The following is a 271,754-nucleotide window of genomic DNA, read 5'->3' on the forward strand; positions in this document are numbered from 1 at the left end:
TTAGAGAGGCTAAGGTGTCATTTTGAATTGGAGGAGAGAAGATTCTTTGAAAGAGCAGTTCTCACATATTAGTGTGCATCAGAATCGCCTGGAGCAGTTGTTAATACAGATGTCTGTGACCAACCCCCAGTTCCTGGTTCAGGAGGTCTGGGGTGGAGCCTGGGAATTTGTATTTCTAACAACTTTCCAGGCAGTACTGCTGATGATCATCAGGGGATCACATTCGGAGAATACTTAATTTCGAAATGGAGTCATCAACCAGCTAATCCTGATTTAGTAATTGATCTCAAAACCTTAGCCAGCCAATCTCTAAGCAGATGAGTGGAAACAGATTCCCTTTCTCTAAAACTTACTGGGATTCCCACCTAGTGGAAGGGGACTATGAGCTACAGCCACCTGGCAGCACCCTCACTAGACCCTTTACAGTAAACACAGCTCCTCTTCCATCTCATTAGTCATTGGATATTGGCAAAATCTAAAACATCTTTTAATATCAAAGGAAAAGAATGAGGAAGGAAAAAACCTAGAAACAGAAAACATTTTCCTGGTATGACAGCAATTGAGAGGGATTTTTCTTTTTCCAGGGGTCAGTAACCCATCTTTTTCCCAGTCAATCTACTCCACTCCCTTCTCACTACAACAGTGGCACAGGCCATACTTGTAAGCCTAGAACCTTCAGCACTCCCAAGATCACAAACTGAGGGCAAAGAGGAACTAAACACTCCCACATCCTAAGGAAAGCCACTAATAATTGAATAAAGAAACTTTCCTCAGAGCTGAATAGACTCTGTTCTACCCAACTCTCACACCAGCCCCACATCTCTCCAGGCTCAAGAGTAGGACCATGGACAGAGGGAGGCGAGCCATGGGAATCTGCAGCCCCATGAATGCAGTGCTCATAGTGAGAGTCCTCCTCCCCTGAGTCCTTTTCCTCCCCTTGGTGAAGAGGAGGATGATGCTGAAAGTATCCACTGAAGCCAAGCAACCAAAGCCCCGAGTGGATCGTTTGTAGGGTATGGAGTCATCTACAGCAAGGATGTACAGTGCTGCCCTCGCTGGATGGATGCTGTGGAATCTCAGAGCTGCCGTTGGTGAGCAGGATGCTGGAGGAGTTCCCGGGAGGTGTAGATCCATACTGCTGGTGGAGTTCTCCCTTACATGAGCACAAGACTGCTTCCTGCCTAGAGAGTGCTGAGGGCAGGATGCTTACAAGAGTGGCCTGCGTCATTTTCATAGTGAGAAGGGAGTGGTGTGGCATGACTGGGAAAAAGAGAGGTGCAGCCCTTTCTCCATCTGAGTCCCAAGGCATAGGGAAGGAATGAAGAACTTTGGTAGTTCTCCTGGCTTAGCAGGAAGGAGCACAGAAAAGAGGAAAGGTAGGAGCTCGGAGGACCTCCTGAGTCTTGGACATGAACCTATGGAAAGTACCAAAAGGAGCCACTCTCACAGGAGTACCAAAAGCTGCCTCTCTCACAGGAAGTTCTAGGGGACAGAGAGGGTAGGGGTAAAGCAAAATGCCACCCCAAAGAAACACAGGGCCACCAATAACATAGAACCAGATTTAGTAAGAACAAGTCCACAGGTGATGCCCCATCACTGTCTATTACATCAAACAACTCCTGCCATCTCTCCTGGTCCACTTCCTTGCTTCCAATACCAGAGAACCAGACCCAGCAGGTGGAAGGGAGAGAGGTGTCCTAGAACGAGGCATGCTCCTCCACATCACTTCTATGATACCAGAGGGGTTAGAAACTGACAAGAGCAACCCTGGTACCGTCCTGACCCTGGGTCAGGGTCACCCACAAGCCTGGCTGACCCTGGAGGCAGGGAAGGAGATGAGATGTAAATTGGACATGAGAATGGAGACTTACACTGAACCAACTTTTAAAAACTGAAACTGACCAGAAATCTATGTGATCTGTCCCAGACTTATCTGAGGCAAGAGAAAACTGGAATTTGGCAGAACATACCGAAAGCTGTGAGTATTAGTTTGCTAGGGCTGCCATAACAAAGTACCACAAACTGGGTGACTTAAAACAATGAAATATATTGTCTCACAGTTCCAGAAGCTAGAAATCTGAAATCAACGTGTCAGCAGTGCCATGTTCTCTCTGAAACCTGTAGGATAGAATTCTTCCTTCCCTTTTCTGGTTTTTGTATTTGTCAGAAATCCTTAGCATTCCTTGGCTTGAAGATGCATCCCTCCAGTGTCTGCCTCCATAATCACACAGCTGGCTCAATTGTCTTCCTTCTGTGCATGTCTCTCTGTCCAAACCTGCATTGTCCTATGAGGATAGCAGTCATGTTGGCTCAGGCCCACTCTAACGACCTCATCTTAATTGGATTACATCTGCAAAAACCCTATTTCTAAATAGGGTCCATTCCCAGGTACCAGGGGTTTAGCCCTCCACATATATTTTTTTGCAGACACAATTTTAACCCATAGCACTGTGACTGGAAAAAAAAAATGTTTTCTGTTTGTGCCCTATGACATAATCAAAGGTTTATACCAGCTATTGCATTCATATTGTTTGATTAAAATCAGTTGTGCTTGCTTTAAGTATACTTTATTTTATTCTTTTACTTGTAGCAATCTTCTTTTGTAATGGTGATTAGTTGGTCTTTTTACCACTTTAGTTACCTTTGTTTCAAAGGATTTTTTGAGCGCACTAATCCATTAAAGTTTGCATTAGGCTAATTTGCATACCATTTACCAGTTGAATTTTTCACACTCTGATATTAATATTAATATAGCAATTTAGTACAAGTGTTAAGAGCCAGTGATAAAATTGTCATCATGAAGCAAAGAGCAAAACTGAAACATATTAAATACCTGGAATTTGCACGTAGAATTTCCAATGCTGTCCTAGAAGATTAAATAAATTCTAGATCAAAGGTAAAATCTTTATCCTCTTAGGCTATTAGAGATGAATACTAAGCATTCATACTCGGAGCTTACGTAATTGGAAACCAATTCTGGTCCTTTTTTTTAATATGGATTTAATTTTTGTTGATTCTGCAAGATATTGAGAAAATAAACAAGACCCCAGCTTAAAGAACTTTATAAATAGATATGCTATTTATCTCAGACATCCTGGAAGCAGGGTTCTAAGACTAAGATATTAAAATTCCAGTCCTCTGGTGAGGTGACATTCAAGCCTAACTGAAGATTTCTTCTTTTTGGCAGTCTTCAGTAAAGCTCACTAAATTTTAGAATATGTTACTGTTTTTTCTCTTTCTACAAAAGTCTGCCACTCCCACAATCAACATTCCTTAATTTTAAAGATTGAGCTCTTCTGTTATATCCTAAAGAGCACCCACAAGCTAAACCTAATCCACATCCCTTCCTAAATTCAACTTCTGAGTAATGAGAATCTGACAGATCGTGATGTCTCTGGTTGGTGTTGGGCATCAAATACCCTGAAGCTTGATTAATTGGATTCTAAATGGCTGGCTCTCTCTAAGGTCACCTTCATTCTTTTGGAATACGTTGTGTGTGGAATCAATGAGGCATCAATCTTCTAACGAAACAAATGGCCTGCAAAATTATACTTGTATCCATTTTATTTTATGAGTATGAGAGAGGCCACTGCTATTCTATTTGTCTTCTTGACAAGTTCTGGCTGCATGGTTTCAGTTCCACGTGTCAAATGTCAGTTGGTAGAGGTATGTGTCACCAACCAAGAGACTCCAAGGAACAGATGGTGCCTTGAAAGTCATGCTCACAAAGATTTATATAGAAAGATGTTCATCACGACATTAGTTTTAATAGCCTAAAATAACAGAGCCTAAATGTCCAATAATAAATTATGGCCCCTCCATATGATGGAACAGTATGAGACCACTGACAAGCATCTTTTTAAAAAGATATGAAAGGGCATAATAAAAAATGAAAAACCAGGCTACAATACTATATACAATTACAGCTATGTAAATAGTGTGTGTATAAATGCCTTTAAAAACAAGGATCAGGAGAAGAAATCTCTGGAATTGAGAGTTATTTTTATTTTCTTATTTATATTTTTATGCATTTGCTAGAATTTCTACAATCAGCATGCATTTTTTTTTTAATTTTTTGTTTATTGCAGTAACATTGGTTTATAACATTATAAAAATTTCAGGTGTACATCATTGTACTTCTATTTCTGCATAGATTACATCATGTTCACCACCAAAATACTAATTACAACCCATCACCACACACATGTACCGAATTATCCCTTTCACCCTCCTCCCTCCCCCCTCCCTCTGGTAACCACCAATCCAATCTCTGTCCCTATGTGTTTGTTTATTGTTGTTATTATCTACTACTTAATGAAGGAAATCATGCGGTATTTGACCTTCTTATGGCTGAGTAGTATTCCATTGTGTATATATACCACAGCTTCTTTATCCATTCGTCCCTTGATGGGCACTTAGGTTGCTTCCAAGTCTTGGCTATTGTGAATAACGCTGCAATGAACACATGGGTGCACGTACCTTTACAAATTGGTGTTTTCAAGTTCTTTGGATAAATACCCAGCAGTGGAATAGCTGGATCATATGGTAGTTCTATCCTTGATTTTTTCAGGAATCTCCATACTGTTTTCCATAGTGGCTGCACCAGTTAGCACTCCCACCAGCAGTGTATGAGAGTTCCCTTCTCTCCACATCCTGTCCAACACATGTTGTTTCCTGTCTTGTTAATTATAGCCATTCTGACGGGCGTGAAGTGATATCTCATTGTAGTTGTGATTTGCATTTCCCTGATAGTTAATGATTTTGAACATCTTTTCATGTGTCTGTTGGCCATCTGTATATCTTCTTTGGAGAAATGTCTGTTCAGGTCCTTTGCCCATTTTTTAATTGGGTTGGAGTTTTTTTGTTGGTAAGATGGATGAGTTCTTTATATATTTTGGAGATTAAGCCCTTATCAGAAGTATGGTTTGCAAATATCTTCTCCCAATTGTTAGGTTGTCTTTTCATTTTGTTGATGGTTTCCTTTGCTGTGCAGAAGCTTTTTAGTTTGATGTAGTCCCATTTGTTTATTTTTTCTATTGTTTCTCTTGCCCGGTCAGACGTGGTGTTTGAGAAGATGTTGCTAAGACTGATGTCGAAGAGCATACTGCCTATGTTTTCTTCTAGAAGTTTCACAGTTTCAGGTCTTACATTCAAGTCTTTAATCCATTTGGAGTTAATTTTTGTGTACGGTGTAAGGTAAGGGACTACTTTCATTTTTTTGCATATGGCTATCCAGTTTTCCCAACACCATTTGTTGAAGAGACTTTCTTTTCCCCGTTGTATGTTCTTGGCTCCTTTGTCAAAGATTAGCTGTCCATAGATGTGTGGGTTTATTTCTGGGCTTTCGATTCTATTCCCTTGATCTGTGTGTCTGTTTTTGTGCCAGTACCATGCTGTTTTGGTTACTACAGCTTTGTAGTATATTTTGAAATCAGGGAGTGTGATACCTCCAGCTTTGTTCTTTTTCTCAGGATTCCTTTAGCTATTCGGGGTCTTTTGTTGTTCCATATAAATTTTAGGATTCTTTGTTCTATTTCTGTGAAAAATGTTGTTGGAACTTTGATAGGGATTGCATTGAATCTATAGATGGCTTTAGGAAGTATGGACATCTTAACTATGTTAATTCTTCCAATCCAAGAGCACAGAATATCTTTCCATTTCTTTGTGTCTTCTTCAATTTCTTTCAGAAATGTTTTATAGTTTTCTGTGTACAGCTCTTTCACCTCTTTGGTTAAGTTTATTCCTAGGTATTTTATTCTTTTTGTTGCAATTGTAAATGTGATGGTATTCTTAATTTCTCTTTCTGCTACTTCGTTGTTAGTGTATAGAAATGCAACTGATTTTTGTATGTTGATTTTGTATCCTGCAACTTTACCATATTTGTTTATTACTTCTAAAAGTTTTCTGGTGGATTCTTTAGGGTTTTCTATATATAAAATCATGTCATCTGCAAATAGTGACAGTTTCACTTCTTCCTTTCCAATTTGGATCCCTTTGCTTTCTTTCTCTTGCCTGATTCCTCTGGCTAGGACTTCCAGTACTATGTTAAATAGGAGTGGTGACAGTGGGCATCCTTGTCTGGTTCCTGTTCTTAGAGGGATGGCTTTCAGTTTTTCACCATTGAGGATGATATTAGCTGTGGGTTTCTCATATATGGTCTTTATTATGTTGAGGTACTTTCCTTCTATACCCATTTTATTCAGAGTTTTTATCATAAATGGATGCTGTATCTTGTCAAATGCTTTCTCTGCATCTATTGAGATGATCATGTGATTTTTATTCTTCATTTTACTAATGTGGTGTATTACGTTGATTGATTTGCGAATGTTAAACCATCACTGCATCCCTGGAATAAATCCCACTTGATCATGGTGTATAATCTTTTTAAAGTATTGTTGTATGCGATTTGCTAGTATTTTATTGAGGATTTTTGCATCGATGTTCATCAGTGATATTGGCCTGTAATTTTCTTTTTTTATGTTGTCCTTGTCTGGTTTTGGTATCAGGGCAATGTCAGCTTCATAGAATGAGTTAGGGAGCTTCCCCCCCTCCTCAATTTTTGGAAGAGTTTGAGAAGGATAGGTATTAAGTCTTCTTTGAATGTTTGGTAGAATTCACCAGGGAAGCCGTCTGGTCCTGGACTTTTATTTTTGGGGAGGTTTTTGATTACTGTTTCGATCTCCTTACTGATGATTGGTCTATTCAAATTCTCTACTTCTTCTTGATCCAGTTTTGGAAGGTTGTATGATTCTAAGAATTTATCCATTTCTTCCAGATTGTCGAATTTGTTGGCATATAGCTTCTCATAGTATTCTTTTATAATCTTTTGTATTTCTGAGGTGTCTGTTGTAACCTCTCCTCTTTCATTTCTGATTTTACTTATTTCTGCCTTCTCTCTTTTTTTCTTGGTGAGTCTAGCTAAAGGTTTGTCAATTTTGTTGATCTTTTCAAAGAACCAGCTCTTGGTTTTATTAATTTTTTCTATTGTTTTTTTGTTCTCTATTTCATTTATTTCTGCTCTGGTTTTTATTATTTCCCTTCTTCTACTGATTTTGGGCTTTGTTTGTTCTTCTTTTTCCAGTTCCTTCAGGTGCATTGTTAGATTGTTTATTTGAGATTTTTCTTGTTTGTTGAGATAGGCCTGTATCGCTATAAACTTCCCTCTTAGAACTGCTTTTGCTGTATCCCATAAATTCTGGCATGTCGTATTTTCATTTTCATTTGTCTCCAGGTATTTTTTGATTTCTTCTTTGATTTCTTCGTTAACCCAGTCGTTGTTCAGTAGCATTTTGTTTAATCTCCACGTATTTGTGGCTTTTCTGATTTTCTTCCTATAGTTGATTTCTAGTTTCATACCGTTGTGGTCAGAAAAGATGCTTAGTATTATTTCAATCTTCTTAAATTTATGGAGACTTGTTTTGTGGCCTAATATGTGATCAATCCTGGAGAATGTTTCATGTGCCTTTGAAAAGAACGTGTATTCTTCGGTTTTTTGGATGGAATGCTCTGTATATATCTACTAGGTCCATCTGTTCTAGTGTGTCGTTTAAGGCCAATGTTTCCTTATTGATCTTCTGTTTGGATGATCTATCCGTTGGTGTAAGTGGAGTGTTAAAGTCCCCTACTATTATTGTGTTACTGTCTATTTCTGTTTTTATGTCTGTTAATAATTGCTTTATATATTTAGGTGCACCTACATTGGGTGCGTAGATATTTACAAGTATTATATCCTCTTGTTGGATTGTTCCCTTGATCATTATGTAATGCCCTTCTTTGTCTCTTTTTACAGTTTTTGTTTTAAAGTCTATTTTGTCTGAGATGAGTACCACTACCCCAGCTTTCTTTTCATTGCCATTTGCGTGGAGTATCTTTTCCATCCCTTCACTTTCAGTTTGTGAGTGTCTTTAGGTCTGAAGTGTGTCTCTTGTATGCAGCATATATATGGGTCTTGTTTTTTTATCCAGTCAGCCACCCTATGCCTTTTAATTGGAGCATTTAGTCCATTGACATTTAAAGTAGCTATTGATAAGTATGTACTTACTGCCATTTTTTAACTTTTCTTTTTTCTCAGTGTTTTAGTAGTCCTTCTCTGTTCCTTTATTCTTCTATACAGAATTGATGGTCCCTTTAGTTTGACCTCTGTCTGAAAGCTGTACTCTTTAACTCCTCTCCTCCCTCATGTTTTTGATATCATATCTAACCTCTTTGTTGTGCATTTGTATCCATTACGTTCTAATCATGGAAATAGATAATTTTTCCTATTTGTGGTCTTCTCTTTTCCCCTTAAATCAGTCCCGTTAACATTTCTTGTAGCACTGGTTTCTTGGTGACAAACTCCTTTAATTTTTGCTTATCTGGGAAAATTTTGATCTCTCCTTCCATTTTGAATGATAACCTTGCTGGGTAGAGTATTCTTGGCTGTAAGTTTTTTCCTTTTAGCACTTTAAATATATCGTGCCATTCTCTTCTAACCTGTAAGGTTTCTGCAGAGAAGTCAGCTGATAGCCTTATGGGGTTTCCTTTGTACGTAAGTTGACATTCTCTTGTGGCTTTTAGGATTCTCTCTTTATCTTTAATTCTGGACATTTTGATTATGATGTGTCTTGGAGTGGGCCTCTCTGGGTTTATCTTGTTTGGGGCTCTCTGTGCTTCCTGTACCTGGATGTCTGTTTCCTTCCTTAGGTTAGGGAAGTTTTCATCTATTATTTCTTGAAATAGATTCTCTGACCCCTTGTCTCGCTCTTCTCCTTCCGGGACACCTATAACACGGATGTTAGTGCGCTTGATGTTGTCCCAGAGGTCCCTTAGACTGTCCTCAGTCTTTTTAATTCTTTTCTCTTTTACCTGTTCACCTCGGGTAATTTCCTCTAGTCTTTCGTCCAGCTCACAGATCCGTTCTTCTGTATCCTCTACTCTGCTTTTGAGTCCCTCTAATGAATTTTTCATTTCCAGTATTGTATTCTTCATTTCTGATTGGTTCTTTTTTATATCTTCCATTTCTTTGTTGACATTCTCACTGAGTTCATCTATTCTTCTCCCCAGATCAGTGAGCATCCTTAACACTCTTAGTTTGAACTCTCTGTTGGGTAGGTTGCTCATTTCTGTTTCACTTAGTTCCTTTTCTGGGGTTTTGTCCTCTTCCCTTGCTTGGAATGTATTCTTTTGACTCTTCATTTTGCCTCTTTCCCTGTGCTTGTGTCTACGTATTAGGTAGGTCAGCTACGTCTCCTGCTCTTGGATAGGTGACCTTATGTAAGTGATGGCTTAGGAGGCTTCCAGTGTGCTTCCCTCAGTTCTCAATGTTCCTGGGGTGACCCCTATGTGGGCTACGTGTATCCTTCTGCTGTGGCCTGTTTGCTGTCCCTGTAGGCGCCCAGGGAGGCTGAGTTATGCTCCTGGTCAGCTGTTGTAATGCTCAGCTGCTTGTAGTTGTTGTGGTCCCTTCAGTCTCTTTATCAGGTGTGGGGATCCCCAGCACAGTTGGCTGCAAGTTCTAATACCACATTTGTGTTGCAGTATTTCTTTTAAGTGAGTAGGCCCCCACCGTGGCAGGTTGCTAGGCTCAGGGCCTTACAATTGCTGTAAGCCTCTAGCCTATTAGGTCTCTTGTCAGCTCTCTGAGGATTGCAGCTGGGTGGGGCTGGCCTCAGGCACAGGAGCACCCAATTGTTTCAGGTTTTGGAAGGTGGAGCAAACCTCCTATGTGGGTCTTTGAGAAGTACAAGTCTTCTGCTGCTGAGAAGCCCTGCCGCCCACAGGTCCACACACACACTCAACACAGTCCTGCCCTGTGTGAGCGCCCCGACCTCCCCAAGCGAAGCGGACCCAGTCTCTCCACGGCAGGAGCCCCACACACTCTGCCACCGCCCCACACTCTCCACCCGCTCCTTGTGCACACCCTGCCCTGCTCAAGTCGGCTCAGTTGCCAGGCTGCAGAGAATCCAGTCACCAATCTATGCAGGCCCACAAGTTGCCTGAGGGCTTGTTGTTGGGTGGGGCCAGTCTCTAGGGTGGGCTGCCTGCCCTGGCTGAGCTGGATTAAATCGGTGCTCTAGCGGGTGGGGCAGACCCTGGGCTAGCAGGCCTCAGGGAGAACTCCAATGGCGTCTGTGTCAGCACACCCACACCAGGCCGCAACAATGGCCGCCGCCAATGTCCCAGTCCCTGGAGAGGTCTCACCCCTCACCGAGATGCACTCAGGGCCTATTAGGTGAGTCTCTTGTCACCAAAGCACTGTGCACCTTTCTTTCTGGTGATTTTAGGGTGCTTCCTGAAACGGGTGAGTTTGCGCGTGGGCCCTTTAAGAGCCAGTTTTAGTTTCTTTGTGAACCGGGTTTTCTGGGGGTGCTCCCCAGTGTTTTAGTAGCAGGCACAGTCAGATATTATGCCGCTGGTCTCGATTGTGCTGGGTCCACAATATGCCCACAGCGGGGGCGCTCCCTGGCTCAGGGCCCCGCGCCTCCAGGGAGGCTGCGGACCTGTGGGCTGCTCCCGGTGGCCGTGAAGCTGGCGGCTTGTGAAGGCGGCGTTTTTTCTCTCCAGAAGGGAGTCTCTGCCTCTTCCACCTCAGTTAGGATTGTCCGTTGTTGCAGGAGTTCCTCTTATCCAGTTTTCAGTTCTGTCTCAGGGGTAATTTTTCCACGAGTAGTTGTATATTGGCTGTGTCCACGGGAGGAGGTGAGTTCAGAGTCTGCCTACGCCGCCATCTTGACTCCTCCGCATTTTATTTTTATAATTGGGCATGAAAACTCATTCTAAAATTTTTCTATTTAGGTGAAAGAACAGATAGTTAATTCTGCTTGTATAGACACACTGATGGCAAATTGGCCGTGGAGTTCAAGCCAGCCTCACTGGGCTAGACTTGCCCACATGAGGCAGGTAGTAGCTTTCAGGAAGACATGTAAGCCTCACATGGATTCATTCATTCATTCATTCACAAGCATTTTCTGAATACCTGCTAAGTCACAGGGGTTAGGTCTATAATCATGCAGAGATTTTGGAAGGTCTTATGGTATACTGGGGAGATTTTAAAGGTACACTTAAACCAGTATTATACAAATAGAAAGCAGTGAGTTACTATTGAAAAATTACAGGTACAAACAGTTAATAAAATAAAATTGAGCCTAAATTCTCAAAGTTTGATAACAGTTGGAGACACTGAGTAGCTGTTTGAACTTGGGCAAACCTCTCTGAGACTCGATTTCCTCATGTGAAAATGGGGACAATACCAGCCAGCTCACTCTATTTGTTCTGAGGATTGGCTGGTATATATATAAACATACATATATATATACTGCAACTACTAAAGAGCCTAGAATGAAATGCACATTCAACTACGTGGGTATTATTAAATACCAATGGAAAAGAGTGGCTGTAATTCACCCTTCATTTCCTACCATATAAGACACTTCTTCTATTGCCAATCTTGTCATTGAAGGCTGATTTATTAAGGAGCCCATGGGCTTACTTAGAGTCTTCAGGGGAGAGAAACGGCTGGAGTATTCAGACTCCATATCTAACTAAGCTGATAAAATGTGCTTGTTCACTGTGCTCATGCAGGCATGACCACAATGATCAACATCAACAATAAAGGTTTTAAGTTCTCTTTGGAATAAATCACCCTTCAGGGCGAATAAAGGGAGATGGCCCAATGTTTGCAATCAAAAACCTAACAATCTATGATATCAAAGCAACGTGGACAAAAGTCCTGTGGATAGAAAGTGAAGACGAAATTAGACCCGGTAGCTGGAAATACACTCCAAGGATTACTTGTTTGGTACCACTTTCCCAGTATGGAACAACATAATAGATTTGGAAAAGATTGCATTTTACCTAAAACATGACCCTTAACGTGAGGGTAAAGCCATATCACAGCTCAAAGCCACGAGACCAGAATTTGTTTCCTCCATGAAGCTGTATTTGTAATAATACCAGGATCTAAAGCACCACTCTAACTGAAGTGTTTCCATTTTGTTTCTAACAACTGAAAACTAATTGTTGCTTTGGGACATTTCTCCTCTTCTATTGAAAGGCAGTGATTCATGCTAGTACGTCTTTGCAGTTGTCAAAAGTACTGCTCACCAGTGTCGCTGGCTCTCTATCTCTCAGGGACCTGGTAGGATCATACTTCCTGGCCCACATGGGTTGGGATGCCCTGTCCTTGGTTCTGACTAATGAAATACGAGCAGAAGTACATGTTTAGCTTCTGTACAAAACATGTAATTGCTGGCATGAAGATTTCCCCAGAGCTTCCCTTTCCCTGTGGCACATTTCAAATGGCGACTGTTCCATCAGCCTAAGTCTCTGAGACACTAAAATGAGCAGTGTCCTCTATACTCTGTTGAACTTCTATGGGTATGTGGCCTGAGCAAAAAAATAAACCTTTCTGAGATTTGGGAGTGGTTTATTTGTTACACCATTACCTAGCCTACCTGTCTGACATTAACTGTAACAAATGACATAATGACATTAGAAGCTGATCTCTTTCACTTCCCCAAATCGCATTTCAGAACACTTTCAGTTTTCTTTGGACATTACTGAGTAAATAGGAATTGCTATTGCTAAGAACATGGCCTATAATCATTAGTATTCTTCAGGAAAAAATAGAGAAACAAATTAAAATTAGAGAAGGGGAGTAATTACATTTAGTTATTAAAAACATTCTTAATAGCATCCATCATTTTAGAGAGAAATTGATTAGTGGAAAATTAAAGTTACAAAGACAAAATAAATTCTTATATATAGAGTTTACCTGCTAGGACTAAAAAGAAACATAAATGCAAAAATGGTGAACATTCTTCTAAGAAACTCCTTATTGTATTCGAGTAGTTTCATAGAATGTTAGAAACATTTACTATTTTAAAAAGCATTTCACAGTTAATTAAATCTGCTTCATATTTCTTGATTACCAAATTATTCCTGTTATATTTCACACAAATTGCTTATCAAAACTGCCTTCTAAAGAACTTCAGGCATTTACTAATGATGTAGATGTACAAAAATGGATTCTTTATTCTAATTTCTAATGTTTGGATATAACTGAAAATCTAACTAGTATATTGCAGAAGATACTATTTGTTGCCCCTCCCACTCCCCCCAAAATCTATTCATCCCCTTATCAATGGCCAGTATTTCAGGAGAGGCTGGTCCCAGTTCCAACACCAGACCCCTAAAGTAAATCACAATTGGTTTAAGTCAGTCAGTGGGGTGCCATTTCCCTTCCCCAGGTGGTTTAGACATGTGCAGGTGATGCAAGTCTGATGAATGAGAGGTAAGGAGCATCTTTTGGAGGGCTTCTTCAGAAGACTTTCTCACTCTTCAGGAGTTCACATGAAGAGATGATCTCTTCTAAATGTTGCTATGGTTGAATGTGATGCTTGAAATTGCTGCAGCCCACTTGCCACCATGAGGGGATTTCCATGTGTGGTCTAGGCCAACACGTGGAAAAGGCTCCAGCAGAGACATAGAATCTGGACCCTTTGTGGCATCATTGAGCCGCTGAATAAACCAACTCTGGAGTGCCCATGCTTCTGGTCTTCTTATTATAAAATAATTAATTTTCTCTATTTTTAAGCATTTTTGAGTTGGATTTTCTGCTACTCATAGGCAAAGATATTCTGATTCAGAAATTAGTCATGTTCTTGAGGTTTGTATTTTCATGATGTTAATAGATTGATAGTATAAGTTTTTCTTTTAAAATAACTATACCTTGTTTAAAAAAATGGAGAATTCCCTCTCTTGGTTGAAGATACTTATCTTTCATCTGACAAAGGGAAGATGAACCTTCAGAAACGGAACCTAGTAGGGCAACAATTTAACTTTATAATGAATTTCTTCATTATTTCGTAGAAAGCCAAAGTCACCTCTAAAGCTTCCCAATGAACCAGTAATAAGTGTAGGCCTGTTGAGCACTCAGTGCCATGTTTAATTCTCTGAGGTGGAAGGGAGACCTAAAGCTTACTAAGCCCTGTTAGGTGTGAGACTCACCATATAACTATTTTATTTAGCCTCACAGCAACCCTAAGAGACATAGGTATTATTGGCCTCATGTAGAGATGAAGAAACTAAAGATCAGAGACCAGAGGCCAAATGTCATACACCTCGTAAAAAGCAGAAACAGAATTCAAACCTGGCCAGTCTAACTCAAGAACTCAAGGGCTGACTGTACAGTATCAATGTTAAATTTATTGATTTTATAATTATACTGTGGTTATTGTAGTGGTTATAAAGGTAGCTGCAAATTATTTGACACTCTTCCGTTGAGATGTGGGTTCTAATTCCCATCTGCTTGAATCTTGGGAGGCTTCTGACTGCTTCCACTAATGAAGTAGAGCAAAAGTGATATTATGTGACTTCTGAGGCTGTCAAAAAAGGCCTTGAAGGGGCTGGCCTGGTGATGTAGTGGTTAAGTGCATGCATTCTGCTTTAGCGGCCCGAGGTTCACAAGTTCGGACCCCAGGCATGGACCCATGCACTGCTCATCAAGCCATGCTGTGGCGGCGTCTCGTATAAAGGAAGATGGGCACAACTGTTACCCCAGGGCCAATCTTCGTTGGCAAAAAGAGGAGGATTGGCATCGGATGTTAGCTCAGGGCTGATCTTCCTCACAAAAAAAAAAAAAAAGGCCTTGAAGCTTTCACTTTGTTCACAGAAACACTTGGTCTGAGTGCTCTGTGCCCAGTGCTTAGTACCCAGCTGTCATGGCAGAAGTCCGACAACCCTGAGGCCACCACACTGTGCGGAAACGCAAGACACGTAAAGAGGCCATGTGTAAGGGCCCTGGTCAACAGTCACAACTTAGCCCAGATTTTGCAATATCCTGGTCCAGACACCAGACTTGTGAGTGAAGAAGACTCCAAGTGGTTCCAGATTCCAGATATTTGAGATACCTCCAAAGGTTTAAGTCTTCCCAGTTGAGGCTCCAGACAGCATGAAGCAGAGACAAGCCATCTCCACTGCTCTTGCTCTGAATTGCTGACCCACAGAATCCATAAGCAATACCAAATAGCTGTTGTTTTACACCATTAAGTTGGGACTGGTTTGTTATAAAGCAATAGATAACCAAAATAGTTACGTAAGAGAATGTCTCTATTCTTAGGAAATATATGATGAAATATATAGGAATAAAAGATATGATGTCCACATCTTTCGAATGCCTCAGGGAAAAAAATATATTATATATTTTATATATATTTATATATATTATATATTTATATATTATTTTTATATATTTTATATGTATTATATATTTTATTTTATATATACACACACATACACACACAGAGAATAAGACATGGCAAAATGCTAACAATTGGTGAATCTGGGTGAAGTATATATGGTGTTCCTTGTATTATTCTTGAGGCTTTTCTGTAAGTTTGAAACATTTAAAAATAAATTTAAAAAGAGAGAACCCATAGAATGGCTATAATCACCAAGACAAAAAACAACCAATGTTGGAGAGGATGTGGAGAAACAGGAACCCTCATACACAGCTGGTGGGAATGCAAACTGGTGCAGCCTCTATGGAAAATGGTATGGAGATTCCTCAAAGAATTAAAAATAGAGATGCCCTATGATCCAGCCATCCCACTACTGGAAATCTATCCAATGAACCTGAAATCAACAATCCAAAGAGGCTTATGCACCCCTATGTTCATTGCAGCATTATTCACCATAGCCAAGAAGTGGAAGCAACCTAAGTGTCCCTCGACTGACAATTGGATCAAGAAAACGTGGTGTATATATACAATGGAATACTACTCAGCCATAAAAAAAAGACAAAATCGTCCCATTTGCAACAACATGGATGGGCCTGGAGGGTATTAAGTTAAGTGAAGTAAGCCAGAAAGAGAAAGACAAACACTGTATGATCTCACTCATATGTGGAATATAAACCAACACATGGACAGAGAGAACTGTATTGTGGTTGCCAGGGGCAATGGGGGTGGGGGTGGGCACAAGGGGTGAAGGGAGTCATATATATGGTGATGGACAAACAAAAATGTACAACCCAAAATTTCACAATTTTAAAAACTATTAAAACATCAATTAAAAAAAAACAGATAGAACCCATGGGCTTTTCACCATAACATGGGTGAGATGTCATACCCGTGTAAAATCACAGCTAACAACCCAAAGCAGTATCTAATTTTCTGTTAAGTCATACGATACAGACCACCTCACTCCATTTCTATGCATCAATATTTGAAATATTTGGCAATAAGACAGAGTTTCTTCCCACATTGGAGTAAGAAACAACAATCTAAGCAGAAGGTGGCGCTGTGATCCTACCTGGAACAAAGGGCATATTTTAACATGTACCCATTTTCTATCAAAAATATGGCTTTGAAGCTGCAAGACACAATTATGGTGTGCACTCCAAAATGTCTATTTGTGTAATTATTTAAAAGATGAGAGGCACCCAAGAAACTGAGCAGAGTGTCCCACTCTTCAAGGAGAGTCATCAGTTGAACAAATTGTGCACTCTTGCAGAGCTAAAAACCTAGCTTAGAGAAGACTGAAAAACATACTAAAAAAAAAAAAGTCCCTTAGGAACTAGAGTCCATTAAACTATAAACAAGAATTGTCCTATGGTCTTTGCCTGGCTGCACTGAAGGGGTGACAGCAGCTGATCATGTAACACTGAACATCAGTGATCACAGCCTGATTGTTCACAGGCCTCTAGTTATGGAACCTGAGCACACAGAGGTTAACAGTAGAGGTATGAGGTTGAATCTCCCTTTGCAGGTGGCTGTCTTCTTCGCCTGATCAATACGCCCATTTTACTCAAGATGCCAAAGCTCATTTTTCAAACTGTTGTGACTTTGTGCTTTTAGTTTTAAATAATGACTTTAGTCTTTGAAGGAGTTTATTGCTTGCTTCCCTTCTCAGAGTGACTGAGCAGGAATAATGGAGGAGAGCCAAGTCAGAGCCCGAGCTCCTCCACCTGTCAATGCAAGGGCACAGAATCAATGACCATAGGACGTGCTTTCAAGGAACTATAGGCAACTGAGCTGAGGGTAATTCAAGAGTGTGGCTTCTGGGTCCTCAGCCACTGGAAACCATGCCCTTAGAACCACGGGATTGGCCAACACTAAAAATTCCCAATTATGCTTTGTTTTCACCTGCTGCATTAGTTTCCCATTGCTGCTATAACAAATTAGTATAAACTTACTGGCTTAAAATAGCAAACATTTATTATCTTATGATTCTGGAAATCAGAAGTCCAGATGGATCTCACCTTAAAGCAAGGTACCAGCAGGATTGCATTCCTTCTGTAGACTCTAGGAGACAATCCTTTTCCTTGCCGTTTCCAGCTTCTAGAGGCCACCTGCATTCCTTGGCACGTGGCCCCGTTCCTCCATCTTTGAAGCCAGCAATTACATCACTCCAACTCTGCCTCTGTCATCACATTTACCGCCTTCTCTCACTCTCTTTCCTCTTCTCACCTTCTCTTATAAGTACCCTTGTGATTACATTGAGCCTACCCATATAATCTAGGATAATCTCCCTATTTCAAAATCCTTAACTAAATTACATCTGCAAAGCACCTTTGGTCATGGAAGGTAATATATGCACAGGTTCTGGAGATCAGGACATGGACATCTTTGAGGAGCCATTATCCTGTCTGCCACATCTGGTATATTTCAGTTATCATTAGCCATGATAGATTTAGAGTTCTTCATGAACTCGGAAGTTTTTTTTTTTTTATTAAAGAGAAATCATTTTACAAAGCAGAAGATCAATACTACCCCTACTAAGACGAAGGATATCCTGACCTCTTTGCTCCTGACTCCATAAGATGGGACCAGAGCTGCTAGGACCTTCCAAAATACTTGGACTTGAAGATTGTCAGGATTGTCTCCCTATCTCTTATTTAAGTTTCCTTATGCATTCTGCTTTATTCTCTGTCTCCACAGATGAGCTTTCTCTCATATTAGAAAAAATGTATCCAGATTTTAAGGAAAGAATAAGTGGATAAACGTTGGCTCTCTGAGTCTCAAGTTAAAACCCCAGAAAAGACTCGTATTATTCCTGCTTCAGTAAGGTGGTTACCTCTAGACCAATCAACTGTGACCAAGGGCAAGGTCATTTAGAGCAAAGCAGCAGCTCTGACATTAACCCTCTGGAAGAGTGTGTGTGTGTGTGTGTGTGTGTGTGTGTGTGTGTGTGTGTGTAGGGGGGTATGCAATTCCCTTGAGATTGGTTACCATAACTAACATAGCAAAGCAATGCCACAACCAGGCTTCAAACTTTCTGTTGAGCTACCAGACAATGCAGGGTGTCACAGCAGGGTAATGATACCTCCTTCAGAAAGTCGAGACATTGTTACAACAATAAGAGATATCCTGGTAGTGGTTCCCGAACCTGGTAATCCTCAAAACCATTTGGAGAGCTTTTTAAAAATATTGATTCCCATGTCCCACCCAGACCTACTAAAATAGAATCTTCAGAACTTAGGTGATAATACATATACAATGAAAACCCAATCGAGAAAACTGTTTCAGATCTGGACTGAGGCAGGCATTTGTGTCAGGAATTATACTATCAACCTGCTCTTAATCCTTAAACAGGGGTCCTAGTCCAAACTCTATCTCTCACCCACTTACATCCACTCGAAGGCCTCCACACCTTTCCCAGGCTTGTACTAGTGCAACAAGATCACATGGCTACCTGAGGCTTTTACTGAAAGTTTGTTCCATTAAACATCATGCCCAAGTCCTCCAGCTTGGCTGACTCCAGCTTCAAGCTCAGGAATCGCAGAAATCCACACCTGCTTGTTAAGGAGACTGTTCCATTCCTACTCTTTATCTCTAGACTGCTTACTGCTCTAAAATAGTGAGGAATATAGGAAAAATAAGGAAAGAAAATGATAGAGAGTAAAAGGAGAGTACTATGACAGACTGAGGTGAAAGAGAACAGAATGTGCCATGGTAAAGGGTATGCAATTGATCCTATAACTCAAAAGGTCGCCTGTGCCAAAATCACCTCAGGTCACGCAACTCCAAGTGCTTGTGTGTGAATTATTTATTCTGGCCGCCGACAAGGCAATGAGCCAGCACCAGACTGTAAATCAACAAACTGCTTCCTTCACCCACAAAGCCTTGCTACAACAAAAAAAGTAGGCTAAAACTAAGCAATGTAATTAGTGGGCAAGTTCATAGACATTCTGTCGTAGGCTCCTCGTCCCCTGAAAACCAGCAAAAATCAGTTCTCAGCAGGGGCTTTAAGTATCCTTGACACAGGGGACTTGTTTAAATAACAACAAGCACAATAATAGTAATATACTTCCCGTTTACTGTATGCTTAAGTGTGATGTATAAAAATGTATTGCAAGCTTTACCAATGGTGTCTACTAAAATTGATAGCAATACACATGAGGACAGGAGCTATGTTAAAAATCTTCTTGGTATACCTCAAAATAACTGGCACAGAGCTATTTACACAGCAAGGGATCAAAATATATTTAATTGATTAAAATAAAAGCATAAGAGAAATAAAGAAAATATGGGATTAGAAATACATATTTGGAAGTCATCTACTAGTGACACAAAAAGCTGTATAAGTAAATAATTTCCCTAAGAGAATAAAGCCCAATTTTCTTTTTTGAATTATTCATCCACTAATTCATTTCAGTATTTATTTATTCATTCAATTGAGAGCTTACTAAAAGCACTATTAGGGACAAACATAATTCTTATTCTCATGGAGCATAAATTATTATGGAGAAGACAAAAATAAATTATGAATTACTAATAAATAAGTTATTACAAACTGCGATGAGAACTGAAGAGTTGGAAGAAGGCAGATGACACGTGAAGTCTTAGGGAGAAAGTAGCAGACAATGTGAACAGCCCGTGACAGACCCTGAGGTGAGAAAGAGTCTGGGGCTTGTCCAAGAAGTGAGACTCATTTGACTTCAACTTTTAAGCAGGTTGGAGGCCAACACACTGCTGAAAACAAAAAGAGAAGCCAGACAAATTTAAAAATCTTAGTACTTATGCATGAGAGGGCTACAAAAGAAAAATGACTAAAGAGGATAGCATTTCAGAAAAGTAACCTATGAGAGGTGAGCTGAGGATCTGCCTCTGTCCCGGGGGGGTGGGGGGGGGCACGTGCTGATCCTGGACATCGGCTAGAGGCCAAAAGTCAAGGCTAAGCACAGGCAGTGGCCACTGCTGGGGGACAGAGAAACCAGGGGGATCTTTGGGTTGTGTGGGACTGAAGCGATAAAGCTGGAGAAGTGAATGGCCACTTTCTCCCTCAAAACATTAACAGTCCAAAGATGCATAGGAGGAGGCTAAAACACTAAACTGAGGCCTCAGAAAAGCAGAGAAGGATTTCCTGCAGTATCGCAGGCTGTGGAGCAAAGGGCCTGGGAAGAAAAGAACAGCAAGTAAGGGCTGAGAGCTCCCGAGGGAGCGATGAAATGATCCTGGCACCGTCCAGCCACTTTTTACATATTTACCAATATGGGGACATCAGCACATCTAGAGACTGAAAATCCAGGCTGGGTTCCCATCAAAGAGCCACTGATGGGGGATAGAAAAGTCTGCAGAACATTTGGTAGTTCTATCAGCTAATAACAAAAATGGAAACTTATGGGCATCAGCACAGAGTAAGTCTCTTCCTCAAGACATCTGCCCGTCCTGAAGCTACATGGGGTAGGAGGCTTAAGAGCTAAGTCAAAACCTCTCAAAATGTCCTAAAATTAGATTGTGGTGACGGCTGCACAACTCTGTAAATATGCTAAACATCATCGGACACTTAAAATAGGTGAACTTTATAGTATATAAATTATTTCTCAATAAAGCTGTTCTAAAAAAAAAAAAACTCAAAATCAGAGTAGAAATAATCACCATGCCTCACCACTGAGGAGATGAAGTTCCACAAGACTTTCAATGAAAAGCCCCAGAAGACCACACCCTAAGAACAGGGTTGACATGGAGTTGGACTACAACCTAACCTCAACCCAACTCAGACAATGAGCGGATTAAGGTGATCAGTTCCGTACTCTATCTGCCTAGCTAAGGAAAGAGTCAAAGTTCCCTGGTAGGTAATAACATCAATTGGGGCCTCTACTCTTTTTTTTAATATACATGATATTTGATATTTAACCAAAAATTAGTAGGCATGTGAAGAGACACAACCATATAATGGTTATAAAACCCATAATCAAGAGAAAAAAATTAGGCAATAAACGCAGATCGTCATGTGCCCTAGATATTAGGATTAGGACATAAGACATTAAAATAAGTATGATTATTATGTTCAAAAATATATTTAAAAAAAAAGAAATAAGGCCAATGTGGCTGGGCCATACAAGCGAGTAAGATGTGAGAATGAAGATGTAGGCAAGAGCTGATCACACAGGGCCTTCTAGGCTATGGTAAAAAGTTTTAATTTTATTCTAAGTCATGGCTTTAAGGAAGAAAGTAAAAATAATCCAATTTTCACCTGAAAAAGCAGAATAAAGGAAACCATTTAAAAAGTGATAGCTCTAATCCAGGTTAGAGATGACAGTAGTTTGGGTTGGGATTGTTGTAGAAGATATGGAGAGAAGTAGCTAGATTCAAGATATATTTTGGAGGTAGAATCAACAGAACTTGCTGAAGGTTTGAATATAATTGATTGGAGAGGGAAAGATACCAAAGACAACTCTCAGGGTTCTGATTTGAGCAAAATTGGGTAGAATGATAGCAGAATAAGTTAGGGAGCTGAGGGGAGTCCCACAGAAGTTGGGAGGCTTTCCTGAGATTACCAACTAGTTAGCAGCAAAACAAGGACTAGAATCCAAGCTCCTGATTCTTGTTCCAGTACTGTCTACTATACTAAATTAACTATCCTTTAGGAATTATTTTCAGTAGTATTATGTCTGTATTACACAGACACTGCACAGAAAAATCTTAAGAGTCTGGTTTCCAGGAGCAGTCAAATATTAATTTTGAGGCTTTAAATAAGGGTGGCAAACTCAAGTGCCTTTGGAGACAGGAAACATAAGGTAGGTAAACATCAGATTTTATGGTCAAAGAGAAGGGGAAGGGGCTTTTTTGATGAAACTTCAGTGTTCATCACACCTAAATGCGTTAAAATTCAATTTTTAAAATATTCGTAATTATTCTCCCGCCATTAAAACAGATTTTTTTAATATGCAGTGTACCAACTCCTGCTAATTAGATGCAAATATGTTTAGTAACACCTTATTTTGTCTTTGAACATAAGCAAAAGATAGGCAAGTCCTACTCAAGGACTCTACTCTTGTTCAATCATTTGGAAATGGCAATGTGTTTCTAACTGCATGAATATTTGTATGTAAAGTAGAAGTCTAAATTTTATTCCATAAACAAAAAAAGACCTAAAAGAAGGCCATGCCTAAAACAATGATGATAATGTATTGTGATTCAGGGATTATGATTAATCCAACCTTTTACAATTAAATACAAATAAATTAGTTGGACCATCTTACCTGATACGTTTATTGTTCCTTTGAGATTTGATGCCAGGAAGGAACCCTCAACCTCATCACCTAAGGAACAGACAACAGAAAGAGGAAGAAAATGAAGGTCACAAAGTAGAAGCTCCAGTGATGTACTCACACGGGTATTCAACAAGACACCAATGGGAATAATTGTGACATAGAAAGAACTATTTTGCACCTGTTTCATGAAATTGTTTAATGCTTACAGAAAATGTTTAATTTGTGTATACTGAATTGGGAAGCCATTCAACTTAAAGGTTTCTTGCCAGTTTTGTAATTTCTGAATATATTAATATAGAACCAAAATTGGCAGGATATCAGTGCAGCATGCCTTTGACAAAATGCCTGAATGTCTTTTAAATGCTTAATTCTTGAAAATGTATTTAATGAAAGGAAAAAAATTCAATCCAATTATGTAACTCACAAATCAAAATAATCAAATAACAATGAAATATTTTGAAAGCATATGACCCATAGGACTGTCATTATCGAGTTAACATTTCAGAATTCTTATTATCACTTTTGCATCTGTTTTTTCATAATATTTCATCTTTTTTTTCGCTCTCAAGATATCTGTTGTGACTTGATTTATTCATTTCCTTCCCCACTCTTTAATAAAAGTGGGTAATTTGATTGATCTGTTTCTTCAGCTATTTTATTATAAACGAGAGCTTTCATCTGACTATATTAACATGGCTGTTTCCCCTATATGCCTACAAAAAATATATGAATGGACATCAAAAACATTGTTGTGCATGTAGAAAATCAAATACTGACTTTGCAACAGTTCTTATGAAAAAATCTGAGACTTTTTTGTGATGACAACCATTTAAGTGAGCCAACACTGCAATAATTACTACTTCTATTTCTACTATTATTATTAATATCACTGACAACAATAACAATAATACTTTATTCTAGGCAAGGTAGTATAAGATTACCCATTAAATAAACAACTTTATTATAAACACATAACAATGACAAATAAAATATTTGCACATAATAAAAGTTGTTTTGGGCTTACATGATATTAACCAGATATTCATGAATCAGAAAGAGAATTTAGTTGGGTTAGGATCCCAGACCTACTGAGCTTCAAGATGGAACCAGAGCAAATGTCTAGATCAATTTCTAGGTCGCTGAAGAGAAACTCTAATGCCACATACGTTTTAGATAATCAGGGCCAGTTTTGTGGCATGAATTCAGAGATGAACGGGGGTTCCTTGACATAAGCAAAGTCTTTTTTTAAAAAGCCCATCCCTGTCTGGAGAGAGTAGCAATATTTGAGATCCCAAACTTGGGTCAAGCTAACCTGCTGGCTTAGGAAATGAATTTTTGATATTCTTTCAGCATAAGAGACCAACGTTACCAAAATAAGGCCTGGTTCCACACTAAGGATTCCAGCACACTGGGTAAAGGAAATTGTAAAACACTAACATAGAGATATGTACACAGCAAGAGAGAAAGAAAACACGTACATGTGTGCATACACATACACGTAAATCCTACACAAGTTGAACTTGCAAATAAAAATTTCAAAGCACATGAGAAAAATGAACATCATAAAGCTCAAAAAAACAGGAGAAATTACTCTAAAATGATAGCAAATATTAAAACATTCTCCCAAGGACTCTCTTCCACAGAGATAATGAGGAAGAAGAAGAGAAGAAGGGTAATGATGTTAATAACAACTACAACAAAATAGGCAGCTAAAATGGATTGAGTACCTCTGTCACTGTTCTAAAGTGGACTGATTCATTTACTACAACAAATCAATAAGAAAAATAAAGGGGAAAATTGCAATTTTTAGCTGGGCCCATTAATCCACTAAAAGCTCTACTTAATTTCTCAACCTCTTGACTGTGAAAACATAAACATCTCAAGAGGAAATAGAATGGTGCCAAATGTTGGACAATCATCTCTGAACTTTCCCTCTCTCTCTTGAATCTTTCTCTGACCTCTATAAGGCACAATCAACAATTATGAAACAAAGCCAGGATGATATGAATCAAAAATAAGTAGAGCTAGAGGAAAACTGAAATCACAGAAATGAAAAATACAATGGCTGAAACAAGAAAAGATAGAATAAGGACCTACCTGATGAAAGAATTGGTGAATTCGAGGATTATAATTAGGAATTTATCCAGAACAAAATATAGAACATAAAGAAAGATAAAAACTTAGAACATATGAGATAAGGAGAATAGATGAAAAGCTCCAATATATACCTAATAATTGTTCCAAAATTGAATAATAAAGAACATAGGTAATAATTTTCCTGAATTAAAGGAAGACAGAAATGATCAGAAAGAAAAACCTTGGTGCACAACAGAACAAATCAAGATAAACCCACACCTATGAGTTTTATTATAAGAAGAGTGATAGTTCCATAGCGCTGCACACTGCTCTGAGTGCCTCACAGAAGAGTTCTGCTTCTGCCAATGGCAACAGGGTTTTTCAGACTAACCTTTCAACTGAGAACAGCTAGGAAATCTGGATAATTTTTTTAAACAAAATCTGTATGAAAACATCAGAGAACTACCAAGAGAAGGAGGGCCTGCAGTACCAAGATCCAGGCAGAGAGAAGCACAGAGAAGCAAGCTCTTCCCTTGGAGGTATCTGCCCACTCTGAAAATGGCAGCTGAGGGGTTGAGAAGCTGAGCAAAGCTTTACAGCAGTTCATGAGGCTGCCACAATTTGAGTTCAGGGGCCACACAAAAAGAGGGGTCCCAATAAATACTCCTGTGCTTTTGATTGGGCCTTTAAAGAGCTATACCCTAAGAGTAATGCTGAATTAGACCACCTACAGGTCCCTCATGGTCAAACTGCTGAAAACAAAGATAGAAAAAACTCTTGAATGTTATTAAGTAAGAAAATAAACCTTTTCAAAAGAGAAAAAATTAGGGGCCAGCCCCATGGCCTAGTGGTTGGGTTTGGCATGCTCCACTTTGGAAAAAGACAGGAAGATTGGCAGCAGATGTTAGCTCAGGGCAAATCTTCCTCAGCAAAAAAAAGAGAAACAATCTTACCGCTGACTTCTAAACAGAAATAATGGAAGCCAAAGACAATAGAATCATACTTTGAAAGAGCAGAAACAAAGCATCTACTAACATAGATACTATATACAGCAAAATAGCTTTTGAAAATGGAAATGCTATAAAAATATTTTCAGAGAAACAGAAACTGAGAGAATTCATCATTAGCAGACCTGCGCTAACAGAAATAACAATAACAAAAGTTGTTCTTTAGACAGAAGAAAGATGATTGAGGTGGAAATGCTAATATGTGGGTAACTGAATATGGACTACATAATAAATATGTATTTTTGTGAGAATTAAAATAAAATATGAAGAAAAATGGAGAGAGAATTGTATGAGAACAATACCTCATAATTTGAGAAGTGGATAAATGAAGTTAAAATGTTCTAAGGTCCTTGCATTGTCTGGAAAGTGGTAAATGTATTAATTTATATTATACTTTAATAATTTAGGGATGCAGATTGTAATCTCTAAATCCATAATGACTAAATAATAATAAAAACATATATAACTAAAAAGGTAATAAGGGGGTACATAATAATTAAAAAATATGATTTAAAAGAAGTCAAAAGGAGCAAAAAGGAATGAAGAATAATTAAGACAACTAGAAGGCTAACAGGATAAATTTAATTACATTAAATATAAAACAACTATATTGTGTCAGTTTGGGACCGCCACGAATCAGACATCAAGATGGAAGGAGAGGTACAAAAGATTCATCGGCAAAAATAAAAGAGGAAAGGCAAAAAGAGTAGTCAGGGAGAATCTCTGCAGATCTGATACCTGTGAAAAAACAGGGCGAGAGAAGGAGCATTGCAGAGGAAGACCCTCAGACTGCAACGTAGCTCTGAGAAAGTCTCCACCAGGCTGATGTGGAGCCCAAAGCAAAGACGGCCCGTTAGATGAGTCACACACCGGACAGAACAGGGTTGGCTCTTTTACCCCTGCCATGCCTACCCATTGCTAGGAGCAGCCTTAGTAAAGAATGACGGCCTGAATGCAGCGGCAGATCACAAAGTAGATGGAGGCTGTCTGCTAACTACACTTCTTGAAGCAGCTTCTCTCGTAAAGACAGATCTGAACAACATACCTCTTAGGTGCCACAGCCCCCCCTTTGTCCTGTATGGATCCACATCTCCACACATGTGTGACGAGCAACTTCTCGTGGGCCTTTCTTCCTCAGGTAGACATGGAAGAGGACAAACTACAGCCTCAGTCGTTACTGTTGGTCTTGGGGCCACGACTGGTGCTCACTGTCTCCGTACTCCACTATCCATTCTCTGTTGGCTCACCCTAAATTATCATCTGCAGGTTTTAGTGCTTACTTGGTAATATTACCCAGAGTCTCATTCCTGAAAGACCTGGTCTGGTCATCATACCCCTCTCAGGACAGGGTTGTTGCATTTGTCCATTCACAATCACTGTCAGATAAGAGAGGAACAAAATAGACGCAACTAGGTCACTTAGATTCTACATATATTCCTCCCTGCCCCCATTACATAAAAGCAGCCCTACCTGCTTGGTCCAGGATGTATCATTTTGATTCCTACAGTCTCAGTTAAGAATATACCATTTCCATCCTAGAGGGACTGCTGCTGGGCCTCTCTGGCTTTAGATCTGGCAGGTCTGACAGAACCCATATCATAAAAGGAAATAAGGGATACATAGTCACTTGGTACCCATGGTCAAGTGTTCTACTAGAACTCAGTAACACTTCAGTAGCTGTTCTTCAAAAAAGTGTATAATTCTCCACTGCAGATGGCTTTGTCTTTCTCCAGAACACCAGAGGTCTGCATTGTAATTCTTCCACTGGGATTTGCCATAAACTCCATAACGAATCTTTTTTCACCTCGGACACTTCAATACCATAGTGTTGTCTGGATCATATGACCCAAGGGGTAAGGGTGTTTGTGTCAAAGCTGACAGCCTTCCGTGTTACCATATATGGGCTAGAGTACAATTCCTAGGTATGGAATACGTTCCATCCAGAATCTAAAGAGGACCATCCAGCATTGCACAGCAATTTATCTTTTACTTTAGATATTCTGACACACCCCTGACTACATTCTCTAAAAACTTTACTGAAGTGGCAGATCCCTAGATATCTATAAGATTTCTCTGTCATCCTCTGGAATACCAAGGCTTCTAGCATGCTAATTACCTCTTGGTCATCTTGCCCAATCAGCATGATATCATCTGTGTAATAGACCAGTGTGGTGTTCTGTGGGATATCCAGATGGTCCAGGTGGTCCAGACCTCTTTAAAGTATGTTATGACACAGGATGGGAGAGTTAACATAGCCATGAGGCAAAACTTTAAATGAATTATTGTCCACATGGATGCAAAGTATTTCTATTCTATTGAGAATGGAGGAGAACAAGTTTACAAAATAAAAGGCCACATAGTATGTACCTGAGACATTATTACTCTACTCTACCAGTGATACCATGTCTGGCAATCAGAGCTATGACTTAGATGAGAGTGAAGTAGTCTAGAATCATTCTTTAGCATCCATTTGGTTTCTACAGGGACCGGACTGGCTAATGAGATGGATATGATAGGATGCACCAACATATATCTTTAAGACCTTTAAGTATGACGTTAATATCCACACCCCCCAGGATTGTTTTATATTTAATATCTTGTCTGAGGTTTAACACAGTTTCAGAGTCTCATATTTGTCCTTCCCCGTTATAGTACCTCTTAACCTAGTTTTTTGGCCTCAAAAACTCAATGTGACGATTACTCCAACTGCCAAGTGTGTCGATTCTAATTATACACTCAGTGACAAGGAATGGACCCAGTGTAAGGCACGCTTTGGCCAGGACTCCATTCATTACCTAGCTCCCGTGTGTCTCCACTCTAACAGGGAGGCTCTAGTGATGCTTAGAGTCTGTATGTCAACTCAGACCCTGTGTCCTATAGTCCTCAAAATGTTTTAACATTCTCATTTCGCCAGTGTAAAGTAACCCAAGTAAATGCTGTAAGTCCCTTTGGGAAAGGACTAGAGGTGTTTTTACAGTATATGTTTGCCATAGCATTGTAAGGTCCTTCATTCTGACCTGGCCACCTAGATTCATTGAGCTCCAGATCTGAAAATTGGCTGAACAAGGAAAAATTGGCTGAGCAAGGGATCATGACATTTTATTGGACAACTGTCCCCAGCTTCTTGCTCCTCTATTCTTGCCTTCTTTTGATAGTGGATGTAAGTAGTACTGTCATTGGCTGCCCCTCTCAGCCATAACTGATGGTCTTAGTGAATAGAATGTCCTATGAGTCGTTCCATGTAATACCATCTTCTGGTGGGTCTCCTGACCTCACATAATATATCTACTCCAGCATGCTGACTTCCCTCAGCCTTTTTGCTTCATCTACAATCTGCCTCAGCAACTCAAGCATTTCAGTTTCACTCAGCGGGGAGTACTACTTCCTCCAGGCTTCTAAGAACCACCCCAGCAGTTAATTTGCCCCATTCTTTGGCGTTCTTGCAAGGATGTTAAATCCCATGTTTGAGAATGTGCCCCTAAATCACTGAATTCTTGCTTATGCTGTCTTACATTCCAACCACTAGATCAAATATCCTAGAGCTAACCCTTTATTTTTTATTTATTTTTATTTATTTTTTTTTATTGCAGTAACATTGGTTTAGAACATCATATAAATTTCAGGTGTACGTCATTATATCCTGATTTCTGTATAGATTGCATCATGTTCACCACCCAAAGACTAATTACAATCCATCACCACACACGTGTGCCTAATCATCCCTTTCACCCCCTTCCCTGTTCCCTTTCTCTCCGGTAACCACCAATTGAATCTCTGTCTCTAGGTGATTGTTTGTTGTCGTTTTTATCTTCTACTTATAAGTGAGATCATATGGTATGTGACTTTCTCCCTCTGACTTATTTCATTTAGCATAATACCCTTAAGGTCCACCCATGTTGTCACAAATGGCTGGATTTCATAATTTCTTACGGCTGAGTGGTGTTCCATTGTGTATATATACCGCATCTTCTTTATCCATTCGTCCCTTGATGGGCACTTAGGTTGCTTCCAGTTCTTGGCTATTGTGAATAACACTGCAATGAACACAGGGGTGCATGTATCTTTACGCATGTGTGTTTTCATGTTCTTTGGATAAATACCCAGCAGTGGAATAGCTAGGTTGTATGGTAGTTCTATTCTTAATTTTTTGAGGAATCGCCATACTGTTTTCCATAGTGGCTGCACCAGTTTGTACTCCCACCAGCAGTGTGTGAGAGTTCCTTTCTCTCCACATCCTCTCCAACACTTTTTTTTTCCCTGTCTTGTTAATTATAGCCATTCTGACGGGGATGAGGTGATATCTCATTGTAGTTTTATTTTCATTTCCCTGATACTTAATGATGTTGAACATCTTTTCATGTGCCTGTTGGCCATCTGTATATCTTCTTTGGAGAAATGTCTGTTCAGGTCTTTAGCCCATTTTTTAATTGGGTTGTTAGTTTTTTTGTTGTTGAGATGTATGAGTTCTTTATATATTTTGGAGATTAACCCCTTATCAGATATATAGTTTGCAAATATCTTCTCCCAATTGTTAGGTTGTCTTTTTGTTTTGTCAATGGTTTCCTTTGCTGTGCAGAAGCTTTTTAGTTTCATGTAGTCCCGTTGTTTTTTTTTCTATTGTTTCCCTTGCCCAGTCAAACATGGTATTTGCAAAGATGTTGCTAAGACTGATGTCAAAGAGCATACTGTATATGTTTTCTTCTAGAAGTTTCATGGTTTCAGGTCTTACGTTCAAATCTTTAATCCATTTGGAGGTAATTTTTGTGTATGGTGTAAAATAATGGTATACTCTCATTTTTATACATGTGTCTGTCCAGTTTTTCCAACACCATTTATTGAAGAGACTTTCCTTTCTCCATTGTATGTTCTTGGCTCCCTTGTCGAAAACTAGCTGCCCATAGATGTATGGGTTTGTTTCTGGGCTCTCAATTCTATTCCACTGATATGTGTGTCTGTTTTTGTGCCAGAACCATGCTGTTTAGGCTACTATAGCTTCGCAGTATATTTTGAAGTCAGGGAGTGTGATACCTCCAGCTTTGTTCTTTTCTCTTAGGGTTCCTTTGGCTATTCAGGGTCTTTTGTTGTTCCATATAAATTTTAGGATTCTTTGTTCTATTTCTGTGAAAAATGTTGTTGGAACTTTGATAGGGATTGCATTGAATCTATAGATTGCTTTAGGAAGTACGGGCATTTTAACTATGTTAATTCTTCCAATAAAGAGCACAGAATATGTTTCCATTTCTTTGTGTCTTCTTCAATTTCTTTCAACAATGTTTTATACTTTTCAGCGTACAGATCTTTCACCTCTTTGGTTAAGTTTATTCCTAGGTATTTTATTTTTTTTTGTTGCAATTGTAAATGGGATTATATTCTTAATTTCTCTTTCTGCTACTTAATTGTTAGTGTATAGAAATGCAACTGATTTTTGTATGTTGATTTTGTATCCTGCAACTTTACCATATTCATTTATTATTTCTACAAGTTTTTTGTTTTTCTGTAGGGTTTTCTATATATAAAATCATGTCATCTGCAAATACTGACAGTTTCACTTCTTCCTTTCTAATTTGGATCCCTTTTATTTCTTTCTCTTGCCTGATTGCTCTGGCTAGGTCTTCCAATACTATGTTAAATAGGAGTGGTGAGAGTGGGCATCCTTGTCTGGTTCCTGTTCTTAGAGGGATAGCTTTCAGTTTTTCACCATAGAGAATGATATCAGCTGTGGGTTTGTCATATATGGCCTTTATTATGTTAAGATACTTTCCTTCCATACCCATTTTATTCAGAATTTTTATCATAAATGGATGCTGTATCTTGTCAAATGCTTTCTCTGCATCTATTGAGATAATCATGTGATTTTTATTCTTCATTTTGGTAATGTGATGTATCACGTTGATTGATTTGCAGATGTTGAACCATCCCTGCATCCCTGGAATAAATCCCACTTGATCATGGTGTATGATCTTTTCAATGTATTGTTGTGTTTGATTTGCCAGTATTTTGTTGAGGATTTTTGCATCGATGTTCATCAGCAATATTGACCTGTAATTTTCTTTTATTTTGTGGTCCTCGTTTGGTTTTGGTATCAGGGTAATGTTGGCATCATGGATGAATTAAGAAGACTCCCCTGCTCTTCAATTTTTTGGAAGAGTTTGAGAAGGATAGGTATTAAGTCTTCTTTGAATGTTTGGTAGATTTCACCAGACCAGCTGTCTGGTCCTGGACTTTTATTTTTGGGGAGGTTTTTGATTACTGTTTCAATCTCTTTGCTGGTGACTGGTCTGTTCAAATTCTCTATTTCTTCTTGACTCAGTTTTGGAAGGTTGTATGATTCTAAGAATTTATCCGTTTCTTCTAGATCATCCAATTTGTTGGCATATAGCTTTTTGTAGTATTCTCTTATAATCTTTTGTATTTCTGAGGAGTCTGTTGTAATTTTTCCTCTTTCATTTCTGATTTTGTGTGTGTGTGTGTGTGAAGAAGATCAGCCTTGGGCTAACATCTGATGCCACTCCCTCTCTTTTTTTCGCTGAGGAAGATTGGCCCTGAACTAACATCTGTGACCATCTTCCTCTACTTTTTTGGGACACTGCCACAGCATGGCTCGACAAGCAGTGCATCCGTGTGCACCCAGGATCCGAACTGGCAAACCCTGGGCCACTGCGGCAGAGTGTGCGCACTTAACTGCTTGCGCCACTGGGCCAGCCCCCCCATTTGTGATTGTGTTTATTTGAGCCTTCTCTCTTTTTTTTTTGGTGAGTCTAGCTACAGGTTTGTCAATTTTGTTTATCTTTTCCAAGAACCAGCTCTTGGTTTCATTGATTTTTTCTTTTATTTTAGTCTCTATTTCATTTATTTCTGCTCTGATTTTTATTATTTCCCTCCTTCTACTGATTTTGGGCTTTGTTCTTCTTTTTCCATTTCCTTTAGGTGCGCTGCCAGATTGTTTATTTGATATTTTTCTTGTTTGTTGATGTAGGCCTGTACTGCTATAAACTTCCCTCTTAGAATCGCTTTTGCTGTATCCCACAAATTCTGGCACATCGTATTTTCATTTTCATTTGTCACCAGGTATTTTTTGACTTCTCCTTTGTTTTCTTCATTGACCCAATCGTTGTTCAGTAACGTTTCGTTTAATCTCCACATATTTATTTGTGGCTTTTCTGATTTTCTTCCTGTAGTTGATTTCTAGTTTTATACCATTTTGGTCAGAAAAGATGCTTGGATAAATTAGTATTTGTGCCATATGAGTTGTTAAATATTTCTACTACACAAAGTCATTGATTTTTAAAAATTATTATAGTGTCCATATTGTGGATATGCCATAATTTATTCAATTATCCCCTTATTAACAACTATTGAGGTTTTAAAAATATTTTTATTTTATAAATATTACTGTGATGAGTGTCTTTGTTTCATTGCTTATTTGTGAAATTACTACCAGGTCACACAGGATGAATACTGCTAAATTCCTTGGTATATGCTGCCTAATCTTGATAATACTTTTAAAGTATGGCATTGGGTTGACTTGAAAAGAAAGCTGTAAAACTAAGAAAACTCAAAGACCAAAAAGTCCTAATAATATAAGAGCACTCCAGAATAAGGGTTTTCATGATAGCTAAACGAGGTAAAGTACAGCACTTTAACGTTTTAAAAGAACTTTCTTATCTATTGTTTCATTTGACACTCAAAATAATCCTGTAGAAGTGGTAGGACAGATACTACCAGTGGTAACTTGTCCAAAGCCAATCAGTTAATATTTTATATAACTAAGACTAAGATAGGCCGTGTGAATCCACATGCACTCCCCTTATCCCACAGCTTTCAATTTGATATAATATTGAGTATACACATTAATTAATACTAACCTTTTTCAAGTGAATGTTGCTGCAGTTTTACTCTCATCCTTGTGCTTAACTTTGATATTACAAAAAAAGCCACCAGGAGCTCGTTCTGACTTGAACCAAATTACTGCCATGCTATCCTTAAAGTCAGTTGACCTCTATTCCGTACTCCTAAGTACACTCCAATTGCTGATGCACTTTGACAAAATGTCATGGATTATTTTCATCTCTAATATAATAAGAGTGATTATATCGTTCTTACTCAGCTTGTAGGAAATAAAATTCCAGTGCTCTACAAAAGGAAAATATGATAAACAGTTGTAATCATTCTAGCAGAGAGGATATATATTTCCAGAGTTATTTTTTTCACTTTGAGTGGAACTTTTATTTGGGCTCATACTTCCGCTCTGCCCCAACTACACAAAGTGGCATCCTTTCATAGTCAAAGCCTATATTCTTTATCACTGAAAATATTCCTTCTAGAAACCAATATATTTTTTTGTTTGTTTGCGGGGAATTTAATATGGCCCTTGACAATTCTGCCATGACAACAGATTTGTTTCCATCCAGTTCTGTAATGTCAATTTGGTTCCAAACACATCACCTCACGCACTCCCAGCGTGCAGCATCTCTCTGCTATTTTAGACTTCAATCTGCTGCAGGCTCAGAGGATGCTGTGGTGTGTCTGTAATTCGTGTTTATTTTTAGAGTTTTATGACTTTCATTAAAAAAATCACAAATCTATCTTAACCCAGTTTAGACTCATGTTCTGACAAAAATGTTCATGCCAGGAGAGTTTCAATGAGCTGGCTTTGAAAAATAATTGAAGGAACTATTCCTGGGGAGGTATGATGGTGGTGGAATATGTTCATCTGTATCCCGCTTGTAGGATTAAAAGAGTCCTTCTACCTATTTGATTCATGCCACCAAACAATACCAGATGAGAGTTTCTTGAAAGGCAGAAATTATAAAATGAGTCTGTTAAATAAACCACAGCCCCATAAAGCAATATGAAAGATATTTGAAAGAAAACATGTTTGAAGAGGGAGGGACTAGCAGTCATTAAGTGCCCACCAGGTTCCAAGCACTTTCCATAACATAAGAAGTAGGTATTGTTACCATCCCCATTTTAGAGTTGACAAAACTGAGCAAATAAAGAGCAGAGCCAAGATGTGAATCTATGTCTGTTTAAATTCAAAAAACATTGATTTTTCCAGCCTTGTGTACTGTAGTGCACATGTTGAATGAGAGTGTGATCTGGACCTTCATGGTAGATTGCATTGATGCTCCCAATTCTTCACTGCTTTCCTTTGCCATGTAACTTTATAGGGTTCTCTCACTGTGGGCAGAGAGTAACCCCCATATCTCAAATCTGACCTCAGCCATGTGATTTGCTTTGGCCAATGGGATACTAATAGGCGTAATGCAAGAGCGGGCTTGAAAGCGTTTGCATGACTGGGCTTGCCCTCTTGTATCTCCAAGAACACCATGAGAAGGACTCACTGGTCCAAGGGGTGGATGAGAAACACATGAAACAAATCCACACTGCCTGGATCAGCTGAGCCCAGCAAGTTGCAGACACATGAGTGAATGTAGGCAAGACAAGCAGACCCATCCAGCCATACCCTGCCTAGTTCAGCCACCCTCAGCCAATCTACAAATTAATGAAAATGAATGGTGTTGTTCTAAGCCAGTGAGCTTCGGGGTGATTTGTTACACAACAGTTTTGCAGCAATAGCTGACTAACATACCCCCCCACTCTGTCCCCAGGATGGAGGAATTGGGCTGTGTTTTTCTTTTTAATCCTGCAGGTTGCAAAACCTACAAAAGACTGACTATTGCTTGTATGCATAATGAAGGAAATCTTTCCGTCAAACAATTAATCCTAGAAATGTTCCCTAAGAATTCTTGCAATATTAAAATGTCCACCACGCTACACAGTTAAGCAACTATGAAATAATAAGGCCCAAGATCACCAGCTGTTTGGTTTCACAGAAGGTAATCACAGTCCAGGGAGAAAGGTGACATGCTTTTAAGAGACACTGGCAAGCTATGACTCTGAAAGAAGGGGGTATGTAAACATTTCAACCTATGAAAATCACACTTTAAAATAACTGATAGGATAAGTTTGACTACTTTTTATCTTTTATTCCTACAGTTTCATATAGAGTCTCTCTTCTCCCAAAGAACTCACTTCTCATTAAGTAAGAGAAAAAAAGACAATGTGAAAATAAACAGATCAGTGATAAGTACGTCTTCCTGTTTTACTTATTATTAACCTTGTACTGACATTCAGGACATGCCTCCATTTTGCATATTCTTTAGTGTCTGCTGACCACTTGTTAGACTAAAACTTTTTTGCTCTGTAGCGAACTTTTACCCATGCTTTGAGACTCCACTCTGATTTTTGCTCTTTAATGAAGAGTTCCATAAATTGTTCTCTCTTTCTATCCTAATGACTTGCCAGTAGCCAAAAATAATCTCTGTCCCACAGTTCTCTCATGCAATTTATTCCTACTTTTTTTAATAGCCTCTTAACACTCTCCAGTTGGGTTTTGAGGTATTTTTGTGCATTTTGACCCATTGGTATATAGCAGGTCATAAACTGAATTGCCTCTAGAAGCCAGAAGGGTAATGATGAGTCAAGGCTGACAAATGGCAATCGTGGGTGGTGGAGATTCTGGCTAACTGAAAGAACATATCTCGTCTGAAGGGAGACAGCTATACTCAGGTTCACCTAATTTTTACCAATAAGGGAATATGGCTTCAGGGGTGATAAATCTTCCAATTTTTAAGATTTGGGAATCCAGTTTTTTATGTAAAATTTCCCAACTTTATGTGAAAATCTCCATTCTTAAATGTTGTTGTGGTAGAGATTTCATTGTTCTGAATTACATACCCACTGCCTCGAGGCAGAGTATAATTCCCTGCCCCACTGAGAAAGCGCTTAGCTACGTGACTTGTTTCAATGAGTACTTCATGTCTCTAGTTCCATGTCTAAACAGAGCTTTAAACCTGCCACTGTAAGGTCTGATTCCAAAATGAAGAGACACATGGAGCAGACCCCCCCCAATCTGCAACCTGCAGCAGGGCCACCCCAGCTGACCTGTAGACCCATGAGCAAGAAAAACAGATGTCTGTGATTGCATGCCACTGAGATTTCTGGGGTTATATTTTACACAGCATTATTGTACCTGAAATCTGACCAAAACATTTGGCCATAAATTTAAAGAAAGAAATTAAAGTATACAACACTCTGGTAACCAAGTTTGGCTCACAGGTCTGTAGGTTTCGACCTCCATTATTGGGAGTTTTTTGAGGGGTATTCATCATTTAAATTCCCAGTCCCCCATCTTTGCAACATCTAATATCACTTATCACAGAGTAAAAAAACTAATTTTTTACTTGATAATAGTCTGCCACTTTATGTCAAATTTCTTCTTTTTAAAAATAGAAACCTCTTGTCCAGAGTCAGATTATGGGAAGATCAATCTATAAAGGATGCTGAGTCATCACGAGAATAAACTAGCATTTCCACACACCATTCCATACATAAACCCTACAAAAGTAGATGGCACCCTTGAAGGGAAATTTGAAAACACTCCTCCTGGCTCCGACGTAACTCTATGGAATACCTGAGACAAACAAGAGCAATCTTATTTAGCAACAAGTTGACAACTCAAAGTTAGATGCAATCCTAAACCTGGATAATTAAGGTGTTATGCACAGAGAAGTTTATTTCTCTCAATATAGGTTTTGTTTGGCTGTCCCCGTTGGTTCATAGTCTCAACAATGCCTGGGGCAACCTCTTCTACAATGCTTTTCTGCATCTCTAGGTGATACTCTTCTCTCAAAAAGGCCTCACTACAATACCCACATTCCAGTCCACAGGAGGAGAAAGAAAACAGGAGTCAGTCTCCTTTCCTTCTAAAAGCATGACCCAGAAGTTGTACTGGCATTTCTGCTCACATCCTATTGGCCAGAGCATTGTCACATGACTCTTTGATGGCAAGGAAGGCTGGGAGATGTAGTCTTTATGGACATATTGCTACCCAGCTAAAGCCTCAATGACTATAGAAGAAGGGAATATGTATTTAAGAGACAACTAACAGTCTCTATAATATGCAGATAAAGAGAAAATATTTTAACAAATTTTTAAACATTGATTCTGCTTTGGTTAGTGCATGTGAATTTATAAGTTCTTTAATAAAAACTACTTTTCCCCTTACTTCCACTAAGTAAACATTGAAGGAAGATATTTAAGGAAATAAAACTTAAAACAGGGCCATAGTTTTAGACTGCCTGAAACGGCCAGAGGATTTGACGGAGTCTTTTCCTTGCTTACCACAGAATTGATATTGGTTAAACTTCATTTTGAAATAGAAGGGGGTGAATTTCACAAATGATACTCAGGCAGATAATCTATATTCATTCGTTAAGTGGTTAGTGTTATATCTTTATTGAAGGACAACCAAGGCAAGGCACTTTGGTAGGCGTGGAGGCTACTCATGGATAACAAAGCACACATGGTCCTTGTCTTCATAGAGGGAAGATAGAGATCAATCACCTAATCACACGAAAAGAAGCATAATTACAAATGGAAGTAAGTGCAATCAAAGTTGATACAGAGTGTAGGGCAGTATATAGGCAAAGGAAATATGGAAATAAACAAGCTCGTAGAGGACACAGAAAGCTTCTCCATTCACACTCAAGTACCAACGCTAGCTCTTTTTGTGTATCTGTTGTTTTAAGAGAACTAACGGATTCCCAAAGAACATGCCACCCAGAAATGTAGCTTATTAGCTTACAGGCACCACAGTTACATTTCTTAAGAGTGCTCTATTGGGGCCGGCCAGGTGGCGCAAGCGGTTAAGTGCGCGCGCTCAGCTGCGGCAGTGCAGAGTTCGCTGGTTCGGATCCCGGGCGCGCACCAACTCACTGCTTGTCAAGCCATGCTGTGGCGGCGTCCCATATAAAGTGGAGGAAGATGGGCATGGATGTTAGCCCAGGGCCAGTCTTCCTCAGCAAAAAAAAGAGAAGGGTTGGCAGATATTAGCTCAAGGCCGATCTTCCTCACACACACAAAAAAAACAGTGCTGTATTGACATAGCAATTAACTCTTACTCTAGTCTAGTTTTCTACCAAAAAAAAGCTGAAAGCTGAGTAGTCTGTACGAATAAGAGAAAACAGCTCAGGGATGTGTTTGTCCCAAACCATACACTCTGCTTCTCTCAGAAAGTCTTGTTGAGCTGCCAAAATGATAATCAGCTACATTAAAAGCATCCCAACAGTCAGTGCTCAGCAGAAATTGAAGGGGATGCTGGGAAATTGCCATTGTTGTGCCAAGACGCTGGGTCTAAATTAAAAGGGTCATGTTTTCCCTGACAGAAAAGTAAGGTACAAAATAAAGTAGCATCTCTGAATTATATACCATCCAGGATCTTTTAGAGAACTGTGGTTTCTATTTTTAGGGATTTTCATTGTACACACTAATATTTTTCTTATATTATTGTTAATATCTTATGACTATTGCTCATACAAAATCCCACTCAATCGTCCCTGCCTCCTGGGCTAGTTGCCCCCTTTGTGTACTGCTGCCTCCTCAATGACAACCAGATGCTCTCAGATGACATTCACTCAACTCTCCTCTCTGCCTTTAAGCCCCCAGAAGTGCCCTGATCCTGTTCTACTCCTCAGTGTTCAGCAAAATAACAAAATTTTTAAACACACAAAAATTCCATTTTCCAACACACATCGAGTAACCTGCTAGTTTCAATAAGGAAAATAGGAAAGGAAGTCAGGAGATGATAAAAAAAAAAAAAAAAGAAGTCAGGAGACATGAGCACGTTGCCAGGTCTGTGGAAGGCTTCTTCTCCTCAACAGTAAAATGTAGTTAAGAATAGCTGCCTTCCTGTGTATTTCCTCTAGAAATACACAGACCTATCCAGTTTTGGTAACGGCTGAACCTCGAGGGCCAGACCCAGAAAGAAGTTTATCACATAATTCCATTTTGGTCTTGCCGAATGGATGGGCTACCTTAGAGAATGGGATACAACATGGGTAAATTTGGACTGAATAGAGAAAATTCAAGTTCGGCTGAACTACTTATGTGCTTGGATAGAACACAAAGAGGATAGAAATTAAAATTGGTCCCAAAAGGGAAATGTGGAGGCAAGTACTATAGAGAAACTTCATCTGCTTAACCACTGGACTCAAATCTAGGCAATAAGGAGCAAGTTCAGCTCTCAAAATTAATTATTTTTCTTTCCAAGTCTCTTTCATCACATCTTCTGTGAGCCTTGGTTTTCTTATTTATAAAATAAGAACAGTAATGCTCACCTTATAGTTTTGTTGGAGGATTAGATACTAAAATAATGAAAAGCGCTAAGATACAGTGTCTGGAATATAGTATGAGCTCAATAAATACTACTTTCCTCCCCTTCTCCTATCTGTAAAATTTTACCATATGAAGTTTTTATTAGGGGTGCAGAAGGAAGAATTGGCATAAAGGGGTGAAAACAACATTTAAATACTCCCCTTGGTGGGATCTTTTCCCCCTTCTTTGGGAACTACAAGACCTAGAAAGTAAGGGAAAAACAAAACAGAAGCAAGAGACCCTAAAAGTTGTGTAGGGATAGTCAAAACTCAGAAGGCAAAGAGTCATGCAAGCATGAAAGAACACAGAGCTTCCAGGGCTATGCTTGAGGGAAGGAATTGGATACAAAAAGGTGATCCAACTGCTGGTGGAAGGTTCAAGGTTATCAAATAAAAGGGATAAACCAGAATGACCCAGTTTATTGCACTGAGAGAAACTGCAGCTGTGGTCCTGAACTCACCCTCAATATTTAAGGAATTCTGGAGAATGAGAGAGATGCAAAACAAAACAAACATTCCAGAGAGAAAAAGTCTAAGTTTTCAAGGAGGGGAGAAAGGTGGATCCTGAAAACTGTAATTTGATACCCCCAAAGATGTTTAAGATTAGTAAATATATAATTAGTAAGCTCTTGGAAAAAAAGGATATGATAGCCGAGAATCTGAATGTCCTTCTAAGCTCTCTGAATATCCTTTGTTAATAGGATTCTTTGGCTCATTAGGAGTGCCATAAAGAGTGTGTTTTTATTTCAACAAACAGAGCATTTAACAAAAACTATCACAACTGTGTAGTCAAGAGAGAGAACTATATGATGGACACACATAGGAAGGAAAATTTGTATATTTGTTGAGCATCAATCCTCAAATAGCTGGTTCATCAATGCCAATAAGGACACAATAATCTAGGGTCCAGCTACAGGTTTCAATTCCTGCTTGATGTTCCTTGCCCCTGTCTGCCCCATCTCAAGAAACTGACTCTCCAAATTCTCCCTATATGCAGCATCCAACAAGTCCTGTTTCCCAAGGCAATCTTGATAGAGAAGAATATACATCAAAAACCTCCCTGTCCCAGACTATGGGAGCTTGGAATTAAGTAAGAATTCTTATGCTGCTCTCTGGAGGTCAGTTCCCCAGTCACAATTCCTTGATTAATAATCAAAATTATTTGATTAACATCCTTATTTCGAGCTGCTATAACAAAGTAAAATAGACTGGGTGGCTTATAGACAACAAAAATCTATTTCTCACAGTCCTGGATGCTGGGAAGTCTGAGATCAAGGTGCCAGCACAGTCAGGTTCTGGTGAGGACCCTCTCCCAGGTTGCAGATTGCTGACTTCTCATTCTTTGCATCTTCACATGGCCAAAAGAGGGAGAGAGAGCTCTCTGGGGTCTCTTTTATAGGGGCACCAATCCGATTCATGAGGGTTTCGCCCTCATGACCTAATTACCTTCCAAAGGCCCCAGTTCCTAATACCATCACATAGGGGGTTAGGATTTCAACATATGAACTGTGGCGGGGCGGGGGGGGGGGACACAAACATTCAGTCCATAACACTGATGCTCCCATCCCCTCAAGGTCTTCTTCAAAGCCAATTAGACTCAGATCTGATGAACCAGGAACAGATCTTGGGCACCTAGGTAGTAATCCTCAAATTGCAGTGCCAGCCCCATCCCCTTCCCTTCTAGATTATATTGGTCCATGTATAAACCTGTGTGATCCTAAGTATTTGCTCATTAATTGTTATTCTGCTCTTTTCCTTCTAGTAGCTGAATTTTGCACATTGAGTTGGGGTTATAGGAGACCACCAAGTTCCTGCTGTGCTTTTCTCTTGGACAGTCACTGGTCCTCACACACTCACCTCTCCTGCTGACAAGGATCCCTCTCCCCACGTTGTCCATAGGTATGACTTGTTCTATTTGTGTTTGCCACCTGAAATCCCAGGATCCAGAGCCCTGCTCACCTTCCTGAGTAAGTGTGAGCTTACTTTTTTAGTTCCTCTAAAAACATTTATCCTTCATCTCAATAAACATATCTCTGGTCCCCTGATAGTCTCTCCCTACTGGCCAGTGTTTCCAATGCCTAATATTCCCATGGCTGAGACTACCCAATTTACAGCCTCTAAACTATTCAAAATGTTTATTTTTTTAATTTATTCATTCAACAAATATTTATTGACCACCCAGTATATGCCTAGCACTATTCTAGGAACTAGAAACGGAGAAATGAATAAACAAGTTAAATTCTCTGTCCTCATTTAAGATATATATACTTTATTTGATTTTTTTCTAAAATCTAGGAGATATAATAATAAGTCAGAAGACAAAATAATCAAAATAAACCAGAATGACAAGCCAAAACAAATAAGGCTAAATTTAACAGAATCATACATTTTTCAATTGGTTTTAAAAACACCTTTGCTCAAATATAAGTTAGGGCAGATCTGGTATGCTGGCAGTTCAAGTGAAGAAGATCTGGGAATTAATGAGAGCATGCAAACCAAATGTGATAGAGCTGCTTAAAAAAATAAACAACAAAAAAATTTAAATCTTAGGCTAACTTCAGTGTCCACATCAGTATGGAATACTGTGATCAGTTATTGACAATATAGAGGGGCTTTTAAACACTAGATAATATTCAGAGGAAAGTGAGAAAGATGATAAGAAACTTGGAAACCAAATTATCAGAGGAACTATTAAGAGATCAGTTCTGTCTCAGGGGTAATTTTTCCACGAGTAGTTGTAAATTGGCTGTGTCTGCGGGAGGAGGTGAGTTCGGAGTCTGCTTACGCCGCCATCTTGACTTCCACCTCCCTATTAAGAGATCATTTAGACATTTTCCTAGAAAAGAGAAAATCTGTGTGGTATAGAAGGGTTCTGGAAATCTTTTCCAGTACTGGAAGAACTATCATATGGAAGCAAGAATAGAACTTTCCTGCTACAAGAGACAGAACTGCAGCCAAACATAGGCTTTCCAAAACCAAAGAAATTGACTCATAAGGCTGGGCTTTCTAATAATTGGAGTTGTGCCAAAATGGATAGTCTGATTGTGTGAAAGTGGTAGAGTCCCTTCCCTGGAAGTTTTCCAGCAGAGACCAAGTTGCTACCTGCTAAGAACTGAAGGGGGCATGAGGAGGAGGGCAGGACATAGGACGGTAGGACATGGGTGACCCTCTACCACCATCTAACACATTCTCCAATTTTAAGGTTCTCTTCTCCATACATACTACTCCACCACATACCCAAGGAAAGAGAGCTATTTCCCAGGCATTAGGAAAATACTCAGACAAGACTGATGACCTTCCTGTGGTGGAGAAATCTGGACCTAACAACTATGCAGTCTGCACAAATTGAGGCAAAATGACCCTTGTGAGAATTGCTAACTCAATTGCTTAAATAAAGCTGTCTAAATTTAGACGTGCACATGGTACTCATTTAATAAATCTTAAAAGTGACACTTCTTGACAGGCAAGGGAAATATTTAAGCGCCAACTTCAGAACCACAAATCTGTCTAAGTACTATAAGTTGTGAATGAGATACTTTGCCAGTTTGTAATGCAAATAAGACATACATATATACACATACACAGACACGAACACACACACACATGCTTTTTAAAGTATGCTGTCTTGGGCCGGGCCTGTGGCTTAGCGGTTAAGTGCACGCACTCCGCTACTGTCAGCCCAGGTGCAGATCCCAGGAGCGCACCGACGCACCGCTTCTCCGGCCATGCTGAGGCCGCGTCCCACATACAGCAACTAGAAGGATGTGCAACTATGACATACAACTATCTACTGGGGCTTTGGGGAGAAAAAAAGGAGGAAGATTGGCAATAGATGTTAGTGCAGAGCCAGTCTTCCTCAGCAAAAAGAGGAAGATTAGCACAGATGTTAGCTCAGGGCTGATCTTCCTCACAAATAAATAAATAAATAAATAAATAAATAAATAAATAAAGTATGCTGTCTTATATTGCACGAGTTTTTCTTTATAAGGCAAGTGTTTATAGCTGAATTTGTATAGTGTTGTTGTCTTTAAGCTTATTTTCTCGTCCTTTCTTTAATATTGTTTTTTTCCTACTACACCAATGTTTTGTAAATATGGGAAAACTTAATTATTCTAATATAGCCCACATGTTGTTAAGTCACAGTAGGCAGTAGTAGATTTTGCTTCACATTAACCTTAAAACCATATTTGGTATTTGTTTCATGCCACCAAAAGCAGATATGTTCCAAATAGCACAAGTAAACCATGCAGATTTTATTGACTATTTAGTTGGGAGATGGGGAAGGATTTACATCACTCTTTACATAGAAATCAAATTAATAAAATCACAATTAAAACCTATGGATTAAAAGAGACTTATGAGGCATATCAACTAACTGCAATGCATGGACCATAATTGGATGTTATTCAAACAAATAAACATTAAAAATATATAGTGATGCTAGGAAGAAATTGAACTCTGACTAAATATTTGATGATATTAAGAAGTTATTGTTAATTTTTAAAAATATAATAATGGTATTGTGCTTACTTTTTCTTTAAGGACAATTTTGAACCTTTAGCTTTTAGGGAAACATCCTAAAATATTTGTGAACGAAATCATATGATGTCTGGGACTTGCTTTAGAACAATCCATGAATGGGGAAATGGAAGGAGATATAAATGAAAGAAGATGGTCTATATCTTGATAATTATTGAAACCAGTGATGGAAAAATACGAGCATTTAGTATACAATTATCTCTACTTTTGTATATGTTTGACACTTCCCATATTTTTAAAAATCAAATAAGATCTGAGTTAAACATCTCTTTTCTCTCCCAAAGCCTTTCTTCAATCACCAGCCATCAAGTTTTCCCATTCACTACATTTTCTCTTAAACTCCTGTATTTTCTCAAGCAATTCAACTCTCACCTCATATTTATGATCCTCAAATAGAAAGGCAAAAGCCTTGAAGCTAACCACGCCCAGCCCCTTAGAGGACACATTAAAGAGTATTAATCATGCTTAGAGTCTATCCCTCGAGATCTTGCTTCTTATGCTGAAACACCTGTTTAATCATCTAATTTAAGTGTGAGTCTCCCTGTAGATCATTACACTGGAATTTTTAAACAACAAAAATGTATTATCATAAGTTTTGTCATCTCAACAGCATCAAAGTTCACGTGTGCCTCTGTGCATACATATATGCACATGTATACCTCTGTCTATGTGTGTGATCCAGAGGCACAAAGGCCTAAATGAGAGTTGAAAACTAATAATTTTTAGAGCTTCTGAATTAAATTAATTAATAAACAAGTCAAAATGGAGTAAAGCTAACAAATTAGGACAATGATACAAGGTATAGTCTCCGTTTGAATTTATCTTTTATGCCCTAAACTAATTTTATCATATTGCCTTTACTTTTATTCATGCTTCCTGATTTACATAAGGCCAAATGACAAACACAGAAGGAAAATCTTATCAAACAGAGGAAATAAATGGCTATATTTAGTTCCCACAGATCTCTAGTCATATTTAGGCTTATGGTAATATTGTATATACTTAAGTGAACATGGTAGGACTATTGTTCTGGCAGACACTCTGGACTATCTATCCAAAACATCCTCATAACCCCTTTCTTCCTTGCTTCCCTCTATGGAGAAGCATAGAAGCTAAAGTACATGATTTCACAGACTCCATTGCAGTGAAGAACAACCATGTGACCAAATTCTTACCAATGAAATGTGAGTGAAATTCATTGTGGATGTCTTCTCTTCCCAAATTAAAAATGTAAAATCTAACATGGAGAAAGCTTTGCACTCTTCTACTTTCTTCCTTCTTGGAATGCAAACATGCGGTCTGGATGTATAGCAACCACCTTGCAACCAAGAGGTCAAAAACACATACTAAAGATAACAAAGCAGAAGAGGAGAAAGAGCCTAGATCCAGAACAACATAGTTGAACAGCTGCATTAGTTCTGGCTACTTGTCTCCAGATGGATTTTTATATAAGAACAATAAAACACTGTATATTTAAACTACTGTTAATAGTGTTTTCTGGGTTTTTGTTTTGGAGGGTTTCTTTGCAGGGAAACATATTCCTAACTTATACACTAATGTTCCCAGGAACAGAATAGATGGCAGCAGTTTACAAGACAGAAACAGCATAAATATATGTAACAATGTTGGCAGATATCTGTTTCTGGTATAGACGAAGTGACAGGGATTAGATTTACGCTTCCAACTAAAACAACTAAAAAAATAGACAGAATATAAGAAACAACAGTTTTCAGGCATTGAACATCAGTTAATGCAGGACATTGATCTCTGGCAGAGGGGAACAATATGAGTTAGTGCCAGAGATTGCCCAACCTTACTTCCTGGAGAAAGTTTCTAAGCCTCAGTACGAGAGAGGAAACTAAGTGGAGCCTGAAGGTCTCCTTGACTTGAGGATGTGGAGCTGGGAGTCCAGGAAGGGCAAAGTGGATACAGTTCATATGGCAGACTACCGGAGAGGAGGAAGCTGCAAAGGGAGAAAGCTCTAGAGATCTGCAGAGTATTCCACTCCGGTCTTCAACTGAGAACAGAGTAGGGAGGGCATATGAGGAATACTGAGACTGGGAAACAAACCATACAAAAAGAACAGAAGTAATAATACCCAAAGCCCATGCAAGGCTGGGATAATCCATATTTTTAACCAGCCAGAGTGGAAAACTTCATAATCCATGAGACATCAGATAGTACTCAGAAGGATATCACCTCATTAGTGGGGCCAAATTAGCCTTATATTAAGGTTGCTGGTCCTTACACCTTACAAAACTTAAAAGCAAGCTTGGAAAGGATCAAAGTGTTTCCAAGTAACTTAGCTGTGTCACAGAGCAAAGCTCAAAAATTTTCTACACCCAACAAGAAGAAATTTACAATCTCTGCTACCCAATGGGGAAAAAGGGTTCAAAGAAGCAAGAATATACAACCAATAAGAGGAATAAAAGAATCAATAAATAGAAACAGACTTAGAAATTACTTTAGGTTATAAACAGTAAGAAAAAGGATCAGTATATTTACTTTTGTAGAATTAATATGCTATCAAGAAGCACTTAGGATTTAAGGAACATTATTTTACAAAATATAATACAAAAGGGAAATGCTTAAGAAGTAATTGGCATGTGGGTAATTAACAATCGAGTAATTAACAGTTAGATTCACTATATCATGAGTATGATTATTTCTCTTAAATAATCATATATATTATTTCATATATAAAATAATCTCTTAAATAATCATGAGTCTTGGAAGAACATTGTCTCTTAAAATCAGAAACCATACTCTTAAGATCACAATTAGCATAATGCTGCTAGAATGATGTGGTCTAGTTAGTCTGTTTTTTGGTTAAGTTATGAAAACAACAAGAACAAAAACAACACAAACAAAATAACAGATAACAATAACTTAATGATAACTCGGTGCAACATCTTTCCAGGTTCATCTTCTTGAACTTCTGTGCTCGTCTCTGTGTACCTAGAAGCAGACAAAGAACTACTTATACTAATGCTAGGATCAGCCATGACAGTTATATTTTGTTTCTCAATCCTTGATTCAGAGTATGGTCTTATAATTTGCCTGCTTTCCAGCAAAAATCCCTACTCATATTTGAGTGCTACTGGTAACCAGGAATTTTATTATTTGAAATTTTACCTTCACTTCTTGACTAAAATGTTTTTGAACAGTTTCATTTAATAAGTTACTTTTACAAAATTCATTGAACATTTGTAGGATTCTAAAAGTTTCTCAGTGTAACATTAAAATATACACATTTTTATGACACACTTAGGGGCCATTGGAACCCCCAAAATCATGAATTAGAAATGTGTTTTTAATCTTAGAAAAGTAATCAAAAGACAACAGAGACAGTTTGTTTCTTTAAAAAAAAAGTAAAATATTTTTCTTTCTAAATGTAAGATAATCACCCATAGGTGATGGAATTCTCTTTTAATCCTTAAAATAATAACACTGATGACTGTTTCTTCTAAGATTTATTTACTTAGGCAGTTAGGGGACCCAAGTAATTCATCATGGAAAGCTGAGATAATGAAAATATCCTACTTTGAATTATCCGGCCACCATTAAAGGTGAATTCCTCGTCAAAAAGATGATGTTTCATTTCTCACTAATATGACCTGAGCATCCAAGAGGTAACTGACAGTTAAAACCTAGTCCTTCTAAAAGCTCTGGGTGAGGTCAAATGAGCTCCAGAGAGCAGCAAGTCAATTCCTGCAATGCCAGGCCACTAAGCAAGGTGTTCAGAGGTAAAGGCCCCCATTGCTTCTCTCCCTACTCCAAATTATAAACTCAGGCTGTGTTCTCCTGGCCCCTGTTAGTAATAAAGCTAGAAATGCCAAATATGGCCTTTGGGAAACAATTTGCTAGAAAATTTCTTACTCATCTGCAGAGGCTTGAATCATCTATCACTTGAGAGAGAAACCATTTTATAAATCCATCTGCAAGTTCCCTTCTCTAGATTAAATTCTTAAACTCCTTCTGAACTCCTAAAGGGATGACTTTAAAACCATAGTCTCAATTTTAAAATGCAGCATGCTTAATAATATACTGAAAAGTAACTGCTTTTTACACGTTTCAGATTAGCATTTCATGGCTAATATCTCTTGAGGATTACTAATCAAGAAACATTCATTGAGTCTCAGTCATTATATTAGGTTTGAGGTATATTCATGCGTCTTACTTTGCTGTCCACAGTGACGACTGCCTTGCATTTAGTCCACAGACACTTCCTCAACCTCCTCTCCCTACGTCACTGGCTGCTGCTATCAATGTAAGGAAGAAGGAAGTCTCCACACTAGGTCTATATGGGGAAGAATGTAAGAAATTCCTTATTTTTAAAGGTCCGAAAACAAAAAGTTCATTTATAAATTTGTTGTTTAGGAATTAAAAACAACATTAAAAATGGTTTTGATATTACCCAGAGAGTGAAAACAAAGTTCCCAGGTGCAGGAAATGATCTTTAGGGTCACTAACCCAATCCTCTCGTTTTTGCAATTGAGAACTCAAACTCAGTCCAGAGATTGATTTTCCCAGAGTCATACAACTAATATGAAGCAGAACTTAGATACAATTCAAGTTTCTGAACTCCAAGTTCTCATGCTCTTTCTTCTTTTCCCTTTTATTTCATGCATGAATCCTGCTTTGGGAAAAAAAGAAGTATTTTAAATATATATTTTATCATGATAACCTAGCTGAACACTGTATATTTGCATTGAAACAATAACAATCTAAATCCTGGTAAATAAATAGAAAAAAATCAAGAAAATAATATTATTTGTGCTCATTATTTATGCTGATAGAGAAATAAGTTAGGGGGCTTTCCTGGTGGCCTAACAGTTAAGGTTTGCATGCTCTACTTCAGTAGCCTGGGTTCGGTTCCCTGGGCGCGGACCTACATCACTCATCAGCAGCCATGCTGCGGTGGTGACCCACATACAAAATAGAGGAAGGTTGGCAACAGATGTTAGCTCAGGACAAATCTTCCTCAAGCAGAAAGAGGAAGATTGGTGATAGAAGTTAGCTCAGGGCCAATCTTCCTCAGCAAAAAGGAAGGAAGGAAGGAAGGAAGGAAGGAAGGAAGGAAGGAAGGAAGGAAGGAAGGAAGGAAGAAAGACGTTAATAAGAAGATCTGCTGTCTTCTACTTCAAGAAGGAAGAAGATGAGTTCCTCTGGCTGTTATTTAGAGGATTCATCTCTACTCTCAAGGACCACCTCAAATGCTACCTCTGTGCTCTGTGGACAGAATTCACAAGTCCTTCATGCTCTTCATTTACTCCTCTATCATAAGAATCACTACTCTGGCTCATTTTTCAGTTAGTTGTGTCAATGGACTGGCTTTCCCCATAGATGGTGAATTCCTTGAGGTTAGCATGCAGCCTCTTTCATCATGACAGATCCAAGCACCTCTATCACGGGTCTTCTTGCCTAATAAGTAGTCAGTAAATGCAGGATGAATTGAACTAAACTGAATTATACTGGAAATTATCTTTTTGTTGTTATTGTTTACTACAAGTAGAGAAAGCAAAGAAAGAGTAAGAGAAACATGAAAGAGAAGAGAGACTAGAGAAGACGAGAGGAAAATAGAGAAGAAGACAGGAGAGAGGAGAGGGAGGAAGGATGAAGGAAGGAAAAAGGGAAAAGAAAAAGAGGGAAATGAGAGACTACTAACAACAGAGGCATATTTACTTCTACATGAAATTACCGTCTAATATTCTTGCCTTTCTATATACTATAGTATAAGGGATTAGGCTTATGTCTTAAAGCTGACTTAAAAAACAAGCAGAGCTTAATTTTATTTTTAATGTATTTTATAAAACCTAACACTTCATTTAAAGAATAAAAGGATTTATGTCAAAGTTTAAACGAATTGTACTTACAACCATTAAGAACACAAAATTTAAATTTCTATAAATTTTTGTATTATTTTTACATATATCTATTCTCCCATAGGTTTATATTTTGCCTTTCCTGCCTGATTGGTATTTTTGTCTGATAACACCTCATTTGGGAACATAGTTCTCCTGGGATTGGGTAGTATCATTTGACAAGTTACACCGAAAGAAGATGGTTACTGTATACCCAGGGAGACTCCTTAGTTCTTTAGCAAGCTGAATTTAAGCTCCTTTGCAATCAAATATCTAGAAACAATACTTCATTAGCACATGCCATCCTATTAGCTTTGAGAATTTGTGTTTAGCATGCTGCTAGGGCTTCAGAGAAATCAAACTCACATTGTGTTAGCCTAGTGTAAAGAGAAGAGTAGGAAATAATGGGAAAACGCAACAAGTAGGCCCAGAAAAATGGAATAAAATGACAGTAAATTTGCTATTTTGAAGTTTGACCTTTTTTTAATCTATCTGCAATATTGTTGTATGAAAAGAGAGATCAATGAGTAAATTTGCTTTATCTGAAAGAATATTTAGCAAAAAGATGTGTTTTGATTGGCCTGATGAATAAATTACAAAGTCAACATAAATCAGTCATCTCCTAACCACCCTAATATCTACGAAATCAAGGAAATCTTTATATACAGACATTCAGAAAAATCATTCACCATCATTCACAAAAAGAATAAGAAATTGATTATAACAGTTACCTAAATGGCTAGCTTTCTTATTATTGATTCTATTGCACATTGTTCTTTAAGATTCTAAAAGCACATAATTTGCAACATTTTTATTTCCCAGTAAGACATTAAGAGTTTCAGGCTGCCTTTCATCACCTCAGCATCTCTCTGGTCCACCAGTTCTTGGCCTATCTTCCAATGGGTGAATGTGTCATGGTGCTGGAGAGGAGCAGCTGCTATTCTTCTACAACCACAACGAACATCCTTCAAGAAACTGCTAAATTTTCAATCCTCCCATAATGGGTGATTGGGCAAGGATCTTAGCCAGTGCTTCTCAGACTTTAGTGAGCCTAAGAATCATTAGGCTGTATTTTACAATAAAAATACAGATTTCTGCCCCTCATTCTAATTTACCAGGTCTGAGGTGGGCCTGGGAATGGACATTTTAAATAAGTACACCAGGTGATTCCTGTTATAAGGCACTCTTGGACACGCTCTGGAAAATAGTGATGCTAACTTGGGAAGCTGAAAATATTCTTAACCACCAGCCTGCTGAGGACCTTTATAAAAACTACAGTAAAAAATATCTGTCTTTGAAAAGAATGATGAATTCAAAGATTTAGTTGGAAGCATTTGACCTTTGAATCTGAAATAAACTTCACTAATGAAAGGAAGATAGCTGGAGAAGAAGCAACAGCTAAGAGTTGTCACAAGCCCCTCCTCTCAACCCCTTTCACATCCAGACCTGTAGACTGCTAGTGACCCCTCCCACTCCATCTAACATCTGCCATATTAGCATAGCATCTAGACACACATTGGAAATTGTGGTTATATAGATGTAGGATTAGGAAGGCATTGGGACCAGATTTAGGTCCATTAGGTCCATTTAGGTCAGTAAAGTTGAAAGCATTATAGCCAAGTGGTCCGGATAAAACATGATTTGAAAACAAGAAGAGAGCATGGAGTTAGAGAAAAAGCCTGAGCCTGAGTGAGGCCAAGATCCAGACCAAGTCAGTGATGGGGGTGGGGTGGGGAGGGCACGGAGGAAGGCAGAGAAGGCTTTGCTTTGCTGCTGTCAGTTGGACATTCCACTCAACTGCCCCTGGCAGGCATTCCAGTCCACTGAGCATGCCCAGTTGGTGTGACTGACTTTGACCAAGTAGAACAATCAGCAAGATCACCGTAAAAGGCTTTACCAACACCAGGCCAGTAAAGTGACCACTGAAAACCATCCCCAAATTTGTGATTAATGGACCCAAGTTTAGGGAGAGGAATTCCTTTGGTCTACAAAAATGGTTTGAGTCCCAGTCTCTAATTTCTTCCTTCTCAGATACTCTGGTCTCCACCAAAGGGACAATATTTGGTGAGATGCAGCCATTTTGTTGGTCAGCAGGAGCTCAGAAGCAAGAAAATGTCATAGTGGTAGAATACAGCATCATCCTCCTCAACAGCAGCCCATCGCTGGAAGCTTCCAGATCATTGTGCCGATCAAGTAGAGGAGGGACTTTCATTTAGAGAACCTTATGTGAACCTTTTATGAGAAATTGCCAGCCTGCTTCTTCGATTTTGTAGCCTCTCTATTTCTGATACTTAGGCACTGTCTTTTAGAGAGCCTGAAACAGCCAAAACAATGACTCAGGACATGGAGGAATCCGTAGGTAAGCATCATTGGATCCTGAGCAGTTAGGTGTTTTGTCTGTGTGACCATATGCATACGTCGGGTGGGGGGTGGTATGCGCCATTGTGGGAGGTCTGTACACCTTAAAGTTTTATGAAAAGCTATGCTAAAGTAAGATTGTCTCTCTCCACTCTCCCTTTATTCCAAATAATAAAATCACATTGATTATAAAGGACCAATGATAGACTGGGAGCCTGAGATTTGATTGTGTCTTACCTTCTTTAAAAATGTGTAGTCTACCCGAGGAGAATGTGGCTACAACACAAAGACAGTTTCTTGTTTAAAAATTGGAAGAGTCCTTTGGAAATATTTTCCTCCAATTTTCAAGTATGGTTGCCTTTCTGCTTTGCCAAAAAAGACTGTACTAAGTGGCTGTGTTGTTTGATTTGGAGGCTTGTGGAAAATCACCCCCTCCAAAATTCTCTTACCAACTCACCACGTGGCCTGAAATTGCTCGAGTCCTTTGACTCCAATATTTTTTTCAGTTTTCCAGAGAGCTTTATTCAAATACAAATATTCCTGAAAAGTGCAAGTCAAAAACATTTAGGTCAGAAAGGAGCAAGGTTCCATGAGCATGGGACCAGAAGAGGGACCTGGCAGAGCCAGAAGGGAAGACAGAGGGAAAGAAGGTGTGGAAAAAGAAGACGGAGGAGGCGTTGAGGAAGGAGAAGTAGAAAATACACACCAATATCACACCATTGCTTTCAAATGCTCAAGTCATGTGTAAGGGATTCAGCCCATGGAATCTGAGAGCTGAGCCTTGCTAGAGAGGATATCCATATAGGGTGATGCCCACATGGGAGAGATAAATAGGAATCTAGCATCTTTTATCTTCCCCTCCACATTTCATTCAGGTTTTTAAAAAAGTACTAAGCATCTGCTATTTTCAAGTATGTCAGTATATGAAGTGTGAATAAGACACAGTTCCTGCCATCAAAGAGCTAGCAGTCAAGGAGGAGAGGGGAAGAGGTAGAGAAGAAAGAGAGAGGGAGAGAAGGGGAGAGAAAGAGAGGGGAGGGGCAGAGGAAAGAGAGAGGCCTAGAAAGAGAAAGCTTTTTGTAACTATTGCCTAGTAATCAACAGAAGGGCATTTCAGCACATACTTAATTCTTTTTCTGTGCATTTTAGAGACTTTTGGAGATATTAACCTCACTCTCAGCATGCTGAACAAGGAAGATAATATTAGCAAGGTAAGGAAAATAGAGAAAAAATTCTCTTTCCCATTCACTTTTTCTAGTTCAGTTGTTGTAACATTTCATATACATCCTTCTTTGCTTCAACTTGCTCTTTTGTCTCTGGCTTCTTACACAGCATTCAATTTTTCAGAAAATGCAGTTGTAATGGAAGTCATTATACTGTTTAAGCAACGATATTTAGTGTTTGAGGAATCTGAGTATCCAGCTCTAGAAGCTAGCAAAAGAATTCCCCTTTCCATAACCCTAAACAGGCAGATGTGGAAAGGAGAGGATGTCAGACTTACAACTGTGTGGATTAGAGCCTCCTCTTGTATAATTTGAGGGCTCCTATGAAAATCCCCAAAGATCTCCCCGACTCATCTGTAATGCTATTTCACAATTAGAGATTTTTTTCTCTGGGATTTAAGGCTCTTCTGGCTTCAACAACGCTTTGTAAAATAACAATAACTACCCTTCACTGAACACTTATCTAGGAAGTAGAGAGCTAGAAGGTTTCCAAACAATAGTACATTCTATTATATTTACTCCACACAACTTTATGAGGTAAGTATCACTATTTCCATTTGACAACTAAGAAGAGTGAGGCACATAGAACTTACATGACTTGCTTAAGTAAGAATAGCTGGACTACATCCAAACACAAGCCTGTCTGATTCCAAAATTATGCTCCTAATCATTATTCAGTGTAGCCTCCCTATGAAGGGCAGTATCTATACCTTTACCTCTTAATCCAGTGGTTCTCAACCCTGACTGCATATTAGAATCCCTTACGCAAAGGGAGTTATTTCACACCTTGAACATGGGCCCAGGACCTCAAGGTAACATGCTTGAGGCTGTTGGAGATTACATCTTCCATGAGATGTAGCCACCTGAGAGATTTAGAAGAGTCCTCACACACAGCATCTCGTCAAGCCACCTGATTCCCAGAGGCTGCAGCTCTCTCCAAAAGAATTCGCAACTTTCTCTCCACAAAGGCAGGAAGGAAGCAAGGACCTCTAAATCTCCCTGAGGATCCACTTTCATAGCTTAGCAGCCTCTTGGGGAATCATAGTGTGTTCCTTAATACCAAAGTCACTCCCTCGTAGTAGGAGCGACAATAAGGGTGATGGTCATTTCCATTCCCCTGAGGGCCCTGCGACAGTGATTTTCCAGAGACTTTGATACATCTGGTAGCCTGCCCCTGGCTTCAATTAGATTTTGTCATAGAAATGTAGTCAAGTTTAAATAGTTGTTAGAATAAATTCTGCTTTACATTTAAGCCTTTGACTCCTGAAATTACATATTATGTTCAGGAAACCCCAATGAAGATACATAAAATCCATTGTGTAGTAGAGACACATTGCTTAGTTTCATGGTGTTATTCATTTGGACTTCATCTGATTCCTTAGTTTCGCAACTCAGATTTCTGTGTATACCTTTGTATGTTCACAGGAAGACATTTACAGTCATCTCACTTCTCTTGTCCAGAATACTGACATCTTGGATGATGCAATTGTCCAACGGTTGATTTATTATGCTTCTAAGGACATGAGAGACAACAATGTAAGTTTGATCCTTGATGACGAATCAGTGTCAAGGCCAGCAACAGGTCTTTAAGTGACCCAATTGCACCCGTGTAGACATCCATAAGCTGTTTCTACATCACTGCCAGGACCATAAATCACTTTTATTTGTTCTTCATGATAACTTGGATACTAATTACCTATTATTTACTCCTTCACAGATAAGGAAACTGAGGCAAAGCTAAGAAAGACTTTAGAAATAATATTATTCAATCCTATTTTGGATGAGGATGTTTATGCTTGGAGAGATTTTTTTCAAAGTAACACAGCTATCTATTGACAGAACAAATATCTGGAACCCAGTTTTCTTGGCTCCCATATGAATTCTTATCTCTTCATGTGCCTATTTATCTATGAATGCTAGTCATTGTAGTTGAAAAATTATTTGTAGAAATAGTTTGAGTCCTAAGATAATGTTATTCTCTCCCAGAAAGGATTTTTACTTGTTTACCTGCGAAGGGCACTAAAAATCTATGGTTAATTTCAGCACTTGAGATTTTGGGGGGCCACCTGCTGTGACTCAAAGTTTGACTACAGTCCATGGAGAGCTGATTGAACCTTTCATCTAAATGTAGCCCTTTGGGGCCTTAGACCAAAAGATGAGATGGTGGGATGACCAGAGTCTCACCCCTGGTTGGCCCTGAAATCTGACTATGCTCCCAAAATGCTGCAAAGCGGCCTCAGATGCAGGGCTTATCTCTCTGGATTCCCAATCTTTTCGGATCTCAATCCAGTAATTCATTCCACCCTACACCGTGAGATCTTTGATGTTTTTATGAGTATATTTTTAATATCTGGTCTAGCTCTTTTTACTTTCCTCAGTAGTAGAGTTGATCAAATTTACCTAGGTGACCATTACCCAAAGCAAAAGTCCTTCCTATTATCTCCAACATCAGAGATATTATTGGATCAGGACAATACTAAAACCCAAAGCTCTAGACTCCTAGCCCAATCTTCCTTTCACCATTCCCTTCAGTCTTTCAACCACAGTAATTCATATCACTTAAACATAAAACATAAATCCTAAGTTCACAGTGCCTGATCAATTAGCAAGACAACATGTATTGACTTCAAGTTTACAAGAACCCTATTAAAACCTGGTTTTAAGCATTCAAATTACCTGTGCTTTCCCAACTACTGACACGTACCCTAGAGGCTTCCACCCAGTTTGTAACAATCTGTTCTCCCTCTAGCCCAAAGCTAGCAGAACTTATAAATATTATGTAGACTATTTCCCCTCTGCAGATTCACTCTGCTCTTCCTCTGGTTGTTATTGTTATTTTCCTTTTCTTCCTCAGGTTGTCAGAGAAGTCAGAATGCTAGCTGGTGAGGTTTTGGTGTCTCTTGCTGCACATGATTTCAATTCTGTGATGTATGAAGTACAGAGTAACTTCAGGATCCTAGAGCTACCAAATGAATTTGTTGTGCTTGCCATGGCTGAACTGGCAACCAGCTATGGTATGGAGGGAACACTCTCCACATTTTTCTGGGAAACAACCACTCCCGACTGATTGTCTAAAACCCAAATGGGAGCAAATGGCAGAAGAGAGAGCATCTCTCCCTTCTGCTGTACTAAAGAATATGGATAGACGGATTTGAGTAGTCATTTATGAGCACAGATGAGCCTGCTGACCAGCCATTAGCCCATGCTGCTCTGAATTTGACTGGGCTCTCTCCCACCCTCACCTTCCCTTTCATCTGGCTTTGTGTTTGCAGAAGCACATTTTACACAAGGCATTTTCTGCAAACCACTGAACACTTGCGTGAAGTAAGGGTTTCTTACGATTAGTTTCTATACTACTTTATTTAACAGATATTTATTGAGCACCTATTACCTGTGCTAGACCCTGGGGATACAGGCGAGTTCTGGTGGGAGGGATGAGCATTAATACAATAATTACTCAAATAAGTGATTGCTACTAAACAGCAGGTACAGGTGGCTGTATAGCTAGTACATTATTTCAAGCCAACCACTCCTTGATTCTCTAAATACAGTCTGGCATTATGGTGGGGAACATCTTCTACTGTACCTCATCTGCCTCCCCCATGCAGCCTTGAAATGCTTGTTGTTGACATGAGGAGGAGTCACAGAATTCCCCAGTGTGAGAAGATAACACCTTTCTCCTCTCGTTCCCCTCACTGCAGTGTCCCAGAGTATTCCCTTCATGATGATGACCCTGCTCACCATGCAAACCATGCTCAGGCTGGCCGAGGAGGAAACGATGAAGGGAGCTTTCTGTATTGGTGGGTATCCCTGTGGTTTCCTCTTTGTGAAGACCAGACTATGAATTGAGCAAATGTCTTCTTTTTCCTTTTACTCCAGTCTTGTCCTTTCTAATAATAGTAACTACTATCTATTGAGTGCCTACCACATGGAAGGCCCTCTGCAGGGAATTCTCTCTCTCAATCCCCACAGCAGTTCTGCAAAGTAAGTACTCTTAGCCCATTTTACAGACAAGAAACTCAAGGTCATGGAAATTAAGCAATTTTCCCAAGGTGGTGACACAGTCTATAAGATACAGAGATGGGATTCAAACCTAGGTCTATATGACCACAAAATCTATATTCTTTCTACTGCCCTCTATGGCCTCCATGTAAACCAGCCTTTTTTAATTGGATCACACTTTCTCTACAATGATTATGAGGGCTTACCAGTTCTTAGCAGTAGGCTAAATTTTGACATCTCTTTATAATGCAATATTGTGATAATGATAAGTAAACAATCTAATCAAAATGCAAGCAATCATAAAATCCAAGAAAATAGGTAAACAAACTATGGTCACAAATCCCCCTCTACCCCAAAACAAATATATCTACAGTAATCAAGGGTCTACAGAGAAGAACATGCCCTGGAATTCCTAGGAAAAAACATTGACAGCACACTGAGAGGCTTCTTGGATGAGTCTGGAGACCAAGACTCTTGTCTGTGATCAGCCACTGGACCATCAGGTGACTCTGCCCTTCTCTCAATCTCAGTTTCACCTCTAAAAACATCAAATGAAGTGATTGCTAATATCCTTTCCAGCTCTAATATCCCAACACAACTATTTTGCAATATTTTAAAGCCCATACTGTCAGGAATGTTGTCTTTACCTATCAACCAAGTCTTTTCTATTCCATTTCACCCGTTTCTTTTTGTTCTGTCACCAATGAAGGTAATATTTGTACCTGATACATATTGAGAATTTACTACATGTCCGGGAGCTGCCTTGCATATTTTAAGATTATTATTTCATTGAACCCAGGGCACAGCAACCCCATGAGGTAATTTTACCTCCATTTTACAGATGAGAAAATTGAGGCTTAAAAGATTAAACAGGTTGCCTGTGGCCACACATGTAGGAGGTGGCAGAGCCAAGATTTGAACTATGACAGTCCAACTCAAGGACTTGAGCAACTACACTAGATTAGCCTACTTTTCAACAGTCTTTACTTTCCCTACTTACTTTCACAGCTAACATTGTGTTCCTGCAAAAAAAAACTTTGGTGCTTCTAATAGCACTTCTACCTCCAAAATTAACAACCAAGAAGGTAAAAGGAAATAAAATCAGAAATCACCATGGCAATGAATAAGAGAATTCTCTGTCTTTGTGTTATAAAGTTATCTATGTGCCCTTCAGTCCTAAAGAAACTTTTGCCAAACTGCTGTGAAAGAAAGGGTATAAAATTTAATAGCCATCCATCTATCCATCTATATATTCATTCAATCATTCAGCAAATAAGCAGACATTGTGTTCGTTGCTTCAGATGCCATCAACAAACAAGATATCATCCCTTCTCTCATGTTGCTTATAGGCCAATGAGAAACACACACACAACAACAAACACACAGACGTGCATAAAAGATAATGATAAAGTGTAGCAGGAGATTATCAGAAAGTGTTTGGAGGGAATGTGAGTGAGTCAATAAATGGCCAGCTCTAAAGCTGAGATACTTGGGATCTTTTCCAGAGTATTCTTTGAATGTAAGATATCTTTGAGAAAGTAAACTACAAATTTTCTTTGTCATCTAATGAAGGCATAGCATGAAGGTTGAAGAAAAAAGTTATGTTATTTAATGCATTTGATGCAAATATATATGAGCTAGTGGCCTAAGTGATATTTTTGCAGGCCCAAGATTTTTTAAAATTTTATTGAAATAAGACAAACACGCAGGAAAACATCCGAGTCAGAAGTGTACAGGTTGGTGTTGGCCCTGTGACGCAGTGATTAAGTTCGGCATGCTCCGCTTTTGTGGCCCGGGTTCACGGGTTCGGATCCCACAATCCTCAACCATGCTGTGATGGCGATCCACACACAAAATAGAGGAATATTGGCACAGATGTTACCTTAGAGCTAATCTTCCTCAAGCCAAATAAAAAAGGAAAATTGGCGACAGATGTTAGCTCAGGGTGAATCTTCCTCAGCAAAAAGGAAAAAAAAAGAGGTGTACAGGTTGATGAGTTGTCACAAAGTGAACTTATCCATTTGACCACCATTCAGGTCAAGGAGTGGGACACCCCAGAGGCCCCCCTCATCTTTTCTCCCAATCATCACTCTCTCCATAGTCTCCAAGGGTAACCACAGTTCTAACTTCTAATACCAAAGATTAATTTTGCCTATTTGTGAGACTCATACATGTCACTTTGTGTAGCTATAGTCCATTTTCATTTCTGTATACTACTACACGTCTATACTACAATTTATTTTTCCATCCTACCTGTTGGCAGATATTTGGACTGTTTTCTGTTTGAGGTTATGACAAAAAAAAAGCTAATATGAACATTCTTGTAAAAGTTTTTAGTGCCTATATGTATGCATATCTAATGACTACACACCTAGGAATGGAATTTCTGAGTCATAGAAAACATATATTCAACTTTGGTAGATAGTGCCAAAGAATTTTCCAAAGTGTTTGTATCAGTTCATACTCCCACCAGCAGTATGTGAAAATACCAGCTGCACCTTAGGCTTGTCAACACTTGACATTGCCTGTCTTAAATTTTAGTCATTCTGGATGGTATGTCACAGTATCTCATTATGGTTTTTTTTTGGGGGGGGGGGGTAAGATTAGCCCTGTGCTAACATCTGTTGCCAATCTCCCTCTTTTTCTTTTTTATCTCCAAGCCCCAGGACATAGTTGTATATCACCGTTGTAGAGTTGTAGCTCTTCTATGTGGGACACATCAGCATGGCTTGATGAGCAATGAGTAGGTCCTCACCCAGGATCCAACCCAGCAAACCCCGGGCCACCAAAGCAGAATGCGTGAACTTAACCGCTACACCACAGGGCTGGCCCTCTCATTATGGTTTTCATTTACATTTCACTAATGTGGCTGAACACTTTTTATATGTTTACTTGGTACAGTTATAAGATTTTATAGAAACTGTTTGCTGATCATTAGTACTCTCTTCTCAAATTATTTTATGGTCCTTCCTATCTTCATGTTTTTCTTGGTCTGTGATTATTTTTAAAATGCAGCCCTTGAGAAGTTCAGCAAAGCCATTTACAAATATGTCAACCACTGGAGAGATTTCCCCTATCCCAGATTGGATGCCAACCGCCTCTCTGACAAGATCTTCATGCTGTTCCGGTATATAATGGAGAAGTGGGCCCCTGTGACCTCTCCCACGAAAGTGAGTGGGGGTGTCAGCATGCCTCAAGCTAGCTCTCCTTCCATGCTGGTTGAACTTCCTCTTCTCTTTTTAACGTGATAATTAATCTCAGTTCTTTTGGAACATTATGAGTTGTGTATTATCAGGTTTATCAAATCTTTTGTCTTTCCTATTTCAAATCACTATTTATTCATTCTTTCAACTAATATTGGTTGAGTCCCCATGACACACCCAACACTGTTCCACATGCTGGGGATACAGCAGGGATTAAACACACCAAAATCCCCACTCTCATGGAACTGACATCCCAATGTTGGAGAGAATAATAAACAAGATAAAATAAGTAAAATATATAGAATGTTAGCTATTCATGTCTTAAATATCATGACCCATATTTGGGCTGAGTCATTGATTAGAAAAAACAACAATCCACAGAAATTTCCTGCATCTGTGAATATCACAGTGAAATAAAATAACATCTTAAGAATGTACTTGGCTGCTTCAAAATATTGTAATGCCTTATAGAGAATAGATTACAAAGTGCATTCACATATATAATCCCATCCTTGTCTTGCTTAATTGCTATAATTTTTTTAAAGTAGGAAAAATTATATCCTACTTAGATCTCTTTCTTGCTATATTATAAAAGATTTAACATTTAGCTACATTCTCTAGTTCAATTTCTTTTCTATACTTTAAGCTATTAAAGAATTTATTTTTTTAACATGCTGGCGTGCTTAAATCATTAGCAAACATGGAACTTTTAAAATATCCTGTAGAAGCCTTTTCTTCAAGACACTTGGAAAACAAAATGCAATACAAATTTGATGACCACTTTCCCAGCTTCCCACAGGAAGAGTTAGGCAAGTGACGAGAAGGTACACAAAGTAATAAGGGAGCACAGAAGAGAAGCACTTACCTCCTGTAGTGAGTGCTGGGAAGGCTGTGACATTGGAACTGAGCCTGTAGCCCATGAAGTCGTTCACAACAGGGAAGGTGCATTCCCTAACGAGGGAATAAAACCTACTGAAGCATAGGCTGGAGATGGGATAACACGCACACTTGAGTTAGCCAGTGGGAGAAGGGGAAGGGGAAAGGGGAAAGGAGATATAGAAGCAGAAAGAAATGAAACCAGAAAGGTGGGCGTAATGAAGAGCCTTGAATGCTACACGGGAGCTTGGACTTTTTTTTAAGAAATGAGACACCTTTAAAGGATTTTAAGCAAAGATTTGAATATCAGAAAAATCATTCTAATATCAATGTTAAAGGTGGAGGGGTATAGGCATGGATTAAGACAAGACTATCAGTTAGGAGGCTACAGAAATATTCTAGGTCATAAATGCTAAGATCAGTTAATGCAGTATCAGTGGTACAGATCTGAGCAGTCAGATGCTGAAGAGTACAATCAATAGGTCTCGGCATCAAGTGGATGTTTATAACGAGGGAAATGGAGGCATGTGGGATGATTCCTAGATTTCCAATTTGAGTGATCTTGGGGCCATTAATCAAGATACGAAAAACAGGAAGAATAACACATTTGGGGCAGTAAAAAAAAAAAATGGATTTAATTTTAGACATTTTGACTTGAATACCTATGGGACATCCAAGTGGAGATATCAGTAGGTTCGCGGCTACTGAGGATTTGTGTTAAGAAGAAAAGCAAAAACTGGATACATAGATTTGACTATCATCATTACATAAGGGGCAATTGAATAAATGGTTTGGGATAAAGTTGTTCAAGAAGAGTACATAGAGTGGAGAAGTGCCAAAAATAGACTTCCGGGGGATCAATATTTAAGGGGAAGGCAGAGGGAGAAGCACTCATGATGGAGAATTGAGAATGTGCTGCTAAAGGAATAGGAGAACCAAGCAGAATGAGATCTTAGAAACTAAGAAAGGAGGAATTTTCAAGAAGTGAAGAGAGATCTACAGAGCCCGTTGGTATAGTGCTCAAGCAAGAAAAATCTTGAAAAATGTCCATTGCATGGAAATGTAGTAGAAGAATCATCCAGCTGACACACGGTCTTGAGTGGAATAAATGTTTGTTATCATTAAGCACTAAATTTTGAGGTGGTTTGCTGTACCGCAAAATTTAGCTGATAGAAAAAAATTCATCATATAATATTAAGTAGAAAAAGCAGAATATAGATTATATATTTAGGGCCGGCCCCGTGGCTTAGCGGTTAAGTGTGCGCGCTCCACTGCTGGCAGCCCGGGTTCGGATCCTGGGCGCGCACCAACACCCTGCTTCTCCAGCCATGCTGAGGACGCGTCCCACATACAGCAACTAGAAGGATGTGCAGCTATGACATACAACTATCTACTGGGGCTTTGGGGGGAAAATAAATAAACAAATAAAAAAATCTTAAAAAAAAATTAAATTAAAAAAAAAAAGAACTATATATTTAAAAACGGTTCCAATTTTTAAGAAACTAAAATGCATAGAAGAAAGAAAGGAAAGAATAAATCAAACAAATAAAGAACCTATTAAAAATACACCAAACCGTGATTTTCTATGAGCACCGTGGGTACTATGTTTTCTTCTTCATCATAATTTTTGTGACTTCTGAATTTTTACAGTCAATATATATCACGTTTATATTTTATACTTATTCCTTTTTGGGGGGGGGTTGTTTTGTTTTGTTTTGTTTGCTGAGGAAGATTGGATCTGAGCTAACATCTGTGCCCATCTTCCTCCATTTTGTATGTGGGATGCTGCCACAGCATGGCTTGATGAGCAGTGTATCCATCCGCGCCCAGGGTTCAAACCTGTGAACCCTGGGCCGCCGAAGTGGAGCACACGAACTTAACCACTACACCACTGGGCCAGCCCCTATACTTGTTCATTTTTGATGTCAATAAAAGCAGAGTATAATGGATTGAGGGGTAAATGCGAGGTGGGAAGTGGAGATAGCAAATGTAGGCCACTCCTTCAAAAAGCTTTGCTCTGAGAGAAAGGAAGGAGAAACAGAATTGGGTGGGCTAATAGTGGGGTCAAAGTGATATGATATGAGGGAAATTTTTAATTTGTTAATGTATTGAAAGAAAGTGACTATTAAAGGTTAAAGAAATAGGAGAGAGGAGCAAATGTTGAAATGAGTATCAATATAGATATAGATATAAATATAAATATAATTCTGCTTCATACAATGATCTTACCCCAAACATTTTTTAAAGTTTTTTAAAGAAAGCTTTCTTGGTTGAAAGCAGTGAGAAAAATTTGGGGGGAGGGGTATCTAAAGCTCCCGTTCTTCTAAGAAATGTACAAAAAGCATAATGAAGTATTAGAAATGGCATTCGTTCCCTGCCTCTGCAGACTTTGGCCATCGTTAAGGCCCATGGCCCCACAGTGAGCCTGCTGCTCCATCGGGAGGACCTCTGTGAATATGCCCTGGGCCAGGTGCCCTGGCTCCTGAACCAGTATAAAGACAAAGAGATTGATTTCCACGTCACTCAGGTAAGAGCCATACCCTAAAGGAACTGATTCAGAGAGTCGACTGGCAACCGTCCTGGAGGATATTAAGTCTCAAGAGGGCCTAGGAACTTAAATATCTGTTTGGGCAGCTGAACTTAAATACTCTTGGGGAATATGAGGTAAAGAAGAGGTTGGCATAGCTGGATGATGGAAACTCCAGAAAGGGATTGAGAATTTTCTTATCAAGCTGCTGTTGTTCCATAAGGTGGAGGGGCCAGAATCACTAAAGAAAACTGGTACCCGCAGGAAGATTATGGGTTTGTTCTCCTCACAAACCTTAATTATTTGCCTTCCGTATGGGGTGCTGCTGCTTCGTGGGCAGCCTCCAACTAATCTTTGAGAGCTTCCATTCTAGAGTCTAAAGCAAATATTGACCGCGACCGTTCTTTACGATGTTGACCTTCCAAAGGCCTTGAGGAGAGCCATTTTTACCAATTTGCTCCACCAGGTGAGAAGACCATGCTGTCAAATCTGACTGTTTCATTTTCACCGGTTTTCTGTTTTCAACATCTAGCACCTGATTTCTCCTCCTCATTCAGGTCTGCAGAGTTCCAGAACCTCCAGTAAAGGAAAATGAAATTGAAGCTTCAAGCTGTTTTCTCATTCTAGGTAGGACCTAGCATGCAGATGGTTTGTAATAAAAATGTCTCCGAGAGTTGATGACAACAATGATAAAGGGAGTGCAAACTGTCGCATTAGTTGCTTTCACACATACACACACAAAATGTTTCTTCAGTTCACACTATTCTATGTCTGTCCCTATCCTACCCATTCCCAAGGACAGCACGATAGGTGAGGTGACCATTCATCCTGGTTTGCCTGGGACTAAAGGATTCCCAGGGAGATAGAAATTTAGGTTCTAAAACCAGAAAAATCCCAGGCATATTTTGGATGTTAACCCCTTGCTGGATATATGGATGGCAAATATTTTTTCCCATTCCATAGGTTGCCTTTTCATTTTGTTGATGGTTTTCTTTTCTGAGCAGAAGCTTTTTAGTTTGATGTAGTCCCACTTGTTTATTTTTGCTTTTGTTGCCCCTGCTTTTGGTGTCAAATCCAAAAAATCATTGCCGAGACCAATGTCAAGGAATTTACTCCCTATGTTTTCTACTAGGAGTTTTACAGCTTCAGGTCTTTTGTTCAAGTCTCTTTAATCCACTTTGATTTGATTCTTGTGTGTGGTGTAAGATAGGGGTCCAGTTTCATTCTTTTGCATGCAGCTGTCCACTTTTCCCAACACCATTTATGGAAGAGACTATCTTTCCCCATTGCATATTCTTGGCTCCTTTGTTGAAAATTAATTGACCATATATACATGGGTTTATTTCCAGGCAAACCAGAATGCGTTCCTATCCCCTAAGGATAGGAAATGCATTTTTCTTGGTATCTGAGAATCTTTGAAACTGTGTCAAACCCAACTCTTTTTCTCCCTGGTCATCTCTTCATATCTGTTCCTTATCTCTCTCTGCCTCCTTCACTCTCTCTCTTTTCCTCTTGCTCTCTCATCATAGTCCCACCCATCACCTGGTTAGAATACCTAGCACAGATTGTAGAAGAGTCACCAAGGTCCCAGGGTGAGGATACAAAACTACGTTCTAACATAGGCCCTGAGGACAAGGGAAAAGAGCAATCCTATACCTTCCCACACCTCCACCCTCCCCAAAATATGTCATTTCTACTACTTCATTGTGTGCCCTTCTATTATGTTCTAGTTCTCTCCTAACTGATCCCTCTCTTTCTATACTTTCCACTTCTCTATGCCTCAGCCTAGTTAACTACTTCACTTTTTCTCTGACAATTTGCAACCCAAACTGCGCTACTCCAGCCAGGCCTTTCCTCACTCTTCCCTGCTTCCGGCCCTACCTCTGCAGCTCTCTAGCTCCACAGCCAGTGAAGCGTCACTCCGGTCTTTGCCTCTGTGTTCACAAGGTATTCTCCCTGTGTCTCTGTGTCTGTGTCTCCTTTTCTTATAAAGAAACCAGTCACATTGTACTAGGGCCCAACCTAAGACCTCATCATAACTTGATTCCATCTGCAAAGAATCTAATTTCCAAATAAGGTCACATTCACAGGTATGAACAGAAGTGGGCCTAGGTATAGAAAACTGTCTTAGTGACCAAATTGCTTAATGAATTCTGTGACACTGAAGAAACACAGGCATCATAAAATCTAATTACCAACCGAAGAGTGACTTTGACAATCCTCGTAGACTACCTTCTTGCTATTCATAAGTATTTTACCTAAGGTGAAAATGAGTTCTATGACTTCAGTATTTCTTAAACCCGCAGCGCATTCCAGCCCTGCAGACCTGGTGGAATTCTTTGAGGAACAAATGGGAAGTAATAATGAAGCCATTCGAATGGGAATCTTGACTTTGTTAAGATCAGCTATCAATGCAGAAGGTAAGCGATAGGGATGAAGCCAAACAAAGTGGTGTATTTTGTACCAAGAAGCAAACTGAAGTCCGTGCACTCTCTAATCCTATCCTATGTCTTTGGGATGTTTATAGAACATCAGATTCAAGTGAAGCTCGGTCTTCTCAGTCGTCTACAGTCTACTGCTTTTAAACAGGCATTTTCAGTTACCTCTCTTCTTTCGTAATATTTACGGATGCACCCAGTTGAGAAGGACAAGTAGAATATTTAAGAATCGAATTTAGAAGTTAGAAGATCTAATAAGCTGGTTAACGGCCCAATAAAGAAGGGGTGGGAGGAGTGCACAGTATTCTAAAGATTAATACCTTTAGAAAAGAGCAGAATTTAATGAAATATATTTCATTAACTCCAAGAAGCTCATATTTTCATGACTTTGGAATGCATCTTACAATTGATGGCATCTTTCATTATTATCAGCCACTATAGTTTTTCTTTTTTGGTGCGATATAAAATAATAATGCCTCATAAAATTGAGGATATCTTGGATTTGAGAAAGCATGACAATTCATTTTTGCTCTGCATTATAATAGTTCTTTTAAATTCAGTTAGAATTGGGATTTACCGAAGAATCAGCAGACAAGGAATATGAAGTAGTTTCACAAAATTTAAAGCTGATCCACTGGGCATGATGTATTGAATCCATTTTGGAATCTAACATTTTAAACAAGATGAAACAAAATGTAATAGAGGGGCCAGCCCCATGGCCTAGTGGTTAAGTTCAGCGCACTCCACTTTGGCGGCTCAGGTTGGGTTCCCAGGCATAGACCCACAGCACTTGTCAGTGGCCATGCTGAGGCAACGACCCACATACAAAATAGAGGAAGAGTGGCAATAGCTGTTAGCTCAGGGCAAATCTTCCTCAGGAAAAAAAAAAAAAAAGGTAATAGCAAAGAAAGCAATCAATATCATTAAAGAGTTGGAAAAGAAAAGGGTAGGAAGGAACTGAGTAACATAAAATGTTAAAGACAAGAGACTTTGCAGTTATGTACCATAACTCTAATGGGTTTACATCAATCCTACATCATACTGTACTCCTACTGAATCGAGCCTATCAACCTCTCCATCTGTCTTTCAGAGCCCAACTTGAGGGATCACATCACTTCAATTGAAAGAACAGTCAAGGTCGTCATGGGTGACCTCAGCATAAAAGTAAGAGAATTAATGGGGACTTTTATTTGGTTGATGGTAGTTTTAGGAGTAAATGAAATGGTTTTGACTATTTAAGGACCTACTTATGAGGTTGCTTTATAAAGAACTCAGTGATCAATTCTATTTTTAGAAGAACTTCATCTTTCCCAAAAAAAACTATATCAAGGCAAAGTTCCAAAGTACATTCAGTTCAAGGGCTTCTCAGTAGAAAAAGAGATTTTTTCCCAGAGTATCACTATGTCATGCTCTTCAAATATTTTAAAAATCAATTAATTATAAAGATAGTATATCTTCCTCTGAAAAATAATAACCCCTGAACCTTGTTCTGAGCATAGACATCCTGTTTTCCAACCAGGGAGCACCTAGAGCAAGTCTTACACGTAATAGATTGCTCAATATTTCCTGACTATTTGATTAAAGTATTCCATGTTAGGAAAGATATAGAATTTATGCTGGAACAAATAAAAAAATAGCAATTGTATTTTTTTGTATAAAACCATATTTTGTTTGGATCAAAGCCCTACAAAGAAGCCAATGAAGAGGAGAAGATTCCCCTAAGAGGCTTTAGTTGCCAGTGACTATGTTTAAAATAACAAAAGCTATACAATAAACAACAATGAAGTGATTATATGTAAAAATCTGACCTAGTAACTGGCCGAACCAATCAAAGAATTACTAGAAGATTTTAGGGTAGAATAAAGAGCACAGAGACTTTAAGGAAGGCCAGCTCCTCAGGCAAAAATAGGGAGAAAGTGTACCTCTTTTTTCTCACTTAGGGAGACTACTGGGTGCCTTTACGCTAATTGCCACCATGTAGCCCTGCCTTCCTGTTCAAAATTATTGTTTTCTTCCTACCCTCCATTAAAAGACCTATTCACTAAGGAATTAGATCTGAGCTTTTTATCCTCCAGGGAAGCAATCCAATAAACTAGTTGAAGCCAAATTATTAAAAACTTGTAACACAGGTTCATAACCCCTTATTCCAATCCCCAGGGTCAGATATATTTCAGAATTCACAATTTTTCAGATTTTAGAGAAACATTACTGTGATAGTAGCCCACGATCAGATCCATCAATATTTCTGAAAGAAAATGTATGCATTTCCACACTATATAGAATAAAGTAAAGACTACAAATAGCTTTAAAATAGTTCAATTTGGGTTTTGCCACCAATGAGTTGGCAGCAAATTTAAGAAACAAAATCCCAATTTTTGGAGTTGTCTGGATTTTGAATTTGTGGATAAGGGATTTTGGAACTTTATTTCAATGCAATATCTTTGAGGATTTTAAAAGTGAGGCCATGTTCTAGCCCAAAGTTACCAACATTTCACAACATATAGCAATAGAGGATACGTCTGGGAGCTAGGGAGAAAGATTTTAGTTAAACAGATCCTTTCTGGTGACCCTTAACTCATAATCTATAGATTACTGTCTGCTCCATCTATCATAGTAACATCATTCAACTTATACTCTTTTTTGACAAGATTCCCACTAAATGATCCATGAAGGTTAAAAAATAGGAGAAGCTAAATTTTCATTCTGCCCAACATAGCAAAATGTTGTGAATGCATTTTTCTTACTCTAGGTAAGGAATTCCACCCTCCTCCTCATCCAAACCATGTGTGGAAAATGCTACATTGAAGCCCGGGAAGGATGGCCACTGATTGATTATGTCTTCTCCCAGTTTGCAATGTCCAACAGGAATCTGGTAGGAAGAGGTGGAAATTTTAAGTGCTATACAATGAAAAGTGCAGTGGGCTTCACAAGAAATGGCTGGGGTTCCATTCAATAACTGATTGAGAAGTTATATTTCAGTCTTATCATTTTTATTGATAAATTTTTCAGCATCTAGTGTTCTTGGCTCTCTTTCACTGATATCACTTCTAACTTATAATAAACAGAGGACAGCTTAAATCACAGTTTGTCCTAAGGAGGAGGCAACCTGGCTTCAAAGGCTTGGTTTGGAGAGAGGCGGAGAAAGTGAATTGTTTAGAGAAAATAAGAGGCTCCAATACTTGCTGCACTAGAGCTGGCTTCCTTTGGATGAACAGCCTGAAAAGCAGATGTGTAAGATCTCAATAATCTTAGCAAGCTCATCACAATGGAAATTACAGTCCACTCCACTAGGAAGCAGTATCTTCGAAAATTCTTGCCCCAGAGAAAATGGCAAAGGCCTAAGGGAGAGAGGGAATATCTGTAGTTCAAGGATCCTTACAATTTTTTCTTTTCTGCTTTAGTCAGGGGTGGTTTTTCGACCCTACTCCTCTAAGGAGCACTTTAAAATAGGATTAGATACTGGAAATCAAGACCCCTGGGTTCCATGAGCCACTTAAATTGAGTGACTACATCCTCTACCCCAGAGTCTGAGAGCACATCCAAGGAAGGTCAGAGAGGACCAACAGGGGGGATTACTTGCAAGTCACCTGTTTCATCTTTCTTAAAGGAGAAACTAACAAAACCTAACTCCCATGAGGATGAAAAGGGAGAGAAATCTGTCCGAGACACAAGCCTCGAGGTCTTAAAAACTCTGGACCCACTGGTCATTGGAATGCCCCAGGTAAGTCATTATACCTGTCACCACTTATAGTTACTTTGATCATCTTTCTAAAGCTCTGCCCATTTAGGAGTAAAGACAGGAGTTTGTACTCCACATGTCACCAGCTTTTTATACTCTGACTAGAGGAAGTGTATTGCAATGCTCAGTGCCCAGCACACAGTAGTTCCTCAAAAACAGGTGTTGAATTAATTAATTAATCTCTTATATCTGGATAGCAAATGACAGTTTATAAGCACCTTAGTATATTATTTCTCTTCTTTCCCTAACTCACCTGGACGTATTGTTAAGTAGTGAGTGGTGATTCTAACGCAGTGAATGCTAAACTTTCCCTATTCGTTCAATGGGGATTAGTGAATGCTAAATTAGTGAATGCTAAACATTCCCCATCATTCAATTCATTCATTCATTCATTCATTTCCCCATTCAAGTCTGAAGGTCAAGAGGAGGAGCCTTGGAATCTGTATTTTCCTTAAGCAAAACAACCTGAGAAAGAATTTAGTGGCCAGAAATACATGGCACAGCCAGAGGACAATCAACAGACCAATTTAAGTGGATGGGAGTCTTCACCTAGGATAGTATTTAAAGTGTGGTTCTTGGATTGCCTGGGATATTTATTTAAAATACAGATTTCCAGGCCACATGCCAGACCTACTGAATCAGCATATCTGGACATGGGGCCAAAGAATCTGCATGCAAATAAATTCCAACATTTCTGATGCATACTAAGGTTTGAGAAGTCCTGAACTAGCCGTAAATAATGGAAAAGTAGTCTAGGGCCAGACTCTAAAGAGCCTGAAATGACAAACTCCTACCTTGTGCTTGATGAGCCATTGAAAATTGTAAGCAAGGCTAAACATTTAAAATGATAATTGTAGGAAATCAGTGGATTGACGTAGGGGTAGACTAAAAGTAAAGAGACTATAAATGAGATCAGATGCGACTCATAGGAAACGGAGCAGGGTCATAATGGTAGGGAGGAAAATACGGAAGGGCATGAGAGATCTTGCAATGAAAAAAGGACTGGGCTTGGTCATTAACTATAGATGACAAGATAAAAGGGAGTCCAAGTTGACCCCTAGGTTTCGAATAGGACCAGGGAGTTTTCCAGGGGACGTGAAACATACTGACTAAAGAAACCAGATGTTCCAGACCTCTAGAGAAAGATGATCAGTGTCTGAAGCACAGAGAGTAGCAGCAGCCCATTCGCTGTCCATTTCCAGTCATTTTCACTTGGGGCAGTCCCACTCCAGCCATGGAGTTTGAGGAAATATATGGGCCATTTTGGGTTGCCACGCTGACAAGGGTTTACCAGCTGTTAGTGAATGAAGCCCAGGGGTGCTAGACTTCCTGCAGTGTCTAGAACAGTTCTTCACAATGAAGCATTGTCCTGCCCTAAATACCAGCAACACCCCCATGGAGAAACACTGACCAATGCTCACTACAACCAGCACCTGAAAATGAATGTGCTATGCAGAGATTTTATTTAATGATTTCGCCTTCATTTCACCTGAAGAGCAAAATAATAACAAGTGAAGGAAAATTTTTTAAATCAGTGGGAAACACACAGTGAGGACCGAGGAGAAATAATGGAAAAGAACAAGCAATACTTGCATCTTGCTGTATGTTTTCCACAGGTGTTATGGCCAAGAATCTTGACTTTTGTGGTACCTGCGGAATATACGGGAACTCTGGAATATCTGTTTAATATTATCAGGATTCTGATTATGGCAGAGGAGAGGAAGAAGAATAATGCCAAGGAGTCAACGGCACTTGTCATCTCAACAGGAGCTGGTTTGTACATTCGAAAACAAAGCAAAACATTTCTCTTATGAGAGACTCATTTCCAGAAAGGCAATAGTGCTGTCATCATATACCCAACCCCAATCTGAATTTTTCTAGCCCCCACAGCAATAATGAAAATTGCTTTCTCTTTCTAGTGAAACTTCCTTCACCACAACAGCTGCTGGCCAGACTTCTGGTGAGTGACAAAAAACCAGTGTGGGATAAATTTAAGCTGATATAAATAATTCAGTTCCAAATAAATGCTAATAAAAATTACATAGGTATTCCAAATCAAAAGAAACATGAAAATGGCATAATAAATGTTCTGCTATACTAATGATGCTCATGAAGATTTATTGTTGGCAAGATTTTCTTCTCACCCTGAACTGCTTGTTAAAATTTATTTATGATCTTAAAATAAGCACAGACTGAATTTGATCCATAAGCACCACTCAAACAAATTCCACATCTATTGTTTAGATTTCCGTCTCTTCTTTTGGCCCCATATGTATCATTTACTTAAGCCCTATTTTCACATGCTCTTATTTTAATTAATAAATATATTTAAGTGTTGGTACCTTCCATTTAATTTTGGTTGATGGTTTCCGTATATTTTTTCACCTTTATCCTCAGAAGAAAATCGGAGAGAAGAATTGTCTAATATCAGCTTTGATCTAGAATAAGTAAGAATAGACTGTGATGATTTGTTAAAAGATCATATAACGTAGGAATCCAGGGAATCCAGGACAATGGTAAAAAGGAAAATGTAGGTGGCCCTTTTAAATACCTCTGAAGTTGATTAGTATTTTCTCTTCCATCCTTTAGGTAATAGCTATGCTCGCGAGTTTAGGGAAATTATGTGGGGCTGGTGCAATAGGACTTTTGAAGACATTGCCTGAAATCATTCACCCGAAATTGGGAGACCTGTGGAAAACACGCATACCTGAACTCCTGCAGCCTCTGGAAGGTACAAGGGAGTGGGATCAGGTCTTTATCCAGGAAGGCAAGAACACGAAGAAATGAGGCACCACTGCTATGATTAAAGTCATTATTGTTCATTTTAGGCAATAAAAACAATGAATTTGATGTGCAAGGTAGACAGCTAGGTTTTTTCCCTTCACTCGTTATGTTCTATTTCTCTACCAAATACTTGTGCTATGAGAGGACCTGGTGGGTAACATCCTTAGCAGGAACGTTTACTTTTGCTCTGATCTTTTTCATGTATTTAGAGAAACTCTCTTTTCTTATTGTTCTACAAAGTTATTACTCATTCATGTTAGACATTAAGGTATGGTCATTTCAGCAGTTACTGTTGAAATTAGCAAAAAGTCTAGATGTTATCATGGATTGAAGACTCTCTGTCCACCTCACTAGCACTTTACAGTTGGCAACATAGTAAATTTCACCTGCAATAATCATCCTGTGTGAGGAGAAAGCTTGAAATGGAACTCCAGCACCCACTGGGGACCTGGCAAGGGAGAAATGGAGTCTTGATTTATTTGCAGTTATGTCATCAATCTCTATTTCTAGGAAAGAACACTAGTATCGTGCTATGGGAAACCATGCTGCTCCAGGTAAGGGTGGCTCCTGGACTAATTGTTGATGATGGGGTGATGAAATCAGCTAAAGTTACCCACCTTTACTCAAAGAACTAGATTCCTGGGGGCAGTAAATAACATTTCCTTTTCTTGAGAAAAGGACTAGAATGTTAGAAGGGATCACATAGGAATTATACTCTTTACATCACCACAATTTGAACAACAATCTTTAGTGTTCAATTTGATTAAGAGTTCAAGACAGTTTTGCAGGTTTTACTTACTAATATTTTTCTCTGTGTCTTTCTTAAATCTTCTCTAATTTTCAGGTTCTTTTCCTTTCCTTGCAATTGCATTCTTTTACCATTCATATAAAGAAACAGATTAACATAATTTCCACTTCTATGCTCCTAAATACAACTCCATTTCCTCCTCTGTCTGCTTCTCACTGTCTTTTTCCTGATTTCTCAAAACCAAAGAGCCTCATTGTACCCTTCTCCAGGAAAGAATCTCCTTCTCTCATCCATAAACTTTTTGGACCTTTACAACTAAACAGTGCCACAGACAACGACAAATCCCCAAAATGCTAATTGCAGACAAGAGTCAGGCATTGGCTTTACAGAGAGGATTTTGATTTCAGGAGCGTACAGGAGGTCAAGGAGCCCACAGGCAGGGAGCTTTTCATCTAGCAAGGTTTCAGTTCATAAGCTACTTACATAGGAATTAACTATGTCTTCTTAAAAATGTCAGTTTTCAGTGACCTCTATAGAGCACCTTCACCTCCCATCACCACCCCTTCCAGAATCAGAATCTTGGGCAGTGCGGGTGGGGGGGTGGGTACTTGAGAACTGACATGTTTTAAAGATTGCCACAAGTCATTCTTCTCCAATATGAGATTTGGTAGCAACTGCTCTACTCTCCTTGGTCCTTAATTCTAGGATCCACCTCTCCTCTTATATGCATGCTTCTTTTATCTCTTTCTCCCTTTCTCAAAATTTCTACCTTATTTTCCCCTGCTACCATTTTTAAATAACTCTTCTTACTAGGAAGGAAGGTCTTTTCTCTAGAGGGAAGCCTTGAGAATAGTTCCTTTTTCTCTTCCAATCTTGAGCATACTTCTAGGCCTCTTTTTCCGAAGCTGTTTGCATGTGCCTTCTTCCCTTAAACTTCCAAGGTTGTTTAATTTCTTCTCTTCAAAGGACCCACTGAATGAGTTCCTATTATGAAAATACATACAAATCTTTCCATTAGCTTTGACATTAAGTATCCTTTTCTAAGCTTAAAGCAGAGAAAATACAGGAGAAATAATAGATTTTAGAAATTGCAATGGATTTTGTCCTCCAAAAAGACAAAAACACCTTTTCATGTATTGTTCCATGAAGAAGGACATGGATCTAGATGACTAATTATGGCCCTGGCTCAGAACAATTGGTGAAAGCAGAAATATTTAGTTACTAGAGTTGAAGCTAGCAAAATGTGCCTGTACATCTAATTGGTTCTTCAAGACATTTAATTCTTTATTCCAAAAATGTCCCTTTTTTCTTAGCATGTAATAAAACAAGCTAACATTGACAAATGGAGTTTTTCCAAATATACTTAAAATTTGAAAAATGTTAACTTCAATTTAAGTTTCAGATTAGATTAGTTTCTATTTTAAGTCTTTCAGCAATTTTTACTTAAGAGGAAAAAGGAAGACATTTACATGGAGTTACTGCCACATCCTGTGAATCTTATTCTTAATGAGAATTAAGACAGGACATTACTAAATATGGCTTTTAAAATAAACTAGGAGGAAAAGTTCCAAAGTAACTAATATTTTTATGGGAAAAGAAATAATTTGATTTAATATATACTTATACGTTTAAAAGATGAAACAAAAAAGTACCAAGAAAGCAGATTAAATAGTCATGTTCGTATCTAATTTCCACTTCCTACAACAGTTGCTCAAAGAATCTTTATGGAAAATCAGTGACACAGCCTGGACCACTCAACTGAGTAGAGACTTCAGCCAGCAAATGGGCAGTTACAGCAACACCTCCATTGAGAAGGTTGGTTTTTCAGCTAAGGGATTTCAGCTTCTACCTTAAGACCTAAAATGGCTGCTTGAGTTCCACCTTGTCTGTACTGCAATCAAAAAGAGGGAGAAATCATTAGAAAAATGCTACCTTCTTTTTACCTTACATTTGACCAAAAGTTACTCAAAGGGCCACATCTGTCTTCAAGGAAAACTAAGTATAGTGCCTTCAAGATAAATACATGCCTGACTAAAATTCAGGGGTTCTGTTCTAGAGAAGGAAGAATGATGGATATGGGAAGGCAAATAGCAGTTCCTGCCTTAGCACTGGTTTAATGTCAGCTTATGTCTTGGTTTCCATTGGGCCAATCTCGTGGGGCTGGCTATGAGAAAAAATCTACTACAGCGTAACAAAAATTTAGAGCCAAAAAAATGCTCAAAGTCTCCTTCTTTCATTCCTCTGTCTCCAAATGGTCTCTACCTAAGCTTCCACATTGTAACCATCCATTCCAAAGGGAGTTTAAATCCAGTTTCTGTTACTTACTACATATGTAGCTTTAGGTAAATTACTTAACCTCTCTGGAGCCGCAGTATACTCACCAATAAAATGGAAATTATACCCATCTCTGAGGGTTGCCGTGTTATGAGGCTTCAATGAGATGAAGTATATAAAGTCCCTAATGAAGTTCCTGGCACAAGTCATGTGTTCAATAAAAATTAGATCATGGTTATATCATTCCTAATTTTTTTGCCTGGAAAAACATTTCCTAAGTCATCAATTCCAGTATTAAGTGTCTCTTCTCACAAATTCTTTACAATCAATCTAAAACGCTGCTATGTAATTTTCAAAATTCCCCCCACTGATTGGCTCTCTAATTTGATGCAGAGTACTAATTCTCCAAATTGGTCTATCAAGCCTGCAGACACATCTTCTTATACATGAACAAGCCTTGTGCATCTCACATGATACCATTCCTCCAACAGCTTCCAGACCCACAAGATTGGTCCAAGATAATGGTGGTATGGGGCGGCAGAACAGTTCAAGCAATGAGCTCCCTAGATGACTCTCAACCATTACATTTATCACCAGAAAGGAAAAGCGTGCGAATTAGCTTTAGCTGCATAACAAACTACCTCTAGTTGCTTAAAATAACAGCCAGTTATGTAGCTTACAATTTTGCAGGTTGGCAGTTTGGGCTGGGCTCAGCTGGGCAGTCTTCTGATCTCAACTAGTTTCACTGGAGTGCACTGGGGATCGGCTGATCTGGGATGATCTTAACTAGGACAGCTTGTTTCTGTTCCTTGTGATCTCTCATCCTCCAGCAGGCTAGCTCAGGCTTGCTCTCATGATTGTGACAAGATCTCTTGAGGTCTAGGCTCAAAACAGGCATGCATTCCCTTCTGCCACATTCTATTGGCCAAAGCAAGTCACCAGGCCAGCCCAGATTCTAAGAATGGAGGAATAGACTCTTCTTGATGGAAGAAGCTACAAACTCCCATAGCAAAGAGGCATGGATAGAAAGTTTGTGGCTATATTTGCAACTGATTGTATTTTTTCTCAGTTCTGAATTCTTGACTTCTGGAATTCCTTGCCAATTCCCAAAGTAGGAATGCACTATACACTGAACGTGACCAAATTCAGCAGAGAAGCACAGATCAGCAGTACTGGGAGGCACTGAGGCTAACCCTTTACACACAAGTCATATTTTTCCCTTCATGACATCAATTTTTTTCACAGCACAAGACTTTTCCAGACTCTTTCCTGTACTTCTCCCAAGGTGGAGTTAAATAGACTCTAGCAGCTTTGGCCTTAATTTTACTCCAGTGTTGTACTCAGTTTTCCTCATTATAATTCCATTATCATGGGGGCTTTTTGCCTGAACAACTAAGAGTGGAGTCAGATTCTCACTCTGATCGAGGCTACTCTCATTCTGGTAGTTGTTCCACCTGTTTTATCACTTCATGTCCCCCTCTCATCCCAAGTCAGACTGATCTGTACAATTCCTCCTAAATGTACTAATTCAATTCCATCTGTTACTGCTCGATTTTCCTTTCCTCCTGTGCCATAGATTCCTTCTCATCAATAATGACCACTCAATAGCTATAATCCTTTGAGCTCTGCAGAGTCCTTGGAGTGGACCTCCAAGTGGCCAGTTTTCTCTCCTGTATGTGCCAAAGTGGACATTCTAAAGAAAGAGTTGCCAATCTGGTATTACATAGCTGTATATACCACATATATTAAACATATTTACATTCAGGCATGTGCTGCGGTGGTCAAATACAAGCCACTGCTGGGCTGCCCCACTCCACTTGTCATAGCTCTAAATCTTTCATGACTTCTAAAGAAAGATGATAGAAAGCCACATCTGTCCTACTTGCCGCTTTTCCATCCTGGCACTGCAGAAGTAACCAGGATAGGGCTAGCGTAATGAATCCAATGTTCAAACCACCTCTAAGGGAAGTAGAAGCCACAGAATGATTCCCCACCTGCTCCCTCACCAATGTTCGCCCATTGGGCTCTTTCCCTCCCCAATTTACTCAGAGTTCCTTACTAAAGACACAGTGTAAATGGAGAGGTTCCTATGTGACTTTTCTTTTTCACCCTTAACGCTGTTCTAACAGCCCTTCTGGACAACTCACTCTACTCCTGGGAGAGAGATATGGTAGAGTGTATAAAGTGTTATTTTCAAAACTATTGTAGGTTAAATCTCCCACACTATAAACTAAGTTGATATACTTTGGAGGTTGAGAATATCTGATGACATCTTCAAAATAACCCTATTTTCATTGAGCATGTTTATTCAATAAGCATTTATCAAGCAGTTATTAGCTACCAGGGAATGTACACTGGCAATAATCAATAAGACCCTCTGCTACCAAGGACTGAAATTCCAAGCATAGAGATGAAGAAGAAAATAAAAAAATGACAATAGGGAGTGAAAGGCATTGTAATGGCGGGGCACGGCCGTTGAGGTGTGCAGAAGAGCACAGGTGGAGGACAGAGCCTGGGGGAAAGAACACTTTCAAGAAGAGATAATACTTGAAGTGCATAGTTATTAAGCAGTCATTAAGCCACCCCAGTTTCTTTCCTTCGGATGACTGTTTTAGCTCTTTCCACTTTTCATCGGAGTCTTGCTTTCCAATCTTTAATGTTCTGACGCTCGTCCTTTGTTTTCCAGAGATTCCTTTGGAAAGCCTTGGGAACCACCTTAGCATCCTGCCAAGATACAGACTTTGTAAGCTCACAGATTAAGGAATTTCTGATTGCTCCCAGCCAACTGGGGGATCAACGACAGGTGGGGCTCCTTTCTCTCAGTTTCCTCTTAGGACAATGATAATTAATTCCATCCAGAAAACCTCTGGCAGTTCTTATGATAATGTCTCACTTATCCAGAATTATCCACAAATACATTCAGAATAGTCCAACAGAATTTTTCATAAAAATGACACTTCTCTGTTAAATATCAATACTTCATTATTTAACCAGCTTTGTGAAAATACTGAAAAATGAATTTCAATCATTCTTACTTAATGAGAGTATCTTTAATACATCTTGGCATTGGCTTTATATCTTAAGAGCATGAGTGGAAACATAAAAACCATTACATTTACAAGCAAAAAGTAACCTTATAATACCACTGGTTTTCAACCTAGAGAGAATATAAGTAACCTGGAGAGCTTTTGCAAGGCACTTTTACGTATTCTCCACCCTAGCCTAGGCCAGAGAGCATATGTGAATGTGGAGGAAGGAGAGGTTGTGTATCTACAAAAAAAAAAAAAACCTCCCCAGGCTAATAAAGACTGCCTAGTATAAAATAAATTATTTTATTTACTGTGTTGTGTTATATACTCTCTTCAGAAATTCTAAGATTTTTAGGGTTCTTTCTCCTATAGTAAGTGCCCAGAAACCACTAGACTTACTGAACTTTTGAAACTGCTCTTATATTGCTATTATTTCTTTTTTTCTTGTCAGATATTCAGTTATCACCTATTGCTCTTAATATTATTTCTAAGACCATTTTCCCCATCCTAGTTGTCCTTTTAATTCTGCCATAGGCTAGGAGACAAAGTAAGTTTATTTTATATATAAGCATACAACAAGGCTGTCATTCAAAGACTGAGGGTTTCACAACTTTAAAAGACAAACTTTGTAACATCCATTTGAGCTTCTCAAATTCCTTTTTTACTTAACTTCACTTCAAGTTCTTAAGTCTGTCCCACACACCTGAGTCACTAAGTAAGTGACCTCTGGATGGGTGAGGTGTTAATACGTAACTTGCTTAATCTCATGAGCCCATTGACTTTCCATCTCCTAAGCATGACTCACATAAGGCCAGAGTTCAGATTCCAGCATCAAACTAGCTAGATTCAAATCTTGGCTCCACAACAGACTATCTATATTTCTCAGGTGCCTCCAAAGTAAAACAAGGGAAGATAGAACCTTTCTTAAAGCTCCTATTCCTAGAGAGTGCTTAGTGAGCAGTTTCAGAGGAGGAGAAGATTTGAGATTAAGATTGGAACTGTGAGAAACTGGAGAGAGAAAACAGGCTAAGGGAAAGTAGCAGGGCATCTGTGCAGATTTGAGGGCCCAGTTGGGGTTGAAATCATCTTCTATTGCCACTGACTGTCTCTGTGGTATTTTTCCCCAGCAGCATACAGCAGACTAGGTGTAGGGATAGGTGATGGGTAAATTGGAGAGTCAGATTTATCCAGGGCTTGGGTTTTGCCAGACTTAAATGACAGAAGGACAATGAGATGTAGATCACAGAGTGGAAAAGTTGGGGAAGGAGATAAGAAGTTAGGAAGACGGATTGGGAGAGAAGAAACACAGAACATTATGGGATGGGAGGAAAGAGAGGATAAAAGACACAGAGAGGTTTGTATCTTAGGCCATGACCAAGGAACACAGCAATGTCAAACTACGAGCCCTTAAAGAATTCTTCCAAGCATCTTCTGGTGATGGAGGTTGTGTGGCCAATATCTAAGGACCAAGAACAGTGCTTGTTGAGACTTTGGTGACAATGGTCTAGTCTCTGAGTTCTCACAGCGGCTCTAGCGGGGTTATACAACCAAATGAAATACAACAGGATTCATGAACAAATTGCCAGAAAGGTACTGTGGTGAAATCAGCCTGGGGCAAGAGAATTGGAGAAGGGACAATATGGGTAAGGGGAATATAATCTTAGGGTGTGCAACAGGAGCTACCAGCATTCAAAAATTTAACCACTTAAGATATAATAAACTTTTAGCAGCAGAGTGATCCTTTGAAAATGTCAGTCAACTCTAGCTCAAAAAAACTTCCCTGGGCTTCCCACCACTCTAAGATTAAAAATCCAAAATCATGAACGTGGTCTAAAAGGCCCCACTCAAACCAACCCCTACCTCCTCTCTGACCTCGTCTTGCCCTGCTCTCCTCCTTGATCATTCACGTGGACCTCCTCGGTGGACCTCAGGGCCTTTGCACTTACTTTCTCACAGTTTGGAACTCTCCCTCCCAGACAGTTGAATGGCTCGTTCCCTCACTTATTTCAGGGCTCTGCTCAATGTCACCTGTTAATGAGGCCTTCTCTGCAAACTCCCCCTCAACCTGCAGCAGCTATTCTCTTTTCTTATCTCCATAGCACTTATCACCATCAAACATACTAACATACATTTACATGTTGACTGAATTTATGGGTTTACTTAATGTCACTTTCCCAGTTGTACACTCCACAAGGATGGGGAGTTGGTGTGTTCTGTTCACTACTGTCTCCCTAGCACCTAGAAGAGTGCCTGACACACAATAGATGCTCCATAAATATTCGTTTAATGGTAAAGCTCAAAGTCTCATATCTTTTCTGATTTTAGGGAATAACATCTATTTTAGGATACTGTGCTGAGAAACACTTTGACATTGTTTTAAAAGTTCTTAAAACATTCCAAGATCGGGAAAAGTTTTTCATGAATCGATGTAAGGTAAAAAGAATCATCTTCTCCTCCAAAGCCCCGGGTGATGACAAGGACAAATGGCACTGATTCCTTCAATGAATATCCCATCTCTATATTATTCTTACTCCTGCCCCCAGGTCTTTATTCCAGGTCAGAACTGCCTGAGCCCAGGCAGAGTAGAATGACCAAATAGGTAACAAGTCTACTCCATTTCCTGTCACTAATGCTGACCTGGAAGGTCCTAGGGAGCCCCATGTGTGCCTAGGTTTGTCTCTCCACCAGCTGCTCAGGCCTCGTGGACAGTTTCCATTGTGTCCACTCTACTTCCCCTGAAGGAGACGGACTTAATAAGTAAGAATTAACACAAGCCCTCTCACAGGTACCTCTCTTAAAGCCCAATAGATCCACAGCACAGTCCCAGGTGTTTCAATTTGGTTAAAGCAAGAGCATCAGTTTTAGACTGATTTTAATCATCCCAGTCCCACTTCTTAATCTCTGTAGTGGTCCATCGGATTAGGGAAAAACATGAGAGAAAAAGAAACTCCTTCAGTCATATTTTTCATCTCTCCTTCCTTATCTTCAGGGTATTTTTTCTGGGAAAAAGAGCCTGACCAAGACTGATGTGATGGTAATCTACGGGGCTGTGGCCCTCCACGCTCCCAAGAGTCAACTCCTCAGCAGGCTCGACCAAGACATCGTCTCCCAAGTCCTGTTTCTTTATGGCCAGTGCTCTCAGGTAATGGCCAAGACAGGGCTGCCTCATTTTCCAGACTGGGGTGACCAAACCTTGGAGGGGCTCAGCTCTTGAGAATTTTCATGCTCAAAGGATACGGGCCAAAGGAAATATAAGATCTGGTGTGTTTGGAAGATGAGAACATATGGGAACAGAGAAATTCATTATGAAACAGGGTTAGGTAATTTGTTTCTTTCCTAAAGCCTTGGGTAGTTCATGTCTTACCACTCCCGGATGCCTTCCTAGATCAGTTGTACCTATAGGGATCTCACCCGTCTTTGAACTGAAAACAGTTATTCCTGTACCACTGTAGGACAGCTGGCTTGTTACTTCCTTGTAATAGTCTCTGAAGTGTTAACTAATGGTAGTTGTTTAACCTTTTACATGGTAATATTGATAAACCACCTAAAACAGTGCCTCACAAATGGTAAGTGTCACATCTATATTTTTAAGTGAATAAAATATGTCATTCATCAATCTACTCAATCCACCTCACAATGTACTATTTTCCCCCTCCACATTCATCCCAGCCACCTTGATCATCCTTGATGCTCCTCAAACATACCAAGAATGTCCCTGCCTTGGAACCACCAAACGGAGTTGGAATTCATCTGAGCATTTCTGTCTCCCATAGGACCTTTTTGTATCTTTAATAAAGTGCTTTACACATATTGTCAATTCAGCCATTTTGCTGGCTAGTACCAAGTTAGCCACCTAAGAATCACCCAGGGATCAATTTTAAAATATAGCTTCCCAGAGTCCTTTTCCAGAGAGGTTGATTCAGTAGGTCTGGGGTGGAGTCTGATATCTTCATTTTTAAAAGTTTTATGAATGATTCTTATCCATGGCCAGATTTGGGAAGCTTTCATTGATTCCATGCACATCTGCTTCCCCCATTAGATTGTCAGCACCTTCATGTTAGGGACTGTACATTATGCTCCCTTGTCTCCCCTTCTGCGCTCTCCCCAAACCAACTATTTGATAAATCTGTGCTCTTGACATGTATTCAAGCGTGTACATGATAAGAATGGAGTCATAGGGAGCTCATGATATCCTAGATATAAGTATATGCTGGTGGAAGGGTGGAGGGCAGTGATCTTCACACTTCAGTTGCATGAGAATTACCTGGAAAGTCTGTTAAAAATAGAGATCCCTAATGAATTGCAGTCTTCAGGGATGGATCACTTGTATTTTTAACTTGCTCCTCAAAAGGTGAGTCTGATGTACCCAAAATTTAATAAGCACTGATGAGAACCGAAAAATCACAGAAAAAGATGTTTTACATTACATTAATTTTTAGTCCATGGTTGAGAAAAATTATGATAAAAATAAAAGAGGGAGATAAAGATGTTTTCAATAAAGATGACTGTATACTTTTAAGGTACAGTCCATTCTGCTATAACGCAACATATGCACAAGATGATACAAGAAAAACCATAAGGAATATGGGGAAAACGAAGTGAGAGGCACAACATTCAAAAAACCCCATCAATGACATATTAAAAAACAGGAGTCTAATTTTTAAAAAACCAGTTAAGAAATATATAAATACTACAAAAAATTATGGCACTTTTTCTTGAAAAACACTTGAGATCAGTTGTGAAAATTGCGAGTTATTATGAAATGGTGGCGGGAAGGAGGGTTATCTGAAATCTGATGGACAGTTGTAGTGCCAGATTTGGATGGGAGTGGCTCATAACACATAAACAGAGCAGCTGGCAGATGGCTGAAGCTGTGCGTGCGCGTGTGCGCCCTTGGAGTCCTCCTACGCCGCTCAGTTCAGCTGCTGCACCATTTTACTGTCACGGACAAAACTACGCAAAAGCAAACGCAAATTTAGAATATGCTAAAAGTATTCCCTCATATATCAATTTCATCGGAACAGATTTGCATTGTCAACACCAGCGTTATTGCAGAACCGACTGTATTCTCAGTTCCAAAGTCAGCTGCCCTATTAACTTTCATTGTGTAAGTTTTCACTGCCCCTTCCCCCAAGAGCCTTTTCCCTTTTTCTTACAAAGGCTGGTAGAGCCTCTTTAAACTGACTGTGAAGCCTGAAAACCAAGAGGCTTGAGTTTTTATGCTGCCTTCTGTAGCTTAGTCACGACTCACCTAGGGGAAAGAATCTGCGAATGTACGAGGTCTCACTTTGAAAACGGAGGAGGAGGTGGACAGCCCCGCCCCTTGGCAAGGCTCCAGGTCCTGCTTCCCTATTCTCGTTCCGGCTGAGGGCTGGGTGTTTCTGTTGGGGTGAGGGAACTCTTAACTGCTGCTCTAGTGTCTGTTTTCCACTTTGCTTTTTCAGGTTCTGGGCATGTCTGTGATGAACAAGGTATGCAATTTATTTAAAATATTTGAATACATATATTTGTATATAATATATCTGAATACAAATCATACTCCCTGGAAGGGCAGTAAGCATAGATATCCTCTTGATTTGATTCCAGAGGAAAGGTTCCCAATAAATAATGAATTAATCCAATTCTGAAGCCAAGATCCCTGCGCCTAATCTAGGACACAACAAGGGGCTGTATTTGGTTTCTGGTGGTTTGGAAGTTAGGCTGTAAACAAGAGCAGCGTTTTTAAAATTGTAGGTTGTGACCCACCAGTAGACCATGAAATCAATTTAATAGATCCAATAGATCACAACCAGCAAATGTTTGGTGATGAAACAAGATAAAAGAGAAATAGAAGAGTACATTGCATACAGCAATAAGTATCATAAAACTTTTGTTTCAGTTATATATTATATATAATATATTTTGTGCATGTAAGTACTGGGTGGAATTGTAAACTATTTGCTACTGTGGTTTATGGTCAAAAAAGTTTCAAAGCCACTGCTGTGAAGAAACTTCAATCCATGGGGGACAGGGAGGGATTAGAGATTGACTTTCACTTTTCAACTTCCCTGCAGTTTACATCTTAGACTCAGGTAGGGACTGCGAAAGGAGCAGAGAACCTTGCTCCTCTCTGGGCACGTATTTCAGCCCTAGGTCAAATGTTTATAGAACCAGGTGTGGTGCCTAAGACTTTGCCTTGCACCATGAATCATTTTCCTTTAGGACATGGATCTGCAAATGAGTTTCACAAGAAGTATCACTGAGATTGGCATTGCTGTCCAAGATGCTGAGGATCCAGGGTTTAAGTTTTCCTACAAAGAGGTGCTGCTGGGTTACATGCTGGTGAGTATGCGGGGAGGACGTGAGCAAGGCCCTGAGAAGTCCGTTACCAAGAGTACAGGGCTGTCTTTTTAAATATTGATAAAACTCGCTAGTGCCAAGGAAGAGATCCCTGCTATATTTCTGCCATAGGGCACCCAATGGTCCAGTGAGGTTACAGCTGCGTCTAGAAACTTCCCTGGTCCTTTCTGAGACATTTCACCTCCTTGTTTGTGTTGCAGGACTTCATCAGGGATGAGCCCCTGGATTCCTTAGCTAGCCCCGTTCGGTGGAAAGCCTTAATCGCCATCAGATATCTCAGGTAGAGAATTGTTTGTGGTTCTTATCAAAAAAATGTTTCCTCTCCCATATCCTCCTCCTGATCAACTGACTTATCCACCGGCACACCCTCCCAAAAAATGAACCCAGTTCATCAATGGGTTATTTCAAATAGGGGCTTTTTCTCTTTCCAGAGTTACAGAACTGACTGAGAGGCTAATTATTTGATGACTGACAGGGCCTAGAGAGCTACTCAGAGAGTCAGATTTATTGATAAATGAGGACTGAAATTTCTGTGCAAAGAGAAATTTCTCTTCCTAGATCCTGGCCTGTGGGCAAATTTTAATCTTCCCATTAAAAACTTGTGAAAGCCTTAATCACATCCTAGTTGGTTAGCAACAGTAAGCCTGAAGAAGAAAATAATTTTAAGCAAATTTTTAAAATAATATTTTCCCTCTGCAGTAAAAGAAATAAAAATTCACTGTTAAAACGTGGAAATATAGCAAGTTTTTAAAAATAATAAAAATCACCCTGAATCCTCCCCCTATTGTCAACATTTTGGTATACTTTCTTCAAATCTTTATTTCTAGTCTTCCATCTTGATCACAGAGTTGAGGTTCTACTCTGCATATGATTTCTCATCCTGCATTTTCTCACTTCACCTTACATATTTCCATATTATTATCAATTCTTCACAAACATTATTCTTTCCTCATTAAATTTTTTTAATTGTGGTAAAATATACGTAACATAAAATTTGCCATCTCAGCCATTTTTAAGCATACAGTTCAGTAGTGGTAAGTAAATTCACATTGTTGTGCAACCAATCTTCAGAACTCTTCTCATTTGGTAAAATCGAAACTCTATACCCATTAAACAACAATTCTTCATTCCTTCCTCCCACCAGCCCCTGGCAACCACCATTCTACTTTCTGTCTCGATTAATTTCATACTTTAAGTACCTCATATAAGTGACATCATACAGTATTTGTCTTTTGGTGCCTGGCTTATTTCACTGAGAATAATGTCCTCAAGAGCGATCCATGTTGTAGCATGTATCAGAATTTCATTCCTTTTTAAGGCTGAATAATATTTCGTTTTATGTGTATACCATATTTTGTTAATCCATTCATCTGATGGACATTCATCTGATGGGTTGTTTTCACATTTTGGCTATTATGGATAATGCTACTATGAATGTGGGTGCACAAATATCTCTTCCAGATCCTACTTTCAATTCTCTTGGGTATATACTCAAAAGAAGGATTGCTAGATCAGATGGCAATTCTATTTTTAATTTTTTGAGGAGCTACCATACTGGTTTTTGTAGCAGTGGCACCATTTTCCATTCCCATCAACAGTGTTCAAGTGTTCTAATTTTTTCATATTCTTGACAACACTTATTTTCTGTGTTTTTCTTATAGTAGCCATCCTACTGTGTGTAAGGTGGTATCTCATTGTGGTTTTAAGTTGCATTTCTCTAATGATTAGTGACTTTGAGCATCTTTTCATATGCTTATTGTCTATTTGTATATCTTCTTTGGAGAAATGTCTATTCAAGTGTTTTGCCTGTTTTTTTTTTTAATCAGGTCTTTATTTTTTGTTATTGTTGAGTTGTAGGAGTTCTTTACATATTCTGGATATTACCCTCTCGTCAAATATAGGATTTGCAAATATTTTCTCCCATTTCATACATTGTCTTTTTACTCTATTGTGTTCTTTGCTGCACAGAAGTTTTAATTTTCTTGTAATCCCACTTATCTATTTGTACTTTTGTTGTCTGTGTTGTTAGTGTCATATCCAAGAAGTCATTGCCAAATCCAATATCATGAAGATTTCCCCCTATGTTTTTTTCTAGGAGTTTAATAGTTTTAGCTCTTACATTTAGGTCTTTGATTTATTTTGAGTTGATTTTTTTAGATGGGATAAGGTCAGGGTCCAACTTCATTCTTTTGAGTGTGGATATCCATTTTTCCCAACACCATTTGTTGAAAAGACTGTTCTTCCTCCCATTGAATGACCTTGAAACGCTTGTTGAAAATCACTTGACCATATATGCTAGAATTTATTTCTGGGCTGTCTATTCTATTCCATTGGTCTATATGTCTGTCAGTTTGTGCCAGTACCACACTCTTTTGATTACTGTGATTTTGTAATAAGTTTTGAAACCAGGAAGCGTGACACCTCTAACTTTGCTCTTTCTCAAGATTGTTTTGGCTATTTGGGATCCATTGAGATTCCATATGAATTTTAGGATGGAATTTTCTATTTCTCCAAAAAGTGCCATTGGGATTTTGATAGGGATTGTGTTAAATATGTAGATTGCTTTGGAAATTATAGACAACTTAACAATAGTCAGTACTCAAATCCATGAACATGGAATGTCTTTCCATTTATTTGTGTCTTTAATTTCCTTCAGCAAAGTTTTGTGGTTTTCAGTGTACAAGTCTTTCATTTCCTTGGTCAAGTTTATTTCTAAGTATTTTATTCTTTTTGATGCTATTGTAAATGGAATTGTTAATTTTCTTTTTGATTGTTCATTTTTAGTATATAGAAATGCAACTGACTTTTGTGTGTTGATTTTGTATTCTGCAATTTTGCTGAATTTGTTTATTAGCTCTGATAGTTTTTTTGTGGAGTCTTTAGGCTTTTCTATGTATAAGATCATGTCATCTGCAAACAGAGAGAATTTTATTTCTTCCTTTCCAATCTGGATGCCTTTTATTTCTTTTTTCTTGCTTAATCATTCTGGCTAGAACTTCCAGTACTATGTTAAATAGAAGCGGCAAAACCAGGCATCCTTGTTTTGTTCCCAATCTTTGCAGGAAAGTTTTCAGTCTTTCACCATTGAGTACGGTGTTAGCTGTGGGCTTTTCATATGTGACTTTTATTATGTTGAGGTAACAAATATCATTTTTATGGCTGCCTAACAGTTGTTGTATAGATATGCCTCATATTACTTAACCAACCTCCTATTGCTATATTTAATTGTTGCTTGTTTTTAAAAACTATAAATAATACTTGGGTGAACAGTTTTGTGCAAAAAGTGCTCTCTGAACTTTTAGTTATAAAAGTTGATAATTTGGTTCAGTAAATAGCATTGAGTTTCATCCATGTATCAGGCCTTGAGCTAGGTTCTAAAAGCATAGTGTTGAACAAAATATGGTCTTGCTCTGAAGGAGTTTTAGCCTACTGAGGAAAATATATGCAAAAGGCACCCACATGATTTCTCTAAAATATGGCAAGAAGCAAGATAAGTAAAGGCACAAGTTGCCAAGTTTACGAAGATGAGGGAGGTTTGAAGAAAGCTCAAATAAATAAACCTTGGAGATGAATTAAGAATTAACCAGGATCTAGAACAGTGTTGTCAAGTAGAAATATACTACAAGTCACATATGTCATTTAGAATTTTCTAGTAGCCTCTTTTAAACGTGTGAATAGAAATAAATTAATTTTAATAATCATTTTTTAATCTAATACATTCAGTATATTATCATTTTAACATGTATTCAATACAAAAAAGTAATGAGATAATTTACATGATTTTTTATACTAAATTTCAAAATCTAATGTGTTTATAATTACTACAGCATAACTTAAATCAGACCGGCCACAACTCAAGTGTTCAACAGCCAGATGTTGATAATGGCTACCCTCACTTGGACAGGACACCTGTAGAACTTGCAAACTAATCTCTAATGATAGAAAGCAAATCAGTGGTTGCCTGGGGCCAGGGTGGAGGAAGAGATGAACTGCAAAGCGGCATAAGGAAAAATTGGGGAGTGATAGGAATGTTCTATATTGATTATAGTGGTTGTTTTATGGGTGTAAAACTCATTTAATTGCACTCTTTAAATGGATGCAGCTTGTTGTGCATAATTATACCTCAATAAGTTGATTTTTTAAAAAAACAGTCAGCCAGATAATAAAGACGAGAAGACTGTTCAGCATATATCAGCACATTTAACATTTTCAATAGAGTTGTCCCAGTTGGTACTGACTTCTACTCCTCTGTGACAGAACCAATTTCACCCTGCCCTGACACTGTCATCATTTTGGTTTTCTTTGCTAATTTGTTTGCTGATAAGTGGTATTATATTGTCTTAATTTACATTTAATAAGAAATAGGTTTTTTCGTGTTTATTGAACATTTGCGTTTTCCCAAGTTATGTCCAGGTTTGTTCATATCCTCATGATGTCGCTAGTAATGTCAGAGAGAAAGAGAGAGAGAGAGATGGAAAGAGGGAGGAAGGGAAGAAGGAAGATTCCAGTACCATTTATTCACTTGTGCATTCATAAGAACCTATAGTACGTGTGACACGACATGTAACACAAGAGAACATATGAAATTGATAAAACTCACTGCTCCAAACTTAGAATGTCTCTCTCTCTCACACACACACACACACACACACACACACACACACACACGAGTGTGGAAGAAAGAAGTAGGTTAATGTTACCACAGATCATATAATACAGGGTTAAGTAATGCAAAGCAAGTGATGATTTGTTTATCACTCTAATAAGTTGGAACTGAGGCATGTTGACTATGCTCACCAGTACAGTCTGACTCTATGTCCCCAGTCTCTCCCTACTCCTGTCACTACCTCCCTCAACATCCCAACAAGTCACAAAATGTATCTGACCCCTTCAAACGTGATTGGAAATCCTTGGGAACTCTAGTGGGTTATGTTTTGTCTGTCATCATGATATCCATTCCTCCACGTGGTTCTCGTTTCAGTAAACTGAAACCTCGGCTTTCACTACATGACCATCTTAATATACTTGAAGAGAATATTCGGAGGCTGCTGCCTCTTCCGCCTCTGGAAAAACTCAAAAGTGAGGGCGAGACGGACAAGGACAAGGAGCGCATCACTGTATGTGGGCGTGAGGCCTGAGGAGAGTGAGGAACTGCAGGGGGCCTTCACGCACCCACCTCAGCCTGACAGGCGCACTCACGTCTCATTTCAGTTTCTCTACGAACGATCCATGGATGCTCTAGGAAGGCTGCTACGGACCATGATGTGGGATAACGTGACAGCAGAGGACTGTCAAGAAATGTTTAATGTGAGTACAGCCTCCGCTCAAACTGATTCCCGTATTCCCTCATCTGTGCTCCAGTGCACCCCTCCAAACCCCTCATCCTCTTCACAGGGAGACGTCCAGCCTGACCCACTTAACCTACCCTGTAGGGCCAGTCCACTTAAACAATGTGTGGGGGGAAGTGAGCACCCTGTTACGGAAAAGGCAGAGAGAGAGCAAGAGCGAGAGAATGCGAGTGAGTGAATACGAAGAATACTAAGGAAAGGACGTTTATCCTTTGACCAACAGCTTCTGCGAATGTGGCTTGTTTCACAAAAAGAGTGGGAAAGAGAAAGAGCTTTCCAGATCACGGCAAAAGTGCTGACAAATGACATTGAGGTAAGTCATTCCCTAGAATGAGTAGATTTCACTGCTTGCTACCAGCAGGGATCTCTGAAGCCTCTGGAATCCAAAACTCCTGCATGATGACCTCCAGTCCCAGGATGGAGCGCTTTCCAGAGAACCACCTGAAGGGTCTCTCCTAGCCCCGGAGTGCAGCAAGCACTCATGGATTAAGCTATTTGGTTGTCTTTGCATGCTTGCTTACTCTTCCACTGCCCTTAAAGGGAAAGGTCAAGATTCAGTTTCATTCTAAGGACCTGCAGGGAGAAAACAAGGAACTTAGTACTCGGTGTTAGGAATATCCTAGGATATCATCAAGCCGCCCCATCACCTTGGGGGCCTCCTTTGTCCTGCAGGCACCAGAGAACTTTAAAATCGGCTCCCTCCTCGGCCTCCTGACTCCTCACTCCTGTGACACCCTGCCCACCATCCGCCAGGCAGCTGCTGGCTCGGCTATTGGTCTGTTCTGTATAAAAGGTGAGGTAAAGATGAGAAACCCACAAAGGAAGAAAAGATATCTATTTTCTTTTGTTCTCAGTTTTTCTCCCTGCACATCTATGTCTCTCTCTTTCCTCTTCTCTCTCTCCCCCCAGTTCAGCCATTTCTGAGTTCTAATACTTTAATTATATCACAGAATTTGTCTCTCTCTTGGATCTTTTTTCCTGGTGGCTCTGTTTTTCCTTTTTTGAAATAAAGATAACACCACCAAAGCATCATAAAGATCCATTAAAGTAGGTAAAATGTTTTGAGAGTGTCCGATTTAAATTGCTGAGCAATTGGGCATATCAGCAATGCTTCCTCTATTACATGGTTTTCTTCAGGAGGAAATTGCACTATTATTCTGGTGCTAAGTGACTTTCAAAGTTCTCTGAGAGATGACTTTGTAGAGGTTTTTCCAGCTTGCATAACAGGACCTCTGTCTGCTCTCCGAGTACATGTGAATAATTGTCAGTATCAGTAAATGTCAGGAACATTAAAATCTCAGTCTCAGGCTGAAACCTGGGCCTCCTGTCCAGGTTAAATCAGCAGGTGTTTCACCGAGGACAGCCCTGTGTTATGTGTGCATGGTCCTACGTAAACCAGGTACAGCCGGGAGCACTCAGTCTAGCTTTAACACCATCTCAGGCCTATGTTCTTCTCTTCATTCATTTAGGTACTGAGAAAATATATATTGAGTGCCTTTCCATGTGTCAAGCACTGTTCTGATGCTGGGGACGCAGAGATATTACAATTCTAAGATTCACATAAGAAAAGTGTGTTAAAGCCGAAAGGTGGGATTTGGTTGGGAGGGTGGGGTAGTCGAAAAAACTATTCAGCACAGCCAGAAGAGAGATGAAATAGGTCTGCCTTTATAAATTGTATCGACAATCACTTACACAGTTGCTGATGCTCTGATTACAATAGTTACCGTTCCATTTTCCCCAAAGTAGCTCACTGCAGAATGGAACTCCACAGAGACAGCAGTACAGTGGAGTCGTAAGAGCCTGGGCATTGGTGTCAGTCAGACCAGATTCAAATTCCAGCTCTGCTATTTTTACTCACTGCATGACCTGGCCAAATGGCTTCACATCTCTCTGCCTCAGCTTTCTCATCAGCAAGTAATGGGAGAGTCTACCTGCAATGATCTTTATGAGTAATAAATCAGATCATTGTATGCAGAGTATTTAGTGTGGGGCCCAGCATGTAGAAACTACTCAGTAGGTGTTTGCTCTTATGCTCACCATCTCATCAGACAGGATTCAGTGCATTTGTTAAAGGCATGCAACAGCTGAATTAGTGTCACATCGAAATATAGCCAGCTCCTTCAACCCCTGTCAAGTCTTTGAACTCTTACATATGTCTTCCTTTGTTGATTCCAGGCATTCGCCTGGAAGTGGAAAGACTGCAGGGTTTGCAGGAAGGACTGCAATGTGATGATGCGCAGGTCCAGATCAAGATTTCTTCTAAAATAGCAAAGGTAATAGATACAGAGGACTGGCCAAGGGAGGTAAAGATGATCCTGGGTTGATTTTCAAATGAGTAAGCTGTGTACCCCCCAGTACCAAGGAGGGCAATAGTCTGGCCATTCAAGCTGAATGAAAGACCTTTGTCCTGTCATTTATTAACTCTGGGTACATGTGCCCAGTTGACACCTGCTAGCGATCATTTTCTACTCCGGGAAACCTTGTGAGCCAAGAGGCCCTCTTCAGGGGGAAGGAGGCAGGGGGTCGGAGCTGAAGGAGCAAGGGCTTTGGAGCGGATCACATACGCTCTTGCATGCACTACTTGAAGCTCAGTCCCTTCATCTTCAAAAAAAAAATGCATAACCTGCCTCTCAGAGTTGTTGTGAGGATTGGTCGACCAATTCATTCATTTATTCAGTTGTTTATTCATTCACCTAAGGTGCCCTGTGCATCTACATGTGCCAGACTTTGTTCTAGGCTCTAAAAATAGAAAAAGACAAAATGCCTGCCCTCATTGAGCTTGCATCCTTGTAGACGGAGTCAGCCAAATAAATATCATGTCAAGTGTTATAATTGAGAAAAATAAAGTCCCGTAAGAGAATAGAGAGTAAGGGAGGGGTGATCCCCTAGAAAAGGCCACTCCAAAAGAGAGAACCATGGAGACATCTGGAAAAGAACATTCCAGGCAGAGGAGAAACGACAAGAGCAAAGGCCCTGAGGTGGAAAAAGAAGTGGGTAATGAGATCCAAGAGATAGCCCAGGGCTGACTGAGGTGCCTTCCAGGCCTTTTGAAGGACCTTGGCTTTTACTCCAATTGAAATCAAAAGCCAGCAGAGAGTTTTGATTTCAGGGCCACTATGTACAATTGTGCCCTTTGTGAAATGCACAAGGGCACTGTCATGTGAGGCAGCATCATTCCTAATGTAGACATTGTAGATTTGTATGTGTATTACGGCAATGACAGAAGACACAGATGACAGTAAAGGGTCCAACAAAATCAGTCATTATGACAATATACTTACAGAGAGAACTGAATTGTCTTGAGGTCAGGGTGCCTTTTCCTAATTTGCAAAAGCCCCCTATGGGCTAGTGGTGGTTCTGCAGGGAGAAACATGATTGGACTTAGTTTCTGAAGTGTCATCTTCGCTGCTGTGTTGAGACTAGAATATAGGCTAGCAAGAGTGAAATTAGCGAGGTCAGTTTGGGGAAAGCTACAAGAATCCAGGCATGTGATTAGGAGGCTTGGACTAAGGTGGCTGCAGCAGAGATGACGAGAAAGTGATCAAAAAGTGAGGAAGATGCCAGTTGAAAGACAGGAGAAAACATGTGTCAAATGCCTAGGAAAGCATCTGACGCATGATAGGTGCTAAAAAACATGAGTTCCCTTCCTTCCTTTTTTCCTAAACCAACATCCATCCCAATGTGAGAAACAAACAGATAACCACTGAGCTTGGACCCCAGACAGGCATTTGGTGTTACATAGAACAGATGCAGGGATCTAGTCTGATCCTGGAACCATGTTAACTCAGAAACTGACTAGGGATGTGCGGCTACTCCTGAAAAGGAACCATTCCTCTCAAGAATAGTTCAACCAAACGTCATCAGGCCACTTAATACGGGGGGAAGTCAGTTGTGAGTAGGAATGTTTTCATATCTACAAACTCATAATCACGAACATCTTGCTCGGGTAAAACCCCAGATAATGCAGCTGGAATTCATTCAGACTGCCATGTTTCACCTCCCTGCCTGCCTTTTCATTAACACACACGCGTGTGTGTGTGCAGTTCTCGTACTTAGAGACCAAAATTGCAAAGTTTTTACTTTCTTAATCTTTTATTGACTACTCTTAATATTGAAACATAGAAGAGCAAAAGACAGGACTCATAATTATTCATGCTGTGAGGCACCTGGTGTCTAGCATGGCACTAAGTACATGTAATAGATTTTCCTTAATTCTCAAGTCTGAGCTATTCTTTGGCAGATGCGAGATATATTTCTATGATATATGAAATGTATGCAAAACTATTTTACAACATATAAATTGCTATGTAAATATTATGCATTATTTTTCCCTTATTGATTATATACTATAGAACTTTAGACTTGGAGAGGAAATTGCTTAGCAGGCTTGGGATTCAATAGATATGAAATGATAAAAAGGCAACTCCGGAGAAAGTTTGCTTAGAGTTAAAAGGTCATGCCTATGTCCTATTTTAGTATGTTCTCTAGTTTCTAGGGCCCCAGTCATATGCTAACTGTTTGGAAAGTCCGGTGGTTTCTCATATCCTAAAACAAACAGTAGCAGCGTGTTGCAGGTGTCCAGATATGAAGTGAAGTGGTTGATAACATGAGTTTTTCTGGGTGCATTCTCAGATTGTCAGTAAACTCATCCCAAGTGAAGAAATTCTAATGTTCCTGGAGGAAACCCTGGATGGTCTGGAGAGCCTCAACCCCATGTGTACAAAGGCCTGTGGCATATGGATGATCACCGCCCTGAAGGAGCAGGGAGCTGCTCTGGAAGATCAGGTGAACTGACAGCCAGTTTGAAAACTGAGCAGAATTCTAACACTTCTGAAATGCCAAGTCGGTCATCCCTTCTCAGTCTGTCCTCTGATGGGCAATAGGCAAGAGCGTCACAGCCTCGAGAGGTCTCAGCAGAGACCCAAGTTGTGTATTAACAGTCAGGCTCACGTTGAGTGTCTGTGTCAACCTGTCTCAATTGCCTCTCTAGTCTGTGGTCATAAAAACTTTCCGAACTGTTGCTCTCTGGCCAGAGGAAGCAGCTCTGAACCAAAGGCATTGAGATTATGGAAAACTGGATTTTTAGATCTGCAAGGATGAGAGCAACCATGTGAATGCCTTTGAGACGGCCACAAAGGGCCAGTAGAGTTCCTAATCCCACTGCCACTCTTCAGGCTGCTCGTCCACACACCTTAGGGTTTGTTTTCTGGTAAAGAAAGCTGTCATTGGGGAATTGATTGAGGGCCAAGTCCTCACTCCTTCCTCTCAACTGGAAAGTCAAGCAGAGTGAACAGGATTTAAATTCAGGAAGCTTGGTTAAAAGTTTCAAATGGAGATGCTCTATCCTCTCTCTTTAAGTCAGAAACAGAATACAAGCAATTAAAAGACAAATAAAGAGGAAAAAATCTTTAACTCAATGAAGGCATCTCAAGGAGAAAGGAGAAAGAAATTGTGATCCCCACAGCCCCGAGCCAACCACCCTAAATTAAAGAATTCTCCAAAGCATGACTTTTAGAAATGATCTCTGTGCTAATTACTTTCCACTCAATTTCTTCAAAAATATTTATGGAATACATACTGTGTGGCAGGCACTGACTAGGCATGGGAGAATCAAAGATTGAAAAAATTGGAATGTCCACGTATTTGTGTGTTTAACATAAAATGAAGTTATTCACATAATAGGTAAAGGCTTACAAAAAGCACTTATATCCTCTCCAAGAATCACTGAAATGAGACTCTGTGGTAATCATGTCATGTTTCACCTAAAAATATCTGTCCAAAATAAGCGAGAGCAATGTCTACTAGAAGTAAAGTTACTTTAGCTTAGAGACATGCTCTTCTCCATATCAAAAATCCAAATGTATAATATCATTCCCTACTGCCCATAGATTAAGATCCAAATTCAGAAAAGTGGCCTTCAGTAACTTCTAGGATCTGGCTTCATCTTCCTTTTATCAAGTTATCTTCCTTTTATCATCCTCATTCTTTCTGTGCTCCCAACTGGACTATTCTCGTATTACAGAAATCTTTTCTGCATTTGCTTGTGCTCATACCATCATACTATTTTTTTATGTAGATTTTATTTTTTTAGATCCATTTTAGTTTTACAGCAAAATTGAGCAGAAGATACAGAGTTCCCATGTACCTCCCGTCCCCACACATGCACATCCTCTCCCACTATCGACATCCCCCACCATAGTGGTACATTTGTTACAACTGATGAACCTACATTGACACACCACATAATCACCCAAAGTCCATAGTTTACATTAGGGTTCACTCTTGGTGTTGACAAATGTATGACACGTATCCACCATTGTAGTATCATACAGGATAGTTTCACTGCTCTAAAAATCCTCTGTGCTCTGCTTACTCTAATGATTTTGATTTTACATCCTTACCTGTGTTCTTTCTGATGGCATTTTTCCCTACCATCTCCACCTTGCCCTTTGAAATTGCTATATATCCTTCGAAACCCAGACCAGATGTCCCTCCAAAGCGACCTCAGTTACTTCTGGATTCCCCTGTCAGTCCTGTGTACATCTCATATACCATACACAGCCTTGTGCACAGGCCTTTGGGTATATGGCTGATACTCTTTATTAGACCACTCATTCCTTTTGAGAACGGGCTACACTTTATTCATCTTTGGTAAATTCCCCACAGTGCCGAGCATAACACCTGGTATAATGCAGCCTGTCACTAAATATTCACTAAATTGATTTAAGAATAAATACCCAATTCATCAATAATCCTCCTGAGCAAGAGATAGACCATGCATAGAATTGATTATTGTTTTTAACATTATTTATAATTTATCAACCACCCATGCATAATATGCTGACCGTACATGCCCTAAGTCATTCATGCAGAGGCAAAATGGCAACTTATTGTTTGATTTGGCTTTTTCTTTTTAGCTGTTGGAGATCTTGAGCATAATTTACCATCACATGCCAGTCCTCAGACAAAAAGAGGACAGTTTTCAGTTTATGCTGGAAGCCATCTCCCAGATAGCCAGCTTTCACATGGATGCAGTTGTTGCCAGCCTTTTACAGAAGCCTCTCCCCTTTGACAGGTAGACCCTCTTTTCCCGGGAAAGTCCACCCTACAAGACATTGGGGAAGAATTTGGAGTTTGAGAGAAAGATAGTAAATAAATGTTGAGAACATCTCACCCAAATAATAATTTCAAAAATGGTGTTTGAATCACAAAGAATGTTTTTCCAAGTGGTTTTCATATACATATCCTCATTGAATGATAAGATTTGTTTTTTAATACACCATGGGAATAAGTGAGTATTAGAAAGTGAATATATCTCCTCTTTCTAGTTGCCTAGCATATACCTATGGGAGAGGTTTCTATCATGATGGACCTTAATAGACCTCAGTAACCCGAGGCCAGGATGCTGGATTGTTAAATAAAGCATCCTGATTCTTGCCAGGCATGTGAGCATGTCCATCTGGCCTTAAAATTTTGATTAGACATAATGTGGTTTTAAAGTGAATTAGATGGAAAAGCTCATATTCCAAAGAGTTGCGCCTTATCAGCTTTCTGCCTTACCACCCTAGGGACACAAAGACATTGTGGAAGTCTCTGGCTGAGAACCCAGCCTCCAGTGGTAAGCTCTTGCGAGCCTTAATAGACAAACTGGAGAATGGATTAGAAGATGACCTAGCTGGAATGGATGCAATTTCAGTGAGTTGGACAACCCATCACATGCCTGGAATTGTGCCCCACTCCATGATCTGTTCCCACCTGAAACTTGGTGATGTAGCATTAATCATACGTCTTCCCCTCTCATATGCTGATTTTAAATTGACTCCAGTTTATATTGGACAAATATGGCAGTAATTTTGTCTAGAGCTGGTACTTTTAGAAGCAAATTTCTCATCAGCCCAAAGAAAATCTGTGTATCTACATTTCCCAGTTAGTCTTCAAGATTTCCAAAGCACCCTTTTTTGTGGAAAGACTCCAATGCTGGAAAAGATTTCATTTTACCTAACCAGTGTCCCCTGGCATTTGGAGCCACCCAACATGGCAGTCCTGAGAGAGAAAGAGAGTCTGAGTTGAGAAGTTTCCAGACAAATAAACCCTCTCTTTTCTGTATGTTTTTACCGTGAGTGTGGTCAACTTGGAAAGCAATCATTTGGGGGAGAAAACAAACTTGAAGTCAGCCCAGAGGGAAAATGTCCTTGGAAGAGCCTGCCTGACTACGAGGTCCTTTTCCCCCTCAGGTGGCCTGTGCTATGAATGAGGTGGTCTCAACAGGCACCCCTGTCACAGGCTTGTACGCGGAGCTGTTCAGTCTTCTTCTGAAGCTGGTCGGCTGCACTCTGGGTCAGAAGATGCCCAGCTCTACCTTGAGCCGCAGGCGGAGGGTGATGCAGCAGGGAGAACTGCAGCAGAAAGCAGACCCCTGCAGGTAAATGGAGGGCAGGGAGGTCCTTCCAGAGCTGTCCTGAACCCAGACTCCAGAAGAAGGGTGTGGAAGCCGAGGTCTGCACCTTCTGCCATGGCCTCAACTACCCGTGAGGAAACAAGGCTCCACTGCCCTCAAGCCTTGAGCTCTTCTTCCCTGGGTCAACACCTACTGTAGTTGCCCAGGATGGTCACATAACGATGGATAAGCAGCCATGCCTTCTTCCCTAGGGGGCCTGCTCTATTTCCTTTGTTTTCTCTCGTTGAGACCTTTCAAGGAAAGCTGGAACTCTGTGATATTCAAGGCCACCAGGGAAAGAAGAAAAATAAAAATAAATACCGTATGTCATCAAGACTTCACCGATTGAAAGAAGCAAAATTATTTCATGTACCATTGAGAAAGAAAAAAAGACTCCCAATTAAGCTGTGAATCAATGATGTCTTTTCTTTTTTTTTTTTTTTTATGTGAGGAAGATCAGCCCTGAGCTAACATCTGTGCTAATCCTCCTCTTTTTGCTGAGGAAGACCAGCTCTGAGCTAACATCTATTGCCAATCCTCCTCCTTTTTTTTTTTCCCCAACGCCCCAGTAGATAGTTGTATGTCATAGTTGCACATCCTTCTAGTTGCTGTATGTAGGACGCAGCCTCAGCATTGCCGGAGAAGCGGTGCATCTGTGCGTGCCCGAGATACGAACCCCGGGCCCCCAGTAGCGGAGCGCTAAGCCACCAGGCCGGCCCCAATGATTTCTTATACTTCTAAATTTTTATTGTATATTTATCCAAAGAGCTCTTTTAGGATTATTAGGTATAGATTTTTATCCTATATCACATTACTCTGTTTCCCTGTAGTTTTGCATAACTTTTCATTCCAGTGGCAAATCAACATTTCAAAAGACATTTTAAACAGCAGTTACACTCAATACATGTACTTCCATAATACATGTAACTTTACTCAAATGATGACAGTATAGAGAGCCATACCCAAATCCATGCATGTCCCTGTGCACAAACAGGCAATAGTGATCACATCACAGCTACTGTTCTGGCCAACAGTTGTAACACACTATACATCGCCAGATGCATCCTGATTTCCGAGGTGCTGTTTTAGAATCAGTGAAATACTGTATTTTGCACTTTCCATCCTGAGGGCTTTATTTTCTCACGAGACGTTGACAAGATTTTGTGGCATTATTTACTGGCTCAAATCATCTCAATGTCCCCTTTGACCCCAAAACTAAAGTGTGAGATCAGGCTGCCTGTTTTTTTTCATTGCACAACATCCATTAATCCGGGAGTAAGGGAGCATTGTGGGAACAGGAAGAGTGAACTTGAGAATTCAGAATTCCCTGGGTGGGGTGACTGATTTCATGATGCCAACTGTCTCCTGCAGGCTCTCAGTTACAACTCTGAAGTGCGTACAAGCCCAAGCTATGAAAGAAGGCCTTGCCAAAGAGTCCAATGAGGGGGACAACTTATGGACCCTACTCAGCAGTCCTAGTACACACCACATAGGAGTATGTGCACTGGCCAGGTAATGCGCAGATATTCTAGAACTGGATACAAAGAAGAAAATCAAAAACAGAGTAAAAATGCAATTGGGGCAGCTTCCCTGAGAGCGATTATTGACTCACCAAAGACTTACAGTCCAGGAGGAGAACAGGGAACAAAGAGCAAAGGGGGTTGGGAAGAGGTGGCCGGATCAGCCCAAGAGGTGGTCGGATCACTACCGCCCCACCAAAAAAATAGCAATACAAAGAACAGTTCTAGGCAAACTGCACTTAAATTGGACACTTGGATAGGCTACTTTAAAGTTTAATCCTTGGTGCTCCTTCATTGAACATTCCTTTTTAGATCATTTATTTTCCTTATAGAGAAGTAGACTAAAATTTCCTTCATTGTTTGGAAAGAAAAAAGTCTCTGCTGCAATTGGAGCCTTGCATTTTTCAGGAGCATGGCAGTGTGGCAACACGGAGTCATCCTGGACATCATGGAGCAACTGCTGTCATCTCTCACTTCCTCCTCAGAGAACTACCGCATAACTGGCACAGCTTTCTTCTCTGAGGCAAGAGAGAGCAGCCATCACAGCAGGCTCGCTGGGTCCCCTTGGGGTATTTCTCTCAGGGTCAGGAGTTCTGTGGGTGCTGGAACTGGGGAAGAGGGAGCTTTATGGGAGCTTTGGTAGTGAAGAGATCCAGCTACTGCCAGAGACATGGTACCTGAGGAGGGAGTGAGAGAGGAAGAAAACCCACCCTCATCCTCTTCCCGCTCTGTGATCTACAGAAGTCAACCTCCTAGGACAGAGAAGAGTGGAGAATAAATATGAGAGAGAGAAAACAAAAAGTAACCAACAAGTTTACTACTGTCCCTTCAGACTCTGGGATAAAGGCTGTCCCAGCCAATCCAGAGAAGGAACATTGTCAGTAACTCCTGTTTTCCTTGCCCCATTTTTCCATTTAGATTAGAAACAGCTTCCTAACTATGTATTCTGGGTCTCATCACCACATAACCTTGACCTTGTGGGCTGCTCACATCTAGAGCATAATTTCTGCAAAACTTGCTAATTCACCTGAGGGGTTCCTCCTCTGTTCCACACAGCTGGGCCCTACTCTAGTTGTAGTTAGGATGACTTTGGCACTCTCCTGAAGGGAGGCCACTCCCTTAACTAAAGGGGACCAGTGTGTCATTTTCAGCTCATGAAGGAGCCAATCCTTTGGAAGCACGGGAATCTACGTGACGTGCTGATCTTGATGGATCAGAGTGCCTGGGATTCCAACGCCATTTTGAGGCAAATGGCCATCCGAGGGCTTGGCAACACAGCTTCTGGAGCCCCTCACAAGGTAAAAGGAGTTTGAGGGGACAAAAAGTAGTTCATTGAAGTAGAGTTTAAACAATTATTTACTAACCCACACTTTATGGTTACATAAAAATACAAATAAATTGCTGAGGTGGTAGCTCTTAGGTTGAAAGACATGTGACCCTAACAGAATTTCAGTCCCCTTGTCTGGGTCTCCTGCCCTATTCCAGATACACATAGAAAACTTTGGAGATTAAGAGATATTATTTCAAAATAGGTGAAGAAGCATAAGCAGATAATATTAGAATCTGTCATCAGAGGCCTGTATCACCTGGCCCGCACCGAAGTCGTCTGTGAAAGCTTGAAGGCTCTAAAAAAGATCCTGGAGCTACTCACAGACCGAGACGTGAGCTTCTACTTCAAAGAAATAGTGCTGCAAACAAGAACCTTCTTTGAAGACGTAAGTGAGCCTGTTCAGGAATCTTCCCTCCTCAGAAGAAGTGAGTAAACAGAAAGAGGTTCAGATAGTGCTTGAAGCGGACAATGTCAGTGTCACATCCATGTTCCTTGGCCTGCCCCGGAGGTCACCTGTGCAATTCCTGTGCAGGCTATTGGCTTCCTGTGTCTCTCTGCCTGAGGGTACTCTCTGGCCCGGGAATCATGATTGGTCTGAGCAGGGTGGGCCACGCTTGTTGGGGAAGGATCCTCAAACAATAAGAAACAAGAGTTTCTAGATAAACTCCTCAACTTCCTCACCCCTCAGAAAGGTTGAGTTCCACTGGCCCATAAGGATAACACACTCAATATTCCCTTTTGTAGCTTTCCTCTCTTCCCTATCTCTGCCCACTCCCCCATCATGCTTCCTGGGCTCACCTCCCAAATAAACTACTTACGCCTAAATCCTCATCTCAAAGTTTGCTTTGGAGGGAACATAAATTATGACAGTACTCAACACAGGACTGGGGCCAAATATAGACGTTGTTGCCTCCAGCACTATCTTTTCCACATGCAAGATTCAGACTCAAAATGCTTGTGTGGTTCATTTCCTCCGGGAGTCAGTATAAACTACAGCTCACGGGCCAAATGCAGCCCAGAGCATGTTGTTGTAAATTAAGTTTTATTGGAACACAGCCATGCTCATTGGCTACATATTGTCTATGGCTGCTTTCACACTTCATCTGCAGAGTTGATTAGTTGTTACAGAAACCACATGGCCCACAAAGTCTAAATTATTTACTGTCTGGCCTTTTACAGAAGAAGTTTGTCAACCCCTGATCTAGTCCATAGCTCTAATTTCAAAAAAGATCAATCAGCCATCCTAGGCAGAAGAAGGTCATTTTCCTTTGTACCTTCTGGGAAACGAGGTTTTATTACTTATTTTTAGTTTATTCACTATCATCAGTGTAAAAATCTATATCACATCCAACTTAAATCTATTTTTTGTGATCTAAACCTGTTTTCTCACATTGTGTTGTGAAAGGATATAGAAAACTGCTAGTTGCCTCCCTACTGCATCCTTCTTAAACGTTAAGACTTTATTAAATTACCTATTTACCTTCTCATCTCCAGACTGAAAAGTCTTCATTTCCTTCATTATTCATCACAAACCTAATTTTTCAGCTCTTTGAATATTTTACAAGCCAGTGACTGTGTTGTATCTCTAAATGAGACCCGAGAAGTAATGAATAGAATCTAAGAAAAATTACCTCTCGAGTCCAATCTTTTTCTACTTATTCACTCCATTTTTTTTTAATCTTGCCCTTTCTTCCTGACTCTTAGGCAATTTATTAACTATACAGACCTCTAGATTTTAGTTTGCAATATGTGCCCACAGTCAATAATTCTCCAGTTTTGTATTTTTCAGTTTCTCTCGTTTACGTGCTAGCCTAAACCCGGCCTTTGAAAACAGCTTCCTGCTTGTTTCCAACTGCTTTCTCCACTGTAGCAATATTACATAACAACATTACTTCATAACAATATGACAATATTACACATTAAAATTCTATTTTAATGCTCATCTTGTCCTCAAAAATGCTTACGTGGCTCTCACTCAATTTAGTATCTTCTGTAAAATAACAAAGATGTTCTTTTTTTTCATTACACAGATAATTGATGACAATCTTTAACAACAAAGGGCTGAAGTCACCCCTATAGACGCCTACTTGTTTGTTAGTTTTCCCTGGGAAGTTGTTGAGCCAATGATAATAATTCTCTTGGATCTGAGCCTCCAACAATCACAAGTCCCCCTACAAGTGTTATGGTCAAGATGATGTTTCTCAGTCTTATTGCAGAAGAGGAAAGCTCAAGTCTTGCAGGTTGCCGGGTTAGACCTTTCTCATTCCTAGTAGGCATCAATTTCATCATATTTGCATAAAAGTAAAATTTGATCAATTTCATCATATTTGCATAAAAGTAAAGTTTGATAAAAACGTGGGTCTTAGTGATGACATGCTATTTATTCTCTAGTAATGCTCTCTTTCTGCAAATATGTTTAATTATATTTTATGATACTCTGCCCGTATAGTTTTTTTGTAGATTAATCATACAACTCTGTAATATCCAAATTTCCCCCTGTTTTTTTTCAATATTTAACTACTTTCTTGGAATTCTCAAAACATGCCAGCACTTTGATGAAATAGTAGAACTGAAAATATGGCGGCTGTCCCATGCTCCAGGCCTTGCTCGCCGCTGTCATTTCTCACGCTGTGACCCTGAACAATCACCTTACTCTCTCTGATTCCATTTTCTCCACTCAAAACAAGGACATTGAACTCTAATATCTCTCCCGTCACCCAAAACACTTTTGCCACTTCTCTTTTCTGCTTTTTCACCATCCCACTTGGTTGATTCTTCCTTGACCTATCATTAAGTCATTGATTTTGGAAAATTTAAAAGATTTTTTAAAAAGTAAATACCTCTCTACGTTTTGGGTGCTTTGTTATTGATTTGCTTTCTTTTTCTAAAAAGAGACCTTTTAAAAATGTATCCTGGGGGCCTGCCCAGTGACGCAAGTGGTTAAGTGCACGCCCTTCGCTGTGGCAGCCCAGGGTTCACCAGTTCGGATCCCGGGCACGGACTGTCGCACCGCTTAGCAAGCCATGCTGTGGCGGCGTCCCATATAAAGTGGAGGAAGATGGGCACAGATGTTATCCCAGGCCCAGTCTTCCTCAGCAAAAAAAGAGGAGAATTGGCAGATGTTAGCACAGGGCTGATCTTCCTCACAAAAAAAAAAAAAAAAAAAAAAAAAAACCGATATCCTGACCTCATTCCTAGTACATTGAAAGAACGTTTCTACTTCCATTTCCATTATAGGAGGTCACATCTCATGTATTCATTTAACTTTTCTGGGCTTTTCCCAACAAGCCATCTTTATTTTTTCTGGAAGATCTTTATTAACTTCCTTTTTTGTGGCATTTTTGTTTATGTGCTCATTTCTTATACATTTATTTTGCCATCAAAATTAAGTCCTATCTCTTCTCCCCCTCACATTCATGGGAATGCTTTTTGTTGGCCCTTGTTTATTGCTAATCTAAATGATATTCTGTTAGTCAGGACGACTTTTCCCTTCACCCTTCTGGCTTCATACGGGTATTTTAAACTGGTTTTCTAGATCTTAAAAAAAAAAAAACTCCGGAAAATTCATCAGAGTTTGTTATAACTCTAAACCACATCAGCAAAGTATCTGAGATAATAGAAGGCCATCTTTCTTTCTACCACCTTACCCTTTGGTTCTTAAAATCATTGCTGACCATCCTGGACAGCAAGCAAGAAAGTTCCAGAACTTCACATACACAAGAGTGTGGTTAGGTTGTTTGTTTATCTTCTCTCTCTCTGAGACCCAAGGCCCAAATTTCTGAGCTGCCTGTAATCCCTTTAGAAAGCTTTTTAGGATCTTGGAGAAGAGTCCTAGGCATTGGGCAATTTAGATTAGAGGCTCCATAACTCTAGGTCAATGATGCAATCAGGCTAATTTGTGTAAAATACAAAATAAGCAAGACATTCCCTGGCCTTATGCTGCCAGCACTCTTTGTTTATCATTCCTGTGGTCATGTTTCCCCATAAGCTACTCAAAGGCAGAAACCAAGTCTCCGGCAATATGGTGTCACTTAAACCCCAGACCCATGGTCATGTAAGCTCTTACAGTGGGGGTAGAGGGCTGCTGAGAAAGGAAGAACATTCTTGAAACACACAGCGGCTATGACAAGAGTGCACCCACCCGTGCCTGGGTGCCAGTCTTTGTTTGCTGAAATGGGCAGGTCGGGGTGGAGGTGAGGGCCTGTGAAGGGCCTCACCCAAGACGTGCATCTGTCACCACAGGAACAGGATGATGTGAGACTGACCGCCATCTTCTTATTTGAGAATCTGGCATCCCTAACAGGAAGAAGGTGGAGGATTTTTTTTGCTGAAGAAATAAAAAAGAGCATGATTTCATTCCTTCTCCACCTCTGGGATCCCAATCCCAAGATTGGAACTGTAAGTGGCCCTTGCACAGACACCTGCACCGCGCCCTTTCCCCATCACCTCGAGGTGCCAGGAGACCTGGTCTAGATGCACTAGAAGCCAGATCTGAGACCACCACTCTCAGTTGAAGCTGAAGACCGTTTCTGTAAGCCCAGGTTCTTTCTTGCCGTCTCTTCCTGAGTTTGTTCTTCCATCCCTGCAACTGGGACGGTGCCAGCAGCATTGACTGGAAAGCCCCTCACATCACTGACCTTCACTGCTCCTCTCAACACCAGTCAGCATTTCTCCCCTTCTGGAAAGGGATGCAGCAGTCTGGACTGTGACTCCGAAAACTCTGTTTTTCAGGCTTGTCGTGATGTCCTGATCATCTGCATTCCTTTTCTGGGCCTCCAGGAACTCTATGGGGTATTAGATCATCTCCTTGATGGTCAGGATCTGCCAAGGGCCAGGGATTTCTATAGACAATTCTGCGTGAAACTGGTGAGTGTGCGGTAAATGCTGCCTGCAAAAATGCAGACGAGAGTCCAGGCAAATCCCGGAAAGGACGAACATTGTAGCAAGGGATCTCTGGCCAGAGCCGGAACTGCCTTAGAAGGATAGCAATGATCCTTAGTATCCTGCCACATGCCAAGTCCTGACTGGGATCCGTTCTCCTAGATTCCTGAAACACATCTGTTGATCAGTGCTGTAAGCCCCAGTACCTTTCTGATTAAACTTAGGTCGAAATAGCCATAAAGCATCTTCCAAAAGAATAATTAATGGCTGGGTGAATGTTGACTGGCTTTTATATTTCCCTTCTTAGGACGTGTAGGGCTGAGTTTCATAAAGCGTCACCTTCCAGTTGCCCTCTTTGTAACACGCCTCTCTTCTAGGCAAAGAAAAACCAGGAAATCCTGTGGATCCTCCACACACACTCATTTCCCTTCTTCAGCAGCAGCTGGGAGATGATCAGGAGTGCAGCCATCAAACTCACAGGTGAGGGCACGTCTACGTTCCCTACTCAGATACGTCTGCTCTTCTCCATCAAGTTTTGCTTGGACTGGAAGCTACTCCACTGTGAACACTGGTATGACTGGATGACCAAAAAATAAATCTAAGGCCAGAAGGAAGTTCCTTTTATGTCTTGCAACATCTTCCCTCAAAGAAACCCTCTTTCTTTTTTACAAATGAAAACTTATAACACCTTCTGACTCCCCAACACTTACTCTCCTCCCATCAGACCCTTCTCCCTACTGGGCCCTCCATGCTTTTTCTGGTTCCAAGTCGTCACTCCTTTTCCTCAAGCCTTTGCTCCAAGCCTGCTGCCCCTGCCTAAATGTTTTCCTTTGCATCATCCCTTAACGTAAATTATAATAAACCTTCTCAGCTCAGTTCCAGCTGAGAGCTTTACCAGCAACACGGTACAAGTAGAAAGTGTGTTGGTATGGAGTCCAGCAGACCTTGGCTCTGCTGTGTGATTCTGGACAATTCACTTAACATCTCCGTGTTGCCTCTTTGTCTGATCTATAAAATAAAAGAGGAAAGTAAGTGAATCTCTGAGGATCCTTCTATTATGAAATTCTAAGCCTTATCATGAAGCCTGTTCCATTATCCAGCCCACAGTGAACAGGCCCACTCACTCGGCCACCTTTCAGAGTGAGTTAAAACCTGAGGATTTCTTATTGGATCATGAATATGATCCCCCCAACTACATTGTAAACTTTTAGAAGACAGGGACCATATCTTACACGCCTTTGAAACCCTGACAACAACTGTTACCCCCTGAGAGAACACTGTGGGAGCTTTGCCAAATAAATGTTGGGTGAACGAGCACTTCCAGACATGGCACCCAAGACCCAGTAGACATCACCCTCGCATCATCCTGGGGGTGCAAAGGGAGTCATATAGTTTGCTCATTCACTAGCTAGACCATTTAACTTCTGAAGAAGTGCAGAGTCTGACCTGACTCACTTTTTACTGCCTCTTCCCCTATAATGAAATTAGTACCTTTTTCTCCTGTTGACTTTAGATGCCATTGTTCTCAATTTGACCATCCAATATGTGGAGTTATTAGACAGAGAACAACTGACCACACGTGAGTACCAACCCTAGTTTCTGCGCAGCGTATTGTTATATTCTTAGAGAAAGAGAACCTAATGCTGCTCCAAGTTCCATGTTAGCCGAGAAATTGAAAATCGTAGTATCCCTTTAGTGTCTCTGATGCTCCCTAAATACTGGAAATTCTGCAGGGTATAAAGCCACCCCCAGCTCTACTCCTCTGAGAGCATCATTGCCAACAGACTACGATTTTCCAATTATCTGTAAACCAACTGATCACAACGTCAGGATATTCTCTTCCCTTATTTCAGTGTTAAAATAGACTCTCAACTCTCAGCTCCAGAATCCTACATGCTGGAGTAAAATGTGAGGATGCGGGGGCCAGCCCGGTGGCGTAGCTGTTAAGTTCGTGTGCTCTGCTTCGCGGCCCTGGGGTTTGCAGGTTCGGATCCCGGGCGCCAACCGACACACCACTTGTCAAGCCATGCTGTGGCGGTGTCCCATATAAAGTAGAGGAAGATGGGCACAGATGTTAGGCCAGGGCCAATCTTCCTCAGCAATAGAGGAGGATTGGCGACAGATGTTAGCTCAGGGCTGATCTTCCTCACAAAAATAAAATGTGATGATGGGAGCCTGAGGCCCACGTGGGGCTGACCCTCAGTGGGGAGCTTCACAGGGCTGCGTAGCTTGGGCCTTGGTTTTCTTCATTCACTGAACTTTGCTATTCTTTCCATTTCAGGGCTCCAAGCACTTCGGCAAGATCCCTGTGTCAGTGTCCAGAGAGCAGCTGAAGCTGCCTTGCAGACCCTCCTGAGAAGATGTAAAGAAATAAGTGTCCCTCTGTAAACCATCAGCAAATAAACTGCTAGGCTTTTTCTATAACTGACTCTTGTCTTCTTTCTGAAAACTCACAAACTTGCAGCATCTTGAGGAAAGAGATGGTGCCTAGGATGGGGATCTTGAAGTGGTGGTGTATTCCTTACCCTCCAGGGTGTCCGTCAGGGCTTCCATTAGTAAAAAGTAACCTCCACAAATTCACTTGAGGGATAACCTGCAGTTTGAGTGGTTATAGCCACCTGGCTTTGCACAGGTTAACCCTCTATCTTGGGAAGCTTAAATGCCAGCAGATATCAAAAAATGACAGAACGTGAAACAATTGTGCTGCTATTAAGAAGAGGGCCACTGCTGTTTTCCACACAGAGCCCTTTCCTCTCATATCTTTGCCAGCTTTGAATTACTACCCACACTCTTTTCTTTCTGAAAAACAGTCTTATGATAAACTTTAACCTGTCTATTCTTTCTCAGGTTGTAATTTACATGTCAAGACTATGCCAAGTACCTTTCTGTAGAAGTCCCTTTCTGACATTCTAGTAAATCTCATGGTTTCCTTTCCATTTTTATCCCAGGGCATCTCCCGTTGAATTGTGTGTGCGTGCACGTGCATGTGTGTGTGCTTGTGTGCATGTGTGTGTATGTTAACCTTCTTTATAGCATCTGAATCATAACTCTTTGCTCTTTTTCACAATGCATGCCTGAAAGGTTACATGCATGAAATTATGGATATAAAAAGAAGTTTCTAGCACAAAGCCTGGCACTCATTTAACAACTCCACCATCATGATAGTTCATTAGCAACATTATTAAATTGATGTATCCCTTCACAAATTCCTGTTACCTATATTCTAATCTCTTCACCCTCAAACTCTTTTGTTCCTACAAAACCTTCTAGAGACCAAAGGAATCTTTTAGGTCAGAGATTTTAGGCCAGACAGAGTCCATTTATTCATTCATTTAACAAATATTTATTGATTGCCTACAATTTACAAGGCACTGTTATAGCCACCGGGCTACAACTATGAGAAGAAAATAGAAAAATCCTAGCCTATGGAGCTTATGTTCTATGAAACCTGTGTATAAATTCCAGAGGATGGAGCCAGCCTCCAAGATGGCCCCCAATGATTCTTGCCTCCAAGTATTCATGCAGTTCCCTTCCACAATGAATAGAAATGACCTATGCAAGCAATACAGTCTTTCAGAAATAACAAAGTGTGACTTCCAAGGCAAGGTCATAAGTGACATTGCACACTCTTGAATCACCCACTCTGGGGGACCAGCTGCCATGTCATGAAGATGTTCAAGCAGCCCAAAAAGAGGTCCATGTGGCAAAGAACTGATGCCTCCTATGAACAACTAGACGTAACTTGCTAGGCATGTTGAAATGAGCCATCTTGGAAATGGACCCATGAGCCCCAGTTAAAGTCTTCAGATGATTGAAGCCTCAGCTGACACATTGACTGGATTATGAGATAAAATACAAAATGCTCAATTAAATTTGAATTCCAGGTGAACAATGAATATTTTTTTAGTGAAATTATGTCCTGATTATTGCATGGGACGTACGTACTTACACTAAGGAATTATTTATTGTTTATCTAAAATTCAAATGTAACTGAGCATCTTTTATTTTTATTTGCTAGATCTGGGAACACTAGCGCATTCTAGTGAGAGTTCTTGAGCCAGAATCACTAAGCTAAACTGCTCCTGAATTTCTGAACCACAAAACTGTATGAGCTAATAAATCTTTATTGTTGTAAGCCCCTAAGTTTTGAGGTAATTTGCTGTGCAATAGAGGGTAACTATTACATGAGTCCATGATCCCACCAAAGTTGTATGCAAATTTATCTGTATAATTGCATAGGTATATTTTCTGCGTAATGGCTTTCGTTAAATTCTTAGTGGAGTAAGAAGGTATTCCCAAACATAATATATATGAAACAGAGCAAGAAAAAAAAGGCAAGAGATATGGGTTTCGTTGACCTCTTTTGGCAGATTATTTTAAGTCAAATGACTTGAAAATAGCACTGTCCAATAGAACTTTCTGCAATGATGGAAATGTTCTATATCTGCACTGACCAATACAGTAGCCGCCAGCCACATGTAGCAACTGAGCATTTGAAATGTGGCTAGTCTATCTGAGGAATTTAATTTTTAAGTTTAATTAAATTTAAGTAGCTATACGTAGCTATCTTAATATCTTAATATCTACAGTATTGCACAAGACAGTTTCAGAACATGGAGCAAGAAGTCATAATAGAATTGGGGCTGGGCCACCACAGAACTATAGGACTTTCTCAACAGGAGTATAAATTCACTGACACAAGACCTTGTCTGATACTTCTTCATATAGCTCCACTACTACTCTCCACCCCTCCTAGCATCCGGCAAAGAGCCTTCCTCATCATGATTAATGGAAATTAGGTGGAAAAGTCACATGAAACACACATCACCACTGAACCTTTATCTATCTAAACCCTAATCTTAGAAAGATTCACCCTGACAAGAATTTCCAAAACTCTTTTATTACATCCTGGCTCTACCCCTTATTAGCCCTGTGACTTGGGATAATCATTTAACCTCTCTTCCTTCACTTTCCAAGTCTGTAAAATTAGGATAATAATTATCTACCTCAAGGTGCTATTATGAGGATTAAACGTATTAATGTATACATTGTACACATGTATGTGTACAATGTGTACATTTATGTATGTGTATTTATTAATTTGTACATTAATACATATAATGTATACAATGTATACAATGTAATAATATATGTATAGGATATATAATGCATATAATGTATACAATGTAAAGCATTTAGAAACCTGGCACGGAATCATTGTTAAGTAAATGTTAACTATGCAATATAAATATTAGTAATAAATTTATCAATAGAATCACAAATATTAACATAAACTCAGTGATTGGTATATAAAGCCAATTGACTATCTCTCCCCCATGTGGCCATGTTCCTGGGTGCTGTGAATGTTGCTGCCCTTGTTGGGAGGCTGAAGATGAAGCAGCCCCTCTAGTCAGAAGATTCCAGCTCAGCAGCTGATACCCCTGCTCTGGCTGCCTCGTAGTCACTGCCAGAGCCCATCGAAGCCTTCTTACTTTCTCTCGTATCATACAGAACAAGCCACAGTCAGGCTGTGTGACAGGAGAAATTTAGATCTATTTGCTCTCCTCAACAATTATTCTTATTAATCCCTCCCAACCACTACTGTTCGCTCTCAAAGAGTTGCTGCCAAGCCACTATTATGACTCTCTCCCCATTCAGTCCTCCACCAGCCCTCTGTGGTTCATCTCTACGGTTCAAACATAGGCCAAGTGAGAAAGACTTCTTGAGGGTCACAGGGAATAGAGTTACAGAGGAAAAGCGTGTTCGGGTACTATTGAAGAAATTACAGATTCCTTTCAGTCTCACTCCTGTTGCTTACCTCACTATTATTTGCATGTGTAATTATTTTTCAACTCATGTTTACTTTAAGATAGAAATTCTATGATGTTCACAGACTGCTTAACAAGCTAGCATTGCTTTGAAGGGCTCTGAATCATGTTATTTTGCAATTCAGTGCCCTGTCCTTTAACCCAACAGTGAGAGCCAGCGTTCTGCTGGTAAATCAGCGACGTTTGGCTTGGCTGACCCTTCTAAGGAGGCGGTTTTACCAGAAAAGAGGAGAACAAAGATCACAGATGGGAAGAAAGAAATAGGCTTCCAGAGAAAGAAGCCAAGGGAATTGCTTAATTGGACTTGTTCTTGCATGGCCATGGTTTTAAAGCATAAAATACAAGACCAGGCACTTCTTCTGGAGCCCTCAAGAGACTCTGAGATTATAGCAAAGATTTTCTAGTAGTGTTGTATTATTACTTGATTTAGTCCACAACCCCACCGTTATCCTTCAGATTATCTAAGCATAGAACTAAAGAATGCATGGTCGATCAGACCTGGTAGTAACCTGTGAGCTCATCTGGAGCTTTGATCTAGGCCCCTGACAGAAAGCAACTTTCTGATGAGCACTTGTATATAGCTGCAGTCTGAGAATTACCATTTCCTGGAATTTCTCTTTTTTCTCATTTATTGCAGGTATCCCTAAAACCAGGACAGGTGGATAGAGTCAAGAGCAACATGAAGGAAGGACAGTGGTATTCATCACACAAAGATGTGTGAGTGTCTGTGTGTGTATAAAATTGCCAATCATAGGCTGAGAAATGGTGTTTGCTTCTTACCTCTACTTTGTCAAACTTTATTTATCCAACAAAACATTTTCACTTATTTGTATTCCTTCTGGGCAAAATGTCCTGGATTTTATTTATTGAATTATGTGGTTATCCTGAAAGCAAGATAAATGTGGAGCACACAATTTTATAAATATATGTGGTCCATGGCTTCTTTTTCAATTTGGGAGCCACTGAAAAACACAAGATAAGAAATCCTTCCTTGAGTGATGTTAGCATCGTGGCAGAATGAATTGTTCCTTTAGTCTCTCCCCTTTAAGTTACAATTAAATGGGCATTCATTAACCAGCAGAGAGTTCCCTGCACAGCACAACAGGACATCTGAGGGATCCACACAGCTATACATCTAAAGGTGGGAGGACTAGGTCACCTGGAGGCAGTGGAACTAGGTGAGCACTCCTCTCCCTCCCCAGTGGCAGTGAGCCAGATCACAGATCCTCATACAGTGGCTGGCACAACTGTAAGAGGTGGCCTGGAGAGCCTAGTCTGCATAAACACTTTCAGAGTTGCAGCCTGGCCCGTGGGAGTGCCCACCATGCCACAGCAGCCCCATCAGTGGGAACACTCTACGCTGAGTGGTGGCAGCTCAGCCCCCATGAAGGTGCCTGCCCACTGAGCACAGTGCAGGTGAGAAGGTGCCCCACCCAATCAGAAGGTGCCCCTACCCACAGAGCACAGCAACCCATAGGGCCCACAAAGTGGTGGCACAGCCTTCATGAGGGCACCCCTCCCCCCTAGTGCAGCACAGGGAAGAAGGTGCCCCACTTACTCAGAAGGTGCCCTGTCCATGGAGCACTGCAGCCCACGAGACCCACTGAGTGGCAGCTCAACCCCTGCATAGGTGCCCCTCCTGCATAGCATGCAGCAGCTCAGCCTGTCCCATGCTGAGCACAGAGGCCCTGCCTATGGTGCCTGACCCACCCTCCCAGCACAGAGGCCCTGCCCACATGAGCACAACCTGCACAGCAGCTGTTGCCAGCCCAGGCAAACTCAGAGTAGCCCTACCCACACAACTTCCAGCAGACAAAGTGGGATCAGAAAACATATCTCCTGCTCCCCCCCAGCAGTGGCAGATGTAATCTGTGACCTGATACTACCACAAACGTGCCAGCAAAGGATCAATTCATCAAACAACATGAAGCTCTACAGTAACACTTCAGAGCAGAAGGAAAATGACAAGTCTCTAGAAACCAATCCTGAAGTCACAGAAATTTACAATCGAATGACAGAGAATCCAAAATACTTGTCATAAAGAAACTCAATGAGTTACAAGAAAACTCAGAAAGATGGTTCAATGAGCTCAGGAATAAAATTAAGGAGCAAAAGGAATTCTTAACCAAAGAGATTGAAACTCTAAACAAAATCAAACAGAAATTCTTAATATGAAGAACACAATTAATGAGATAAAAAATACTCTAGAAACCAAAGAAAATAGAGCTGATGCTATGGAGGACAGAATTGGTGAATTAGAGGACAGAAATATAGAAATGCTTCAGGTAGAGGAGGAGAAAAAACAAAGATTTTTTAAAAATAAAGAAATTCTTTGAGAAATATCCAACTCAATTAGAAAAAGCAATATAAAGATGGTGCATATTCCAGAGGGAGAAGAAAGAGAGAAAGGATCAGAGAGCTTCTTCAAATAAATAATTACTGAGAACTTCCCAAACCAGGGGAGGGAACTAGACTTACAAGTACATGAAGCCAATAGAATTCCTAATTACATCAATGCAAGAAGACCTTCTCCAAAGCATACAATAGTAAAACTGCCAAAAGTCAATGACAAAGAAAAAATATTAAGGGCAGAAAGACAAAAGAAAATTACCTACAAAGGAGCGCCTATCAGACCTTCAGCGGATATCTCAGCAGAAACCTTACAGGCTAGGAGAGAATGGAATGATATGTTCAAAATATTGAAAGATGAAAATTTTCAGCCATGAATACTCTGTCTAGCAAAACTATCTTCAGATACTGTGGAGAAATAAAGACTTTCCCAGGCAGGCAAAAGCTGAGGGAGTTCATTGTCACCAGACCTCCTTTACAAGAAATGATGAAGGAAACCCTCCTACCTGAAACAAAAAGGAAAAGATTTACTAAACTTTGAGCAAGGAAATAAAGAGACAAAATCAGAAAATTTCAGCTCTCTATCAGAAGAGGTTAGCAAACACTTAATTATAACGTAAAAGATAAAGGTAAGGAAAACATCAAAAATAACTACAAACACTTCAATTTAGTCACAAAATCACAGCAACAAAAAGAAGAATTTGTGGCAACAATAAGTCAGAATGGGAAGAGGAAAGGGGTGGAATCTGCTTAGGCTGATAGAGATAAGAGGCTATCAGAAAATGGACTATCTCCTCCATGAGATTTTTTTATACAAACCTCATGGTAACTACTAAACTAAAAATCAGAATAGAGCCATAAATCATAAATGAAGAGAAAACTGGAAAAACCATCACAGAAAACCACCAAACTGAAATGGCAGTCAGAAATACTAGGGAAAAGAAAAAATGGAAATATAGAACAACTAGAAAACAAGAGAAAAAATGGCAGTGTTAAGTCCTCATAGATCAATAATCACTCTAAATGTACATAGATTGAATTATCAAATCAAAAGACACAGAATGGCTGGACAGATTAAAAAACAAGAACCAACAATATGCTGCTTCCAGGAAACACATCTCAGCTCTAAAGACAAATATAGGCTCAGAGTGAAGGAATGGAAGACAATACTCTAAGCAGATGGCAAGCAAAGAAAACAGGTGTTGCCATACTTATATCAGACAAAGCAGACTTCAAGATAAAAAAGACAATGGGAGACAAAGAGGAGCATTATATGGTAATAAAAGGGACATTCCACCAAGAGGAAATAACACTTATGAATATATATGCACCTAACACAGGAGCACCAAAGTATATAAAGCAACTACTAACATACCTAAAGGGAGAAATTAACAGCAACACAATAATAGCAGGGGACCTCAACAACCCACCTACATCAGTCTATAGACCATCCAGACAGAAAGTCAACAAGGAGACAGTAGCCTTAAATGAAACACTAGATCAGATGGACTTAATAAATACATATAGAAAATTCCTTCCAAAAAAAGCAGAATACACATTCTTTTCAAGGGCACATGGAGCATTCTCTAAGATACACTATATGTTGGGAAACAAGGCAAGCCTCAATAAATTCAAGAAGATTGAAATCATATCAAACATCTTTTCAAACCTCAACAGTATAAAACTAGAAATCAACTACAAGAAAAAAGCTGAGAAATCCACAAGCATGTGAAGACTAAACAACATGCTACTGAACAACTATTGGATCAGTGGAGAAATCAAAAAATACCTGGAGACAAATGAAAATGAAAATACAACATACCAATTCTTATGGGATGCAGTTTAAGTTGTCCTAAGAGGGAAATTTGTTAGCAATATAGGCCCACCTCAGCAAACAAGAAAAATCTCAAATAAGTAATCTTAAACCACACCTAACAGAACTAGAAAAAGAAGAACAAATGAAACCCCAAGTCAGCAGAAGGAGGGAAATGATAAAAATTAGAGCAGAAATAAATGAAATAGAGACTAAAAAAAACAGTAGAAAGGATCAATGAAACTAAGAGCTGGTTCTTTGAGAAAATAAACAAAATTGACAAACCCTTAGCCAGACTCACTAAGAAAAAAAGAGAAGGCTCAAATAAATAAAATTAGAAATGAAAGAGGAGAAATTACAATAGATACTGCATAAATACAAAGGATTATAAGAGAATACTATGAAAAACTATATGCCCACACATTGGATAACCTAGAAGAAATGGATAAATTCTTACACTTATACAACCTCCCAAAACTGAATCAAGAAGAAATAGAGAATCTGAATAGACCAATCACAAGTAAAGAGATTGAAACAGTAATCAAAAACCTCCCAAAACACAAAAGTCCAGGACCAGATGGCTTCTCTGGAGAATTCTACCAAATATTCAAAGAAGATTTGATACATATCCTTCTCAAACTATTCCAAAAATTGAAGAAGACAGAATGCTTCCTAACTCATTCTCTGAGGCCAACATTACCCTGATACCAAAAACAGACAAGAACAACACAAAGAACGAAAATTACAGGCAAAATAGCTGATGAACATAGATGCAAAAATCCTCAACAAAACATAGGCCAACGAAATACAGCAATACATTAAAAGGATCATATACCATGATCAAGTGGGATTTATACCAGAGACACAGGGAGGGTTCAACATCAGCAAAAATGATACACCACACTGACAAAATATTTTTATTTCTCAAAGGATGCAGAGAAAGCATTTGACAAGATCCAACATCCATTTATGGTAAACACTCTCAATAAAATGGGTATAGAAAAAAAAATACCTCAACATAATAAAGGCCATATATGACAAACCCACAGTCAACATCATGCTTAATGGTGAAAAACTGAAAGCCATCCCTCTGAGAACAGGAACAAGTCCAGATTGCCCACTGTCTCCTCTCCTACTCAACATAGTACTGGAGGTTTTGGCCAGAGCAATTAGACAAGAAAAAGAAATAAAATCTATCCAAATTGGAAAGGAAGAAGGGAAACTCTTGCTGTTTACAGATGACATGAAAACCCTAAAGAATCCACCAGAAAACTATTTGAAATAATCAACAACTACAGCAAAGTTGCAGGGTACAAAATCAACTTACAAAAATCAGTTTCATTTCTTTTTATTTCTTTTTTTTTTAATTTTTTGTTTATTGCAGTAACATTGGTTTATAACATTGTATAAATTTCACGTGTACATCATTATACTTCATTTTCTGCATAGATTACATCACGTTCACCACCCAAATACTAATTACAACCCATCATCACACACATGTGCCGAATGATCTCTTTCACACTCCTCCGTCCTCCCTTACACTTTGGTAACCACAAATCCAATCTCTGTCTCTATGTTTTTGTTTATTGTTGTTATTATCTACTACTTAATGAAGGAAGTCATATGGTATTTGAGCTTCTCCCTCTGACTTATTTCACTTTGCATAATACCCTCAATGTCCATCCATGTTGTCACAAATGGCTGGATTACATCGTTTCTTATGGCTGAGTAGTATTCCATTGTGTATATATACCACATCTTCTTTATCCCTTCGTCCCTTGATGGGCACTTAGGTTGCTTCCAAGTCTTGGCTATTGTGAATAACGCTGCAATGAACACAGGGGTGCATGTATCTTTACGCATTGGTGTTTTCAAGTTCTTTGGATAAATACCCAGCAGTCGAATAGCTGGATCATATGGTAGTTCTATCCTTGATTTTTTCAGGAATCTCCATACTGTTTTCCATAGTGGCTGCACCAGTTTGCACTCTCACCAGCAGTGTATGAGAGTTCCCTTCTCTCCACATCCTCTCCAACACATGTTGTTTCCTGTCTTGTTAATTATAGACATTCTGACGGGCGTGAGGTGATATCTCATTGTAGTTGTGATTTGCATTTCCCTGATAGTTAATGATTTTGAACATCTTTTCATGTGTCTGTTGGCCACCTGTATATCTTCTTTGGGGAAATGTCTGTTCAGGTCTTTTGCCCATTTATTAATTGGGTTGTTAGTTTTTTTGTTGTAGATTGCATGGGTTCTTTATATATTTTGGAGATTAAGCCCTTATCAGATATATGGTTTGCAAATATCTTCTCCCAATTGTTAGGTTGTCTTTTCACTTGTTGATGGTTTCCTTTGCTGTGCAGAAGCTTTTTAGTTTGATGTAGTCCCATTTGTTTATTTTTTCTATTGTTTCTCTTGCCTGGTCAGACATGGTGCTTGAAAATATGTTGCTAGGACCGATGTCAAAGAGCGTACTGCATATGTTTTCTTCTAGAAGTTTCATAGTTTCAGGTCTTACATTCAAGTCTTTAATCCATTTGGAGTTAATTTTTGTGTATGGTGTAAGGTAAGGGTCTACTTTCATTTTTTTGCATATAGCTATCCAGTTTTCCCAACACCATTTGTTGAAGAGACTTTCTTTTCTCCATTGTCTGTTCTTGGCTCCGTTGTCAAAGATTAGCTGTCCATAGATGTGTGGGTTTATTTCTGGGCTTTCGATTCTATTCCATTGATCTGTGTGTCTGTTTTTGTGCCAGTACCATGCTGTTTTGGTTACTACAGCTTTGTAGTATATTTTGAAATCAGGGAGTGTGATACCTCCAGCTTTGTTCTTTTTTCTCAGGATTCCTTTAGCTATTCGGGGTCTTTTGTTGTTCCATATAAATTGTAGGATTCTTTGTTCTATTTCTGTGAAAAATGTTGTTGGAACTTTGACAGGGATTGCATTGAATCTATATATTGCTTTAGGAAGTATGGGCATCTTAACTATGTTAATTCTTCCAATCCAAGAGCACAGACTTTCTTTCCATTTCTTTGTGTCTTTTTCAATTTCTTTCAGCAATGTTTTGTAGTTTTCCATGTACAGCTCTTTCACCTCTTTGGTTAAGTTTATTCCTAGGTATTTTATTCTTTTTGTTGCAATTGTAAATGTGATGGTATTCTTAATTTCTCTTTCTGCTACTTCGTTGTTAGTGTATAGAAATACAACTGATTTTTGTATGTTGATTTTGTATCCTGCAAATTTACCATATTTGTTTATTACTTCTAAAAGTTTTCTGGTGGATTCTTTAGGGTTTTCTATATATAAAATCATGTCATCTGCAAATAGTGACAGTTTCACTTCTTCCTTTCTAATTTGGATCCCTTTTATTTCTTTCTCTTGCCTGATTGCTCTGGCTAGGACGTCCAGTACTATGTTAAATAGGAGTGGTAACAGTGGGCATCCTTGTCTGGTTCCTGTTCTTAGAGGGATAGCTTTCAGTTTTTCACCATAGAGAATGATATCAGCTGTGGGTTTGTCATATATGGCCTTTATTATGTTGGGGTACTTTCCTTCTATACCCATTTTCTTCAGAGTTTTTATCATAAATCGATGTTGTATCTTGTCAAATGCTTTCTCTGCATCTATTGAGATGATCATGTGATTTTTATTCTTCATTTTATTAATGTGGTGTATTACATTGATTGATTTGTGAATGTTTAACCATCCCTGCATAGCTGGAATAAATCCCACTTGATCATGGTGTATAATCTTTTTAAAGTGTTGTTGTATGCGATTTGCTAGTATTTTGTTGAGGATTTTTGCATCGATGTTCATCAGTGATATTGGCCTGTAATTTTCTTTTTCTGTGTTATCCTTGTCTGGTTTTGGTATCAGGGTAATGTCAGCTTCATAGAATGAGTTAGGGAGCTTCCCCCCTCCTCAGTTTTTGGAAGAGTTTGAGAAGGATAGGTATTAAGTCTTCTTTGAATGTTTGGTAGAATTCACCAGGGAAGCCGTCTGGTCCTGGACTTTTATTTTTGGGGAGGTTTGTGATTACTGTTTCAATCTCCTTACTGGTGATTGGTCTATTCAAATTCTCTACTTCTTCTTGATCCAGTTTTGGAAGGTTGTATGATTCTAAGAATTGATCCATTTCTTCCAGATTGTCGAATTTGTTGGCATATAGCTTTTCATAGTATTCTCTTATAATCTTTTGTATTTCTGAGGTGTCTGTTGTAACCTCTCCTCTTTCATTTCTGATTTTACTTATTTCTGCCTTCTCTCTTTTTTTCTTGGTGAGTCTAGCTAAAGGTTGGTCAATTTTGTTTATCTTTTCAAAGAACCAGCTCTTGGTTTTATTAATTTTTTCTATTGTTTTTTTGGTCTCTAGTTCATTTATTTCTGCTCTGATTTTTATTATTTCCCTTCTTCTACTGATTTTGGGCTTTGTTTGTTCTTCTTTTTCCAGTTCCTTTAGGTGCATTGTTAGATTGTTTATTTGAGATTTTTCTTGTTTGTTGAGATAGGCCTGTATTGCTATAAACTTCCCTCTTAGAACTGCTTTTGCTGTATCCCATAAATTCTGGCATGTCGTATTTTCATTTTCCTTTGTCTCCAGGTATTTTTTGATTTCTTCTTTGATTTCTTCATTGACCCAGTCGTTGTTCAGTAGCATTTTGTTTAATCTCCACGTATTTGTGGCTTTTCTGATTTTCTTCCTATAGTTGATTTCTAGTTTCATACCGTTGTGGTCAGAAAAGATGCTTGGTGTTATTTCAATCTTCTTAAATTTATGGAGACTTGTTTTTTGGCCTAATATGTGATCAATCCTGGAGAACGTTCCATGTGCATTTGAAAAGAACGTGTATTCTTCGGTTTTTGGATGCAATGCTCTGTTTATATCTACTAGGACCACCTGTTCTAGTGTGTCATTTAAGACCAATGTTTCCTTATTGATCTTCTGTTTGGATGATCTATCCGTTGGTGTAAGTGGAGTGTTAAAGTCCCCTACTATTATTGTGTTACTGTCTATTTCTGTTTTTATATCTGTTAATAATTGCTTTATATATTTAGGTTCACCTACATTGGGTGCGTAGATATTTACAAGTGTTATATCCTCTTGTTGGATTGTTCCCTTGATCATTATGTAATGCCCTTCTTTGTCTCTTTTTACAGTTTTTGTTTTAAAGTCTATTTTGTCTGATATGAGTACTGCTACCCCAGTTTTCTTTTCATTGTCATTTGCGTGGAGTATCTTTTTCCATCCCTTCACTTCCAGTTTGTGAGTGTATTTAGGTCTGAAGTGTGTCTCTTATATGCAGCATATATATGGGTCTTGTTTTTTATCCAATCAGCCACCCTATGCCTTTTAATTGGAGCATTTAGTCGATTGAGGTTAAAAGTAGCTATTGATAAGTATGTACTTACTACCATTTTTTAACTTTTATTTTCTCACTGTTTTAGTAGTACTTCTCTGTTCCTTTCTTCTTCTATACAGAATTGATGGTCTCTTTAGTTTGACCTCTGTCTGAAAGCTCTACTCTTTAACTCCCCTCCTCCCTCCTTTTATGTTTTTGATATCATATCTAACCTCTTTTTTGTGCATTTGTATCCATTACCCTCTTATCATGGAAATAGATCATTTTTCCTATTTGTGGTCTTCTCTTTTCCACTTAAATCAGTCCCTTTAACATTTCTTGTAGCACTGGTTTCTTGGTGACAAACTCCTTTAATTTTTGCTTGTCTGGGAAATTTTTGATCTCTCCTTCCATTTTGAATGATAACCTTGCTGGGTAGAGTATTCTTAGCTGTAAATTTTTTCCTTTTAGCACTTTAAATATATCGTGCCACACTCTTCTAGCCTGTAAGGTTTCTGCTGAGAAGTCAGCTGATAGCCTTCTGGGATTTCCTTTGTATGTAACTTGACTTTCTCTTGCAGCTTTTAGGATTCTCTCTTTATCTTTAATTCTGGACATTTTGATTGTAATGTGTCTTGGTGTGGGCCTCTTTGGGTTTATCTTGTTTGTGGCTCTCTGTGCTTCCTGTACCTGGATGTCTGTTTCCTTCCTTAGGTTAGGGAAGTCTTCATCTATTATTTCTTGAAATAGATTCTCTGCCCCTTTGTCTCACTCTTCTCCTTCCGGGACACCTATAACAAGGATGTTAGTGTGCTTGATGTTGTCGCAGAGGTCCCTTAGACTGTCCTCACTCTTTTTAATTCTTTTCTCTTTTACCTGTTCAGCTTGGGTAATTTCCTCTAGTCTTTCGTCCAGCTTGCAGATCCGTTCTTCTGTATCCTCTACTCTGCTTTTGAGTCCCTCTAGTGAATTTCTCATTTCCAGTGTTGTATTCTTCATTTCTGATTGGTTCTTTTTTATATATTCCATTTCTTTGTTGACATTCTCACTGAGTTCATCTATTCTTCTCCCCACATCAGTGAGCATCCTTAACACTCTTAGTTTGAACTCTCTGTTGGGTAAGTTGCTCATTTCTGTTTCACTTAGTTCCTTTTCTGGGGTTTTGTCCAGTCTCTTACTTGGAATGTATTCCTTTGCCTCCTCATTTTGCCTCTTTCCCTGTGTTTGTGTCTACATATTAGGTAGGTCACCTATGTCTCCTGCTCTTGGATAGGTGACCTTATGTAAGTGATGCCTTAGGGGGCTTGCAGTGTGCTTCCCTCAGTTCTCAATGAACCAGGGGTGACCTCTATGTGGGCTACTTGTGTCCTTCTATTGTGGCCTGTTTGCTCTCCTTGTAGGCGCCCAGGGAAGCCAAGTTATGCTCCTGGCCAGCTGTTGTAATGTTCAGCTGCTTGTAGTTGTTGTGGTCCCTTCAGTCTCTTTATCAGGTGTGGGGATCCCCAGCACGGTTGGCTGCAAGTTCTAATACCACATTTGTGTTGCAGTATTTCTTTTAAGTGAGTAGGCCCCCAGCATGGCAGGTTGTTAGGCTCAGGGCCTTACAATTGCTATAGCCTGCAGCCTTTAGGTCTCTTGTCAGCTCTCTGAGGATTGCAGCTGGGTGGGGCTGGCCTCAGGCACGGGAGCACCCAATTATTTCAGGCTTTGGAAGGTGGGGTAAACCCCTATGTGGGTCTTTGAGAAACACAAGTCTTCTGCAGCTGACAAGCCCTGCCGCCCACAGGTCCACACACACAGTCAACACAGTCCTTCCCCGTGTTCGCCCTCCGACCCCCCAAAGCAGACCCAGTCTCTCCATGGTGGGAGCCCCACACACTCCACCACCGCCCCACACTATCCACCTGCTCCTTGTGCACACCCTGCCCCACCAAAGTCAGCTCAGTTGCCAGGCTGCAGAGAATCCAGTCACCAATCTGTGCAGGCCCACAAGTTGCCTGAGGGCTTGTTGTTGGGTGGGGCCAGTCTCCAGGGTGGGCTACCCGCCCTTGCTGAGCTGGATTAAATCGGTGCTTTAGCGGTTGGAGCAGACCTGGGCTAACAGGCCCCAGGGAGAACTCCAATGGCATCTGTGTCAGCATGCCCACACCAGGCCACAACAATGGCTGCCACCAATCTCTCAGTCCCTGGAGAGGTCTCACCTCTCACTGAGATGCACTCAGGTCCTATTAGGTGAGTCTCTTTTCACCAAAGCACTGTGCACCTTTCTTTCCGGTGATTTTAGGTTGCTTTCTGAAATGAATGAGTTTGTGTGTGGGCCCTTTAAGAGCCGGTTTCAATTTCTTTGTGAACCAGCTTTTCTGGGGGTACTCCTCAATGTTTTAGGAGCAGGCAAAGTGTGATATTATGCCACTTGTCTCGATTGTGCTGGGTCCACAAAATGCCCACAACGGGGGCACTCCCCGGCTTGGGCCCCTCTCCTCCAGGGAGGGCTGCATACCTTTGGGCTGCTCCCTGGCAGCCGCGAGGTACTGCGGCTCGTGAAGGCGGCGTTTTTCCTCTCCAGAAGGGAGTTTCTGCCTCTTCCACCTCAATTACGATTGTGCTTTGTTGCAGGAGTTCCTCTTATCCAGTTTTCAGTTCTGTCTCAGGGGTAATATTTGCATGAGTAGTTGTAAATTGGCTGTGTCTGCAGGAGGAGGTGAGTTCAGAGTCTGCTTACGCTGCCATCTTGACTTCGTCCGCCAGCCCAGTTTCATTTCTATACACTAATAATGAACTAGCAGAAAGAGTACTCAAGAATACAATCCCATTTACAATCGCAACAAAAAGAATAAAATATCTAGGAATAAATTTAACCAAGGAGGTGAAAGATCTATAGAGTGAAAACTATAAGACGTTATTGAAAGAAATTGAAGAAAACACAAAGAAATGGAAAGACATTCCATGCTCATTGGAAGAATAAACATAGTTAAAATGTCCATATTACCTAAAGCAATCTACAGATTCAATGCAATCCCAATCAGAATCCCAATGACATTCTTCATGGAAATAGAACAAAGAATCCTAAAATTTATTTGGAACAACAAAAGACCCCAATAGCAAAAGCAATCCTGAGAAAAAGGAACAAAACTGGAGGCATCAAAATCCCTGACTTCAAAATATACTACAAAGGTATGCTAATCAAAACAGCATGGTACTGGTATGAAAATAGACATGCAGATCAATGGAACAGAATGGAAAGCCCAGAAATAAAATCACACATCTATGGACAGCTAATCTTCGACAAAGGAGCCAAGAACATAGAATGCAAAAAGGAAAGTCTCTTCAACAAAGGGTGTTGGGAAAACTGGACAGCCACATGCAAAAGAATGAAAGTAGACCATTATCTTATACCATACACAAAAATTAACTCAAAATGGATTAAAGACTTGAATATAAGACCTGAAAACATAAAACTCAGTACAGTGTTTGACATCAGTCTTAGCAGTATCTTTTCGAATACCATGTCTACTCAGGCAAGGGAAACGAAAGAAAAAATTAACACATGGGACTACATCAGACTAAAAAGCTTCTGCAAGGCAAAGGAAACCATCAACAAAATGAAAAGACAACACATCAACTGGGAGAAAATATTTGCAAATCATATATCCAACAAGGGGTTAATCTCCAAAATATGTAAAGAATTCATACAACTCAACAACAAAAGAACAAACAACCTGATCAAAAAATGGGCAGTGGATATGAACAGACATTTTTCCAAAAAAGATATACAGATGGCCAATAGGTACATGAAAATATGTTCAATATCAATAATTATTAGGGAAATGCAAACCAAAACTACAATGAGATATCACCTCACACCCATCAGACCTCACCACACCTTAGTATAATCACCAAGACAAATAGGTAACAAATGTTGGAGAGGATGTGGAGAAAAGGGAACTCTCATTCACTGCTGGTGGGAATGCAAACCAGTGCAGCCACTAAGAAAAACATTATGGAGATTTATCAAAAAATTAAAAACAGAAATACCATACTATCCAGTTATCCCACTACTGGGTATTTATCCAAAGAACAAGAAATCAACAATTCAAAGAGATTTATGCACCCCTATGTTCACTGCAGCATTATTCACAATAGCCAAAATGTGAAAGCAACCCAAGTGCCCATCAACTGATGAATGAATAAAGAAGATGTGGTATATATATACAATAAAGAAGATGTGGTATATATATACAATGGAATACTACTCAGCTACAAAAAGAAAAAGACAAAATTGTCCCATTCACAACAACATGGATGGACTTTGAGGGTATTATGTTAAGCGAAATAAGCCAGACAGAGAAAGACAAACACTGTATGATTTCACTCATATGTAAAAGATAAACAAACACATGGATAAAGAGAACAGATTAGTGATTACCAGAGGGGTAGAGGGAGGGGGTGGGCGAAAGAGGTAAAGGGGCATACATGTATGGTGACTGATAAAAACTAGACTATTGGTGGTCAGCATGATGCAATCTATACAGAAACTGATATATAATAATATACACCTGAAATTACACAATGTTATAAACCAATATGACCTCAATAAAATAAGTGAAAAAAAAGAAAAAGAAAAAAAAAAAAAGAAAAAAAAAAAAAAGAAATCCTTCCTTCTACATTACTTACCGTTTCCTCTAAATATTCTCAGAGACAAATCCTGAGGATTAAATTGACCAATGCCTTAGACACCTTCTTTACTGCACAGTGGTCAAAAAGAGGCTCTATCTTGGAGATGGAGAGCCTGGAGAATTGTTTATTAGCCTGCAGGACAGGTTTTCCAGGACTTTTTTAATTTTTCAGAGAGACTAGGGGAGAGTTGGAATTTATCTTTACCCTGATGCCAGTGGAATCATAAGAATATCATTAAATACTCCACATCTAACCCTCGCAGGCTCTGCTCATGGTTGGGATCATGAGAATGTACTGGACCTGTGGATGGGGGTAGACAGATTGGTGGACAGGACTTGGGGAATGGCCATTTTCCCATCTGTAACATTTTACAGAAGATAAATAAAGCCCCATCTGACTATAGCCAAAATGTTTTAATAAGAGATGAAGTTGACTAAATAGCAAAGGACTAAATATTGAAAGACAAATTGAATTGCATTGTATCTAGAAGACAGCGGGTAGCCAAAGGAAGTTCTTGATAAAGGTAGTGAAATGACAAAATCAGTACTTTAGCATGTGATTAACAGAGAAGATAAACCGGTAAATCAGACAGCAGGTGATGGGCCTTTGGACTAAGAAAATATTATAAGAAGAAATGACAGGGCCAGAAAGGAGATTGGACCAGTAATCAAAAACCTCCAAACAAACAAAAGTCCAGGACAAGATGGCTTCACCGGTGAATTCTACCAAACATTTAAAGAAGAGTTAATACCAATCCTTCTCAAATTCTTCCAAAAATAGAAGAGGGGGGAATACTTCCAAACTCATTTTACGAGGCCAGCATTACTCTGATACCAAAAGCAGACAAGGATGCCACAATTACAGACCAATGTTCCTGATGAACACAGATGCAAAAATCCTCAACAAAATATTAGCAAACCAAATTCAACGGCACATTAAAAGGATCATATGCCATGATCAAGTGGGATTTATGTCATAATTTAGTACACAGAAATCTTGATCACCTTTCGCTTTTGCAATATATCACACTGACTCATTGTATTGATGACATGATGCTGATTGGACTGAGCGAGCAAAAAATAGCAACTACTGCAGACTTACTGGTAAGACATTTGCATGTCAGAGGGTGGAAAATAAATCTGACTAAATTCACGGGCTTCTACCTCAGTGAAATTTCTAGGGGTCCAGTGGTGTGGGGACATGTCAAGATATCCCATCTAAGGTGAAGGAAAAGTTGTCACGTCTGGCCCCTCCTACAACCAAGAAAGGCACAACACGTAGTGGGCTTCTGGATTTTAGAGGCAACATATTCCTCATTTGGGTGTGTTACTCCAGCCCATTTACTAACTCACCCAAGAGCTGCTAGTTTTGAGTGGGGCCCAGAACAAGAGAAGGCTCTACAAGAGATGTAGGCTGCTGTGCAAGCTGCTCTGCCACGTAAGCCACATGATCCAGCAGATCCAATGGTGCTTGAAGTGTCAGTGGCAGATAAGGGTGCTGCTTAGAGCCTTTGGCAGGTCCCTATAGAGGAACGACAGTGCAGGGTCTTAGGATTTTGGAGCAAAGCCCTGCCATCCTCCACAGATAACTATTCTCCTTTTGCGCCATTAGCCTGCTACTGGGCCTTAGTAGAGACTGATGCTTAGCCATAGTTCATCAAGTTATCATGTAACCTGTGCTGCCCATCATGGACTGGTTGTTATCTGACACATCAAGCCATAAAGTTGGGCCTGCATAGCAGCACCCCATCATCAAATAGAAATGATGTATGTGTGATCAGGGCTGAGCAGGTCCTGAAGGCACAAGTAAATTATGTGAAGAATTGACCCAAATGCCCGTTATCCCTACTCCTGCTACACTGCCTTCTCTCTCCCAGTGTACACCTATGGCCTCATGGGAAATTCCCTATGATCACTTGACAGAGGAAGATAAAACTCAGGCCTCGTTTACAGATAATTCTGCACAATATGCAGGCACCACTCATAAGTAAAGGCCTGCAGCACTACAGTCCCTTTCTGGGACACCACTGAAGGACAGCAGTGAAGGGAAATACTCCCAGTGGGCAGAACTTTGAGAATTCACCTGGTTGTTCACTTTGCTTGGGAAGAGAAATGGCCAGAAGAGTGATTATATACTGATTCATGAACTATGTCCAATGGTTTGGCCAGATGGTCAGGGACTTGGAAGGAACATTATTGGAAAATTGCTGACAAGGAAATTTGGGGAACAGGTACATGGATAGACCTCTTTGAATTTGCAAAAAATATGAAGATATTTGTGTCCCATGTAAATGCTCACCAAAAAGTGACCTCAGCCAAGGAGAACTTTAATAATCCAGGGGATAAGTCTACAGGTTTTGTGAATACCAGTCAGCGTTTTTTCCCAGACACTCTTGTCATAGCCCAATGGGCTCATGAACAAAGTGGCCATGGTGGTAGGGAGGGAGGTTATGCATGGGCTCAGCAACATGGAGCTCCACTCACCAAAGCTGACCTGGCTAAGTGTCAATTTGCCAGTAGCAGAGACCAACACTGAGTCCTTGATATGGCACTATTCCCCAGGGTGATCAGCCAGCTACCTGGTGGCAGGTCAATTACATTGGAGGGCTTCTATTATGGAAGGGGCAATATTTTGTTCTTAATGAAATAGACACTTACCCCAGACATGGATTGGCCTTCTCTGCACCCAATGCTTCTGGCAAAACCACCACCTGTGGACTTACAGAATATCTTACCCACTGTCACAGTATTCCACACAGCATTGCTTCTTTTTTTTTTTTTTACTTTTTTATTTATTTATTTATTTATTTATTTTGTGAGGAAGATCAGCCCTGAGCTAACATCCATGCTAATCCTCCTCTTTTTGCTGAGGAAGACCGGCTCTGAGCTAACATCTATTGCCAATCCTCCTCCTTTTTTTTCTCCCCAAAGCCCCAGTAGACAGTTGTATGTCATAGTTGCACATCCTTCTAGTTGTTGTATGTGGGACGCAGCCTCAGCATGGCCGGAGAAGCAGTGCATTGGTGCGTGCCCAGATCCGAACCCAGGCTTCCAGTAGCAGAGCGCATGCACTTAACCGCTAAGCCACGGGGCCGGCCCACAGCATTGCTTCTAATCAAGGAACTCACTTTACAGCAAAAGAAGTGCTGCAGTGGGCCCATGCTCATGGAATTCACTGGCCTTACTGTGTTTCCCACCATCCTGTAGCAGCTGGCTTGATAGAATAATAAACTAGCCTTTTGAAGGCTCAGTTACAGTGCCTGCTAGGTGGCAATACCTTGCAGGGCTAGCTCAAGAAGGCTATATATGCTCTGAATCAGCATCCAATATATGGTGCTGTCCCTCCCATAGCCAGAATTCAGAGATCCAAGAATCAAGGGATGGAAATGAGAATGGTATCACTCACTCAATGGCATCTCTCACTGTTACCCCTAGTAAATCATTAGCAAAATTTTTGCCTCCCATTCCCAAGATCTTATGCTTTGCTGGTCTGGAAGTCTTAGTTCCAGAAGGAGGAAAACTTCCACCAGGAGACACATCAGTGATTTCACTGAACTGGAAGTTAAGGCTGCCATCTGGCCACTTTGGGCTCCTCATGCCTCTGAATCAACAGGCAAAGAAGGAGTAACTGTCCTGGCTGGGGTGATTGATTCTGACTACCAATGGGAAATTGGACTACCACTCCACAATGGAGGCAAGGAAGCGTATGTCTGGAATATAGGAGATCTCTTAGGGCATGTCATAGTATTACCATGTCCTATAATTAAGGTCAATAGAAAACTACAACAACCCAACCCAGGCAGGACTACTAATAGCTCAGACCCTTCAGGAATGAAGGTGTGAGTCACTCTCTCAGGTAAAGAACCACAACTAGCTGAGGCATTCACTGAAGGCAAAGAGAGTACAGATTGGATAGTGGAAGAAGGAAGTTATAAATACCAGCTACAAGCACATGACTAGCTACAGAAATGAGGACTATAATTGTCATGAGTATTTTCTACTTATTTTGTTATGAAAATGTGTATTTGTGCATTAAGCAAATACTGTTGTTTTCTTTCCTCTCTTATTTCCTTAACATGTAATATAAGATCATTTACTTTATATCACAGTATTTAAGTATAATTAATGTTACATCATAATATTTAAGTTAGAGCATATCATGGAGAAGAGTAAACATCACTCAAGTTCTTTACCTCTTCTTCTGGGGAAGGAGTTAGTATGTTTTCAGTTGTATGTGGGATAGTTGTATCATGTTAGGTGGAATTATGACCTTGTTATTGCCTTTATTAAGACAATTAAGTACGGTTTATAGAGATGCATGTGGGTGCCAAGATAACAAGGGGTTGACTGGAGCCGGCCCCATGGCCGGGTGGTTAAGTTCAGCATGCTTCATTTCAGCGGCTTGGGTTTGGTTCCCGGGTGCAGACCTACACCACTCATCCGCAGCCATCCTGTGGCAGTGACCCACATACAAAGTAGAGGAAGATTGGCACAGATGTTAGCTCAGGGTGAATCTTTCTCAGCAGAAAAAAAAAACAATGGGTGGACTTGTGATGGTCAATTTTATGTGTCAACTTGACTGGGCCACAGGATGCCCAGATATCTAGTTAAACCTTTTTTCTGAGTGTGTCTGTAAGGATGTTTCCAAAAGAGATTGGCATTTAAATTGGTGGACTGAGTAAAGCAGATTGCCATCCCCAATGTAGGTGGGCATCATCCAACCTGTTGAGGGTCCAAATAGAACAATAGAACAAAAAGGCAGAGGAAGGTTGAATTCTTTCTCCCTACCTGATTGCTTGATCTGGGACATTGGTCTTCTCTTGCCGTTTGAGACTTCTTAGCCTCCATAATTACATGAGCAAATTCCTTATAATAAATCTTATTTTATTTATATATGTGATACATACACACACACACATATATGTTTATATTCTGTTTCTCTGGAGAGCTCTAATACACTCTACTTATATATACACTACTTATATATACTACTTCTAAATTAGTCAAAGGAAAACTGGAGGAACTATATTTATACCAGACTAAGTAGACTTCAAAACAAAGACTTTATCAGAGAAGAAGAGATATTTTATGGCAATAAACGGGTCAATTCATCAAAAGGACATAACAATCCTAAAAGTTTATGCAAATAATAACATAGCTTCAAAATAAATGAAGCAAATACTGATAAAACTGAAAAGAGAAATATAAAAATCCATACTTATTGTTGGAGATTTCAACATTCTCAATAATTGATAGAACAAGCCAACTGAACATCAATAAGGATATAGAAGACTTGAACAACACTATCAACCAACTTGACTTTATTATAATAGTGTGGAACACTCCACTGAACAACAACGGCATGCAACTTCTTTTCAAGTGTACATGAAACATTCACCAAAATAGATCGTATTCTGGGCCATAAAACAAATCTCTGTAAATTTAAAAGGATTGAAATCATACAAAGTATGTTCTCTAACCGCAGTAGAATTGAACTAGAAATCAATAATAGAAAGATATCTTGAAATCTCTAAAATATTTAGAAAATCAAGTATTATTTACTAAAACAAGCCCGTGTTTATTAAAGTGCAATATCCTCAAGATCAAACCTTAGCGCTCCCATTTCCGGGCGAGTATACCCCCAGACCCATTCAAACACACACACACACAGGAGTATAGATTCATGGAGCTCTAGAGCTCCAAAACCTTTCGATTCATTTTAAAAGATCAGTTTGAGAAATTCACCATTTTTATATAGCTGAAACCTTTTGAAAAGAGTTACAGAAATTTAACTACTGTGTTTTTATTTCAGTAACCAAATCTTATCCTGAATGTTGGCTTATTTTGACCAAGTATAGCAAAAATTTTAGAAGCCGTTAAGGTCTGATATCAATGAGAAGTGCTATTACCATCTACAATATATCAGAATAGTGGTTAAGAACATGATTTGCTGAACCGAAGGGCTTGGATTTGAGTTCTGCTTCCTCCATTTGCTTATCTGTGTGCAGTTGTGTAAATTTCTTAGCTTCTCTGTGCCTCCATTTCCTCATTTATAAAATGAGGTTAATTATAGTGCTTATTCATAGTACAGTTGAACTGATTAAGTGAGTTAATATATGTAAAGTGCTCACAGCATGGATTGGTACCCAATAAGCACCATAGAGGTTTTAGGTTTAAATATTAAAGCTGCTCTTTTCCAGCACTGAGGTCTTTGCATTCTACATCCCAAGACTGAGTCTCAATGTTTCTTCTCAGAAGAGATGGTACGTCCTAGCTTGAGTTCCTTAGGACATGTATTAAGCATTTGAAGCACTGCTATTATAATGTGAGAGAAAAAATGTCTCCTAGAATATGCAGAGAGAATATGTCAGGCTCCATAAATTTACCTTGATCTCTTGGCATTACTTGCCAAGATTGCTCAAGGACAAGCTTGTAAGGCAGGATTCCTCACAAACGCAAATGAAGCAACAGGTTTGACCAATAAATTACAGCAGTTCATAGTTTCTTCTATGGGCTGAATGTGCCCCCTCAAAATTCATTTGTTGAAGCCTTAATTCCCAGAGTGATGGTATTTGGAGAGGGAACCTTTGGGAGGTAATTAGGTTTAGTTGAGGTCAGAGGTCATAAGAGTAGAGCCCTCATGATTGGATTAGCGCCCTCATAAGAAGAGGAAGAGACCAGAGCTCCCTCTCTTTCCAACACATGAGGACACAGCAAGAAAGCAACTGTCTGCAAACCAGGAAGAGGCCCCCTCACCAGACACCCAATGTGCTGGGACCTTGATCTTGGACTTCCCAGCCTCTAAAACTGTGAGAAATAAATGTTTGTACCAGTCCATGGTATTTTGTTATAGAACCCAGACCTGACTAAGACAGTCTTGTTCTTTCTCCCACCAAAATGGGAAAGAATGTTCATGAGAGGATCATAATTCCCAGTCTGCATCCAAGCGTACTGTCAGCTCCAGCCACTTCCACAGTTAGAAGTCAGAGCAGCAGTTTCTTAATAAGCCAGCTTCCCAAGATCAACTTTCCCAGAACTTAGGCTTGTTTGTCAATGTTGTTTAGATCTCAGAAATTTCTAAGCTTCCTCCTTAAGTCCTCTACCTCATTCTCTACTGCACTTCTCAAGAGTGAGCTTCTTCACCCTCAGTCGATCCCCCACAGGGAAAGTGAGAGTAAATCCCCTATCTATACCCAAAAGAAAGAAAGAAGAGAATGAGGAAAGACGTAGTTCCATGGCACAAAAGACAAAGCATACCTATTTAAATCTAACTTAGTATTTCAGAGTACCAACTCTACAGGTATAGCAAGAGACCACGCCCACACAGCTCATTAACTCTGCCCCTGTCTGGCAAGAACAAATCAAACATAACATCCGTAGGTCTACAAGACAGTAAAGAGAGGTAGGACAGGTAGGTAGTTCTCCCTACCCTGGGAGACAGTAAAGAGGCTAGCACTACATGAAACAGGATGAGTGCTACCCGAGAGGCAGAAGAGCCATTTCTAGAGTAGGTCTTCTGCTAACTAGATATGTGAGTATGGAAAAGTGACTGTGAAATGGACATTTTATTGAGCATATACAGCCAGTGTCCTGAGCAACAGGGGGTGCAGAGCCATATAAGACTAATACCTACCCTCACCAGTCTAGAGGAGATTTGGGAACCAGATCTCTTCAAAGGTGCCTTTCTCTCACATTTAACAAATCTGTGCGCCATATCCATGGTAAACAGCCAATCATTGCATTTTTAAGAGACTCAAGATACTTCAGAAGGCTCTTTATCATCACACCAAAGTATTTAGTCCTATAGGGCCACAATCATCCAATGAGTGGGCTTGTCCACAGTTTTACATCATGCCTGATTTCAGGAGTTCCTCTTGGTCCTCAGGATCTGTGAGGAGAAGGGTTTCTGGACTTAGAGTTCACTTGGGGCCCTTTATTAAACACTGTCATAATACTTTATTAAATACTTGGGTTGCGTATGGTCTAATAATACACCAGTCCTAAGCCTTTCATGTTAATCACTCTCTCTTGAGGGTGTCTGGTAAAACTTTCCTTTAACGAGAAAATTCCATTTCACTTTTACAGAAAATTCCTTTGACCTCTCTATGTTCCCAGACGACTTGGTCAGCTGATTATTACACAACAAACACACATTCAGCAGCACATGTGCTTTATTCTTCCAGTCAAGTCTTCCCTGTCTTGAACATCACTGATCTGTTATGTACCTAAGGCCCCTCCCCTGGAATTCAAGACAAGTCTCCTCTCGTTGAGATGCATGGAAATAACAGTGATAACAGAGCAGTTCTGTATTTTTGTCCTTTCACAGGAAATTGTCCTCAGCCTGTGAACCAAAAAGAACAGTTTATTGTTCTTTCTTCTCCTGCCCACCTTCTCACCTTCAGCCCATTCCTTCTGAAACAACGACAGTCTTTCCATCTGGTCTTGTTAACCCCTGGCTGAAAAGGCAAATTTTCCTACGTGATGGATTTTTTGAGTGTAAATCTGGAGCTTTGCCTGACAGGAACAAATAAAAAGACAAATTGCAGCTGCTTTGGTTGTCGCAGCGGGGACTCTTATCACGCCATCAGCTTTCTGGTCCCCAAATGTGTGAACTGCCTGAAAGACCAAGGTAATGGAAAGGCGTGCATATACCTCTGGTTTTTCAGATATTAGCAGAAATTGCCTCCTACTGCGGTTGCTTCCTGGCTCAGGGTTCTGAAAGAGAAACAGATCATTCCATTTCTAGCACAAGTATTGAATACTCTTTAACTAGTCCATCAAGGAAGAAAAATCTCGGTGGACTGGTTGATAGCAGGACTGATGTGGCTGCTCAGCTCTGCTAATCCTATACTAAGAATGGTCCAATCTCTCTCTCTCTCTGTCTGTCTCTCGCTGCTTTTCTTTTCATTTCTCTTCTATTCTCTTGTCTCTACGCCCCCTCCCTCCTACCCCAGAGATAGAAAGAGTAGCAGATACACCTGAACATCCACTTCACCTTGTACCCAAAGTACGTAGCATCTTGGTCTATCTTATAGTTTGTGATGACCACCTCCCCTAGCTATTATGCTCATCTTACAAATAATCCAAATGCTTATGGTGGGTTAGTGTGTGCGTGAGTATAAAAAATATTGGTACATGTAGAAAGAAAATGTAGAACAAATGATAAACTGCAGGGTACAAAAATATTGATTAATACACAAATTTATCTTAACCAAAAGGAAAAGTTGATTAACCAGTATGTGCTGGCACATAATAAGCTGTTTCAGGGACGGCTGGGTGAACCAGCTGCCCAGCATCTGTGTCTCTGAGCAGCTACTTAATATCAGGATGGGTTCACAATTCTAATATGAAGCTGAGATTAGCCATGATCTGCCCGACTGAGAGCAGGAGCCCTCAATCAAATTAGCCAGTTACCTGGCTAACTGTTAAGTAACTCAGAGTTCCAGGGGTCATTTGTCAGATAGTCCTACTTGCCACTCTTCACCCCCACCATACCCCACCTGAATACCAAGAACTTTCCCTCTGTTTTCAAGGAAATTATAAGCATCCTGGATTGTTGGTGGTGGAGAGGGAGATTACATGCAGGGCAGTTTGGACGGGGCTCACTAAATCTCAGGGCATTGCTAAGCAGCACTTCTGTTGGTCAATGTTAGGAAACGTGTGGAGGGTCACAAGAAGGTGCTGTCCAATGCAATTAGGAGATCTCCCAAAGCATCTTCTCTGCCCAGGTGACTGGCAGCATCCACTTAAATTGTGAGTGACGGTTTGTAGGAGGTGGCTTGGCTCCCATGTAGCTCCCTGAAGCTAGTGACGGTTAATGCACCAGCCAATTCCCTCCTCTCCCTGTCCCCCACTAGGTATGGATGACTTTAATCTCAGCACTTTCTGCCTTCTCCTCCAAGGCCATATCCCATCCTAGCCCAGGAGACCATCACCTGGTCTGAGGCAAAGGGAAGGGCAGGCATAGGGAGTCCTCACACTCCCTCTATTCTCTTTGCAATCAATTTTCATGGCATAAGTATTCCTCCTAGCTTTCCTTAAAGCCTTCTTTTTAGCCCTTCAAGAACTTCTTTTGGAAGTTTCTAAACATTTTTAAAGACTCAATGTTGAAAGTTACTTTCTCCTTGCAGATCCACTGCAACAATCCTAATTCCCTTATAGACAATTGCTAATGTCTCTGTCTAACTAGAGGGAAGGTCAAGTATAAGAATGCTCAGAAAGAAAAAAAAGGCACAACATTTAGTATTTCAAGACAGCATCTCCCTACAACCTCATTCACTGCTCCCCTCCTTCTCCACCAACTATTCATTAATCCCTTGCTTCTCCTTCACTAACTCTGTGAAACTTCCGTCTCAAACCTCTTAGCTGTCAAATCTGCTAGTGTCTTTTTTTTCAGACCTCATTCCCCTACAGCATTTGATAATGCTGACCATATCCTCTGTATTAGTTAGGAAAGAAGGGTAGTGATATATAAGTAGTAGACATTTAACTCTGTACTAGCTTAAGACAAGAGGAGAAATTATTGGAAGGATACCAAACTATCTTCTCCCAAATAAATTATTTGCTCAACTCTTTGTTTGGAGATCTGCATCTGGGCATGGCATGCTCAAATCTGTCCCCCTACCCACAGTAGAAGTTAACTCCGTAATACCTCTAACAAATGCAGTTGGCCTCAATTAAACATTTCTGAATATTATTGTTTTCAATCAATTTAAACCTGCCTGCTTGTAACATCCACATATTATATCTGAATCCTCACTCAAGGGACAATTTGGTATGTAAAGCTGGACCTGGATCAGACCCAGGTTTCAGGTAAAAACATACTGGTATAGCCATTGTGGAAAACAGTATGGAGGTTCCTCAAAAAATTATAAATAAAACTACCATATGATTCAACAATCCCGCTACTGGGTATTTATCTAAAGGAATTAAAATCAGAATCTCAAAGAGACATCTGCACTCCCATGTTCATTGCATCTTTATTCACAATAGCCAAGATATGGAAACAACCTGACTGTCCATCCACAGATCAATGGATAAAGAAAATATGGTATATACCTACAATGGAATGCTATTCAGCCCTAAAAAAAAAAAAAAAAAAAAGAAAATCCTGCCATTTGCAACAATATGGATGGTCCTGGATGACATTTATGCTAAGTGAAATAAACCAGATAAAGAAAGAAATACTGTATGATCTCACTTATACGTGAAATCTAAAATAGTCAAACTCTTAGAAGCAGAGAGTGGAATGATGGTTGCCAAGAGCTGAAGAGAGGGAGAAATGTGGAGGTGATGGTCAAAGGGTACCATGTTTTAGTTATGCAAGATGAATAAGTTCTGGAGATCTACCATATGGCATCACTGTAGCTATGTGCTAGCTATAGTGCCTACAGCTAACAATACTGTAATATATGCTTAAAATTTTCTAAGAAGGAAGGTCTTATGTCAAGTGTTCTTACCACAATAATAATAATAATGGGGGTGGGAGGAAACTTTGGGAGGTGATGCATATGTTTATGGTCTTTATGGGTGTACACTCATCCTCAAACTCATTAACTTGTATACATTAAATATGTACAGCTTTTTATGTCAATCATACCTCCATAAAATAGTTTACAAAATAAAAATATTCTAAAAAAGAACACATTAGCCATTATTCATGGAAAGGTTCTTTAAAATTAAACATAATAGAGATCAAAAAATTCCAAAGTATAGTATCTTTAATGATTTTTTTAATCATTGTCATTTTAACCAAAGTTTTGTTGAAATGCACCAGTGTCAGCAAAATACAGAGATATTATTTGTATACAAAAGCATATTTTTAAATTCCATTTAAGCCCACTCATATCACCTCCCACAGCTGCTTTTTTGTTTTGATGAAAGATGAATAAGGAATAAATAGAAGGCCAGAGCTTCAAGTTGATCCACCTAATAGCCCCCTGAAAACCCTAGGCATGTATCCACATTAGAGAAGACTGCTCTCTCAAATACACCATCACTTAGTTGCCCAGGCATGAACCGATGCTTCCAACAAAAGGAAAGGGGTGGGGGTCTTGTGTTTGGGTGCAGGTCTTGTGTTTGACGCATACTAAAGAAAAGCCCCAAAGAGAAGATTGAATTGTGTTTTGTCTCAAATAAGAAGGCAGCAGGAGCCCCATGACCATAGCTCTATGAATCCTGCTCTGACATTCAGTGGTTCCATCCCCTGACAAGATTAGGAATCCATACACTGGTCCTTGAGTCAATAGGGTGAAGCATGAGATTACTACTGGGGAAGGAATAATTGCATCTGTCTTTTTCCATTAAGGTCTCCTTCATGTTTGGTTTCACTGAGGGAAGTCAACCTCTCTGATCTTTCTGTTTCCCTAATCAATTTGTAGAGTGTGTTCTGATCCATGCAGGCGTCAATTATACTTAAAAGAATCATAGGACTAAATGGAGCATTCGAGTTTCTCTAGTTTAATTTTAATTTTCTAGTCTAATCTAATTTTCAGATAAAAAAGTCAAGGTCCAGAGAAGTTAGCAATTTTTCCAAGAACACACAGTTAGGTCATACAAAGGTCCATGAATATTCTTCATCCTGACTGGCATTAAAAAAAAAAAAGAAAGAGTATCTGGATGCAGGTTTGGGAGAATAAAGGGTTGTGTTTATGCAGCTGGCTGGAGCTGAGGAGACAAGAGGACACTGGAGCAGAAGGAGAAAGACTGTGCCTCCACACTGGAAAAGATGTCTAAAATGCCCAATTATGCAGATGTTTTAACTTAGCCACAGAGTGCTGCTGGATTTCAAGCAAGCTAAGGGTCACCCAGGAGCCTACTGGGTTCCCACTGCGCAGGGCCTTATGCTGGTGACGGAGATGCTCTGCCCTCGGCATCTAAGGGCGCCAGCCTCACACTCCGTCATCGTCAGCTCCTCGCCATTCACTTCCACACAGACGCTAAATCCTTCTTCCTCGCACTCCGATGCTTCTCTGCAGACACATTTGCTGCTCTGGGCTGGAAAAATAAGTGAGAGAAGCTTAATGGCACATCGTGGAGGTAGGAGAGTCAGGGCACGTTATCGCCAAAGTCACGATGTGCTGATTAGAGAGCTATGGAAGCTCCTGCCTCCAGTGATGCAATCAACTACCCGGTGGAAAGGCAGTAGGACCAGGAAAGCAAGGAGTTTTGCTCCACTCAGAATAAACAGGTGTTGAGGTTGGTGCCAGGCTTTCTATTGGTTGGACCCACGAGGGGTGGTCCTCTCCTTCTCCGTCCTGCTGCCCATATGGACCAGAAGCTGGCTGACTGAATGAGAAGACCTCTGCGAAGAGCTGAGTGGCAGGGCTCAGAGAGACAAAGAAAAATGAATTCAACTTGTTCTGAGAGAGGGTGTGAAATACAAAAGGCTACATATCCCATAAAAACAAACCAGAAATGAGTTAGGGAGGAAAGCACTGTGTGCGCTGAAGGAGTGAGGCTGGAATACACCAGCCAGGTGTCTCCAGAAGGAGAGTAACAGGGTCAGCCAGCCGACCATGGTGACCGTCAAACTGAAAGTGACCCAGGCGTAGCTAGAGTTTTGTATGTCACCGTACGTGCTGCAAAGCATCAGGAGAGTGAGGGGAAAGGTGCCCAGTGGGTACCAGGAGGGGGAAGCCCTGAAGAACTGGCAGAGACCTTACAGATCACACAGGTCCAGCTCCCAAATTTACAGATGGGGAAACTGAGAGCGGTGACTTGGCCCCGTGACCCAGCCCTTCTGCCTACGTACGCAGTACAGTAGAAACCCTTGAGGTGTGTCATGGCAGTGGTGGTGGTAGTCAAGATCACTGTAAGTGTTCCTTGGACATAGCACTAGCAAATATTGAATCACAACTTGAGAAAGTAAGTCTCTTCTCTTCAAATCCTTCTGATAACTTCTAGGAGGGTGTCAGTTTGGCACTGGTGTGTTTTCAACATCTGTGCCAATCTTCCTCTTTTTGTTTGAGGAAGATTGTCCTTGAGCTAACATTTGTACCAATCTTCCTCTATTTTGTATGTGGGACTCCACCACAGCATGGCTTGATGAGCAGTGTGTAGGTCCGTGCCTGGGATCTGAACCCACGAACTCTGGGGCACTGAAGCAGAGCATGAGAACTTAACCACTACACCACTGGGCCAGCCCGGCACCAGAGTGCTTTTAACACCTCCCCTAACACCTGCTGAACTCCTTTTACCCCAAGGAAACAGCATCCCACAAGCTCCCAGCAGCATCTGGCTAGAATCTACAACCTTATTTTGTTTCATTGCATGTATTTTTATAGTTATCTAATACTTATGGCAAGTGATACTTCCTTTTAAGAAAGTGATATGAAGTTTCCTTTTTTAAAAAATAAGTTATTTTTATGAATCTGTTTTTAAAAATGAGTACCTAATATGGATAATACAAGGACAAAGCAAAAATCATGAAGGTTGACGAGGAGTCACGGATGTTTGGGGGGACATTCAGACCATCAGGGATGGGTCCTTGCCCTCTTAGGTGCTTAATCCACCCCGTGCCCCAGGGAAGGCAGTGGGGGAGGGCAGTTCACGCTCAGACCAGTGTGAGTCTTTCACATCCTCAGGGATCTGCTATTAAATGAGAAAACGATATTTTTAAAAACTACTACTTTAGCACGTACAGTTACAAATAGGAAAAGCCCCTTACCATCACATTTTCCCCATAGTGGACACACACCACAAGCTTTTTCAGCTGAGGCAGGCAGGGTACAGCTCTCTCTACCTGTAAGAGTAAAACTTCTGCCCTGACAGCGGAGAACGTGCATCTTGCAAACTGTCAGAGGCAGTATCCTTTTGCTTCTCTCATCTCGAGCACATACATCCAAGGAGGATCTGAAACAAATTTTTAAAATTACATTATTTACAAGATTTTCATTCTTAAAAGCTGACAATGAGAAGCGAAAGGTGAGGCTCTGAGCTCAGTGTCTCAGATATTATCATCCATAACAGAAAGATAGATGGAGCAAAAACTCAAATCCCCTTCATTCCGAGGGTCCAAACTCCCTCAGATCTTCAAAATGAACATATTTTGCTCTTTATGTATTCACAATTTTTGCAAGCTTAGATATCCAGCGTCGATCTACTTTCATCTAGAATAGATGCAGCAAATTAGAAAAGAAGGCAAGGTCTGTTAGGGACAGCCAGTGGATTGACAAGGAAGGAGACAGAAAATCAGCAAAGATCAGAAACTCGAACAGTTGAGTAGGACCACTGACTGAAGGAGAAAATAGCCCCTCCCAGCCCAGGAGCCCTGAGAGTTCATGTCCACAGTACAGCAATGTCCAAAGGTTGATGACTAATTCCTCAAGGGAAGACGAAACTGTGTTTTTCAATGCTATTTTTAAAAGTGTCTATATTTACAAAATAGTTTAGAAATATGTCGATAAAAATTTTTACTCTCTTAACCATTGGTGATAAAATGGTGAGATCCAGGTTTCTAGAAATATTACTAATAAAAACAACCACATTTCTGAATGCCGGTGGATAAGGAGGCATTACTGTACTGAAACCTTAGACAAAAAGTATTTTCGAACAGTAGATGGTGTCTATATTTATTTAAATATATATTTAGCTCTACTATTTTCTTCTCTGACCAAGAGCTAAATTTACTTGGAGTTATTTACATAACAAAAAGAAATCTTTGTATCTCTCTTTTATCTGCTTATTTAACCTTTAAATAACTTTAAATAACAGAACAGCTTAAAGCACAGAGAGGGCTTTACGAGGCCACCTTGTTGTCAGTATCTGATATAAAAACTCGCACCATGTCTATAAACAGCAGGCTGCAGACAAACTAAATGAATCTGGAGAAGTTGGAAAGAGGATGAAAGTGAATCAAGGTAAACAACGATTAATAGCAAATAACAGCACCGTCACAATATTCTGGGCTGACCACCCTTGCCAGTTTATGTTATTGAGCTGTATTCTCCTTCACATAAGAAGTTACTTCTTACAAGACACCATCACAGTCACCATTACCCACTGTAGGTGTTCAAGGAGTTGGATATGTGTTTTGATGACAATAACACTTGAAAGCCAAGTAATTGATCAGAAAATTTGTGTTTTGATTCTTAACCTTAAAGATGACCAGAAAGTCCGGGGGCCTGCGTGTCTCCCCTTTGCCTCTCCAGACTCACTCTCCATCCTTCTCCACCCTGCCTGAGAGGTTGACACATATGGACCTCATCAATAGACTTCCTTGTCCTCTAGCTTCAGGTGGTTTGATCAATGGGGAGCACTGGCAGGAGATTGGAGGGAGGGGAGAGAGTGCAGTTGGGGTGTTTATTCCCCTGGCTTACTCCCGGGGGATCTCTGAGGTCCCTAAAATGGGGACTCAGCTGCTCCCTAGCTGCCATCTCCACATAGCCCTCTCTGTCTGCAGTTTTCATACATGCTCCTCTCCTCACTCCTTCAGGCCTGGCCATGGATAGATACCCAGCTGTCACCAGTCCAGAGTACTGCCCTGTGGCTTGCAGCTTCCTTTACTCTGAACACTTCTGTCAATAGTCCCACCAGTAAACCTCCTCTTAACCAAATTTAATTGTGCCATCTGTATCCCACCAGGATACAGATGGCACAGACATCTAGTAGCTACTTCAGATAGCCACCTACAATGGAATGATTTCATGTTGGGTGGCATTCTTATAAGGCAAATCTAGAGATGTGGATATTTCAAGAATCAGAAAAGCAGCTGCTTCTTGCTCTATCAGCATTGCTTTAAGAGTGTATGTCTCGAGGGAATTGCAGCCCTAACCCTCTCATGCTCTAAATCCTCAGGGGACAGATTTGTAATTTTGCCCCATTTTATATAGAGAACAAGCAGTGCTCAAGTGGTCCTTCAGCCTTCCTCACCAGCAAGCTTAGATCACTGCTTAATGCCACCAGTTGTCAGCCCTGGTGAGCCAGGCAAATAACAGGCAGCAGATGGTCCAGATTAAAGTGCAAAGACCCCTAAACCTTGGTAAGCAACCCCTTGGATCTAATAGAGACTAGCATCTAAGAAATCATTTCATTTATCATGAATAAAATAAAACAAGAAACGAGCAAAGACAGAGCTCACCCACATTCATAGGGCATTTTACAAACACATCTTGAATTCTGCAGTTTCTCCCAGCGCTGACATTCAGGCATTGCCGGTGTCAAAGGGGCATCTAAAAGAAAAGGATAAAGGAGATGCAATCATTAGAAGAGCTTCTTCATGGTAAACAAAGTATTAGTTTAGTTGTTGAACCAGGCTCTGTAATATTCTCAATTGCCACAAGTTTGTACAGTAAAAACATAAAGATGTAAAGCATTTTACAAGAGATAGAACATTCCTAGGAGCATCCCACAAATAATTTCATTAGTCATAATAGCTACCATTTCTTGAGCATTTACTATTGGCTGTGCACTTCTTACACATTGTGATATTTAATCCTCCTTAACAAATGCCAATTTAAGAGATGAAGAAACCAAGGGTCATAAAAGTTAGGAAATTGGTGCTAGTTCACACGTTTAACAAATTGGCCAAGCCAGGATTTAAGTCCACATTTGTCTGAATCCAAGGTGAGTAGAGCAGGCTCCCTTTCATCAGACGTTGGTGTTTATAAATTGTTGTTTGGACTGCATTTTCCCCACTGTGCCTATAATGGGACAGAAAGCAGCAACATAGCTTGACCTATACATGGAGAACTCCCTGGTATCCCAAGGAGATCTATAGTAACCTCTTACGTACAAATGTCCAAGAGGTCTCCCCTCAACAGTGAGTAAATATCTAGAGGTACTTACATTAAAGAAATCCTTTCCATTGCTTTATGTTTTCTACAAACTGATTAAAAGTCAATCATCATTTCAATTTTGACAGGAAAACACCTTGGTCCATCTTACAAGAGCATAATTTGACTGCCACCTCTTCAGCTATACCTGATTACAATGTGAATAATCAAAAACACCCCACTATTTCCACCTCCTGCCAGCTTCATTACAAGAGAATTCAGTGGCATCTACTTTCCCAACATAAAACTGTTACCTGTTGGATGTATCTATAAAGGTAGTTTAGCTGAAGAGCATGTTTTTATGGATGCACAAACTATGGATTACTTCCTTGCTTTGGAAAACTTAAGAGATTTAGACATGAAGGTAAAATCTGGTGAACAATTCATAAACTTGTAAAAATGGTAGCCATGTGAAGCATGCCTGCCGTGTTCAGCAATATCTATAACATGTACTCATTCTTTAAAGACTTCCCTTTAAAATGGTATTATCCTAAATGAAATGTAGTATTCTGAATGGGATCCTAGACCATACAGGATATTAGTGAAAAAAATGGTGATATATGAATAAAGTCTGTAGTTTAGTCAATAGTATTGTACTAATATTAATGTCTTCATTTTAACCAACTACATTATGTCAAGTTATATGAGATATTAATATTATGGGAAGGTGGGGAAAACTTGGAAAGATGGGTAAACTATATGGAAACTATATTTGCAACTTTTCTGAAATCTCAAATTATTCCAAAATAAAATGTTTGTTAAAATGGTGTTATCTCGATCAGTGCTTCTCAGCCAGGGGCCACTTCGCCCCCCAGAGGACACTTGGCAATGTCTAGAGACACTTTTGTCTGTCATAACTAGGGTGTGCTACTGGCTTCTAGTGGATAGAGACCAAGGATGCTGCTAAAGATCTTACAAGGCACAGGACAGGCTCCCAGGCCCAAAATTCCAATAGTGTTAGGGTTGAGAAAGTCTAATCTAAATGTACCAAAACTAAAGTTCAGTGACAAAGCCGTGTAAATTAGTTCTGCATTATGATTAGAAGTTTATTTGCTAGAAGCAAGGTCAAAGAGTACAAAATTCCAGTTATGAGATAGATGGGCACTGGGGCTGTAATGTTCTACATGATGACTATGCTAACACTGCTGTATGATATAGAGAAAGGTTGTTGGGAGAGTGGATCTTGAGAGTTCTCATCACAAGGAGAAATTTTTTTTTTCTTTTCTTTTTATTGTATTTTTGTGAGATGCTAGATGTTTACTAGACCTATTGTGGTAATCATCTCACAATATAGGTAAAGCAAACCATCATGCTCTACACCTTGAACCTATACAGTGATGTATGTCAAATTATTTCTCAGTAAAACTGGAAAAAAAATTTTTTAAAAAGAAGTTTACTTATCATTCATAAGGCTGAAATTTTAGATTTTAAATATTTTCTAAAAGTTATTATAATTTCTCTGTGAAAAATGATGAAATTTTCTAAACTTAAGACTTTTGCATTTGAGAAGAACATAGCTTTGTTATCTTCATAGCTTGGTTAACCAAATAAACACAGTTTTAGGGCCCACCTACGGTATGTACCTTTACTGTTTTAAAACCAAATATCTTCACATCAAGACCAAATACTGAAGGGAGGAGGGAGAAATGAGAAGTTAGTGTCTAACACGTACAAGGTGTCAGTTTGGGAAGATGAAAAAGTTCTGGAGACAGAAGGTGATGATGGTTACAAATAATGGAAATGTATTTAATGACATTGAACTGTACATTTAAAAATGGTTAAAATGGTAAATTTTATGTTTTATATACTTTACCACAATAAAAAAAAAAGACTAAATAATGTTGCAACAGGTGTTTTACAACATCACCTTTGGAGGCTGACAAACCTGGAATTTTTTGTCTGTTATAGGCTTATTTTAAGGGTAGTTATTACTGTTATCCACATCTTTCAAAAAACACGCAGGTCTGAAAAACGTCCTTAATTAAAACTTTAATGGAATTTGCTAGTGAGTGGGAGAAAATTCATGTCAAATTGTGCTATAAAAGGACTGAAGCAGACATTTTCGAAAGACAAGTATATAATAACATTTGGAATAAAAGAGCAACCTCATCAACTGTACATTGTTCTCTTTAATTTTAGAATTACTGGTACAGGTCCTTTACTTCAAATGTCCCAAATAAATTCTTATTTATGCTTCAGTGCACGTAGAAAACAAAGCAATTGTCTCTGATGTGGGCCTTTGACAGCTGAAGAGTATGTGAATACTGGCATAGTGGGCACTGCATCAGCCTTGCTGCACTCCTGTTCTGTCATCGATGATTACTTACCACCACAGCCCATGTCCACCCTCAGTCACAGAGCGCTCCACACAGCCTGCTCTCTTTTCAGTTGTGACAACCTAATTCACCAATAGTATCACTCATGGAATCTAGCACTTCATCCTCACTATAAAAGACAAATTTTGGCATTGAATTAAAAATCATACACTAGAGGGGTCAGTCAGGTGTCATAGTGGTTAAGTTTGCATGCTCCAGCTCCCTGGGGTTAGCAGGTTCGGATCCTGGGCAGAGACCAAGACACCGCTTGTCAAGCCATGCTGTGGTGGCGTCCCATATAAAGTAGAGGAAGATGGGCACGGATGTTAGCCCAGGGCCAATCTTCCTCAGTAAAAGAGGAGGATTGGCAACGGATGTTAGGTCAGGGCTAATCTTCTTCACCAAAAAAAAAAAATCATACACTAGAGAAATAAGAATACCATATAAAATAGAATGCAAGTGAATTTTTCTTCTTTCCTTTCTTTAATTATTACAAACATATATTTTCCATTTATTTTAAAAAAAGTAAACAAAGAAGAAATAGATTATTTTAAAAACAAATCCGGGCCGGCCCCGTGGCTTAGCGGTTAAGTGCACGCGCTCCTCTGTTGGCGGCCCAGGTTCGGATCCCGGGCGAGCACCGATGCACTGCTTCTCCGGCCATGCTGAGGCCGCATCCCACATACAGTAACTAGAAGGATGTGCAGCTATGACATACAACTATCTACTGGGGCTTTGGGGGAAAAATAAATAAATAAATAAATAAATAAATAAATATAAACTTTTAAAAAAAAAAAAAATCCACCCTATCTTGAATATCTCCAAAAAGAAATAATTTGGCTTTCTAAATCTCTTCCTACCTTAGCTTCTTAAAAGGCCATTTTAATTTGCCAGGTGTTCAAAAATACCAGATTTTTGGATTTCCACTATTAAAAACAACTTCACAAACCACAACACTTTTTCTTCAATAATTTCTGCTTTGCGGTGTTAAATGTAAATGCTTTTAAATTTTGTATCTCAGTAATATTAAAAAACTCTCTGAGAGCCCAGAAACGAAACATACAGAATTTTTTTTTTTGCCAGTTTTGAGCCTAGACTCAGAATTTTATATAAATTATGATCTCAACTCTGTACTCAACAAAAGTAGATTTTGAAAATCAGGATGAAACCAGCTTTGAAAATTCTTTACTTTCTTGGCAACATAACAGATATAAAGCTAGTCTTTGAAATGAAGGATTTAAGTTAAAATTTCAGAATCCCCAGGGCGGTTCTTTCCTTCCCTTGCATTCCATGAGTCTATCTGTGTCATGTGAAAAAAGTCTGCTACCCAGTCTATGAACTGACCTCCTTCGGGGCGGGGCAGGGATAGAGGGTATGGCTCACAGATATGGCGATTCGCTGCCATAAAGGATGGTGACAAGGACTCTCATTAGCCTGCGTGCAGGCGTCTTTGGATAGACCCAGGAGCTGCTTACCTTTTCGCACACACTGGACATTCTTTATCTCAGGGCTCCACTTAAGGCTGGATCCACAGAGAAATGAGGAAGGACCTTCTAAGGACGTGCCACCTGAACAGGAAAAGGTCACCTTCTCACCAACTGTGTAGAAAGGTTTGTGGGGATGACTCTGTACGACATCGGGCAGTGTAGGTAGAACACAGGCAATTTCTAAAGACAAAAGAGAGCAGAACACAAGGGTCATTGCTTTCCTAAGCCATCTTTTAAAAAAAAACAACAGCCTCAAATAGTGTTGATACACTTGCCCTGCTTTTTCGCATTTGAGGACAAGGAGGAAGAGATGAGTTCACTCTTAGCCCTGAAAGACATGTCCCACAATGCCTGGTTTGTAATGACCAATGAATGACTGAAGACTAGAACAGTTCCCACCGTCTCACCCCTGTCGTCAAAGCAATGTGACAACTTAAAATGAATAAGCTTTCTAAACAGAGTCCTAAAGCCCAGCCTTTATCTCTCTGGTGTGGTGAAGTCCCACCAGAATCTTCCCAAGAGATGTTCATTTGCATATAATTAGCATATATCCAATTAGATATTTTATAATCTGAAATTTTTAAAGAGCCACCTTTAACCTTGCAACCATAAAAGTTTTAAATATTCTTTGGTTTTCCACCTCTATTCTTTCTTTCTCAATTATGTTCATTAGCTCAAACTTTCTACTTGAAAAAAATGGCAAAGAAAAAAATGAGAAACATGAGCTAGCCCTGATGGCCTAGAGGTTAAAGTTCTGCGTGCTCTGCTTCGGCGACCTGGGTTTGGTCCCAAGCATGGAACCACACCACTCATCTGTCAGCAGTCATGCTGTGGCAGTGACTCACATAGAAGAACCAGAAGAATTTACAACTATATACAACTATGCACTGGGGCTTTGTGGGGGGAGGAGGAAGAAAAAAGGAGGAAGATTGGCAACAGATGTTAGCTTAGAGTGAATCTTTCCCTGCAAAAAAAAAAAGAGAGAGAGAGAGAGAAACATGCATGGTTATGGAAAGCAAGTCAGAATTCACAATTAAAAAAAAAAAAACTTTGCCAATCTCTTTAATGGACTTTGGACAATATTCTATAAAATACTACTTTCTTTCTGCACCATTTTCATCAGAAAATCCGTTTATTCATTCAAACACAGCACTTACTGAGTGCCTATATTTTTCTAAGTATGCTGTGTGCTGCTGGGGATGCAAGAAGATACAAGTCACATATTTTGACTTCAAAAACCTAAAAATCTAGCATCAGATTTGTTTGTTTCTGGCCATGATACCTTTGCTGGTTTCACAATTGTGCTCCCACCAAGACAAATAGACAGGCTGTACCAAATTAAAAGAAAAACATATTTCTGAGAGCATCAGAGCGCTACCAAGACAGCAGAACCTTGACGGTCCCAGACTCCAGAGAGAAGGGAAGTCTAAAGTAGTGATTATAACATTTGGTAATGCCTTTCTCCTTGAGGTATTTTTAAACTTTAAAAAAACACAAATAAATATGCTGAAAGGTGGCTAAACTGAGGAGAAAGCTGCAGCTCACAGGCTGAAAAGCTGAGTAGAGTTTTTAGCAGTCTCACAGGGCTAGGAGATCAAAAATTAGATCTCCTAATCCTATCATGAAGGAGGGGCCTCATTCGAAATCTCATGCCTTCTGTTAGGACCCCATAATGGCTACACCCTAGGAATAAAGGTAAACCGGAAATAAACCAGCCTCACTGCTTGCCAGAAACAAAGCTAAATCTTCTCTAGAGGAAGATAACATCACCCAAACCCTCAAATTATTTCTTAATTTTTTACAGATAAAGTCTGGTATGTAATCAAAACTAATCTAACATTCAAAAAGACAAGAATTGACCAACATCCAACAAAAATAGACAGTAGAAATAGATCCACAACAGATCCAGATAATGGGGTTAACAGACATGGACCATGAAACAACTATGATTAATATGCTGGGAAAAAAAATTAAACGACAAGATGGACAATTTCAACAGAGAATTAGAAAGTATGGAAAACTAAGCAAATGGAATATCTAGAATTAGAAAATAAAATTGTAGAAATTAAGAACTCAGTAGAGTTCTTAAAAGCAGATCATACACAACTGTATAGAGAATTAATAAACTAGAAGATAGAGCAATAGAAAATATTTAGAATGAAACAGAGTCCTTCAAAATGAAGATAAAAATGTCCTTCAAAAATGAAGGTAAAGTAAAATCATTTTAAGATAAACAAAGACTGAGACAATTTTCCACCAGTAGATTCAAAACAAAGGAAAAGAAACTCTTCAGGCAGAAGTATCTTATTAATCTTTTCAAAGAACCAACTTTTGGCTTTATTACTCCTAATTGGGGGGATCATTTATATTCCATTTCAGTAATTTCTGCTCAAGGACTCCAGGAGAGAGAGACAGAGAGACAGACAGAGACAGAGACAGACAGAAACAGAAGAGGTCCTACAAATCAATAAGAAAAAGACAGACAAATCAATAGAAAAAATGGCAAGATTGGACAGCCACTTCACAGAAGAAGCTATCCCAAATGGCCAATAAACATATGAAAACAAGCTTAATATCATAGTCATCAGAAAAACACGAATTTAAAATGCAAATTAAAAAATAAGATATTGCTACACACTCACTATAATAGCTAAAATCTTTAAGATAGATGATATCAAGTGTTGGGAGGATACAGAGCAATCTTGACTCTCAGATTCTGGTAGTGATGTAAATTGGTACAACCAATTGGAAGACTAGTAGCATGTACTAAGTCTAAACGTGTGTACAACCCTATGACTCAGAAATTTCACTAGTAGGTGTATACCCAAGAGAAGAATATACATGTGTGTACTAGGGCTTTCCTCACATAGCATAGACCAACTGATACAGGAAAAATATATCCCAACAGCTCTCTCTGTCCATCCACTGAACAAACTTTATGTTGCAGTACAATTGAGATGGAAGCCAAAGAGTAGGGTTAGGGTGGTACAAAATGCAGAAGCTCATACTCAGATGCCTACATCCGAACAGAATAGGATCCAAAGCATTTAAAGAAGTAGATTGATTGTGGTACACCTCTAGCAATTGAACTCTAAAGAACGTCCTGATGGTCTTAGCCAGAACTGAATGCCCTGGTCTATTCTGATTTGCACTAGAAACTTTAAAATTGCAATCAAATGTGCCTCACCTAACAGGAGCACCATCAACTAGAGGCTGCTGAGGGCTTTTTCAAGACACGACTGGAATTGGACAGGATCATATGAGCCTTTCAGGAAAGGGAGGTCAAGACATGGGGCGTTCGGTGAGAGGTTATCTATCTTGATTCATTCTCTTCCACTTTATTCTCTCATCTTAAGTTACACACTACAACCAAAGCCACTCACTCTGACAATGCATTTCTCCAACGAGCCACTGTAAATCTTCTCCACATCTGGCAACGGGGTCTCCAATAAGAGAGTAGCCTTCATTGCAAGTATACACTATGTTTTTCCCAACAGGAAACCTGGCACCTTCATCCTAAACAGAAATCAAAGATGGAGAGAGAAAGAGTATGTCCTCTTTGCATTAACAAAACGTTTCTTTAGATATATTTGGCCTATAAATAATGCCTTCTTTTAATCATCAGGCAACATGAGTGATTTAGAAAACTGTCTATAAAAATGTTTTTCCCGGGGTCGGCCCCATGGCGCAAGCGGTTAAGTGCGTGCACTCCGCTGCGGTGGCCCGGGGTTTGCCGGTTCGGATTCCGAGCGCGCACCCGACATACTGCTTGGCAAGCCATGCTGTGGCAGCATCCCATATAAAGTGGAGGAAGATGGGCATGGATGTTAGCGCAGGGCCAGTCTTCCTCAGCAAAAAAAGGAGGATTGGTAGATGTTAGCTCAGAGCCAATCTCCCTCACAAAAAAAAAAATGTTTTTCCCTGTACAGTCCTAGCCAACAACACTGCTACCACCATTTGATATCAGATTTTGGAAATGTCCTTGTCAGTCAATTATTCATAATAATGTGTTATGGGCTCTTCATTGGCAATACTGCCTAATAAATGCCAGTATGGAAAGTGTTCAAATCCTATCAGCGTGTTCATGAAAGTTTAAGTTTCTCACTGATGACTTTTAGGAGAAGCTTAATGTTGATCTTCTCCCACCCCCCACCCTGTAAGAGAAGTGCTGCTGAAGCTGGGTCAGATTCAAGGACATGTCATTAGCCTATAATGCCAGCAGGTGAGCTTTCGTGGAAGCAAGGAAGAATTTGAAGTCTGAGCCCTGTGGTGGTAATCAGGCTCGTTTGGGGTCTCTTTTGGGTCTTTTCCATATCCTTCTGGTTCTCTGCCACCCAAGGAGATAGTGAAGGAAATCAGCCTGGGAGAGAGCTTGGGGCTGGACCAGCTCTGCTGCAGGCATTAGAACAAAATTCTGTGGTGCCTCCTTTCCTCACTGTCAGTCCTGGCTCAGTCTGGCTCCATTGTGGGAGTTGGTAGGAAACAGAGGACCCAGGCTGATATTGAGGTTTGAAGAAAATAGGGAAGGTCACTTGATCTGCTTTGGTTCTAGCCCCTAGGCCTTCCTCCGCCTTGCAAAAGGGCCTTCTATATGGGGAAGTGGAACTCAACAGTGTCCAAAAACACTAGTAGCAATTTAAAAAAAAAAAAGATTCTCAAGCTCTACCCTAAACCTACAGAATGAGAAAAAATGGAGGACAAGGGGCTAGCAGCAATTTCTACTGCTAAGTTCCCTGGGTGACTGTGATGTAGCCCATCCACAGGGCAGTGTTTGGAATCCCTGGCTCCTTACGGGACACCACATGCACTGGAGTTTGAGACAACAGCTTCATGGTTTGTTGAAGTATATGAGTTTGTTTGGCCTTATTCTCCGAGCATACGTTTCCTTCAGGAACTTCATGGATTGCGGTGACTGTAGTGGGACAGTATGAGTGTTAGAGATGCTAAGTTCATCCTCTCTCTCTCTCTCCCCGCCGCCCCCCCCCCCGTGCACGCGCGCGCGCGCACACACACACATACACGCTCCTCTTCCATCTCCCAACAGTGCCTACATTTGGGGAAACTTCAGCAAAATCTCAGTAAGTGTATGTTCAAGGGCCTGGAATTTGAAAGGCAAAATCCTTCATGGAGAAAACAAGGCTGGCAGCATTGAGAGAATCCTGATGAACAATATCTCCTATGTGAGCCACGAAGAGACTTCACTGGGGCTTAGGGCCAAAGCCTCATCATAACCCGGAGTGAGAAGAGCATGAATAAATATGTCCCCAAAGCCAAGAAAATTCCCTAGAATGACAAGTGGCAGATGACTCCTGTTCCTCCCAAACAAGAAAATTTCTCAAAGTACAATGACCTATATCTCACCAACACTGGCTAAATGTCTTATTGCCTCGTGGAATAAACCTAATACTTTAACCCAAACCCCATATTTATGAAAAATTTAAAGAGTTCTTTCAGTGGCAAAAATAGGGAAAATTCTCTATGTTGAAGAACTTGCTTATGGATTCCTATTTTAGTGTTCAGAAGAGAAATGTTTAGCAGCCCTCTGGCATGATTATATTTCTAATTCATTGGGCGGCAGTATTGATTCACCTTATCACAGGAGATAGACTGCCTTCTGCAGAATTCTAATCACCTTGAGCCAAAGGAGAAAAGTAACAAACAAAAACCTTCACCACTAACACTAAAATGCACACTTACAATATTTTTAGCACTGTTTCATCATGGGAGAAGGAAATAGATTACAACATCAGTAGAGAGATAGCACTTGGAGTAAAGGGCATTCGTAAAGGAAAAAAAATATCTTTCATAACCAACTTGAACAAATCCATCTTTCAAGGCAGGAGGTGGTGGACAGAATTCTGTTGGAACCAAAGACAAATGAAAACAATGTGGTTCAAGCAATCTGAAAGGAAAAGGAAACAAAACATAATTAATGTGATGGATTTCCACAGCGTAATAAACATATTGCACCACAGTGACTTCTTCATTTGCATCTGAAGGGACTCCGTTCATGTAAGTATGTTGATGTGATATTTTTGTCATTTTCAAAACCAATTATCTGATCACATCCTGTGACAGAAAACTCAAACATAAACTCAAGCTTCCAAAAGATAGCTACTAGATCAGTAGTATGAAAAACAGAAAGGAAAAGGAAAAAAATTAAAATCACTGGACAGCACACCTACTTTGTATGATTTCTAGAGGTTACCCGTCTCAGACCTACTTTTTCTCCTGCAGTTTGGTTCTAAAACTCCTTTAACACAGAATTAATTCTGTATTAAAATAAGGTACTTAGAGTTAGTGACCCTTTGAGAGAGTAATTACAAAATAATTACTTTTGATTGAACATTGCTATGTGCTAGGCACCATAGCTTTACAAATGTTCATTAATTCAATTCACATTCACAGTAACCCTATGAGAAACATGGAGAAAACAGGCTCAGAACGTTTGAGTAACTTGTCGAAGGTTATAAAGCAAAAAATATCAGGGCTGGATTCACATCTAGTCAGTTAGGCTCCTAAAACCATGCTCTTTCTACCTCTCACAAGGCAATCTCTAGAGGGAGCTCACAACCAGAATAATGATAACAGTGACATCCACCATTAAACAATGGTTTTCCAACAGTGCCTCTGAGGTCAATACACCACCAGTATCATCTCCACTCCGGAGACACGAAATCTGAGGAAAGCATCACAAATAGCCTATGTGTTGCTCCTTTTCAGCTGAGTTCCTGATACTCTTGCTACACTCTGAAGAAACCCAGAAATGTGAAATATTGATTGTAATTTTCCTCTTTGTACTGAAGAGGAGGAGGAGATTTCCCCTCTTCTGAGCACCAAGAAGAGTGAAAATTCCTTCAATGCCTTCCTTAGGATGTTCCTTTCCCTCCAGCTTTCTGTCTAAAGGCAGGGGAAACACACTCACTGGGCAGTGGCCTCCTCAGAGACCCTCATCTTCCCAGACACATGTGCCCTGAAGCCGGCCTTCTCCTCCTACCGTAATCTCATCTGCCTGCCAGCTTCCTCTGTCAAGAGATATTGGTTATTGTTGGATTAGGAGGCACCGAAGACCTAGGAATAAGGCACCCCTCCTCCCTAGGCTTCTACCAGAGACCCAAGTATCTCACATCTTTCTTCAACTCCTGTGACCTTCAAATTATCTTACTACAACTTTTTGCCAATCCCTCATCTGAAGAGACCAGTAAGGACAATGTAAAACAGTGGGCATAAGGAATTCTGACCCAGGGGTGTGATTCATAACTAAACACTTTTGAGATAGTTTTTCCAAGGTCCTGGCCAATGGGAAATTGGTATCAGACAACTGAGCTAATCAGTCAAGATCTTAGCCATCTCAAGCACCTGGCATTATGCTTAATCCTAAATAAATAGATGAATGGATGAATGAGAGGGAGTGGTATATCTGAAAAGCAATACAACTATTATTGAATGCTTACTATGTTTCATTCAATTCTGACAACACTCTGTTATCATTTTACCTACTATTATTATCCTGCTTTTAGAGGAGCGTCAAGTAACTTGCCCAAGGTCACACAGCAAGTAAGTGGCAGATCTGCTTGATGCCAAAGCTGCTGCTCGTAGCCACCCAGCCAGACTGTCTTCCAGTTATCGAGCCTTTTATAACATCCGTGTCGGGAAAACTCAAGACACACAAGTGCAAGTTGGCCACACCATGCCTCCCTCCCCAGTGCTAAGGACAAAGCAGTCACTGATAAAAATCTCCATTTAACTTTTAAATCTTTTAATAGCAGCAATCATGTATTCCACGCTTACTGCAGAGGGCACTGTGTTCTATGCAATTGCCAGGAGGTCTGGTCTCCATTACCGAAAGTGCTTCAGCTCTTCATCTTCGCATTGCCTGCTTTCTGATGGTTCTCCAATACAAGACTTCCCACCCCCACTGGGAAGTGGATTATTGCATTCTCGGCTCCTTGTTTTCTTCCCTTGAACACAGGGGCCCCAAGAGGACCAGCAACTCCAATCTCCATCAACCCCTCCTGTAAGAAAAGAGAGAGGATGTTCAGAAAGTACTTGGAGAGGAAGATTTCAGAGTTTGGGGCTAAGCTTCCTGCTCATGTGGTAACTGGGGGAGGGGACGATCTGGGGATTTATTATCTTTGTTCTGTTCACTGAGGTCTTCTACAAGGACCGGAATATCTCTGCACACTGACTAGGATTGTGCATTTAAGGATGCATTACCAAGTTTCTTGCAATAATATCTTAAATTTGTTTATAATTTTACAACTCTTTTAAAGCATGTACATTATATCATTCACTTACTTGTCACAAGAATGAATCCAGGTGGGCAGGAGGTCTGTTACCTTTCTTATTTGATAGGCGTGGAATCTAAAACAAAGTACTTAAACGCTATGCCCAATGCTGTAGTGGTTGCCAAGGTCTTATGACCGAGTCCTGGTTCTTTTCCTCAGCCCACAGTCTCTCAGTGAGGCAAATATGTTCCATAATCTACGGGGTATTCCAGGCTGCCAACCTCAGGGCTGGCACCTTATAAAATGAGGAAATGGGTAAGTAGCAGAAATGCTTTTACCTCCTGTCAGCATCCTTCTCCAATCTACAGATATTTCCTTTACCCACTCTGGCCACCTTCCACCTCAGGGCCGATTCATGACTCACAGTTCTTCTAGTATTTTCCTCCATCATATTCCTTGGGGAAGGCAAGAGAGAACTTGTACCTCTTTTAAGAGTTTTGCTTTCCTGGTTAGAAACTGATCTCAGAAACCATTCCCCCAAAGCATTCTATTCTGTGACAAGATTTTCATGTATTGGGTTATATGGGGTAACTTCTGGTTCAAAATTGATTTGGCTTGAACTAAAGAAGCCTGACTTATGGCCTGTCAAACATACATTGTACATCTGTTTTAACCATTAAAGCAAAGAATACACTCTCTTAAGAATGTATACTTCCCCTCCTACGCCAGTATTGGTGATGTCCTGTTGGTAACGCCCATATTAGTCCCTTTCCTGACATCAGGTTCATGTTGACTTGCTAATTTGCAACTGAATACCTCTTTGAAACTCTGATGAATATGTATCCTGGGCATGTTTAATATATGTTCTTTGTTCTAAAAAGGTATAAACCTGTACTGAAAACCAGGCTTCTCTGGAAGGCTTTCTTCCTTTGTGGAAACTGCCTTTCCAGGTTATAATCTTCACCCTGGCTCAAGTAAAACTCACCTTATCTCTCTTATCTATAAACTGGTTACTGGTTATTTTGCATCAACACCTGATACTAGATGGGTGTGTTTACTGCTCCTTAGCTATTTCTACCGTGCAACTCACATCCCTACTTGTCCACCATCCCACACCCACTCCTCAGTATCACAAACACCAAAACTAAATTAATATGTGTAATGTCGTCCCATGATCTTCCTTATGCTTTCTTCCATGATTAGAAATTGAGTTAAAAAAGTAATCCCCATAGTATATTAATAGGGGGTAATAATAGCTTGATATATTATGATTGCTACCCCAATCCTTACCAGCAGGGGGAGCTTCCATTTTATCAAATAACTGGAAATCCAAGCCAAAGAGGAATGAAATCACAATGGTGGTATTTCAATTTACCAGGACAAGCCACTTGGGGAGACATTTGGAGGCAAGGATGCCTTCCTGATGCTTGTCTATAAGCAACCCTGGTTTAGTCATGTATTATTCATTTTTCAAACATTTATTAAGTGACTTCTATGAACCAAGTCCTGTGTCAGGCTCTGGGAATAAAGAAAGAAACCAAACAGTCCTGATCTTAAGAAAGGAGCTATCTAGAGGAGAGAAACATATAAATAAATATAAAAACAACTGTACATAAATTGTCTCATACTTTGGGGCCGGCCCCGTGGCGCAGCGGTTAGGTGAGCGTGCTCTCCGCTGCGGAGGCCCAGGGTTTGCAGATTCAGGTCCAGGGCGCACACAGATGCGCGGCTTGTCAAGTTATACTGTGGCGGCATCCCATATAAAGTGGAGGAAGATGGGCATGGATGTCAGCCCAGGGCCAATCTTCCTCAGCAAAAAGAGGAGGATTGGCATTGGATGTTAGCTCAGGGATAATCTTCCTCACACACACACAAAAAAATTTGTCTCATATTTTGCCTACTCACAAAGTCAACTTCATATAGCCCTGTAGTACAGTGCTTATGGCACCAAGCACACTGTTGAGCACACAGCAGATGTTCAACAAATATTTGTGAATAATTGATTGATGGGACTAATACAAAATAGAAATTGAGATGTTTCAAAGGGCTTGCAATCAAAAAGATTAGGCAAACACCAGCTCCACAGACCCACCTTAAGACAAAACCTTCCTGAGATGACTATGGAAGGATGAAAGGTGTTTTAGTCATTAATCTATTTTAATGGAGAATGGGGAATGGAGGGCACCACCATGTCAATTCAGACAGGAAAGTGGAGACAGCAAAGGACCTTGACCCCGATAGCTATAATCCGGAAATGGAATAGGGCGAGAGACACTAAATTAAAATGCCCAGTGAGACTTCCACCTCTCCACACACAAAGAAGCACCATCTCATGGGCCAGAGGGAAAGGGTAATGCATCCAGCGTAACTAGAGAAAATTCAGCACACCGACCTGCTTGATCCCCTACGAGGACTCCTTTCTCACACGCCGCACCAAATGTGTATGGTTTGCAATGGCACTGACACCGGGTCCCCTCAACAGTGGCGATGCCACCATTTTGACAAGGCTGGCAATGGCAGGGGTCAAATTCATCCAGATATTCCTCAAGAGCCCGTTTCAGGTATAGCCTCTTCACGGAGGCACAGGGGACTTCCTTTACCAGCTCATACAAAGGTGTCAGCTATACAGATAAAGACATTACCATCAGTAATTAGGATTTTAGGCAAGAATAGTTTCCTTTTGGCATTTAAGCTCAATCCCCACTAAAACAGAATCAAAAGTCACTCTTAAGTTAATTCCAATTATTTCTTGTTCAAATAAAAAGAGAAAGTAATTCTCTTTCTTTGCAAGACAAACCTACGGAAAACGAGGACCAGATAGGGAAGGAATATTTTTGTATCTGGTGTGCACGTGTAAAATTTTTAAAAACCACCAAGACCTTCATTTTCTAGTTATTGAAAGATTATTTTGAAGATAATACATTTCCACCCCTGCAGAGGACCGAAGGAAAAAAAATGCACTTAAATTAGAGCAAAGAAACAAGTGCAATTAAATTTAAGATTAAATTCCTGACTCTGAGAGACTTAACATGTCACTCCAGTGAAGATCATGACTCTTTCTCCCTGGAGACATGTAAAACAGGTAGACATTATTGTCCTGTGTGGATATGTCAGATGAAAAGCAACTTCGAGATCATGGATGTGTTGGCTAAGCTTTAACAATCTGCTCTCCCAGGAACAAAAATTCTCTGATTTGTAGCGTTTGTCAGTTTCTGCGGTGTAACTACTCGCACCATGGCCAATTTCAGGCTACCAACATGATGTCACAGAGCACGGAGCAACGGAGGACAGATATGCACCGTTGGCTCTCGAGAGAGAGTCAGTAGGAGCTGGCTGCAGCACACACTGTGAGTGTGGAGATTAATTCAGAGCCAGTCACATTTCCCTCCATCTCTGCCCAGGCTCTTTCGAACCAGATAGCATAGGACGGTCATACACCTGTAAAATCTCTTCTTTCTCTGGCCCTTTCCTGTCCAGCTAATCAATTAGCACAGCTATGATAGTTACAATCCTGTGTGGAAAAGTGCGTAGTTGAGAATGAGAAAGAATATACGTTTTTCCATAATCGACAATTTAAGATTTCTAAAGATTTGTCTGGAATACTGGCAATGAAAATAGGCCGTTTTGAGTAATAATGGATGGTACTTTAGGATAAGACTTCCCTGGAAAAACTCCCCTGCCACTCTCACCCTTATTTGGAGGCTAGTGGGTGCAGTATGGTGTTAGGAGGATACTGGAGGAGCTATTGTAATTTTTGAATTTATAAAACGTGTTGTAGTTTCTTAATCTCTGAAAGTCATTTCACCTGGGACATTGCTTGACTCCCATGGCAGGGAATAGATCATGGAATCAGTTCTGCTATGGCATTTGTTTTGAAAATGTGAATTTGTTCCATTGAGATTGTTTTATCAGGGAACAAGATGAGCATATCACAAATTTGTGTTTTCTTACATAAAATTTTGTCCACAAGAAATACCAGGTGAACAAAGAAAACTGGACACAACTGAAGCAAGCCACATAATAGTACACAAAATGCACATACACACACACACACACACCCCTCAAACATCCATCTGGTTCACTGCCTGTGTAATAAACTACACCCACCCACATCCAGTGTTAGAACTGTCTGTGATTTCTGATTGCTCTCCTTCTACCGCTTCACAATAATTCACAAGCTGGAACCCTTCCTTCACCCAGCAAGCTTCAGGTCTTCTTCTAGGGAAAGTGCCAACATTTATGGTAGCACGTGCGCATTTCCTAACAATTTTATCATAAAACTGTGCTGCTGGGGCCAGCCTGGTGGCACAGCGGTTAAGTGCTCGCCCTCCGCTACATTGGTCCAGGGTTTGCAGGTTCAGATCCTGGGCGCACACTGATGTACTGCTTGTCAAGCCATGCTGTGGCGGCGTCCCATATAAAGTAGAGGAAGATGGACATGGATGTTAGCTCAGGACCAATCTTCCTCAGCTAAAAGGGGAGGATTGGCATCGGATGTTAGCTCAGGGCTGATCTTCTTCACCAAAAAAAACCCAAAAAATCTGTGCTATTATTTTTATTGATGTCTATCTTTTTTGGTTGTTTTTAATGAGTGTCACAGATCAAGTCCCCTAACTCCCATTTTTCCCATAAGCCCTGTGGTCTTTATTGTGCAATTTTGCATAGCTCTCTGACTTTTAGGAAGACATATGTTGCAATATAAAAGAATTGACTGTATCGAAGTGACCTCAGCATCATGGCAGAGTGAACTTTCCCGTAAACTCTTCCCCCAATAAGATACAACAAAAGGAACAGTCACAGACCAACAACAGAATCCTAGACAGTGAAAAGCAAGATCGGAAAAATCCACACTGCCCCACGTCTGAGAGTGGAACATGCTGAGCCCCTGGAGGAAGTGAGGAGAGGTAAGGAGAACTCCTCTCCCTCCCCATCAGATCAAAGATCCCAGTCCCGAGCACTCCCAGAGAGGGGGGAGGGGTGGCCCTCTGCAGTGAAACCGTAGCTCTTCGGGCTCTCTCAGCCAGTGGGAAACTCCCACACAGAGGACTCAGAACTGCTACGGGGTACCATCAACATCTGAGCACCCCAAAGAGCGGATAACGAGGGGCAAACGAGAAGCCCCCCACGCCAGGGACCCAGCGGAAGAAAGAGAGAACCCCCCCCCACAAACCGGACCCTGCAGCTCAGCAGACCAGACCAGACCAAGCGACCCCCAGATCACAGTGAAAACCCGCAGCAGAGCGCAGGGGGCTCAGATTACACAGCCCTTTACCCCCACACAGTGGCAGCGGGTGGAAATTGCAACCAGAGATTTCCAGGACGAGGAAAAACAAAGCCAATACAGGAACCACAATGCAAAGATACATGAAATCACCAGACCAGAAGGAAAATGACAAGCACCCAGAAACAAACCCTGAAGACACAGAAATCCATAACCTAAACGACAGAGATTTCAAAATAGCTATGATAAAAACACTCAACGAAATATGAGACAACACAGACAAACAATTCAATGAGATTAGGAGTTTCTTCACAAAAGAGATTGAAATCATAAAGAAAAACCAATCAGTGCTGATGGAGATGAAGAAAACAACAGAGGAGATAAAGGAGAATCTAGAGTCTTTAAAGAACAGAGCTGACAATATGGAGGAAAGAATTAGCATTTTATTTATTTATTTATTTATTTTGTGAGGAAGATCAGCCCTGAGCTAACATCCGTGCTAATCCTCCTCTTTTTGCTGAGGAAGACCGGCTCTGAGCTAACATCTATTGCCAATCCTCCTCCTTTCCCCCCCCGCAAAGCCCCTGTAGATAGTTGTACGTCATAGTTGCATGTCCTTCTAGTTGCTGCATGTGGGACGCGGCCTCAGCATGGCCAGAGAAGCGGTGCCTTGGTGCAAGCCCGGGATCCGAACCCGGGCCGCCAGCAGCTGAGCGCACGCACTTAACCGCTAAGCCATGGGGCCGGCCCAGAATTAGCATTTTAGAGGATAGGAATACAGATATGCTCCAGATGGAAGAGGAGAAAGAACTAAGACTAAAAAGAAAAGAAGGAAGTCTCCAAGAAATATCTGACTCTGTTAGGAAATGTAACATGAGAATTATAGGTATTCCTGAGGGAAAAGAGAGGGAAAGAGGAACAGAGAGCCTATTCCAGGAAATAATAGCTGAGAATTTCCCAAATCTGGGGAAGGAGCAGGAAATACCAGTAAGCAAAGCCAACAGGTCACCTAAATATGTCAACAGGCAAAGGCCCACTCCACGACACCTAGTGGTAAGGCTAGCCAGAGTCAAGGACAAAGAAACAATATTAAGGGCAGCTAGACAAAAACAAAAAATAACATACAAAGGAACTCCCATCAGGCTCTCAGCGGATCTCTCAACAAAAACTTTACAGGCTAGGAGAGACTGGAATGATATATTCAAAATACTGAAAGACAAAAACTTTCAGCCAAGAATACTCTATCCAGCAAAAATATCCTTCAAATATGATGGAGAAATAGTAATTCTCCCAGATAAACAAAAGCTAAGGGAGTTCATGGCCACGAGACCCCCCACTACAAGAAATAATCAAGAAGGCCCTCAGGCCTGTAAACAAGAAGAGAAAGGGAATACAAAGCTTGGAGCAAGGAGAAAAATAGGTAGATAAACTCAGAAAAATGGTAGATCTTTACCAGAATAGGTTAGCAACCACTTAAATACCAAAATCAAAGATCAAAGGAAGGAATTCACCAAAAATAAATTTAACCTCATCACTGTAAACACACAGACACAACACAAGATAGAATAAGGTATAACAAGAACGACTTAGAAGGGGAAGAGGCAAGTGATGGAATTGACTTAGTATAAGGAAATAGGAGGCCATCAGATAATGGACTATCTCATACACAAGATTTTTTTACACAAATCTCAAGGTAACCACTAAACAAATAATCAAAACAAAATCACACATGATAAACAAAGAGAAAACTAGAAGAGTCATAAGACAGAACAACCAAACTGAATTGGCAGTCCGAAACAAATGGGACAAGAAACAAAGGAAATGCAAAAGAACCAGAAAATAAGTGACAAAACAGCAACATTAAGCCCTCATATATCAATAATTACCCTAAATGTAAACGGATTGAACTCTCCAATCAAAAGATACAGAGTGGCAGGATGGATTAAAAAGCAAGACCCAACAATATGCTGCCTCCAGGAAACACATCTCAGCTCTAAAGACAAGCACAGGCTCAGAGTGAAAGGATGGAAGACAATACTCCAAGCGAATGGCAAACAAAAGAAAACAGGTGTTGCCATACTCATATCAGACGAAGTAGACTTCAAGATAAAACAGGTTAAGAAAGACAAAGAAGGGAAATATATAATGATAAAAGGGACACTCCACCAAGAAGACATATCACTTTTAAATATATGTGCACTCAACATAGGAACACCAATGTACATAAAGCAACTATTAACAAACCTAAAAGGAGACATTGACAACAACACAATAATAGTAGGGGATCTTAATACCCCACTTACATCAATGGATAGATCATCCAGACAAAAAGTCAGTAAAGAAATAGTAAACTTAAATGAAAAACTGGACGAGATGGACCTAGTAGACATATATAGAGCACTCCACCCAAAAACAGCTGACTACACATTCTTCTCAAGCACGCATGGGACATTCTCAAGGATAGACCATATGTTTGTTGGGAAACAAAGCAAACCTCAATAAATTTAAGAAGATTGAAATCATAACAAGCATCTTTTCAGACCATAATGCTATGAAACTGGAAATGAACCATGAAAAAAAACTGGGAAAGTGACAAAAATGTGGAGATTAAACAACATGCTACTGAACAACCAATGGATCATTGATGAAATTAAAGGAGAAATCAAAAACTATCTGGAAACAAACGAAAATGAAAATATGCCATACCAAACCATATGGGATGCAGCAAAAGTGGTCCTGAGAGGGAAACTCATAGCGATACAAGCCCACCTTAACAAACAAGAAAAAGCCCAAATAAGCAACCTTAAATTACACCTAACAGAACTGGAAAAAGAAGAACAAACAAAGCCCAAAGTCAGCAGAAGGAGAGAAATAATAAAAATCAGAGCAGAAATAAATGAAATTGAGACCAAAAAAAAACAGTAGAAAGGATTAATGAAACAAAGAGTTGGTTCTTCGAGAAGATAAACAAAATCGACAAACTTTTAGCCAAGCTTACTAAGAAAAAAAGAGAAAAGGCTCAAGTAAATAAAATTAGAAATGAAAGAGGAGAAATTACAACAGATACTGCATAAATACAGAGGATTCTAAGAGAATACTATGAGAAATTATATGCCAACAAATTGGACAATCTAGAAGAAATGGATAAATTCTCAGACTCATACAACCTCCCAAAACTGAACCAAGAAGAAATGGAGAATCTGAATAGACCAATCACAAGTAAAGAGATTGAAATAATAATCAAAAACCTCCCAAAAAATAAAAGTCCAGGACCAGATGGCTTCTCCGGTGAATTTTACCAAACATTCACAGACGATTTAATACCCATCCTTCTCAAACTATTCCAAAAAATAGAGGAAGATGGGACACTTTCTAAATCATTCTACGAGGCCAGCATCACCCTGATACCAAAGCCAGACAAAGACAATACAAAGAAAGAAAATTACAAGCCAATATCGCTGATGAACATAGATGCAAAAATCCTCAACAAAATATTGGCAAACCGAATAAAGCAATACATTAAAAAGATCATACACCATGATCAAGTGGGATTTATACCAGCAACGCAGGGATGGTTCAACATGCGCAAATCAATCAACGTGATATAACACACCAACAAAACAAAGAATAAAAACCACATGGTCATCTCAATAGATGCAGAGAAGGCATTTGACAAGATACAACATCCATTTATGATAAAAACTCTCAACAAAATGGGAATAGAAGGAAAGTACCTCCACATAATAAAGGCAATATATGACAAACCCACAGCCAACATCATACTCAACAGGGAAAGACTGAAAGCCATTCCTCTGAGAACAGGAATGAGGCAGGGCTGCCCACTCTCAGCACTCCTGTTTAACATAGTACTGGAGGTTTTGGCCAGAGCAATTAGGCAAGAAAAAAGAATAAAAGGAATCCAAATAGGTAACAAAGAAGTGAAACTCTCACTATTTGCAGATGACATGATTTTATATATAGAAAACCCTAGAGAATCTGTTAGAAAAACTATTAGAAATAATCAACAACTACAGCAAAGTTGCAGGGTACAAAATCAATCTACAAAAATCAGTTGCATTTCTGTATGCTAATAATGAACTAACAGAAAGAGAGCTCAAAAAGATAATACCATTTACAATTGCATCAAAAAGAATAAAATATCTAGGAATAAATCTTACCAAGGAGGTGAATGAGCTATACAATGAGAACTACAAGACATTATTGAAAGAAATCAATGATGACATAAAGAAATGGAAAGATATCCCATGCACGTGGATTGGAAGAACAAACATAGTTAAAATGTCTATATTACCTAAAGCAATCTACAGATTCAATGCAATCCCAATCAGAATCCCAATGACATTCTTCACGGAAATAGAAAAAAGAATACTAAATTTATATGGGGCAACAAAAGACCCCGAATAGCTAAAGCAATCCTAAGAAAAAAGAACAAATCAGGAGGTATCACAATCCCTGACTTCAAATCATACTACAAAGCAACAGTAATCAAAACAGCATGGTACTGGTACAAAAACAGACACACAGATCAGTGGAACAGAATTGAAAGCCCAGAAATAAAACCACACATATATGGACAGCTAATTTTCAACAAAGGAGCTAAGAACATACAATGGAGAAAGGAAAGTCTCTTCAATAAATGGTGTTGGGAAAACTGGACAGCCACATGCAAAAGAATGAAAGTGGACCATCTGCTATTGCCATTCACAAAAATTAACTCAAAATGGATCAAAGACCTGAAGGTGAGACCTGAAACTATAAAACTCATAGAAGAAAATATAGGCAACACACTATTTGACATTGGTCATAAAGGAATCTTTTCGGATGACATGCCTACCCAGACTAGGGAAACTAAAGAAAAAATAAACAAGTGGGACTTTATCAGATTAAAGAGCTTCTACAAGACAAACAAAACCAGAATCAAGATGAACAGACAACCCACCAGCTGGGAGAGAATATTTGCAAAACATACATCTGATAAGGGGTTGATCTCCATAATATATAAAGAACTCACACAACTGAACAACAAAAAAACAAACAACCAGATCAAAAAATGGGCAGAGAAAATGAACAGACACTTCTCCAAAGAAGATATACAGAAGGCCAATAGGCAAATGAAAAGATGTTCAACATCACTAATCATCAGGGAAATGCAAATCAAAACAACACTAAGATATCACCTCACGCCCGTTAGAATGGCTATAATCACCAGGACAAAAAACAACAAATGTTGGAGAGGATGTGGAGAAACAGGAACCCTCATACACAGCTGGTGGGAATGCAAACTGGTGCAGCCTCTACGGAAAATGGTATGGAGATTCCTCAAAAAATTAAAAATAGAAATACCCTATGATCCAGCCATCCCACTACTGGGAATCTATCCAACAAACCTGAAATCAATAATCCAAAGAGGCTTATGCACCCCTATGTTCATTGCAGCATTATTCACCATAGTCAAGAAGTGGAAGCAACCTAAGTGTCCCTCAACTGACGATTGGATCAAGAAGATGTGGTATATATATACAATGGAATACTACTCAGCCATAAAAAAAGACAAAATCGTCCCATTTGCAACAACATGGATGGGCCTGGAGGGTATTATGTTAAGTGAAGTAAGCCAGAAGGAGAAAGACAAACACTGTATGATCTCACTCATATGTGGAATATAAACCAACACATGGACAGAGAAAACTGTATTGTGGTTACCAGGGGCAATGGGGGTGGGGGGTGGGCACAGTGGGTGAAGGGAGTCATATATATGGTCATGGACAAATGAAAATGTACAATCCAAAATTTCACAATGTTAAAAACTATTAAAACATCAATAAAAAATTTAATTTAATTTAATTTAATTTAAAAAAGAATTGACTGTATCAATAAAAGATCTTAAAATTCTGCCAGCCAAATCAGTTCTATCTTAATTTACACGACTCCCAGAGCCTGCAATCCGCGGCCACAGGAAGAAAGGTGATCTGACAGATGTAACAATAGACAAGCCTAAACGCCTTTCTCTTGCAAAAATCTATAACTTCTCTGAATTAGAGACCAAGAAAAACATAATCAAATTTAAGTCAAAAGCTTAAGATGCAAATTTTGTCATTAATTTCTCTTGGGATTTACAAGACATTTAACCTTTACAACTGAAATCTGGACATACAAGATAACAAACCTTCTGTTTGCTTTTATTAGTTATGCATTTATTTTACTATACAAAACATAATTGGGATACTGAAAATGATAATTATAGCCTTCTCTGTTTAACCACTTCGATTTAATTTAATTTTCCAAGTGCAAATAAACATGACTGCTTTCTGCTACTTTCAATAGAGCATCACATACCTTTTGTTTTATGACTTGAGGAAGATTAGTCACAGAACCTGCCCAGGAAGAATATCGCTTTTTGTTTCCAGCAGGATTGTCCAGTTCCAGGAAACTAAGGCCAGACACGAAGCCTGAACCTCCCCCTCTGACGAATGGGTTTCCTCGCAACACATTGCCCTGAGTTCCTACACAAGGAGAAATCAAATGAAGCAAGTCAGGACGCACAAACAAAAAGAAAATGAGAACATAAAAGTGAAAAGTCTATCAAGTATTAAAACACAACCCATCCAACTGTATGACATTCTGGGAAAGGTAAAACTATGGAGACAGCAAAAAGTTCAGTGGTTGCCAGGGGTGGGCGATGTGAGGGATGACTAGGTGGAGCATAGAGGATTTTTAGGTCAGTGAAATTTCTCTCTATATCTACAATACTGTAATGGTGGATACATGTCATTATACATTTGTCCAAATCTATAGAATGTACAACACCAAGAGTGAACCCTCAGGTAAACTACGGACTTTGGGCAATAATAATGGATCCATGTAGGTTCATCGATTGTAACAAATGTACCACTGTGGCACGGGATGCTAATAGTGCAGGAGGCTGTTCCAGTGTGGGGACAGGGGGTATATAGGAACTCTATACTTTCTGCTCAATTGTGCTGTGAACATAAAACTGCTCTAAAATGTAATATCTGTTGAAAGGAAAAAGAAAAGAAAACCAAAATCATTACCTGACAGTAGATGGTATTAGGGAATTATTGTTCACTGTTATTGTCAGTGTTCCTAGTGCACTAAAAGTATCACGTTCTACAGGACTGTCTTGCTTCTTAGAAGATACACGCAGGGCTGGCCCCGTGGCTTAGCGGTTAAGTGCGCGCGCTCCGCTACTGGCGGCCCGGGTTCGGATCCCAGGCGCGCACCGACACACTGCTTCTCCGGCCATGCTGAGGCCGCGTCCCACATACAGCAACTAGAAGGATGTGCAACTATGACGTACAACTATCTACTGGGGCTTTGGGGAGAAAAAGGGAAAAAAAAAAAGGAGGAAGATTGGCAATAGATGTTAGCTCAGAGCTGGTCTTCCTCAGCAAAAAGAGGAGGATTAGCATGAATGTTAGCTCAGGGCTGATTTTCCTCACAAAAAAAAAAAAAGAAGATACATGTATATATTTAGGGATGAAGCATCATGATGTCTGAAAGTTACTTCCAAATGGTTCAGTAAATATTAAAAATACTTTAAATATATAATAATTGTATATTGCTAAATAGTCCATATTATAAATATTACATATACATAGCAAAATGTCAAAATAATTATGTATAGAAGCTGGGTGTGTGGGTGTTTATTACTATGTTTTTTCAACTTTTCTGTATGTTTGAAAATTTTCATAATAAAATATTGAGGGAAAAACAGTTCATTGCGTCTGGAATACTTATAATAAGCAAAAACACTGTTAATTAACAAGCATTCATTAACACATGAAAAGTGCTCTAAAAACTTGCAATACTAATTGAATGATTTTTTCCATTTATGTGACTCATAATTCCAGAAATATTTTTATCTCCATTTCTAATTGATTTTTACACTTATCATGACTAGAAATTCCTAACTTGTAGATCAGATTGAGGTGATCTTTTTTTCCTGTCTTATAAGTGTCTAAATTTTGCCATTTCATAAAATTTTGCAAATTCAAAAAGTATACTTTTACCATCACAAATTATGAAAGCCTGGTATTTTTAATAAATTGACTGAGTGCTTCCTCATCTTCATTGTTACTTATGTTTTTTTGAATTTAGATATAATTGACATATAACATTATACTAGTTTCAGGTGTACAACACAATGATTTGATATTTGTATATATTGAGAAATGATCACCACAGTAAGTCTAGTTAACAGCCATCACCACACACAGTCACAAAATTTCTTTTTCTGGTGATGAAAGCTTTTAAGATCTACTGTCTTAGCAACTTTCAAATATATAAACAATATTATTAACTATAGTCCTCATGAATTACATGCCCATGTCTTATTTATTTTACAGCTGGCAATTAGCTGTATTTTTAATATGCAAGTAGTCACCCTTTCAATGCAGTGTATCACAAAGTTCAGTCCCTGAACTACTTGAATCAGAATCAGGTAGTGACTGCAGATTTCTGGGCCCCAACCAAGACCTACAAGAGAATAGCCTAGAGAATAAGCCTTGGAATCAGCATTTTAACAGGCTTCCCCAGGTAATCCTTGCACATGCTGAAGTTTAAGAATTACTGCCTTAATTGGCACACCTATTTAAGAAGATTCTAAGAAATCAGTTTTTGTATCTATTTTTCAGCCTGTAGCCTCCCTCTCCACACGCCAGTGAGCTCTCTGCTTCCGCTAGCCCTTTACCCCTGGACAATCAGACTGGTGCGACAGTGAAGAGCCGAGATTGTGAAGCCAGATTTCGTGCATTCGAAGCTCATGTTTGATGCTTACCAACTGTGACCTTGGGCAATCTTTCTGTCCCTCAGTGTCCCTGTCTGTAAAATGGCAATATGGATAATACCTAACTTTTACGTAGGAGGAGTATATTGGTTAATTTTTGTAAATCACTTAAAATTGTGCTGGGCACATAGTAAGTGCTATGTGTTGGTTAAATACAAAATAAATAAAAGTGGTGAGCAGCTTCCAATCGCCAGCCCCACTGATAACTAATGTCAGTATCTTTCCAAATCTCCCACTTTCACTTCTATTTCCAGATCATCATTTTTCCATCTTGTTCAAAAGCTTGTCCTCCTCCTTTGTCATGTGTGTTCCACGAAAACAGGCACTTTCTCTGGCACATTCACTGTTGTATCCCCAGTGCCCAGAACAATTCCTGGCGCATACTATGGGCACCATAAATAGTTGATGAATAAAGTAAGTCAATGAGTAAACAAACCTGGTTTTACTATCTATCTCCCTCCTTCTTGAAGTCACCTGCCAATATCCCAAGAATCCCACTTCCTCGATGAGAACACTGGCACCTGGGTTGGTCTTCATCTTCGCCCCAATTCCTGCCATCGCCCCAGGAGAACTTAAGCTCTAATACTGCTCAGCCCATGGCAGTCACATAATGCACTGCAGTCTCACTTCCGTCCCTACCACGCTAAGAATCTTCATTTTAAGGCAATTAAGTCTTGATCACCAAATCCAATGAAGGCTCTTCAGTCCTTCTCTAACCTCTCTTTAGCATTTCTCTCTGTTGACCTCTCCTTCTCCTTTGCTTTCCATGTTTCTGATCTTTTCTGGTTCTTACCCTGTCAGATTATTCCTTGGCAGTCCCTCTTCTTTCTCTACAACTTTACCTTTGTAATCTTTCATTTAATTACTCTCTGTATTAAATCCTTTAATGGCACCCCTCGTCATCAGGATGAAATCCAAACACCTTAATATGGCATCTCAGACACAATCTAAATCAGCTTGCCCTTGCTGTTCTTTCTTCAATCCCTCAAAGACTAGCACACCACCTTTCCCACCCTCTCTACCACCACCACCACCACCACCACCACTACCAGCATGCATCAAAAGCTAACTGCACTGAGCATCCATGTCACAGAGTGGAACTGAACCTTCTCCTGACGTCATTTTTGTAGGCTTTTTTGCCAACCGTCATCATAGGGGAGAAAGGGGGTGTACACTGAGGACATATTTACAGTACACGGGAGATACCCAGTGAACTTTCCACTCTGCGTGATGCCTCACTGCCATGACATATGAAAGAGAGATCAGAGGCAAAAATAACCAAATATATGAAAAACATAAAGTACCTGCTAAAATTTCAAAGGCCTTTGGACACCAGGAACTAACCACAAGAGAGAAGGATGGAGGTTAAGCTTGTAACGCAAATTGCCCCCTTCTCATTTACCTGCAGCTGATTTTAAGGCCTCTTTCAGCCCCTGGCATTTGAGCTTTGATGATGTGAAAAAGGGATTGGTAGTGGAGGCAGCACATTTCATCTCATCTGCTGAACTAAGACCTGGGGGAAAACATTTAAAAGGTGCTTAATTCCCACATTTGTTGAAGACCTCCTTTGAGATGCAGCCAAGTGTGCGAATGGGGATGAGAGGTTGTGTCCTACGATTGTGGCCGTCTAATCCAGGCTGATGTGATATGTACATTTTCAAGTGCTCTAGAAGGGTCAAGGGTCAGAAAAAAGGATATTTGATCTTTGTTTTTAAACGAAATAATAGATACATAGATAATAGATTCTAACGAAAGTCAGGCAATTCTAGCAGCAATATAGCATAAGGATGACTCTGGAGCCAGTTAGACCTCCTTACAATCTATATCCACTTGGATAAGTCTTATCATAGCACTGAGTCTCCATTTCTCAGTCTGTGGAATAGGAATTATTGTGATCCTCTCACTGGGTAGTAGTGAGGATCATTGCTAACATATGTAACACATCTGTTGTGAGGAAGGTATCCAATAAATTTAAGCTATTGTTACAAATATTAGGTAGTAAGCCAACTTGTGATATCCAGAGCAGATTTTTTTTAAAGGAATGTGAGAGGTAGAGAACAGAGGTAAATAAAATACTTCTTTAAAACATTTTGCCTTCTGCAATATCAGTAAATTCCTCATTAGTTTTCGTCTAGGGATATTATTTAATCTGAAAAATGGGAAAGGTTAAAAAGTATTCTAAAAATCCAGTCATCACCCTCTGGAGATAGCCAGTAATGATAAAGGCTTAACTCATTTTTCAGGGTACTATCCAAAAGAGTAGGCTGGCTTTTCTTAAAGCCTGTAAGATTTTGAATAGAGTAGAATGGATTCTTGCAATTTTGCATTCCTTTGCAATTTAATCTCTGTTTGTCGTATTTTAAAGCTCTAAAGTTTAAGTTGACTACATGTATTTCCCCATTCAAGTCCCTGCAATGCTTTTATATAACATTTTTTAAAATACTGTACCACTTTGTTTCATTTTTTCTGAGTCCACATAAAATAGAATTTTGTATTCTCCTCCTAAGGACCCAGACTGCAGATAATGTGTCCCATACTGGTCGATTAATCTTCGGTAGGCGCTGTAGTCATACAGAGAAGGAAGATAGGAGAGCTCCTTCCAGAATGGCTCAGCGAGTTGTAAAAATTCCGGATTGTTATTGATAAACTGAGCCACTTCAACAGTGTTCTGAATAACCAATAATTGATAACTCTACGGGAAGAAGAAAGAGGAAAAGGAGTTTTAGGTTGAAAATAAAAAGGCAATGGAAATGTCTCCGTCTACTGCCACCTCCAATCCACCCAGACTGTATGAATTTTTATTTTTGATGCATGATGAAGTCTCTTTTGGACCCATCCACTTGAAGCAATCTAAGGAATTTTTGGAATCCCAAATAGGAACAATATCTGAGTGATGTCATGGTAATTTCTTTTATACATGACCTTTAAAACCCCAAGACCAAGTTGTTTTGCCCTCCTCAACTAGAAAAAGAGAATCAACTTCATTAACTTCATTAAATAATCTCACAGATAAGTATAGAAAATAATGTGTGCCTGGAGTCCACATCTTGATGATGACTTATAGTTAGGGTGACCATATAATTTATCTCCCACACCAGGGTATTTACAGGTTAAGCCACTTTATAATGGGGTCTTTTAAACATTTCCTAAGCATCCTTTAATAATGCTCAAGACAGATCTCATACCAAGTCCTCACTTATGTGAACAATATAATATGGAAATGATAAATGTTTTCACAGCTCGTGTTTCCATAGTCACCTTCTTAATCATAAAATAAATAAAATCACTATTCCTTTACACCTCCCTTGTGTTATTTATTAATCAAGTTACTGACTTTAAGAATGAGACACGGGGCGCCGGTGGTGCAAGCGGTTAAGTGCGCGCGCTCTGCTGCGGCGGCCCAGGGTTCGCCGGTTCAGATCCCGGGCGAGCACCGGTGCACTGCTTGGCAAGCCATGCTGTGGCGGCATCCCATATAAAGTGGAGGAAGATGGGCACAGATGTTAGCCCAGGGCCAGTCTTCCTCAGCAAAAAGAGGAGGATTGGCAGATGTTAGCTCAGGGCTGATCTTCCTCACAAAAAAAAAAAAAAAGAATGAGACAAAAGGGGCCGGCCTGGTGGCGCAAGCAGTTAAGTGCGCACACTCCGCTGCAGCGGCCCGGTGTTCACGGGTTCGGATCCCAGGCGCGCACAAACGCACCGCTTGGCAAGCCGTGCTGTGGCGGTGTCCCATATAAAGTACAGGAAGATGGGCATGGATGTTAGTTAGCCCAGGGCCGGTCTTCCTCAGCAAAAAGAGAAGGATTGGCAGATGTTAGCTCAGGGCCGATCTTCCTCACAAAAAAAAAAAAAGAATGAGATAAAATATGCAGATTATGAATAATAATCAGCCTGAAAAATTCTTCAGCAATAAGTATATATCAAATAGTACGACTCGTCTCAACTGTTCAGGTTGCCCAAGATGAGAGTTTTAGTATCTCAAAACAACAAAATATCTAAAAACAAGCCTTTTAACTTCCTCAGATGAAAATTTTGGTATCTCAAAAATAATAAAGTGTTTTAAAATCTTTTAGTTTCATGCACCTTCTAAAAAAGACTCTACTGTTAGTGTTCAGGAAGCACATATTAATTGGATTTTTTAAATTGTATATAGCACTTTAGTAGCATCAGTAATCATGAATTAGAAAGTTAGGACAGTTTTAAATAGAAGATTTGAAAGTAATAAGTTTTTATTTAAGATTTTCAAATAAGAACAAATACTTTAATGAGAAAATAAGAAGTATAAATAATTATCAAAGAGAACAAATAAGACGACATTATACTTTTAAAGAAACATATTGTGTTCTCCTTTTGAAGAAGATACTATTGCCCTAATTAAAAAATGAAAGCTGATCCTTTTGGTAAATACACTTTTGTTAATGTTAGAAGTACTCAAACCAGTAACATAAGAAAAAGCTAACCAATATTTCATACTAACCTTTTCCTTATGGATTTCATCGGTATTTGAAGTATAACTGTGCGAAGAAGATGATGAAGATCTAAAAAAGGAGCGCTTCCGACTAGATGATGTATGTTCTGTCGAGGTATCTTTTACATAAGACCAGCTACTGTTATAAAATTCATAATTAAAATCATTATCTATTTTCACCTATAAAGAAAATGAAAAAGTTTGCTGTGACCAAGTTAAGGCCTACGATATAACCAAAAATCTTTTTTCATGGATTCTTTTACATGGATACTTTCTTCATACAGTCTTCTCCAAAAGACAAAGCTCTTCATTGACACAAAACAACTGTCACTGTCATTAAGACCAGGCCTGTATGAGTATAAGGAATAAAGTTCATTCTATAATTACTTTCTGTTAACCAGGAGACATGGTATCAATAACAGCAATCCCAAGTGCTTCACAAAATACATTTGTGTAGAAACATCTTTTATTTTCCTTTAATGTCTACATTTAGCCCAGAAGTGAGCAAATTAACAAAGCTACACTAACAGAGAACTACAAAGCATTTGGCTCTTGATTTTTCTTCCAACAGAAGGGAGAGAGATGCTATAAACCAATGTTAGCACAATAAACCAAAAAAAAAAAAAAGAAGGGAGAGAGATGCAAATAGGCGATATGAAGCAGTTAGATCTTTTGGACTTTGTTTTGGAATGTTCTTTGTGACCCAGTAGTGGATTTAACTTTCTAATTCTGTTTGACTTGAACAAATGGTAAAATTGGAATTTTTTTGCCTCTACTGGATGTTAGAGGAAAAGGCCATCCCAAAAGAATTTTGAAACAGACAACAGGGTAGCCACATGCAGTGAAGTTGCAGCTCCAGCATTCATGGAGGAGACAATCACTTATATATCCTTTATGTTCTCCTAGATCAAGTGTCAAAATGAAATGCCCACAGGGGTCTGGCAAGTAGTATAAATGTTGGAAGCATCTAGTGGAAGGCAAGGTGATGAAGGAGTGAGCGCACACTCTGTCGAAGGGACAGCGGACACTCGAAGCCATCAGACAGCCACCATATGTAACTATAGGTTCTAGCATTGACAGATTGTCTGATTTTTCAAGGAAAGAGATAAATCTGAATCTTTATGTAAAAATCTCTAGATTTTTTTAAATCGTAAGCAACTAATTTGCTAAAAATTTCAATCACCATGAGAATAAAACAAAACATGGGAGATGACTCCCTCCCACAGTGTCTGCCCTATATAAATACTCAAATCAGTAATTCTCCCTTCACAAGCATTTCTGCTTTTATTATATGTCCATACACATCTGCGTTTGAGATCAAAGCATAAAGAAGCACAGGAAAAATTTAAATGATGAATATGACACACCTTAAAAACAAAACTAAAAGGAGAGAAAATGACAGAATCTTATGTAGCCATCTTAAAGGATGTTTATGAAGACAAAATATTCATGTTAAATGAGAAAGCACGTATAAATGTAATAATCCTGTTAGCTACAATCATGCAAATACATGCCCAGTCAAAAAAAGACTAGAAAGAAATTCAGCAAAATGCCAAAAATTATTGTTACTTTTATCACTACCCATGTTGAAAATTAGGCATGCATGCTAAAAATATGCCAGAAGATAAGAAAAGATGGATTTAATTATACTTTTTATCAGAGCATTATTTTCATTGTATTATGAAATTGGCTTGTTTAAAAGTCAAATGCAAACATTCAGCTCAAGCTGAAATGGAGAATATATGTATTATTATTGACTACAAAGAGGCCATTATTAAAAGTGCTATTAGAGATTTCTACAATCATTAGATAGTGTCTCAGTCCTGTTTGGTTTTGGATAGACAGAATTTAGTTTTTTATTTCTCTTGAGAAAGAAAGTTATCTACCTTCCTTTCAATGAAGGGAAAAAAAAGTCTATTTTCCCTCATCTTCAGATCTACAATTCAAATACTTGATTCATCATTTATGCAAATAAGCCTCTTAGCTGCTTTAGTTCAGCATCTCCTCAATCCCCTCTACTCTACACACAGCTGCAAGAATCATCTTTTTCAAGGTAGTGTGATCTTCTTAAATTTTTCTTAATTAATACCTTCTTTCTTCCAGCTTAGACTCTGAATTCCTCCAGACTGATCCTTCCTCTGAAATCACAAATTCAAACATCTTACATTCTGACATCTCTTACTCTTTTGACTCTCATTCTGTTATTGCCATATCAATTATTCAACTTTGTAGAGACTAGCTCTTCAACTTATTTTCCCATTTCTTTCCCTATCAGCACCTTCAACTTTTCACTCCCTTGCTGTTGCAGTTAGGCTTCATGGTTCATGACTTCAACCATTCTCCCTCTTAACTTCCTTGCCTAGCTATGTCCTGCCATCATATCTGCTAGACAAAATCCCAACCCTGGTTCAATGCTTGCAGCCAAACTGCTCTAGCCAAACTTTTTCTACTACTGCAGAAAAGTCACACAACCATAGGTTGGTACCACCATAAGACCATTCTTGCTTTCCAACTGCAGTGGAACCCTCAATATATTCTACCAATCCTGTATTTCTCTAGTCAATTCTCTCTCTTCCCATTCTCTACAGTATCTATTTCAAAAGTTCTGCACCTACATCAATCCCCCAATCTTACAACCACGTCCTTCACTCTCAGAAGATGGCAACCTCTTTCTTTACAAACATTCCCCCTCTTACACTTCTGGCTAACAAATCTACAAACTTATTGACATTTCTTCTCTTCCTTTCCTCTACAAGTGTCCCTCCTCCTGTCTAAGGCTAATTTCTCTGTCTCTTCTCTGTATTGCATTCCCTCCCACCTCTTCAAAGGACTTATTAGCTTGATTGATTACTCCCTCTCCTTCAGCTTCAATTTTCTTTCTCATTGGCTCATTCCTATCAACACTTATACATATTCTAACCCCACCAAATTATAGTCTACTGCAAGGCCTCTAGACTCACACTTCTGGGGTCCAGATCCCATGTTTGTCATCTACTATCTCTATGATTGTGGGTAAGTTATTCAGCATTTCCTTGTCTCAGTTTCTTCATCTGTAAAAATAGAGATGATACTACCCATCTTCTTGGGTTATTATAAAGAAAAAAACAATCCATGTAAAGCACTTGAAATGTTCATATATAAACCTTTATCATATAAAAGGTTTTAATATATGTGAACTATTTTTGTCATCATTCAAATTATTCCTGATTGACAAGGTAGATTTAGAAATCTCAGATATCTAGACTGGTACAAACCGAGGGAGCAGAGGATCAGATCATTAAGCATTAGTTAAAATTGCCTTTAGAATACGTTTTTGTTATTTATTTGATACACATATAGGATCTCTCTTCAAAAAATATAATGAAGTACATTCAAGACCAAATACAGAAGGACCCAGGAAGTTATTAATTTTTTCCACCCTAATCTATTTCTCACTCCAATTTGCAACTCATTACAAGCTGAGAATAAACCTAACAGTCTTTCAGCTGTCTCCCAAGCTGAACTGAGCAAAGGGGCACCTTCGCAAAGCAACCGTGGAGCAGAAATGAGTTTATGCTTCAAAGGCTTCCTTGTGGTATGAAAAATATGAGGAAAGAAAATGTGCGTGGCATCAAAGTAAGTGGTTTACTCAATAAGAAACCAGCTTTGCCCTGGGTAAACTACAATGCTGATAACCAAAACAGAGATTATAAGAGAGATTGACTGATTCTGTTTCAGTTTATTTAGTAATGTTTACGTTCCAACAAACCAAAAGTCGCCTTCCACCTCATAGATATCTGAATACCCAGTGGCCTTTGGTCAATCTATTGGAACTATGAAGGACACTCACCACCTCCACAGCCCCGTCTGGGTTTAACATTTCAATGATTGACTCATTGCCTATTGCTTCCCCCTCACTTCCCTCAGGCTGGATCTTTAAGACAACTCTATTCTTCACTCAATAATAGGCTATAATTTCCCTCTTCTTCTGGCAAACACCTTCAAATTCGGTGACTGGAAAGGCATTTCAGATGTCAATCCAAACACCAAGCCATGCTGAGGAAAATGAATGTCAGGATTATGCTGTTATTAAATTATTCCTCTTCTTCAGGAGCTACTGACTTCCAGCGTGTCTACCTTCCAACTATGTCAGAAATTCTCTTCCTTATTATTTTCTGTGTTCTGTAACTTTCTAAATTTGACCCAAACATCTATATTATAAAACTCCCCCTTATAATTATGAAAGAATTATCAAAATATCCTCCTAGGAATAGAAGCAGAAAACAAATTTTCTGCAAATGCCTATCTTACATTCTCCCTTCTGGCCAAAAGTTAAATTATAATACATATTATTCAATATGTAGAATTTAGAGTTGAATAGCAATGAAATACCATACATTGGGAGAGTAAAATACAGTAGAAAAATAAAGCACTGTGAAATCCAACAGACTGGATCCAAGCTCTACTACTGATTAATTTGGTGACTTGAAGCAAGGTAGCTGAAGTCCTCTAAGCCTCAATTTCTACGTACATAAAATAGGAAAATATTACTTACCTTCCAGAGATATTGTGAAGATTAAACCTACACAAATTGCCTAAAATAATGCAGATGCCACAGTAGATATTCAAAAATTGGTAGCTACAATTATTTTTCAGATCAGTTTCACTTTCCATTTTGTTGATTCAATAACTCTTACATGTAATTTATCCTATTGTAAGTTGGACGATGGTGAGTCTGCTACTCATAATCAAAACTGCTTTCTGGAGAAGGTTAATTTTGGTAAACAAAAGGCCCTTCCATCTGTACCTCCTAATAGCTTTGGCTCACAAATTTGGAAGTAATAGATAAGGAGTACTGAATTGGAAATTTGGGGAGTTCTGGGAAGAAGGAAGGAAAGGAGTGAGAAAGGAGATCTTGGAAGAGGACAGCAAGAAAGCGACTGAAACAGAATGAGACTAGAAACTTCATTTTGCTGAGATTGTAGAAGGAAGGACGTTTTAAGATGGAGGATGCCAGCTGTTTTGGTTGAATGTGTTTACACTACTGCAACAGAAAATCTCTCCTCTATGTTCACTCCAAATCTTCAGGAATGTCCCTCAAAGCCATAACGTTTTCATATGGGTAGATTTTGGGTTGAAATCAAGGAACAGGATGAGTTTAGGTGTGTATGACAGAAACAGCATGCAAGAAACAGAAGCCTGGAGCCAGAGGAGATCCTGAGACCATAAGCAAAATTAAAAAGTCAGGCAATACAGATGTTGGCAAGTTTGTGGAGCACAGACCACTCTTCCACACAGCTAGTGGGGGTACAAATTGATACATCCATTTTAGAAACTTTGCCTACTAAAGTGTAACATATACAAGGCAGCAATTCTATTCCAGGTGTATGCCCTAGAGAAACTGTAGTTCATTTGCTTGGAACTCATGCAAATGAACGTTCAAGCCATATTTATAAGAAAAAATTGGTAACAGCAGTAAAAATGCCACCTACAACAGCATGAATAAATTTCCAAATCATAATTTTGAGTGAAAATGCAAGTCATAGAAGAATATATACTATAAGATTAATTTATATAAATGGCCAAAACAGTCCAAACTAAATTACAAATTTTTTATTTAGGGATAAAGACATACTGGACAAACATGTACAGAAAAACAAGAAAATGATTAATACAAAATATAAGATAGTGGTTGCCTGGGGAGTAGGGATGAGGGGGATGTGAGCAGAGAAGGGTAAATGGGAACCTTTAAGTCATTGGCAATATTCTATTTCTTCAGGTTGGTGGTGGGCATACATGGTATTTGTTTTATTAGTTTTCTTTAAACTGTATGTATATGTTATTCATTCTCTTTTGTATATACGAAATATTTCACAATTTAAAAATAAATGCATTTTTAAGTGAGGTGACACTGTGGCAGTGGTAAGGAGATTATTACAACCAGTCATGGCCAGGGCCTTGAGTTTTAACACCCACACGGGGACAGACCATAAGGTCCTGGGCCCACATGGAGCACAGAAAGTTGAAAATGAGGTAAAAGGATATTTCACTTTAAATGACACAAATTAAAAGTATCACTGCCCTGTACCCCAGAGTTAAGCCCATATAAAACATTTATAAGAATTGACCATGTATTAGGCCACAAGTAAATTTCCAACAAATACCAAAAAATAAATATCATATAAATAATTATCTCTGGCAACAATTCACAGATTAGAAATGAATTAAATCACTATAATTAAGTACCTGGAATGTATAGGAGAGGACATTTCCACTCAATCTGTAGAAATCTTTTCCATCCCCACTAAACACCTTTCTGCATTGACCACCAAAACTTTTAGTGTTGATGACTCTGTTCCTAAACTGGCCAGTGAGTGCATTGTAACTGTTTAAAAAAGAAAAAAAAAAAAGAATGAAAGAAGGAAGAGAAGGCACTTAAAAACCAGAAACAGTACTTGCTGAAAAAGGTGTCATTAGAGAACCCTAGAAATTCTTGAAATACATTATGGTTAGGCATCTCTTTGAGAGAGCTCAAGTGTAGAGAACAGCGTCCTAATTCACACCATACATTATCCACCTTCCCTTGCTTGGTATAATAGCTAAAACTAATAGCTGGGAAAATCCAACATCCTTTCAGCCCAAGAACATGTTTGGGAAACTCACAGCTCTTTTGTGTCTATGGCAATTGAATTGAATCTACAGATAAAACCAACACAATTAAGATTACTCTTGAGGAGAGAGAGCTCTCTACAACGAATTTCAACTAATTGCCTCTTAGTTGCTAAATGGTATACTCTTTAGAGTAATTTTACCATTTCTCTGTTAATGAATTTTAAAATATTATAGAAAAATTACATCTAACTATCACTCTAAAATAGGCTCTTTTAAAGCCCTGAAACGTTAACCTGAGTCTGACCCTTAAAAGTTCCTCAGAATTCTTTTTGAAAAGGCAAACACAAGATTGTCTGAACTTCCCTTGGAAATGAAAGTTCCCAGCTGGTTTAGGCAATTACTTTTCAGCCTGAGTATCCCAACACACTGCTGTCTCTCCTTTTTCCTTGCTCTCATTCTACTGTCTCTTCATTCTCTTGAGTAGTCCCACATCATTGAACACATTGAATCAGTTCTCTCTCTCTTTCCTATAGGGTGACCTAGTATCCAGGTTTTCCCAGGTCTGAGGGGCTTCCCTGGATGCAGGACTTTCAGTGCTAAAGGCAGGACAGCCCAGGGACAATTGGTCACTCCACATTTTACCACATGTATTTACAGGTACACAGATATGAATTAAAAATGTGTTTCAGGATGTGGCAAAGAGCTCTGTGTCAAAGGCTTGGCTATTAGGTGATTTGTTAGTAGACTTAACAAACTATAAAATAAAACAAAACAAAATGAAAAACTACAACCCATCAATGTGCACAGAAGTCTACTCAGCACCTTACCCATTTCCGGTAAGTTCTATGTTGGGAGGAGGTTTATCGAGGTCACAGGAAGGTCTGCTGTCTGAGTCCTCGCATCTGTCTTCATCAGTTCCATCTTCTTCACAGTCAGAATCCCCATTGCAAACCAAAGATTTACTGATGCACTGACCTGCACACAAGAAAAGCCCCGCAAAAAATAAAAGAGGGAAGCAGTGAAACACTACCTGGGATTAAAAAGGTTTCACCCAACCCCCAACGTTGCACTGATAGTCTAATGTGAATTTGAAATAAATCCTCAGAGTGTCAAGGGAAGGATTGGTGATTATTTTGGTCCTCACTTTGCGACACACGAAATTGATTCTGACCTCGGCTTGACACAAAATTAAAAATAGAACCTGAATTCAAATTCAATGCTCTCACTCATAATCATCAAGCAGTTTGTCTGAATCCTCCAAAATCAAACAATATCAACCACCAGAAAGATATATTGACCTTCTACACTTCAACTTTCGATTCTTTTTTGTGATCATTGACCAAGACGCCAAAGTCCTGCTTTTCTTGGTGATTTAGATGTCTAAGCTTTGAGAGCAAGGGAATTGGGTCAAAAGATTAAAACTCAACATTTCTTTAGCACCTACTCTGTTCCAGACACTCCTCCAGGTGCTGGGATGCAAATACGAATAAAAATGGTACTTGCCTGGCTTTTCATATACTTTACAATCTAATAGGAAAGACTATGAAGACACATATTATTATAATTCAGCAACAAAATTATGATAGATATAAGCCCAGGGTCAAGGAAGCAGTGAGCATATCAGATGATCTAGTCCCTACCTACCTCCTGTGCATCATCTCCAGCCATTCTCCTACTAGCTTCCTACAACCTAGTCATCCTGCACCACTTACATGAATAAAAGGCCAGGCTTTCTGTCATCTCCGCTGACCTTGCACTTAACAGTTCTCTCAGCCTAGAAGGGTTTTCTCTATCTATCACCTACTGTCCTTTAAGAATTAAATTAAATATTATCTCCTCTAGGAAGCCATCCCTACCCCACAGGCTATAATGCATGTCCTTCTCCTGTGTCCTCACAGTACACATTGCACACACCTGTCCTGATAGTACAGCATGCACCCCACCATGCTCTCACTCAATCCAGTGCAACAAACATTTGTTGAGAGTCTGTTATGTACCAGGCACTCCAGATGCAAAAATAAAAGAAATATAATCCATATCTTCAAGAAGTTCACAGTCTACCAACAGAGACATCCAGGTCAACAAATACTCCAGATTACAGGTGGCACAATGTACATAGGGAACACAGAGAAGTGATTTGTGAATTAGCTCTACCAGTTGAGGGTGTAGGGAAGGCTTCCCAAAGGAGGCATCATCTGATTTGGGTTTTGAAAGTAAAATAGGAATTTGACAGGTATTGTTGAGGAGCACTTCTAACGCAGGGATTATTTATGTACTATTCTGCCCATAAAACTAATATTTTTGAGGGAAGAGGCTATGTGTTTCAATTCTATGTCCACAACCCTCATCACAATATCTGGCACATAACATGAAAAATAAATGTTTGCTAAACATTGTTAAATTAATTTGACTGCACAAATGCAACATAGACAACAGGTCAAGTAAGACTTGATGCCAAAACTATGCTTCAATCACCCCACACGTAGGCGTGACCTGTATTGCTCCTTGATTAGTTAATTAGAGCTGCTTTTCCTGTAATAATAATAATAATTTGGGGAATAACATTGTTTTTGCCCAATCTCAATGTGCATACCAGACTCACTCTACATCTTTACCAAAAATGCAACGTCAAGAAGTTTTGGGGCTGTCGATAGGTATATTTCTTTCCAAAGAGGCAAAGAGTATCCCCACCTTTATTACCAGATACCGCCCCTTGGACATGAAAGAATGATAGCTGAGTGTGTGATTAACATGCCAATAAAAATCCTACTGATATTTGGGGAAAATTAATCTTTAGGCCAGTATAAATTCGATAAAATTCAACAAATGTATACTGAGCAAGTTAATCAATAGCATTTGACTTTACACTCTGCATGCCAAGCCTATGGGAAACAAATACCTGAGAAACACCTGAAACGCTCTCCACATCCCTCTTCTGTTGGACATCCTCGCGTAGGTTCACACGATTGTGTTTCAAAAGCACTTCCGACACAAGGATGGCCCCCATACTGCCCATAAATGGCAATTGACCGCCTGCGGGTCTAAAGACAAAAGCAAGTAGTGCTTTTTGATATCTCCAGTTTCCTTTGTCTGAGAAATAAAATCTGAGAGACGTTAATACAATTAGAGAAATGATGTTCAGGAAACTGTTCTGGTGTCCTACAGAAGAAAAATCTCCAAAATCAATAAACCCACAGACCCACATGCCCTTGAATCCAGTAACACTTGAGTTATTATTTATACAGCACTCTCAGCCATATATTTATTCGCAGGGTTGAATGCAAAAAAAATAAAATAAAATTTAGTGAATCTTAAAGAAAGTAACGTGAAAGAGTTAGCTGGGTAGACATATAAGGAAATAGGTCACAATATTAATATTTTTGCCAAAGCTATGTACCAAGAGTCAATTAGGAAAGGTGAACGAATTTTGGAGGAGGGAGAGAAGGATACTGGGAGGTGGGGTTGAGATGAAGTGCAGCTAGGGAAACCTTTAGAAAAGTGGTGGCAATTGATTTGAGTCAAATGTTAAGCCTTCTTCAGGCAAGCAAGGCAAGGCAAAACAATCCACAGGAAAGAAATGTACTAATATGGAAGTCAAATTTACAAAACAGAAGCCTGGGTACTGTTATCTAGGTGAAGCTACATCTACAATGGAATTTTATTAGACAATCTAAATTCTTGACGTCTGAAATGGAAAATATGTCAAAGGCAAACCTCTGGGGGGAAAATATAGGAAAATTGAGGAAATCATCAAGCCAAATGGAAAACAACTAGTGCATCCTAAAATTCATTTAATGAACATAAAGACATGTCTCTAATGTTTAAACAAAAAGAAAGATCTACAAAATCCTTTCCTCCCTAGTGGCAATCAAAGGTACATTTTTAAGCCTCTTCCTGTACTCATCTCTTCCCCAGTAATAAAAATGAACAAAATCTGAGATTCCAGAGAATTTAAACCTTGAACAAAGACTAACAGGGAAGACTAGATTTACAAACCAATGTTGAATCTATTCATCCATCCTAATTTAGGTTAGAAGTGGGAAGTCCTTGGGACAAAGGGTCACAGTGGTGAAATTTGAACTCTGAGCAGTTTGGCGTCAGCCTGGGCCCAGCTCTGGCACCTTTCATTGCCTCTAAGCAGGGGCGCCGTGGAGGAATATGAATAAGGAATGGAACTTAGTACGGCCTCCTGATAAGTTCTTAGTTTCCATATTTAATTAATGAAGACACCTCTCATATGTGGCTTATTAATTTGTCCTTTTCTGAAGTTTCAAAGCACAGATTGTGTTGTTTGTATACATAATGTTTTCCCTCTCCATATAACAGGATGACCTTGATGGCTGTCCACTCTCAGTGGTCTCATTCTCACCTGTCAAATTCTGATTTTCTGACCCCTTTTTCATTTTCACTTGTCTCTTTCTTGATGAAAATTTCGTTTTTATAATCTAGGGATGTATCCATTGCTTGATGACCATTACTCAAAGAAAAAAATTACTGTATGAAAAATATCTTCTATCTACTTCTATTTAGTGTTCTTTCTTTAACTTGCTTTTTAAATTATAAAAAACGTTTTCTGTGCTTGGTGTGTATTTGACTTTTGCCCTGTTATTTATGTACCCGTTTGCCTATAATCAGAGATGTCATCTATTATATTTGCCAGAAGCCAAATTCTGCATTTGTGTAACTTATTTTGTAAACACCACTCATGTAGGTTCCAAATAAAGGCTTGATGAAAATGATGATTATGATGATGCTTCAAAACAAAGTTATCTTCTGTAATATGGTTCTGTTATTTTAATAACTAAAAAATGATTTTTAAATTTTTATCCTAACTGAACAAAATATTTTACAAATATCAAATCATGTTATACACCTGAAACTAATATAATCTCACATTTCAATCATATCTCAATACAAAAATATTTAACCACACAAATGTTCAGAACCTTTAAAACAAACATTATATTTTCAGAATTTATCCTAAGAAAATTATCAGAGAAGGGGATATATATCTATGTACAAAAATGTTCATTGAAGTTTTATTTATAATAACAAAAAATGTAAATAAACTAAATCTCAAACAATAAGAAAGTGGATAAATAAGATTGGTATATTCATATAGTAGAACATTTTAACAGCTGTTAAAATTCATGTTGATAATATAACGTTACGTTAAAATAGTAGAATACAAAACCATGATTAAATAATCCTGTTTCCAAAAATGCAAACACACAGATAGAAAATAAATAGAAAGAATAAATACCAAAATGTTGTTATACTGGTTTCCTCTAAATGGTGGAACTATAAGTAGTGTTTTCTTTATTTATACTTCTCTATGTTTTCTCCAAAAATAATTTATAATAAGGAAAAAAGCAGACATTTTTTAGAAGTACTCGATAAACTCCAGATCAAGTCTGGTATTTTATTTGTATTACTCAGGAATTAAAGTTTAAAACATTGCAAATGTTTGACTTTTTGTGGTCATTCACTATTTGTTAGGTAGAATAAAGCAGCCATTTTCCTACTTGTTAGTCTTTGTTTCAAATAAAAAGAAAAGTCGAACCCAGTAAATATGAAACAGATTTTGAATGATCTAAGAACTTCATTTCATGCTATTCTTATTTCTCTAAGAGTTAAAGAGTTAGTGAGTTGCTTTTAACTTTTATCCTATGTATATTTCTAGGCTCAAGCATAAGATTTAGAAAAGTCCTGCAGGAAAAATGAGAATGCAGAAATTACTTTATTACAATATTAATTATTAAACAAGACATACTTTTTTCCCTTCAAATTACTGATTATGTTTTTGAGAAACATAATAAATAACGTTCAAAAGTTAACGCCATTTTGTCCATGCCTAAGCTGTTTCTGCATCTAAATCATAAACATGAAGTTTTTGCATGGTCCTACCTGGGTTTTTGTACAACCACTGCATTCTGACCAAGGGCCGTAGGAACCCCACTGGCAACTGACTGGAGAGGAGGCACTGTCAAATTGTCATAAAGTGGGTAGCAAAATAAGAGAGAAGACACAGAGAATAGTCAGAAATAGGAAAAAATTACAATTTTTTCCCTAAGAGGCCCCAAAATATCCCAGAATATATAAAAATCCACGTGGAAGGGACCCATTTTTTAGAAATTAACATTTATTAACCATCTATAATGTACCAGGCACTATTTAGACACTAGCGTTTTAGACATAATAAAAGAGATAGGTAACTGACCATTGATAGAGGGGAAGACAAAGACACAGATGTGTAAACAAATAATCATATTACAATAATACAATCACAATCCATAATACAAAATATCTAATGTGATAGATTTCAAAACAGAAACATGTACAGTAGAAGGTGTCATAGAAATATAGATAAGAGAGTGCTCAGAGTTGGGAGGATAAATGAGAACATATAGGAGGAAGGTATTACGGCCTTTGAAAGGATTCTAAATGATGAAGGTTAGATTGAAACTCTTAACTAGGAGACAAGAAGCTCTAAAAAGACCTTGTGAGAAGTGGGAACTAAAAACTAGCAAAGGCTAAATGGACAGGAATTTATTTTTAAATGTTCCCCCTGTTCCTTTAGGCTACTTCTCAAGCACACCCCCAAGTAGGGACAATTTGAGCTTAAACAATTCCACTCAAATAAAATACATGTGTAAAATGGGGAGTTTGCTCTCATACAATGCTTAAGTCCAGCTATGTCGAGGAGGTCATGTGGCTTTGTCGTATGAGATTGAGGAAGCCTAGCCTAAAAGCACATTTTACAAGGGATAAAGGAATGAAAACTTCTGATTTCTGGATTTCGAGTACCTTCCTAGCCTCAGAGACATCTTGAGTGAAGGTGATTTGTGCTTATTGTAAGCCTGTCAGGTGACCCTGGAAGTAAGGAGTCCCATTCTGTAGTGTGTGTGCCTCAGGTGCTTTTATGGGGCCAACCTTGCTAACCTGTAGCCTTGACATGGCACCAATGATCCAAATGCTTTAGTATTTTTAACTTGTTAACTATCTGACTTGCTGTTTTTCTATTTTGTGCCCCAGGGACAGGCAGAGGCCTTCCCCAAACACCCAGGTTTAGGAAGGGAAGCTCGCTTGGCCTCACCTATGTGCTCCCACAGTACCCTGAGCAGGCCTCTCTCAGAGCCCTTAGCACATTTGTATTGAAATCAACTATTTCAAGATCTGAATCCCCCACAGACTCTCAATGCTGTCTTGGTCCTCTTTGTAACCCCAGTCAACAGCAGCGCTCCTGCCACATATTCTGATAGCCCAATAAAGTGGACTGACCTGGTCCCATCCCAGCAAACTGACATTGAAAACAAAACAAGGCCATGGATAAATGACGCTGGCTTTCTCCCAGGTCTCAAGAGCCCTTAAAACTATTTTCTTAAAAAACTCTCGAGCTTTAAAATCCAAAGCATTCAAAGAGCAAATTCTGCTGTAAGATGTGTAGGCTGGCTGCGATTCTCAGAATTACAGGTAAAACCATGGTACCGGGACAAGCAGGAAACCTTGAGATATTTTCAGTCTTCACATTTCTTCCGTACAGGGAATAAAATAAAGTGAAATAAGAATAAAAATAAAACAAGCTTTTGCTGTCATCGCCTTTTCTCAAAATGTAGAAAGATATAGTGTTGAAGGGATAAGCAGGCTCAGACTGCAATGTAAAAATCAGGTCATACTAAAGAATTTCGTAAAAATAAAAAAATAATTTTTAATGGTTGCCACACACAATCCAAAAATTTCTTACCTTGAGAAAACTTGGAACTCTCCTATAAATCCCACCAAGATAAGCAAACTTATTGCCTGGGCAAAAAAAAAAGAGAGAGACAATAAAGCATTATTCTAGTTTGCATTTCTTTAATGAGTTGAAAGTGAATACCTTGGTACCAGTCACGAGTTGTGAGTCGGGAAGATAAAGAGTGAAGAACCGTGGAGATGCTTCAATGATTCTGCTTGTCTTTTAAGTTTTGGTTTTCCATAAAAGATTATAATAATTCTGCTGAGCTCACCTCCCGCTATTCATTTCTATAAAGACAACAAGGGGCTGGGCGATGTCATGGACTAACAAACTGAAAACGTTCACTCGAGTTAAATGATCGCAAGCCTTTCTTTAGGGTCTCATCATCTTTTAATTCCTTTCTCCACTCTCCTCTCTAACTTCAGCACCCATGAGGACACCCAGAGGGAAGGAAACCTGGAAGAAAGAGCAGAGACAGGAACTGAGGAGTTAAAAGGGAAATAAACTTCATAAATGAAGAATCAAAAGTTGAGGCACCCCCCTCGCCAGAGGAGTGGTGCCGCTCATGTACTCCTTGGTTCTGTGGGTGGCTCCTTCAGTTTTAAAACACCTCCAAGTTCTTTTATAATCATCTCTATATGAGAACACCAGCCTAAATATTGAGCATCTGACAGGTTACAAAATTGTACATAAAACGTGGAAATCAAACGTGTATTGAACACTAATCTAGAAAGAAATATAACAGAGGATAATAGTTTATTTCTGGCTGTGAAATTATAGGTGATTCCTTTTATTTTTACTTCTATGTGCTTTTCTACTTTGACAACTGAAGGAGTGGGGGGATACAATTCATATCTTTACAGGAGATTCTCTAAAGATATCAAACATGTTCAATTGATAACCCAGTATAAAAGTCCTTAAAATCGTCTCACCCCACATTATAACAGGTCAGTATTCTTTCTCTTCTCCCTGACCTGCCCAAACCACTTTTCTCTCAATGTAGCTATGGAGTGGTTTCCTAACATCTTTTCCAGGCTCTTGTACCAGCCTTTCTAGATCACCCATCCTCTTATTGGGTATCTTCCTTTCAGTAGTAAAATCCTAGTTGCCTACTTCTGCCTTTTATAGTTCTATAAATCTTTTAACCCATTATTCTGACTAGCTTAACCAAAAGGGCAGAGAGGTACCAAGAGCTGTGGGCATCCTGGAAATGAGTGAACAATGGTGGAGGAGGCTATGACTACATTTCTGACTTTTCAACAAACGTGTGAAGCACACAATGTAAAGCAACACATTTTAAAGGTCAGTTTTTTTTTTAAATTATAAACTGCATTTTTTTTCTTTTTCAACAATATGTCTTTACTCTGTGGTATGTCAACTCATCTTTCCTGCCACTGGGAAAGCCTATCTCATAGCTTTGTTAGTCACTTCCAGGCATTAACAAATAGTCATATTTTCAGAAAATAAAGATTTTGGAACAATCTAATAGTCAAATTTCAGTTTATCATCCAATTTTAAATTTCTCTCCTACTCTCGGTTCTTGGAGGATTATAAGGGGGAGGGGTGGGGTCTACTTCAAAATTCCTCCGCCTTGCTCTTCTGCATCTCTTCCCCACCTCCACAAGCTTCCTCTGTCTTCTTCAAAGTCAGAGAGAGGGGAATAAGAGGGGCAGGAGCCAAAAAGGATCTTGCTTGACTGATCCAGCTAGTCTGGTGATGATAAATCAGAGTGTGCTGGATGTTTGAATGTCAATTCTTCTTCTCTCACCGTGTTCTTGTGGTTCTTGGGATGTCCCCCACTGGGGATCTACAACCACCATTCTCTGGCACAAATGGTTCATCTCTCTGTTCATCATCCTTGACTCTCACCAGTGCCTGCTTCCTGGGAGGCCTTTCCATACTGATGCTTTCTGTTGGGGTTGCTTCATCCTGCAGGCAGTCTCTCTGGCAGAGTTCCTGACAACTCAAGTCTGGCTCCTTTCCAAATGTCCACATCTGGTCCATGGGATACCTGCACACATCCCTGTCCTGTCAAACTCTAAATGTCCAGGATGTAACTGATACTGCTGTGTTGATTTACTCCACTAAAGGCAGGCCAGTCAACCAGCCTGTGCCTTTAGATTTCTTCAAATGTGAGTGGGGTATCATATCCTATATCCCTCATACTCCAAAAGACACGATCTTGCATACTCTTGAGGATGTGGTGGCCAAAGTGTCAGACAGATTTAAGGTTACTCTTTTTGTAATACTGCATCGAATGTCCAACATCTCACTTTAAAATGTGGGGGTATTGAGCACTTACTGTTCTTGACTCTCAGTCAAAACAGGCATCACGTAAAAATCCATTTTTAACATTCTGTTACATATGTTTTAAAAGAATGTCAACCAAGTTTTAGTGAATATACTTTTTCTCATTGGGAGTGCCTTTGCCACCACCTTCCTCACATACATACTCCTTATTTTAACCTATGAAAATCTGCTTATTTCAAGGCCAGTTCTGTTCGTGAGTTATACAAGCTGAACCTACTAGCCAAAAGAATTTCTGGAAAATTTGCTAGCTGAGTACCTGAAAATGAAGTGGTTACCATTACTTGCCTTTGGAAAGAGTGTCTCATCAAATGGACATGATAGAACAATCCCAGATTAACAAACAGTCACATTAATGACAGAGATAACCATACATCTGAGGGGACTCTATAAAAGAATTGTTTAGTTGAAACAATTTGGAACCTTTGTACTGTATAATGTAGCTAACCTGGAACTACATTTCCCAGATTTCTCTTCTCTTCTTTCTTATCACCAAATGAACATTAGCTCTACCTCCTTCTCATGTGTTCCAGCTACAACCATTATCTCTACGCTTCTAATTTCTCCAAGTATGATCATTTGTGTTTGTCTATTGAACCATAAGCCCTTTTAGGGTAAAAAATAAGTATTAATTTCTGTAGTATACACTGGGTTCCACATACCCAAATTCCAAAAAACAATATGGAAAAATCAAATCTAATTCATCAGCATGTCCTAATTAATATCTTGATCAAAAATTTAGAACACATGCCATCATATAGACAAAGAGAAGAAGGTAGATTTTCAAATCCATTGACTTACGTCTTTATTAGATATAAACATCAATTTGCAACACTTCTAACAATAAAGAAATGTTAAATGGCACAATAAAATGATTGAGCACTTCGTAGCCATTAGAAGCATGTTATAGATTGTCCATTGACAGAACATCTTCATGATATAATGAGTAAAAAAATCCAGATCCAGTTTGACAGAAATTTAATAAAACGTATTTTGTACATAGTCACATAAAAATCTGAAAAGAAATAGATTAAAACATTAACAGCTGTTATCTCGGGGTAGAAAAATAATAGATATCATCTTCCATTTGAACTTATATTTGACAATAAGGTAGCATTAGAATCTGGAAAAGAACATTTTTTTAAAGGTACAAACACCAACACAGTACAATTGGTGGAAGACAGATGGTAACATCAGAACAGCTCTGGGGGTGGCAAGGAAGCAGAGAGGCCCTGACCTGAGACATCACTGCGCCTGATCACACCTCAGCCCCATGGGAATCACGCCTTACATTCACAACCCCCGGGCTCATCTCAGTCCAGGGAGGAGAGAAAAAAGTCTGGACCACAGACAGCTCAGAGGGAAGCCCTTTCTACTCTGAATCCTGAAACTTTTTACTCTGAATCCTGAAACTTTAGACCCAAGTTATGTCCTATCCAAGGGATACCGAGAGAACCAAGGGAATTCTGGGACCACCTCTCTGAATTTAGTTCACCTGAGTAATGGAGGGAGGAGACAAAAGAATACTCCCCCTTAAGAGCCCAGACCTGGAAATCATTTGCAGTGGTGTCTTCATAGCCCAAGTTTTCTTCCTCTGAAACATATCACAAAAGCATCCCCTTCAGGCGTACTATAAAAATATGAATATCTTTTTTCAAATATAGGTGAGAATTTTGAATGCAACTTGCAGGGAAATAATTTCTTTATCTGTTGATATTCTATCAGCCAATTGAAGGATAAAAGTATATCTATTATCACAGAAGAAAAATACCATAATAATCAATGATTATGAACATATTTTTAAGCACAAAACAATTATTAAGATGTCTCAAAATAAATAAGGAAATTGGTTGATGATTAGTACAAATATTAGGAGAAAGTATATCAGTTAGATGACTCTAGGAAAAGCATCATATTCTTTTTGAGCTAACAAATATTCTAAAGTTTTAAATAAAAATACAAGACAGTAATAGAGATTAGATGATTATAATTCTAACTTTTTAGTGTTAGTTGGTATTCTAGCATCATAACATTAAACAAATTAACTTTGTGACTTATGTTTAATTTTTAATTACTCAATGCCATGTAATTTCACACATGAGTTATTCAGGACCCATATATAGCTCCTTTTCCAACCCCATTGGAAAGTGAGCATAGATTCAGTATTGTAATGGACAGCATAGTGACCACAAAAGAAATCTGGCAGCTGACCAGGGCTGAGAAATTACTGTTCCAGTATTATGATGCAAAATTTTTAAAGTTTAAATACCAAAATTTGCAATAATAAAATTGTCGTAGCAATTTCAACTTATTTTTGCATCCCACAAATCTAGTCTATGATAGTTATTTCTGTCTTTGGTCCTGTCTTAGGTTGAATAGTATTTTTTTTTAACATTTAGCCATTTTGCAAATGCATGTATTTGGTAAACCCTTAGTTTCATTCCATCTGTCTGTGTCTTCTACTCTCACAATCCTGATTCCAAATTCGGAATTTCCAAGTCTCCAAATTCGCTTTTCTATAAAGCTCTTAGATATGTCAAGTCATAGGAGCTCATTGCATGGCTCCAAATCAAATAAACAAACAAAATACACTGGAGGAAATTTTTCCCTAAGGAATGACAACAGTACTACTGTATTTCTTAATGGCTTTCTCAGGCCTTTCTTAAAACTCTGTTTCCACTCTCTGATTCTCAGACTTCTGAATCAATAATTTAGCTGCAAGACAGGAAAAGAGAATTCACTCTGGCTGAACTGTTAAATATATTAAGCAAGGATTTTTTAAAAGTCACGCTTAGATCTTTCTCTTTCTTACTTTCCCACTTGCTCTCCTTATCTGAGTTCTTTCAGTTAAGTCTCACTCCCTGTTGAGATAACTTTGCTTACAAAAGTAATAAAATGGTTAGCTTACCTTCATGTTTGGGAAAATATTCAGGGCAGAAGAGAGGAGGAAAATTTCTGATTTGAATGCCCAGTGAATTCTCACCAGCAGGAAGAGCCCAACAGTCCTCTCTGTCTCTGTTCCTCCCTGCTGGGGATTAACTTGGGACTCCTATATACAGCAAGTGGTTCTGAGACTCAGCTCCTACCCCCAGATTCTCCAGGGACACGGGGACACAGAAGAGCCTGCCCCTATACTTAGTCTGTGTCTTGAAGCCAGATGCATCTTATCAGTTTACACAGGCCTTAGACACAGCCAGCTGGGACTGTTTGGAAGTGTAGTTCTGAGAAAACATCTGTAAATCAAGAAAGGCAGCTAATGTCAGTTCAATGTTTAAGTGATTTTCAACCAAATAAGACTCTGTAAGGCAAAGGATAAGCCTCTTTCCTGTTTCAATCTACTAAACTAAGCAGTTATTGTCATATTCTCTTAAATGATATTATATACCAGATTTTGAGATTAAACACTTTGCCAGAGAAATGATCTAAATGCAGTTCTGTCACTCAAAATGTAAAAGGAACATTCTGGAGTGGAGTTTCTCCCCACCCCACACCCCCCAAAAAATATATATAGCCTAACACAATATAATATCTATCCCTTCATGTTTGACTTCTGCAGAATGATCAAGAAGAGCATCATTTTTTGCAAATATATTTAAAGGTGTTACTAATTTTCTCAAGAACTTTACTTAATCCTTTGATATTCAGATAACTCTGTTGGAAAGTTCTTATCATGGTCATCATCCATGTCCATTTTCTCTTTGTCAGTTGTTGCCTTGTTTTACTCCGCCAGATCTCATTTTCCACAGCTTTGCATTGACTCTAACAGTTGCCCAATATCACTTTCATAGATTTTATGAAATGCTGCGTTTTTTGCAAGATTTCAGATTTTCTATTGAAGTTGAGTTACAGTTTCTTTTTTTTTTTTTTGAGGAAGATCAGCCCTGAGCTAACATCCATGCCAATCCTCCTCTTTTTGCTGAGGAAGACCGGCCCTGAGCTAATATCCGTGCCCATCTTCCTCCACTTTATATGGGATGCCACCACAGCATGGCCTGACAAGTGGTGTGTCTGTGCTCGCCCAGGATCCGAACCCGGGCCGCCAGCAGCGGAGCTTGAGCACTTAACCGCTACGCCACGGGGCCGGCCCTGAGTTACAGTTTCATTTGCACGGTTTGGCCAAATATTCTGACACTTGCTGCTAAGGCATTATGGGTGGGAGAGACCTAAGTGTTATGTGGGAAAGGAAATTTGAGTTGACAATAATTTTAGTTATGAACATTTCATTAGTGAATACTTTCCAGTTTTAATGATTTTTTCTTTCTGTATCTAAAGAACTCGAATAATAGAGACCAATCCCTACCCTCCCCTCGTAAATTAATAGTGATCTTCCAGAGACAAAGCTTCCACATCTTTTGTTCAAACCGTTAGCGATTTGTGTGGAGGAAATTTTGCCACAGAGAAGATGACTCCTGATTCCTGAAAAATATTTTTTTTATTCATCTCCAATTGCATGAATTCTACATGTCAGGGACTCATCTTATGTATTCAATGTGCAATTCTACATTCAGTGGCTGTCTTAGCTTGGGTTCTCCCAGAAGCAGATTCTGAGACAAGAATTCAATTGCAAGTAGGTTTTTTTTTGGCTTTTGGTTTTGGTTGGGGTTTGGGGGAGGGGGGTTGTTTTGTTTTGTTTTGTTTTAGAGAAATGATCCTAGAAAGCACTGTTGAGGGTGGGAAAATGAGACTGGGAAGGAAAGGAAGTCAGTAAAAAGTACTTTATCGTGCAAGATACAACTGTGGCGATCAGAGCTCAGCCCGATGAGGAAATCTGAGAGACACTGCAGAGCACATCTCAGAGTTTTTCCAACTACAGGATGAGGAAACTGGGCGATATATCTATCAACACCTAGTCTCTCATTGGTTGAGGGTGGCTTCTGGACTCATCAACTCTCTGACACTTCCAGCTTGCCCTGGGGGTAGGCTGACCATACACCTATAGCCAGAAAAAAAGGCTTTCAAGTAGAGAGTTGCAGGTATTTGCAGTATTTGCAGGTATTTGCCTCTGTCATGTAGAGGTGAGTGCTAAGGGATTATAGGCAGGATATAGTCAACAGCCTTTGCTATAGTAGCTTTTCATTCAGGCATGCATGCATTCATTTGTTCATCCTAAATTAAACAGTTACCAAGAATACATCATATGATAGGCTATGGGCTTTGACAGATAGAAGCCTTGAGCAATATCCTTCTTTATTTTCATTCCTTACATACCATAGGGATCATATTAGCCTATTTATAGAGTATCCTTAGTCTAGAGGATGGGTCACATGCATAAGCATGTATCTATGATAATTTAGAACTTGAATTGTTCAGCTCCAGAGATTGTATCTCAGAGGTTATTTAAGTCCAAAAAGTTTACAAAGACTTCCTTTCCCCAGGTGCTTTGCACTCTCCCATTTCCATATATTTTCTCTCACGTGAACTGTGTTTCTTCTGTCTGGAATTTCAACGGAGGAGCCATTGGAACAAAGGTTTTAAGTAGAGGTGTTACTGCATCGGGTCCGTTTTTGCCCGCTGCCCAGAAAGCCAATCACCAACACGACTAGATTGCAAGAGAGAGAGGGTTTAATCACAAGGCAGCCTAGTGAGGAAAACGGGAGAACAAGTCTCAAATCCGCCTCCTCTAAAATAGGGACTCAGGGGTATTTATGAGGAAGGGGGCAAAGTGGTCTGAAATGATTGGAGGTGAGGAGAAATGAGGTAATTGATGATCTGCGCAAGCGTAGTCAGGCTTCATGTTTCTTTGTAGGTCACATCTTCACAGAATGGCAGCATTAGCATACCCTGAGGGTGGAGTTCCAACCTCTTGCCATCAAAAGGGCCCAGTTGAGAGGTTGGTGTTCTCAGTCCTGCCTGAAGTGGACAAGGGGCTCAGTTCCTGAAAAAAATAGCTCAAACACCCATTACCATAGTAACCCAGGCTCCAAGGAGATGTCATCTATAGGAACCTAGTGGGAGTCAGATAGCATATTGTCCAACAGCACAGTTAACAATGAGTAAGTTTCTCATGCAGATTTAAGTCCTCACCTTCCATTCTGCTAAGTTTCTAGGTAAGGCCATCCCCCCTTCTTCCTTGAGGGAAGAAGATACCTTTACAAACGGATATTTTCTTTACAAATGTAAATGTCTCTCATAAAGGGTAACTAGAACTAAGAATGGGTTTAGAACGACCCACCCAAGTACCCAGAGATGTCTATAGTAATGGCCTTTTCTGGGGGCAGGCCTCCCATCCTAAACTCCTTTGGTCAGTTAGTGGGGGTGGGGGTCAAAATGTCATTCAGGCAGAGATGTATTTTGAATTCGCAAATTTCGATCCCCCGTAGTTACTAGCTGCTTAATCATCGATGAGTGTTTGCTGGTTTCAGAGGTGGGAGCCTCACTTTGGCAGATTTGGCTGCTGGCTTAAGTTATGTAGACTTTATTCAAAGGACAATGGGAACTCACTCACTGGAAGTTTTAAAGAAAGAATCAAAGTGATGCTTTAGGATGATTGAAACAATAGCAGTGTGCAGACTACATGGAAGGGATAAGGAGGGGAAGCATGACGAGTGGTTTGGAATTTATTTCAGCAGATAAAGGCAATCAAGGCCTCACTTAAGAGGAAAGAACCAGGGAATTCACAAGGCTCAGTGATTAAACATGGTTTCATGTCTGATTGACTGAGAAAATTGGAAGACTTTAAGAACAAATTAATGGAGAGAAACAGGAAGTTGAAGAGGAACAGGTGGCTTTGAAGAGGGGACATTTTTATTTTGGAGAAAATATCCAACATATAGCTAGAAATGTAGATCTCTTTGGGAAGAAATATCTTGGATAGGGATATAGGTAGAGCCACCGGCATGAGGGTACATAACTGAAGCCATGGGAGACTGATCACAACGAAGCATAAAATCACAAGAAATGCCCGTGTTCAGGGAGCAGGAAGGAGAAAAGCCAAAAAGGGGAGAGGTTACAGAAGGAGAAGGAAAACCAAAACAATTCAGTGTCAAGCCAATTAAGGAGAATTTCAAGGAGAGGTCAGTCAACAATGACGAGTGCCATATGGAGGTCAAAGAGAAGGAGTATTGAGAGAAGACCACACCACTCGGCAATTAAACCATAATTAAAACATTGTAGATAAACTTAGAACAGAGTTTCCCAACATATTTTCCACTCTGGTGCTTCAAGACACTTCAAGAAAAAATAATTAATTTTGTGGTTAAATACATGTAAGAAACTGGAGAGCAGGGTTTCTTCGACCTCTGATTTACTGACCTTTTGTGCCTGATAACTCTGTTGGTGGAGGGGCTGTGGGGGAAGCTGTCCTGTGCATTGGAAGATGTTCAGCAGCACCCCTGGTCTCGACCCGCTAGAAGCCAGTAACACCCTCCCCAATCATGACAATCCATGTCTCCAGACATTGCCAAATGTCCCCCGGGGGCAAAAATCACTCTCTCCTCCACTGAGAACCCCTGTTACAGTTTCTACCCCTGGCAAATGCCCAGCCTTAGATTCACAAAGCACAGTGCACATCACATTGTAAATTAAATGTTCTGAAAATTCTACACCAAGTAAAACCTTTTTTTTTTTTTTGGTCAGGAAGATTGGCCCTGAGCTAACATCTGCCAATCCTCCTCTTTTTGCTGAGGAAGACCAGCCCTGGGCTGACATCCATGCCCATCTTCCTCCGCTTTATATGGGACGCCGGCACAGCATGGCTTGTCAAGCCGTGCGTGGGTGCGCACCAGGGATACCAACCGGCGAACCCCGTGGCCGCAGCAGCGCAGGGCGCACACCTAACCCCTTGCGCCACCAGGCCGGCCCCCAAGTAAAACTTTTAAAAACATTTTTCAAACCAGAATTTCCCAAATTTATGTGACCCCAGAACTTATATTTCTAACAGCCCCCAAAACTGGTATATATGACGCACTTTGGCAAATGGTGTCTGAGCCAATACTGAATCAGTAGAGGGGGAGAGCAGATTTCTGCCAGACTGGGGAAGGGTCCTCAAGGGCACAGGCCCCGGGCCAGCCCCGTGGTGTAGCGGTTAAGTGCGCGCGCTCCCCTGCTGGTGGCCCGGGTTCAGATCCCGGCCCAGGGTTCAGATCCCTGACGCACTGCTTGTCAGGCCATGCTGTGGTGGCGTCCCATATAAAGTGGAGGAAGATGGGCACGGATGTTAGCCCAGGGCCAGTCTTCCTCAGCAAAAAGAGGAGGATTGGCGTGGATGTTAGGGCTGATCTTCCTCACCAAAAATAAATAAATAAATAAAATAAAAGGAAACCTCTTCAAAAAAAAAAGGGCACAGGCCCTCTCCCCATCTCCTGCTACAACACACACCCCATTCCACATTAGTCCTCACTTCTCTTGGTAGCACCTCAAAAACTGTTAACACCTCCAGACCCTAATGAAACTATTAGGTCACTGATGATTTCAAGAAGTTGTTTTGGTCCACCTCAGGAAGATATTTGAAAACATTTAACAAGCCCATTTCATTTACTAACCATTTTATTTTGTTCTGAATTGTTCCAACAGATTCCTCTGACTCCGGAGGCATTAAGAGGAATGAATTCACTAGGGAAGGATAAAGCCGCCTTTTTTCTCTACTGTTGAGACTGATAAGGTCAGAATTGAAACTTCCAGGGGTTGGAGCAAAGAGGCAACAGCACCCCCTAGTGTCAGGCATGCTCCAATTCCTTGAGTAAAAGAACAGCTTTAGACTGTGGAGTTAAACGACTTGGAGGAAGGGAAAAACATTGAATCTTCTTAGGCTCCCAGTCAAGCACGTGTTAAACTAATAAGTACTCCAGGTGGTATCTCTTTTTCCATTAAAGTGTCACTGTGTGAATAGTTTGAGAATGAAAAATGGCTGCTAGGCAATGCCTTATCCAAAGGAAGATTTCAGCAAAATAATGATTGCTAAATATTTTATCACTATGCCTAATAAGAGGCTGCCCATCTCTGCTGGTAGCACTGCATTAAACATTGTGATTTGTGCATTAAAGTGAGGTCACTAGATTAGTATTCTCTATTGGCATCCAGTCCTTGGTAAGAATGTTGTTTAAGGTTTAAATAGATTAAGATTACAGGGCTTCACACTTCCCTTTAGACAAGACGTCATTGGTCATTGCCCTTTATGACATGGACAAGCCTTTGCCCTGGCGGTCCTGATGGCTGCAAATGGCAAGGATCAAATTACAATCAGGAGGTGATAAGACGTTCTGTCGTGATGGTTTCAATAACGGCGGGCACTCACTAAATTTAGAAGGACTGGATTTGTTTGGGTTTCTAGCTGTCATCTGGGTTTTTCAGTTACCTGCAGTGCATGGCAGAAGCCTGCAAGTCCAAGATACATTTCATTTGGTTTACATTTGAATTAAGTCAAACACCTCTGAGAAGGAAGATACAAAATGCAAAGATTTCCGTGGTTCTGTGACTGCTTTATGGAAAGTCCTGCAGAGGAAGGGTGAATTTCAAAGAACAAGGTCATTTATTTGATCTACACTTTAAACTTGTGTTGTCTCTGCATAAAAAGGTGGGGTTTTTTTTTTCAGACCAAGAGTTCAGCGTATTATAGCCCTAAAATAAAAATTAATCACTTTCAGAAAATAGCAGTTGGTCCCATAATTTTAAACTTTATATCTTTAAACTGTCTTTAAACAGATGTATTTTGATATTAGACCTATCATTACGTACTCCACAGGCCAAGAAAGAATAAAGAATGAGTGGGAGAAAGGAATAAAATCCTGAGTTGTACAAACTCTTCAACTGTTTATGAAAAAATCTTAGAAACCATTGAAGAACAGTCACAAACATATAACTAGAAACTTCTTAAAAGTAGAAATTTTCCTGAAAGCAATAAAGGGTACTAATTTGTGTTTCGCTAGTACAAATACGTGCTCTAAAGGCAGCCAGTCTGGGTTCAAATCTCGGTCAAGTTGCCTAGCCCCTTTGATCCTCTTGCTTCCTTATCTAAAAAGTGGAAATTGTATTATCTAACTAATAGGATTGTTATATTAAATGAATCCAAGTAAAGAAATTAGCACTGCACCTGGAATATAGTAAGCTTAGTCCAATAAATGTAAACTAGTATGCAAAAGATTAGAAACAACCCAGATGTTCATCAATAGTGGATTGATTATGTAAAATATAGTACATACATTGAATGGAATATTATACAGCTATTAAAAAACTGAAGAAGTTCTCTACGCACTGCTATGGAAAGATCTACAAAATATACTAAGTGAGAAAAAAAGAAAGATACAGAACAGTAAGTTACTTTGGGGTTAAAAGGACAGAGGAGAATAAGAATATATGTTCATTTTTGTTTGTATTTGCATGAAGAAACTCTAGAAAGATATAGAAGAAACAGTAAAAATTACTATCTGATGCCTGTGAGAAGGGGACTGGGTGAAAAGATGGAAACAGACTAGATAGAAAAAGAGAGAGGACTAAGGCTTTTTACCTTATATTATTTTATATTTTTAATACATGAATGAAGATATTACCTATGCAAAAAAGAAATTTAAAATTGTTTAATTTTATTGTCTTAGTTGCTATTATTTTCTTTTTCACAGTGCAATAGAATAAGCATCCTAATGATTCTCTGTCCTTCGCTTGCTTGTTTGTTCATTTGTTTGAAGGAACTGGGGTATATTGTAAGGATACACACAGCAATTATAGAAACAAGAATTTTACTAAAATACTTCATGGGCACCAGGGCCAAAAGGATGGTAGATGTAGTGATTCATAGATCTTCACTTTAGTGCACTGCTGACATATTTCCTTGATTTTTATGAGACCATGTTTCCAAAGGTATGGTCTTTCATAGCGATCATATGAGTAAAGTACGCTGATCACATGTATTCAAATATACATGAAAATGTGATGTTACCCATACTCGTAAAGACATTAGTTTCATTCTTGCTCTTTCTTCAGCTTATACTAGTATGGGCTTGCTTCTTGGGAGAAAATGTGGCTTTCCAGAAAGAGCATCAGACAAATCTTGTCTCAAATTTAGACTTTACCATTTGCTGTGTTATCCTCTTAAGCCTCAAGTTGCTTATCTAAAAAAAAGACTAATGAAATTTTCTTAAAGGGGTGATGAAATTCAAAAGACATAAAACGCCCACAGCAGCATCATGAGCACATATAGGTCTCCACACCCGTGAACAATAAATGAGTTTTAAAATATATGCGGAAGCAAATGTGAGCCAAAGAAAAATTTTAGCAAAACAGTTTATCCAAAAATATACTGGATATACTGAAATTAGATGTAATTTCAATGAGTGCCAGACCTTCTGAGGACAATTAAATCAACTCACAAATACTCAGTCCAGAAGGAACCTAATCAATAATTACCAGGGAGATTACCAACTCTGTGACATTAGATTCTTATGGGTCTGTGAAGACAGTCATTGGGGTACCCAGAGCTATTTTATGTGATCTAAATTTACATGATCTAAAATAAGAATGTGCAGGCTTATCAAAGTGTCGAGATCCTGTTCTTGAGATTGAAATTCTATCAACTAGTGTTGTGATAGTGATGGTACAGCTTGCAATAATCAGAATGTCCAGTTGACAGTGGCATATATTATAACTTTGATTAAGCAAAAGTGAAACCAATTATGTTAACAAATGCTTTTATTGTCAAGAAAGTCTTGCAAAACATGTGCCCCACTTCAGGGTGAAACAAAGAGGGCACCTCCCATGTGAAAAAGTCAGGAAGAACTCTGTAGAACATGTAGTATTTAATGTAGAGTCAACACAGATTGGTGGCTTCCTCTTCTCGGATTGAGACTAAAATGGGGAAGCCTCAGAATGGGAAGTAGACTTTCAAAACTGTCTAAATACAGGAAGCAACCTCTCTATTCACATGGGAAATTGAGCAACACTCTGGAATTGTATAGAACAGACCCATGAAAATGGACATACTTGCTGATGTTTTATCTAAAGTGTGCCTAAAAACGCCACTTACTTCTCCCCCCACAATAGACCCTATGTTTTTAGCCAGAGTAGATTGAGGAACATATGTTTGAATGTTTTAATTTAACATAAATCAATGGAATATAAAGTGATAAGGCACCTCTGAATTATTCTTGAACTTTTCCTCTTTGTCACTGCCTCCTACACCCAATCAGTCAACAAGTTCTGTAGAATATACTTCTGATTTATATATCCTTTCATTCTGCTCTACTGATAGTTTACTCGTCAGGATCTCCATATCATTTGCTGCTTTATCTCCTGTCTGGTATATTTGTTTATTGGGATATAATTCACACACCTTAAATCTCGCCCTTTTGAACTCTCATACTCTGCTGGTGGAAATGCAAACTGGTGCAGCCACTATGGAAAACAGTATGGAGATTTCTCAAAAAATTAAAAATAGAAACACCATACAATCCAGCTATCCCACTACTGGGTATTTATCCAAAGAACATGAAATTAACAATACAAAGAGATTTATGCACCCCTGTGTTCATTGCAGCATTATTTACAACAGTCAAGATGTGGAAGCAACCCAAGTGACCACCAACTGATGAATGGATAAGGAAGATGTTATATATATATAATGGAATACTACTCAGCCATAAAAAAAGACAAAATCATCCCATTTGCAACAACATGGATGGAACTTGAGGGTATCATGTTAAGTGAAATAAGCCAGACAGAGAAAGATAAACACCATATGATTTCACTCATATTTGGAAGATAAAGAAACACATGGATAAGGAGAACAGATTAGTGGTTACCAGAGGGGAAGAGGGTGGGCAGGAGGGTGAAAGGGGTAAAGGGGTACACATGTATGGTGATGGATAAAACTAGACTATTGGGGGTGAGCAAGATGCAGTCTATACAGAAACTGATATATAATAATGTACACCTGAAATTACACAACGTTATAAACCAATATGACCTCAATAAAAAAAATTTTTTTAAAGATTAAAAAAAACACATTCTTTTAAAGTGTACAATTCAGCACCTTAAAAAATATTCACGAGTGTAAAGCCATCATCACTATCTAATTCTAGAATATTTTTATCACTCCCAAAAGAAATCCCATACCCATTAGCAGTCACTCCCTATTGCCCACTACCTTCTAGTTCCTGGCAATCACTAATCTACTTTTTGTATCTATGGATTTGCCTATTCTGGACATTTTGTATAAATGGAATCATAAAATATGTGGCTTTTTGTGTTTGACTTCTTTCACTTAGTGTAATGTTTTCAAGGTTCATCCATGTTGTAGCATGTATCAGTACTTCATTCCTTTTTATGGCTGAATAATATTCTGTGGCTACACCGCATTTTGTTCATCCATTCATCAGTTGATGGACATTTAGGTTGTTTCAGTATTTTGCTATTATAAATAACGCTGCTATGAGCATTCATATATAAGTATTTCTATGGACATATATCTTCAATTATTTAGAAAATATACCTATGAGTAGAATTACTGGGTCATATGGTAACTCTTTGATCAACATTTTGAGGAACTATGAAACTATTTTCAAAAGCAGCTGTACCATTTTACATTCTCACCAACAATGTATGAGAGTTCTAGTTTCTCCACATCCTCACCAACACATCTCATTCTACGTCTTTTTAATTATAGCCATCTGAGAGGATACAAAGTGGTGTCTCCTTGTGGCTTTGATTTTCATTTCTCTAATAACTAATAATTTTGAGCATATTTCATGTGCCTTTTGGGCATTTATATTTCTTCTTTGGAGAAATGTTCTTCAACCATTTTTTTTTTTTTTTTTTTTTTTTTTGTGAGGAGATCAGCCCTGAGCTAACATCCGCCAATCCTCCTCTTTTTTTCGCTGAGGAAGACGGCCCTGGGCTAACGTCGGTGCCCATCTTCCTCCACTTCACATGGGACGCCGCCACAGCATGGCCCACCAAGCAGTGCGTCGGTGCGCGCCCGGGATCCGAACCAGCGAACCCCGGGCCGCCGCAGCGGAGCGCGCGCACTTAACCGCTTGCGCCACCGGGCCGGCCCCATTCTTCAACCATTTTTAATTGAGTTTCTTGTCTTTTCGTTATTGAGTTGTAAGAGTTCTTTATATAGTCTAGATACTAGACCCTTATCAGATATATAATATGCAAATATTTTCCCACATTCTTTTCATTTTCTTGATAGTGTCCCTTCATGGACAAAAGTTTTTAATTTTTTTTTTTTGTGAGGAAGATCAGCCCTATGCTAACATCTGCCAATCCTCTTCTTTTTTTTTGCTGAGGAAGACTGGCCCTGGGCTAACATCCATGCCCATCTTCCTCCACTTTATACGGGGTGCCACCACAGCATGGCTTGCCAAGCAGTGTGTCGGTGCACGCCCAGGATCCGAACTGGCAAACCCTGGGCCACCGCAGTGGAGCGTGCCCACTTAACTGCTTGTGCCACCGGGCTGACCCCAAAAGTTTTTAATTTTGATGAAGTCCAACTTATCCAATTTTTTTTTAGTTCCTTATGCTTTTGGTGTCATATTTAAGAATCCATTGCCAAATCTAAGGTCATGAAGATTTAGCCCTATATCTTTTCCAAAGAATTTCATAGCTCTCTTTAGGTTTTCATTCATTTTAAGTTAATTTTGTATATGGTCTGAGTTATGAGTCCAACATCATTCTTTGGCATGTGGATATCCAGTTGTACCAGCACCATTTGCTAAAGAGATTTTTATTTATGCATTGAATGGTCTTGGCAATCCTATTGAAAATTTGACTATAGACGTATGGATTTATATCTGGACTCTCAATTCTATTCCATTGATCTGTATATCTATCTTTATGCCAGTACCATACTGTTTTGAATACTGTAGCTTTGTAGTAAGTTTTGAAATCAGGAAGTATAAGTCTTCCAACTATGTTCTTCTTTTTCAAGATTATTTTGGTTATTTGGGGTCACTTGTAATTCCATGTGAATTTTAGGATCAGTGTTTCCATTTCTGCAACAGAGGCCATTGGGATTTTGATAGGGATAGCATTGAATCTTTAGATTGCATTGGGTGGTATTACCATCTTAACAGTATTAAGTATTCCAATCCCTAAACATGGTATGTCTTTCTATTTATTTAGGTCTTTAATTTCTTTCAGGAATGTTTTGAAGTTTTCAGCATACAAGTCTTGAACCTCCTTGGTTAGTTTATTCCTAAGTATCTTATCCTTTTTAATGCTATTATAAATGGACTTTTTAAAAATTTCATTTTTGGATTGAAATACAGTTGATTTTTATATAAGAATCTTGTATCCCACAACCTTGATATACTAGTTTATTAGCTCTAATAGCTTTATTTTGGATGTCTTATAATTTTCTCTATATAAGACCATGTTATTTGCAAATAGAAATAATTTTACTTCTTCCTCTCCAATCTATATGCCTTTCATTTCTTTTTCTTGCCTAATTGCCTTTGCTAGAACCTCCACTACAATGTTGAATATGCTTGTCAAAATCACAACAAAATTCAGTCTACCTGTTCTCTGCCTGTACCCTGTGACTGGTCTTACTTTAAATTCGTGATCATAAACCACAAGTGGGCCTTTAAGTGGTAATCACACTACTTTTGCCTAGTCCATTCCATTGTTCACTGTCACTATTTCACACTTCCTTTTCTAAACCTCTTCCCACAAACTTTCTGTCTGGTAATAGCCTTGTTCTCTACTTCACTGAACAAACTGAACCAAGAGAGAGAAGTTCCATATACTCCCACTGAACCAATGTATTCTGCCTTCCCTCTTTTGCTTCTTTACGCTCCTTAGTAGCTAGAAATTCTACCTCACACTTCTGTACTAGAAGCCATGAAGGGAAGGAAGATAACTTTGGACTCATACAGAGTCTCTTTGATCTCCAGAATCCCTGAGATGCCCATCAGAGCAAATTGGTTCAGAATACTCTCAGGAAGGCATTCTAGACAGGAAAGGAGCCTCTGCCCCAACCCCTACCCCCAGAACTAACCTGGCGTCTTTTGGGACACAGGGATAGACATGAATATTGGTGAGTTGATGCTACCAAGACTTTAAGTGACAGGAACAGACCTCCCTTTCAGCCCCATAGAACTTTGTAGAATCAGTACCGGACTTAACCATAGTTTGTCTTGCGTGTCTGTCTCCTATGACATTCCTCTCATTCATCTTGTCATGAATCTTCCTTCACTAGTTTCTATTTGATATCGACATTGAAAAGTTAGGGATAGGTGAGGGGGTGCAATGGGGAAAGTTGGTGAGTGTAACTTAGATTGAAAATCCAAGAATTCTTACACTGGAAGACTTGTGGATAACTATTTCATACTTACTTTTCCCCTCATACCTCCAGTATGTACTGCTTCACATTCATTCCTAACCAACGACTTTCTTATTTTATTGATAAAATGGAATCACTGTAAGTGGACTTCCACATGCTCCCATTGTCCATCCAGCTGCCTACTGGCATCTGTGCCCAAATGCTCTGCCTTACCCTTTGTTACCACAGGTGAACTCCATGTGCTCCCTAGCTGAGGTCAACTCCTCCATTTGTCAACCAGATCCCATCTTGTCCACTCGCAGTTAGAATCTGAGGAGCCATGGGGCCGGCCCCGTGGCTTAGCGGTTAAGTGTGCGCACTCTGCTACTGGCGGCCCGGGTTCGGATCCTGGGCGCACACCGACGCACCGCTTCTCCAGCCATGCTGAGGCCGCGTCCCACATACAGCAACTAGAAGGATGTGCAACTACGACATACAACTATCTACTGGGGCTTTGGGGAGAAAAGGAGGAGGATTGGCAATAGATGTTAGCTCAGAGCTGGTCTTCCTCAGCAAAAAAAAAGAGGAGGATTAGCACGGATGTTAGCTCAGTGCTGATCTTCCTGGAAAAAAAAAACAAAAAAGAATCCGAGGAGCCAGGCTTCATTATTCTTAAAAACTCTGCTTAGGAACAACCCTGCTCTCAGTGAGATCACATCCCCACTGCCTTTATAACTAAGTATTGCATGATGGAGTGATTACGTGACCCTTGTTCCAGCAGAGATATTTAAATGTTTCCCCAACCAAGTGCGTTCCTAAGACCCAATGATGCTCTGCATTTGGGCCCATAGTAGGAGCTCAGAGCATTTTGCAGAATGAATAACATTCATAGACACAACCTCAGATCTCAAAGCTGCAACTCCAGGCAGAGGGTCACTTATGAAAAGCTTTGCCTAGTCTTTCCATGTTCTGAGACCGCCCCCCAACCCACCCTCACCCTCCCACCCCCACCCTTAGGTGCTTTCCAAAAGTCACCTTCATTAACATAAACCAGTTGTGGTGGAAAGGGGCTTGCTATGAATAACAAGATACCCATTTCACCTTTATGGCTCTTAAGCATTTTCAGGAACTGAGGACAATAGATCAAATATTATAACAAAAGATGCTCCCATTGATCTTATCACTCAGGAAATTCCAAGGGTTTTGGGAGCTGCAAGCCAGGAACTGTGGAGGAAGACCAAATATATATGAAAAATATATTTTGGTCATCTGAATGAGCAAATATACACATTTCTTATAAATCACAATATCATACGTAGTTTTTGATCCATTATTGATGAATACCCCTGATAAAGAATAATAAAGTATATAGATTAGGCCTATTTCAAGCAAGATAGCTTGTTATTATACTTTCTAATCCAGTAGGTTCCCTACACCTTATGCTGGGGGAACTTTTCACTCTCATAACCACTAAGTACTCTGCTGAGTGATGTGCCCTTCTGGTGGGAAAAAAAAAGATAAAATTGACGCTCTGTTCACCGTAAGTCCCTTCAGCAAGAATATAAAAAATATGATGCTGCCCATAACTAAAATTGGGCTTCTAAAGCATTGTATACTCCATCTGAGAGCAGCCTTCAAAAAGTATATGGAAAGAATGCCGCTGATGAATTAAGCACCCAGGTGATGAAAGAAGTTATTGAGCCTGATTCTTCTAGAATAGATTCAATACAGAAGAGCAGTGTTTCTCATGAGTTAGTGACAACGCTAGTGCATTGCAAAGGCTTTCCCATGTGCCCAGCCTCTGTCTTCTGCCTTCTCTCCTTTTCACTTCTCTTTCAACCAAAAAAATTCCCCCACGCCAATTTTCATGCACTTATTCAGGGCATATTTTCTAGATACCCTTAACCCAAATATTTATCTCTCATGAGGCCTGAAATTATAGCTTTAACAATTTATTCTTTACTTGAAACAATCCTCCTCCAGGCTAGGTGACTTAAAAGTCCTACTTTCAAAGAGTAGGGACTCTATGTAGGTGTCGGGGGAAGAGGGAGAATCTCCCTCTGCCCTTTCCCTTAAGGTTCTTCTGGCTGGCCAAATAATCAACAAGACAGGTTAGCAGGAGAAAATAATACCAAGTTTAATAACATGTATACATGGGAGAAAGCAGGGACACTGCGTTTCTCAACACAATAGCAGAAATTCTCGTCTTAAATATCATTTTTAGCCAATGACAAAGGAGGATTTTGGGGGTGGGGGAGTCAATTACAGGAGATTACCACTAAAGCACAGTAAACAAGAGTAAGGTTTATTATACAGCCCCAAGGCCTCATCTTCCACATTGATAAGTTACTAGAAATGAGCTCACCCCCCCCTCTCTTCTCCAAACAGAGAGGGAGATACCTTTACAAATGGAGATTTCCCTTATAAATGTAAATGATTGTCTGGCAACTCCTGCAGGGCCATCCAAAGAATGTGGCCAGAGAGACAGGACTCCGGATAAGATGGGCTTGTTGGTGCCTTTTCTATTGTAACCTCTATCCTAAATTATCTTTTATAGCAGTCATGATAATAACCCCTTTCTAAAACAGATTTTTTTTGGTTTTAAATTCTTTAGGCAGTTTGGGAGGGGAAACTCAAATATTTTTCCTGAGCTCTCTGAGTCCTTATTGTCTTCAGCTTGAAATAATCCGCATACCAGAGTGGTGCTTCCTGGGGCAGCTTGCCCTGAGCACCATCATAGGTAACGAGAAAAAAAGGGTAAGGAAAAGATATAAGAAAAAAATTAAGCAGCATGTTACTCTTTCAGTCTGTGGCAGGGTTAAGCCAGTCATGCCAACACTCCTACCCTGCTACCTAAATGACTAAATAGGTCACCTACTTCACAAGGGCCTTCTTGACTGCAACGTCACAACTGCCATCTCCAAGACTGTAGTGGCCCAATCAAATGGGTGAAGCTGCTGTGGCAGATACAACATGTGACGCAACAGGTTGCTGCTGACTACTTGTACAAAGGCACAGTGGATTGTATATTGTGTCTTCCCAAAGCGCAGGAGGTGTTCTCCTTCTGGAAGGGCACCGCCACAAGCGTCAACAGACATTCCCTTGCTCAAGCCCTTCACTTTGCCTTTAAGGATAACCACAAGCAGGTGCTCTTAGGAGGAACAGGCAAGCACACGAAGTACCAGAGATATTTTGCTGGCAATGTGATTTCTCGTGGAGTAGCTGTAGTCTCTTTCCTTTCCTTCATCTACCCATCAGATTTTCCCAGAACTCATTTGGCAGATGATGTCGGAAAATCTGCCAAGTAAGCAGAATTTAAAAGCCAAGGTGGTTTCCTACTCCCTTGATACTGTGAGCCAGTGATTGCTATTGCAATGCGGGCACAAAGGAGCTGACATAGTGTATCCTGGGACCCTCGAATGCTGTAGGAAGATTTTCAAAGATGCAGATGGGAAAGCCTTTTTCCAGGTGCATGGTCCAAAAAATTCTCAGACTGGCTGGAGACTTGTGCTTGTCCTGTATGATAAATTGAAGAAATCATCTAGATGCAGTCTAATTAGAAACGGGAACCAAGGGAATCATGTAGAATACTCACGATGCTTACTATATTACCACTGGCCTTTGAGAAATTTCTATTGTCTTTTTATCCAAGGCAGGTCATATTTGTAAGATGCTAGGGAAAGCTCTAGAAAAAGAAATCAATTGTGATCACATCTGATCACTGGCCGTAATGCTTCCACATATTGGTAATTTCAGTTTAAGCAGGGAAAGAATGACTGTTATTTGGGGTCCAGAGATGAGGCAGCTCAGCCAATCAGAGTTAGGAATCATCTAGTTGAAACACTATTTTGTAAGACCCTAAATTATGTTTAAGTATTTATTTTGACAAATTATGTTTCCATTTGTACTTAAGCCCTACATACCATTTTGCACAGCTGAATATTTTCAGTTACGTTTTATGTTGGACGTTCTGTTGTAAAACAATAAATACACAGAATACTCTTTAGAAAAGATCTATTGAAAAGGAAAGCATGCATTATAAAAGAAAAACTAGTCCCTTCCTTATCACTTTGCCTGTGGTTGGCCCTGGATGAGAGAACTCTTTCTTCTTATCTCCCTTGCCTCTTGCATATGAGAAAATATATGAAAGTGTCAAATCGGGTGCCTGGCACATTGCCAGAAATAAATGTTGGTTTCCTTTTCTTTTCCATTAAGCTCCATGTCCCAGGCTCACCTAGTGTGCTATGGAACATATTAAAACCCATAAACAAGTGACAAAAATAGCAACCTTGGGAACCCTGAACTAGAAATTGTAAGAGCAGTGAAACATACACAGACGTCTTCAAATGACTGATGTTATTCCATCTAATGTCTACTTAGTAACCAGATCAGAGACTGGTTTTGGTCCCCTTGTGTTCATTCTCCCCTTACTGTGTAATAATAGAACTCTGATGTTAAACCAGCCACATGATGACTTGGGATAAGGACTACATCTTGTAACTTCCCTTGCAGTTAGGTGAGGCCATATTGCTAACTTCTGGCCAAGGGGATGTCAGCAAAAGTTGTGTGTACAACTTTCTGGAAGGGATCTTATCTCAGCACCACACCCTAATCACAATAAAACCCTAAGCCAGTCTCTTTCTCTGCTCTTTCAAGCCATTTTTGAACCAGCTGGGAAGCCTGCCCAGGGATGTTCTGTCCCCAGAAAGCTTCATTATGTATTTTTATACCCTCTTGATAAGTGTATGACGATCATCAGTCTTGACATCCAAACCAAATTTTGGACGGAGGTCCAGGCATGAAGGTCCAAAAATATATAATGAAGCTTTGGGGGATCTACTTTTTTCTGGCATCTACATGTGTAACAAGATCCTAGGAAGTTTCATAACCACTAGAACTTGAGAAGAACTTCTCTAAAGCATGCCAATTACATAGAACAGAAGACCAATAGTAGGTTAATAATGTCACAGTCAAAAAGAAGAGAAAAGGGGGGCCGGCCCGGTGGCGCAAGCGGTTGGGTGCGCGCGCTCCGCTGCAGCGGCCCGGGGTTCGCTGGTTCGGATCCTGGGCGCGCACCGACGCACTGCTTTGGCAAGCCATGCTGTAGTGGCGTCCCATATAAAGTGGAGGAGGATGGGCTCTGATGTTAGCCCAGGGCCGTCTTCCTCGGCAAAAAAAGAGGAGGATTGGCGGATGTTAGCACCGGGCTGATCTCCTCACAAAAAAAAAAAAAAAAAAAAAAAGGAGAGAAAAGGAACAAGAAAATCGTACAGTTTCTCAATCTAGTTGCCAAAAGTTTGCTGAGGATTTAATATGAGCTCTCATCTAGGCCTCGGGAATATGACAGTGAACAGAACAGATAGAACTCCTGCCCTCATAAGTCTTATGCTGCATATTTGTGTGAAAACATGACAATGCAATTGAGAGTTTTCAGTGGAAAGGTTGAGTGGGAAGGATGCTTGTCAGTGTCATTTGGAAAAAGACTTACCCTTATTTCCTCTCAGCATAAAAAAAATAACAAGAATTATAGTCAACATTTTTTGAGTACTTACAATGTCCCAGGCAGTGTGCTTGGCACTTCACACACATTCCTAAGCATTCTAACACAGGCATTTGCACCAATATTTTCCTTTTCCCTTGTGACTCATTTGGATGTAACAGAGCACTGCATATGAATTCAGAATATTTGGGCTCAATTCCCTATTTGACTATTTGCTGGCCGTGTGATCGTTAGCAACTCACTTTCCTCACTCTCAATTTGTTTAAATAGGAATGTTGTCCTTACACTGTCTTTCCAGAATCATGGAGAGGATCAACTGATTTCTCACATGCTAAGCACTTAGGACAGCGCTTAGCACATAGAAAAGCCTCAATAAATATCAGTCATGATTACTACAACTACTTAAAACTTTGTTATTAAAGAATGAATGTAAGTTAAAAAGACATTACACAGTAAATTTAACCTCACGGTATGGATTTCACAGAGCACTAAGTTTTTCTTCCTGTTTCAGTTTTTTGAGTAGAAACCACACAATATTACTTTACACTCAAATTATTTTTATCTTATTTATTATATCATAGACTAGGAAGATAAGATTATGCTTTATTGCCTCATGTTCCATTTTTTAAAATCTGAGTGCATCACTCTGCTAGTGGCAGAAATCAAAATGTAGTTTTTCCTACACAAATATGTGCTAATTAAAAATATGAAAAGAGTACTTATTTTGCATGGTATCTTCCAGTTCTAGGACAAAATATTTAAAACAAACCTCTTATAATATTAGTTAGTATTACCAGCGTATTCAGAACTACACCATTATTTTTAACCAACTTCATGGAACGACATTGCATAGGCATAGTACCATCATTTACTTAAGCATTCTGGGGTTTTCTAGTCCTTTATAAACAATGCAAGATTGTACATTCTTTACATATATACATGTTTGCCTACATTAACAAGAATACGTGTAGGATGAATTCATAAAGTAAATTTACTGGGTCAAAAGATACAGGTATTTTATTTTTATTTTACATATATGCAGTCAAATTGCCTTCCCAAAGGACTGTAATAATTTATACTCCCACCAGCAATGGAAATGCTTTTTTACCCAACACCTCTATTAACATTAATCTTAAAAATTGTCATTGGAAGAGGTTGAAATTAATGGCCAAAAGATGTCTGCTGAATTACTTGTAAATTTTAACTATGTATGTTTGTCTCCATCTCCTACAAGAAAAATAACTGACCTCTGAATACATTTACTTTTAGTCTGCATATTTGATATGTATTAAGATGTTAAAGAACTTTTCCAATTAATTAAAGAAGTAATTTTAATTATACAAAGTTTAATATGTCAGCCCCAGATTAGAAAGAGTTGGACAGACCTGATTTTAAATATCTTTATTGGGACCAGCCCCGTGGCTTAGCGGTTAAGTGCACGCGCTCTGCTACTGGCAGCCCGGGCCGATCCCGGGCGCGCACCAACGCACCGCTTCTCTGGCCATGCTGAGGCCGCATCCCACATACAGCAACTAGAAGGATGTGCAACTATGACATGCAACTATCTACTAGGGCTTTGGGGGAAAAAAAAAAGGGGGAGGATTGGCAATAGATGTTAGCTCAGAGCCAGTCTTCCTCAGCAAAAAGAGGAGGATTAGCATGGATGTGAGCTCAGGGCTGAGCTTCCTCACAAAAAAAGAAAAAATATATATATCTTTATTGTCATTCATGTGTTAGCATTGGAAAGATCCAGAAGATGGCAGTATGATGATGTTTTTCCTAAAATTTAGAGCCAGAAAAAATTTAAGCAGGAAAATCTGAAAATAAATAGATTGTCCTCATTTTCATTTTCTCTTTTCTTAGAATGATGCAAGATCACAAGATGCAAGGCACTGAGGAACGAGCACAGGAGACCTCACACTCACAGGAAAGAGGAGCCATGATGGGCAGAAAGCATACTAGGCAAGGAATTCGAGGACTCCATTTCAAATGTCAGCCCCTTGGGCAAGTCCTTCACTCTCTGAATCTACATTTGCATGTAGGTGAAATCATCTAACAATGCCTACCCACAAGACCGCTGTGAAGACTAAATGAGATAAAATATATAAATGCGTGCAGCATGCTGGAGTATTAAGAACGTAATGAGCATTCTGGTTATACTTTTAAAAGTCTTCTCCGTTATAGATAGCTGCTAAAATATTTATGGTTGGAATGATATGGCATCTTAGATTTGTTTTTAAATGCTTTTTTAAAAAAGAAAATGGTAGAGGTGGGGAGTTAGATAAAACAAGATTGACAAATTACTGATAATTTTTGGAGTTGCTGTGATGAGACTAAGGGAGTTCGTTATCCTATTCTGTTTGTGCGTAAGTTTTAAAATTACCATTTTTACACACACATACCTCACTCTGGCTAAAATGCAGAGAATGGCTTGCAGGGAGGCAAGAGCGGAAGCAGAGAGGCCAGTTAGAACACTATGGCAGATGTTAGCTCAGGGCCGGTCTTCCTCAGCAAAAAAAAAAAAGAGGAAGATTGGCATGGATGTTAGCTCAGGGCTGATCTTCCTCACATACACAAAAAAAACACTATTGCAGTGATCCACGGAGGAGGCGATGGTGGCTTAGATTGGACTGGGGGTAGTGGAGATGTTAGAGAAGTGGATAAACTTGGAACACTATGGGGATCAAGTTGATAAGAATTCTTGGTGATTTGGAATGGGAGAGGGGATGATTTGGGATGGAGGGAAATGGAGAGAGGAAGCACTCTCCTGCATTTGGGCATTATTTTGATGGGTGGGGTGCAGGTTTGGGAAGAGTTCCTGTTGTCCGTGATAAGTTTGAGATTTCTATCAGGCATGTTATGGAAATGTCAAGTAAACAATTGGATGGAGTTCGAAGCACAGGTCAGGACTAGAAATGTAGATTTGGGGAGTCAGATTCATGTACATCACAGTGACAGTCAGGGGACTGAGTGATGTAGCTGAAGGAGTGAAGAAATGGAGAAGGTACCTCGGAATAGACATTTAGAGACTAAGCAAAGGAGAAGTCAGCAGACATCGATGTCTCTGTCTGTATAACAGAATTGTCCTAGGGCTATTGGAAGGACTATGTATGGTTTTTGTATGTAAAGCCCTTTGTGGTACATAGTAAGGGTTCAGTAGCCATTACTCCTCTTTGCCCCATCCGTTTTTAGCAGATAGCCTCTCCTCCTACTTCCTTGAGGAAAGCAGAAAACAAAGGCCATCAGGAGGCAACTCCATCAACTTCCTGCTCCCCCCACTCAAACCTACTTGTAAGTCTATCACCCATTATCTCTTCCTTCCAGCGTCAGATGAGGACAAATTCCCTTTACTCTTCAAACTTTGTTTTTCCCAACAGGCTGTCAGTTCCATCCCTCCCACCTCTTCTGGGACGTTGCCCTACCAGTTATGACATTCTGCCTTATACTTTCTATTCTTTCCCCTTTATAGGTGCTTCCTCTCAGTCTATAAGCATGAGTTCATTCCATCTTCTTTTTTTAAAGTCTTTGTTGTTGTTTTTAGTGATTTTTTTCTAGAAAATGCTTCTGAACTTTTATTGTGCATATGAAATATCAAGGAATCTTGATAAAATGCAGATTATGATTCAGTAGGTAGAGAAGGGGTGCAGAGCTGAGATTCTGCTGAATGCTGATGGTCCACAGACCACACTTTGAGTATGAAGGCCCTGGAGCTGTGGCTCTCAACCTTGACTGTGTATCAGAATCACCTAGAGGGCTTTAAATAATGCCGATATCTGGGTGCTACTCCCAGAGATCTTGCCATCTTTAATATTGGCTCTGGGCTTGGCATCGGGATTTTTTAAAATCTCCCGTGGTAATTCTAATGTGCAGCCAATTTTGAGAACTCCGGCTAGCTAGAGGGTGGGATTTTGAACAACTTCCTACATTGTATATTTCTACAGCATTTGAAATTTTTTCCAAATATAATGTTACCTTAGATTTTTAAAAAAGGAAGATGAATCAGTAAAAAACATAGGGGAAAGGGGCCAGCCTGGTTGCGTAGTGGTTGGGTGTGTGCACTCCACTTCAGCGGCCTGGGGTTCACTGGTTCAGATCCCAGGCATGGACCTACACACTGCCCATCGAGCCATGCTGTGGCAGCATCCCACATACAAAGTAGAGGAAGATGGGCACAGATATTAGCTCAGTGACACTCTTCCTCCAGCAAAAAAAAAAAAAAAAAGGGAAGAAAAGGAAAAGGAAGGAATGGAACAAGGAAAGGAGGAAGAAGAGAGAAAGAAAAACCTTTCTTGACGCTGTAGGAACAGCACTTTCCTTTTCAATCTAATTTTTTGAAGTGTCCACTTCCTCACTGCCCATTCACACCTTGATGCTCCTCAGCCTGGCTTCCGTGCCCTTTTCTCCCTAAAACTGTACTGACAATGATCATACAATGCAAGGGGACACGTCTAGTTCTTATCTTACTGATCTTTCTGAGATATTTGACACAGTTGGCCAACGTTGTAAGAGATCCCAGGAACCTAAAGCAATATCTTGGCACTCACCATATCATCAGTGATTTTTCTCTTCTATCTTGTGAGCTACAAATGAGAATAGTAAATTGTGAAGGACTCTTTGCTGTCATTAAGCAAGGAACAGTGCTTAATGACACATGGCACAGATGAAATATGCAATGCATGCAAAGCTCTTGTAAAAAGAAATTGCTCCATGTCCAAAATTAGTGTACACTCTAAAAGAGATCATTAAAAAGTCAAAGCATTTCTTCCTCTTTGAAGCAGACTCTCCAAGTTATAGACAAAATTCCTTGGGTCTGCTTTCTCACAAAAAGGGAATGCGGAAAGAGAAGGTGTGTCCAAGACAACTCAGACATTGAAAAAAGAAGAATCATTCTTCACAAATAACTTGTGCCAGTTCAGGTCCTCCAGGAAGCCGATGCAAAGATGGAATTCAAAGGCAGGAAAAGTCTGTAAAGCATAAAGTGGGGAGGGAGCAGGCATGGGCAGGGAGAGTCTCACGCTGCCGTGTAAGTCTGACACCTCTGAAGGGAAAAAGACAAGGGAGGAGGACCGGGGAGGAAGAGCCCCAGACTACAGTGTGGTTGGGAGAAAGTCTCAGCCCAGCCAACAAGGAGCTCCAGAGCAAAGATCGCCTGGTAGAGTGCCCCCATGTCAGAAGGACTGGCTCAGCTGTAGTACCCCCGCCATGCTGAGTCACTGGCTGAGAGCAGCCGGCCCGAGGGTGTGGTTTCTGGACCTCTGCAGTGGATCTTCAAGGCAGCAAAGCTAGGGGCGGGGGGCTGGGGGCCAGCTACTCTCCTCACAGGAGGATCCATTGAGAGGGAGAGCCAGGCAGCACACTCCCATGGCTGCCCAAGACTGAAACTATATGGTTAATATCTGAATAATTTTAAATACAGTTTAGGCAGAGTAAACAGGTAGCAGGATAATCCTTTGACAGGTCTATCTCTCAGTTTCCGAAACTTTGCATTCCTCATCTTAAAAGCATCGAAAGTAGGTCTAGTCCCAAAGTAAGGAAATGATCCTGATTTGATAAAATGCCCAAGACACTCTCTGCTGTCTTTTGTTTGTTTGTTTGTCAGGAAGATTGGCCCTGGGCTAACATCCACACCCGTCTTCCTCCACTTTATATGGGACGCCGCCACAGCATGGCTTGACAAGCGGTGCGTCTGCGCACCCGGGATCCAAACCGGCGAACCCCGGGCCGTGGCATCTTAACCGCTTGTGCCACCAGGCCGGCCCCCTCTACTGTCTTTTTGAAACACCTCACCTAGGGCTTCCACAGCTCCCCTTTTGGCTCTTCTCCATCCAGTCCTCCTCCTTGTACCTCACTGATCCTCTGCCTGTCCCTTGAGTGCTGCCCTTCCTCAAACTGCTCTTGTCACTCTGTCCCCAATACCCAGGCTACTGTTGTGATGGAATGATATTTGAAGTATTAATGGATGTACTTTTTTATTAACAGTATTTCCTCCTCTCCTACCTCATCCCTTCACCCAATCCAATTATGGGAAGTGGGACACATATTAAATGCCTGCAGTATTCAGGTCTCTCTTTGGGGTTTATTGCTCATCCTGGGGCCTAGGGACAGGGGTGGGGATTTACCAAGGACTGGGGATAGAGAGCCCTTCTGGAGGACATGCACAGTGTCTCAGCACCTTGATCTATCCTCCTTTCTCTCTGCCTCTGACATCCCAGAGAAATTTATCTAGTCTGTGAGGCCTAGAGACATGAGAATGTCAAATCAGGACCCAAGCCAAAACTTATTCTGCATTAATCCCTAGCAAAGTCATTCTCCCATTAGTGAAAGAATGACATTATATATACCAGTGACACTGGGCAAGAGGAAGAAAAGATTGAGGCTTGAGAAAAAAAAATCAAGTCTCAGCCGTGAAGCAAAGACAATGAAGCACATTTTGAAAAATAAAAGGACATCTTTTCAATTTAAGCAGGGATGACTTTGCAGACAAAACAAGAAGTGTTAGATTCAGAAACCTATAGAACAGCCCCAATCTTAAATGGCTAAATGTTTTTACCTCATTATCACGTTACAACAACATTTTAGTGCCCGATTTTCCAGCAGATGAATAATAAGTTTAATGAGAGTGATAATGAAGGGAAATTATCCCAGCCTGGATTCCTGGCCTAGATTGAAAATATCTTGCTCCAAGCACCAGAAAACGTGTTTGCAGGCGAGGCTGTATCTAGCTTTTTCAGAATGTGGCCTCAGGATCTTCTGCCTCAGTGGGAGTTCCTGTTAAGAGGCTGTTCCTACCCCAGACCTACTGAATCAGAATCTCTGGGGGAAAAGCCAACAATATGCAATTTTAACAACCACCTCAGGTGATTTTTATACACACTCATATTATAAAACCACTGCTTTAGAATTTAAGGAAACTTGTCAACAGGGTGTGAAGAATGTTGACACCTTGGATTAGAGAAGATAGTCTAGTTTGTAGAATAATAGAAAACTTTATGGCCCCTCATGTGTAATTTAGGCTTGGGGGCAGCCAATACCCAGATCACAATTAACAACCTTATTTTATTTAAAGGAGTACATAGTATAAAATCCTCTCTGCATGGCAACATCATTCAAAATCCTGTCTTCAATTCAGGCAATTACCACCCCTTCCTTTCCACTAAAATAATTTATATCCCATAATAAGTAGCAAAAACTTATGATTAAGGTGGTAGGAATGAACATTTGATGTTTGTTTTGAGGTGCTTTCTGGTGACTCTCTTCCTCTTCTGGGCCTCTGATATTCTTTTTTTTTTTTCTTGTTTGGAAGATCAGCCATGAGCCAACATCCATGCTAATCCTCCTCTTTTTGCTGAGGAAGACTAGCCCTGAGCTAACCTCTACTGCCAATCCTCCTTTTTTTTTTTTTTCCCCAAAGCCCCAGTAGATAGCTGTACGTCATAGCTGCACATCCTTCTAGTTGCTGTATGTGGGACACGGCCTCAGCATGGCCGGACAAGTGGTGCATCAGTGCATGCCCAGGATCCGAACCTGGGCCACCAGTAGCAGAGCACGTGCACTTAACCACTAAGCCACGGGGCTGCCCCGGGCTTCTGATATTCTTGATATTCTATGATATTGTGGCAAACTGCTGCTTCTCCCCTTCTTCCTGGACACACAGCCACTCTGCTAGTGACTTTCCCAATTTCCTTTGCAGCTACATATGGCCATATGACCAAGTTGGAGCCAATGGGGTGTGAGTGAAAGATTTATGTAATTTTCAAGTCACTTCTGACTTAAAATCAGGTCTGTTTGTCTGGACTTTGGCTTTTCTCACCTTTCTGTCAATTGGATCAAGGAAAGGAGAGAGATCGGCTTCAATCATGCAGAAAAGGACAAAATTTAAAGAGATGGAAGAACAAGATGGAGGGAACTTAGTTCTTGATTAACCCTATTGAGAAGAGCCGCTCCATCAGCCTAGACAGGCTGAATTATTACAGGAGAGAGAAATAAACTCCCATATTATTAAAGCTGCTATTTTTCTGCCTTCTCTGTGCTATGGCATCTTGGCGTTTACCCTAACAAATATCAATAACTACCCTTAGCCAGTTAGCTCTTAAAGCCACCCATTAAATCAGATTCCGGAATCCTTGGCAGGCCGTGTCATGTTTATCCTCCTCAACAGACACTTTGTTTACGTGAATCCTAAAAGCAAACATTGGAAAGGGAACTCTACCTTAACTGTAAAAGAAGACTACAAAAAATTCTAAGACAAAAATTAAATGTAGGAGGCCACCATGCATGCAGGTAAAGCCTAGATTTATGAGGCTAGTATGATTTATGAGGCAACTCTGTCCCTATGACTAGTCTTTGTATCACAGTGGAGTACACTCTTTTCAAGCATCTCAATAAAGAACACACTTTTTTAATATTAAAAAAAGTAATCTTTATTTGCTTTCTTGTACAAAATATAAATCGATTTAAGTTGTTTATAAGAAAGGATTTTCAGGTGTTGAAAGAGGTAAATCATTGGATTGAATCTTCAATCTGTTAACAAAAAAAAGTCAGGTACAAATAGAGTGCTCTCAGTTTAGTAAATAACACATATATAAACAATTGGTTCTGAATTTTTGCACTTTTGACTTAAAACAATTGGATTTGTGCATTACACAATAACATTCAAACTCTTTCATCTGCTAAATTCAGACTCACTTAAAACATCTGGAAAACCAATATTTCACGCTGTTTATACTGCCTGCTCCTAAGACTGTGTTTGACTTTGCCACATTCAAAGCTAGTACAGTCAAAAACATAACTGAGTGCTGCCTGTAAACATATATACATGGAAAAAAATACAAGAAAATGTTATTAGTGAGTTAGAGGACTACATTAATAGTTACTCTGAGTTAGATAACATTATGTTCCTTTCTTCTTTGTCTATTTCTGCATTTTCAAAACTATCATGAGCTTATAGTTTTATAATAAGGAGGAAACACAGAGCTTTCTAGGATCTCACAACTAGAGTAGAATTTCTCATTCTGTTTCCATGTCTTCTCTGTTCCTAGTCCAATGCCTTGTACATAATAGATGCTTGATAAATAAATGTGAGAGAAGAAAGGAAAAAAGAAGAGAAAAGGAAGGAAGAATGGAATGGAAAGGGAGCAATCTGCTGGGTATCTACTGTTTGCCCCTCCAAATCCACTCTGCACTCTGCTCCAAACCCTAAAAGGCTGACCTACGTGAACTGCCTAGAGGCGCTGCTCTTCGCTGGTTTCTGGTTGGGTTTGGCCTAAGGGATACACCCGCAGATGGGAGGTAGAGGGTAGATATTTGTCTCCTGGGATTCTTCCCTGCAGGTCACTGCAGGCAGCGATACTCCTCAACCAACCAGACCCAAGACCCTTTTCAGACAGCTCCTCTGATTGGGGAAAGCATTCTTCCGCACTTCAGATCTTGGGGCGGTAACGTGCCCCGCTTTTACTAGAGCCAGAGTACTGTGCTCATCTTTCTGCTGTTTTTACATCTCGCCCATCCCTTTATAAATGGTCCCTTTATTAACCTCTCCTCAAATTGTCTGATTTGAATGTGCCATATGTGTAATGTCAACACCCAGACTGATAAAAATCCGTTGGTGACAAGAACCCAACAGGTTCTATCCTCGAGGAACTAATCTTGAAGAATGATTCAGAGAAAGGTTTTAAAAAACATCATGACTATTAAAAAGTTTAAACAACAAAAAAGATTATTTTCAGTTGAGAAACTCTGCTTTTACACCAAAGACTTTATAGTTATGAACTAGTTCTTATGATTGTCTCTCGCTAAAAGACAGAGATAAAATTGACCCGTTTGGTCTTCTATTTCTTTCTTCACTCTTATTTACGATAACCTTTAGAGAGATTGAATACCCTGTAAATACTCAATGTTGATTGTTTAATACACGCACAAATGAAAGATACGTGTTGTACTATGAGAATGTTCTCAGAGATTGATTATTGCTTTTCAAAGATCAGTTCTCATCCATTTGTCAAAGTGATTTTTTTTGTGTCCTTGAAGGCAATTTTTTTTTACCCAGAAAAGACTACTGGGGGCTATTTTAGTACTTAAAATTAATATTAATTTTACAAAAGTAACAAATTCAAAAGGCTTTTAGTTCAATTTACAAATCTTATTATTCTATTTCTAAATCTAGTGAATTTTAACATCTACCTTTAAAGAGACCTTTTATTAATATTTGGTGTCATTTACAAACAATTAAACTTCACTTAAATATTTTAAATTTAATATATTATTTTTACTTAATGCATCTAACTACAGGACTTATCCAAATGTTTAGAACAAAGATGAATCTAATAAATTATTATTATAAATTCTGTAAATCCTAAGTTCTCAAACATTTCAATGCTTTTCACAAACTTTATAAACCTATCTTAATCTTTTCAACTTAAAAAAACACAACTCTAAAATTAAAAACTCAATTACACATTTCAAGTTGGAATCATGAAGCTAATATATCAGATCCTCTAATAAGCCAAATATCTTAACTATTACAAATATTTTAAATATGAAACATACACAGATCATACCTAAAGTTAATGCAAAATAATTAATTTCTTTGATTTCTATACAGTAAGGGTCAAATGAGTTTTATCATCCAAACAAATTGGCGTCATTCTCAGAAGCAAATTGATTTAAACATCCCAAATAAACAGGTTTATCTGCTTATTGGCTGATATTGAACCAAAAAATTTCGACCAAGGCACCCCTGGAGCAGCCAACATCTAGGGCAGTTTTTCCTGCAACACTGGGACAACCTGAGCCCTATTTATGGTCACTTGGCGATTAGAGACTCCAATCCCATTCTTCTCCAAATGGGGTTGTCTCACAGCATCCACTCCCTCAATTCAGGTTATATATTATCTAATACTCAAGGTCGGATTCAATTCATTTATTTACTGGTTGATTCTATTCTTAATTCTTTTTTATGTTTTTCCTCTTGGTTAGGGATACAATTCTTACAGATATTTTAATGATATACAATTAGGCTGTACGTATCTTTTATCTGTAGTTCTAATGACAGTAGTCCCTTACCATCACTGCCACTGTTCTTCATGGTTACTCTATGATAGGAATGGCCTGGGTAAAGGATATATTTCATAGGTCTCTGGAGTAAGCACTTTAATGCTTCCCTGTCCTCTTGGGCCCTGCTCTTGGGTGGTATGCCTTAGCCTGTGAAGGATTGGTCTGAGATGACTTGAGTTGAGTGGGTCTTGGCTGAGAAGGCTTAGATTGGGAGGACCAGGGCTGGTATGGCTTGGGTTGAGTGGGTTTTTGAGAGGGTTTAGCTTGGGAGGGCTGGGGCTGAGTGGGTTTTGTTTGAGTGGGTTTGGGTTGAGAGGGCACAGATTGGGAGGGTTTGGGCTGGGAGTGCTTGACCTGGGATGGCTTGGGCTGATTGGATTTGAACTGAGGGCGAGGTAAATATTTGCTGTTGGACATGAGATGGGATCTTGTTTGGAAAGCTGGATTTGAAGGCTCACTTTGCGTCTTTATTTTGGCTCCTTGCTGAGAGGCAGGTCTTATGGGGTTTTGTATGGCTTCTGCTGGTTGAAACCCTTGAGGGTGAGGATCTTCAATATGGGACGTTGTTCTCAGAAGTTTCCCAATTGCTTCAGTTAGCTGTGTTCCCTGCGCGCTGGCTTGTCGAGGCTGTGACTTCCCAACTGTTCCTGCTGGCTGTGAACCCAGGGAATGGAGGTGACCTACCTGGGAGACCACTGCCCTAAACCCTTTAAGATATCTCATTGTCTGTGGTCTCTCAGGCCAGGCCTGTACTTGCTGAGAAATGGGTCTTGGTGGTCTCCCAATTGTTCCGTCAATGTGACATCCCTGAGCAGTTCTCGGAAATTTCATGAACCTCTCATGTGAATAAAATCTCTGGGGTGGGAAGTATCGAATCCCAAAATTTTTACCTTGACTATAGGCCCTTGTATTCTGAAAGGGTGAAGGAGGGAACCCCTTAGACTTCTGCTCTGACCCAAAGCGGGAGCCCATAACCCAGGGGGCTTTCAAAGAAACATGGTTAAAATTACCTCTGATTCTGCTTGGTAAAGGAAAGTAGTTTGCCAGATGAGGTACAAATACTGGGGTGAGTTGGAGATTCTGGCTGACCTCACATCTAGCCCCAGGCTCTCTTATAGGCATCTCAGCTGGGTGTTCAGATGAGCTTTTTGGCTGACCGTACCTTTGCTGTCCCTCATCTTCAGCTGTTGCAGCCAAGTTTTCACCATGGAAAACTTGACTTCCTTGAGCGTTCTCAAAGTCTTGGTCTACCTGGATCCCCAACTCCCTGGCCAAGGAGGCCATGTCCTCCACAGACACATATCTGAGTGAAGACAACATCACTTCCTGGAGGGCACCTTGAAGGGCCTCCACGTTCTGTCTCTCCCCCGCTTCCTCCTCCTCCCAAAACAGTAGCTGTGATGACTTCAACTGCAGGATCTTCTGGAAAATCTGAGCCTCTTCACTCTCCCTGGCCCGGGGACTGAGGACAAAGTAGCATTTTGCAATGGCAGCTTCTCCTAAAAATGTTAGCAGGTCCCATTCCTTCTCACCTAGGCAATCAGTGAAAAAAAACATAGCTGAGGAAATTTCCATCAAGAAACCAAACTGTGTCCAAAAACTTTGTAGATCTCCACGAAGGTTGGTCACAGCAACAGGCTTTTGGAAAAAACTAGGGTTTTCCTTTAGGCTGTTGCTATCAGGAAAACACCATGTTATCTCAACCAGGCCATCAGAGATTTGCCGGGGAAGCACCAGAACAGGCAAATCCTTTTGAACAAAGATTTTGTGTGACTTCAGTTGGGCAGGGCTGAACAGTGTGTTGAGGATTCTGGACTTGGAGAAGCTACAGGATCCTAGACGCACAAAAGAGATGACAGGCATCTTCGTGAGAGTCAGAAACTTTTCTGCATCCCTCGTAGGCCCTCCTGAAGACTGTGGTGACTGCTCCTTCACAATGTCCTTCATGGCCCCCAGCATTAAAATGCTTTTGCTGTTTTCTACATCTGGCAGTAGCAAGGGAAGAGCAAACTGGCATTGATACATGTTTGACATGACTTCGCGTTGCAAGGAGATGTCTGAACACAGCATAGAGGCACAAAGGACATCAAGGGGATTAATGGTTTGTAAGTCTCTAATTTCCAAATTCTCTACTCCAGTCAGCAATTCCCCTTTGCTATCCTCACCCAGAACCTTATGTCCGAGGACTGAATCTCTGGCTGTCACATCCATTGCTTGAACTTTCATCAGGAAATTCCAGGCTAAGTCTGCTGGAGTCTTAGGTGTCCACCTACACCCTCGATCTAACGAGAATTGTTTAACAAAATCTGGCAGAAGCTTTCTGCTTCTATCCATGTTCAAACACAACAGGACATCTTTAAACACCTTTTTTCTTTCTGTGGGAAAAAAAGATACTCAGTGACTGTCACGTTCAGCATCTAAGCTTCCTTCACTGACTTTTAAAATTAAATAAGTAATTGACATTTTCATTGCAAAAAGATGAAACAATACAAATAAAGCCAAAGTTTCCTTTTCCTGCTCTGCCAATTCCGCTTTCCTTCTAAGAGATATGTGAATGTGGTATGGTATGTTTCCTTACTGTCCTTTTTCTATGTAAGCACATAAGTATGCATGCATATATAGAAATGTACAGTTTGGCTTACTGGATGCTATTTTATTTTACATAAATGAAATTATACTAAACAAATGATTCTTCAACTTCTTTTCACTTAATAGTATTCCTTGCAAATTCTTCCATGTCACTATGTATGCATACAGCTCTACTTAATTCATTTTAGCTAATCCATCATATTTCATGGTTTGCATAGACCATTATTTATTTAACCATTGTCTACTGATGATGATTTCAGTTTTCCAATTTTTTGGCTAATGTTTGTATGCAGCAATGAAAAACCTTGCTAATTCTTCATTATACAGATGCATGAAGAATTCTCTAGGTTAATACTGATTTCTTTCTTAAATGTATTTCTTGCTAAAGTTTGGAGAAATGGAAGATTTTATTTCCATTAAAGTTTTCTCAGAATTTACATGTTGTATCTAATTTCTTCTGATTTCCTATTTTCTAATATATCTCCTAACCACTTCTTGGGAATACAGAGATAGTGCCTAGTACAGAAGAAGATCAGAGAGCATTTTCTGCTCCTGATGGATAGCAAGTTAGCATAAGCTTCTTGGATCCCCTGTAAAAATAGCCTAGAAGAAACAATGAAAGTGAGAGAAAAGTATGGATATCAAGAATTAACAAAAGTAACTCTAAGAAATCCTTAGTTAGTTTGAAAGTTGCTTGAACTCATATATGTGTTGGGGTAAGAAGGTGAGGGAGGAGTTGAGGCTACCGTGAAGGGTTCCCAGAGAAGGCAGTGAGAGGACAGGTTACAGGAAAGCTTTTAAGTTCTGCTCTTGCCTGTCCTCTACTTTGCCTTAGGACAACAATTCTCTGCTTCTTCAGCAGTGAAATCAGTACTTACACAGCCCAGGCCAGATGTCTAGTGTTGACAGGGTAATAACGAGGCTACTGTGGAGTGGTTAGAAGCAACAGAGTACAGTCGTGTCACTTGACGGGGATATGTTCTGAGAAATGTGTCAGGCAATTTTGTTGTTGTGCAAACATCACAGAGTGTACTTCCACAAACCTAGATGGTGTAGCCTACTATACACCTAGACTATATGGCACTGATCTTATAGGATCACTGCCATATGTGCAGTCCATCATGGACCAAAACTTCATTATGCAGCACATGAGTGTACATGTATACACAGCAATGATATATTTAATAAGCACAGACCTGGATGAAGAAAGTAAGAAACAATAATCTCTAGAACCCCATACCATTTTTGTAAATTAAAAATTCATGAAAAATAGCTCAGCTAAGGCAAAAAGAAATGATCAGAGATTTCAGCTGCAACCCACTGAAAGGAGACTGAATTTTGCATTTGAGTCCAGTCAGGTTAACTGGGAACTAAAACAGACCATAAAAAACAAGATTGTTTGGGGAAATTTAACAATCCAGAGTCTCTACAACCAATCATATGCAATGTTTAGGACACAATCCAAAGTTAATAGACACAGAAAAAACAGGAAAGGTAACCCATGCTCAGTCAATGGAGACTGACTTTAAGATGACCAATATGTTGAATTTAGCATATAAGAATTTTAAAGCAGCTATCGTAACTGTTCTCAAGAATGTAAAATAAAATAATCCCATAACGAAAGATAAAATAGGAATTCTCAGGAAAAAATAGAAAGTATTAAAAAAATGGAAATTCTAAAATTAAAAATCATAGTATCTGAACTTTTTAAAAAGTCCATCAGTAGATGGACTTAAAAGCAGATTGGAAATGACAGAAGAAAAATTCAGTATACTTAAAGATATAGCAATAGAAATGATCCAGTCTAAAGAATAGAGAGAAAAAATATTTTTAAAAAAATGAACAGAGACTCAGGAACCTATAGAACAATATAAAAAACTCTAACATGCACATACTTGGAGTCTCAAAACAAAAGAAGGAAGCAAGTGAAACAAAAAATATTTGGATAAATAACAGCTGAAAATCTTCCAAATTTGGTAAAAAAAAAAAAAAAGTTTTAGATTCACAAACTCTGCAAACCCTAAGGAAGATGAAAACAAAGAAGAACACACCTAGACACATCAGAGTCAACTGCTGAAAAAATTTTAAGAAAAAATCTTAAAATCAACCAGAAGAAAAATGACACAACACTTTCAGGGGAACAATGATAAAGTGACTAAAGACTGAAGAAACGATGGAAGCCAAAAGACAGAAGAATGACATCCATAAAGTGCTGAAGGCAAAAAATTGCCAATCTACAATTCTATACCCAGCAAAAATATCGTGGAATGAAGAAACAATAAAGACATTTTTCAATAAACAAAAGCTAAGAAAATTTATCAGCAGCAGACCTGCACTAAAAGAAATAATGAATAAAATTCTTCAGGCTAAAGGGAAGCAACATTAAATTAAAACTTGAATCTTCAGGAAGAAAGGAGGGGCACAGGAAATGGTAAATATATGGGTTCCTACCATTGGCTGACCCCAACTATAAGCTGGAACAGAAGGGAATTGATTGATATAGTCTGTGTACAAGTTGACCTTATACAGTGCAGAACACACAAGGCAATGCCTTAAGCATTCCTGAGACTTTGATTTGACACTGAGATTTTTTTTTGGCATGGAATTCAATATGACAAAAAGCATGAAGATCCTTCTCCTTTCAGTCAGATGCATTTGGATTTTTTTTTTTAAAGTTCCCAGCTGGATAGACAAATATTACAGAGGAAAGAGATGGAGGATAGCCACATGCCTCCAGTCAACTAGAGTGGATGGTAGCCATGAGGCTTACATTGCAGGTCATAAGTACACTATTACTGATACTTTTCTTGACCTGTTTTTCTAAAGGTGTTAGATTGATTGCAAAAATATCCCCAATTAATGGCTTTCTGGTACCCATATCTTTTTCAATATTACTTTGCAAGAAGTGGAGTCTATTTTTCCCCAACTCTTGAATCCACATTGGCTTGTGACTTGCTTTGGCCAAGAGAATGTGGAAGAAGTGATGGTGTTATGGATTGAATTGTGTCTCCCCCCCAAAAGATATATTGAAGTCTCCAGTACCTCAGAATGTGGCCTTATTTGTTAATAAGGTCTTTACAGAGGTCATTAAGTTAAAATGAGTTCATTAGGGTGGACCTTAATCCAATCTGACTGGTATTCTTATAAAAAGGGAAAATGATTTGAAGACTCAGAGAGAAGATGGTCATCTACAAGCCAAGGAACACCTGAGGCTACCAGAAGCTAGGAGAGGGGGCTGGAACAGAGCCTTCCCTAATGCCCAGAGAGCGCATGACCCTGCTAAGACCTTGGTTTTAGACTTCTGGCCTCCATAATCGGGAGACAATACATCTCCAGTTGTTCTAAACCACCCTTTTGTAGTACTTTATTGTGGCAGCCCCAGGAAACTAATACAGACAGCATGATAGTTCTGAGCTTAAGCCTCAAAAGGCCTTCACTACTCTGTCTCTCTCTTTCTCTTTAGTGCCTTCTCTCTCTCTCTGTCTCCTTCTCTCTCTTTTACATCTCTCCCTTCACCATAAGAATATGCCCCATGTAGTCTGAGAACAAGACCAGGCTAGCCTACTAGAAGAAGAGAGATGAGCCTATAGTCAGCTGATGATAAACACAAGAGTAAACCCCGGGGAGACCAGAAAAACTGCCCAGCCAACTACAGACACATGAACAATAATTCATTCTCATTGTTTTAAGTGACCCTAATTTTGAAATGCTTTATTATGTAACATTATTGCAGCAAAAAATAATACAGAAAAAAAAATCATGTAAACAAAACAATAACATGCAATAAACACATTATAATATTAGAATGTTACCTATGGAGGAAGGTGAATGGGAATGGGAATAAAGAAAAAATGGAATAGATAAACAAAAGAGGCTTTTTGCAGAATAATGATGATATTATGTAATGAATAATTAATTAATTCAACCTTATGCAACAACTGAAATATATAAATAAATAAAAAGTAAGAATGAGCCCTAAAAGCAACTATGTATTGGGAGGGGATGGGGGTGTGGCAAGAATTGTGTTATGGGTTGCATTATGTACCCCTCAAATTCATATCTTGAAATACTAACCCCCAATACCTCAGAATGTAAAGTTATTTGGAAATAGAGTCATTACAGATGTAATTAGTTAAGATGAGGTCATTAGGAGGAACTCTAATCCAATATGACTGGTGTCCTTATAAAAAGGGGAAATTTGGACATAGAGACAAGCACCCAGAGACAACCACATGAAAATGAAGGCGGATCCAGGGGATGCTTCTACAAGCCAAAGAATGCCAAAGATTTCCAGCAAACCACCAGAAGTTGAAACAAATTCTTCTTTACAGCCTTCAGAAGGAACCAACCCTGTAGATACCTTGATTTCAGACTTCTAGCCTTCAAACTAAGAAAATACATTTCTGTTGTTTATTGTTTAAGCTACCCAGTTTGTGGTACTTTGCTACAGCAGCCCTAGCAAACTAATACAAGATGTGCTAAGGAGGAAATCACTCTTTTCCTACCCAGAACTGGATATGAATCCCCAGGATTTGGACTGAAGGTGAGATGGTAGTTACCTTTCCATTGTCTACTCAGAACTTGGTGATGTTTCTTTGGAGAGACAATATCTCTCCAAACGAAGCATTTCTCGTATTTTGAATTTTCATTAAGAAATATTCAAATTCAAGATACTGATACAATTTCCCTCATCAAGATGGCAATATATGGACTGGATCAAGCCAAATAACAATATTTGGAGATTTTATCCATTCACCACAAACTCCTCTCCTCTCCTTCAATAGTTAGGCCCATAATCCTCATATCGCATTGGTCATGAAGGCTCTAAAATGACTAAAGAGGATTAATCTGAGGAATAGAAGGTAACACCTAAATTAGTGGTTAGTAACTTCTTATATGTATGATAGAAGTGACTGCAGAAACCTACAATCTGACAACTACTATTTACTTTTCTTATACTGTCCACCATTTCCTAGGTCCTGAGTCCTCTTCTCTGTCAACACCCACCTCTGAGGAAATTCCAGATTAGAGAAGGAATTTGAATAGCTGCTTTTCTGCTGACATATGGTGCCCTTCTTCATCCCCTCTTCCCATTACATCATGGCAAACTAAAAATAAGTTGTTGCCTAACTATACACACATCATTCTCCTACCTTCCATACTTTTCTCCTCTTCCTTCTCCAATGACATGCCGGTTTCTGAATCCTCATAACCCTGTTCTTCATCGGAGAACTCCGTGGTTTCTGAACATGCAGAGTCCTCTTTGCCACCATAGACGGTGTACTCTGGGTCATCATAATCCTCCTCTTCCACAGTGATTTCTGCATCTTCAGGGTATCCAACAGATTCTAGATATTCCTCTTCTCCTAGGTATAAAGAATCATCTGGCTCCTCATACCTCTGTCCATCCTCTAAACACTCAATAGTCGCTGGAAATGCATATTCATCATTCTCGACAGAATATGGCAATGTGACTTTTGGTGTGTTGTATTCCTTCTCATTTTCCCTTGAGGACCAAGCGGTTTCCCTATAACTAGTTTTGTTGTCCCTGAAAGACTCAGAGGTTTCCAAATCCCAGTGTTCTTTCTCTCTGACAGGAACTATGGTCTCAGGATTCTCAGGCTGTTTCTCTCCAAGAAAAGAAACATCTGAATTCTTGATTACCTTCATAGATTGAGGAGGTTCTGTATTATGTTGTAAATATTCTGAAAAGAACAAGAAAGTTTTGGAGGTTTTTGTTTTGTTTTTCCAAATAAACAAAAGGAAATTTTATAACAACTTGAATTTCCAAGGCCTCAAAGCATCATCTCTTCTCTTTATTTCACTGAAGGACAAAACGCCTACCGCCTCCTACATAAATGGCAACAAGTCATCTGTCAGAACTTTCTCCCACTGGAAAAAAATCAGATCACACTCCTGCCTTGCTCAAAATTTTGAGTATCTCAGAGCAAACATAAAGGTTAAATCAGTGAAACAGAAAATATGAATCCTATGGACAGTGCTTATTTGTGGATTTATTGTGACCCAAAACTAGCTGAGACTTCCTAGGGCCGTTGCTAATAAAATCTGATCCTAATAATTTCTTTGTAATTTTATTTATTTATTTATTTTCCCCCCAAAGCCCCAGTAGATAGTTGTATGGCATAGCTGTACATCCTTCTAGTTGCTGTATGTGGGACGCTGCCTCAGCATGGCCGGAGAAGCAGTGCATTGGTGCGCGCCCGGGATCTGAACCCGGGCCGCCAGCAGCGGAGCGCGCGCACTTAACTGCTAAGCCATGGGGCTGGCCCGACCCTAATAATTACTAATCAGGAAGCAAACAGCTCTGATTTGGAATTGTAAGGCCTACAAATAATAAGACCTATTTCTTTAAACATGCACACCTTGTCCTACATTAGAGACTGTGGGAGATCAAGATTTGGCCACCCTGAAATATATCTCTTTACCTTGATTGTTTTCTCTGAGGGACATTTGACCTCCCCCACTAACTGCCTAAAGAATTTGACATGGTGGCTCCTTCCTGGAACAGATCTTCTATCATGATGGCTATAAAGATAATGTAGGATAGAGGTTACAATAGCAAAGGCACCAAGCCTCTTTTATCAAAAAACTCTGTCTCTCCCTGACCACATTATCTATAGATGACCCCAAAAAGAATTGTCCTCCTGCCCTCTGAAGTCCCAGGCCACTACCCACCCCCAACACGCTCCTCGCCTTTAGCTGGAATACTTAAGCAAGGAGCTTAGACAGAGGGACAAGTTGCTCATTTCTGAGTTTCTCCCATGTATACATGTTATTAAACTTGGTATTACTTTCTCCTGCTAACCTGTCTTGTTAATTATTTGGCCAGCCATAAGAACCTTAAGGAAAAGGGCGAAGGGAGATTCTCCCTCTTCCCCCGACAAGACCATTAACACTAACCTTTTTATCTGAGCCTCTACTCCTCTAATATCTGCTAAAATAACCTTCAATATTCTTTAGATTACTAGAAAAAGAGCTACACCTGCCTCTAGTGGTAATCTGCAGATTTGCTAAACAACCTATTCTGGAAAAATTACTCCCTCATCTGCCACTAGTTATCTTTGAACATTGAAGTCTCAGCATTTGAATTGCTGCAGAAAACCAGAGTTCTGCTGGCATTCTCATTACAGAGAGAATGAAGTTACTGATCTGCCCTATATATATACTAAAAATTATTTTTCCTGTATTTTCAAAATGGCTATACTAAGTGAAAGATGCAGTTTTTGGTTTTGGGGTTGTTAATATCCGTTGTCGGAGATCAAGATTTGGCCACTCTGAAATCTATCTCTTTACCTTGGTTGTTTTCTCTGAGGACATTTGACCTCCCCCACTAACTGCCTAAAGAATTTGACATGGTGGCTCCTTCCTGGAACAGATCTATCATGATGACTGTAAAGATAATGTAGGATAAATGTTACAATAGAAAAGGCACCAACAAGCCCATCTTATCAGAAGTTCTGTCTCTCTGGCCACATTCTCTGGATGGCCCTGCGAGGAGTTGCCAGACAATCATTTACATTTATAAGGCAAATCTCCATTTGTAAAGGTATCTTCCTCTCTGTTTTGGGAAGAGGAGGGGATGGCCTCATCTCTAGGGGTTTATCAATGTGAAAGGTGAGGCCTTAAATCTGCATAATAACCTTACTCTTGTTTACTGTGCTTTAGTGGTAATTTCCTGTAACTGACTCCCCCCACCCCCAACATCCTCCTTTGTCATTGGCTGAACATGGTATTTAAGAGGAGAATTTCTGCTATTGTGTTGAGAAACGCAGTGTCCCTGCTTTCTCCCATGTATGCGTGTTATTAAACTTGGTATTATTTTCTCCTGCTAACCTGTCTTGTTAATTATTTGGCCAGCCATAAGAACCTTAAGGAAAAGGGCAGAGGGAGATTCTTCCTCTTCCCCTGACAGTTTTGGCATAGTTGCCAGGAGCCACACTGGTTGGCAAGTTGCCTTCTCTGGCTGGAAGACCTGCCTTCTCCTTGGACTACTGCAGATGATGAGATACGGGAACGCCCGATGAAAGCCGGCAAAAGGTAAGACTTCTCACCGCATCAGCCTCCCGGAATCTCTATCTGCGGGGTCCGGCGGAAGGAAGTGGTGAGAATTTTTTCTCTTTCTAAATTTAGATTGGCAGGAGAAAATATTTGGGAAACTAGTTTCTTGTGCTTTCAGTGACTCTTGGTTTAAATTTGGTAGAGTACTCTTGGTTTTGATCTTGATCCCTTGTCCTCCCAGAGTAGTCTCTGTCTTGTTCTGTGTCCTGAGAACTTGGCTTTGTGACCAGTGAGAATATTCTCCTTGGTCTCCACCATACGGAAGATGCATTTACCGGAGTGCACCTTGGTGGCCAGTGGAGTAGACTGGGGTTCCGAACTGTCTCTTTGTCCGGCTGTGCCAAGCTCTCAGGGGAGTTTGTCATAAAGGGCCCAGTCCATAAGGGCTTTTGTCGTCTTAACCTTCATTGCTTGTTAGTGCTGGAAAAATCCCATTCCAGTATCGCCTGCCCGGTGTCACAGATTAGCGGGTCTGTGGCTGGAGGCGTCCCACACTATTGTGGGAGACCAGAGACACCTTCCTTACCGCCTGTGCAACGAAGGTCTTTACTTTCTCTGAATATCTTTGGGAGTGAATTCTGTGGATCATGGGGGCTACATCATCTGCACCCTCACCAGGGACGCCTCTTTCGTCCATGGTAAAGATTTATTCTAAGCGTGGAAAGTTACCACCGGGTCTTTCCTTAAAAAGGCTTATTGGATTGAGTCACTATTGGAATAAATATACAAATGAAGATCCTACTCGTCAAGGGCCAGACGACGGATCCTTTGAATTGGGAAAACTTCTAAATTGGGGGAAAAAAATGTTTTGAGAGCTCTCACATAATTATTTATTTGGTACCTAAGAAAAGGCCAGAAAAAGGAAGGGAAAAATTTGACTAGCCTTAAGACCTTGACTCAGGTTACAATTGAATTGAGAACACGTAAAAGTGTAAGTGTTGATAAGATTATAAAGGTTGGAATGTTTGAGCTAATTTTATATAAAGAGGTTACATCAACTTTGCCTGAGTATGTTTTAAAATGTCTGACTGGGAATGCTTCTCTTGTCCAAAATTAGAAGACCAAGACCTATTGATAAAAATCTTAATGATAACTATGTTTAAAGGTATAAGAGGTGATGAAATTTACATGAACTTTTGTACAAAAAACTGATGTTATTTCTATTACAGAACTGGTTAACAAAAATAGTAATTTAAATGATGGCTAATTTTATCTAAGGTCTTATGAAGTCTTATAGGCAATCTAAATAATTATTGGGAATAAGTAACTAAATAGTTGTGAAAAAGATGAATGTTAGATGAACTTTAAACAATAATTATGTGTTATGGTGGTTACAGCTTCCAAACTCTTTTTGGTGACTTAAAATTTTAGAGTTTTGCTAAATTTTATGATAAAAATTCAGTTGAGTAGATCATTTCCAAATAACATAAGATATTAGACATTGATTACTAAATGTACATTTGTCTACTTTTGGCTTTTCATTACAGGAAAACTAAAAGGTGTTTTGGATCTATTGGTAAACATGTGTTTTATTAAAAGATTGTACTATAAAGTAACATATTTCTAGAAATTATAAAGTGTTTATAAATTTTCCAAGCCACAAGATACTAATGTAAAAGAAAGTTTATAATTGTTTACTTAATTTTTACTTACAAATTAAGGTTTCTAAGGGTTAAAATTTCTAATTAGTATATGTGATTAAAGCTACTAAATATTAAGAAAAATGTGTCTGTGTACAAGGAAAGTAAGATGTATAAAGAAGGAACAAAGAATGGAAATATTTTGTTTGATTGATTAAGAAAGATAAATTTGTCCTCAAGTACTAGGAGGGAAAAGAAAGACATGGGACAAATTCTAAATGTAAAAAGAAAGTTATAGAAGGTTTGTGGAAGAGGAATTCTGGAAAAGGAGTTTTTGCATGGTCAAGTTGGCTAAGATTAAAATGAATTTAATTAAGTAAATGAGTTTTAATATCAGAAGTAAGCTCATACAAAATTATAATTTGGTCTTATTTCTCTTAAAAGGATGATTTTCTTGAACTTGATAAAGAGGTTATAAAAGATTTTTCTTTACCTTTGAGTAAGTCTACCTAAAAAAAAAAACCTGTTAAAATAATTTCCTGTGTTCAAAAGACTGAGGTCTCTCTATTAAGGCTTTTTGGACTGTTAGTGCTCTGTTTGCCTTGACTTTTCATATTTTTGACAAGCTCCCCAAAATTCATATCTTAAATAAAGTCTTTTTTTACTTTTTTCTTTGAGAATTTTCAAAGGGCCCTGGAACTTCTCAAAGAAATTTGCTCTCTTTCTATAAAGAGAAAGATACTAAACTTATTAGGCTTATTCAGTATGTTAAATTACATGGAAAGCATTGTCAGACAAGTGATGATAAGCCTGCTTAGGTGGTATTTTGTGGGTAAATGTTATTGATGTAGGTGTTTTAAAATTGTATAACATTACTGAAAATCTGATCTGTCCTGGTTATCAGTCATAATTCTGGTTATTATTATTTTAAAGTGTTGTATGTCACAAAATTAACCAAATTTCTCTGTCAATTGCCATTTTGAGGTCTTGTTGTTTACAGACATTTCTTTGCTCTAATGCTTTTGCAAAATGTTTAAACTTCAAAAAAAACTTCATGGAAAGGACTCTGACATTTACACTGGAACACAGGTTTCTGACAAACTTTCTGATCATAAAACTGAACTTGGCAAGAAATTACAGAAATCTGATGGAGAGACTGATAACTTCATGAAGCTGCTAACAAAAAGATTGGGATCAAGAATGGATTACACAGGACTGAATGAAATGATAAGGATGATTATAATTTTTATGATTTTTCATTTGAAGTATTGCTGAATTTTTAATGTTTTGTTTTTTTCAGATTTAAGGAAAACTTTTTCTCTTTTCTCCTGAGCTAGCTATGACTTATAGCAATTTGGTAAATGATACTTTTGTAAGTAAAATTGAAATATTTATCTTTTTCTCTCTACCTGATCCCTCCGGGATTTGGAAACTTGTAGTAAGTGAGTATTGTTGTTTTCATGGCAATATAGTTATTTGCATAAGTTCAATAAGAATCTGTTCTCCTTATAACAGGACACAATTGGAAACACTGGTTATATTACCAAGGTTGTGACTGGAACATCATATTTGCGATATAACCATACAGCTTTTGAGGAATGAAGATTGGACTTTATGGAATAAAGCCACATGGAAATATTGGCCTGGTACCTTATGTTCCAAGCAGCACTTACCAGGATAAGTAAAGAATGTCACTTATCTGGCAGGTACAAGGAACCTTGAAATTTTTGGGGGGAACCTCAGAAGAGAGGAATTCACCCAAATCTGTAGGTATTACAGGCGAAGTCTGATGACAAAATCCTTGGCTTGGCTTTCTTGGCCTCAAGAGGCCTTTGAAGTTCAATGTGAGATTCCTTATAAAAAGTTCCAGCAAAGCAGATTTAAAAGAGCCTATGTGATCAATTGCTATTCTTGCTGTACTTATGTAAATAATTGGGTCAACTCTATTGGAACTAGACTTATTTTGCAAACTAGTTAGTTTTAATTTTGCTATCTTAATGAAAATGAGGGTGATTTTAGAGAGAAAAATTGTATTTCAGTAAAAACTATAGTATACATTTGCAGATATTAGATCCTAGTTTTGTTAATTGTCTTTTGAGGTTTTTGTTTTATATCGGTTGACTGGACTGGATCCTGATTTCTTCTAGTCTCCTGAAATATCTGGCTACAGATATCCAAACTAACGTTTTTGATTTTTTCCATCATTTTCATTTGGAATCACTGAAAACTGAACCTGCCCTTTTTCCTGAAGCCTTACAAACTGAAGCTGATGGACTTGATATAAACTTAAGAGATTACCCGATGACATCATCAGAGACATTTTAAACTGCAAAAGATGCTTTGATGCTGACATCTAAAAATCTTCTTAACTGGCTGTCCTCTAAACTCAGAAACTGCTTTACAACTTGCTCCAACCATTAACTTTGTTTTTCTTTCGTTTACACAGAAATGCTTCTATTAAATACTTGCTTGCTTGCTTCCGTAATATAGGCATAACCTTGAGAGCTCACCTGCATCACCACCTTCCAAAAGGAACTTAATTGAACTGATCTACTATCAGGACTAAGAAATGTGTTCAGTGAGATGAAACAATCTACCAACTCAGCTTCTGGACTATGAAACTTCTTTAAGTTTCAAAAGGACTGTGAAACTTCTAGTTTCAAAGGCGGGACTGTGGGAGATCAAGATTTGGCCACTCTGAAATCTATCTCTTTACCTTGGTTGTTTTCTCTGAGGACATTTGACCTCCCCCACTAACTGCCTAAAGAATTTGACATGGTGGCTCCTTCCTGGAACAGATCTATCATGATGGCTGTAAAGATAATGTAGGATAAATGTTTACAATAGAAAAGGCACCAACAAGCCCATCTTATCAGAAGTTCTGTCTCTCTGGCCACATTCTCTGGATGGCCCTGTGAGGAGTTGCCAGACAATCATTTACATTTATAAGGCAAATCTCCATTTGTAAAGGTATCTCCCTCTCTGTTTTGGGAAGAGGGGGGGATGGCCTCATCTCTAGAGGCTTATCAATGTGAAAGGTGAGGCCTTAAATCTGCATAATAACCTTACTCTTGTTTACTGTGCTTTAGTGGTAATTTCCTGTAACTGACTCCCCCCACCCCCAACATCCTCCTTTGTCATTGGCTGAACATGGTATTTAAGATGAGAATTTCTGCTATTGTGTTGAGAAACGCAGTGTCCCTGCTTTCTCCCATGTATACATGTTATTAAACTTGGTATTATTTTCTCCTGCTAACCTGTCTTGTAAATTATTTGGCCAGCCATAAGAACCTTAAGGAAAAGGACAGAGGGAGATTCTTCCTCTTCCCCCGACACTGTCAATTCACTTACTTGATAAAGAAATGCCAGATGCGTCATCATTAACAGTATTCTCTTTTCAACCATGACTATTTCGGGATGTCACTACTAGAACAATGAGTAGTTTATACAAGCACTAAAACAACGGCAAGTATTGGATACAGTTTGAACAAAAAATTATCAATCCTCTAAACCAATGAGATTTACTGTTCCCTGCTTTTTAAATTATGCACACTTTTCTCCTTTATCATATTTCAGTGAAAATTATCTCCAGGAGAAAGACAAATGAAAACAAAAGGCAATAATTTTCTTTTTTCAGGAAATCTGCCTTGTCCCTCTTACCCCAAAAATGTGTAGAAATTCAACTTACCGTGCCTTAAGCCCCTAATGTTAGCTGACTCTGGAAAAGTGCTAAACAAACACTTGAGAAAATGCTGACAGCTCACCTCTCCCTTTTTCTGCACCAAAATTAACAGCTTCCGACTTTTCTTCAAGGGATCTGTAATATCTTCCAGCGTCTCATACTCTTCCTCAGAAATCAGCCTCCGAGAGGTTAATGTGTCTAAGATGGAATCAGGCTCTTGTTGGAGGATTTCAAGTAACTTTTTCCTGCCTTTTTCTATGATCTCTGAGAAAACACTCTCGGCAGCCATTGTTTGTTTCCTCTAGACCAGGAAATGACTTAACAAATTGTTCCAACAGATAAAAAAAATACAAGTTTTAAAAAAAAGCAGAGTAATTCTATTTGGCAGATATTAAGTATGTCGATGACGCCTAGTGTTGGAGAGGGCGCATACAAACAAGCCAAGGCAGTGGGAGAATCCAGCCCTGAGCCCGCCCAGATCCTGGCTCCCTGTAGATTATTTATGTGCTCTTTTGATGACTCAGTCACATCATGAAACAGCCCCAGGGCCAACTCCTCTGAGAAGTCTCTCTTGAACTTCAGATTGGACAAGTTATTTTCTGCTCTGAGCTCTATCCGTGATATAATAAGTATGTGAATTGATTAAATCTTTTTGGAGAGAAATCTGGCAACACGCAGCAATAAATAAACAAATGTTGGGGGCCGGCCCCATGGGGTAGTGGTTAAGTGTGCGTGCTCTGCTCCTGGCGGCCCAGGTTCTGATCCCGAGTGCGCACCTACGCACCGTTTGTCAGGCCATGCTGTGGTGGCGTCCCACATAAAGTAGAGGAAGATGGGCATTGATGTTAGCTCAGGGCCAGTCTTAGCAAAAAGAGGAGGATTGGCATGGATGTTAGCTCAGGGCTGATCTTCCTCAAGAAAAAATAAATAAACAAATAAAAATAAATAAATAAATAAAAATAAATAAATAAGTGTTGATAGACAGAAACAAATAAAGTCATACCCTTAATCCAGCAATTTCACTTCTAGGAAATTACCTTAAGGAAACAATCAGACAAATATTCAAAGATGTATGTGCAAGAATCTGCATTACAACATCATTTATAATAGCAGAAAATTGAAAATAACCAAAATTTCCATAAATTAGGGATTTGTGGAATAAATGTTGATACATCAACAATGAAACACAAAAGAGTAGCTAGAAAAGATGAAGTAAATCTATACATATTGACAAGTAGTGATATACATGATATATTATGGAAAATAGCAAGCTATAGATGCCATTTTTGTTTAAAAAATTAATATATGTATCGTGTACATATATAATATGCATATATGGATACACATTATATTTAAAAGAAGACAGGGGCTGACCCCATGGCTGAATGGTTAAAGTTCCACACGCTCTGCTTTGGCAGCCTGGGTTGGTGGGTTCAGATCCCAGGGATGGGCCTACTCCACTCATCAGCCATGCTGTGGAAGTGTCCCACATACAAAATAGAGGAAGATTGGCACAGATGTTAGCTCAGAGCTAATCCTCCTCAAGCAAGAAAAAAAAAAAAAAAGAGGAGGATTGGCAATGGATGTTAGCTCAGGGTGAATCTTCCTTACCAAAAAAAAAAAAAGAAAGAAAGAAGATAGCCAGTTGTAGGTGGGGAGGCAATTTTCCCTTCACCCTTCTAAGTTCTTCTGGCTGGTCTAAGAATTAAGTTAATATGATATGATATAATATGGCAAAATAACAGGAGAAAATCAAACAAAGTTTAATAACATGTATACATGGGAGAAACCCAGGAAAACTGAGTAACTTGCCAAAATGGTCAAAGCCACCAACTTAAAGACCATCTTCAGGTAAAGACAAAAGAGGATGTTGGGGTTAGTGGCTTGGGACTTCAAAGGGGAGGACAACAATTCACATGGAGATGGAAAAACAAACGTTTGGTGAAGAAATGTTTGTCATGCCTTGCCAAGACAATGAGACATGGGAAGGACTTTGATCAAATGGGCCTCCCTAGTTTCCTCCCTGTCCACCACATCTAGTTCATAGTATACTATAGTCATCTACGGTAATAGTTCCTCCCTGGATCAGACTTTCTTAAATTCTTCTAGGCAGTTAGGGGGAAGTCAAAGTTTCTTCCTGAGTCTTTTGTTCTTAAAAATAATCAAGCCAAAGAGACACATTTCAGAGTGATTCTGCTCCCCTGCACCAGAGACACTCCAATTGTAACACTGGTTATCTCTGGGGATCTGATTACAGAAGGATTCATACTTTTCACTTTAAACATTACTATTTATCTTAATACTTTACATTTTTTATTTTTATTAGTTTTATTTGATTTTTTAAAAAAGCTATCTAGTTGGTCTTTATTTACAGTAGTATAGTTCACAAGAACCTGAAAACAATCTAAATAACTATCAACAGGATACTGGATGAATAAAATGTAGTATTTCACATAATGTAATATTATACACCATTCAAAAAGAATGCACTTCAATGACCCACAATATAGAGAAATAACGATAAGAAATGTTCACATATTGAGTTATAGGGGGTAGCTATTCTGGTTTAAACCTGATTCAGCCTGAACTAAAGAAGCCTGATTTATAATCTATCAAATATACATTGTACATCTGCTTTAACCATTAAAGCAAAGGAAGCTTTAAACATTATCTCAAGGTAAAAGAATGCACTCTTCAAAGATAAGGATGCATACTTACTTTCCTATGATGCCAATATCAGTAATGCTGGTATCAGTAGTCTTTTTTTTTTTTATAATTTTATTTATTTATTTTTTTCCCCCAAAGCCCCAGTAGATAGTTGTATGTCATAGTTGCACATCCTTCTAGTTGCTGTATGTGGGACGTGGCCTCAGCATGGCCGGACAAGCAGTGCATCGGTGCGCGCCCGTGATCCGAACCCGGGCCACCAGCAGCGGAGCATGCGCACTTAACCGCTAAGCCACGCGGCCGGCTCTATCAGGAGTCTTAAAGATAACTTTCCTTTCCCAGATATCAGGGTCATGTTGACCTGCTAATTTGCAACTATCTCTTTGAAACTTTGATGAATATGTATCCTGGGCATATTTGATGTATGTTCTTTCTTCTAGAAAGGTACAAAACTGTACAGAAAACTATGCTTCTCCAGGACACGTTCTTCCTTTGTGGAAACTGCCTTCCTGGGTTATGGTCCTCAGCAGGGCTCAAGTAAAATTCACCTTATCTCTCCTATCTATAGAACTGTCATTGGTTATTTGTGTCAACAATCATAACAATATTGAGGGAAAACTTTAAGTCCCAAAAGATTATATGCAGCATGATACCCTTTTCTTTTCTTTTATTTTTTTTGTGAGGAAGATCCGCCCTGTGCTAACATCTGATGCCAATCCTCCTCTTTTTTGCTGAGGAAGACTGGCCCTGAGCTAACATCTGCGTCCATCTTCTGCTACTTTATATGGGACGCCACCACAGCATGGCTTGACAAGCAGTGTGTCAGTGCGTGCCCGGGATCCGAACCAGTGAACCCCAGGCAGCCGAAGCGGAGCGTGTGCACTTAACCACTGCGCCACCAGGCCAGCCCTGATACCCTTTTTAAAAGTTGAAAATAACTTAAATGCATATGCATTTTAGGAATATACAAGGAGTCATTAAAACTATATAAAATGAAAAGTAAGGAAATGATGAATATGAAATTCAGAAGGATGGTTACCTAAGTTGGGTGGAGGTTGGGGATGGGGTAGGAGGACAAGAAGACCATGGAGTTGGATTTAGGATATCACCTGAGGATGAGTTTATAGGTGCTTATTATATTATTAAAGGTAGTTACATATCTAAATAAAAGCAGGCCACTCATGCTGAGGATGTATTAGGAACGAAGGATAACGATTACTTCAACTCTCCTGTCCCTGAGATTGAAAAAAGAATAAGAAAATTCTCATATGACATTAAATCTTGATTTTAGGTAATGTTACCGCATAAAGGGCACAATCTGCTTGCCGCAAGACAAAAGCCAACCTGTCAAGAGGCAAGATGGTGGCAGACAAAGGGCATTTCATTAAGTGATAAGCTAGCAAATTTGAATATGGTGGACTAGTGTCCTAAAGAACCATCTAAAGGGGAGCACAAAATCTTGAAGCAGTTATATAGGCCAGTGGGTTATAGGGGAGAGGGTTAGGAATGTTGACCCCCTGCTGTTACAGACTGGGAGTTGCCACACCAGACCTTTCAGTTGTCATTGATGATGGCTATCAGCATAGACTCTCTGTCCAGGGCTCATCACGTTCCTAAGGAACTCAAAAGAACAAAGTTATTGTCTTATCACAGCTGGGAGGTACATACACAAGCAGGGGTCATAAAATCTACAGAGCAGGTAGATCTTCTGGAGGGTGCATATCCAGCTGGGTTAGTTAGTCAGAGGTCATTCAAAGATACAATATGGTTTCTTTGGGCCGGCCCTGTGGCTTAGCGGTTAAGTGCGTGCGCTCCGCCACTGGCAGCCCGGGTTCGGATCCCGGGCGCGCACTGACGCACCACTTCTCCGACCATGCTGAGGCCACGTCCCACATACAACAACTAGAAGGATGTGCAACTATGACATACAACTATCTACTGGGGCTTTGGGGAAAAAAAAAGGAGGAGGATTGGCAATAGATGTTAGCTCAGAGCCGGCCTTCCTCAGGAAAAAAAAAAAAAGAGGAGGATTAGCACCGATGTTAGCTCGGGGCTGATCTTCCTCACAAAATAAATAAATAAATAAATAAATAAAAAATAAAATAAAATACAAAATTAAAAAATATATATATATGGTTTCTTTTCTACAATATGGCTTCCCTTATGTCAAACTTGTGTTGAGCTGGTATTAGTAAGAGTTTTAACATGTGTCTCAAAAATATGGATTTCAAGAGATGCATCCCACCTAATAATAATTTAATTGCCAAGGTCAGTTAAGTTTGCCACTTTTTTTGTTCACCTTGGTTGGTAAGGCATTCTAAGAACAGGCTTCTCAAAACCCATCTCCTCCCCACTGTTCTGCCCCAAATACCCTCCACTCCCACAAAAGCCTGCCCTGGGAGATTTCAAAGCTGATGGGAAGGAAAGTGTTTATTTGAAGTGGGATATTTAGCAGTGAAATTTAAACTTCGTGAAGGAAGTTTAAATTCAGTCCCTTGGTAACAGAAAATTTGCATAGCACAAGCGTAGAATGCAAATGGAAGTGAGCTGGGGGAAGGGTGGCTAGCAGATGCAGATTTGAAAATACAGCCCTCAAATCACATCCAACGACATGGGAGTAAAAATTTTGTTTGCAGCTAAGGAATTTAATTTATGTGATATTTTTAAGAGAAAAGTCAGCAGTATTTTGTTTCATTTATTGTAGGAAAAAAAGGCAGGTCTAGTGCCAAGACCTGGTGATCCAGAGACTTGAATTGTATGGAAACCACGCATGCAAGATTTACGTAATCTCTTTCTGTCATCCTCTCCCGAAAGGCAAAATGTCATAGAGCGCATGCCTAGGAAACAGCATATAGATCATCTGTTTCAGAAGTTGATCTATTCCTGACCCAAACTTGGCATTTGGATAGGAACCTGGAGGCTCTAAACCACTCATAGGCCTTTGTAGAGCCAAGGGTCTACCTGACCAGGGCCAAAATGGTGTGGTTTCAAGTATACCAAAAAGAACCACCTCACATCAGGGAAAGAAGACAAAATATTTCACTTTCTCTGATGTCTACAATTCTCGGAGTGTCTGGGCTAAAAGAGACTCTCACATAGTGCCTGTCATACTACTTGCCTCCTCAGTGGCTGCCATCTGTCCTACCTTTTCTACACTGATCTCATTTGTCATAATGCCCATGCCAGGCAGAATAGCACCCCCTCCCCTCAAAGAAGACCATGACCTAATCACCATAACCTGTGAATATGGTAGGTTACAGGCAAAGGACAATTCATGTTGCAGATAGAATTAAGGTTGCTAAGCAGCTGACCTTAAGACGAAGAAATTGTCTGGGTGGGGCCAATGTAATCACACAAGGCTGTTAAAAGACAAACTAAGAGATTAAAAATTTTAAGTTTAGGAGGCTGGCCTGGTGGCATAGTGGTTAAGTTGGTGCGCTCTGCTTTGGCGGCCTGGGGTTGGAGGGTTCAGATCCCAGGCGTGGACCTACACATCACTCATCAAGCGATGCTGTGGTGGCGTCCCATATACAAAATAGAGGAAGTTTGGTGCAGATGTTAGCTCAGGGACAATCTTCCTCAAGCAAAAAGAGGAGGATTGGCAGCAGATGTTAACCCAGGGCCGATCTTCCTCACAAAAAAATATTTTTTTAAGTTTGAGCAAAAATCGATTCAAATCAGGCAGCTCCAAACTGGAAGTAGTTAGGAGCGCTCCACTGTCAGGAGCCAAGGGAAAGACTTATAATAGTGACAACAGATTCTCACATATTGAGGTATATGGGGTAGCTATTCGGGTTCAAAACTGATTCGGCTTGGACTAAAAAGCCTGACTTACGGCCTATCAAACATTCATTGTACATCTGCTTAACCATTAAATTAAAGAATGCATTCTCTTAAGATAAGAATGCATGCTTCCCTTCCTACAGGCTATTGGTAACATCCTATTGGTTACACCCTATGGTAATGCCCCTATTGGTAACGCCCAGATTAGTCCCTTCCCTGACATCAGGGTCATGTTGACCTGCTAATTTGTAACTGAATACCTTTTGAAATTTTGATGAAAATGTATCCTGGGTGTGTTTAATGTATGTTCTTTGTTCTAAAAAGATATAAGACTGTACTGAAAACCATGCTTTCTAAGCCCTTCCCGAGTTACAATCCTCACCCTGGCTCAAGTAAACTCACCTAATTTCTCTTATCTATAGAATGGTTATTGATTATTTTGTTGCATGACAATAGAGAAAGTGCAGAGCAAGGAAAAGAAATTATTTGACTGGCTAGAGCTCAAAGCCTAAGTGACTGTGATTGGTTGTCTTTAGCGTTTTTAGTTTCATAACCTTGAGGCATTTACAGGCTTGGATTTTGGTTTGCTGCCTGGGCATTAGAGCCACCTCAGTCTAATGGTCTGCTTGTTTAATTAACTTAGCAGGGCCTTACAAGTAGAAGAGGGGGGCAGAAAAGAGAGTAATGTGATGTGAGAAAGTCCCTTATTGGCCTTGAAGGTGGAAATGGGCACTAAGCCAAGGAAATGCCACCAGCTTCTAGAAGCTGAAAAAGACAAGAAAACAGTCTTTCCTAGAGCCTCCAAGAAAGGAATGCAGCCCTGCTCACATTTTGATTTTAACCCAGTGAGACCCATTCCAGACTTCTGACCAGAACTATAAGATAATAAATGTGTGTGTTTTAATTGTGGGAAGAACACTTAACATGAGATCTACTCTCTCAACAGATTTTTAAATTAACTGTAGGCACAATATTGTACAGCAGATCGCTAGTATTTATTCCTCTTGCGTAACTAAAACTTTATACTGGTTGATTACATTGTTTTGTTTTAAGCCACCAAGCTTGTGGTGACTTGTTAGTATAGCAATAGGAAACTAATATAGCACCTAATCCAGAAAATCTCTCCTGAATGGCAGTTCTGTCTTTAGGAGATCAAAACTGGCCATCTCAAAACATGTCTCTTTACCTTGATTATTTTTTCTCATGGACATTTGACCTCCCCCACTAACTGCATAAACAAATGTAACTCTGAGTATGGAAAGACTGGCAGGGTCCTCACTAAGCCCATTCTTATCAAAGTTCTGTTTACCAAACATTTACATTTGTAAAGGTTTCTCCCTCTCTGTACTGGGAAGGGGGAAGGGGATGATCTTATCTCCTGAAACTCTTATCAGTATGGAAGGAGAGGACTTAAATCTGCATACTCTTGATTGCTGTGCTTTCTGGTAATCTCCTATAGCTGTGTCCTCCCCATCCCCAACATTCTCCTTTGTCTACCTCAATATGCTACTAAAGGTGAAAAACCTCCCCCATTTGTCCAGAAACTCAGTTTCCCTGGTTTCTCCCATGGATATGCTATTAAACTTTGTTTGATTTTCTCCTGCTATTCCATCTTATGTCAATTAATTTGTAGCTCAGCCAGAAAGGACCCAGAGTGTGTAGCGGATACTCTTCCTCCCCTTCACGTCCAAGCACTGAAATGTTGGCCTTCTCTCTCTCCTTGCTGCCCACCTCACCCCTCCCCACCTCCTATCTACCACTTCCTTGAAGACAAGGACTGTGTCCCGTTTATGTCTCTATTTCTAGCCGCTAGAAAAGAGCCTAGTATTTACTAGGCACCAATCAACTGCTATCACGTCAAAATTAAACTTCTGATTCCTAGAGTTCATCTTGTTCTGCTAGGGATTAGTCAGTTACCTTTGCTAAGACTTCACGTGTGACAGGTCAAAAATGCTAGGTTTGCTTTTAGAAAGTATATACTTATTTGGGATCGTTTTTCCCTATTAACTCTTAAATGTTTGGATATTTTCTTTTATTGTTTTGCGAGGGTAGGGGCTTTGTCATTAAGAGGTTACAACTGGATTAGCTTTTATCAAGAAGGTCTGGGAACCACCAATTTCGAAACTATTTAGCAAGTGTTTAAGTACAGACTCCCGGTCCCTGCCCACAGCTGCTGAATCAGATTTCCTCACGTTTGGTTGCAGGAAGCTATGAACAAGTTCCCCTTGTGATTCTTTGGCACAATGCAATTTGGGATCAAACCAGCTGCCTCTAAGTTCCTACAGTTAGAAAAAACTTATTTGCTTTTCTCTTTAGATTGTGAGCCTAGCTCCTCAAAGGCCAGTCCGGACCCCTAGCGACCTCTCAGTGAGAATCAGCGTCAGCCCAAAGCCTCCGGCCGGAGGGAGGAGAACCTGGAAAGGCTAGCTTCTTCCGAATCAGCATCCCGGGCCCACCGCGGCCCCTGCACACACACCGGCGCGCTGAGTCACCGCAGGAGCCCCCGGAAGGGGCAGCCACATCACACCCCAGGTGCTCCATCGGCTCGGGGACCGGAGTACGCGATGTCGCCACATCTCCGAGAAGGCGCGAAAGCCAGGGGGCAGCAACAGCAGCGCAGAGAGCAAAGTCCGAGCCTAAAAGCGGCTCCTGGTCAAGGCAGTCTGGCAGGGATACGGCAACCCAGCCCCACAAAGCTGTGAGCCCCGCCCGCCTGCCAGGCGCTGAAACCCCTATTGGCTCCGCCTGGCTCCGGATCCTCCTCTCGATCTCACCCACGCTGCCGCGACGGACGCTTCAGAACGGTGCACCAAGCGCCGCCGGAAATACTCCCCTGGGCGGAAGCTTCTGAGCGCGATATAGCGGAAGTGCCTTCTCTTCCGGCCTCTTTGGTCTCGGCCACAGAAGCGCGATGGTGAGTTGTTGGCATGCGCTAGCCGAATCGCTTTCCATCCTTGTCTCCTGCGACGTGGTCCCTGCTATTCTTGGGCGGCCCGCAAGGTTCCCGATAAGGGTGGCAGATGGGCAGGAAGGGGACTTGCGGCGCCCTTCGAGAGCCAGAAGAATGGCTCCTAACTATACTTGGGGGTGCCGAGCCTGCAGTCGTGGTTCTGGAGCCGCTCTAGGTCCCTTGCTTCCGTCTGATCTGTGGGGCGTCCGAACAGCCTTGCCCTTGGATGGGAACTGAGGGGCGAAGCGTGGTTTGGAAGGGTTTCTCTCTATGTAAGCAAAGGAATTCGTTGGTGGTGGTGCCTGGCGGGAGCCGATAGGATTTGGGGTAGGGGTAGTAGGAAAACTACTTTATTTCATTTTTCGCCTTTTTTCCCCCCACCCTTTTTAATGTAGCAGATTTCAATACTGAGCAGCTCTTGTGAAAGTCTTTAGATAACGTGAAATGCCGGTAGTGGTCTCAGATTTAGCATTTAAGAAAAGTTAGAAACGTCTCCCACGCTTGCAACGTTTATAATTGCATTTAAATCTTAGGCGTAGTATCTTTTCGTGAAAACGTCAGAATATGTATAGAAATTGCTAGATTTCGGAATCGTTGATTCGCCTTAATTTGCAGACGAAGGGAACGTCATCGTTTGGAAAGCGTCGCAACAAGACGCACACGTTGTGCCGCCGCTGTGGCTCTAAGGCCTACCACCTTCAGAAGTCGACCTGTGGCAAATGTGGCTACCCCGCCAAGAGGAAGAGAAAGTGTGAGTTGAATGTTTTCAGGCCGACTGCGTTAGGTGTTGGAAGGGATCGTGAGGTCTTAAGAACCGTCTCTTTTGCATTGTACCTGAGTGGGGCCTGGCTTGGGGCCTTATTTGGTACCTAACGTGAAACTTGAGCATCTGGATCCTGGTGAAGTGGGTTTAAAACCCAAGGAAGGACTCTTGAGTATACTGCCCAGTAGTGCCTACTAAGTGTGTGGGGAAAACCATTTAGAATCGTGCCTGAATTTGTGTTTTAGATAACTGGAGTGCCAAGGCTAAAAGGCGAAATACCACCGGGACCGGTCGAATGAGGCACCTAAAAATTGTGTACCGCAGATTCAGGTACGGTTTAATGTTTTAATTGTAATTGGTTCTGTGAGCTTGGATAAGAATCTCCTCGTTTATTTACTTGTGTAAAGTGAGGATACTACCCTATTAGTGGGGATAAGATGTTGGAAGATATTTTTTTCTTCTGCCACAGTAACCTTCGGATCAATCGAGATTTTATTAATTTTTCAGTAAACAGTGGTACGAGTTATGAGTGTCTAGAGCATGGTTTGAGGCAGACTCCCCAAAATGGTAATATTTAATAGTAATGCCTGTGTCTCACTTTCTTAAAATTCGTCAGGAGAAGGGTGTGTGACAGGTCTGTAGTGAGGCCTTCGGTTTTGTAGCTTTGGTCAAGTCAGCTATAGGAAACTGTCATAGTTGCTATTGCCTTTGTATACAAAGAAAGATGTTACAGTCTTGTTACTTAAAGTCAGTCCTTAGAGTCTGTTAGAAATGCAGAATTTCAGCCTCAACCTAGACTTAGTGCATTTTAATGGTAGCTTTTAGGAGGTTAACCCATATAATATCTTAAGGGAGGTAATTCTTTGTTGTGGGAGGCTGTCCTGTGTAATGTAGGATATTTAGCAAAATCCCTGGCCTCTACCCACTCAATCCCAGAATTTCTAATTTTAAAAGATCACAAGGCAGTTTGGCGCTTTGTAAACACAGCATCATTAGGTGTATCTGTCAGTGTGCTGAGGTGACCATTCTTTTTTGCAATTAAAACCATTATACAATAGTGTGGACATAGTACTGTGTGGTCTGCTAGTGTAATGTAGGAGTTGAGAGCACAAGCTGAAGCCAGACTTGAACCTTTCTGTGCTTCAATTCATGAATCTTTAAAAGGGCGATCAGTACACTTAACGTTAGTAGGTATGAATATCAAATGAGTTAAAATGTGAAGCATAGTTAAGCAGTTTGGAAAAGGTCTGCTATTTTAAACATGCTCCTTGTTTTTCCTTGGCTAAGGGAAAGTAGTTAGATTTCTGCCTCCATAGCTTAGGGACCCATTTTCCGAAATATCTTTTGGGTCTCTTAACAAGCAGTGGAGAGATACTGGCCCAGTGATGAGTACAATGAAATAAATTGTTGTCTTTTTTCAGTTGCAGTTAACTATATATGTTCCTAAAATGGATATCTTGAAGCAGAAGGAAGTAAATAAAATGGTAGCAGCTTATCTGTGATGTAAAAATAAATGTCTGAACATATGAATTCAGTATTGATTTCAGCATGTAACTGAGATAAGCTTATTAAAATCTGTTTTAACAAAAATTTAACATGTATATATTGATGTTGCTGAAGTAATGGTTCTTGTTTTTAACATGTTGCAGGCATGGATTCCGCGAAGGAACAACACCTAAACCCAAGAGGGCAGCTGTTGCAGCATCCAGTTCGTCTTAAGGATTTCGATGATTAGTCACGCAATAAATGTTCTGGTTTTAAAAAGTATCTGATGTGCTAAGGTATTTTTAGTAGGCTTGTGGTATCAGTGAATTATAGGTTTAGGAATGGGACAGTTTAATCAGATTTGTTAAGTGACTGTTTCGGGGCACTGACTTTTGAACTGGGTTCTGATACTGTTTTAAGAGGATGAGAAACAAGCAGACTTGTGGGATTCCTTCAGGCAGACTGCTGGAAGATGATGTAAAAATATAGTAAGAGTTAAAGTAGCACAGCTCGTGGCATATATGAATATTTAAAATATTAGAGTAAGTGAAAGAGCATAGCTTTTAATTACTTTTAGTAACATTCGTCTGCTATAGTCTAATGACTTTGGAGAGTGGCTGTCCATCCTGTATAATGGGGCTTTTCGTGTATGAGTGAGAACGTGGGGGATAGGAGTTCAATGAATTCTCTTGGAAAATGGTGATCTTAACTCATCCTAGTATCTAAAATGCTTGCTTGGCACCTAGCATATAGGCTGTGTATGAGGTTTAAGGTGGCCAATTAAGTGGAAAATTAAAGAAAGCAACCTGCTAGGTGTGAGTCAAAATATGTAAGTAGGATTGATTAAGAAAAATTAGGTAGGGCCATATGCAAATACAGTGGATTGAGTAGGAAATAAAGGAAAGCCAAGTATAAATACATGTTTGTAGACTAAAGGTGACGATAAATAGGTCCTTGGTGGAACTTCTTTTAACCCTTAAGTGGGTGGTCATTGATTTTTCTGTGTTAAAGCACTCTGAAGGTTTTTGCTGTGCTTCCCAGTTCTGGTGGTTTATTTCTGGACAGTTTTGAAGCGAAGAGACAAGGCCACCTTTGTTGGATTGCTGAGTGTGAGAGGACAGAGAAGATTAAATGGAGCACAAGTGTTGGAACAGCCACCGTAAAATAGGAAAGCGGCCAATCTGTGCTAACTTGTAGCTTCCCATTGTATTCAGGGTAACATCTTATCCTTAACGTGACCTTAAAAGGGTTTTCATGATCTTTGTTGCCTCACCAACCTTACCTTGACTGCAACCTAGAATGCTTTCCCAAGATACTAGCTAATTCCTGCCCTCATCTTGCTTTTTTCTTTAGCTCTTAACTCATCCTTCAGGTCTCAGCTTATATTCATTTGTACAGAAGCCGCTGCTGATCTAAATCTACGTTGGGCTTCCCCCCAATATGAGACTTGATATAATGACTCTGCTTTGTACTTGAGGGATGCATAGTGAAGAGCATGGTTCCTGGAGTCCAGTTACCATTTGTTAGTGTGATTTTTACCAACATTTCCGCCTATGCCTACTTGTAAACTGGAGGGCTTATAGTAACTTGCATGGGCTTGTGAGCACAGTCAACAGTTAAGTAAATGAAGGTGCTTTTACCGTGGGCACAACCTAAAGTTACTAGTATTTAGGTTCAAGTTAATGAAATTGCTTTTGACCTACAAAAACAGCGATTTTAATATATTTTGGTTTGAGAACTGAAATAATGTGACTTGCTCTTAAGATGTTTCTGAAATCTTCCAGTGTTACTAATGGTTGATTCCTGAGTGATGAAGGGGCCCATTAAGATAGGTAACGCCCAGTATGAAATAAATGTTAGGCTTTGAGGCAAGTGGGCACTGACCTGAAGACGTGTGGAATTGCTGAATCCTGGGTCAGAAACAGCAGTTGTCACAAAGGGGTAAGGTGAGAGGTGGGCAGTGATGCGTTAAGTAAGGCCTTTGTTTATTGAGTATAAAGTGATCTTACCCCTTGTTTGCCAGTGCTTGTGGCCCTTGGCACAGTAGGTTTCACTGGGAAGTTACTCTGGTGCAATGGTAATTATCCCAATAGATCATAGAAGGTGCTCAGACCGAATGAAGCTGCTCTGATCACAGTTTGTTAAGTTGGTTTTACAACCCAGGGAGAATCAATGGGAAAGAGATGGGCTGGGTTAACACATTGAGACTTGAGTGCGAACTGGTGGATTCAGTTGTTCATTGAACCCTAGTTTGCATAAAGTTCATGTTTGACATATCTGATGATGTCCTGAGGATCATAGTTGAGGTTTGGGCACTGCATCCCAGTTTGACAAAAGATACATGGGGCCAGTGCCACACTTGTTCTGTTGAGACAGTGGCAAGTATGCCTGACCAACACTTGTAGCTCAGTTACCCTACTGAACAGCTAAGGAATTTTGTGTTTTTTGAGCAGAGAGCACTCAGGACCAGATGGGTGTTACCAGTGGGTAACTGAAGTAAAGCCCAGGAACATTGAGTCTTTCATGTCTCATGTATTGTTTGCTTGGCCCTTGAATCACAGATAATGTGGTTTGTCAGGTCAGGAGAATGTGAGAGGGTTTAAGAGAAGAATCTAGAGGGGTAAGCAGTGATCAGATCAGGGAAGATCTCAAGTGCTCTAAGGAGTTAGGACTTTAGCTTGAAGGCAATGATAAGTCATTGAAGTTTTCAAGCACACAATGGCTTGAAATGATTAGTTATTAGCAAGATTACTGTGGAAGGTGGTGGTGTGGACATGAGTCTTGAAGCTGGAAAACCGGCAACAGGTTCTTTGTAGTCCATGTGAAAATGAGGATGTTGACTAAGGTAGTTGCAGTGGGGCTGGCTGTAGGGATGGGGGGTGTCTACTGAGAAAATAGAAAACTTGAATCAAAGGGAGTAGCTTCCAAGTCCCCCTCCATTTCCTTCTGTATCCCAGGCTATGAGGATTCCATGAGATCATACATCTAAAAATATAGCAGTGTGTATAGTGGAGCAGGCCTCAAATATATCAGAGGGAGAGGAGTCTTGGATGACAGGTTTCTGATTAGGGCAAGGAGGTGGTGCATTCACTTAGGGAGTATACTAGAATGGAGGCAATGAGGGGGAAAATAATATATTAAAGCTGGATGTTTTTGAGTTGCTAGTGGGACACCAGGAGGAAGAGTCTGGGAAGAATCCAGTAAACCTGGTGGCAGTTTAAGTTGAAAGTCTGGGCTAGAGATCTACATTTGGAAGTAATGAACATATAGTTGTGAAAGGGAACTGATTTTAAGGGTTAGAATGGTGAAGCTAATTTAAATGGAGATATGAGGTGATGGTGAGACCTAGTAGGCATTGAGAAGTGATGGTGAGAGAAAAGGATTTGATTTCTTGACTAATAAACTTCAGTAACTATCCTTGACTCAGTAATGGTTGAAATCATTTGAAAGTATACAAATTCCAGAAAAAGAAGACAATTTAGAGAGGCTCAAAGAAAGATTTGGGGAGATGTCCATAGGAGACGAGAGGAGAGAGTAGTTCATTCACTTGTTCAGCATGATATCTGTGACAGTGCACCTACTATGTGCCAGGCCATGTTAGAGATACGGAGCAAAAACACAGGGTTGAACTTGACCGTCGACTCCACTGGTTGCAGAATTAGCCCAGGAACTAGGATGGAGCTGATGACACAAACTGAGACAGGACATTATATTTTTGAGGGGGGGGACCAAGTCATATGTGGCTGAAGCCAAGGAGAATGAGGATTTAAAAATAAAAAAACAAAAAAACCGACTTCTGTGTTTGGCAAAGTTTAGGTTAGTGTTTACTTTCCATAAACCTCATTTCAGTAGTATTAAGAATAAAGCCAGTTTGCTAGGGGTTCGGGAGATTTGGGCAATGAGGAATGGAGAATTTAGTTTATTTAAAACAAAAGATGCTTTTGGAAGGTTACCTAGGTATTCTATGGTTCTCTTTCATTTCTATTGATACAGTGCCCCTTCTCATGAACCAAATATCTATTTAGTGACTTCTGTGCCAGAAGCAGTTCTAGGTCCAGGAGATGTAAGTGGAAAACAAGACAGACAAGGATCCTCCTCTGACAGATTTCAATTGGGTGTGCATATGCTTGTATGTGTTGGGGGGTGACAAGCAATTTCAGGTAGTGTTAAGTGCTGTAAAGACAGATAGAATGAATGTGGGGGTGGGGGAAGCTTCTTTAGAAAGGTGATTAAGAAAGCTAAAGGATAAGGAGGGCAAAGATAGAGAACAGCCAAAGAACAAAGGCAAAGAACTGCCACTCATGCAGAGAGATGGTACTGGCCTTTTGAGTTCTGGGTTGGTTGCAAAATTTAACCTTGGCTGTAATTAGCTGCAACTTAGTAATATTGTATATTCATGTAAGAAAAACAAAGTAATGCGTTACAGAATTGTTTCACTGAAGAACTTGTTTCAAAGAAAGCTTTCTCTTTCAAATTAGTACATATGGCTTATATTTAGTTACTCAAAACAAAGGTAGTTTAAATCGTAATCTAAGAGCAGCACAGGGCAGAGACTATCAGTAACCTTAGGAACCAAGAATGGACTCGGAAGCAAAGCTTCCTTGTATAATAGGGTAGAGGGATGTTTTCTCAAGGAAAATTCCAATGAAAAAAATGGTTTTCATGTATGCAAGTGGTTTGTAGAACAGGCACAGTATGTGGATTGAGACAAAAACATAACTATTTTTGTGTCCTTTATACAATGGGAATCTGCCCCAGTGTCCCAAGATGAAGATTTGGTCTGACCCATGTATTTTTAGATTACTCACAGATAATAAAAAATATCCTCCAGTCATGATTAGTTGTGAAAACAGTTTTATTTCAGTAAGTAAAATGTCCAGTTCTATGTAATAGTCAAAACTCAAGGTTGACTTAATTCTTCCAGCTCAGGTCCCCTTTGGGCTGGAAGCCAGCAGTGGAGGAGGCATGAACCCTCTGATCTCAGCTTTCTCCCTGTACCACTTCTCTGGGGCTTGTGAGCTGAAATTTCACTCATCAGTCTGGTTAAAGGGTAGATAGGAGGAGGAAGGAGGGGTGTGGCGTGAAGGGACGGGTGGTTTGACAGCAGGTGATTAAGCTGACTTTTTCCACTCTTGGGCACTTGCATGCCCTCTTTGGAGGTTCCCCTCTGAGTTCCCTCTCCTGTAGCTCCCATCTCAATTCAGAATAGTCTTATGATTCCTTCCTAGCCCCTAGGATCCAGCCTCTTTCTCCCAAGGTTTTTTCCACCTCTGAGGGCCCTATTGGCAGGAACCAAAATTAACCTATGCTGTCTCTTTCTCCTGAATGGACCATATGTGGTCCACAGGAAATATTCCTACCTCCTTGGCCTCAACAAATTCTAGAGTGTAGGGCAACCTCATGGTAGCAGCCCTCTCCCAGGCCCCCACCGAAAGAGTTGCAGGAAACACATTTCACACCTCTGAGTGGTTCCTTTGAAGTCCCCTTCACTAGGTTTAGAGCTAGAAGGTAGTAATCCCCCTTTTCCAAGAAGGCTGGATTGAATACTTTCATTACCAGTCTCTCCCTTGGACCCCTTTTATATCCTTGACCTGGATGAGGATTCTAAAAGCTGTGACGAGGTTCTTATATACATTTCCTCTGTGTTTATGTGTGTTTCTAATTTGGTAGTTCCCAAGGCAAGAACAGTCCTATTCTGATAGGGTGTTACATTTATATAGCTCTGCAAATAAACATCTAGCAAATGTAAAAAGTATTTGCTTTGCCCTCAAAAATGTTTAAAGTGATTTGAACTGAGTGTTAGTATGTGGAGAAAATAAGTCATTTAGGGGAAAGTTATTTTTTTAAAAAGAGAACTAATAAACCGACATTGGAGAAAAGTCCAGCTTCCTCAAGTTAGGGCAGGTGGTAGAGGTGGCTGAGGAGGAAGCAAATGGTATTATTTCAGGAACACAGCCATCTTGGGCAAACCGGAGAAAGGAAGGGTTGGCAGTAATGGTTTAGCGACCTCGGAGTGGAGAAGGTGTAGTCAGGGCAGAAACGGTGATTCCTGTGTCACAGGGAGGCAGTCCTCAGGAGAAGCAGCTCCCCAAGGGAGGACAGAGCCAGGAAGCAGGAAGCCTCAGAAGCACTGTCCAATTAAGGACAGCTCTGGGGAGAGAGCTCTGGGAACATAGCCCTTTGAGGTAGCACAGCGAGGCACAGTGCTTTGAGACTTGCAGGAGACTGGAGATGGTGTAATACAACCCCTTTATTTTGGAAAGGAGAAAACTAAGGCACAGATTATTTGTTAAAGGTATCTGTTTTCTTTTTCTAGTAATAAAGATTCTGACAACAGTGAGTGTTGTTGGAATGCATTCCTTTAATAAAGATAGTGTGCAATGTAAGATTACTTTTGTAGTAAACTGCCTACATTAAAAAGAATCCTTACTCATCTATGGCCTGGATGTGGAAGCACAGTGCTAAACATACATCGTAAAGGACAGAGATCTAAGGTACAATTCACACATACAATTTTAGCATTGGATTAACTCGTTTAAAAGGTTATATAGCAAGCTGTTTTCCAGTCATCTGATCAGAGCAAATCTGTCCTTTCCTGATCCCTCCCCTGCCAAAAAGCCCATGAGAATATACTATGGAGTAAAATCCTCAATAGTTTTAAATTTTTGAACAGTTTTAAATGTTGAATAAGTTTCATATTCATCAAGGAGACAACTCAAAGTCTGAATAGATAAACTATAGGCAGATTGAAAGACTGTCACCTGCTTTCTGGTATTTTTTAATGTCTTCTTTAGAGCTGTGGTAAAATCTATGTAGATGCAAGCATAAACAGGCATTTAGCATTTGCAAAATAAGAAAGCTTCAGTTACTGGATTAAAACATGGTAATTGATTACATAAATACCAAAAATAACATGTAGAGAATAAAAATATAAACATCCAATAAAAATAGTTGGTATATTAGTCAAAGTTTATTGAAGAGACAGAAACCACAATAACTTGAACAGGAAAAGTTTAAGGGAAAGTTTAATGTAAGAGATTGGGGGTAATGAGGGATTGGCTAGTAAAAATTAAAGAGAAGTCTAGAACATAAGAAGAGCGGAAATAAGGAGGAACCACTAATGCTAGAGCTGAGATGGAGCACCCAAGGAAGAGGCCTCCCCAACCCTGTACCTGAGATCCAGATGTCACAGAAGGTGCAGCATAGCTCACTGAATGTTAGTGTCTTACTTCTGGGACTTGCTGGAAAGCCACCAGAGGGATGCCAGTAGGGAAGCCATTCCTGGGGAGGTGCCTTGCCCAACAGTGCTCTGCTGTGAAGCTGCCTGAAGGGGCTCTGGGGGAAGCTTCTGGTTGTTAGATTCCTCTGGCCAGTGTACATGGCAGGAACCTGACAGTGGAGAAGCCACCCACACTGCAGTGTCTTGGCACTGTGAAAGCCCCCCATATAGTAGGAGCTTGGTCCTGGAGCAATTGTAGGCCTGTTCCTGAAGCTTGCCAAGAATCATTTTAATATAGCTTAGAGCTCCCTGTCAGATTGAACCTGAGTAAAATCTGTGCTGACTTGCCCAATATAAATGTCTAAAATGTGCTAGACAAGCATTGTCTAATAGAAATAGAATGTGAGCCACAAATACAAACCACATATGTAGTTTTAGATTTCCTAGTAGCTACATTTAAAAACGTGAAACAAAAGTGAATCTAATTTTAATATATCTTGTTTAAACAATATGTCCAACATAATATCATTTACCATGTAATCTGTATAGAAATGATTGAGATATTTTACAGTTTTTCATAAGTCTTCAAAATACAGTGTGTATTTTACACTTTGAGCACATCTAAATTTAGACTAGTCACATTTCAAATGCTCAGTAGCTATGTGTGGCTGGTGGTTACTGTACTGGGTAGCACAAACCTAGACAATAAAATTAGTGTTTTGGAGTTGAGTGGTCATTTGGTAAATTTGTCTTCATCAGAAATGCTGCTTCATTCACCAAGTAAGATAAAGTCAAAACACACAAAAATTATAGGTTTTACGTCAGTTAATTTAAGTCCAGTTTTTTACCTGTGAAATGGTAGAAAAGTTGTACCTACCTCATACTGTTGTTTGTTGAGAAGTGTTGCTATGAGAACAAAATGAGATGGTGCATATAAGGTCTTCAGCACAGTGCCTGGCACACGGTAAGAGTTTGATAAATGTTAGCGATCATTATTATTACTATATAGGTATCATTCCTGGATAATGGGTATCACTTTGATAATAGCAGGAAGCCAAAACACTCGAAGACTATGTATCTTGGTGAATTCACCAAGGTCAATAGTCTGTACTATATGCTATAGACTCTATAGCACTGTAGGCTCAGAAATTTGATTTGATTAGAGCAATGAGGGTAGCTTATTTCTCAGGTGAAGCTCATATTAACCAAGTCATCAAGATGGATATATATTCAGTGAACTTATTTATTTTTTTTGTGAGAAAGATCAGCCCTGAGCGCTAACATCTGCCAATCCTTTTTTTTTTTTTTTTTTTTTTGCTGAGGAAGACTGGCCCTGGGCTAACATCCATGCCCATCTTCCTCCACTTTATATGGGATGCCGCCACAGCATGGCTTGACAAGCAGTGCGTTGGTGTGCGCCCAGGATCCAAACCAGCAAACCCTGGGCCACTGCAGCGGAGTGCACGCACTTAACGGCTTGCACCACCAGGCCGGCCCCTCAACAAACTTATTTTTAAGAACATTTTAACTACAGATGTAAACTGAACACTGTCTATGTGCCAGGCACTGATCTAGGCTTTGGGAATATATCAGTGAACCAAGAAGGGTAGGAAGAGGGGAGAGTGGTCATCTATAAGCCCCAATCATCTTTAAGACAAAATTACAGTCAACTCATAATATCCAGGTATGGTTGGGTTAACCATTTGGAGAATATCTCTGATTGAGACTCAGCAGCCACTTGGTGGGGATTAGGTTGAAAGGCAGCGGGAGCAGAGAAGGCATGGTCCTGAGATGCCTACCACATGAGCTCAGGTTCAACCTCAAGGTCGTACTTTCTCCATCTACTCCTCCCCCAGAACCATGTACATCGCCTGCCTCTGGTTAATCAGCAAGCTGATTAATCCACTCCCAGATAATTAAGAATCATTTGAAAATAGGCTTGCGAATTGATCAAAAATATAACTGTCAAACAGGCAGAATGTTCCTGATGGCCTGACAAATACTTTCTCTCTTTAACTCTGAAAGAACACTCTTTTATTTTTGGGTTCTAGAGGAAGCACCTTTCTGTAGCTCGCATGAACTCACCAAAGAGAAAAGTAGGAAATCTTTGCTTTAACATGGAGCTAGTAGGCTAACAGGCACTGGGTAAGATCACATGCAGTACCTTATAACACAGCCAAGCACAGCCTAGTTAATTACACTATAAGCTGACCCAGGTGGGTCTGGACATAAAACTAGACCCAATTACTAGGGGAAAATGTGGGGAAACGTGGATCCAGCATTCGTAATTCTAAACATGCCTCCTATACAAGCACTGTCATGAGGACACAATTATATGTCCATGGACATTTGTTGTTGAATTATTTGTAATATAAAAAATAGAAACAACTAAATCCCCTAAGTAGAGGTTAAGTAAATTACAGAATATCCTTACAATGGAATAGTAATACAGCTGTTAAAAAGCTATAGTAGTCAAGATAGTGTAATATTGGTATGAGTAGATATAAATCAGTGGAACATAACAGAGTCCGGAAATAGGCCTACATATATGTGGTAAATTGATTTTTAACAAAGGTGCCAAGGTAATTCAATGGGGAAAGAACAGTCTTTTCAACAAATAGTCCTGGAACAACTGGACATCCGTATGCAAAAAAAATTTTTTAGTAAAAAGAATCTCAAAGCTTGTCTTGCACTATGAAGTCAAGATGCATCAAAGGCCTAAATGTAAAACCTGAAACTATAAAATTCTATGAGAAAAACAGGAGAAAATCTTTCTGACCTCGTTGTTAGGCAAAGATTTCTTAGATATGGCATAAAAAGCACTACTGAGGGCCGGCCTGGTGGCATAGTGGTTAAGTTCACGTGCTCCGCTTCAGCGGCCCAGGGTTCACAGGTTCGGATCCCACAAGCACTGCTTGTCAAGCCATCCTGTGGCGGCATCCCATCTAAAGTAGAGGAAGATGGGCACGGATGTTAGCCCAGGGCCAGTCTTCCTCACACACAAACACACAAAAAAGCAAAATCTATAAAAGAAATAATTGGTAAGCTGGACTTCAAAACAACTAAATATTTCTGTTCTTCAAAAGACATAATTAAGAAAATAAAAAGATAAGACACAGGCTTGGATAAAATATATGCAAAACATAGTGATAAGTGACGTGTTCAGAAGAACTTACTAATTAAAAAATATGGGGCCGGCCCCTCGGTGTAGTGGTTAAGTGCGCGCGCTCTGCTGCTGGCGGCCCTGGTTCAGATCCCGGGCGCACACCGACGCACCGCTTGTCAGGCCATGCTGTGGTGGCATCCCGTATAAAGTGGAGGAAGATGGGCACGGATGTTAGCCCAGGGACAGTCTTCCTCAGCAAAAAAAGAGGAGGATTGGCATGGATGTTAGCTCAGAGCTGATCTTCCTCACACAACACAAACACACACAAAAATTTTTTTTTAATTGCCCAATTTTTAAAATGGGCAAAAGATATGAACAGATAGTTCACCAAAGAATAAATATGCATGGCAAATAAACATGAAAAGATTCTCAACATTATTAGTCATCAGGGAAAGGCATATTAAAACCATAATGACATAGCACTACACATCTACTAGAACGGCTAAAATAAAAAATGAATAAATAAAAACTGACAATACCAAATGCTAACAAGGAACAACTGGAATGCTCATTCACCAGTGGTGGAAATGCAAAATGATACAGCCACCTTGGAAAACGATTTGGCTGTTTCTTATAAAGTTAAACATATATGTACTATACAAGCCCAGCAATTCCACTCGAGTATTTATTCAAAAGAAATGAAAATGCAAAGACTTGTACGTGAATGTTTATAACAGGCTATTCCTACTCTAAGAACTAGAAACAATCCAAACATCATAACTAGGGAATGGATAAATAAATTTTGGTATATTCATACAATGGAATACTATTAAGCAATAAAAAGCAATAAACTACTGACACATGCAACAACATGGATGAATCTCAAAAGGGTTGTGCAAAGTGAAAGAAGATGCATGCAAAAGGCTATATATTGTGTGATTTTCTTTATATGACATTCTGAAAAAGGCAAAATTATGTGGACAGAAATCAAAAGGGCATAAGGGAAATTTTGGGGTGATGTAGATGTAGGTATTCTATATCTTGATTATGGTGGTGTTACACAACTATATATATTTTTCAAAACTTGTTGAAATGTACACCTAAAAAAGGTGAATTTTATTGTATGTAAATTACACTTCAAAAACTTGCCTACGGCTGGCCCCGTAGCGCAGCAGTTAAGTGCGTGCGCTCCACTGCTGGTGGCCCGGGTTCGGATCCTGGATGCGCACCGATGCACTGCTTGTCAGGCCATGCTGTGGCAGCGTCCCATATAAAGTGGAGGAAGATGGGCACGGATGTTAGCCCAGGGCCAGTCTTCCTCAGCAAAAAAAAAAAAAAAAAAAGGATTGGCATGGATGTTAGCTCAGGGCTGATCTTCCTCACACACAAAAAAAAACTTGTCTAAAAAAAAGGAAGAAGGGAAGTTGGAAGACAATGGAGCAATGCCTTCAAAATTCTCAAGGAAATTCTTTACAACTTAAAACCCTATATCCAGCCAAACTATAAAGTGTAAGGGTAGAATAAAGACATTTTCACACACACAAGCTCTCAGAAAAATTTACTTCCCTGAGCCTTTTTCATAAAACTACTAGCTGGATATGTTCCACCAAAACCAGGGAGAAAAAACAAAAAAAAAAAAGGGAAACCATGGTGTACAGGAAACAATAAATCCAACCTAGGAGAGAGGTAAAGGGAATTTCCAGGAAGGTGGCAAAGGGCGATTCTTGGGTGAAAACTCTGAGACAGGTGTAGAAGGCAAACAACTGAAGCAGGTAAGAAAGCTTTAGGAGAGTCACGTTCAAGAAGATCAAACTGACAATGCACATCACGTTTTAGTGTCTTGAGAGATTTTAGACAACTGATGGAAGTTTGGCTTGAACCAATGATAAGTACATAGAAAACTAAGCAAGTAAAAAATATGACAGAGTACTAACACCGCCTGCATATTATACACCTCATGCATTTTGATGTCTTGAGAGAAGATTTTAGACGACTGGTAGAAAGTTTGGGTTAAATTTATAAGTACATAGAAATCTAAGCAAGTAAAAAACATTAGAAAGTATTAATTCCAGACAAGACAAAAGTCCTTTAGTAAAAGTCAATTATAATGAACATAATCCAAAAAGGCACCTAGAAGATTTTCCAAGCTAAAATTTCAGACTCAAGTAATCTAGAACCATTTCAGTAAAAATAAAATATGCTAGACTTAGAACAAATTCCCAACACAAAGAAAATAAAATTCCCCTATAAAACCAGCTTAATTTCTGAAATTAAAAGCTCTGCACATTTCATAATGTACTTAGATTTAATTGGGTTTTACTCTATGGAAGAGAAATAATAAACAATATGAAAATTAAATTAGTAACTTCAAGTACTGGTTACATATGTAAGGAATATTATTATAGGAATATAAAGAATATACATAAGGAATAATATTCCTTACTGAAAAAGACAAAAATCAGGTCTTTAACTCTTTTCTTTCCTATATAATTTTTTTTTTTTTTTTGTGAGGAGGACCAGCCCTGAGCTAACATCCAATGCCAGTCCTCCTCTTTTTTGCTGAGGAAGACTGACCCTGGGCTAACATCCGTGCCCATCTTCCTCTACTTTATATGGTACGCCATCACAGCATGGCCTAACAAGCGGTGCGTCGGTGCGCGCCTGGGATCCGAACCAGTGAACCCCAGGCCGCCGCAGCGGAGCGCGCGCACCTAACTGCTTGCGCCAACATGCCAGCCCCTATCCTATATAATTTATTAGTTAATGAGGAAACCACCAAAGCTACATGACAGCTCAGTTCTTCAGAGTATATCCTCTTGATACACTTAACGTAACTTTTAACAAAGCTGTACCATCGTAAGATTCTTTTAGAAAGTATAAAATATTTAAAAATATTTGGGGCCAGCCCCATGGCTTAGTGGTTAAGTGCGCGTGCTCCGCTACTGGTGGCCCGGGTTCCGATCCCGGGCGTGCACCAGTGCACCGCTTGTCCGGCCATGCTGAGGCCATGCCCCAAATACAGCAACTAGAAGGATGTGCAGCTATGACATACAACTATCTACTGGGGCTTTGGGGAAAACAAAGGAGGAGGATTGGCGATAGATGTTAGCCCAGAGCCGGTCTTCCTCAGCAAAAAGAGGAGGATTGGCATGGATGTTAGCTCAGGGCTGATCTTCCTCACAAATAAATAAATAAACAAACAAATAAATAAAAAGTATTATAAAAAAATAAAAAAAATATTTTAGAATGGAGACCAATCTTCCTTAAATTGTTAAATATTTTATATTGTCCTTGTTTCAAAAGCATTTAAGGGTGACAGAAAAGACACAAATGAACCTTAAGTGGATATTGCTAAGGGAAAGAAGCCAGTCTGATTGTTGTATGATTCCAATTATATGACATTCTGAAAAAGGCAAAATGATACAGTCAGGAAAAAGAGGAGAAGTGTTGACTATGTGAAGCACAGGTGTTTTGTTTTTGTTTTTGTTTTTTTGCTAGGATAGAGTCACCCTGAGCTAACATCTGTTGCCAATTTTCCTCTTTTTATTTTCCTCCCAAAGGAAGGAGGCTTTTCCCAAAGCCCCAGTACATAGTTGTATATTCTAGTTGTAAGTCCTTCTAGTTCTTCTATGTGAGCCACCGCCACAGCGTGCCAACTGACAGACAAGTGATGTGGTTCCGCGCCCGGGAACTGAGCCAGGGCTGCCGAAGTGGAGCGTGCCTAAATTTAACCACTAGGCCATCAGTGCTGGCTCCACAGGAGATTTTTTAGGGTGATGAAAATATTCCATATGATACCATAATAGTGGATACATGACATTGTACAGTGGTCAAACCCTACAGAACTTTACAGTACAAAGTGAACCCTAATGTATACAAATTTTAAAAAATCTTTAGGGAGTTTGTGGTGTAAGGCCTAATATTAAGGCTCAATATTATATGTTGCCTTGACATCTGATAAAATTGGGAAGGGGGCCTTGAATGGTCTCACTGTAAGTTCCCTTTCCCATTCTGCTCCTGTAGATAAGTTCCTCTGGCCAAACAATGCTCCTTACCAAAGGGCCAGGCACAGTTAGTGCTAATTCCTGAGAAGTGGGTTTCAGTTCCCTGCCAGCTTGTGGAATTATTCAAACAACTAATCACATTCTTCACAAGAACCAGGGGGCACACCCCACCCTCTTGATACTACAAAGCCTGCCTTCCACAGCCTCTGGTTGTTCATTCTGTTCCTAAGTGCAAGCCCTGGGTGGTCCTCAATGGTGTGTGGTGCCCTCCTCCCCTAGGCTTGAGTATATGTGACCAATAGACTGCTGTCAACACATCTGTCCTGTGTTGGGTGTTTGGCCATCTCCATAACCCTAGGGAAGGAGTTTCCCTTTCACCAACAGGGTGAATAGGAGGTGGCTGTGACAACATAATCTATCTGTATTATACATCTATGAAACGACCTCACTGAAGAGGGTGGAGGAAATAGGTACTTACCTAAGGAAATGTGGAGTCCATGATTACCACTTGGAAATGAGTGGAGTCTATAAGACAAAAGGAACTGCACGCAAGTACTGGACTTAAGTTAATAAAATTGTTATTCAAAGGGGTAAGGTTAACAATCCTGATACTTCCATACATGTATACTTGAATTGAGCAATTAAGTAAATGGATGTTAGATAATGGAAGCTAGGCTTCTCACTGCTGGAGTGGGAGTCTACAGATAAGCAAAGGGAAGAGGCTAGAATGATCTATGGGGTAACAGATCAGAGTTGGTTGTATGGATCAGTATGAAGACATGTTTAGCTTACTATAGATAGGGGTGGTTCCACATACGGAAATATTTAGAGAGATGGGTATATTTATTGGCTAGTATACACAGATATGTTTCCTTGTGCTATCAGCTGAGAGGGTCTAGAAGCAAAGACACTCCGAGCACCAAATCTTGGTTTCTAAGACCACTCTCCAATAAAACTAACCAGGACACCTTGGAGAAATGGATGATCCTAGGACTGGGGCAGGAAGTACACAAGATGAGCCTGGAGCATCTTGTAGCACCAGAAAGCAAGGAAGTGATAAACAAACAATAAAAACCACATTGATGGGGTATGTCAAAGGGATACAGGAGCCAATGGAAAGAGCACCCAATGGCCAAAGCTGGAACAATTTGAGCAATAAAATGAAGGAGTACTGGATTATGACCCATTGTATAAAATAAATATTCATACTAGAGTCCATACTGCTATAAATAAATGATTGAACAAATAAATAAATAAATGGGAGAGGAAAGACAAATCTGTGAAGAATTCCAAGTAATTTATGAAGATAACCAACCCTAAAGGAGGGGGGAGCATAACTCCCCAATCCTTAAGTGTGGGCTGTGCCTAGTGACTTCCCTCCAAAGACTACACTGTGGAAATGAGGAAAAAAAGAGTAACTTTACAGCAGAGAAACCTGACAAACACACCCTTAGCCAGGTGGTAATCAAGGTCAACATCAACAGTGATAAATCAGGTGGATAGTAAGAACCCTTGATATGATGTGGTTAAAATGGACCATTGTCTGCATTCTTCCTGCCAAAATCCCATAACACCAGTCTAGCCATGAGAAGACTCCCAGTGTCACTAGAGGGGCATTCCACAAGATACCTGACCAATACACCTCAATACTGTCAAGGTCATCAAAAACAAGAAATATCTAAGAAATTTTCACAGCCAAGAGGAGCCTAAGCAGACATGACAGCTAAATGTAATGCGGTGTCCTGGATGGGATCCTGGAAAAGAAAAAGGATATTAGGAAAAAAATAACGAAATTTAAATAAAGTATAGACTTTAGTTAATGATAACATATCAATATTGGTTCATTTTTTCATTATCTGTAACAAATGTACCACATAATGTAAGGTGTTGATAATAGGGGAAACTGGGTGTGGAGTATATGAGAACACCATACCATCTTCACATTTTTTTCTGTAAATCTAAAGCTGTTCTAAAAAATAATGTCTACTAAAAAATGCATCTGGAAGCCTAGAGAGTAATAATACCCAGCAAAGTAAATAATGAATAAATGAGGAAATAAGGAACTTAGAGGAAGGAAGATATGATAAATCCAGGGATGAGGTTATAATACTAATGTGCATGCCTTTAGCAAATGCATCTTTGTTAGAGGTAGGCTGTAAATTTGGGTCAGCTGACGTAAAGATGCTTTGCGTGTCTGTTTCTTAGAGCGTCCCTCAGTACACTCCTGCACTGAGGATAGAGGACAGTGGCAGCAGATTAGAGGGAGCAAAGCTGGGCAGCTGCACAGGAGCCATTCTATAAGGGATACTACACATTTCTGGGGGGCCAAAACACCCCTGGGATTTTTATTTACCTGAGTTCTTCTCGGAAGGATGTGGCTAAAAAGAACTACTTTGATAAATCACTTGGGGTGGGATGAGACCTCCCCACCCACAAAATGCATGCTTAGATGGCCCGTTAACTACTGCCTAAGAAGTTAGGGTCTGGTAACCACAGAATCTTTGTTCCCTGGGACACGGCTCCAGCATCCTCTTTCTCTCCCTTTCCACTGAAATAAATGTTGAACCAAGAATATTGTTTTGAAGGGGACCATATTACTAGCCTGAATGGAGAACCAAATTATTAGCCTATTCAAGGCATGCACATGTTTATCAGCCCCTTGTATTATCAAATTGAGTAAAAATAAGTCTAACAGCAACCAGAAACAGGACAGTCCAATTACTTCTCCCTCTCTGATAGTCTCAAGTGATCCAAGGGTACAATTAGACTATCAGCCTATCCTTCAAGCAGCCATCCAAGGATATTATTTCCCTTAACTGCTAAGAATAGGGCAGCAAGGAGTTTGGAGCTACATTTTTTGGTGAATGAATATACTTTGTGCTGCTGATCATGGATAGATCCACGTGCCTGATACTCAAGTCATTTGAGAGGGGGGCAGGGTTGACATTTTCTTGTTAACAGTAAGGAACCTAACCAGGACCAACCAACCACAGCTACCAAGAGATGGGTCAAGGGAGTCTTTGTGAACAGTGCTAAGATTTTGTCTAGGAAACAGTTCTGGGCCTAATTCTACAAGAGTAATTGAAGCTTAAAATTCATAATCATGAGGGGGTTGCAAACATTTTAACATAAAAAGATTTCAAACCCAGAGTTAGGAATCATCTACCCTAGTTAAACAGTGGACAATTATCCACAAATTAATTTTAATCACTGTAACTTCCTTGGGAGTTTCGAATATAAACTGACTGCTTTTCTTTCTGTCTCTTCCAAAGGCTTATATTAGCTTCTGGATCTTCTTAATTATCCATTCTCTCTAAGTAAGTGTTCTGTCCTTGGATCCCTTAACTCTACAAACTGGGGAGATCTCATTCATACTCACTGCCCTACTTCATCTGCCATTTGTTTGGTAATGATACCCAATCTGTATGTCTAGACTGTCATTTCTTTGGAGTAATAGCCCTGTATTACCAGTATATTCATGGATCTCTATACCTGAATGTCTCTTAGATGCCTTAATGTTACAAATAGGATTCATTCGTTCTTTCTTTTTTTTTTTTTTTTTGCTGAGGAAGATTCACCCCAAGATAACATCTATTGCCAATCTTCCTCTTTTTGCTTGAGGAAGAGTCGCCCTGAGCTAACATCTGTGCCAATCTTCCTCCGTTTTGTATGTGAATCGCCACCATAGCACGGCCACTAACAAGTGGTGCAGGTCCATGCCTGGGATCTGAACCAGAGAACCGGGGCTGCTGAAGTAGAGCATGCTGAACTTAACCACTAGGTCACGGGGCCAGCCCCTCTAACAGTTAACTTTTTCAACTCAGTAATACATGTATAAGGTTCAAAACCAAGAAGTTACAAAAGGATACACAGGGAAAAAAGTCTGCCCCTTGCACCTGACTCTTAGTCAGCCAGTTTCCCTTCCCAAAGGTACCCATAGCTATCAATTTCTTTGGTAAAGAATGCATTTCTAAAATGCATCTACTTCACATCCTCCCGTGGCTCATCACTCTCTCTAAGATAATGTCCCTGAGAAGCACATATGAGGCCTTCCAGGATTTAGTCCTGTTTCTCTCTCGTTTCTTCTAACAAGTCCCTCTGTACATTCAGATTTCATCCCCTGTAACCACTTGCTCTTCCCTGAAAAGCCTATAGCTGTGATTCTGCATATGCTCCTTCCTCACCCAGGATGCTTTCCCCAAATTCCTCTATCCCTCATGCCACCCTTTTCTTTGAGTAGAAAACACCATCTCTTAACACTCCCTTAAATATATTCAAGTTCAAGCCTTTGCGGACCCCCACAGATAAAGGTTATGCCCTCCTCTCATGATGCCCTTTGAGGACCATATATATGTTTTTATTACAGCACCTATCACATTACTTTGCCACTCGAAGGAAGATACTGTGTTCTGTTGTTTTCTGAGTCCTCAGAGTCCAGCAAACTGCCTAATACCTACTTAGTTGTTTAATAAATATTGAATATTAGTTACAATGTAACTACAACTAAGCTAAGGATATATTAGGCTGCATTAATAGCACCATAGTACTTAGAGTTTTTAGTTCTGGCCACCATATTTAGAGATAGATATTGAGGAAGTATACTATCCACCTGACAGCATAGGGTCTACTAACACTATGACGGCCTTAACAAGAAAAGAGTAAGAGGCCCACAGCTCCCTTAGAATCTCTGAAGAGCTACAGAGGAAGCAGCTCACAACTAACTCCCGAGCTCCTCCAGGAGACCAGAGGTTCTCCACCACGATATTGGGTCATCCTGGTATGTCTTCATCAGCGCTGAGATATAATGTAACGTATTTGTACTAATAAAAGCCGAAGTACTGAAGTTTTAAAACAATTTACTTTTAGCCCCCCTCTTAAACTAGAGTGGATTCAAGGTTAC

At 39.7% G+C, this 271,754-nt stretch overlaps 4 protein-coding genes and 1 non-coding gene across 8 annotated transcripts; 3 read left to right on the forward strand and 2 right to left on the reverse strand.

The window, feature by feature from the left end:
- The first annotated feature begins 52,522 nt into the window (after positions 1 to 52,522).
- On the forward strand, positions 52,523 to 109,642 carry MROH2B (maestro heat like repeat family member 2B). The gene is made up of 42 exons (XM_058564166.1): positions 52,523 to 52,538; positions 53,687 to 53,748; positions 55,186 to 55,296; positions 56,615 to 56,774; positions 57,462 to 57,560; positions 60,778 to 60,932; positions 64,228 to 64,368; positions 64,742 to 64,834; positions 64,926 to 64,995; positions 66,675 to 66,788; positions 67,897 to 67,970; positions 69,556 to 69,678; positions 70,414 to 70,527; positions 72,162 to 72,318; positions 72,465 to 72,505; positions 73,135 to 73,276; positions 73,840 to 73,883; positions 75,785 to 75,892; positions 79,038 to 79,154; positions 81,706 to 81,813; positions 82,370 to 82,522; positions 84,825 to 84,851; positions 85,582 to 85,701; positions 85,920 to 85,999; positions 90,701 to 90,836; positions 90,931 to 91,026; positions 91,291 to 91,380; positions 91,740 to 91,860; positions 93,243 to 93,340; positions 95,700 to 95,852; positions 97,985 to 98,142; positions 98,636 to 98,762; positions 99,302 to 99,489; positions 100,876 to 101,016; positions 101,433 to 101,547; positions 102,176 to 102,322; positions 102,557 to 102,739; positions 106,597 to 106,752; positions 107,086 to 107,220; positions 107,613 to 107,715; positions 108,749 to 108,814; positions 109,517 to 109,642. The coding sequence occupies exons 1-42, from the start codon at positions 52,523 to 52,525 to the stop codon at positions 109,621 to 109,623; spliced, it is 4,749 nt and encodes a 1,582-aa protein (XP_058420149.1). The 3' UTR covers positions 109,624 to 109,642.
- Positions 109,643 to 140,031: 30,389 nt separating this feature from the next.
- Positions 140,032 to 191,897, reverse strand: C7 (complement C7). The gene is given in 19 exon segments (XM_058563506.1): positions 140,032 to 140,243; positions 141,916 to 142,100; positions 144,328 to 144,418; positions 148,812 to 149,003; positions 152,207 to 152,339; positions 154,638 to 154,725; positions 156,667 to 156,838; positions 159,444 to 159,672; positions 168,630 to 168,796; positions 172,502 to 172,612; positions 173,548 to 173,791; positions 175,577 to 175,747; positions 181,793 to 181,931; positions 182,986 to 183,133; positions 185,058 to 185,199; positions 188,066 to 188,141; positions 189,903 to 189,960; positions 190,283 to 190,349; positions 191,763 to 191,897. Coding segments are annotated over 19 exon segments (2,730 nt in total). The 3' UTR covers positions 140,032 to 140,061.
- Positions 191,898 to 223,650: 31,753 nt separating this feature from the next.
- CARD6 (caspase recruitment domain family member 6) lies at positions 223,651 to 241,321 on the reverse strand. Of its 3 annotated transcripts, none has more exons than XM_058564168.1 (3): positions 240,884 to 241,321; positions 232,690 to 233,241; positions 223,651 to 227,322 (listed from the first exon to the last, which is right to left on the reverse strand). In XM_058564168.1, the coding sequence occupies exons 1-3, from the start codon at positions 241,164 to 241,166 to the stop codon at positions 225,044 to 225,046; spliced, it is 3,114 nt and encodes a 1,037-aa protein (XP_058420151.1). In that variant the 5' UTR covers positions 241,167 to 241,321; the 3' UTR covers positions 223,651 to 225,043. The 3 variants fall into 3 exon arrangements, with proteins under 3 accessions (XP_058420151.1, XP_058420153.1, XP_058420152.1); XM_058564170.1 differs by having other exon boundaries at positions 240,960 to 241,047; XM_058564169.1 differs by lacking the exon at positions 240,884 to 241,321 and adding an exon at positions 233,983 to 234,041.
- An 8,817-nt stretch (positions 241,322 to 250,138) lies between these two features.
- Positions 250,139 to 252,807, forward strand: RPL37 (ribosomal protein L37). Of its 2 annotated transcripts, XM_058564172.1 has the most exons (5): positions 250,139 to 250,241; positions 250,893 to 251,028; positions 251,286 to 251,370; positions 251,548 to 251,607; positions 252,690 to 252,807. In XM_058564172.1, exons 1-4 carry the CDS (start codon positions 250,239 to 250,241, stop codon positions 251,567 to 251,569), a joined length of 246 nt encoding a protein of 81 aa, XP_058420155.1. In that variant the 5' UTR covers positions 250,139 to 250,238; the 3' UTR covers positions 251,570 to 251,607; positions 252,690 to 252,807. The 2 variants fall into 2 exon arrangements, with proteins under 2 accessions (XP_058420155.1, XP_058420154.1); XM_058564171.1 differs by lacking the exon at positions 251,548 to 251,607 and having other exon boundaries at positions 250,223 to 250,241.
- Positions 252,530 to 252,606, forward strand: LOC131419344 (small nucleolar RNA SNORD72). Its single transcript, XR_009223198.1, has one exon. It is a non-coding gene; the product is annotated as a small nucleolar RNA SNORD72 (small nucleolar RNA).
- Positions 252,808 to 271,754: the final 18,947 nt, after the last annotated feature.

The sequence above is a fragment of the Diceros bicornis genome, chromosome 20 (assembly GCF_020826845.1).
Source record: "Diceros bicornis minor isolate mBicDic1 chromosome 20, mDicBic1.mat.cur, whole genome shotgun sequence".
Lineage (NCBI taxonomy): Eukaryota > Metazoa > Chordata > Mammalia > Perissodactyla > Rhinocerotidae > Diceros > Diceros bicornis.

Excerpts from the sequence above, each read along its gene's own strand:
- MROH2B (XM_058564166.1), top strand. Across the intron at positions 57,561-60,777 it reads GAAGGGAGCTTTCTGTATTG|CCCTTGAGAAGTTCAGCAAA; the intron begins GTGGGTATCCCT and ends TTTAAAATGCAG. Across the intron at positions 81,814-82,369 it reads TTTTCATGAATCGATGTAAG|GGTATTTTTTCTGGGAAAAA; the intron begins GTAAAAAGAATC and ends CCTTATCTTCAG.
- CARD6 (XM_058564168.1), bottom strand. The coding sequence starts at position 241,166 with ATGGCTGCCGAGAGTGTTTTCTCAGAGATCATAGAAAAAGGCAGGAAA. Across the intron at positions 233,242-240,883 it reads CATTAGGGGCTTAAGGCACG|AATATTTACAACATAATACA; the intron begins GTAAGTTGAATT and ends TGTTCTTTTCAG. Across the intron at positions 227,323-232,689 it reads AGAGGAGAAAAGTATGGAAG|AAAGAAAAAAGGTGTTTAAA; the intron begins GTAGGAGAATGA and ends TTTTTCCCACAG.
- RPL37 (XM_058564171.1), top strand. Across the intron at positions 251,029-251,285 it reads CGCCAAGAGGAAGAGAAAGT|ATAACTGGAGTGCCAAGGCT; the intron begins GTGAGTTGAATG and ends TTTGTGTTTTAG. Across the intron at positions 251,371-252,689 it reads ATTGTGTACCGCAGATTCAG|GCATGGATTCCGCGAAGGAA; the intron begins GTACGGTTTAAT and ends AACATGTTGCAG.